The 280141-nt window shown below is 47.5% G+C and overlaps 1 protein-coding gene across 2 annotated transcripts; it reads right to left on the reverse strand.

Annotated features, from left to right (window-relative positions):
* Positions 1–114435: 114435 nt before the first annotated feature.
* Positions 114436–226110, reverse strand: LOC119977581 (phospholipid scramblase 2-like). Of its 2 annotated transcripts, none has more exons than XM_038818681.1 (10): positions 225980–226110; positions 176618–176671; positions 174360–174479; positions 163421–163581; positions 162254–162296; positions 158019–158239; positions 134855–135016; positions 131430–131591; positions 129663–129760; positions 114436–115844 (listed from the first exon to the last, which is right to left on the reverse strand). In XM_038818681.1, exons 2-9 carry the CDS (start codon positions 176628–176630, stop codon positions 129698–129700), a joined length of 945 nt encoding a protein of 314 aa, XP_038674609.1. In that variant the 5' UTR covers positions 176631–176671; positions 225980–226110; the 3' UTR covers positions 114436–115844; positions 129663–129697. The 2 variants fall into 2 exon arrangements, with proteins under 2 accessions (XP_038674609.1, XP_038674610.1); XM_038818682.1 differs by having other exon boundaries at positions 176618–176660; positions 225980–226082.
* Between the last annotated feature and the right edge of the window lie 54031 nt (positions 226111–280141).

Consider the following 280141-nt stretch of genomic DNA (forward strand, 5'->3'; position numbering starts at 1 on the left):
ACTTTTGTACCTCCTGCCAGATGGAAGTAGTTGGAAGAGTGAGTAAGCTGGGTAGGAGGGGTCTTTGATTGCGCTGTCCACTTTCCTAAGGCAGTGGGAGGTGTAGACAGAGTCTACATGAGAGGCGGTTTTGTGTGATGGATAGGGCTGTGTTCACAACTCTCTGAAGTTTCTTGTGATCTTGGGCCAAGCAGTTGCCATACCATGTTGTGATGCAGTCAGATAGGATGCTTTCTATGGTACGCCGATGATTTGTACTATTTAAATAATCCTGACATAAAATTTGACCCTTGATCTGATTGTATCTCTTTCGGTAAGCCATATCTATTAAAGAACTTGGTAATTCCTCTTCCACCTCCTGGCTGTAATATTTTTTAACATATGGCTTCAAGAAGTCTAGTGTACAAAGACAAAATAGTTAACAAATATTGATTTCCACTTTGCTTTCTCCTAAGTAGTCCAACACAGTTAACTAGAATTCTTGTAAAAGATTCTTCAAAAGTTGGAATAGGAATCGAAGGTGCTTGCTTAATTGCAGATTGTGGTTTCCATATCAAAATCTCTCAGACAGCTTTCAGAGTTATCAACTCCTTTCTTAAATTTTATTTTATTCCTGTTTCAGTTTTGCAGCTTAATTATCCCCAATTCTTAACATGCTCCAAAATTAGGTCCCACCAAGGTGCTTGCCTCTGCACTGGTGGAATATTTGGTTGAATGCAGTGACAGATCAACATCTAGTAGCTCCTCAGAGTCCTCATTCGAGGTGGTTTGTGTGCTGGGCTGATGGGTTGACTGTTGGTGGACCTATTCCTTTTCTTGCTGGTGCCTATTATAGAGAGATGATATAATTAACGTGTGGCTGCATATCACTAACATTAAAGTGTGTTTACAGTGTTGTCAGGTGGGTGACGAGTTTTTGATGGGACCTCACTGACATTTTGGGGGATGCTGATCTCACCCTTGGTGCAGGCATGGCCTCTTCCTCACTGGCAAGGTCTGCCACTGTGCCACCTGCTCCTTGTAGTGGGTGAGTGACCTGAGCTCTGGCATCCGCCCACCGACCTTGGATCCCTCCTTGCTGTCATGAGAAATTTTTCCCTCCATAAGTACAAATGAACATTCAGTGAGCAGGACGGGTGACAAACCAGATGATGTGGCACGCCTGCCTTCTGTGTGTGCTAAATGGACATATGTAATGGCTGTAGACGCACACTGTGTAGCATGTGACAAGAGATGAAGGTGTAAAAGTATATGTGAGAGAATCAGTGATGATGTCCTTTGTGCTGGTAGCATGTGAGATCCCTGTGGATTGTACCTCTGCGAATGTCTGATGGCCTTGTGATAGTTTGAGTTGAGAGTGAGGAGAAGGTCGACTTACCTTGCTGGAGCGGCACATTTACAGGTGAGGTGGAGACCCATAAAATTACTCAACTGGCCTTCCTTCCAGCTGCCTTTTGAGTACCACATTCTGCCCTGGTCTCAATTTTAGGGAGAGATTCAATGATGGGGAAGGCCTGGCAGGTTATCCTGCTTGGCCTTGGACCTCTTTCAAGATTAACATCTCTACCAAATGTATGCCCCCCCCCCCCCCCCCCCCCTCTCAGCCACTGGCCTTCCCATCATGAACCCCAAGCCTCTCATCCTCTCAAACCACTCCCTGGGTATTCACACCCCTCCTCACCATAAAGTCCTGGGTTTCCTTGTCTCCGGGGAATCTGGCATTTTGACTCTGGGGACCACTTGCAGTCCAAACAGTGACCATCATGCCTGCCAGTGTATTGGAACTCAGAGCTGCTAGCTAAGCCGATTGACTGGCATCTCCCTGAGGTGAGACCTCCTCCTCAGTGAGGGGCGATGTCTCACCTCCAGCCAGTAATGTTTCTCTGAGTTAAATGACTGTAGGGCATCGCTGATTGCGGGGAGGGGGAAGGAATGTATTCCTTGCTGACTTCTCCAGTAGCAGAGCAAGAAACCCTGCCATTGGAAAACTTCTGCCATCTGTGTTCATGTAAGCTATGAGGTTGATGTTAGAAGTCCCCTTGCCTACTTTCAACACCCAGAATTTAAAGGAACCCTGTCATACAGTTAGGAAAACCTGTGCCCTGAGCCACTAGTGCTTCCTCTCTGCTGGATTAACAGCGATGGTGGTTTGCAAGCACAATATTCCTCATTGCTTGATTCGCGCAGACACTGCAGAATGTTTGATGTGGCAGATACCCTTTGGTGACTTGAATGGATCCAATAAGGTGAAAATTGAATGCTGTGGAGAGATTAAATTCTGACTGTATTATGTGCTCTCTCACTAGGTTGTGACTTAGGGGTGTAATTCCCCCACCTGGGACTAAGTCCCATGGCAAGGGCAGGAACACAGAGTGTTTCTTACTGCGGAGGACAAGAAAAACCCGTGCCATATCTTACAGTCCTGACCCCATTATTTATGCACCTGGGGATTTAGCATCATATTTCATGACGGGCAGGCATAATGGTATTCATCCTGCCATCATATCCGGGTGCCAATTGTAAAGACACTCGATATCACTGACCCACCATGGAAGAAAGAAGATGGACCTCCTCAAAGAGGTGAGTTTCCAAGAATACTCGGAGGCTGGAAGATGGGATCTCTTAGATAACCCTGAATCTGGAAGGTTCATCTGTAAATGCTCCCCCAACCCACTGCTGTGATGTTCCAGGGTCCAGTGTTGCTGCCGGCCTCCATCCTGAACTCTGGGGGCAGCTTCAGGCCTGGTTCAGGTGAGATCCGACATCTGCAAGCCACTTGTTCCAGACATATTCTGAACCAATGTGATTTCCCACCAATGTCGCAGAAAATCGTTCGTGGGTGGAAGATTCTGGCCATGAATAAATACTCAACTATCTCTGTTCAAATTTTTAAAAATGTTAATCAAACACAGTTGCTCAGATCTCACAGCCATTTGCATTTGCACTGAATGGCTTATTCCCTCCCTCAGGCTGAGACAGGCCAGTAACAAAATAAACAAATAAGTATTTGGATGAGGATGCTTCATATTATGTAATTGAAGAAGCTAATTCCAAGCTTAAAACAGGGCCAAAATGCTTAATTTTCTCATAGAGCTGTTTTTATTCCCGGCATCATTTAACAATTATTTTGTGACAGATAGTAATCTATACAACACCACACTCTTGTTGAGACAGGAACAATTAAGGCAGGTTTCCTTTGCCATATCAAAGGATATTAAATTTGGACCTCAAGTTCGTGGCAGGCACAAGCAAAATACTTCAGGTGTTATTGCACCTACATTTATTCAGCTGTACAAATGCTGCTGCCCCATTTCAACACTGCGGGGCAGTCAGAACTCCTCGCCTTATCACTTTATGTTGTAGAATTTCAGTTGTATCTGCAAACTAAGAAAATGAAGTATTTTCAAGAGAAGAAAGAGCAAATATGATGGACCACCAGGAAAATTAATTCATGTGTTCTGCGGAATATCGCAAAATATCATTCAAAAAGTGAAAAATTGAAATTTCATTAACTTAAAAGTGGCATCTGGCTTTACAATATTTGAGGGGTGAGATGCTCGGACTGTTCCAAGAATGAAGTGAAATTGGGCTATCAACATGCGTCCTCCATAGTTACAGGGCTCTGGTTCAAACTCAATTTTAGCATGAGTTAAATGATAATAAGCTTGACATACAATCTTTTTTTCTGTCAAATTCTCACTGGAAAAGGAATTGTGTATAAGGAATCGTAGCTGGCTACATTTTATAACAGCAATCTCCTAATTAGCCTCTTGTTAGTCCACCGTCCAGTTTAGGATGGCAGACGGGTCCGAAGATCTGAGGCCTGAATAGTACCATTGAAAGAAATGGGATATAAAGAGATTTGACACCCAGAGAAGGTAATTGAAGAAAAATAAATCATGGGCATCAGTGTCAGAGGGGAAATTGTTGGTGCTGGAGCAACATCCTTCCCTACCTGCAGCCACCGCCCTCTCCCTCCTCTCTTTGTTCCAGAATCTTTCCCTCACAACCTATCACTGGGTGGCTGCTTTCAGTGAGCTGGTGGACTCCTGAGTGGCATGGAATTGCCCCAGCATCGGCAAAATGCCGACGGTACCACTAATTGGCCCTTGAAATATGGGAAGTGCATGCCTGCTTCTCAGTCATTAAATCAAGGACTTGTCTGTTAAGTGGCCTTAAAAAATGACTGGGCCACATTTTACATGGAGAACAGGTTGTGTTCCTGGTGACCAGGTCATGTTCCTTCATCAACCATTATTACCAAAACTGATTAACTGATCATTTATTTCATTTACTGATTGGATAGTCCTGCTGTCTCTGTCTCCATAACTGCATTAACCACACTCCAAATGACTGTGAGGTGCTTTCAGTTGCTCTGAGGAAATGAAAGTCATCATATAAATTCAAGTTCTTTCTTTCTTCTAATCAAAGTCAGCCACTGAGGCGTAAGATTTACCTCATAGCAGTTTTCTAAACTTGATGTAAAAGGTTACAATTTCTGATCAACACATTTGGTGTCACAATTAACACTACTGCAAGTAATCGTATGTCTTGTCACCAGCACTTTGCTCACATATTATCAAGCGTATGCCAGACACATTAACAATTTAAAATGTGTTGCTCAATTTAGTGGAAAATTATGTAAGCCTTCCTCACACGGTTTAAAAAGTTAATGGTGAAAGCCAATACTATCCTACATATTTGTTTGCTCACAGTCCATCATTCATGCACTTGCACACCTAACCTTGTACTTACTGTAGCCTTCCCCATTTTCCCCAAATTGAGCTGGCATTTTTCAATTCACTTTTCCCAAAGGTATACTTTATTTATAAAATTTGTAAGAGTACATTCCAAAATGATTTTTTGTCATTCTTTTGTGGGATTTGGGTATCACATCACCAGTATTTGTTGCCCATTTTTAATTGTCCTTGAACTCAGTGACTTGATAGGCCAGCTCAGAGTCAACCACATTGCTGTGGACCTGGAGTCACATGTCGACCAGACTGGGTAAGGATGGCAGATTTTGTTCCTGTTGTATCCTGCACGACAGGGGACCACCAACTTGATCAATGAATAAATGTTTTATTAAGGTAAGTAATTATTTATAGAGAGTGGGATAAAGGCTACCGTACTTCATGACTCCAGACTTGCAAGGGAACCCTGCGTTCAGCCCCAGGATTCAGGTGCTCCTGCCCGATTGGTCGACCCTCCGGAGAACTCACCCCTAAAAGGGCTACACTGCCACACTTCCCTCAAAAGCATTAGTGAATCAGGTGGGTTTTTATGACAATCGACTTTACATAGAAAAGTTTCATGGGCACTGTTACTGGGACTAGTTTTTCTATTCTAGATTTATCAATTGAATTTAAATTCAACCTGCTGCCTTTGTGAGACACAAACTCACTTCCTCAGAGTATTAGGCTGGGCCTGTGGATCACTAGTTCAGTGACATCACCACTACACCATTGTCTCCCGTCATTGCAGGAAGTGCAACAGAATTCAACTTTTCTCCATACAACATGAGGTGCCTCAGTACAATTTCAGTACTTTTGATATTTACAATATGCATTCCATGTCAGTATACAGCCGAGGGGTTTGAGAGAGTTTCCAGCTCCTCAGTGTGCTAATGCTGGAAGATCTTAGATGTTTACCTTTCTCCATTGTGCCTTTACAGTGGCTGCCCACGTTTTTGTCCCTCCCTCATTCCTGGGCCTTGGAATGTGCTAGTCTGCAACACTCGGACAACTCTTTGTATTGGAAGACCAGCAGGTTTTGGGGAGACAAAAGAGCGCCTTTCACCGAGTTGATGGTCCTCCTGCTGTCTATCTCAGAGTATATCCCTGGGAACAGCTGATAGATCACAGAGACCTGCACCCGAGCTACTAGGGATCAACCTTAACAAGAACCACTGGAGAATTCCAAAAACCCATGAACCTCAGAGAAAAAAATTCCGCACATCCCAGTTTTAAATGGGAGACCCCTTATTTTGAAACTGTGGTCCCTTACTTTCAAATTCTTCCACAAGGCAAAACATCCTCTCAATATCGGCCTGAACAAGCCCGCTCAGAATCTTATATGTTTAATAAGATCACCTTTAGTTCTTCTGAACTCCAATGAGCATAGCCCAAACAGGGCCAACTTTTCTTCAATCGACAATCCTTCCTCCCTGAATTCAATAGTGAACCTTTCCTGAACCTTTTCTGAACTGATGCCCTTGCTTAGGTAAAGTTACACACAATGCTGTTGATATGGTCTTACAATGTCATATACAATTGTAGCAAGGCTTTCCTTCATGTTTACTACATCCTTCTTGCAATAAAGGCCAACAGTCTATTCGCCTTCCTAATTATTTGCTGTAGCTACATTGGATTGGATTTGTTTATTGTCACGTGTACTGAAGTACAGTGAAAAGTATTTTTCTGAGAACAGCTCAACGGGTCATTAAGTACATGAAAAGAAAAGAAAATACATAATAGGGCAACACAAGGTACACAATATAACTACATAGACACCGGCATTGGGTGAAGCATACTGGGGTGTAGTGTTAATGAGGTAGTCCATAAGAGGGTCATTTAGGAGTCTGATAACAGCAAGGAAGAAGCTGTTTTTGAGTCTGTTCATGCGTGTTCTCAGACTTCTGTATCTCCTGCCTGATGGAAGAAGTTGGAAGAGTGAGTAAGCCAGATGGGGGGGGGGGGGGTCTTTGATTATGCTGCCCGCTTTCCCCAGGCAGCAGGAGGTGTAGATGGAGTCAATGGATGGGAGGCAGGTTCCTGTGATGGACTGGGCTGTGTTCACGACTCTCTGAAGTTTGTTGCGGTCCTGGGCCGAGCAGCTGCCATACCAGGCTGTGATGCAGCCCGATAGGATGCTTTCTATGATGCATCTGTAAAAGTTGAGATCGATTGTGTTCCACGCGCCACTGGTGCTAGCCCTTCAATGTTCACTGAATCAGTCCAGGTGCAATGCTAGCTCTTCCGTCATGGAAGTCCACTAATCCTGCCCCAGCGTTAACACTGAGGGCTGAATTCTCCGATGTTGAGGCCATGTCCTGAGAATGTGTCTCGTCTTACGATGAAAAAGTTGGCGCCGACCCTGTGGGGGGCTAGCAGCCACGCCACATAAATTCCTGGCATTCCCGACAGAAATGGTCAGAGAATTACAGGTCCTTGGCCATGCATGCGCACGGTGACGACCTGCAATGGTCGCGCCGTACAACATGGAGTCGGCTGCACGCGGCTCCGGCCTGCCCTGATAGTGCCCCCCTGTAACCTCTCTCGTCAACCCCGGACCACCCCCCACCAGTCCCCCCAGTCAGCGGCACGGCTCCCCCCCCCCCCCCCACCCCCCTCCTCGACTGTGGCGGCGCTCAACACAGTCTGCAGCCGCCACGTGAGGTTGCCGAAAATTCAGAGCACAAGCAATCCACGCCGTCGGGAAGTCGGCCCATCTGGGACAGAGCATTGGGGGAGGTCCTTCAGGTGACGTCCTGAGGCCGTCCCAACGCGTACTCACCAATGATGCCATTTTGGAGGGGGCGGAGCATCTGGAAACAGCCGCCATCCCCAATTCTGTCATCAAAAGGGATTCTCCGTCCAATCTCCAAATGAAATTTCAGTGTTGCCAAGTGGAGAATCCCGCCCATAGTGTCAAGAATGGAGAATCCCGCTGAAGCTTTGTGACTTTCCTCTGGATCCCACCTTCAGAACCGGAATATTCTGCCTTTGAAGAGAAAAACAGTTAGTCCCCTGCCTGTATACCTTAACATTTCTCCCCATTGAGTATTCACCCAATTCCTTTTGAAGGCCATTATTGACTGTTTCTTGACTCCTATCGGTCAGAACATTACAAAGCTTAATTATGTATTGTGTAACAGTTTTCATTGTGTCACCTTTGTTTCTTTAACCAATCACCTCACATCTGGAAATCATCAACATGAGGGGTGTGTACTCAAACCATCCAAAGCTCTTCAATTAAAGCATAAATTTAGCTGGGCATCGGCTGTCTGAACCACTAACAGTTTTGCTATTTCATCATCACAACCCCCCTCTCTTCCCCCCAACCCCCCCCCCCCCCTCACATTCCCCTGACCCCCCCCACACATCTTCCCCAACCACCCCCCACATCCTCCTCAACCCCCCCCCCCCACACCCTCCCCAAACCCCCCACATCCCCTAACACCTGACATATCCTCCCCAAACCCCCCACAACCCCCTCAACCACTGACATATCCTTCCCAAACCCCCTCAACCCCTGACACATCCTCTCCAAACACCCCCCCCACATCCTCCCCAAGCCCCCCACATCCTCCCCAAACCCCCCACATCCTCCCTAACCCCTCCCCCACATCCCCTCAACCCTCCCCACATCCCTCCAACCCCCCCACATCTTCCCCAAATCCCCCACATCCTCCCCACACGCCCACATCCTCCCCGAACCCCCACATCCTCACCAACCCCCCCCCCCACATCCTCCCAATGCCCCCACATCCACCCCAACCCTCCCACATCCTCCCAACACCCCCACATCCTCCCAATCCCCCCACATCCTCCCCAACCCCCCACATCCTCCCACTCCCCCCACATCCTCCCCAAACCCCCCCACATCCTCCCCAAACCCCCCCCACATCCTCCCCAAATCCCCCCCACATCCTCCCGAAACCCCCCACATCCTACCCAAACCCCCACATCCTCCCTAACCCCCCCACATCCTCCCAATCCCCCCACATCCTCCCCGAACCCCCACATCCTCCCCAACCCCGCCCCACATCCTCCCAATCCCCCCACATCCTCCCAATCCCCCCACATCCACCCAATCCCCCCACATCCTCTCCAAAACCCCCCATATCGTCCCGAAACCCCCCACATTCTACCCAAACCCCCACATCCTCCCTAACCCCTCCCACATCCCCTCAACTCTCCCCACATCCCTCCAACCCCCCAAATCCTCCCAAAACCACCCACATCCTCCCCAAACCCCCCCCCCCACATCCTCCCGAAACTCCCCACATCTTCCCCAAACCCCCCACATCCTCCCTGAACCCCCCCTACATCCTCCCCGAACATCCCCACATCCTCCCCGAACCCCCCGCATCCTCCCCAATCCCCCCACATCCTCCCCAACCCCCTCCCACATCCTCCCAATCCCCCCCATATCCTCCCCAAGACCCCCACATCCTCCCGAAACCCCCCCACATCCTCCCTAACCCCCCCTCCACATCCCCTCAACCCTCCCCACATCCATCCAACCCCCCCACATCTTCCTCAAACCCCCCACATCCTCCCTGAACCCCCTACATCCTCCCCAAACCCCCCCCACATCCTCCCCAAACCCCCCACATCCTCCCCAAACCCCCCACATCCTCCCTAACCCCCCCCCCACATCCCTCCAATCCCCCCACATCCCTCCAACCCCCCCACATCCTCCCTGACCCCCCCATATCCTCCCCGAACACCCCCACATCCTCCCAGAACCCCCCACATCCTCCCCAACCCCCACATCCTCCCAATCCCCCCACATCCTCCCAACCCCCCCACATCCTCCCAATCCCCCCACATCCTCCCAACCCCCCCACATCCTTCCAATCCCCCCACATCCCCCCAAGCCCCCCACATCCTCACAATCCCCCTACATCCTCCCCAACCCCCCCCCCCCCCGCATCCTCCCAATCCCCCCACATCCCCCCAAGCCCCCCACATCCTCACAATCCCCCCACATCCTCCCCAACCCCCCCCCCCCCACATCCTCCCCAACCACCCCACATCCTCCCAATCCCCCCACATCCTCCCCAACCCCCCACATTCTCCCAACACCCCCACATCCTCCCAAACCCCCACATCCTCCCAACACGCCCACATCCCCCCCAACCCCTCACATAACCCGAAATCCCCTGTACACCCCAAATCCCCCTCAACACCGCAAATCCTCCCCCACATCATCCCCAATCCTCCATCTTCCCCAGCACCCCCCACATCCTTCCACATTCCCCCTTCCCCCCACACCCTCACCAAACCACTACATCCTTCCCAACACACCCCCCTACATCCCCCCAACCCCCCACATCCCCCCAACCCCCCATCTTCCCCAGCACCCCCACATCCTCCCACCTTCCCTGTTCCCCCGCACCCTCACCAACCCACCACTTCCTCCCCAACCCCCCCACATCCCCCAAACCCTCCCACATCCCCCAATCCCCCCCATATCCTCCCCAAGACCCCCACATCCTCCCGAAACCCCCCCACATCCTCCCTAACCCCCCTCCACATCCCCTCAACCCTCCCCACATCCATCCAACCCCCCCACATCTTCCTCAAACCCCCCACATCCTCCCTGAACCCCCTACATCCTCCCCAAACCCCCCCACATCCTCCCCAAACCCCCCACATCCTCCCCAAACCCCCCACATCCTCCCCAAACCCCCCACATCCTCCCTAACCCCCCCCCACATCCCTCCAATCCCCCCACATCCCTCCAACTCCCCCACATCCTACCTGACCCCCCCATATCCTCCCCGAACACCCCCACATCCTCCCAGAACCCCCCACATCCTCCCCAACCCCCCACATCCTCCCAATCCCCCCACATCCTCCCAACCCCTGCACATCCTTCCAATCCCCCCACATCCCCCCAAGCCCCCCACATCCTCACAATCCCCCCACATCCTCCCCACCCCCCCCCCCCCCACATCCTCCCAATCCCCCCACATCCCCCCAAGCCCCCCACATCCTCACAATCCCCCCACATCCTCCCCAACCCCCCCCACACATCCTCCCCAACCACCCCACATCCTCCCAATCCCCCCACATCCTCCCCAACCCCCCACATTCTCCCAACACCCCCACATCCTCCCAAACCCCCACATCCTCCCAACACGCCCACATCCCCCCCAACCCCTCACATAACCCGAAATCCCCCTGTACACCCCAAATCCCCCTCAACACCGCAAATCCTCCCCCACATCATCCCCAATCCTCCATCTTCCCCAGCACCCCCACATCCTTCCACATTCCCCCTTCCCCCCACACCCTCACCAAACCACTACATCCTTCCCAACACACCCCCCTACATCCCCCCAACCCCCCACATCCCCCCAACCCCCCATCTTCCCCAGCACCCCCACATCCTCCCACCTTCCCTGTTCCCCCGCACCCTCACCAACCCACCACTTCCTCCCCAACCCCCCCACATCCCCAAACCCTCCCACATCCTCCCCAACACTCCCCCACATCCCCCAACCCCCCACATTCCCCCCCCCACACCCCCCCCCCCACATCCCCCAACACCTCACATCTTCCCCAACCACCACATCCTCCCCAACCTCCTACATCCCACCAAACACCCCACATCCTCCCCAATGGGAGGGCGGGAAAAAGACTGGCAGGCTATAGTCATAGCGGATTCAATCGTAAGGGGAGTAGACAGGCGTTTCTGTGGTCGAAAACGAGACTCCCGAATGGTATGTTTCCTCCCGGGTGCACGGGTCAGGGATGTCTCAGATTGGCTGCAGGACATACTGAAGGGGGAGGGTGAACAGCCAGTTGTCGTATTGCATATAGGCACCAACGATATAGGTAAAAAAATGGGATGAGGTCCTACAATCAGAATTTAGGGAGTTAGGAGATAAGCTAAAAAGGACCTCAAAAGGTAGTAATCTCAGGATTGCTACCAGTGCCACGAGACAGTCAGAGTAGCAATTCAAGAATAGTCAGAATGAATACGTGGCTTGAGAGATGGTACAGGAGGGCGGGCTTCAGATTTTTGGGTCATTGAAACCGGTTCTGGGGGCGGTGGGACCATTACAAATTGGATGGTCTACACCTGGACAGGAGTGGAACCAATGTCCTAGGGGGTGCTTTTGCTAACACTATTGGGGAAGTTTTAAACTAATATGACAGAGGGATGGGAACCAGAATAGGAAGTAAGAGTTCAGTAAAGAGGCAGCAACTAAAACCAGGAAGGTACTAGATAACAAACTCATTGTGACTAAGGGGAAGAGTAGCCAGGGAAGAGATGATGAATGCAAAGGGACAGGTGGTCTAAGGTGCATTTGTTTTAATGCGAGAAGTGTAGCAGGTAAGGCAGATTAATTTAGGGCTTGGATTAGTACCTGGGAATATGATGTTATTGGTATAAAGAACTGGCTGGGCAACAGGAGACAGAGAGTAGTGGTGGAAGGGAGTGTCTCAAAATGGAGAAGGGTGACTAATGGTGTTCCACAGGGATCCGTGCTCAGACCACTGTTGTTTGTGATATACATAAATGATCTGGACGAGGGTATAGGTGGTCTGATTAGCAAGTTTGCAGATGATACTAAGATTGGTGAGGTTGCAGATAGCGAGGGGGACTGTCAGAGGATACAGCAAAATATAGATAGATTGGAGAGTTGGGCAGAGAAATCGCAGATGGAGTTCAATCCAGGCAAATGCGAGGTGATGCATTTTGGAAGATCCAATTCAAGAGCGGAATATACGGTCAATGGAAGAGTCCTGGGGAAAATTGATGTACAGAGAGATCTGGGAGTTCAGGTCCATTGTACCCTGAAGGTGGCAACGCAGGTCGATAGAGTGGTCAAGAAGGCATACAGCATGCTTGCCTTCATCGGACAGGGTATTAAGTACAAGAGTCGGCAAGTCATGTTACAGTTATATAGGACTTTGGTTAGGCCACATTTGGAATACTGCGTGCAGTTCTGGTCGCCACTTTACCAGAAGGATGTGGATACTTTAGAGAGAGTGCAGAGGAGGTTCACCAGGATGTTGCCTGGTATGGAGGGTGCTAGCTAAGAAGAAATGTTGAGTAGATTAGGATTGTTTTCATTGGAAAGACGGAGGTTGAGGGGGGACCTGATTGAGGTCTACAAAATTATGAGAGGCATGGACAGGGTAGACAGCAACAAGCTTTTTCCAAGAGTGGGGGTGTCAATTACAAGTGGTCACGATTTCAAGGTGAGAGGGGTAAAGTTTAAGGGAGATGTGCACGGAAAGTTTTTTACGCAGCGGGTGGTGGGTGCCTAGAACGCTTTGCCAGCAGTGGTGGTAGAGGCGGGCACGATAGCATCATTTAAGATGCATCTGGACAGATATAAGAACGGGCGGGGAACAGAGAGAAGTAGATCCTTGGAAAGTAGGCGACAGGTTTAGATAAAGGATCTGGATCGGCGTAGGCTGGGAGGGCCGAAGGGCCTGTTCCTGTGCTGTAATTTTCTTTGTTCATTATTCTTCCAATGCCCCCACATCCTCCCCAACCCCCACATCCTCCTGAACCACCCACATCCTCTCCAACTCTCCATATCCTTCCCAAGCCACACATCCTCCCCAAATATCCCAAACCCCCCAACCCCTCACATCCTTCCAACCATCACATCCTCCACTTTCTGCTTCTATACTTTCCTTTAACTGCAGACTCACTTTCTCTTGTACGCATTTCTTCTTCCAGTGATCCACTGGCAATTTCACCTAGTTTGTCCATTTTACACAAAAGCACACCTACTTATAGCCACAACTGTACATTACATTGACAATGTTTACTGCTGCCACATCTGCTGCAATATTCTTTAACATAAGTAAGTGTTCAAATGAGTGAAAATCACTACAATGCACACTGGGCCATTACTTTACAATACAGATACAGGGTTAGATTCTCAGTCAGTCCATTGTTTAATTGGAAAAGTTATCATTTCATATTTTACAGAGGTAACTGAATTGGGTAGTCAGCAAGAATAGTGTTGCAAGACCTGACCATTTCATAGTACACTGCCATGACTTGTCTGGGTGCACATTATTAGACGTATTAGATGCTGTGGTATGAAGAGACAAAAGTTCTGTTCCTTTTTCACCAACACACTTTTATTTCTTCCAACAGACTCTGCACAAAACTCTACACATCACCAGATACAGAGGCCACCTGAAGCCCCTTTACATATCAGTGTCAATTATTGGACACTTAACATAAATGAGACAACTAATTGCAATGTCTCTTAACCCATTACTTAACAGTCTCCCCTTCCTTGGAGAAAGAAAAACCAATTCGGTGAAAACAACATTTCAAGAAACTAAAACACACACGTGATTCCCCCCCTTTTTTCCCCAGTTTTTTTAGTCACAGAAACAGGCGCCCTTCATTAACAATATCCAAACATTTCCGTGAACTAGCCCCTCTTTTCGTAAAACAGTCTGACAGTTGATAGCTACTGTCGACCCATTTAATTTTGTTATTTCCTCTCTGTCCAACATCTGCTTCAAACTTGCGATGTCTATCCGTAACCTCTTTTCATTGACACTTTTTGTAGAGTGCACATTTTCCCACAGGGATTTATTGTCAATGTGACAGTCAATAAGTATATTACCCAAATCCCCTAATCCCAAAATTTCTGTCAATATCTGACTTATATAAAAGGCCATATCCATCGCTCCCACAAGGCTTAACATCTCAGCAGCCAAAGTGCTTTGACCACTCTCCTTATTTTCTTTGTTTCCCACACAAGAGGGCAACATTTACCATGGTTCCTCAAAAGGAAAATTATAAAACCTCCTGCGCTTGAAACCCCATCACATAAATTTGCATAAGACGCATCACTATGTGTTTCAAGTGCCTAAGGTCACCTACAACCGGGAACTTCAAAACACACTCCTGTTGTTATCTTCCACGTTGGGATCATTCATTTTTGTACTCAACTCTAAGACATCAAAACTCACGTCCGGTCTAGTCTGTCTACCTAACCAGTTCAGTCGCCCAATTAAACTTCGCAGTTGCTCTTTTTCTATTTTTGAAACCATTGTGTCTTTTTGTGAAACCCGACCACGACTAATTGCTATTGGGCTGATGCTTTCCAAATAAGATTGCTGACGTAAAGTCACCCCTAACTTAGTCTGTCCGATTTCCATTCCAATATATTTAAATGCACATGAAGTCTGACTTCCAGCCCTGAATTCTTTTCTCCAAACAGAGATTACAATAGCTTCAAAATCACTAGTCCCACCTCACAGAAAATCATCGACATGCATCATAAAGATTCCAGAAATTTTTCCTTTATAGTGCCAGTAAAACATTGCAGGATCTGACCTTACCAAAAAGTACCACACTCTAGATGCATCATTTGATCCATATACACATTTGTTTAACTTCCAGAGTACCCCTTCTGTGTTAGCTGCTTCTTTAGGATGACGGAGAAAAATGTCTCTCTGGAGCTGATGCCCCTGCAAAAAGGCAGCTTTTATATCTATAGATTTGCATTCCCATGCCTTTGTGGCTAATATAGCCCAGAAAATCTTTAAAATAACCTTTCCTGCTGTAGGTGAATCTACCTTTAAATCCTGTTCTTCTAAGTTTTCTTCAAATCCCCTTGCCACAAGCCTGGCCTTTGTCTCATAAGTTCCATCCGGAAGAACCTTTTCCGTGCAAATCCATCTGTGGGATAGAGCTTTTTGTCCCCTATCCGGTACTTCCGTGTATACCCCAAATTCACTCCAACTATGCAATTCTTGTTCTTTAGCATCTTTGATACCTTTTTCATCTAATTTATTTGAAGCCACCAAAATCTCACGTGCATGTGGGCCTCTATTCCTATTAGTATTCGTAGTTTTACTCATGTTCCGAGATCTTGATAAACTACGTCCCCTCTCCTGCCTGGTATCCCGTTCTGTACTGCTACTGCTTGATCTTTCCCTTCTGTTGTGGGATGTCCTCTCAATAGTTCTCGACCTTTTCCTGTGAACCTGTTCACTATCCGATGTACTATCTGAACTGGCACTGCGTTTCTGTGCCCTCCATTTTTGAACTTTGTTTTCCCAATCCATTGTCTTAACTCTCTCCCCTGAATGCTGTACATTCAACCAATGTTTATACTTGCCTGAGCCTTCCCTGCTCTACTAATAACAGTTGCATCCTTCCATTGACTAGACCCTTCAGGCAAGTATGTCACTTTTGTACCAACTTTTGGCAGTTGCCCTTTCTGAAAAATGACCTGTTCTAATTTATCAGAAGTGTCGTGTTCCTTGACCAGAAACCCTATCTATATCAGTTAACTGGTCCTCATAGTTCTGTAACACGTGCGTACCAGATGACTCTGGTTCCTCCTCATGTCTGTCTGCTCTATCTAAATTTGAAAATTTGTAATCGGTACCCATTATCCTTGATGAATGTACCCTAACAGTTTGATTACCATGTTGCAAAATAATTGTCTTGCCATCTATCCCTATGATCTTCCCTGGGCCTTTCCATTCATTAGAATTGTCTCTCTTATAGTATACCATGTCTCTTTGCTGAAAAACAGCATCTGATGGCCGTACATTATGTCTTAAAGCTCTGCAAAATCTTTCAGAGACTTCTGCTTCCAAAAAAGCTTTTATACTGCTAATTAATGCATTTAAATGTTCAGCAAAACCAGAGCTAATTGTAGTCCCTTCCCAAGCTGGAGGCTGGTCATCCAAAATGGACGGAATTTTAGGATTTCTACCAAACACTAATTGATAAGGACTATAGCCCCCAACCATCTGCAATGAATTCTTTGCATGTACCGCCCATGCTAAAGCTGAATTGAGCCTGCAGTTTGGTCGATCTGCCAAACTTTTCCTAAGCATGTCATCGATGACAGCATGATTTCTTTCGCAGACACCATTACTAAATGGGCTTTCTGCAGCTGTGTTCAGAACTCCGATATTCATGTTTTCACACATATCCCTAAACTCATCATTAGCAAATTCTCCCCCATTGTCCGTAAGGAATTTTGCCGGTGGACCCATTCCTGTCCCAATCCATTTTTCCAGGATTTGATCTAAATCTGGTTGCTAAATCTACAAAATGCTAAATAAATATATTATTTGCTTTATCCCAGATCTTAAGGTCCATGGCCACAATGTCGTTAAAATCCCTGGCCAAAGGTAGGGTTACTATCGGTCGTGCTGGTGTCCTTCTGTACTTCCTGCACACTTCACAGTGATCACTAACCTGTTCTATCTGTTTAGTATAGCCGTCATCCCTTACCCCTGCATCCTTTAATAAATTTTTCAGACACCGAGGAGACAGATGTGCAAATTGCCTATGCAGTTTTACTACAACAAGCTTTTTATCAGCTAAAGTCCAATTTTCAACTGCCATTAATACATCCTTAACCACTCTACTTGAAATATTATTTGTCAGTAATGGAATACAATAGTGTCCCGACTGTGTAAATTGTAAGTCCACTGTCTTTCCAAAAACTGTTGCCTTATCCTGTTCCATATCCTGTTTCATGTGTGCTTTCTTCATTGACCGTCTTCTCAGAAGCAAAGGTATCTCACTTGATACAACATCCATGCTAATGAAATGATTCACTCCAGCAATATTTCAAGGGATCACCACTCTTTTCAGCGACTTCAGAGTATTATCATCCCCAAACCTGAAACTTGTGGAACTTTCAAATTCCTTAACCTTGTTCCGATTTTCAGCATTCAAGGAGTCCAGATAACATTTCAACCAGTCAATCCCGCACACAGTAGATGTGCAGCCACTGTCCAATACAGCACAGTTAAAAGATTCTGCAACCAACACCCTCATTACCGGTGTAAAACTGCTTGTTAATAAGACAATGCCTTCTTTCTGGTCACTATCTTTTTCCTCTTCTGACTCTTGGTGTCATGTGTCGCTTCAAACACTCTATCATAACGAGTTGGACAGTTGAAAGCATAATGGTATTGAGAGTTACATCGAAAACATCGATTTATCATGCCCCGTGCATTTCTGGGGTTCATCTTCCTATTGTAGGTTCTAACTGGGTTTCTGTCTTCATAATTTCCTTGTCTCGGTCTCCTTTTATAATCTTGGAGCCTGTTTGTTGCTGTGCGATTTCGCCATCCTGTTAGTAATGTATCTTCCATATTCTGCCTTATTGCAGGCTGACCTATTTGGGTCATCAGAGCCATCGAAATCGAATGTTTCCCCAGAAACTTTTGTAAAGCTTTTGTCATCTGTTCGAATAAGGTATCCTTATCCGTAAACTGAACTCCTGTCAAATCCAGGAGTCTATCCATGTTGCTCACTCTAGCACAGTCAAGTAATTTAAAGGCCAACATAGACTGTGGAAATTCCAGGTTGTGTTTCTGCAGCCTTTTATATAGTCTGCCAAATTCCATTATATAGTCTTCCATAGATAAATCCTCCATTTTCCGGAACTTATCAAAATCCAACCATGCTTCATACGCACTTAACAAGTCATCTTTCTTATAAATCTTATCCATATAATGTAATAAAGTCGCCAGACCTTCTTCTGAATCTAACTCTTCCAATTCCAGCCCAGAAAGCACTTTGTTTCAGATTTTACTGCCATATGAAAAATGAAAATGAAATGAAATGTAAAGAAAGAGCCAATGCCATACCTTGTTTTCTCTTTCCCAAAGCAGTTACCTTAGTCCACATAACTACCGCACTTCTCCATTGGTTGTACGATTCCCTTTCAGAAAATAAGGGTGGATAGTCATATCCAGCCATCTTTATCCTGGGTTCAGCCATATATCCCTTTTTTTTCACTCACTCCTTGGTTTGATCTGGAAAATTGTATCTTTCAACCCTTCAGATTTACACAGCAACCATCCTCTGCTACCAATTGTTAGACGTATTAGATGCTGTGGTATGAAGAGACAAAAGTTCTGTTCCTTTTTCACCAACACACGTTTATTTCCTCCAACAGACTCTGCACAAAGCTCTACACGTCACCAGACCCAGAGGCCACCTGAAGCCCCTTTACATATCAGTGTCAATTATTGGACACTTAACAAAAATGAGACAACTAATTGCAATGTCTCTTAACCCATTACTTAACACACATACCCAGTGAGTACCTGGCAGGGGCAAATCAGGAAAACATAAGGACAATTTAGCAGGAATTTTGAATGGATGCAAAATTCATGAGAATCGCATTGATTTCCTGATACGCACTGATAGAAGACGTGAATTCCTGTCAGTAACAGGCATTCAGTAAAATATCTCTTACCCCTTTGTATTGGTGCAAAGCTGAAACTTTGACTTAAACTTGCCAGGTACAAATCTGGAGGTAAGAACAAAGAACAATACAGCACAGGAACAGGCCTTTCAGCCCTCCAAGCCTGGACCGGTCATGGTAACACCCTTGGCCAAACCCTCAGCACTTCCTAGTGTCATATCCCTCTATACCCATCCTATCCATGTATTTGTTGAGATGTTACGAATTGGCTCGCTCCATGTCGAAAGGGAATGAGATTCTTTACCTCAGATGGTCTCATTCCATTTCACTGCAGTGTCACTCCAGTGTCTCAGGGGTTAGACTGAAACATGATTGTGAAGCAAAACCTCCACTTGCAAAAGCATTGCCCATGCAGACTGAAATCACATATTTGGCTAAACCAAAACAGAATATGCTGCAAATACACAGCCTTCATCTGAGTCTGAAACATACACCCATCTTTTTTGTTTGGTATTGCAAAGAGACTTGCTTTAGATTTCCAGCACGATCAGTTTCCACCATCAACAATGCCCCCCCAAACCCCCCCCCCCCCCCCCCCCCACCACCACAGTCCCACTCTTATCATAGATTATCATAGAATTTACAGTGCAGAAGGAGGCCATTCAACCCATCGAGTCTGCACCGGCTCTTGGAAAGAGCACCCAACCCAAGGTCAACACCTCCACCCTATCCCCATAACCCAGTAACCCCCCCAACACTAAGGGCAATTTTGGACACTAAGGGCAATTTATCATGGCCAATCTACCTAACCTGCACATCTTTGTGACTGTGGGAGGAAACCGGAGCACCCGGAGAAAACCCACGCACACACGGGGAGGATGTGCAGACTCCGCACAGACAGTGACCCAAGCCGGAATCGAACCTGGGACCCTGGAGCTGTGAAGCGATTGTGCTATCCACAATACTACCGTGCTGTGGTTTACATAAAAGTCAGTTTATTTTTTTGAGCCGCATTGAACGCAGGACTGTTTCCTCATCCATAGATAAAATCATTCTGCTCAAATGATAAAAGTCCAATAAAAGTTCTCTGTGGACTTCTGTAGACTTTTATCTTCCTTTCTTCTGTCTTGGTAGATGTAATGTAACCCTATTGTTTGTTCATAATTAAATCATTTTGATAATGTATGTACATATTTGAGAATAATTATAATTTAGTATATGCTCTACCACTCAGCAGAGATTAACTATAGTGCATGTTCTGCAATATTGAACAATGTTAAATGTAAACACGGTAGAAAGGTTTAAGAGGGCCAAAGTAAACTAAGTTCTAAGTTCTGACAACTTCCATTCAAGAGTACTAGTGCAGCTATTCAAGGACATTGCAAATCCCCCGATTCAAATTTTTCAAAACCTATTAGAATGAGGCATCCGCCAATGAATTAAGAACAGTAAATGTGGCCTTGAATCTTTAGATAGGGGCAAGGACCTACTAATATTGGTTAAATTGTGGAAAAATTGTTTCATATTTTGATGATAGAATAACGGATCACTTGTGTTTTGTTACCTGTCTGGCAGGTAACATGTGCTACTCAATTCAGTTACAGCAAAGGCTTTTGGAAGAAGGCTCAAAGTCATCCAGAAGTTTTACATATTGTTTATTGAGTAACACAACTTAAATAATTGCATGAGCTCTTACTTTAAGAACAGTACAAGTAGAAGGTTACAACTTTTCTATACACTACAACTAGGCCTGACCACACTAGCAGCCCTGAGCTAAATCTCTGCCTTTGTTCTCCTCACAGTTTAATCAGCCTAAGAGACTTGAGGGCTGCTTGCTTCCCCCTTTATACCCACCAGTGCTGCCCCCTAGTGATCTTTACATGTCCCATCAGCCTCTTCTGCACATACCCATGTAAAGATCACTACAACTTGGAAGAATGAAATCTGATCAGAAAGAGCCTGTTTGGAATCAGATGGGGCAAAGTGTGCCTGATCAAAAATCTGGGGGTGATTTCATTGAATATGAATTTGTTAATGTTAAACATCAACTTAGTCCATGTTTAGTGCAAGACACCATTTTGATAAATGTGTTGAAGCCAGATTTAGGAACAGCTGTCCAGAGGTTCATTAAACATCTGATTGCCACTTAAAGTACTTGCTAGTGCTTGTTAAAGGTGCCCAACACTTCAATAACTTTAAATGTATACTCATTATTTTGTTTTCATTGATGCTAGAGCTGTGAAGTAAACCTCTGAAACACATTGGGAGACTTTCTGAGACACATAAAAGTTTACTCTGGAACTTGGCTGAGTGCTTCACCCGAAAAGTGTAATTACTGTGCTAGGCCACCTTAATGGATATCATAGCGCAGTCGCATGGAAAAGTTAATGCTTGATCGTCAGCACCTTGTGAGGGGTTTCTCGTGATCTGGACAGGGAATTGAAAGAGGTTTTGAGGCTAGTCAGAGAAACAGCAGAAGCTTCTGGAGGGAAGGACGAGATGGGTGAGGAGGGTGGAATGGCTTCCAGCATCAGGGGTCATGGGGAGAAGACAGGAGAATGGGGATGAGAAAATATCAGCCATGATTGAATGGTGGAGCAGACTCGATGGGCTGAGTGGCCTAATTCTGCTCCTATGTCTTATGGTCTTATTTCTTCTGCGGCCACATCCATTGCGCAATCTTCTCCAGGCGTTCCAGCACCACATCTGGCCTTTGGCCAAAATAAACCCAGCTTTATTTGAGGAGGTTACTGATCCGGTGGATAAGGGTGATGGAATGAATATCATTGACTTGGATTTCAGGAAAGGTATTGATATTATCCCAACAGAATGATTCATGTCCATGAGATTAATAATGTCATACTGCATGAATACGTGGCTGAAAGTAGACTGTTAAGGTGCCAGTGTTAAAGAAATATCCAAGTAAAACACAATCTCCACTTGACATAAATAACACCACATCCCCGTGTAAAGATAGATATGAGAACACTCCCCTGCTAATTGATCGGGATTATAAATTAAGGACTGCAAATTCGCATAATCGGCAATGCTTTGTTTATGCTTTTAAGTCTATCACTTATTTTGATCATTGACATGTCTGTCTTTGATCTGATACTTGCTGCTGTTATTCATGATTATTTTCTGACGTTATTCAGAATTTCTGTTGTCACTGTCTTCTATAAAAAGTGCACCTTTCACCTCCATCTCAACAGCCACATTTTTAATCTCTCCCGCTCAAATAGCCCATTGTCTCTCAGACTGTCAGGCTGGGTGTCACTGGATGCGGTGTTAAAATTCTACTTCAAGCAAGAAAATCCCAACATCGGAGTTCCCTGTGACTTTGAAGGCCCACTCCACCTCGTGTATCCGGTTAGTTAAAGGCTATCCCCCAGCCTGCAAAATATAGATATATTCTGAGGATCAGGTTGAAATGAGTGTGGTCACCTGTAGTGACAACATACAACATGAGGGAAACACATTTCCAAATTCTTCCCACCAGAATGACTAAGAACTAATAATAAAAAGTTACTTGCTGAGAGAAGTGATCTGAAACTATCTCAGAGCAGTCAAAACTATGATGAAGCTTGAAGTATGTCTGGAAACAAATAAAGTTTCCCAAAGTGTACATGGCTCAAAGTAATTTAGAGGATACAAGAAAGGTCAATCATTTCACTTTAGAAATAGTTGGACAGGGTCAAAATGACTTTGGTGGTTAGATTCCAGATTTAGAAGGACAAAATGGAGGAAACATAAGGATATGTATAAACATAAGCATACGTACAAACATATATTTCTGTTGATGTCTCATCCATTTGTTTTTGTCCCTGTTTCTTGCTGGTCATGTCATTTATATGGTTGAGAGGTGCAGTCATTTTCTACCCTCTGCTCTCGACTCAGAAACACAAAGTCCTATACTGACTCTATTTATTATTTCTTCTCCTAACTACAACACTGTTTTGAACAGGAATTCTGTGCTGCAACATTCATTTAAATGCTCTGCTGAAGTGTATATTATATTCAAGGAAAGATTTACAGTCATTTCGAATTTCATCAAATCTCTACAGTGCAGAAGGATATTCGGCCCATTGGGTCTGCACTGACCCTCTGAAAGAGCACCCTAACTAGGCCCACTCCCCCTCCCTATACCTGTAACCGTACCTGGCCTGCAGATCTTTGGAACTAAGGGGCAATTTTGGCATGGCCACTTCACCTAAACAACACATTTTTGGACTGTGGGAGCAAACCAGAGCACCCAGAGGAAACCCACGCAGACAAGGGGAGAAAATGTAAACTCCACACAGTTACCCAAGGCTGGAATCAAACCCGGATCTCCGACATTGTGAGGCAGCAGTATTAACCACTGTGTCACAGCGCAGTCACTTCAATTTGTTCTTGATGTTCCATGTCAACTAGAAAATAGGAAAAATAAAGTGATGGGTTACAAGTAGTACATTTCACATGTGTACATTTTCAGTAAATACCATTCCCCTCTTTGATTTTATGTGAGTTTGAGTTATAAAGTACGAGGCTGCAGGAACTAAATTTACAGCTTGTGAGGAGTAAGTTATTTTGGTTAATGGAAAACATGGTTTATGAGATTGAGTGAACTGTGAGCCTTAAAACAAACTAAGAATACAGTCATGGGAAATAATGATTGTTTGTATTTTAGTGAATCTACCAGCTGAAAATGACCTATTTCTGTGCTACCACTCAATAATAAATCATGCTTTTCATTCTCCTTGAAAATGTGTCAAAATCTCAAATATCTCTTCTTGAAATGGACCTCGAGAATACATGAACCCATCAGAGAATAATTAATTATTTATCAAAGGTACAATTTTCCATTCCTTCGGTGTGTTATGTCTGGTTTAATTTTAAGAAACAAATCTCTGGAGCTGCAGTTTTCTTAAGAAGATAAAAATTTACATTAATCTCAAACAATATCAGAGTGGTTTTGTACATAGACAATGGGCGTGACCTTCCCAAAAGGGAACAAAGTCCCCGAGCGAGGGCGTTTACCCACGTGTTACCCGGCACTCGCAGCGCCGAGAACCACGTGGCTCGTCACCGCGGTTTGCTTTCAATAAGGGGCCTGAACAGGGAACGTGCAGCCGAGGCCACAAACAGCCCCATATTTCACAACGGGGAGACCACTCGCTGGAACTTCCCGTAGTAGCGAGTGATCGGGACACCATTTCTAAACGCCGTTCCGATCTCCGAGGCCCACAAAAAAATCTGCGACCCCCTGCCCTAGCCCAAATGCAATATGGGAGGGTCCTGGCCTCCTTAAACACACCCAACACCCATGTCAAGCAACACACCATATCGCACACATGCAAAGAATGCGAGCTTGGCAGTGCCAACCTGGCAGTGTCCCTGCCAGCATCATTTGGCACCCTGGCAGTGCAAGGCTGGAACTATCAGGGTGTCAGACTGGGACGACTAAGGTACCCAGGTGGCACCAGTAGTGCCAGGGCACCACTCTGCCCAATCCACTTGGAGACCCCCATGAGTGCCGTTCCTTCTAGTCCCCATTTGTAGGGACCGATACCAACTGGCACTCGCCTGAGGTCCCTAAGGCAAAGAGATTGAATCTCAAAGCCTTGGGTGCCTCGGGAATCTGCACATTAGAGTGAGGCTTACCGCTTCGCTCTAATATGCAGATTTGCCAAAAGGTGATCGTGCCCATTGTGGGTGGGATTCACTTTGCAACGTCACACAAGATAGCATTGAATCTTGCAAGATGTTGGGAGCCGGGTGGATCCTGGGGTGCAGGGTCTTCTGGCTTTCACCGCCAACGCTGCGCCGAGGCGAGCTGCTTTTCCGTGGCCGGACGATCGCGCTCAATATTTAGAACACTGTGAGGCAACTTGGTTTTAGGCAGCTGTATTTCCAATGATTAATTCCAAAGATCAGCAGAAAACACAGCACTGTATATTTCTGTTAATCCCCTTCCTAATAACAATAATGTTAAATGGAGGAAAAAGCAATGATGAGATAGTTGTCCAACATTGGGTTACTTTCCTGAACTAAATAGTTATGTGGATCATTCGAGGTCACAGCTGCTTAAATTAGATAACTTAAAAATGAGCAGAGGGTTGTGGTGTGCAAATAACCCCACACTTGTTTATTGTGTGCAGACAGCTTATTAAATTTTTGCTGCCTGTTGGGTTACTCGCTCCTGCACTGCTCACACGTTCATTACAATGGTGGATGCAGCAACAGGAAAGCCCATATAATGGGCCCATATAAAAACTTATAGCTAAGTTCCGCACGCATGAATGCGGACTCAACCGGGATCTGGGATTCATGTCGCATTACATTCGGCCCCCACCAACAAGCCTGGACTTGCAGAGGCCTACCGACTGAACTGGCTTGGGACAATTCACACCTCTTTAACCTGGAGTTACCTCTCTCTCTGCATCTTTGATGATTTGATTGCCTGCAGGTGCTCGCATTCCGGGGCATCTCTGACTGTGTCTATATAAACATTTCTGGAACAAGCCTTTCCATTCACCTGAAGAAGGAGCCGTGCTCCGAAAGCTCGTGTTTGAAACAAACCTGTTGGACTTTAACCTGGTGTTGTAAGACTTCTTACCATATAATGGGTGGTTAGCGCTACTGAAACATAACCTGTGCCTCCTTTGGGGGAAGTGCATTGTTGTGAAAATGTGTTTGGAGTATGTGCTATTGTTAAATGAATGCATGCTGCTAAATAATGAAGATTTGGTGAAGATAGAAAACAGCAAGGGACACGTGTGTCAACCCCCCCCCCCCCCCCCCACCCCCGACATCACCCCCACCACTCTCACCCCCACCTCCACCCTTACCACCACTCTCACTACAACCCTCACCCATACACCATCCTCACCCTCACCCCACACAACACTCACCCCCCACAACACCCTCACCCCCCACAACCCCAGTTACCACGCCCCCCCCCCCCCCACCCAGCCCACAGTTTAATCATGCGTCTTCTGTTGTGTCTTGCAGGACCCACTGGTGATGGGGTGGGTCCATCTGGTGTCCTCTGCCCCAGCCAGTGCCACAACATGAGCACCCCCCCCCCCCCCCCCGCACCACACCATGCGTCAACCAATGACGAGGGCACTGACACGGCTGGGAGCCATATTATGCCTGCGGCCGGAAATATCCCAGAGCTCGGGTCAAATGATGACACTGATTTCCCGACTGAGCTGTCTCCAACACCCTCCACCGTAAGTGACCAGCACCATGCGGGTCTCTGGCCATGGTGCCTGTCCATGCTGTCATCGGTACCATTGGCTGGCTCTGACCATGCCAGATGTACACTCCGCGGCACCCGTCCACTGCCCCTGTAGGGGGTCACAGTAGGCGTTCTGTACTAAGCACTAATGTTGGGTGATTTCTAAGCAAAATAAATCCACATTACCTATTTGTGGACATGAGAGAGTTTGCAGCAATGAATTATAAACTATTGGATCTTGCACTGTAATAACAAATACTCAGTCTGTTCAAAAGCTCTACTGTTTAATAGCTGTTGTAACTTATTCTGATCTCTTGTCAAGTTAGATTATTCCGCAGCCACTATTTCTTCTTTCAATTCTAACAACCACATGTAACAACCACAACAACTTGACTGCATAAGTAGCTCGCGGCAATATCAATAACAGGATCTGGCTGTAAAAGATCTGGGAACAAAGACAATTTGTTGTCACAAGCTTCTACTATATTCATGGGAACATTTGAACAGGAGTAGAATAGTCAGCCTCTTGTGCCTGCTGTACCCTTCAGTGAAATAACAGTAACACCCTATTTGGACACATTTCATTTATATCGATCCTAGATCGAAGCTCAGACTCTTGTGGATTGATTTGCAGCTCCTCCCAGAAGGTTTGAAAATTGCTCAGGTAGAGGTAGAGAAATTAAGAGAGGGGAAGAAAAATTGGACTATGTGACTTCTCCCAGCTCCAGCCCTCTCTTGAAGGCCATGAGGAGTCTGTGATGATTAGAATTAAATCAAAAGGAGACGGAAAACACTCCCACTTTTGCACTCACCCCTGTTCCTCTTCCCACCTTATCCATGGTTCATTTCCCTGATAACCCCGGCTCTACGCCACTCCTGGCACCCTCAGCTGCCACCCCTCAGCACTCCAAGCATCACTCCCTATGTTCCCTAACTCATTAGTTCTGCCAAAGTCAGAAAAGAACTGGGGATGCTGAGTTTGCCAGGAGTACTGAGGGTTGTTAGGGGATTAGTCCTAGTGGAGGCAGAGCCTGGGTGCCTGCATGGGAAGAGCAGCGATTAAAACTAAATTCAATGAAAGATCGTAAATGATTAAAAGCCACTTATCAACGACCTGGACTTTGAGGAGCTGCCGGTGAAAGAGCAAGAAGAAGGTACGGTAACATGCAGTTAGTGGTGTATCTTTCCACTCCACCAATTGACAGCAAGATCTAGGCCATTAATTGAGTCAGGGTTTACAACTTTTTGTGGCACAGAGTTACACACTTTGTATGAATGTGTTTCCTAACTCCTAAATAGCATGGTTCGCATCTTAATCCTCGAAATCTTGATAACATTCTGGTGAACCTGTGCAACACTCTATCCAAGGTCAATTTGTCTTTCCTAAAATGCGGTGCCCAGAACTATATATGGTACTCTAGATGTGGTCCAACTAATGCTTTGCAGAGCCATAGCAAAACTTCCTCCTTTTCATATTGGCACGCTTTATATGTAAAGCCTAATATTCCATTAATCTTTTTGATTTTTTTTTGTACGTAATTACTTCATTTTAGGGATCTCACCGGATGCCTGACTTTTTTGGTTGCCAGGCACCCATCTGTGCAGCTGACTTCATAGGTTCCAATGTATTCAGTTTTGGAGCATTTCAATGGAAAGCTAAGTAATGGAAGTTCATTATGAATGTTTGGCTGATCTCCAAACCTTCAGCTCCGTGGGAGAATATTGACACAGCTGTGAAGTGAACTTTTTGCCATGTTTGATTGTGATTTTATGAACTTGGAATAACCCCATCTTTCTCTGAAGTTTTGTTTTCATGTTTGTGTGCTAAGTTTGACAAGGTTAAGAGGTTTAATGCTATTTTTTTCAATGGGAGGATGAATGACTGCGCGTGATTAATAGTATAAGAACCATTGAGAAATGGATTTTGAAATTATGATTGTTTGTTTTAACAGTTTTATGAGCATTGCACAGACTTGCTAGTGCTATTATAGAGCTCATTGGTTCTGTACCTACTGGATGCTGGGAGAATGGGTAGGGGAAATGCATGGGGGATTTTGAAGGGCATGGGTGGTATGATGCTAAACTCTGAACCCCCGTGAAACAATATTACTTTTCTCTCTTGACTCTGCACTGTCAATCATTCTTTACTCTATCCCTCTTTTACTAATGAATGCAACATTGAGACCCTCCTCCTGAATTTTGAGTGTGTGTAAATAAATGAATCCTTTGAGCTCATCCTATTGCGAGTTTTCTGTGGGGTTATTAGTAGAAATTGGATCATCCCAAAACTGAGGAGTTGAGAAATACGGTATTGCTTACAAAGGGGTAAGCAAATCAAAGACATCTTTCTGTTTACAAATAGGTGGTAAACAGAGAAATCAGTGCTGTTTAAATTAACTCCTTTCCTATCCATTACTCAACCATGTTGAGAACTGGGTCAAAGGCACAGTGGACAGAGACGGACCTTCTAACCTGCCCAACCTCAGCATTCGCCCAATTGCCTACTCCTGATTCCTGTCTTGAAGAAAAAAGTCCGGTCCAAAGTAATTTTTCCATTGTAATATTACCCATATCTGGGTTTTTTCAAGGGCCTTTATTTTTTTTAAATAAATTTAGAGGACCCAATTATTATTTTTTCTCCAATTAAGGAGCAATTTAGCGTGGCCAGTCCACCTAACCTGCACATCTTTGGGTTGTGGGGATGAAGCCCACGCAGACACAGGGAGAATATGCAAACTCCACATGGGCAGTGACTCAGGGCCGGGATTCAAACCCAGGGACTCAGTGCCGTAGTCCCAGTGCTAACCACTGCACCACCCTGTCGCCCTCAAGTGCCTTTGTGATTGTTAACAACCTCCCTAGCCTTCCAATTAAATTAGGAAAATTTCTCATCTTAAAATCTTGATATTTTTCACAAGTTTCATTCTGCATGTTCTTTTTGCAGCTCGTACAACTTTTTGTACCTTGTTTTACTGATCAGGTAAAAATTGGCAAAATAATAATTTAATATAGCCTCCAAACAAAGATAACCATAGTGATGTGAGAATGGAGAAATCAACCTCAAATTTCTAACTGTTATTGCTCAGCTGGAGTGAGAGTATCAGAGATGGATCACCCTATTTGGATACATATTCATTTCTACCCTTGTCTAGCAAAATGTACCGATCCTAGATCGAAAACTGATGGCTCCAGGGGAGCTCAGACTCTTGTACTTACTCTGGTTTTTGTGTGGATTTATTTGCAGCTCCTCCCAGAAGGTTTGAAAATTGCTCAGGTAGAGATAGAGAAGTTAAGAGAGGGAAAGAAAAATTGGACTATGTGACTTCTGCCAGCTCCAGCCCTCTCTTGAAGGCCATGAGGAGTCTGTGATGATTAGAATTAAATCAAAAGGAGACGGAAAACACTCCAACTTTGGCACTCATCTCTGTTCCTCTTCCCACCTTGGTTAATGGTTCAGTCCTTCCGGTCAGTTGTGAGGCCGCAGCTCTTGGTGCTGACCACACTTGAAATCCTATCTGCCTTTGGGTGCTGGAGCTTTAGCAACTTGCTGCCTCGGCTGAGGGATGCAACTTTCAACGAAGAGAGCAATAAGGGGGAAAGGTGCAAAACAGCCCAGGCTGCACCCCTTTAATGTCATCAGCACAAGGAATGCCCCATAAGGTTCAGCCTGCTGCAGTGTTATGGCGATGTTTTTAAATTTCTTATACATTTTTAAGAACTATTTTTAATCTTTCAAAGCTTTTAATTGTTTTTATGAGTTGTATACTAATTTAAAGTGAGTTAATGCGAAAAAGTCTTGACATAAATTTTAAAAATACTTCAAACGAAACAATTGCTGGAAGTATATGAGGTCACTGAGTACTTTGATTTGTTTACCCAATGGATTATAAGTTGACACAACTGTTCCCAGATACAATAGTGATCAGAATGCATTCATTTTTATTAGTGAATCAATTGGTTATACACAATAATTCAATAGATTCATTTACTGACAGCAGCATTTTATTCTATGATTGTTTTGAAAAACAAATTTTAATTGTTAAACCAGTGTTACTTGAGCGCGTAGAACTCAAAATTCAAAAACATAGCCACTATTTTGGGGGCATTATGGGTGATCTCAGAGGCCAAAATGGTACAAGCAGCATGTGTGCACACTTCTGATGTGAGTCACGCTGGATACCATTTTGGGGAATGCATTAGCATACATGCAGTGAGTGTCTGCCAGTAGCAGGCAGAGTAGGTACATTGTGGCGTCAATCAATGTGTGACAAGTGATTTGACACAGTGCTGTCATTTAGCATTGCAATGTTCCAGCTAACACCTATAGTCTTGATCATGTACGGGTGAAACAGATAAACAGACACTGAGCAGCAGAAAGGACCTCCCACCAGAGTGTTTTGAAGGGATCGTCAAAAACTTCCAGGTTAGTGTTAGTTCTTAAGAGTGTTTAAAGCCACTAAAGTTTACAGGGAATGGTGCGGAATGTGCTGATGGTCTTGAACCTGACTTCAAAGGTTTTGTATGAACCAGTTGCTTCCAGCTGCACACACAGTAGTAGGCATTAACTCCAGGTAAAATGCTCTGTCAGAGGGTCGGTGCAGACTCAATGGGCCGAATGACCTCCTTCTGCACTGTAGAGATTCTATCGGGTTCTATGATGGACTAACCACCTGGTTCCCCGAGGTCACTCCCATCAAAAACAACATAGGCAAAGCTGTGATCAAGGGACTGAACCAGTACTTTAACTGGTACGACCTGCCTAATGAGATCACTATTTGGCTTTTATTTTATTGCACCTTGCTAAGTTCGTTATAAGCTAGCTCTCGGTAGACCCTGGAAAACTGGCTCCAGTTGGTCTAAATAGTCCTTTCAGATATCACTATAAACTAACAGGTTGTCCAAGATACTGCCTGGCCTGCTTTGTGCAACTAATGTTTTACGTTTGTTTAAGATTTCTTCAAGTTGCTCAGTGATTCCTTCTTATACTTTGTTTTGTGTCAGACCTCCATATAAGTATTTCTTCACAGGTTGGTTTGATCATCCGGGGAGAAAATAGGCCCTAGTAACAAAGAAATATAGTCAGGGACAGCTCTTTGCGTTTCCCGTGCTCTGATCCTCTGCTTCCAGAAGACTTTATCTGAAATTCATTGGTTTTTCTAGCCATAAAAATCAGTCTGAAACTCAATGAGAATATTAGCTGGAATATAGAACTGCTGCAGGAAAGTTTTATGAAAGGTTTTTTTTATAATTACTTCTGTGGAGAAAATTTACGCTTTTACAGCATTGGCTACGTATAATCTTTCCTTTGCTGCTACTTGGATTTTAAACCCTGCTCTTACAAACTAACACTTCAATGACCACAGTAATTCATTTATTGCAATTTCACTGAGATACAGTACAAGTTGATATTTAATGCACTGAACCAAAAAAACCCTGAAATGTCAAAGTCATAGTTAAAAGTGAAGGGGGTGTCCAGATATGAGACCTCTTGAAACTCAATAGCTAGGACACTAGAATAGTTCGACATAAATTAGTTTATGAAGGATTGAGATTAATCTTAGAAAGTATACTCAGTAATCATTATTAAACATGAAACCTGTATTTTTAGGACATAGCAATAATAAGCATTTAAACTCTTGCGATAAGCAGTGGCCACAATGCATGATGGGGTTTAAGCTAGCTAACTTGCCCATGTTTTTGAGACAAATGGGACTGTGTGGTCAGCAAACCACGGTCAGCTCAGTAAACAGTTCTTATCGGTGCTCCCAATATCCTGTCTCAGACAATCCAGGGAGTAAAGAGGAAACCAGATTTGGCATCCTGCCCTTGAATGAACAATGAGGTGGACAGGAACTGACTGCGACACGTAGGATGGGAATGTCAGAATAACAACTCTATAATGTTCACAAGATCCTGGTAAACAACAGGTGACAGGGTGGGGTTAAATCATGAGCTGATCACAAGTCATCATTTTGCTTAAAGTAAATTCAACTGGATAATATAAAAGTGACAGCTCCAAGGATTGGAGCAAGTCCAACTGGGGTGGGCTATTGATCTTTGGAAAACACTATAATTGATTTGTTTTAACAAGTATCGGACAGATTGATTTTGGCATTTGTCCAAATCTTTCTCTAAAGTACATGAACCAAGCTTGGAATAATAAAGCCATCTTAACCAGGTTGATGTGTAGCTGCAGAGCTGTGTATTAAGCTGAGCCATAATATAAAGGGAGGTACCCCATATAAAAGCTGGCTCAATACTCAGACCTTGGAAATGCTCATACAAAAAGCCTGAATTTATTTTGGTAATTTTGCCCTTTTGCCACTGAAAACAAAGGCTTTGATTTGAATGCAGTTGTGGAGACTGTGCAGCATATTCAAAATGGTGAATGGGCCCTGGATCTGGGTGCCCCGGCCTCATATCCAACATAAACCATTTTCACTGGTGGGGGAATAGGGTGGGAGGGAGGAGGCATGGTGGGGCTGGAGGTGTCTGCCATGTATGAAAAACCAAAGGCGGGATTCTCCAGGAATCGGCAGTGGAGTGGCAGGAACCACTCCAGCTTAGGGCCACCCCAAAGGTGCGGAATCTGCACCTTCAGGGGTAGGCCGGTGCCGGAATGGTTTGTGCCCCGCTGGCCAGCATGGAAAGCCGTTGGCGCAGCGCCAGCCGGGCCCGAAGGGACTCTGCTTGCCGGCGTGGGTCCATCAGCGGCTGCTGATGTCATCCCCACGCATGCGCAGGCTGGGGGTTCACTTTCACAGCGGCTTACATGGCCGTCACATAGGAATAGAGTACCCCATGGCATGGATCGGTGGGCTCCGATCGCATGCCAGGCCACCGTGGGGGCACCTCCTGGGGCCAGATCGCCCCGCGGCCCCCCCCCCCGAGGACCCCGGAACCTGCCTGTGCCACCATATCCCGCCGGTAAGGGACCAACTCCAATTTATGCCGGCGGGACCTGCATAGAACGGGCGGGACTTCAGCCCATCGCGGGCCGGAGAATCGCCGGGGGGAGCCTGCCGACCGACGCGGCCCTGCCAAATCTCCGGTGCCGGAGAATTCAGCAGCCGGCGGCAACAGGATTCACACCGGACCCCGGGGATTCTCCGACCCGGCGGGGGTCTCGGAGAATCCCACCCCAAATCTCAGCAGGATGATTTGAAATGTGTGCTGAGTTCAGATAGAATTGATTTTTGTCGAAATCAGGGCATTATCCATCAGTGCACGAATTACATATTTTTAGAGTAGACATGATTTCTCTTAAAGGACAGATAAGGTATAACTGTCAAGCTATCATGTTAGGTAAATCCCTAGCTGTATAAAAATTGAAAAATAAACAATACATCTGCCAGTGAGGGTTTTTAAAAAAATGATCTAGTAGTTTCAATAGTAGTTGGTTGACATAATGGCAAGTGCTAATATTATAGTGTTATTTAGGTTTAACTGCTTTCCACAACCTATCATTATCACAGCGGCGGCTGTAAGTTCACTGTTTAAAGTGGTTGTTTAAAGTTTAGCTGTCTTTAATGCAAGGTTATGAATACAAATGTTTGTTATAAGGGATTACGTACTTGAGGGGATTTAAATGTATTGACTGGCTTCCATGAATGAGAGGGTTTTTTATAGCATGAAGTTTGTAATGGATATTTAGAAATTGATTTTATTTAATCTCAGCAAGGCTCCTGATGTCTGCCCGAGGTGTATACTGTACAGGTTGACATAGTGGCTAAAGGGACTATCTGCATTGGTAAAGAGCACGGATCATCATGAGCTAGCATTAGTGTCATAGGGGCTATAAAGAACCATGGGAGTGGGTGGAAATCATGAGATGGAAATGTGAGGGCATGGGTTTGAATGAATTGGCATGATGGGCTTGGGGATTGGGTGAAGGTGAGGTGTATGGGGGTGAGGGCTAGAGGGCCTAATGCAACAGAAACAAAGTCACAGAGAATAGAAGTGGACCTTTTAAACAACCCATCTCGCAACATGACAGTCCTTGTGGCCACCTTTGATCACTGTACAGGGGCAAGGGGCCCAATTCCATCCCAAAACCTCCCTCCCTGAAGGAACATCTTCTCATTTAGGGCACTTTCTCCCGAGGTGGGTAGGTACTCAGCACGGGAGTGAAAATATATGCCACTTACTCTGTTTCTCTTGCCATAATGCTGAAAGACTTGCTGAGTATTTCCAGCATGTTCTGTCTTTATTATAGTGATATCTTAAGAGAACCTGAGAAGCAGTAGTATAAATCCTTTCGTACCCGCAGAGCAGATGAATGGTCTCTCCCCAGTGTGAACCTGCCGGTTCTCCAGCAGCTCTGAGGATCAGTGAATCCTTTCCCACTCATGCAGCAGTTGCACGCCCACCCCCCACCCCACCCCCATCGCCGCCCCGCGGTGTTGATCAGTTTTCAGTTCAGACAAATAACTGAAACCCAGATCATTGTCTGAAATCTGGTCCACACACAGAACACATATGCATGTGGCAATCCAAGGCAGAGGAATACTAAAAGGAGAGATTGAGATCCTGGAAGTGGATCCTTGGTAAAGCCATCTGAGAGGAAGCATTGTTTGGTAAAAAAATTCTAAAGTACACTTTTCAAAAGTGGAATTTGGAAATGCTTGTGTGAAAATCTAGTGAGGCTGTTTGGCTCACAGGATGATAAGAGTCTGGGGGATTTGTTTTGATATCCACAGAAGTTATATTGGGTGCTATCTGCCACTTGCTTTCAGAGTGTGGTGTGACTGATCACAGTTGTCCTCTTGGTTTACATGAACTGTGTACTTACTGACAACATTATAAAATAAGTTATGTTCTCTATCTTGTATTATCCTTAAATGTCTGTGCACATCTGTGACGAAACAGGGTGGGGTGAAGGAGTATTGTATTCTGGAACCATAGAACCGCGACAATGCAGAAGGAGGCCATTCGGTCCATTGATTCTGTACTGACCCTCTGAACGAGCACCCTACCGAGGCCCTCTCCCCCACCCTTAACCTCACCTAAACTACACATCTTTGGACACTAAGGGCCAACTTGGGGAAAAAGTGTGAACGCCACATAGTCACCCAAGGCCAAAATTGAACCCAGTCCCTAACACTGTGAGGCGGCAGTGCTAACCACTGTGTTACCGTGTCACCCAGGTCAATCTTTTCATGTTTAATAAATGTTTCATTCTTTTCCTAAAAGTTAATTGGTCTGTTCATCCACATCCCTAAAAAGTAAGGTCACTGTTCATTCGTAATATCAGCTGGGATCATAATGGATAAAGGGTGGTCGGGGACATGGCAGGACAGGCACTCCTCCTGGTGCCCAGGCACCATGGCACTGCCACTCTGGCACTTCCAGGGTGCCTGGGTGGTACTGCCAAGATTTCAGGGGCACTCCCATGTTGCAGACTGGCAGTGCCATACTGTCTGGGTGCAAGGTTGGCACTGTCAGGGGACTTGTGTGGGGATCCTTTTCCATTAGAGAGGGGGGGGGGGGTGAGGGGAGGTTCCAGGGGCCAGTAGAAGTTTGGGGGTCCAGAAAGCGGAGGGGGCCTGAAAGGGGGAGGTGTAGAGATCAGGACTGCCATTATAAGTGGCACCCCGATCTGTGAGCAACCGGTCCTGCTTGCGAGCTCAGCTCGCCATGTAGGAAATCCACTAGAATGCGGCTTCGACAGGGAGAAACTCCACATGGCCCAAAGAAATGGCAAAGTGCCGGTTAATAGCAGGGTGAATCTTGACACTGCAACCACTGAGAAATACCCTGCCAGACGCAGCCGAAAGTGGACTTAGTTTCGAGTCCGCTGAATTGCGCCTGACATTAATGTATTTCATGACCACAATAAGACTATTAGTCTATAAAGTACAGGACATGAAGTAGGCCATTCAGCCCAATGCATCTGCTCCCCATTCAAGGAGATAGGGAATGATCTAATTTAATAATCCTCAACTCCATTTACCTGCCTTATCCCCATAACCCGAGAGTCGACAATTGATGAAAAATCTGTCTATCTCAGCCTTGAACATACTTAACGACCCAACCTCTATAGTCTTCTGTGGTAAAGAATTGCATAGCTTTACTACCCTCTGAGTGAAGAAATTCCTCCGCACCTCTGTCTTAAATGGGCAACCCCTTACTCTGACATTATGCCCTTTGGTGCTAGACACTCCCACAAGGGGAAATAACCTCCAGAATTCACTCTGCCAAGCCCCCTGTTAACGTTAGGCCTCACTAAGGTCCCTCTCATTCTCCTAAACTCCAATGAAGCTCTAATGTTGAGACTTGTGAGGTCGGTATTCCTTCAATCAAAAACAAAGAACAAAGAAAATTACAGCACAGGAAAAGGCCCTTCGGCCCTCCCAGCCTGCGCCGATCCAGATCCTTTATCTAAACCTATTGCCTATTTTCCAAGGATCTACGTCTCTCTGTTCCCCGCCCATTCATATATCTGACCAGATGCATCTTAAATGATGCTATCGTGCCCGCCTCTACCACCTCCGCTGGCAAAGCGTTCCAGGCACCCACCACCCTCTGCGTAAAAAACTTTCCATTTACATCTCCCTTAAACTTTCCCCCTCTCACCTTGAAATCATGACCCCTTGTAATTGACACCCCCACTCTTGGAAAAAGCTTGTTGCTATCCACCCTGTCCATACCTCTTATAATTTTGTAGACCTCAATCAGGTCCCCCCTCAACCTCCGTCTTTCCAACGAAAACAATCCTAATCTACTCAACCTTTCTTCATAGCTAGCACCCTCCATACCAGGCAACATCCTGGTCAACCTCCTCTGCACCCTCTCTAAAGCATCCACATCCTTCAGTAATGTGGCGACCATAATTGCACGCAGTATTCCAAATGTGGCCTAACCAAAGTCCTATACAACTGTAACATGACCTGCTGACTCTTCTACTCAATACCCCATCCAATGAAGGCAAGCATGCTGTATGCCTTCTTGACCACTCTATCGACCTGCGTTGCCACCTTCAGGGTACAATGGACCTGAACGCCCAGATCTCTCTGTACATCAATTTTACCCAGGACTCTTCCATTGATCATATAGTCCGCTCTTGAGTTAGATCTTCCAAAATGCATCACCTCGCATTTGCCTGGATTGAACTCCATCTGCCATTTCTCTGCCCAACTCTCCAATCTATCTATATTTTGCTGTATTCTCTGACAGTCCTCCTCGCTATCTGCAACTCCACCAATCTTAGTATCATCTGCAAACTTGCTCATCAGACCACTTATACCTTCATCCAGATCATTTATGTATATCACAAACAACAGTGGTCCGAGCACGGATCCCTGTGGAACACCACTAGTCAACTTTCTCCATTTTGAGACACTCCCTTCCACCACTACGCTCTGTCTCCTGTTGCCCAGCCAGTTCTTTATCCATCTAGCTAGTACACCCTGAACCCCATACGACTTCACTTTTTCCATCAACCTGCCATGGGAAACCTTATCAAACGCCTTACTAAAGTCCATGTATACGACATCTACAGCCCTTCCCTCATCAATTAACTTTGTCACTTCCTCAAAGAATTCTATTAGGTTTGTAAGACATGACCTTCCCTGCACAAAACCATGCTGTCTATCACTGATAAGTCTATTTTCTTCCAAATATGAATAGATCCTATCCCTCAGTATCTTCTCCAACAGTTTGCCTACAACTGACATCAAGCTCACAGGTCTATAATTCCCTGGATTATGCCTGCTACCCTTCTTAAACAAAGGGACAACATTAGCAATTCTCCAGTCCTCTGGGACCTCGCCTGTGCTCAAGGATGCTGCAAAGATATCTGTTAAGGCCCCAGCTATTTCGACCCTCGCTTCCCTCAGCAACCTGGGATAGATCCCATCCGGTCCTGGGGACTTGACCACCTTAATGCCTTTTAGAATACCCAAAACCTCCCCCTTCCTTATGCCGACATGACCTAGAGTATTTAAACATCCATCCCTAGCCTCAACATCCGTCATGTCCCTCTCCTTGGTGAATACCGATGCAAAGTACTCATTAAGAATCTCACTCATTTCCTCTGACTCCACGCATAAATTCCCTCTTTTGTCTTTGAGTGGGCCAATCCTTTCTCTAGTTATCCTCTTGCTCCTTATATATGAATAAAAGGCTTTGGGATTTTCCTTAACCCTGTTAGCCAAAGATATTTCATGACCCCTTTTAGCACTCTTTATTGTGGGTTTGAGATTTGTCCTACTTTCCTGATATTCCTCCAAAGCTTCATCAGTTTTGAGTCGCCTCGATCTTATGTATGCTTCTTTTTTCATCTTAGCTAGTCTCACAATTCCACCCGTCATCCATGGTTCCCTAATCTTGCCATTTCTATCTCTCATTTTCACAGGGACATGTCTGTCCTGCACTCTAATCAACCTTTCCTTAAAAGACTCCCACATTTCAAATGTGGATTTACCCTTAAACAGCTGCTCCCAATCCACATTCCCAAGCTCCTGCTGAATTTTGTTATACTTGGCCTTTCCCCAATTTAGCACTTTTCCTTTAGGACCACTCTCGTCTTTGTCCATGAGTATTCTAAAACTTATGGAATTGTGATCGCTATTCCCAAAGTAATCAAGGACTGAAACTTCAACCACCTGGCCGGGATCATTCCCCAATACCAGGTCCAGTATGGCCCCTTCCCGAGTTGGACTATTTACATACTGCTCTAAAAAACTCTCCTGGATGCTCCTTACAAATTCTGCTCCATCTACGCCTCCAACACTACATGAGTCCCATTCAATGTTGGGGAAGTTAAAATCTCCCATCACAACAACCCTATTGCTCCTACATTGTTCTATAATCTGTCTACATATTTGTACCTCTACTTCACGCTCGCTTTTGGGAGGCCTGTAGCAAAGTCCCAACAATGTTACTGCACCCTTCCTATTTCTTAGCTCTAGCCATATTGCCTCAGTGCTCGAATCCTCCATCATGCCTTCCTTAATCACAGCTGTGATATCATCTCTTCCACCCCTTTTACCTCCCTCTCTATCCCTCCTGAAGCATCTATACCCTGGGATATTTAGTTGCCAGTCTTGCCCATCCCTCAACCAAGTCTCAGTAATACCAATAACATCGTATTCCCAGGTACTAATCCAAGCCCTGAATTCATCTGCCTTACCTGCTACACTTCTCGCATTAAAACAAATGCACCTCAGACCACCTGTCTCTTTGCGATCATCATCTCTTCCCTGTCTATTCTTCCCCTTAGTCACAATGGGTTTATTATCTAGTACCTTCCTGGTTTTAGTTGCTGCCTCTTTACTGAACTCTTACTTCCTATTCTGGTTCCCATCCCTCTGTCATATTAGTTTAAAACCTCCCCAACAGTGTTAGCAAAAGCACCCCCTAGGACATTGGTTCCAGTCCTGCCCAAGTGTAGACCATCCGGTTTGTAATGGTCCCACCGCCCCCAGAACCGGTCCCAATGTCCCAAAAATCTAAACCCCTCCCTCCTGCACCATCTCTCAAGCCACCTATTCATTCTGACTATTCTTGAATTTCTACTCTGACTGTCTCATGGCACTGGTAGCAATTCTGAGATTACTACCTTAGAGGTCCTACTTTTTAACTTATCTCCTAACACCCTAAATTCTGATTGTAGGACCTCATCCCATTTTTTACCTATATCGTTGGTGCCTATATGCACCACGACAACTGGCTGTTCATCTTCCCCCTTCAGTATGCGTGCATCCGATCTGAGACATCCCTGACCCGAGCACCCGGGAGGCAACATACCATTCGGGAATCTCGTTTTCGACCACAGAAACGCCTGTCTACTCCCCTGACGATTGAATCCCCTATGACTATAGCCCTGCCAGTCTTTTTCCCGCCCTTCTGTGCAGCAGAGCCAGCCACGGTGCCATGAGCCTGGCTACTACTGCCTTCCCCTGGTGAGTCATCTCCCCCAACAGTATCCAAAATGGTATACCTGTTTTGGAGGGAGATGACCGCAGGGGACACCTGCACTGCCTTCCTGCTCTTTCTCTGCCTTTTGGTCACCCATTCCCTGTCTCCTTCACCAATCCTAATCTGCGGTGTGACCAATTCGCTGAACGTGCTATCCACGACCTCCTCAGCATCGCGGATGCTCCAAAGTGAGTCCATCCGCAGCTCCAGAGCCGTCATGCGGTCTAACAGGAGCTGCAGCTGGACACACTTCCCTCACATGAATGAGTCAGGGACATCGGCCGCGTCCCTGAACTCCTACATGGAGCACGAGGAGCATAACACGGGTCTGGGATCTCCTGCCATTTTCACACTTTACCTTAACTGATTACAAATAAAGTATCAAATAATGAATAAATGAAAGGAATAAGGATTTTACTTACAATCACAATACTTATCAACACACAAAGAGTTAAATTTCTCCCGGCGACTGCTAATTGGAGCACTTTCCTTACCAGCCAATCAGGTCACTGCTTTGCTGTGATGTCACTCTTCAAGGTAAGTTTTTAAGGACAATCGGACATTATTCTCATTGAGCAATTGCATATTTCATATGAGTTGTAAGGTCTACTAAAATCTCATGTTTTTAAAAAAATGTAAGGTAATACAGAGCAGCTATTAAACTATTCTCTCCTAGGCTAGCATGGTTTGAATTCTAAAAGGGATGGTAAACACACACCAGCTGGTAAATCTGGCTCTCATGTTTTTATGGATGTTTATTTTAACCAAGTAGAATAGATCTCATTGCTTGATAGTTCCTTACCATATCTTAGCATAGAAATCATTTTTATGTATACTCCAAAATAAAGCAAATTCTTTGGAAACTCAAAATTATTCTCTGTGTCATTTAAAAATATAAATCTAATTCAGCGAAAGAGCCATAAAATTGAAATCATACAATGCCAGGCAACTTAGTTCTATTTTTCACTTGCAACAGACTGTTTTATATGCCGGAAAATAGTAATCTTCACTGATTTCAATAGGGGCTTAGCTCTTGATAGCCAGATGACCAATCTGTTCACAGGAAGCTGATTGGTCATTTAAATATTATAATAAAGCTCTTCCTTTTCATTTGAAGTTATTCTATTTTTAACCACTGATAGCTGGTTTTCCTGAATCTCAGGAGAGGCAGAAGCCTAAAGGAGGTGAATGGGGCTGAATCTACTAGGTCATCATTGTATGTGGGACAGGTGGAGCAAGAATGTTCCCTCCAGGCTCAACAAGCTACCCAGGAAATCACCTCCCATATCCTGTGACTTGCTTGCTCAAACAATCAGCATCGAGCCTAACCATCATCAGATGCTCATTGCGATCAAGCCAAATCCCTGTAACACCATTGAACCCTCTTTGCAATTCAGACCACACTGCAATGTGGATCTCCCCCTGACCTGGAACTGACCCATGGTCCATCATCCTGCCCCCAACACCGTGTGATCTGGACCCATTTACAGGATCTCACAATTGTCCAACACACTTACCTGCTCTCATAGGCTTTGGCTTTGTGAAGCAGATTTTCTACTTGAAAGGCCGCCCGCCAGCTTATCAATCAGGCTGTCTGTGGATGGAAGACCCCCAGACAAAAACTTAACACAGCCTCCAGTTAAAGACTGCACCACACCTGGGGAACCCACTTTCCCAAGTCTTTTTCCCTCAGTCCAATCCCCCACCCCACCCTCAATACAACCACCTACCTCCACCAGCCCCGTTCCTGCACAGAACGTCAGACCTCGCCTCCTGACTACATTCCAGGCCACGTTTCACTACCCTGTGAGGCATGCAGCAGGAGCATAATCAAGTAAAGGATAAATCTATCCAAAACATTGTTTCAAACATGAAGCGTGGTTATGGGTGCCCCATTAGAGAAAGGACGTAGAAATTATAGAACATAACATTGTAGATTCACCAGGATAATATCAAAGGTGGAAAACTATAGATTTCTTGTCTTGCTGAGATCTCTGTAAAGCGTTTACTGGAGACGTACCTTTGATGTCTGAAGGGGATCCCTGCTGTGCGAATTGTGTTATGATTGAAGCCTACATCTCATATACACTGCACATAAAGTGTTTTGTTTTATTATTTCACTGGTTTAACAAAGAGCTAATGTCAGATTTTGCATATTTCCTAATCCCCAAACATGGGCAATGGGAATATATGACAATGTCCTGTATAAACCCACCTCTCTGTCCAAATCTAACTGGATAACTTCCAATCCTGTTCCTAACTAGAAAAATATCTTCTAGGTATATTTAATTCTTATTAACATTTTGCTTCTAAGCTTTGTTCTGAGCTGAAATGGAGAGAAATTCAGTTGATTATGACAATAGAAATACAGGCACTATTGACCCTTTTAATGGTCCACTGCAGTTATCCTCATATTTAAGAATGAGTATTCTAACACCTAACATGGATTCATTATCAAGACATGTGAAACTATCCAGCAATGCTATTTTATATACATCGTACATTTAATTTAAAATTAAAATTTTGTTGAGACTCGTGAAGCAGCATTTATAGCCCCACTTATAGCAATAGCACTTAACTCATCAAACTGGTTCATAAATTCTGGCCATCTTCATTCATGGGAATATAAATCAGATTTCATAATTCCCCATAACTTCATCTTAAAGCAATTACTTTTCCTAGAATTACGATACAGTATCCAAGAGCTTGTCATTCTGTAAGTAGATACAGAAACAATGCACAAGTCCCTGGATTAACTAGAAAGCTGGGTCCATTCATGCCTGATTCAGTAGAGGTATGAATACTTCCTGGAGGTCAATGCCCTTAAAGACAAAATGTTCCTAAGAGGAAAATTATCTCTCAGCTGGTCTCAGATTAATGAGAAAATTTCAGGGTTTTTTCCCAAGGAGTGTAATTTTAGAACAGCGTGTTTGTTTTTCTTTGGCTGATGAATCATCGTAACTATTTCAGAGCTTCTTACCTTCAACTAAATACACTCTTGACAAACAGGCTAGTCCTCCACACTGAAATTATTAAAGTAATAAAATCATAGAGCTACCGTCACCTTTCCAGAGCTTCCAGATAGGGAGGCACAATTTTGCAGGTCCTAAGCTTTATTTATTTACTTCATGTTACGTGGAGGAGGGGGGTACATACGACAGAGGTGGAGAATTTCAATTCTTCAATTACTAGTTGGTTAATGGTGAGAAATCTCTGGTTCAGTTAGTTTCCTGACATGTGTCATGTTCTGTAGACTGCCTGAAGTGCATGAGGAATGACAGAACATCTAGTTTAAATCATTTATTATAAAATAACTGTGTGATAAAGATAACTAGGATTAAATAAAATAATAAACTACTAACACTAATTAACTAGTGTAGAGCTTCTGCAAAATACGTCTATCCTCCAGCACGACCTACTCCCAATTCCCCAGCCACAGGGTCATGTGGTGGGCTTACACTGCCACCTAGTGGTTGGAAGTCATGCATAGTATTATGTACAGAATTGCTTGATGCATATCCTCACATCCCCTTTCCATTAAATTGTTTTTACATTTCACCATGATATGCATAACTTATTACATGTTACTAAACTTGCAAACTGCAACATTATGTACAAAATTGCTTTATGCATATAATAATAATGCTGGTTTAGCTCACTGGGCTAAATCGCTGGCTTTTAAAGCAGACCAAGGCAGGCCAGCAGCATGGTTCAATTCCCATACCAGCATCCCCGAATAGGCGTCGGAATGTGGCGACTAGGGGCTTTTCACAGTAACTTCATTTGAAGCCTTCCTGTGACAATGAGCGATTTTCATTTCATTTCATAATAATAATCACTTATTGTCACAAGTAGGCTTCAATGAAGTTACTGCGAAAGCCCCTCGTCGCCACATTCCGGCACCTGTTTGGGGAGGCTGGTACGGGAATTGAACCTGCGCTGCTGGCCTTGTTCTCCATTACAAACCAGCTGTTTAGCCCACTGTGCTAAACCAGCCCCTATCATCACAACATGATGTGACAGTAAGAGACCATGTTGATTTTAACGATGTGCCAATCCTTCCCTAACTGGAATGGGCGGGAAGTGAGCATGAATTTTCTTTTACAAGATGAGGACATCACTGGCAATGCCCATCTCTAATTACCCTTAAGACGGTGAAGGAGATCCACTTCATGAAACACTGTAGTCTGTTGTAGCAGTTTGTAGCAGTTTACATACAATCGAGTAACATCTTTTAAAATAAATTTAGAGTACCCAATTCATTTTTTCCAATTAAAGGTCAATTTAGCTTGGCCAATCCATCTAACCTGCACATCTTTGGGTTGTGGGGGCGAAACCCACGCAAACACGGGGAGAGTGTGTAAATTCCACACGGACAGTGACCCAAAGCCGGGATCGAACCTGGGACCTTGGCGCCGTGAGACAGCAAGCTAATCACTGCTCCACTGTGCTGCCCCATGAAATGGTTGTTTACCTGTGGAAAATTGCTTGGCCCTTATTAGCTGCCTATCAGCATTCAGGTAAGTGTGGAGAAGTTTAATAAGGAGAGTCTAACAGTTGAAAAGAGGTGTTCTCAGGACAGGGAATGGCTAAACTTTCCTTGTGGGACCCAATGGATACATCTGCTTCTCTTGGCACAGAAAGGAAAATAAAAAAATCTTACCAGGAAGCATTTCAACTTTCTGATCCTCTTCATGGTATCTTTCCCATGATGAGAAATGTACAGCAGCTTATCCACTCAGATCAAAGTTAAGATTGTTGTTGTGGCTGATTGATATCATCAAACTCCTGTTAGAATGTGTGAAGTGAGACTGTCATCTTTAGGTGAGCAGAGACACCCATTACATTCAGAAATGATCAGATGACTAAGTAACCTGTGACTTATTGCTATGTTTCCACCAGGGTTAAAATCTTCCCCAAATATTCATTTCTACAGTTGCCATAGATAAAAATGGGTAACAGGTCCTACAAAATCACTACTGAGGGATTACCCTTCTAAAGTGGTAGCTGAAAAGTGGATGGGAGCAAGTGAATCCATAGGGTCAGCACTGGGGGTGAGTGTGAGGGTCTGGGTGGGATCCCATGAGAGGCCAGGCAAAATGGGCAGATCAGGGGACACTATCAAGGGGCATTTTCCAGCCTCAGATAAACCGAAGACCCCTATACAGGGGGAAGAACAACTGCAGTGAGAATGAACCCTACACTCAAGCAGCATTGTGAGTCCAGAGGGCAAGAGCTGTATGGAAGTTCAAGGCCCATTGGTTGTGGAGACTAGAGATTAGTACCGGGATGGCTGACTGCTCAAGTTGGAAGACTCATTTAATCCACAGCCCAAGAAAGCTAGGAGAATAATAGGTGCGCTCCAAGGATGAAGTTGACATGTTAATTGCAGTCTTTCCACGCATCAAGTGTTCCTCATCTACCACAAGGGGAAGCCGGTTGCCAAATTAGCTCCCTGACCCTTCCTTGATAGATCAATTAAGTCAATTTAGTCAGCATTGCAAAGCATGAGTGTACCGTTGATTGATGCCCAATTTTTAACTATAAGGCTCATACTCACACCTATGTATCAGAGGTGCCACAGATGTGGCCCCCAATCCAAAGTGTTATGATGAAGTTGCTCGGCAGTCACCCCATTCAAGTGATGACAGGGGACTGGGTCTTATTTCCACGTGATGTTAGAATGCTGAGCCAGTGAAAGCACTTAACTGCCCTAACTCCTCACCGGGGCTGAGATTCTCAAGCGTTGAAGCACCTCATTCAGGTGGAGTTGAGAGGGACACTATGGGAAAGTGGCTACTGTGTGTCAGGGGAGGGAGTGAGGCTCAGTGGAAAGGCACTCACATAGGGGAACGTTCATGAGTGGGTGTCCAAGATACTGAGAGGGCTGTAGATAATGGCATTGTCAGAACTCGTCATCACTAACATTGATGTTCTCTTCCTTCCAGTTTTTGATTTGAGTTGGCAATTCTTTTGATTGCAATCAATCAACGGCAACAACATTGATGTGCCTCTGCACACAGCCAGGAACACCAGGCAGCAGACGTTGAGGAGGCTGAGCCCGTCGATGTTCTTGTAGCAGGGCCACAGCCTCGGAGGAGACACTACTGACTACGGGTATTCCAGCATAGAACCTCTTACCTCCAGATGTCAGGGCAGGATTCTCCAACCCCTCGCTGGGTCAGAGAATCTCTAGGGGGCGGCGCGAATCGTGTCCCGTCGCTCCGTCGCCGGCTGCCGTATTCTCCGGTGCCGTTTTTCGGGCGGGGTTCACGCCACGCCGGTCGGGGGCCGTTGGCAGCGGCCCTTCCCGGCAATTATCAAGGCCCTGATGGGCCGAGCAGCCATCCGGGTTTGTCCAGTCCCGCCAGCATAAATCACTCAGCTCACATACCGGTGGGACCTGGCAGGTAAGTCGGCTGGGGCGGTGGGGAGGGATCTGACCCACGGTGGCCTAGCCCACGATTGTGGCCCACTGATCTGCAGACGGGCCTGAGCCGTGGGGGCACTCCTTCCTTCCGCGCCAGCCCCTGTAGGGCTCCGCCATGGCTGGCGCGAAGAAGAGAACACCCCACACATGCACCAAAACACCCTGGTGGTTCCGTGCATGCTCGAGATCATGCCGGCCCTTTGGCGCATGCGCGAACTTGCGCAGTCCCTTCGGTGCCGGCTGGAGCGGCGCCAAACCCTCCAGAGTCCACCTAGCGCCCGAGACAGGTGAGAATTCCTCACCTTGGAAGCCCGTTGACGCCGGTTGGCGCCGGTTTTCCCGCCGGCGTGGGACTTAGTCCCCGGAAAGGAGAATCTCGACCCAGAAGTCCAATGCCGGAGAAGATTGCTTCTGTCCTGGGGGAAAGTGGGTTAGGTGATACTAGAGCATAGAACATACAGTGCAGAAGGAGGTCATTCGGCCAATCAAGTCTGCACCAACCCACTTAAGCCTCACTTCCACCCTATGCCCGTAACTCAGTAACCCCTCCTAACCTTTTTTGGATACTAAGGGCAATTTAGCATGGCCAATCCACCTAACCTGCTCGTCTTTGGACTGTGGGAGGAAACCGGAGCACCCGCAGGAAACACACGCAGACACGGGGAGAACGTGCAGATTCCGCCAAGACAGTGACCCAGCGGGGAATCGAACTTGGGACACTGGTGCTGTGAAGCCACAGTGCTAGCGACATGTGCTACCTTGCTGCCCACATGGATTAGGGGGTCGCCAATTGCCTCTGCACCTGAAAGTTACCACTACCCTGAACTTCTATGTCAGCGGTTCGTGTCAAGGTAGCAGGGGTGACCTGTACGGCATATGCCAGTCAGCAGCACACAAGTGCATTAAGAGTTACAAATGCACTTTTTGAGATACAACATGTACATCAACTTGGACTGGGATCAGGCGAACTAGGATGCCAGGGCCATGGGCATTGACTGCATTGCAGGCACAGAATTCCCATCTTCTGGCCTGCACATGTACTCAAGGTTTTTATACAGTTGGCCCATTTAAGTAGAAATGGAATCATCCTCATCAATGTTTTGTAATCATGCTGAATATATGAAGGTTTTGGGAGACAAAAGGAATAGATATGAATTAGTCGAGAAAAGTATTAATCTTAACAATCATCGTACACTGGCTTCTCATATTTCAGTCATTGATGAAATAAAGTCCACCTATGTGTCAGAGATAATTTCAATGCTGTCACAGCCAGTCATTTGTATGTTCTCAGTCATAGAGAGGAATGCCAATGTGCCACTTACCTCAGTATATCCTCCTTCACACTTATAAGCTGCACGCAATGTAGCTAAGTCAACAAATGTACTCACTTTTCCCTTTTTTTATAAATTTAGAATACCCAATTCATTTTTTCCAATTAAGGGGCAATTTGGTGTGGCCAATCCACCTACCCTGCACATCTTTCGGTAGTGAGGGCAAAACCTACGCAAACACGGGAGAATGTGCAAACTCCACACGGATAGTGACCCAGAGCCAGGATCGAACCTGGGACCTCGGTGCCGTGAGGCAGCAGGGCTAACCCACTGGGCCACCATGCTGCGTGTACTCACTTTTCCTGACTTATTGTCATTGTCATTGAGCTGCTTCCTGCATTGCATCCAATACTCCTGATGCTTTAGCCATGTTCAATTGTGCCTTCATGGTCACAGTCTCAGGTCTTTTCTCCATTTGTCGGGAAAACATTGCCCCTTTTGGTCATGACTGCACCCGAGCTACTGCCCGTGGCTTTTTGTGAATCCACGCAAAACACACAGACTCCATCAAAATCAATTTCTGCATTGGCCTTTCAGAGGACTATGGGTTGTGTCATAGGCTGCAGAGCTTGGGGGGGGGGGGGGGGGGGGGGGGGGCCTCAAAACACCAAAATAAAAATTTATGATCAATCGAGTTGAAACTGGGGAATTAGCCCCATTGACTTTACCTGTCTGTGAACCTCACTCCTGTGCACTGCCTGTGAATGTGGTTGGGGCAGATTCAGTGATGGCTTTCAAAAGGGAATTGAATAATTACTGAAGGGAGAATAGTGACAGGGTTACAGAGAGCGGGCAGGCAGCGGGAATAGTGGAGCTATTTTTGCAGAGTGCTGGCATGGACATGACAGGCCGAGTAGGCTCCTTCTATGTTACAATCATTCTATTATTCTGTGCGCTCTCTTTTGTGCATCTCTCTCACGCACGTCTTTCTTGTGCTCCACTCTCCTGTTTCACACATGCAACCCCGTATCACCCACCAGCTAACTATTTGGAGCACTACATTAATATCCGGGCCAGTGATTTTAACCAGCATTGTAGACCAACTGGCTCACAGTATGCTTCCTTCCGTTGGCCATCAGCTCCTCCCAGCATCTCCTCCTCCGCCCCCTGAAACAGGTTTCCAAAGTATATTGTAAAAATCCACATTAGAGTTCAGCATCTATAATAGCGACATCGGAACCTGCACCACACATTGGGCATGATATGGTAAAATCAGTGATGCAACAATATTATTTGATCCAATATGAATATATTTCAGACTGGAGTTCAGGTCACCTCTGTAATATCAGACAAGATGTAAAATCAGCGTTAAGTGGGGAAAAAAGAACTGATACTTGATTTTACGAGTACAAGCAGGGTGGTGAGAAAACCAGAGGCAGAACCGTGTATTTGTCACATGAATAAATGAAACAGTATTTTCATGAACCAAAGTTCTTGGCAACAAACTTCACATAACAGGACAGTTAAGAATTAATCTCTTCACCCTTGAAATGTGGCATTGAGTAAAGAAGAAATCCAGATATTTTATTTAATTATCAATACCAGGTTCCTACAGTTGATCAGCAGATCACCATTGAATCTACAAAGACTGGTAAAATCCAGTATTTGATTCAGGTCTTTGTTGATTTACCGGATTTCTTCAGGGGCAATGTTGCAGTGTTACATTTGGCCTCAGTGCTCTTGATTTAGATGGGGGGGGGGGGGGGGGGAATTGGCTAAAGTATTTACTACTACCTGAAACCCAGTCACCCATGTTGACATTGTGCTCATATGAAGGTCAGGTGGGGTCAAGGTTACGTCTAGCTGCGATTGTTTCTGTAGTCAAATAGGCCACCAGCAATCAAGACTACACCCGGAGAATGATGGAGAGTGACTGCAAACTATGGAATCTGGTCCAATTAGCAGGGAGATGAGAGGGATGATAATTATTGAGGAAAATAGTAAGTTATTGGTTTTTAATCTGTACAGTTTAATAACTGTGCCAGCAACAGCATCTTTCCTATTCTCAAAATAACTTGGGCCTGAATTTTCCAGATGCCGAGCACTGGTGCCCATCATCCTGAGAGTCATCAGGGAATGCACCCCCGCCAACTTGGAGGGACCCGCTGCCATCGTGCTCAGTTAAGTGTTGCTTGGCTGCAGGTTACTTATCAGCATGGGGAAAACACTCTGCTGGTTGGAGTCATGCCTGGCACAATGGAAAATGGTTGTGGTGGTTGGAGGTCAATCACCTCAGTTCCTCAGGATAGTGCCCTAAGGGCCACCCATCTTCAGTTGCTTTATCAATGACCTTCCTTTCAACATAAGGTCAGAAATGGGGATTGTAGACTGAATGGTTACATGAGAATGTGGCTGCAAAAGAAGTCACGTAGTGGGTGTTGCTCGTTCTGGGTGAGTGTGCTTAACACTCGATTTGGCTCTGTTTTGTTACTTAGCTCTGGAGTCGCCAGGTATCGTTAAGATACCGCCACAAGTTTCAAGGTCAAGTTCAAAGCAATAAAACCATATACCAATTAGTAAGTTCAAACAAATTAGTTTATTATAATACAATTATAAACTACTCATGCACATGCTAAGATGACTAAACTATTCCTACCACTAAATAGACCAATACTTATCTGAATAAGGAACTGCCGGATCAGGGGGACAATGGCCTCTTGCTCTGCACTGGGTCCGCAGACTTCAGGTTGGTACGGGTTAAAAAGGGGTCAGGAGTGTCTATCTCTGGTAGCAATCGTTGTGAGACACTTACTTGCTGGCGGCTGATGTCCGAACCTCTCCTCTCTCTCGGTCAAGGTCTTCTTCGGTAAAGGCTGGTCGAGAAGGCTGGTCAAGAGAGGAGGGCTGGTCAAGAAGAACGAACTGAGTTTGGGACCTGTCTTTTATAGGTCCCAGGGCTTTGCGCCCTTTTGGGAGGACCCTCTATCTGCTGGGGATCGATTGGGTCTCTTCCCAATCGATTTGTTTGAATCCCCCCAATACTGAGGCTATCCCTCGACTACTGGGCGTGCTTTCAGGTGCTTTGTCTTCGAACCCCGCTGGTGCCTGGGTGTCTGGCTTCCCATACACTGTTGCAATCACTTCCCTATTTGTGTCCTTTGTCCCTGGGATCGTTCCATTACTATGCTACCTGTCCCGGAGATTGCTTCATTAGTATGCGGAATGTTCGTTTCGGTGCTTTCTGCTCTCTTAGCAGACAGAATACACAGTGGCTTGTTGCAGCCTGCTTGTGCTGCAAACTTTGTCCATTTTACCTTGCAAGCTTTGCGTTCCTCCATTTTGTATTGAGGGAATGGCCAACTTCGGTGGCTACATGGGAGCACGGGAATTATCCACGGAGGTGTGGGCAGAGCACAAGTGTTGAAGTAGCTGCTGAACTCGTGAATAAACTACTCTTTGTTGAAGGTCTTTGCTGTCAGTGATTTAGGAACCTAACACATTTCCAGGGATGCTCACTGCTGATGTTTTCACAATGTCCAGCACCATTCTTCACTCATATAATGAAGCAGTCCATGTTCAAATGCAGCAAGACTTGGACAATATCCAGGCTTGGGCTGACAAATGGCAAGTAACATTCAAGCCACACAAGTGCCTGGCAATGGCCATCTTCAACAAGGGAGAATCTAACCATCACCCCTTAACATTCAAGGAATCCTCTATTATCAATATCCTTGGAGTTACCTTTGACCAGATCGTGAACTGAAATAGTTATATAAATCCTGTGGCTAGAAGGGAAGGTCAGAAGCTAAGATTCTGCAATGAATAACTAACCTGCTGGCCCCCCAAAGCTTGTCCACAAGTCAAGAGTGCAATGGAATGCCTTCCGCTTGCCTGAATGAGTACAGCTTCAACAATACTCAAGAAGCTTGACACCATCCAGCACAAAGCACACAGCAACCCGCTTGATTGACACCCCATCCACAAACATTTACTCTCTCCACTACTGACATACAGTAGCAGCAGTGTGTATCATCTACACAAGATGTACTGCAGGAACTCACCAAGCCACCTCAGACAGTACCCTCCAAACTCACAACCACCACCATCTAGCTGGACAAGGGCAACAAACATATAGGTATACCAGCACCTGGATATTCCCTTCCAAAGCACTCAGCATCCTGACTTGGAAATATATCGCTGCTCCTTCACGTCAGTGGGTCAAAATCCTGGCATTTCCTCCCTAACAGTACTGTGGGTGTACTTGCAGCACATGGACTGCAACGGTTCAAGAAGCCCTCACCAGCACCTTCTCAGGGGGAATTTGGGGTGGGCAATAAATGCTTCTACAGAAAGTGACTCCCACATCTCATGAATGAATAAAAATATATTTAAAATCTCTTCAAGATCAGTAACTCCACTCCACCTTTTACCACTTTTACTGCTTCATACACTTATGGAGGGCTTTTACTTTCCTTTTTCTGTTAGCTGCCAGTCTCTTCTCATTCGCTCTCTTAGTTACTCATTTTCTTAATGGAGCCCAGGATCGCCAGTATTTTTATCATCTCATTCATCAGAAGGTTGCAGATTTTCGGATTATAATTTTGTGCTTTCTTTTACCAAAGGTACTCATAATATAAACCCAGGGGCTATTTGTGACCGTCTCCACCTCAATAAAGTACTGCTTAATTTCTCCTCAACAAGGGCTCAACAACTCTGACTGTTGCTGATGATAATATTGGATATAGATATATGTGCGCTGGGATAGATATTGAAACTGTGACCATCAAGGTACAGGGAATAACCCTGAATTTTAATAGGTTGAGATTGAAATGAATGAAAAAAAATTGATTTTAAAAATTCTTAATTATTGTAACTGCATCTATTATTCAACACATCCTCCATCTTATTGTGCTTCTCTTTCTATGAAACTAACTTACATTGTACTGCACAATTCTTTTCAGGAGAAACCTAAATAAATTTGTAACCAAATTCAAGATGCCAGAAAGCTAATGTGCCTTTGACGAACTCTCAAAAATTAGTTTGATCAAGTCATTTACATACGTTATGAGGGAGAAGAAAACCTCTATCTAGTAAGATTAGGAAATTACTCTTCATTAAAATATGATTTAATTACAGATATTACATAGAAGTAATCTTTCTGCGGTGTTCAGACAACACACTTTGATCCAGTAGTTACATTAAATTAAAAGGTTTATTCCTTCATGTTTTTTATCGTGGCAAATCTTAGTTCTTTGTCAGTGTTGCTCGACATTTCACGTGTAATTTTCATAGGAATTCAAAATTAATTAAGCATCTGCTTCCAGCTCTATTGAAATTTGAGTAAATTCAATTCAAGAGTAGCAACATCATATCACCAAATAATTAAGCAGAGAGAACAGGCTAGCACTGTATTCGGAAATATATATATGGTCGACCATGGGGTTGTCATTTTTAAAGTATAGAATTACATGAAATAACATGCAAATAAAAACAGATGTGAGTGTTCCTCCAGAGCCATAAGCAGATATATCCCCGCTGACCCAAGTGGAATGCCAGAATCTGGGAAAATTCCATGTCATGACTTGTATGTATGCAAAATTACATCTCTTCAAGTTAGGTTGTTGAGTGAGGCCATATTGTTAAAAATTGTGCAACAGTAATAAAATGCACAAATCAGACTAGGGAATAATTCCAACAATGCAACCTGGAAAAATAGAACAGCAACTGGTATTCCCATAGCACCTTTAACATAATAAATTGTCCCAAGGATTTTCACAGGGTAAACAGTGGCCTCTCCTGAGAGTCTGAGAGCGGGAGCAGCGAACGGAGTGTGGAGCTGGAGAAAGCAGGGTGTGGGGGGAAGTGGCAAGTGGAAGAAACAGGTAAAGGGAGCGGTGAAGAGGGGGAATGGGAAACCACAAAGGGAAGAGGGAGTGGAGAGAGCGGTCAAGGGAACATCTGCTGACCAACATTACAACCTCTGGCAGCACAATCTGCAGCCTACCAGCAGCTGAGTGCTGCAATGAGAACTCATATAGCTGTCATGCTAAATCAGTTTATCATCATGCATGCTCAGACCATTACCATCATGTTTATAGATTATGGTATTTAAAAGTGCTTCCAGGGAGTCACTGTAATCTAGCAAACTATCTTCACAGTGGCAGTCTACAACCTCCCAGTGAGAGTCTACCAACTTTATAGCAGCAGTCAACCAACCTCAGTTGGACAGTCTTACTATCCAGTGACAAACTATCAACTTCAACACATGTTTACTAACTTATCCAGGCTTAACTGAGCCAGGATGAACATTAAGCATGACATGTGTGTATGCTTACTAAAGGTACCTCGACATCTTGGCAAAATTATTGCTCACCACCAAGTTTCACATGAAGGAAGTAAAACAAAATGAATAGAAAGAAATGTTTAATTGTACAATTAATTTTATGCAGTAAAATACTTCTACTGTGTTACAGGGGTCTGTGGAATTTTTAGAATCACTGCTATCCCTGTTGTCAACAGGAACATTCACAGGAACAGGGCACCATGTTCACTGGCGCATGTGCGGTTTCTCCAGCTGTTAAAATCATTGTAGTGTGGCCGTTGTCCTTGTCTCTCAGCCATTTACCTGCTCCCCTGTCCTCTCCCTCCCACCCTTTTCCACTGTCCACTCCCACTTGCTTCCTTACTCCCCATCCGTTTCCCACTCTTGGCTCCCACCTGCTCACCCCTACACGCACCTCCTGTCTTCTGCTCCCTTGATCTCTCCCATTCCCTGTTTCACCTCCACGCTCCCCGGTTCTCCCAGCACCTCACTCCCCACATTAGTTCACTGCTTCTTTCATCCCAATCCCTCCTGCTGCTGACCTCCATGCTCCCATTGCCCCTTCACAACTCTCTGCTCCCTTCTTTGCTCATTATGTTCCTTGCTTTCTTCACCTGTCCCCCCTCCCTGAGCCACGCTGTTTCCTTTTCTGATCCCCCATCTCCCTTGTGCTCACTGCTTCCTCTCAACAAGGGACCAGGGAGTGGGAGGGGACAGAAAGGTGGGAGGAATGGAATGGCAAGAAGAAGGGAGCAATGAGCAAAAGGCAGCAGAGAGCAGGAGAGAGTGGGGGAACAGGAGGGAGGGGAAGAAGAACAGGGGGGATCAGTGATGTGGTGGGATCAGAAGGGAGTAGAAAAGGGATGTAGCAAGAACGGTGCTGTGTGTTCCTTTCTGTCTTTGTTTGGTCTGCACCATCTTTGATTCAGGCAGCTGGGATGTCCCTGTCAATTATGTCACAGACACTGCACCCGATTTTCAGGGAGTGCATCCTCTGTAGTTGCTCTATAGCTGACCAAGCAGACTCTCAAGATAGCAATAAGTTTCAGGGAATAGGTTTACCTTTCTGGCTCCTCAGTAAAGATAGTAGAACCATTAACAGCTTAACTTGTTCGTGTTCAGACCTGCAACCTTAAGAGAAGGCATTGGTTGGAACATTGATGCCCAAAATGGCACTACTGGCATCCAAAGAAAATAATACACTGAATAACATTATGATTTGCCTGTTCTGCATACATACAAAGCAGCATTAGCTGCCTGTGTGCTAAAGCCCTCACTAAGATGGCATCCACTGTGATTTGTCACAGATGTGTGCGCATGCCCATTCCAATGCCATTTTGGGTCAGAATGGCACCCATTGCACCCAAACAATAGCCACTACCAAGCCTAAATTTACGGCTGTACTGCACGAGTTAGGTGATTTACGATTGAGACTAACCCAACATTAACTGTGAAAGGCACATTTACCTACATCTGCTTCAAGTATTTACCTGTTTAGATTTCCCACTGCTGTCGCTTATCAGGAATAACTTTGAAGTGTAAGCTTTTCTATAGTTACACTCAATGTTACAATATCATCAGCTGACAGCTGTTAAACTTTGAGTTTCTTTCAGTCTTGACCAGAACTTCATGCCTGAAAGCTTGCTATGCATTTAAAGATCGTTGCATTATTTGAATAATTTACTATTGAATAAATAACTAGTGGGTGCTGTAAATCTCTCCTGCTGTTCATATAAACAATCTAAGAAGAGTATTTTCATTTCTGCACCACGTTCAGATGGAATACAAACGAGACAAACATTTCCAATGCTGTTTTCTCACTGCAGGCAAGGTTTTCTTCCCATCTCTCATATGTCTCTTCCTGTTGTAATGTAGGATTGAAGCAGCAGGGAATGCACAAACGTTCCGGCACAGTGATCCTTTAATCAACTGACATCAATCCTATAAGTAGATTCATGAAAAAGCTCAAATTAAACAGGAACATTTTACAATGGGCGCCCTTGGCATTTGCCCCAGCTACACATTAAACCATCAAGAGTTCAACTCCTGGGCTCAAATCAGCCAAGTAGCAAGGTTGGTTTTAGGATATTGAAGCAGAGAGGGCAACGTTTAGTGATCGCAGTAAAGAAATTAGGTTGGAGGCAAATGTGCTTATGGCATTTCTATTGGTAATGCCCCTCAAGCACGTTAGTCAGATTACTTTACCATCCAGATTATAAAGGACATCTTCCTCACCTCAGCGCTTCCCAGACTCAAGGGGCCCCTGTGCTGTCTTAGCAGTCCTTCTTGATCTTGACCAACTGGACACTTAGTCTAATTCCCCTCACTGGTCCTCCATACACCGACAGAGGCTTTGGGTTGCTCTGTCTGTGGGTTTTGCTCCGACCATGCTGCAGCTCACTGTTTGAGGGCACCAGCTTCTTTTGCTTGTTTCTGGCTTTGCCCCACTTCTGCCCATGCTCAGAGCTTCTGTCTCCACCCCACTTCGGCCCATGCTCAGAGCTTCTGTCTCCACCCCACTTCTGCCCATACTCAGAGCTTCTGTCTCCATCCCACTTCTGCCCATACTCAGAGCTTCTGTCTCCACCCCACTTCTGCCCATGCTCAGAGCTTCTGTCTCCACCCCACTTCTGCCCATACTCAGAGCTTCTGTCTCCATCCCACTTCTGCCCATGCTCAGACCTTCTGTCTCCACCCCACTTCTGCCCATGCTCAGACCTTCTGTCTCCACCCCACTTCTGCCCATACTCAGAGCTTCTGTCTCCATCCCACTTCCGCCCATGCTCAGAGCTTCTGGCTCCATGCTATTTCTGCCCATGCTCAGGGCTCCTGGCTCTGCTGCTGAGGATGCCTCATTCCTCCTTTGACACCTACAGGCAAATGCCTGGTGGACCAAACTCTTTGGCAACCTGAGAAATTCCCAGCAGAGAATGCTCCACAGAAGGTGGGGCCCAGCATCGGGCTCCACGCTCAAGTCTGGATCCAAGTGTCAGGGCTCTCTGCAACTGGTGGCCTTCGGCTGCACACCCACTTTGACAGGTATGAAGCTCCTGTCGGCCCCTCTGGAGCTCTCATACCCAAGCCTGTCACTGGGTGCCCATCTGCAGGCAATAAGCCTACATTATGCTACGAAACAAACCGGATGCCAATTGGAAAATCGCAATGGATCTCTAATCCATGCTTAACGTGGCTCTTACTGAGCTTAATTGCCTGTCTACCTTTTGGGGAAAACAGCCTTCCTGAGCTTTGAACCCACGTTGGACATTCTGGCCAACACCAGGAATGGGGTCGGGAGGTTAACATGTCAACTGGCCTTATAATCTTCAGGCCTCACCCGCCTCTACACCTGATACCAGGCCTGGGGTTGAAATTAGCCTTCACAGTAGCACAAAGATTTCAAGTCAATGGAAAATTAATTGGGACAGGGTGTAAAACAGACAATGATTCATTATCAAGTATTTTGTCCTCCTGCCAAAGATGAAAGTTATCCCCATCGATTTAGTGAGACTAAATCATCAGTTTTCAAGATCTGTGAATTTTACACACCTGAAGATAAATCATTAAGCAGCACAATCCTCCCAAAATGTTACAAAGACTCAATTTTTATCTACAGATTATTATTTTCAATAAACATAAAATTAAATTAATTTAATACTCAGTGACGCCCCTTCTAATAATTCAATTTCAAACAGATTAATGAACTGATCCCTGAAGATTTTATGTTCAGTAATATTGATACTCTGCAGAATTTACTTCAATAATCACTGATTTTAGGTTTTCATTAATCTTTTCATGTGACATAGAAAGTGAAAACCTATCAGTTTGAATCATAGTCCCAATAGTCTCTGGGAGGCAGGTAGGGCCCAGATGCATCTGAAAATGACAGAAGAATCCATCAAGGCTGGTCATGTGTAAATCCATCTCGCAAGCAGGACCTCAGTGAAAGTTTGTAGCTTTGCCGCACGCCTGGCTGCCAACCAGGCCACTGGCGGTAGGAGACGGCAGCTGGGGACCATTTGGGGTGGTCCCCCACAATTGGGCCAGAGGTGAGGTTGAAGATTGCCATTCGGTGAAGAAAGATTTGGCAATTATCATAGTAATTATCATAGAATTATCATAGAATTTACAGTACAGAAGGAGGCCATTCGGGCCCATCGAGTCTGCACCGGTTCTTAGAAAGAGCACCCTAACCAAGCCCACATCTCCACCCTATCCCCATAACCCAATAACCCCATCCAACACTGAGGGCAATTTTGGACACTAAGGGCAATTTATCATGGCCAATCCACCTAACCTGCACATCTTTGTGACTGTGTGAGGAAACCGGAGCATCCGGAGGAAACCCATGCAGACACAGGGAGAACGCGCAGACTCCACACAGACAATGACCCAAGCCGGGAATCGAACCTGGGACCCTGGAGCTGTGAAGCAATTGTGATAACTACTATGCTACCCAAATTGTGAGGTAAGTGGAAGAGGGAAATTGGGGAGGGGGGGCAATCGTCAATCTGGCAGTAGAGAAGATTGGCAATCGGTGGTGGGATGGTGGCAGTTGTGGGGGAGGCGGTGGTGAGTGGTGAAGAAAATCAACATTCAGAAGAAAAAGTTAGCAATCGGAAAAGTTGAAGGCAAACTAGCGTTAGTAAGCAAGCTTCAGTTAGTAACGGGGTTGGTGGGGGGGAGGGAAGTTGACAGTTGGCAGAGCTGGAAGAGGGGAAGCTGAAGAGAAGATCAGAGGAGGCCGTAGGCTTCCTTGAGGTACAGAAGGGAGTGTTCTTCTTTCTCCTGACCCACACAGAGTGCTGCAAGTGCCAGTTACTTGAGGAACCAGAATCTTTATTTCATTATTAATCTACTTTAAATGTTAGCTAGTTCCTCCTCTGGAGTAAACATGGTAAAAAAAAACCTCTAAGTGCTCTTTGTTTGGGAACTCAATAAACAAATGTGTACACAGTGAAGTCACACAATTTCTGTTGTATATAATTTAAATTTCATGTTAAAATCTAAGGATTTAACAGTGTTTTAACAGTGTCTTGTCTGCAGAGCCCACTGGAGTCTCTCATTTACCTTTTGATGCAAAAGGATGATTCAGACAGGAAATGTCCACATTGTTCATGCTGTTACCATCACAGAGCTCAAAATCAGAAGAGAGACAACTTCCCTTAAGTCAGTTCAATTATACAGCCTAACCTTAATCTTAGAGCTGTGACATTGGCAGCTTGTTTTAATTTGGCTACTTTTGTTGCTATAATGAGTGACATTGCAGAATTTTAAAATCTCTGGAGTTAAATCCAATAAGAAAAGCAAGGATTGGAGCTCATTAAAGACAATTAATATTCCTCTCCATACAATATTCAACTCATTGTCATCTTGAGAATGATACCCAGAATTATACATAATAGTCCACATTCTACATTTCAATGGATATCTGAAAGAAAACGGTCATGCTGATTGGAGGCAACAACATCAGGACACCACTGTCGGAATACTTCAGGGTTGCGTCTTAGGTCCAATTTTTTTCGGCCGGATTCTCCGTTCCCGAGACTAAGTGTTAACGCTGGGGCAGGATCCGTGGACTTCCACGACAGTAAAACTGGTGCTGCACCTGGACCAATTCAGCGACCGTTGAGGGGCTAACACCAGCGCCACGTGGAACACAATCGAGAAACAGAGCTGGATTCGCTGGTTTCAAAATTGACACAACTGACAAACTGCAGCCGCAGAGACACACTTCACTCCCCACACACACCCTCCCAACCAACAAGATGGCAGCAAGACGCGCGGCCCCGAGGTTCACCGACATGGAACTGGACATTCTGCGAGATTCCGTGGAGGAGAGGCAGGCCACCCTGTACCCCAGGGTGGGAAGGAGGCTGCCATCCACCACCGTTCACTGGGCCTGGACGCAGGTGGCAGGGGTGATCAGTGTCAACACTGTCCGAACCAGTCTGCAGTGCCAGAAAAAACTGCCCAATCTCCTCAGGGCGGCCAGGGTGAGTAGGCAGCACTGTGCCCCTGGCACCAACTCCCTTCCCACACAACTATAACCCCACCCCCTGCACCACATGCCAGCACCCATACCAGCAGCCATGCCTGGGTGTTCTGGCCACTGAAGCCACCAGCTACCCACCCCCTGGGCTGCGTGTGCCAGACTGTCTAACACTGCGCATTTTCTGTTCCCCCCCTCCCCCCCCCCCCCCGAGGAGAAGTCTGCCCATAACCGGAGGGGAGCGGGAGAAGATTGGAGGGGGATTTCCGGACCTGCAGCCATTCGCAACAGAGGAGAGGTCCCTGGGCGTGGTTGGAAAGCCTGAGGAAAGGGTAGTTGCTGGAGTTGAGGTCGGCATCGGGCGAGAAAGTGAGACGCCGCTGATTTCAACCTGTCCAAGGCACAAGACAGGGCTGCTCTCTCATAAGTGCCATTTGCCGGCTCTCCATCCTCAGAGGCTGCCTCCTGTTCCTTTGCTGCATGCTCCACTGCTACAGCATCTTCCTCCTCTAGCAGCTCCAGCTTTTATAGCCTCAGTGCATCCCCAGGGCTGCGACAACTAGCTGGTTGCATACCAATATCCATTGTCTGCAGGGGGTGAAAGGCCGACATGTTAGCATGCTGCATACCCTCGTGCCCATCTGGTCCACGGGCTACTTGGTAGCTCCAGTTGGTACTGTGGACCCTGCCCCCACAAGTTTCCCCCACCCCCCAAATATTCTTGTACCCCTGGCCCAGTCGGTGTCCGGCACCGTGGGGGCCTCTGGCCCTGGCGCCTGTCCCTACTACCAGTGGTAATGTTGGCTGACATTGCCTCTGTTAGCAGTATGCTCTGTGGCCCCCATCCAGTGCCCTCCTGTCGGGGCTGATGTGGGCATTGCCCTTGGGCGGGCCGCATGATGCCCTGCCAGCGGGTTGTGGCCAGTTAGTGCGGGTGATATGGCAAAGGGTGGTGTGGAGGGGTGGAAGGTGGGATCTGGGGTGCAGGAATGGTGGGGTGGGGACACCCATACGGATGGTGGCACTCTGTAGAACCACGGGCCACAATAGGTGGTCAGTGGGATGTGCAGCAAGATGTCTGCCTTGCACGCCGTTGGCAATAGTGGTCCGTGCCTGGACACCCCGGTCCTGTGGGGGGTCACCCTAGCCCCAAGACCCATCCCCCATCACCCACCTCCCCTTCCCGGCCTTGGCAGGCCCCCCTCACCCCAGCCAGCCCGACCAGTGTCCACCCGGTAGCCCACAGTCAAACCTTTCCGTGTCCGACCTCCTCTCTCTCTCCCTCATTAGCCACGGTGCCTGTTTCCTGACTTTTAAAAGCACAAGTGAACCGTGTGGTCAGAAATTCGGCCCATTAGAGGTGCAGAATCACGGAGGCCTCAGAGATTACTGGGTCAGGCCCACTCATGATATGTCAACGGTGTTTACATTGACACCACTTTCGAGGCACCGGAGAATTGCGATTTGGCTTGAACCTAGTGTCCGCCGCAATTTTGGCGTCAAAACCAATTCTCCTCCCAATCACCTTTCCGGATTTTGTTGTCAGCCGATGGAGAATCCCACCCATTATCTCTCCCACTTAGAAGAACTAAGGTAGTCAGAACCTGGGAACACCATATCCTCCAAGTTCCTCTTTGTCACACACAATCCTGATTTAGAATCATATTCCTTCATTGTTGGTGGGACAAGACCTTGAAATACTCTCCCTAACAGCATGGTGGGAGTACCTACACCACCTGGAATGTAGTGGTTCAGGAAAGCAGATGATCAGTATCTACTCAAGGGTAAGTAGGAGTGGGCAACAAATGCTGGCCTTGCCAGAGATGCCCACATTTGATGCATAAATAAACATATATAATTAATGGGATCAGTGGTTCTCACAAAATATAATTAATGGACAGGCCTTCTCCAACTGCCTATCCACTTCACAAGTTAAAGTTCTTGTCCACCAGTATGAACACCATAATGAGATGTCTGCTGATTCATTGAATGCTTTTGTGAATGCTGCATGGAATTTTAATTTTCATTTCTCCGGCCCTCACAGTTGTAATTCAGTTTGTTAAACTTTGTTTTAAATAGACCCTGAAAAAGATGAGTGTAGAAACATTTGATTGGTTTACCAACTCCACTGGGTCACTTTGAGATAGAATACCTTCATTGAGTTTTTACAAAATAGGATCCGTTGATGAGGAAAGGACAAATAAATATTCCAGTAGGTAGCTGCAGCTGAAGAACTAACAGCAGGTAATGGAGTGATGGGCCGATTGTCCTTCAGTATTGTGATCGCTACCATTACACAGAATCCCGTTGATAGTGTACACATGTGCTGTTTGATATTCCAGTGTGCATTACATTGACATACATTTTAAACACACCTTCCATTATTTTACCTATCTGCTTAATCCAGGTCGCTTTAATTCTGGCTATATTTTTCAACTAGCAACTGAGCTTGATTTAATCAACAAATGTCGTAATAGTAAAAGAAATACTCAACTCCAATCATTTATGAATATTCATGTTTCTACTCGAATCAAAAAAATGGAATGTTCTTGTTCTTCAAAGCTTGTATTCTGTGTGTTAGAAGATGCGACAGTCCAGTCTAAGATCAGTTTGTTCACTCTTTTCCAAAGTTGTCATATATCATATGCAAATATGATGTGAGAAAAAAACGTTTCCACACAAAGGTGTGGTTTAGATCTGGAAGGCACTGCTTGGAACTGTGGTGGAGGCAGGTTCAATTGAGGCATTCAGGAGGACATTTCATAATGTGCAGGTGTATGGGGAAAAGGCAGGGGAATGTCACTGAGCCATGATGCTCATCGGGAGAGCTGGTGCAGACACAATGGGCCAAATGGCCTCCTTCTGCGCCGTAACAATTCTGGGATTCTATGATTCATTGTAGTAATTTCCAATTGGAAATTCAGATACGTATGAGAATAAAATCCAACTCTAGAATCTCTGACGTCTTCAGCAAAAATATGCCGTGTAATTTTGCTGTTTCTTCAGCAGACAGAAGCAGTGCATTCACTTAGCTGCTTCAGATTCTCAAATCTATCACTAAGTTATACCACATCATGTACCTGTAAGCCAATTACAACACTGTGATAGTGTTATGTCGCTGATGTTAAAATGCACACACTGCACTAGTATATAACATGACTTCAAGAGTCACCATATTATCCAAATACAACTTGGAAATTTGTGAACGTAAATTTTATCTTGCGATTCATGCGAAAACCCTGTTTTCTGGAGAAAAATAGGTGGATATTTTCAAGGCACTATTTTTGACAATTTAATAAATGCAAGTGAGTAAAATGTATTTAGGAGGAACTGACTTGATTCAAGGGAGAATGCAATCTTACTTGCTTAAAGATGAACTGTTATCTGGTTAAGTGATTATCTTACCTCAGTATAAATCATATAATTCCTGGTTACATTTACATTTCATTTTTAAATATATAGCTTAATTTCCCTCCCTTTTTTGTCGATGAATGTCACAAAAACCTTCTGGATGATATGCAGTCTCCATTGTCCCATTACTGCTTAAGCCTATAATACAAGAGTGACCCAGTTGGCTTATCCATAAAATCTCTCTCTCTATTGGAATGTGCCACCTCTTGAAATTCTAGCTAAGGACATTGTGATACGAATAACATGGAAGCTAACAGGGGTAAGTTGAACCATAACATGCACCAGTTAAAAGTGAAAATCTCGAAGCTGCTATCAGAGATACCCATTCATCCACAATGTGTTCTGAAACAATCCTCAGCAATTGACTCCGCACTAAAAGATATATAATGCCATGAACCTGGGATACTTGCCCACTAGTTCCCAATTAAAGGCAGTAAAAATATTACGACTGTAGTGTATGATGGAACCATCAATTCAGCGAACACGTGTAGTTGGATCTGGACAGAGGCTTTAATACACTTACAATAGAGCCAGCCTATTCGTCGTTGAACTTCAGGTGAAATGGCAGGCTGGCTCTAAGGCACTGATCTTTATACATCGGTCCCAGGGGGAGGAGTCCTCTGTGGAGCCAAGGGAGGATCCCAGTACAAACTCTCGTGTACTCCCAGAGCAACTCCCCCTGGTGGTCGGATAGTGCAACTGCACTTACAATGGGTAGATAATGAACATATATACATGGAGTGATATTGGCAACTATATATAGTGTGAATCACATTCACCACATTCACCCCCTATTAAAAAAATCAAGTCCGGCAGGGGTGATGGCTCAAAGAGTCAGTCTGTCCGGGGGACGAATTGCCCGTTTTGATCTGCGGAGCACCGGGGTTGCAGCCTCTTGCGGTGCTGGCGCTCGGGACTGGTGGGGTGAGCTCGCAGAATCGGAGGCGCAAGGGGGCAGCCGCATAGGGAACAGGGAAAGGAGTTCCTCGGTGGGGGTAGATGGGGGGCTGGATCCAGCGGGTGCCAGGTCCCGGAGGGATACTGTGTCCTGGCGACCGTCCGGGAACTCAACAAATGCGTACTGTGGGTTGGAATGAAGCAGGCGCACCTTTTCAACAATGGGGTCGGTTTTGTGCGCCCTGACGTGCTTCCTTAGGAGAACCGGGCCTGGCGTCCTCAGCCACCCCGGAAGTGAGACCCCTGTGGTAGTGCCCCTGGAAAAAATGAAGAGCTGCTCGTGGGGGGTTTGGTTGGTAGCTGTACACAGGAGGGATCTAATTGCGTGGAGTGCGTCAGGGAGGACTTCCTGCCATTGGGAAACTTGGAGCTTCCTGGACCTGAGGGTCAGTAGGACGGTCTTCCAGACCGTTGCGTTCTCCCTCTCCACCTGCCCGTTCCCTCTGGGGTTGTAACTGGTAGTCCTGCTCGAGGCGATGCCCTTGTCGAGCAGGTACTGACGCAGCTCGTCACTCATAAAGGATGCACCCCAGTCGCTGTGCACGTAGCTGGGGAAAGCGAACAGGGTGAAGACACTATGCAGGGCCCTAATGACTGTGTGGGAGGTCATATCGGGGCATGGGATGGCGAAGGGGAATCGGGAGAACTCGTCAATAATGTTAAGGAAGTAAATGTTTTTGTTAGTGGAGGGGAGTGGCCCTTTGAAATCGATCACAAGGCGTTCAAAGGGCCTAGAAGCCTTGACCAGGTGGGCCCTGTCTGGTCTATAGAAGTGCGGTTTGCACTCCGCACAGATCGGGCAGTCCCTGGTGACCGCTTTTACCTCCTCGTTGGAGAAAGGCAGGTTTTGGGATCTGATGTAGTGGGCGAGCCGGGTGACCCCTGGGTGGCAGAGGTCATCATGGATAGTTTTTAGGCGGCTGATTTGCGCGCTGGCGCATGTCCCGCGGGATAGGGCATCCGAGGGCTCGTTGAGCTTCCCCGGTCGATATTTGATATCGTAATTGTAAGTGGAGAGTTCAATCCTCCACCGAAGAATTTTGCCATTTTTTATTTTGCCCCTTTGCGAGTTGTCAAACATGAAGGCGACCGACCTTTGGTCGGTAATGAGGGTGAACCTCCTACCTGCGAGGTAGTGCCTCCAGTGTCGGACAGCCTCCACGATGGCTTGTGCTTCCTTCTCGACTGAGGAGTGTCGGTGTTCTGAAGCGGATAGGGTACGGGAGAAAAATGCAACGGGCCGCCCTGCTTGGTTTAAAGTGGCTGCTAGCGCTACCTCTGAGGCGTCGCTCTCAACCTGAAAGGGAGTGGATTCATCCACCACCCGCATGGCTGCTTTGGCGATGTCATCCCTGATGCAGCTGAAGGCTTGGCGCGCCTCAGCAGACAGGGGAAATAGTGTGGCCTTGAAGAGTGGGCTGGCTTTGTCCGCATAAGTGGCAGGCTGGAGCAGTTGAATAACTGGTTTGGGGAGCTGAATAGTGGCAGGCTGGAGCAGTTGAATAACTGGTTTGGCGAGCTGAGTAGCTGGCTGGGGGAGCTGAGTAATTAGCTGGAGCAGCTGGATAGTTTGAGTAGTTGACTGGGACAGTAGGACCGGCTGTAGCAGCGCGATAGCTGGGGGGCCTTGCGACACAGGCTTGGGGGATCCTCAGGTCGGGGCCCATGCGGGGTTAGCGGGGTCCGCGGGAAACGAGTTGAGGCTGCGGAAGGAAATTTCCATCGTGATAGCAGCCTCTACGGTAGTCTCTAAGTCCTGGGCCCCATTTTCTAATAGTCTCTGGCGTACATAGCTAGATCGAAGGCCCGCTACAAAAACATCCCGCACAGCAAGCTCCCTATGTTCGGCCACGGTTACGGCCTGGTAATTGCAGTCATTTGAGAGATTGTTCAACTCGCGTGCAAATTCAGCTAAAGTTTCAGTAGCCCGTTGTCGGCGAGTTGTGAGCACATGGCAGTCAAAGACCTCGTTCATGGGCCTAATATACATTTTGTCCAAAATTGCCAGCGCAGCGGTGTGGGAATTGGCTGGATTTAATTGTGTAGAAATTCTGTGGCTTACCCTCGCATGCAGTAGGCTGAGCTTTTGTTCCTCCGTAGTTCAGCGGTGCTAATTTCGGCCAGGTAGGCCTTAAAACATTTCAGCCAGTGGCAGAAGGTTACTTTCGCCTCTACATCCTGCGGATCGAGTTCTAGACGTCCTGGTTTTAGAGTGGATTCCATGCTTTACTTCGTCAGCTTCTTAAGTGTATTAAATTGATGGAACCATCAATTCAGCGAACACGTGTAGTAGGATCTGGACAGAGGCTTTAATACACTTACAATAGAGCCAGCCTATTTGTCGTTGAACTTCAGGTGAAATGGCAGGCTGGCTCTAAGGCACTGATCTTTATACATCGGTCCCAGGGGGAGGAGTCCTGGGCGGAGCCAAGGGAGGAGCCCAGTACAAACTCTCGCGTACTCCCAGAGCGACTCCCCCTGGTGGTCGGATAGTGCAACTGCACTTACAATGGGTAGATAACGAACATATATACATGGAGTGATATTGGCAACTATATATAGTGTGAATCACATTCACCACAGTGTATACAGGAGGTGGGGGGAAGTGGGGATGGTCAAGGTGAGGTATCTGTATTTGGAGAAAGGGTTCACCAGTCTGGAGGAGCTAAGGGAGAGGGTAGAGCTGTCGAGGGGGAGTGAGTTCAGGTATCTGCAGTTTCGGGACTTTGCGCGAAAGGTCTGGAGGGGGTTCCCTAGGTTGCCGCGATTCATCCTGCTGGAGCGACTGCTGCTCCCAGATGTGGACGGGGAGGGAAGAATTGGGGATATTTACAAGTAGCTGGAGGAGCAGGCAGGCGAGCGGATGGTGAAGATCAAGGAGAAATGGGAGGCGGTGTTGGGAGGGTTGATCAATTGGGGAGCATGGAATGATGCACTGCATAGGGTAAACGGAACCTCCTCATGTGCAAGGATGAGCCTGATACCGTTTAAGGTGGTGCACAGGGTGCATATGACTCCGGCGAGAATGAGTGGGTTCTTTCAGGGGGTAGCATATGAGTGTGAGAGGTGTGGGCGGGGCCAGCGAATCACACACACATGTTTTGGGATTGCGAAAAATTGGGAAGCTTCTGGGTGGGAGTGGGAGTGGTCTTAGCCAGGATAGTGGAGGAGGTGGTGGACCCGGACCCTTTGGTGGCGATATTTGGGGTTTCAGAGAGCCGGAGCTCATGGAGAGGCAGAAGGCCGTTGTCGTGGTTTTCGCCTCTAATTGCACGGCGGTGAATTTTGCTGGAGTGGCGGTCAGCATCGCCACCAGGCGTAGCGGCTTGGTTGGGTGACCTGCACGACTTCCTGCAATTAGAGAAGATAAAGTATGAGTTAAGGGGCTCTTCAGCTGAATTTGAGGAAAGGTGGGGGATATTTGTGATCGTGTTTGAGGGGGTGTTCATCGCGGGGGGGAGGGGGGGGGATGAAAAAGGGGAAAAGTCTGTACAGACTGTATAGTAGATTGTTGGGAAGCATGTTTCCTGGGCTCTTTGTTCATTGTCACCTGTTTTGATACATATTTGTAATAAAATACATTAAAAAATATATTTATATTAGGACTGGTGCATTCAGGAGTGAGTGATGGTTTGAAAAGTGAAATTATTCGCAAACAACCTACCTCTCTATCCCAGAAAAAAATAAATTTGACCAGGCAGGAGTCTCAATCACCTGAGAAGACAATTAGTATTGGTCTTTGATCACTGTCTCTGTTACCCGTATGTTTATATCCTAGTCTTCAATTCACTTTCAGTACATGATTTAAATTTAATTTATATTTCCTTCTTTATAGTCCTGGTTTGGACTGTGTGGGCGGAAACTTTGGTCACCTTGTAAATGGGCACATGGCCTGTGCTGCACGATTAGCCCACTGTCCCTGCTTTCAGTACAGGCAGCTTGCCAATGTGCATGATTGCTACATGCAGTCAACGTTAAACAAGCTGTTGAATGGCTGTGCACCTCCATAGAAGAACCAGGTTCCGTGTCTAGCACCATTTCAAGCTGGCCTACTTAACTTAAAGCCAACCTGCACCTTTTAAAGGGGAGCTCATTCTGGCTGGGGCTGTTTGCGCAAACGAGTGTCGACAGGAAGAAGAATTAATTATGGCACAACAGGGTACAGAACATGATCCAAGGTTCTCTTGCACTACACTGGATGTCTTGTTGGAGGAACTGGAAAGGAGTAAAGGTGAAATCTGTCCAAAATGGTATGCGGGGCCCTCAAGACAATGTGAAGGCAATGTGAACAGATAGCTGTGGCATTCTATGCTAGGAATCGCCACAAAAAGTTCAACGACCTTGCATGAGTGGTCAAGGTCAGTGAATGTGTCTTCACATACGATATCCCTGATGTACCGTCAATTACCACGAGACGAGAATGGTGAAACAATCAAGGCTTTTTACACAAGATGTTGTGCCTCCTCCAGCTGGAACCAGAATGGGAGCAGCTCAGGAGAGCTTACACTTTTATACGCTGCCTGCTGGGAGGAGCCAGCAGGCAGGGATTTACCGTAGTTCCTGTAATACACGGGCAGTGCCGTAATACATACAATATATCACTAGTGGTGTTTACCACATTCACCCCCTGTTTAAAAAAGAGTCTGGCGGGGGTGACGAAAACATTACAGATTAAGTCTGTCGGGGGCCTATTGGGCAGCACGGTGGCCTAGTGGTTAGCACAACCGCCTCACGGCGCTGAGGTCCAAGGTTCGATCCCGGCTCTGGGTCACTGTCCGTGTGGAGTTTGCACATTCTCCCTGTGTCTGCGTAGGTTTCGCCCCCACAACCCAAAAATGTGCAGAGTAGGTGGATTGGCCACACTAAATTGTCCCTTAATTGTAAAAAAATTAATTGGGTAATCTAAATTTGTTTTTAAAAAAAGTCTGTCGGGGGCTTTGACCCTCTGCTGCGATCGCCTCAGTCCTGGTGGTGATATGGGCGCCTGCAACTCCGGGAGCGTGTTGCCCTCTCTTCGTCACCCCTGAGTGGATCCAGTGGGAGGACAGGTCCTGCTGGGGTGGGGACTGCGGAGAGGTTCGCTGGAGGGAGGGTGGGTGGCATAGGGGTGAATGAGGCAACCGGGAAGGGGGGGAGAGCAGTGTCAGGTCGGGGGTCAGGGTGGGGACCCAGCGGGTGCCAGGTCCCGGAGGGAGACTGTGTCCTGGCGCCCATCGGGGTATGCCACTGCGGGTTTTCATGGAGGAGGTGGACTTTCTCGACCAAGGGATCCGATTTATGGCTCCGCACATGCTTCCGGAGGAGGACGGGTCCAGGAACTGTCAGCCATGTTGGGAGCGAGACCCCGGAGGTGGATTTCCTGGGGAAGGAAAACACACGTTCGTGAGGGGTCTCATTAGTGGCGGTGCAGAGGAGCGACCGGATGGAGTGGAGCATGTCGGGGATGACCTCCTGCCAGCGGGAGACCGGGAGATTTCTAGATCGAATAGCCAGCAGGACGGCCTTCCAGACAATCCCGTTCTCCCTCTCCACCTGCCCGTTTCCCCAAGGGTTGTAGCTGGTCATCCTGCTCGTCCCTTCCTTGTGGTGAAATCAAGGTTTGCACCCGCACTGGCGTGGCCATGCAAAACTGTCACTTGCATGCATTTAAATCCACTTAGTGGCTCGGGCATACTGTGCTCTGCCCTTCCCCGATACTCCACCCACCTTAGGCGATAGTCTCGCGACATGAATTAGTGCAAGAATTGGAAAGCGGAGCCTGGGTGCCATAACTGCAGAGGGGCAGCGGGAAGTTAACAAAAGACTGAAAAATACTCGAACGTTGACAGGCTTTCTAATGGGGGGGGGGGGGGGGGGGGGGTGCGTGGGGGGGTCATTGCTGCCTGTGTCCTTTGAATGCTCAGAAGACCTCTGGTCATCTGGGAGCCCATCCAGGCCACACCTCTGGGCAGCCTCAAACCCCAGCTGTTTCATCAAAGGGATGGGCATGGCCAAGCTCAACCAGGAGCCCACCAGGTGTTGGCACTCCTCAGACGCACTGTCTCACTGCAGAGGAAGCAGGGGATCAGCGAAGCTCAATCCAACCACTGGACAACTGCACCATGACCTTTGAAGCCCTCCCTGGTTCTCTGTCCCTCTCAGGGCAAAGAGCCCTCACCCATGACCTCAAGCCCTCCAGATCACCAGCTTTCACTTCCTGGTGAGACTGTCTGTGCTGACTGCCTCTGCCAGCAACTCTCAGGCAGTGTTCAAGGGAGCAGGAATGAGTCTGCGGCCCTGCCTGAGGAAGAGGCTGTCCCTCCGCTTCTCACTGACATGGAGCTGGGGGTCCACCTCAGACTCCCGATCTCGGGGGGCAGGTTTTCTGTGAGCCCTCTTGGTGGCTGCAATGAATGCGTGATGAATGGAGCACTTAAAAACAGCTCCAGCTTGGAATTCGCATTGGCTGATGTTAGCCCATTTGTATGTCTTAACTTGCTTACCAAATAGTGCACCTAACAAGAACACGAATCACAAGCAGCAACACGTAGCCTTCCAAACAAAGATTCCTGCCCCATATCTCTTGTCCAAGAGGACTCCACCCCTGGAGTGATTATCAATCTGAGTCCCAATTGGTCATGCAAGACAGGTGACCGTTTTGGCTGTGTTTCCCTTATCAATCACCACAACAATTAAGTTCTTGGTGAATTAATAGGCCTGTCAGAAAACCTGTGCCTGATGGCGCATACCTTCTGTTGAATCTCCTGGCCTATGGAGATTGAATGCCGCACATGGGTGACGGGACTATGTGGATGTCCCAAGCATGGACCTGCATGTTGAAAGCGCGTAAACTTCAAACTTCCGCTCCTGTGTTTTTCAAGTCCTTTGCTGCAAATGCTGCGCTGAAGCAGCTGAATGTGAAGTCACAGGGCAATGCTAACTTCACTGCTTGCCATGATGTTAGGTATGTTTGAACACTTGTTTATTTGCACTTTTTCTTTTCCCATGCAAAATTATTGAGCAGAGGCAAGCGACATTGAAGAGCATTTTATTGGTGGGTTCATATCTTATAATAGTGTTCATAAATAATGAAATGAAAATCGCTTATTGTCATGAGTAGGCTTCAATTAAGTTACTGTGAAAAGCCCCTAGTCACCACATTCCGGCCCCTGTCTGGGGAGGCAGGTACGGCAATCAAACCGTGCTGCTGGCCTGCTTGGTCTGCTTTAAAAGCCAGCGATTTAGCCCAGTGAGCTAACCACATATTTTAAGTGAAGGAAGCATTTTCTTTCAACTTTAGTTTGTCATGTGGCTGTTAATTCCATGAAAAAGTACTTTAATGTATAAAGTGAGTTTGGAGTCACAGAAAATGAAAGAAAGATTTTTTTTTAAACTTTGGTTTGTCATGAGGATTTTATTCCATTAAAGGAACTATATTGGATAGATTCCAGCATCTGCATAATTACTTATGCCAGGTATGTAAGATATGTTTTCCCATCAGCCTCCACAGCAGGAAATATTCCCTCTCCCCACCACGGGACTTAGTCCCAGATGGGTGAATTCTGCCCAAGGTCTGGCGAGAAATTCAGGCCATGAGGTCAAATCACAACATGGCACCACCTGGGCATTTAAATTCAGTTAATAAATATATCTGGGGCGGGATTCTCCGAGCTTCTGCGCCAAAATCGCGATCGGCGCGGGGGCAGAGAATGGGCGTCAGACCCGAGATCGGGTCCAACGCCGCTTGGACCAGAGAATCGCTGTCAATCGTGCGCGCAGTTGACGCGGCGGCGGTGGGCGCCATTGAAAGAGGGCCCCGCAGCGATTCACCGAGTGCAGCTGGCCGAGTTCCCGCCAGCGTGGTTCTCTCATGGCTCCACCCATCGGGAACTCGGCGTAGCAGCTGCAGTCTCAGTCCGCGGCCGCCCTGGTGGGGGGCGGAATATCATTCACGGGGTTGGGCCTCCAGGACGGCCAGGCTACTGATCGGGGGCCACCGATCTGTTATCTGGGGTGGTGGGGGGGGAGTATGATTTCAGTGCCGGTCTGCGGTGTGGGTCGGCCATGACATGCGAGGTGAACGACGCAGGCCGCTGCCATGCCGACCCCCGACCAGAAGTGCAGGGCCATGTATCGGGTGCCAGAGCTGCGAGGATTACTCCGAGGCCGTACCAGCCCCCTGCAAATCAGAGAATCACCCTGGACATGCTCCAGGTAAGTCCAGAGTGATTTGCACGAGTTTTATCGCGGACGTGGGGTCATAGCCCCATTATTGGAGAATCCCGTCCCCGGTTTAAAAAGCTGGCCTGAGTAAGGTATCCATGTAATACTGTATTGTTGCAAAAGCCCATCTGGTTCATTAATGTCCTTTGGGGGCTGTGGGCGGGGATACGGTTGGGGTGGGGGGGAATTGCCACCTTTATGTGTTCTGATCATGTTGGCTCTGAATCCTACCCTCTAAAATGACCCTTAAAACTGGGCAGTTATGGATTTAGCAATAAATGCTCGCTATGCCAATTGTGGGTATATCTTGTGAATCAATGGGGGAAAAAAGGCTCATAATATGGTTGGATCAATTTAAAATCAGGCAAGGAACAGGAATTAATCTGCAATTCTATAAAATCTGAAATCAACATCTCTCTGCTTGGTTTTGTTTTGATAGTTGAAGGCAATGGATGTAACTTCATACTGGTGTAGCTAGCAGGATACAATGGATGAAAATCTCTGAGCAAAAAGATCCATCACATTATTATTGTTTTAAGGAACAAATAATTAAGATAGTATCTGAAATTGCTTCCCTCCAAGAGTCCCATCTCAATGGAACATCACTGCTTTTTCTTATCAGTCCTTTGGAACATCATTGCTTTTTCTTATCTCAGTCCTTTGGAATCTATTTAACAATGAACATGCAATCTCCGATAACAATCATTTCCAAGCCCATTCACAGCTGCTGCAGTTAGTCCCAGAAAAAAAAACCCTGTGGAACGACAGAATGGCCTTGTTCTACTCTACTCTACTCACATATCTTTCTATCTTGCTATGTTTCACGTGACAAACAATTCCAAACTCTAAAAACTATCTTCATGAAGACCTTTTCCCTAAGCTCTCTCCTCACCCTTGTAGTTTCTTGCTACCATGCACTCTTGGGATGTGCCAGGAGCACTAAAGCAGAAAATCGCTTTCTATAGTGCATCTGCTGTCTGTTTGCTCCTCCTTTAGCCTGTTAACAACTCCTGAAGTCCTGCTGATTTCAAACCCTGTACCTCTGTATCATCACCTAATACTAATATTGTGTCTCTTATGCATTGATCTACAGACCATTGGATGTCTCAGAGGAGGTCTGATCAGAGGAAACTGGGTGGAATTTAAGGTCCTCCCCCATGGTGAATTTGGTAGTGGGGGGCATTTAATTGGGCAGGAGGACGGCATGGGCATCCTCCTAATAATACAAATGAGCCCAAGATAGAATGGTATTGATGGATCCTGTAAAGTGAGTTTGTTGTAAGTGCTCAGGCCATACAACCTGAATTCAGTTCACAGTGTCAATGTCCTGGGAAAAATGACCAGGTGCGATTCACACAGAAAATAATATGTCTGGTTTTGGCTGCGTTTGGTGGGGTATTTCTCAGTGGCTGCAATGGCAAGAAACATTTTATTATTCAACAAAATGTTGCTGTTTTTTGGCCTCGGGGCATTTCTCTCCACCGAGGCCACACTCAGGGGGAAAGATTCCTCACAGATAAGGGCGCCATTTTGTCTAGGGTGCATGGTAGCACAGTGGGTAGCACTGTTTCTTCACAGTGCCAAGGTCCCAGGATTGATTCCCGACTTGAGTCACTGTCTGTGCGGAGTTTACACTTTCTCCGTGTCTGCGTGGGTTTTCTCTAGGTGCTCCGGTTTCCTCCCACAAGTCCCGAAAGACGTGCTGTTAGGTAATTTGGACATTCTGAATTCTCCCTCTGTGTACCCGAACAGGAGCTGGAATGCGGCGACTGGGGGCTTTTCACAGTAACTTCATTGCAGTGTTAATATAATCTTACTTGTGACATTAATAAGTATTATTATTAGTTGCCCCGATCTACCCCCCTCCCGTTTTGACCCTTGCCCAACCTTATGGAAGCCCACGGGATCCTTCCTCATACCCTCTCTACCGGATAAGGCCCCCCGGCCTGCCACCCGGGGCACCCTTGCACTTCCACCTTGGCCCCCTGGCAATTCCTCTGCCAGCCTGACAGTGCCACCCGTATGTATCAAGAATAGTTGTGGTCTCAACACTGACCCCTGTGGAACCCATTAGTCACCAGCTGCCATCCTGAAAAAATCCCCTTTATCCTCACTGTCTGCCTTCTGCCAGTCAGCCAATCTCTATCCATGCCAGTATCTTTCCCCTAACACCGTGGGCTCTTATCTTATTCAGCAGCCTCCTGTGTGGCACCTTGTCAAAGGCCTTCTGGAAATTCAAATAGATCACATCAACTGGTTCCTCTTTGTGCAACTTCTCTTTACCTCCTCAAAGAATTCCATCAGATTGGCAGGCATCGCCTCCCCTTGAAGAAGCTGTGCTGACTTAGCACTATTTTACCATGCACTTCCAAATACTCCGCAATCTCACCATAATAAGGGACTGTAAAATCTTCCCAACAACCAAAGCCAGGCTAGCCGGTCTATCATTTCCTGTCTTCTGCTTCCATCCCTTCTTAAACAGGGATGTTACATATGTCATTTTTTGGTCCTCTGGGACCCTCCCTGACTCCAGTGATTCCTGAAAGATCACTACCAATGCCGCTACAATCTCCTCAGCTACCTCCTTCAGAACCCTGGGGTTTAGTCCATGCAATCCGTGTGATTTATCCACCTTCAGAACTTTCATTTTCCCAGGACCTTCTTTGTGATGACCACTAGACTCACCTCTGCCCCCAACTCTCTTGAAGTTCCCGTATGCAACTGGTGTCTTCCACCATGAAGATTGATGCAAAAAACCTATTCAGTTCCTCTGCCATTTTTTGTTTCCCATACATCTTGCTTTTAAAGGCTTCCCAATTCTCTGATTTCCCACCAATCCCAACCACATTATATGCCTTTTCTTGTGCTTTTATGCTGTCCCTGACTTCTCTTGTCAGCCATGATCGAATGGCGGAGCAGACTCGATGGGCCGAATGGCCTAATTCTACTCCTATATCGTATGGCCTTATAATTCCCAGGTTCCAGGGGGAGTGCCAGGATGCCATTCTATACTGCCCTCACCCACCTGGGGGTCTCCAATGGCCTGAGAGACCCCCTCCAGTTGTCATTACGCCTGGTTCACATTTGTGGACACCCTTGCGAGGCCTCGCAGGCACAGCCGCTGAGTACCGGGTGCTGGCAGAATCCAGCCAACGTGTATTTAAATAAGCCGTATGACTCATTTAAATATGCTGATCTGGGCAGTGGCGTGCAGAGGGGGGGGCCGACGGTGCGCTGGCCCCGGGCATCGATTGGATGGGGGCAGCAGCGTGAAGAGAACGGAGCACGCACCGCGGTCGGCCAGAGCGCGCCTGCGCACCGCGGGCGGCCGGAGCGCGCCTGCGCACCGCGGTCGGCCGGAGCGCGCCTGCGCACCGCGGGCGGCCGGAGCGCGCCTGCGCACCGCGGTCGGCCGGAGCGCACCTGCGCACCGCGGTCGGCCGGAGCGCGCCTGCGCACCGCGGTCGGCCGGAGCGCGCCTGCGCGCCTGGTGAACAAAAAGGGCGCGAAATCTCCCGAATCAACGGCAATCAATGCCACCATGGGTGAGTTATTTATTCTTTATCTTTATCTTTTGATCCATTTTTAAACTCTTCTCTGCACCCTCTCTATAGTTGTCAATTTACTAAACTGTCGTGCCCAGAATTTGACATTTGGGCCAGGGGCACCCATTTGGGACAGAACCAGTATTTTATGAAGATTCATCATGGCCTCTTAACTTTTGCCCTCTTACCCTTTATACTTAAAGCCCAGGGTCCTATAAATGGGAGATACAGGGGCAGCACGGTAGCATGGCGGTTAGCACAAATGCTTCACAGCTCCAGGGTCCCAGGTTCGGTTCCCTGCTGGGTCACTGTCTGTGCGGAGTCTGCACGTCCTCCCCGTGTGTGAGTGGGTTTCCTCCGGGTGCTCCGGTTTCCTCCCACAGTCCAAAGATGTGCGGGTTAGGTGGATTGGCCAGGCTAAATTGCCCGTAGTGTCCTAAAAAAGTAAGGTTAAGGGGGGGGGGGGCTGTTGGGTTACGGGTATAGGGTGGATACGTGGGTTTGAGTAGGGTGATCATTGCTCGGCACAACATCGAGGGCTGAAGGGCCTGTTCTGTGCTGTACTGGTCTATGTTCTATGTTCTACTTGACTGCAAGCTGCTGGAGCTCGGATCTTGAACAGAGCTTTATATCTGGATTTGGGGACCCTTTATGCACTGGCATAGTGCACAAACAGGCCCCACATGACCAGGGTTTTGTGAAGAAGAAGGGATCTGGAAATGTGTCGACTGTGAAAATTATATTTGTGGAAATTGGGTGAAGTAATGCCGTTGTTTGATGAGACTTGGTACTAAAGCTTTAGAGAAATGAAGATGGAATTTGATTTGAAGAAGTTCAACGTTTTGAAGGATATTGTGGCTGAAATGAATGTGATACGTGCTGAATGGGCTGACTGAGAAATGTGTGAGATATGTCTTTGTATCTGCTATGTGTAATTTATCGGTCATATTATTGCAATTTTCCTGTTAATTCATGTTTAATTTACGTTGATTTTGGTGTGATTGCTAATATAAAAGTGAAGTTTTGTATATTGGTCTTAGTTGGGTTGTTTGTAGTTTGTTTCCACAAGGGTCATAACAGTATTTCCATGACGTTGCTGCTCTTATCCTTCTCCATGGGGGTTGCAGAGGAGGGAGGCACAACTTTCGAGACATAACATCTCACCCATTGCTGCAAAGCAAAATGACTGAAGAAGAGAACAATATCCCTAGAATCCCAGCGCTAAGGGGAAATTGACTAACTCTTACAGCGCAATTTAACCTCAGGCAGCCGTCCTATACCTTAGAGATGACCTAGAGGCAGCTTGGGGCCTGTCGTGAAGGTGAGTGAGTGCCTTTAAATTTGCTTACCTTTCACCGGGAGCAGGGTTTGAGGGAATATCAGGTAAGCTCTTCGTTTCTTTTTCTTCTTGTTTTTTTTAAATCTAGAGGTGATGTCAGGGAAGGCAGTACAATGCTTCTCCTGCAGAATGTTTGAGGTGAGGGACGCCGTCAGTGTCCCTGCTGATTTCATCTGTGGGAAGTGCACCCAACTCCAGCTCCTCAAAAACCATGTTAGGGACCTGGAGCTTGAACTGGATGAACTTCGGATCATTCGGGAGGCAGAGGGGGTCATAGATAGGAGCTTCAGGGAAGTAGTTACACCAAAGACTGGAGATAGATGGGTAACTGTAAGAGGGACTGGGAAGAAGCAGTCTGTGCAGGGACCCTAAGCCATGGGGTACGGGCCTCTGGCACGGAGTCTGTCCCTGTTGCTCAGAAGGGAAGGGGGGAAAGGAGTAGAACATTAGTAATTGGGGACTCAATAGTCAGGGGCACAGATAGGAGATTTTGTGGGAGCGAGAGAGACTCACATTTGGTATGTTGCCTCCCAGGTGCAAGGGTACGTGATGTCTCGGATCGTGTTTTCCGGGTCCTTAAGGGGGAGGGGGAGCAGCCCCAAGTCGTAGTCCACATTGGCACTAACGACATAGGTAGGAAAGGGGACAAGCATGTCAGGCAGGCCTTTAGGGAGCTAGGATGGAAGCTCAGAGCGAGAACAAACAGAGTTGTTATCTCTGGGTTGTTGCCCGTGCCACGTGATAGTGAGATGAGGAATAGGGAGAGAGAGCAATTAAACACGTGGCTACAGGGATGATGCAGGCGGGAGGGATTCAGATTTCTGGATAACTGGGGCTCTTTCTGGGGAAGGTGGGACCTCTATAGACAGGATGGTCTACATCTGAACCTGAGGGGCACCAATATCCTGGGGGGAGATTTGTTAGTGCTCTTTGGGGGGGTTTAAACTAATTCAGCAGGGGCATGGGAACCTGGATTGTAGTTTTGGGGTACGGGAGATTGAGAGTATAGAGGTCAGGAGCACAGATTTGACTTCGCAGGAGGGTGCCAGTGTTCAGGTAGGTGGTTTGAAGTGTGTCTACTTCAATGCCAGGAGTATACGAAATAAGGTAGGGGAACTGGCAGCATGGGTTGGTACCTGGAACTTCGATGTTGTGGCCATTTCAGAGACATGGATAGAGCAGTGACAGGAATGGTTGTTGCAGGTTCCGGGGTTTAGGTGTTTTAGTAAGCTCAGAGAAGGGGGCAAAAGAGGGGGAGGTGTGGCGCTGCTTGTCAAGGACAGTATTACAGTGGCGGAAAGGATGCTAGATGGGGACTCTTCTTCCGAGGTAATATGGGCTGAGGTTAGAAACAGGAAAGGAGAGGTCACCCTGTTGGGAGTTTTCTATAGGCCACCTAATAGTTCTAGGGATGTAGAGGAAAGGATGGCGAAGATGATTCTGGAAAAGAGCGAAAGTAACAGGGTAGTTGTTATGGGAGACTTTAACTTTCCAAATATTGACTGGAAATGATATAGTTCGAGTACATTAGATGGGTCGTTCTTTGTACAATGTGTGCAGGAGGGTTTCCTGACACAATATGTTGACAGGCCAACAAGAGGCGAGGCCACATTGGATTTGGTTTTGGGTAATGAACCAGGCCAGGTGTTAGATCTGGAGGTAGGTGAGCACTTTGGAAACAGTGACCACAATTCGGTGACCTTTACGTTAGTGATGGAAAGGGATAAGTATACCCCGCAGGGCAAGAGTTATAGCTGGGGGAAGGGCAATTATGATGCCATTAGACATGACTTAGGATGTGTTGGTTGGAGAAGTAGGCTGCAAGGGTTGGGCACACTGGATATGTGGAGCTTGTTCAAGGAACAGCTATTGCATGTTCTTGATAAGTACGTACCAGTCAGGCAGGGAGGAAGGGGTCGAGCGAGGGAACCGTAGTTTACCAAAGAAGTGGAATCTCTTGTTAAGTGGAAGAAGGAGGCCTATGTGAAGATGAGGCGTGAAGTTTCAGTTGGGGCGCTTGATAGTTACAAGGAAGCGAGGAAGGATCTAAAGAGAGAGCTAAGACGAGCAAGGAGGGGACATGAGAAGTCTTTGGCAGGTAGGATCAAGGAAAACCCAAAAGCTTTCTATAGGTATGTCAGGAATAAAAGAATGACTAGGGTAAGAGTAGGGCCAGTCAAGGACAGTGGTGGGAAGTTGTGTGTGGAGGCTGAGGAGATAAGCGAGATACTAAATGAATACTTTTCGTCAGTATTCACTCAGGAAAAAGATAATATTGTGGAGGAGAATGCTGAGACCCAGGCTATTAGAATAGATGGCATTGAGGTGCGTAGGGAAGAAGTGTTGGCAATTCTGGACAAGGTGAAAATAGATAAATCCCCGGGGCCTGATGGGATTTATCCTAGGATTCTCTGGGAAGCCAGGGAAGAGATTGCTGAGCCTTTGGCTTTGATTTTTAGGTCATCATTGGCTACAGGAATAGTGCCAAAGGACTGGAGGATAGCAAATGTGGTCCCTTTGTTCAAGAAGGGGAGTAGAGATAACCCCGGTAACTATAGGCCAGTGAGCTTAACGTCTGTGGTGGGTAAAGTCTTGGAGAGGATTATAAAAGATACAATTTATAATCATCTAGATAGGAATAATATGATTAGGGATGGTCAGCATGGTTTTGTGAAGGGTAGGTCATGCCTCACAAACCTTATCGAGTTCTTTGAGAAGGTGACTGAACAGGTAGACGAGGGTAGAGCATGTGATGTGGTGTATTGGATTTCAGTAAAGCATTTGATAAGGTTCCCCACGGTCGGCTATTGCAGAAAATACAGAGGCTGGGGATTGAGGGTGATTTAGAGATGTGGATCAGAAGTTGGCTAGTTGAAAGAAGACAGAGAGTGGTAATTGATGGGAAATGTTCAGAATGGAGTTCAGTTACGAGTGGCGTACCACAAGGATCTGTTCTGGGGCCGGTGCTGTTTGTCATTTTTATAAATGACCTAGAGGAGGGCGCAGAAGGATGGGTGAGTAAATTTGCAGACGACACTAAAGTCGGTGGAGTTGTAGACAGTGCGGAAGGATGTTGCAGGTTACAGAGGGACATAGATAAGCTGCAGAGCTGGGCTGAGAGGTGGCAAATGGAGTTTAATGTGGAGAAGTGTGAGGTGATTCACTTTGGAAAGAATAACAGGAATGCGGAATATTTGGCTAATGGTAAAATTCTTGGTAGTGTGGATGAGCAAAGGGCTCTCGGTGTCCATGTACATAGATCCCTGAAAGTTGCCACCCAGGTTGATAGGGTTGTGAAGAAGGCCTATGGTGTGTTGGCTTTTATTGGTAGAGGGATTGAGTTCCGAAGCCATGAGGTCATGTTGCAGTTGTACAAAACTCTAGTACGGCCGCATTTGGAGTATTGCGCACAGTTCTGGTCGCCTCATTATAGGAAGGACATGGAAGCTTTGGAACGGGTGCAGAGGAGATTTACCAGGATGTTGCCTGGTATGGAGGGAAAATCTTATGAGGAAAGGCTGATGGACTTGAGGTTGTTTTCGTTAGAGAGAAGAAGGTTAAGAGGTGACTTAATAGAGGCATACAAAATGATCAGAGGGTTAGATAGGGTGGACAGCGAGAGCCTTCTCCCGCGGATGGAGGTGGCTAGCACGAGGGGACATAGCCTTAAATTGAGGGGTAATAGATATAGGACAGAGGTCAGAGGTGGGTTTTTTACGCAAAGAGTGGTGAGGCCGTGGAATGCCCTACCTGCAACAGTAGTGAACTTGCCAACATTGAGGGCATTTAAAAGTTTATTGGATGAGCGCATAGTGTAGGTTAGATGGCCTTTAGTTTTTTTCCATGTCGGTGCAACATTGAGGGCCGAAGGGCCTGTACTGCGCTGTATCGTTCTATGTTCTAAAGATAAAGAGGTCAGTGAATAGCTCTAGAACGGGTGCAACTACGTTTTCTATAGGTTTTTTGGTGATATTTAATGAAATATTTACGTGGGGCTTTGGGGCATACAATCAAGATTTGCCCCGGGCATCACCAGACCTCTGCACGCCACTGGATCTGGGTCACGAGAAGTGAGGGCGAGATCCAGATCACGACTGCTCACGGGATTCCGTTGGATCTCGCGAGAAGTTTTGAGCGAGATTCAACAGCCTCCACCCCTCAGCAAGCCCTGGTTTTCAGGAGGGGCTGACGGCTTCAAGTTTGAATTGTAATGAAGGCATTAAAATGAAATGCACAAGGGACAATTCGGTCTATAAATGCGGTCGTGATATTGTCTTTCAGGTCAATTTTTTTCAAACTTTGTTTTCAGCCTTATTTTGTACATTCGAGGAAAAATAATATGGCATTGAATATAATTTAGAAGTCATTTTGTGTGATTTGCAGGGAAAGGATAATATACCACCACCTAGTGTCAGCATCTGTAATCACATAGTGACAAGACCCAGCTGACAGATCGGTGTGATTTGACGGCTCATATCGCCTGACATGGTATTGGGACGAGTCCGTTGAATCTCGTGAGAGCCCTCTCAAGGGGATTTGTGATGCTCAAAATGCTGCGGAAGATTTAACAAAATCCCGCAAGACGCCGGAATCTGGATCTTGCCCTCATTGGGCATGATCGAGATCTGCATATTTAAATGAGCTATTAGACTCATTTAAATATGCGTCAGCGGATTCTCTCAGTGTCCAGCCGTGCCTGGGAGACATCACCAGGGGCTGTTTAGTACTGCTTTCCAGACCAGTCGTAATGGCACTGGGGGAGGGGGGAGGGTGTCCCGTGCCATTAGACCCCGGGTGGCCTCTACCAGGGTGGCACTGCCAGGCTTTCAGCGTGACTGACAAGGTGCCAGGCTGGCAGTTCCAGGGATCAGGCCCATGAACCTTACCAGCTGGAGGGAGGTTTGAGGGGTCTTCCCAAGGGCCTCCCTGGTGTTGGGGGGGCTGAACATGGGAGGGTGGCTTAAAATGGGGGGAAGATCCCTAGAGCATCTCGAAAACAAGGACTCCTACATCAGACTCCTATTTATTGACTACAGCTCCGCCTTCAACACCATAATCCCAGCCAAGCTCATATCAAAGCTCCAAAACCTAGGACTTGGCTCTCCACTCTGCAACTGGGTCCTTGATTTTCTGACCAACAGACCACAATCAGTAAGAATGAACACCAACACCTCCTCCACAATAGTCCTCAATACCGGTGCCCCGCAAGGCTGCGTACTTAGCCCCCTACTCTACTCCCTGTAAACACACGACTGCGTGGCAAAACTTGGTTCCAACTCCATCTACAAGTTTTCTGATGATACGACCATAGTGGGCCGGATCTCGAATAACGACGAGTCCGAATACAGGAAAAAATAGAAAACCTAGTGGAGTGGTGTAACGACAACAATCTCTCCCTCAATGCCAGCAAAACTAAAGAGCTGGTCATCGACTTCAGAAAGCAAAGTACTGTACACACCCCTGTCAGCATCAACGGGGCAAAGGTGGAGATGGTTAGCAGTTTCAAATTCCTAGGGGTGCACATGACCAAAAATCTGTCCTGGTCCACTCACGTCGACGCTATCACCAAGAAAGCACAACAGCGCCTATACTTCCTCAGGAAACTGAATCTTTGAACTGTGGGAGGAAACCGGAGCACCAGGAGGAAACCCACGCACACACGGGGAGAATGTGCAGACTCCGCACAGACAGTGGCCCAAGCCGGAATCGAACCTGGGACCCTGGAGCTGTGAAGCAATTGTGCTATCCACAATGCTACAGCGCTGCCCACTAATATGAGTTCTTGTTGTATGTTTGGAAGGTCTCATCAAGTGGTTCTCAATCTTGCATGGTTGAACATTAAGTGATTATTGCTAACACATAAACTGAACACATATTTACAGGGTATAGCCCAAGCTCTGAGGTAACTCCATGCTTGCTTCTACACAGGTCCCCAATCCGCAACTGACCTTAGTCTCAGGTTAGGCATTTCTTGTATTACATTGTGGGCAGTACTGTCCCACATTAACCTTTGCAATGCCAGATACTCTTATCCTACACGTCCCCAAAGTCTTTACCCACTGTATTTTACAAGCATGCTACCCCTTCTCCCCCTCAAGTCCCTGACTTTATAAATTCAGTCAGTCTGGAGGCTTAACAAGTCTTCCAGATTATGTTCTGATCACACTTGGAGGAGTGGTAGGCTTTGCTGATTTGGGAAAATCTTTGTTCATTCAGAGTTTGAGTTACAGTCTATGTTTCTGACACTTGGTTGTCTTCTTCTAATTTACTTTCTCCTCTTCTTGGAGTTGAACTTCTCTTTGTCAATTCACCACCTACTTTTCCTGGGGTCCATTGTCTTGTCCTATTCTTTCTGGAGAGAGTGTTCACTCCGTTCATTCGTGGTATGGGCCCAGAATTTCCTTTCTGTGTGGTCCGCCGAGGTCCTTGTGGAAGTCGAAGGTATCGTTCCCTGTCATTTGGATATTCCTCATCTGTGGGCTTACCTTGCAGTTTGGCTTTTATTGCAGCACAGTCTTTATCCATGTGTCTCTGTGCCTCATGGAAGTATGCTCTGGCAAGTTGACGGTCACTAATTCCTTGCTCCAGCATCGTTTCTCAACTTTACCCATTGGCTGCAGTTGCCGTGTTTGTGACATGGTCTTTACAGGTAGTGTGACAGCAACTGTTGGAATCTGAGGTTAGACTCGTTCTTCTGTTGCTGGCCTCTGTGTCTTCCACTCGAAGTACAGTGGCTATTATCTAAAGGTTTGGCTGGTCTGATCAAATAGGAGCTTCAGCTTCCTTCATTGAAATTCAACAAACCAGCGAAGAGTGAGGACAATTCAGAGCTGGATTCCCAGTCACAAGTCACTCATGGACCTCATGGGAACTCGCAATTCTAAGTAGCTGACAACAGAGATTGTCGTTACATCTTAAGAAGGTTGAGTGCAACAGAGGCAGCTCTGCTCAAGAGGGAATAGATTGGCATTGGATGGCATACAAGACTTTGAATATCTGTTTGTTGCCACACCTTAGTTGTTCTCGGAGCATGCCTGTGACTGGAAGGCCCAGTGAGTGGTAGATCTGTTGTTTGTAGCCAGAGGCCTCTCATCCATGGTCCCTTGTCAGAGAGGACCATAACACTGGCTCCCATGTCCAATTTGAAGTTGGTAAATTGACTGTTTACTGAGATGTGTGCCTGCCAAAAAGAGAATCCAGGATTCCTAATCTCATCCAAGAAGCATGGTTAGGTTTCCTCCTGGTATGGTACCCTAATCCCATGGAGTGTCTTAGTTTTGCATTGCTTTCTGAAGTGTCCCAAGTGATCACAGTTAATAATAATAATCTTTATTATTGGCAAGTAGGCTGATATTAAGACTGCAATGAAGTTACTGTGAAAAGCCCTGAGTCGCCACATTCTGGCGCCTGTTCGGGTACACAGAGAGAGAATTCAGAATGTCCAATTCACCGAACAAGCATATCTTTCGGGACTTGTGGAAGGAAACCGGAGCACCCGAAGAAAACCCACACAGACACGGGAAGATCATGTAGACTCTGCACAGACAGTGACCCAAGCCGGAAATCGAACCTGGGACCTTGGCGCTGTGAAGCAACAGTGCTAACCACTGTGCTGCCATGCCATGTGGTTTCTTTTGTGGGACTTTATCAAATGCCTTCTGGGAGTCCATATAAATAACATTCATAGATATTCCCGTCAGGTCCTTTAGTGCCATTAATTTGCTCGTTATTGATGTTTTACTTACGTTAATTTCATTTAGTCCCTGTCCTTGATCCGCTCAGGATGTCCGGCAAGTTATCTCCTTTTTTACAGTAAATGCTGAGGGAAAGTATTTAATCAACATGTCTGCCATTTCTCCATACTCACTGACAATATCCCCATTTCCAGTCTTTAGCAGACAACATTGCTCCTGACCACGAGGTTTCCCTTTATGTAACTATAAAATTTCTCAATGATTTTGATGTCCCTTCCAAGTTTCTTTTCATAATCTCTTTCATTAGCCTTTATAAGCTGCTTTGTGGCCCTTTTCTGGTCTTGCAACTTTCCCATTCAGAAGAATCTGTGCTGTTTTTTGCATTTTTATAACCCTTTCTATTAGTTTTATGCTGTCCCTTATCTATTTTTTTGTCCATGGCTGTTTCTTTTTATGAAGTGGAGCTTTTCCCTCTCAAGGGTATAAACTGGTTCTGTATTGCATTAAATGTTTCATGGCCTACAGGATGTCTGAAAGGTATTGTCAGCCTCTCCAACAGCAATTCTATCCTGTGTAAGTTCTGAGTTAAGGTGACAGCCTTCAATCAATATGTAAAATTAATTTCTGATGATTATTATTACAAAAGTCAGCTGATTCTCCAGGCCGAATTGAAATTTTCTCTCGCTACAATTTTGGGGCTTCTTTGATGAAAATATATATTGAATGATTTTATCTAATTTATCTGATAATTTGTTTATTCCTTGCCTGGCAATAATAGCATCAGCTATCACGCCGACTGAATAAGGTAGCGTATTCACCTGTTCAGCTTCTGCATTTTTATGTAAAGCCACCAGGTATCTTAAGAATCTTTTCTACTAAAGTATCCAGTTTTGTGTCTTGGCCTGACCCTTGGATGAGTCCAAATTGGCCTGGTAATTTAAATTTATTGTCCGTGGTTGCTTTAAAGTTCAAGTGAGTATGGCTTTAAATGCTGTACAGATTTGAAAGATGGTACGGCAGTAACTGTTGTTTCAAAAAATCATCTCAAGCCTGAGGCATGTTAGTGAGCTCCGCAGTCATGGTGGTCCCAGCCTCTTTGGAGTTTAATCTCCTAAAGTAATTTGTAAAATCATTTATTTCAGGCTTTCCCTGTGATATCAAAGGATGTTCAATCAATTGACAACTTTGGTTGCATCGCTTTCTTTCTTCCAATGTGCTCAGCCACCACGTGGTATGGTGTTGATTCTGAACCTGGCTGGCCATGTGACTTTGGCAACAAACTGCTCTGACGTGGCTTGTTTTACAGCACTGAAGCTTTTTAAGGAAGTCCAGACTTAAAACTGAATGTTTTGTTCACCCCCGCTAGGTCCTTTGTCTCCTCACTCTGTGGGTATTCACAATGGACTCCATGACATAGAATAGAATAGAAGAATAGAATAGAATTTCTACAATGCAGAAGGAGGCCATTCGGCCCATCGAGTCTGCACCCACCCTGTGCCCACAGCCCCACCCTACACCATCTAACCTTTTGGACACTAAGGGGCAATTTATCATGGCCAATCCACCTAACCTACATATCTTTGAACTGTGGGAGGAAACCGGAGAACCTGGACGAAACCCACACAGACACTGAGAGAATGTGCAAACTCCACACAGTCACCTGAAGACGGAGTTGAACCCAGGTCCCTGGAGCTGTGAGGCAGTAGTGCTAACCACTGTGCCACCACGCCACCCCAAATCTCCAGATCATGTGGAGTCCTCAGTTGCACAGTGGAATTTTTTTCTTCTGCCTTTCTCCTTCCAATTTTGCAACAGAACTTCTTTCAGATGATTTCCCTTTGTGTCTTCACTTCAGGTGCTTTCAGTCAGGTCGGAATGCCTTTAATATTCTAGCTTTTGAATTTATGCTCCAGTTCCTTTGAGGTTTTGGGTTATTCCATTGGCTGCCACCATCTTGTGTGTTATATGTTCAGTAGGTCTCACAAAATGTTTCTGAGTCTTGTATGGTTGAACATTAACTGTATATGGATAGTACATAACTATGTACATGTATACACGGTGTAGCTCAAACTATGAGGCAACCCCATGCTTGCTTCTACGCAGGTCTCTGTCCAAGCCATAATTGACTCCAGCCTCAGATCATGTGTTTTTTCACATCAAACTGTGGGTGGTGATGTTTGCCAATTGATTTTATTACTGGTGGCTTCACCCTCCTTCATTCAAATTGGCAAATCTCCTTATCCAGTTGGAGGAGGCTTTAACGCTTTTCCGTGACCTGGTTAGCAAATTGTATAAATGGCACAGGTTGGTTAACTTGATCATGAACAACATTGTTGATTCCTGACACTTCAGGCTAGATTTTCACAAAGTGGGGAGATATTGCAAACCTTTGAAATGTGGACAGGATCCAATTTCTGTCCCCATTTTTTACTAGCGCCAGAAAAGAGAGCCACCCTGGATGTTCCTGGCCTGCCTGGCTCTATTGTGAGGATAGGCATTTCCTGGTTCCGTTTAATTTTCATTGAAGTAAAGCCATCTTCTCAAAGAGTCCTAGTACACAGCCCCTCAGGGAGTCTTGAAACAGAGCCTGGATGAAGGAGCCTTCAAAGCATGTCCCCCTGAATAGGGAGACCCCCCCCAGTACCCCCTAACTAGCGGGTCCACCCACAGAGACCCCCCAACTAGTAGTATCCCTCTACAGGGACCCCCTGACTTAAGGGACTCCCAAGTGGGGCCCCCTTACTAGAGTCCCCCTCCCCACAGACCCCAAGCCCCATTGAACCCCCTCCCCACACACCGTCCACGAAAAGAGACCTGTCTGGAATCTGGAGAGAAATCTCAACATGGGCAGTGAAAAGAATTACAGCTGTAACACTGATCTGGAGGATCCATGTGTCCATTCCTCGAACGAGAACAGCTATGACCTGTGTTTCAACCTCACAGGTCCATTAGCTGCAAACCATCCATTCCTTTCCAATAGTGGGCTGTGATTCATAACTTCCATAAACCAGCTGCAGTATTGATTCATTGAATGATAAATAGCTGAAACCGCTCAAAATGGCAAACCAAGTGACCTAGAACCAGAGTACCATTCGAGAGAAGATGGCTGAGAGAGCAAGACAAGGAGAAGGTCTCATATCAAGGAGTGGGACTTAAAGAAGGAGTGGGACTTAAAGAAGTCCTAGAAGAAAATCCCAGGCAGGGCCAAAGATCCCACTGGTCAAAATAAATGACAAGAATAGATAAAAAGGCTCAAAGTTAAATAAAGGGCTTCGAGGAACAAACCTGAAGCTAAGTGAGCTCAGGAGATCTAAGAGGGCAGCTGAAGCTTGGGTGACTCTGTGCTGCAGGCCACAAGGTCAATGGTACCCCTTTGGAGCAGTGATGATCTGCTTGTCATGGCCTAACCATCTAACAAGGCAGCACGCTAGCACAAGTGGATAGCACTGTGACTTCACAGTGCCAGGGTCCCAGGTTCGATTCCCCGCTGGGTCACTGTCTGTGTGGAGTCTGCACAATCTCCCCATGTCTGCATGGGTTTACTCTGGGTGTTCCGGTTTCCTCCCACAGTCCAAAGACGTGCAGGTTAGGTGGATTGGCCATGCTAAATTGCCCTTAGTGACCAAAAGGTTAGGAGAGTTTATTGGGTTACGGGGATAGGGTGGAAGCGAGGGCTTAAGTGGGTCGGTGCACACTCGATGGGCCAAATGGCCTCCTTCTGCACTGTATGTTCTATGAAACTGTGCTTGGAAGGTGAAGCTTGAGGTGTACATGGAGATTCAGGGGAAAGAGTCTCGATTGAAACCCTTGGAAGTGGATCCTTGTTGAAGCTGTCGAGTGGGATGGACGTTTGGAGAGAATTCCAAGACGAGGTCTTCAAATGTGGAGATTGGAAACCCTTGGGAGAAAGATAGAGTTTCAGTGAGATTGGTTGGCTCACGTTTGACAAGCGCCTGTGGGTTGTTGAGAAATCCATCCAATTTTCTTTGATGATATCTGTCATTTACCTCAGAGTGTGGTGAGTCTGAGCACAGTTTACCAGCTGGTTCGTATGTACCACATAATACCCTGAATATTAGAGTAGGAGATAGTTATGGTAAATTCTTTTATCTTCCTGAATTTGTATGTGTCTGTAAAAATATAGCTGGGGTGAAGGAACAGTGAATATTTAAATATTTAAAGAGTCTTTTCCCCAACCTATTTGTCTGGTATAATATAGTTCATTTTTCTTGTTTAATAACGTTTAATCATTCATGTTGAAAGTTCATCAACGGACGACTATGAACTTGTTCAGTAACTTTCCTCCACAGTTTCACAAGAAAAGTTGGGGTGCTGGATTCACTATTTTGGAGGCTAAGTGCTTGATGTGTTGGGCAGGCTGGGCCTATGTGGACTGTGTTTGATGCAGTGTAGCGAGAGACAGACTTCCAACACTTAATGAGATGCAACACATTTTTATTTAACATCTAACTATTTTACATGTTCAACTGTGGGTTGACACTATGCTGACTTGACTGGAGACCTGAGGCTAGCCTGACCAGACTAACTGACTACCACATGGTGTTTGCACTGGCTTTGCTCATGAGCTCTGACTGTCTCAGAGGCTGGATCCCAAGAGAGCGGGAAAACTGGTGCCCTCTGGCTTTATAGTGGTCGTGTCCTGTCTGGTGATTGGCTGCTGTGTTCTGTGTGCTCACTGGTCATCCTGTGTGTCAATCACTGCCTGTCTGCCCTCCATTATATGCATTGATGCATATTATGACAGTGCTGACACTGGCGTGGGAACTGTGGCATTTTACGACGGCAAAATCGATGCCAAACCTTCACCGATCCTGCGCAGCCGCGCCGAGTATAAACGCTTGGAGAATGACCGCGTCCGTGATCGCGAATGTACACGGTGACGACCTGCAGTGGTTGTGCTGTAAACATGGTGCTGGCCATGCGCGGACCCGACCTGCCAAGTAGTTGTCCCCTGGTCACCCCCCACCAGTCCCCCCCCCCCCCCCCCCGGCCCTCGCGGAAGCCCCCCCCCGGCTAGCAGCACAGCTCCCGGGAGTCCCGGTGCTGGACACAGTCCGCCGAGACTGCTGAGACCACACGTGTACCGCACGGTCGGGAACGCGGAGCACCCAGTGGGGGCTTTCAGGTGACGCACCAAGGCTGTTCCAACTGTGTGCGGTGCGTAATGCAATGACGCCATTTAGATTTTGTGTATTGTCACGCACCTGGATACAGTGAAAAGTATTTTTCTGCGAGCAGCTCAATAGATCATTAAATACATGAAATGAAAAGAAAATACATAATAGGGCAACACAAGGTACACAATGTAACTACATAAACACCGGCATTGGCATCGGGTGAAGCATACAGGGGTGCAGTGTTAATCAGGTCAGTCAATAAGGGGGTCATTTAGGAGACTGGTGACAGTGGGGAAGAAGCTGTTTTTGAGTCTGCGTGTTCTCAGACTTCTGTATCTCCTGCCCAATGGAAGAAGTTGGAAGAGTGAGTAAGCCGGCTGGGAGGAGTCTTTGATTATGCTGCCCGCTTTCCCCAGGCAGCGGGAGGTGTAGATGGGAGTCAATGGATGGGAGGCAGGTTCATGTGATGGACTGGGCGGTGTTCACGACTCTTTGAAGTTTCTTGCAGTCTTGGGCCGAGCAGCTGCCATACCAGGCTGCGATGCAGCCAGATAGGACGTTTTCTATGGTGTTCCTGTAAAAGCTGGTAAGAGTTAATGTGGACATGCCAAATTTCCTTAGTTTCCTGAGAAAGTATAGGCGTTGTTGTGCTTTCTTGGTGGTACCGTTGATGTGGGTGGACCAGGCCAGACTGTTGGCGATGTGCAGCCATAAATTCTGAAGCTGTTAACCATTACCACCTCGGCCCCGTTGATGCTGACAGGGGTCTGTACGAAACTTTGCTTCCTGAAGTCAATGACCAGCTCTTTAGTTTTGCTGGCATCGAGGGATAGGTTGTTGTTGCTGCACCACTCCACTAGGTTCTCTATCTCCCTCCTGTAACCTGACTCGTCGTTATTTTGGAGGGGAGGGAGGATAGAAAACCGGCGTCAAACCGGCACCGCCCCCGATTTTGGGGTCTGAAGGGATTCTCCACCCGATCACCCATTACGATATCGTCATTGGGGAATGGTGAATCCTGTCCAGGATCTATTAAGTCAGTTCCCCTCTTTCTGGTAGTAACATCAATTACGGCCGTAACATTGCGCAGTACACACTGGCTGCAGCGTGGCTGGTGGTAGGCTGCTGACTTTCTCTGGTAGAGTCTGAAAATGGACTTTGACAATATCCTTGGGCAGCTCTGGGTGTTGAGGGCCCCTGTTTTGGACAGCACCACCTCACCCTTTCCACTGTGGAAATGGGGGAAATCGCTGTCCAGTTAGCTGTGCGGCACTTAATTTGGAAGGAATCCCGAAAATAGATGACCAGCCAATGGGTGGGACCTCCGTAACCTCCATTAAATCCAGCCCAGTGGGTTAGGGTGATGCCTGTTATAGATGAATAGCTAAATGTTTGCCGAAGCATGTGGACAGCTGGTATGCCTCAGTGGTTTGTGTCAGGATGCTTGGAGTGAGTCCTGGGTTGGGTGAGTGATGAAGGTGTGGTGCATGATCAGTAGAAGGAGGTGTGTGTGATGTGTTGTGAGATGCAACATGCTCTCACTCCCTTCTCACCCTGAAAGAAGACAAGCAAAACGTGAAAATGACTGGTACTGGTCAGAAATGGAGTTCTGATTGAAGATACTCTGTAACGTCTTGGAAGGAGTGGCAACCACCAAGCAGAGCAATGACAGATTTATTAACAATATGATAATGTACAGAGAATGATAATGCTGCCGATGACATCAGTGTCTAGGCTGGCTTGGAAAACCAATTGGGCAGACAGGTCACATGACCCTCTGGGAACCGAACCCTTAAAGGGACACACCAACACATGTACAAAACCAGTTCACGCCAGTAAAGAAAAAGAGAAACAAAGAGAAAAATGCTGAAAATTCTTAGCAGGTCTGGCAGCATTGGTAGGGCGAGAAAAGAGCTAACGCTTCGAGTCCAGATGACACTTTGTCAAAGCATTTTCTCTTTTGGTTCCAGATTCCATCATCCGCAATCATTTGCTTTTATCCAGTTCACGCCAGTACCAGTCATTTCACAAGTTTTACCGATTTTTCCTTCTGGGTAGGGTCATTCTGGAGGGCTTTTTGATATCAGCGGAAACATGTTTTCCTTCCACTCTCCAACTAGCAGAGTGTGCCCAGAGCATCTGGAAGCCTCCTCTTTCCCTTCTTTGATATAGCTGTTTCGAACATACATTATGAAGACTCTGACCTGGGATTTTTTCTAACAAAACAGCTAATAAAGCCCATCAAGGTAAGTTTCAAATCAATGTTTTTAATCGGACTGTCAGGAGCAGGCTTTCTTCTCTGGGCCGCATAAAAATAATCTGGCTCCCTATTGCCCTCGGTGTCTCCCCCCTGTCCCCATTACCATGACAATGCAGGACTTACCTTGCTGTTCACCCAGCACCCACCTGGTTGGCCAATGACACTTTTGTTTGAGTCCCACGAGCTGCATCAGGATGTCAGATTGTCACTCACGGCTCACCAGCTCCATTTAAATTGAGGCCGGGTCTTTAAATTAATACCAGGCTCTTTGCCCGTAGAATGGGCAGGCTGCTGCCACACTCTCCCAGTCATCCACCCAGATGTTCAAATCACCCCATGGGATAGAATTAATCTTTGTCTGGATTGCCAGGCATTAGAACAGCTGCCTGTTATACATCTAATCCATTATCATTTTCTATTGTCCAATATGGCCTACTACTTTGTGCCCAGCGATAATAATTCACAATTTAGACCTTCTTCCCAAAGTCCAGGTTAAAATAAATACACAGCATTAATATCAGAACACCAGTAGAGGGCAGTCAAGTTCACTGTTTCTGATCATGTGCTGAAAATCATTCATTCAATGTAGCAACTAGATTCTTACAAAGCTCCTCTGCTTTTCAACATAGAACATAGAACAGTACAGCACAGAACAGGCAACTTCGGCCCTCGATGTTGTGCCGAGCATTGTCCGAAACTAAGATCAAGCTATCCCACTCCCTGTCATTCTGGTGTGCTCCATGTGCCCCCTTTATTGTTACTGGAAGTCGCCAGTGTATTGTCTCGAACCACCACGTGAAGCAAATGAGAATTTCATATTTGATACTGACTGCCACACTTTTCAACACAAAAGGATTCACAGATTGAGATACGACTTATTAGAGGTTTATAAGATGATGAGGGGGATAGATAGAGCGGACGTTCAGAGACTATTTCCTCGGGTGGATGGAGCTGTTACAAGGGGGCATAACTATAAGGTTCAGGGTGGGAGATATAGGAGGGATGAGGGGCAGGATTCTCCGTTGTCCAATGCTGGTATCATAATCAGCGATCGGGCGGAGAATCCCTGCTTACAACTGAATCGGGGGCTCCACCCCCTCCAAAACAGCATCATCGAGGAGTACGCCGCACCGTTGGGACGGCCTCAGGATGTTACTTGAAGGCTCTCCCCCGATGCTCCGCCTCCGATGGGCCGAGTTCCCGACAGCGCGGGACATGTGCGCTCTCAGTTTTTGGTGAACCCGTCATAAGAACATAAGAACATAAGAACTAGGAGCAGGAGTAGGCCATCTGGCCCCTCGAGCCTGCTCTGCCATTCAATTAGATCATGGCTGATCTTTTGTGGACTCAGCTCCACTTTCCGGCCCCAACACCATAACCCTTAATCCCTTTATTCTTCAAAAAACTATCTATCTTTACCTTAAAAACATGTAATGATGGAGCCTCAACTGCTTCACTGGGCAAGGAATTCCATAGATTCACAACCCTTTGGGTGAAGAAGTTCCTCCTAAACTCAGTCCTAAATCTACTTCCCCTTATTTTGAGGCTATGCCCCCTAGTTCTGCTGTCACCCGCCAGTGGAAACAACCTGCCCGCATCTATCCTATCTATTCCCTTCATAATTTTAAATGTTTCTATAAGATCCCCCCTCATCCTTCTAAATTCCAACGAGTACAGTCCCAGTCTACTCAACCTCTCCTCATAATCCAACCCCTTCAGCTCTGGGATTAACCTAGTGAATCTCCTCTGCACACCCTCCAGTGCCAGTACGTCCTTTCTCAAGTAAGGAGACCAAAACTGAACACAATACTCCAGGTGTGGCCGCACTAACACCTTATACAGTTGCAACATAATCTCCCTAGTCTTAAACTCCATCCCTCTAGCAATGAAGGACAAAATTCCATTTGCCTTCTTAATCACCTGTTGCACTTGTAAACCAACCTTCTGTGACTCATGCACTAGCACACCCAAGTCTCTCTGAACAGCGGCATGCTTTAATATTTTATCGTTTAAATAATAATCCCGTTTGCTGTTATTCCTACCAAAATGGATAACCTCACATTTGTCAACATTGTATTCCATCTGCCAGACCCGAGCCCATTCACTTAACCTATCCAAATCCCTCTGCAGACTTCCAGTATCCTCTGCACTTTTCGCTTTACCACTCATCTTAGTGTCATCTGCAAACTTGGACACATTGCCCTTGGTCCCCAACTCCAAATCATCAATGTAAATTGTGAACAATTGTGGGCCCAACACGGATCCCTGAGGGACACCACTAGCTACTGATTGCCAACCAGAGAAACACCCATTTATCCCAACTCTTTGCTTTCTATTAATTAACCAATCCTCTATCCATGCTACTACTTTACCCTTAATGCCATGCATCTTTATCTTATGCAGCAACCTTTTGTGTGGCACCTTGTCAAAGGCTTTCTGGAAATCCAGATATACCACATCCATCGGCTCCCCGTTATCTACTGCACTGGTAATGTCCTCAAAAAATTCCACTAAATTAGTTAGGCATGACCTGCCTTTAATGAACCCATGCTGCGTCTGCCCAATGGGACAATTTCTATCCAGATGCCTCGCAATTTCTTCCTTGATGATAGATTCCAGCATCTTCCCTATTACCGAAGTTAAACTCACTGGCCTATAATTTCCTGCTTTCTGCCTACCTCCTTTTTTAAACAGTGGCGTCACGTTTGCTAATTTCCAATCCACCGGGACCACCCCAGAGTCTAGTGAATTTCGGTAAATTATCACTAGTGCATCTGCAATTTCCCTAGCCATCTCTTTTAGCACTCTGGGATGCATTCCATCAGGGCCAGGAGACTTGTCTACCTTTAGCCCCATTAGCTTGCCCATCACTCCCTCCTTAGTGATAACAATCCTCTCAAGATCCTCACCTGTCATAGCCTCATTTCTATCAGTCGCTGGCATGTTATTTGTGTCTTCCACTGTGAAGACCGACCCAAAAAACCTGTTCAGTTCCTCAGCCATTTCCTCATTTCCCATTATTAAAACTCCCTTCTCATCCTCTAAAGGACCAATATTTACCTTAGCCACTCTTTTTTGTCTTATATATTTGTACAAATTTTTACTGTCTGTTTTTATATTCTGAGCAAGTTTACTCTCATACTCTATCTTACTCTTCTTTATAGCTTTTTTAGTAGCTTTCTGTTGCCCCCTAAAGATTTCCCAGTCCTCTAATCTCCCAGCAATCTTTGCCACTTTATATGCTTTTTCCTTCAATTTGATACTCTCCCTTATTTCCTTAGATATCCACGGTCGATTTTCCCTCTTTCTTCCGTCCTTCCTTTTTGTTGGTATAAACCTTTGCTGAGCACTGTGAAAAATCGCTTGGAAGGTTCTCCACTGTTCCTCAACTGTTCCACCATAAAGTCTTAGCTCCCAGTCTACCTTAGCTAGTTCTTCTCTCATCCCCTTGTAATCTCCTTTGTTTAAACACAAAACACTAGTATTTGATTTTACTTTCTCACCCTCCATCTGTATTTTAAATTCCACCTTAGCCACTCTTTTTTGTCTTATATATTTGTAAAAACTTTTACTGTCTGTTTTTATATTCTGAGCAAGTTTACTCTCATACTCTATCTTACTGTGTCCAGCGTCGCCACAGTTGGGGAGGGGGGTGGTGGCAGCAGTGGTGCTGCCGAGGGGGCTTCGGCGAGGGCTGGAGGGGGGATGTGGCGAGGGGGTGTCTTGGGGGGGGGGGCACTATCTGGCAGGTCAGGGTCTGCACGCGGCCGGCTGGTGGGGTGGAGAATCCTGCCGCCTGTTTTTGAATTGCTTGCAGTGATAATCATTAATTAATATACTAACGACAAGCAATGATTTAAAAATGATTTGTACAGTTTTAGAGTTGGAGATGGTCATTTCAGAGCATGTTAAACATCATTAGATATGAATATTCTGAAACAATTATTAATGTAACTGTGTAATGAATAAACATGAGCTACTGATTTGTGAATTGAATATGGGAGCAGAGCAGCAGTACAAACCCCAAGGGTGGGATTTTCTATTCTGGGCCTGAATCCCGTGGCGGGAGCAGAACCGGAAGTGTTTCTCGCCACAGGGCCTGGTGACAATTCGTGACGAATCACATAATGCTGAGCTAATTCATTATTAAATCAGAGATTTCCCAACGTATTGTGGGGCAGACTGCCTTGCCATCATAGCTAGCCACCATGTATAGCAGAGTTGCCCTGCCTCCCTTTTTGAATAGGCAGTTTTCCAATCTTCTGGTACTTCTCCAGAATTCAAGGCTTTTTGGAAAATTACCACCAATGCATCCACTATCTCTGTAGCAATCAGGGTGCAAACCATCAGGGCCAGGGCACTTATCTGCCTTTAGCCCCATTAGTTTGCCTCATACTACTTCTCTAGTGATGGTGATGGTATTGAAGTCCTCCCCGGTATTCTATAGTATTAAGTGGATGTTCGAAGTATCTTCCACCATAAAGACTGATGCAAAATATCTGCTTAACTCCTCTGCCATTTCCTTGTTCCCCATCACTATCTCCCCAGATTCATTTTCTTATGGGCTTATGTTCACTTTGACCTCACTCTTCATTTTTATATATTCAAAGAAGCTCTTATTGTCAGTTTGTATATTCCTCGCTAGTTTGCCCATGCAGTTTATTTTCTCTCTCTTTATTATTTTTTAAATCTTCCTTTGATGGATTCTGAATTTATTCCAGTTTTTGGGACTCTCACTGACTTGTGGCTCCTCATATGCTTTTTCTTTCAACTTAATTCTCTCCTTGACTTCCTTAGTTGGCGTGGTTGGTTTACCCCTCTCTTTGAATCTTTCATCCTTACTGGGATATATTTTTGCTGATACCCACAAATTTCCTCCTTAAATGCCTGCCACAGATCGTTTACTGTCTTTCCTGCTAATCTATCTGCCCAGTCCACGTTATCTAACAATATCCATTTTTCATTGTGATTCCCTTTATTTCAGTTAAACACAGTTGATTCCAACCCAGTTTTCTCACTCTCAAACTGAATATCAAATCCTATCACGTTATGATCACAACTTCCTCAGAAATCTTTTACTCTGTGGTCATCTATTAAACCTACCTCATTACCCATTGCCAGATCTAAATTAGCCTGTTCCCTGGCTGTTTCCACAACATATTGCTCTGGGACACTATCACTAATGCAGACTATGAATTTCTCTTGATTTGATTTGATTTGAAATGTTTGGGACTGCACCATTAGTGGAAATAGTCTGTAAAGTATAATATAGATTCATGCAATTGTGCAGCTATCAAACCTGCCTCTATTGATCTTGTAAGGATGTGCTCTGGCTAGAAATTGTCACTCAGTCTGCATCACCCCCTTTCAGAGAATTCTGAGCATTATGTTGACACGGCTCTTGTAAGAGTCCCCTCAGTGTGTTTCCTGTTTATTCCCTTATTTCCCCTTTCTTTTATTTTTGCTATTATAATTTTGATCCACGGATGAGTAATGGACCTTTGACTTTAATGCACCCTGTATCTTTAAGGCAACGCGGCTTGCACACGGTCTTTACCTTCAATTCAATGTGGAGAGATCAGTGATGACTCAGGTTGATTGACTCAATGAATTGGCTTGAAGTGCTGGGCTTTGCCGGTAACCAGTGGTGAGTGGTTCTGATTTCTCTGGAATGTTTCTCAGTGTCATACGGCTGGATGTTTTTAGTTTTGATTTTGGTTCCGAAGCTGGAACAAATGCTTCACAGCTCCAGGGTCCCAGGTTCAAATCCCGGCTTGGGTCACTGTCTGTGTGGAGTCTGCACGTTCTCCCCGTGTGTGCGTGAGTTTCCTCCGGGTGCTCCGGTTTCCTCCCACAGTCCAATGATGTGCAGGTTAGGTGGATTGGCCATGATAAATTACCCTTAGTGTCCAAAATTGCCCTTAGTGTTGGGTGGGGTTACTGGGTTATGGGGATTGGGTGGAGGTATGGGCTTGGGTAGGATGCTCTTTCCAAGAGCCGGTGCAGACTCGATGGGCCGAATGGCCTCCTTCTGCACTGTAAATTCTATGAAAAAAAAAATGATGAAATCTCTCTCTAAAAATCCAGTTCAAGAACTCTTCTCTCTCCCCAGTAAGGTGCTATTGCAGGCTCTGATTTAGGAACAATTCATCTTTAAATAGTGCAATTAACTTTCTATCTCACCCTATGCAGTCAAAATCTCTGTTCCTTCCAGTCCAAGAGGTGCAGACATCAATGCAAATGGGTTTAAACATTTACTGCCAAATCCAGTTAGACCACATAAAGCATTGTCGGTTCCTGCTCACATCTTCCAAAGCTTCTCACTAATCAAAGATCAGCCTGAAGTCAACTTCAACAACAAGCCTGAAGAGCTTGTGGGCTTTCTTATCACTAAGATTAAGACCACTTGCTCAGTGACCTCCGCTATAACCCTCCCTCCAGACCAAATATCCGCTCTATATTCCTCCTACCCTAATTTAAACGCACATCTTTCCTTTAGCTTTTATCCCATCTTCCCTCATGTCCTTTCCCCTCATGTCATCCATGAGACCTACCTCATGTTCCGTCAAACCCATTTCCACCAAACTGCTGGCCATCCAACTTCCCTCCCTGACCCCAGCTATGAGCCAGGATTTTTCCCCGCCCTGCGATGAAACAGTCCACAGGGAATTAAATCAATCGATTACAGCAGCCATTTAAATGGCTGGAGGCACCATCGAGCACGGTGACAATGGTTGGGACGACAAGCAGTCCCACCAGTTTATGTGCCTAAGCCCACAACACTAGGTAAGTCCTGGGCCTCATGGCAGAGATGAGAGTGGAGGCCCAAGGGTGGAGGAAGGCTGGGGGAGCAGTTTGAGGCTCGTAATGGCATGGCCAGGCAGGGAGGGAGCACCGGGAGGGTCAGATTTTGGCTGGGGCAGAGGGAGGGTCATGCCGATCTGAAAGTCCACCTCAACCCTCAAATGGAGCAAGGACAGGTGGGTCACGATAGGCTTCGCCCGACCCCCAGAAAATTGTGGACAGGTCAGGTGTTGGCAGTTAGGTGGCAGGAAGACCACGCAGGGAATTTTCCTGCCTCTCCCAAACCCTCTGGAAAACCCAATGGCGGAGGCCCATAGAACTTTCCCATTGTCTTTTTAAACCAGATATATCTTTCTCAACTCCATCAGTTGAACTTTTGATGAATTCAGCCTCCCAAGAGCAACAAATTATGTTTTCTTCTTTCATAATTAAATGGTGAGACAATTCTTTGCTCAGGAGATGCACACACATATTTGAAGATTTGATAATGATTTCCTCTGTGACAGTAAGAAAATCAAATTCTAAAAGTTAGATTATGACTGCCTGGACAAAATAGTAAAAGGAAATTAGAACATTAGTTAAGGATGTCAAGACTAGTGTGCAATCCAATAGAGGGTGGATTATGTTATCAAGCAGCCAGAGGTTACAAATAATAAAATCTTCATCTGCTATTTCCAACTTAACTGATCATCTATCTCTGCCATTTTGTTATCTTGCTCTGCGCCATATCTCACAGACGTGCGTAGTTGCTACATTCTCGTACAATTAATTATTTTGAACTGTTATTAATGTGCATGAAGTACTTTGGGGCAGCCTATTTTGCCTCCATTGTATCCAAAGAAAATGGTCCTTTCAAGACCCTGAAATCTACTGCGACCATCAATGTGATTCCAAACCTCAGGGTTTAAGACCCTTTGTTTACTCATCTCATTCTGTAGTGATGTTCTACTTCGATACCATTGGGTATCTGGTGCAATAGGGAACTTTAAGAAATGGCATTTTTAGAATTGAATAGAACTTTAGTAGAATTAGCTGGCACAGCATTAACATGCTCTCTGGAAAAAAAATCATTAATAATTCTAAGGAGTCAGGGACCAAGACAAGGTAGAGCTAAAGTTCACAAAGATTGCACTACCCGTATTGAGGTCATAAGAGCCCCAGCAAAGCTAAAGTTAATGGGAATCAGTTGAGGTCACTGGACTTCACAAACATTCTGTGAACTGATAGCAGGAAGCTTTCTGGCGCCCTGCGTACCCCTATGTATAGCAAATGGCCTCCAGCATAGGGTAAATAAAATCACCTCCAGTCAGTGATGGTCAAGGGGAAGGTGACCATCCTAATATCTTGGATATTTGTCCCATAGTCATTGGCCAGAAGGGTTTGAATGGGTGATTGATAAGGGGTAAAGCTAGCTCAGTTGAATGGACGGCTAGTTTGTGATGTGGATGTGGATGCCAACCGCACAGGTTCAATTCCCATATCAGCTGAGGGTATTCATGAAGGTTCCCCCCTTCTCAACCTGGGCCTGGGGTGTGGTGACCCTCAAGTTAAATCACCATCAGTCAGCCCTCAGAGGAGAGAGCAGCCTATGGGCCTCCGGATTGTGGCAATATTTACATTTACAATGATTTGTATCAACATTATGAACTGCACAGGCATTTTTCAGAATGAAGCTCACATTTAGCTCAGGAATTTCAGGTTGCTGACCTCAGGTTAGAGAAATATCAGCCTAAAACCTTAACTCTATTCCTCTCCCTCTGCCTAAGTACTCTGACCTGCCTCTCTACATTAGACTCTGACCTGCTGTGTGCTTCTAACATTTGCCAATTTTATTTCAGATCTCCAGCATCAAAGCATTGGACTTTTATTGTAGTTTCAGTTTATACAGATACATCCAATAGAGTTGTGTTGATCATGTTCAGTTGTACAATATTGTGGGCATTCTTAATTGCAAACTACAAAGTCAACATTATCCTGCTCATAAGAGAGAGAGTATAGTGTTTAGTATAGTCTTTTGGAATCAATTAAGACTGAAATTCCTATAATAACCTTAGTTAGAGGGTCTTCCAGGACCTAAATCCACCAGGGCCAGTGAGCTATTGAAGTTATTATAGCCTTTCTCCAAATGAAAAAAGAGCTGAACTCCTGACGTGAGAGTTGCCGCCCTTGATATCAGGGCAGCATTTGGCAGAGTGTGGCATCAAGGAGCCCTAGCAAAGCTGACGTTAATGGGAAGAGTCATACCTGGCACAAAAGAAATGGCTGTGGGTGTTGGCGGTCAATCATCTTATTCCCAGGACATCTCTGCAGGATGCCCTCAGGTTAGTGTGGTAGGCCCAACAATCTTCATCTGCTTCACCAATTACCTTCCTTCCACCATAAGGTCAGAGGTGGGGATGTTCCCTGATGACTACATAATGTTCAGTTCCATTTGCGACTCCTAAGATACTGAGACAGTCCTGCAGCAAGACCTGGACAACATTCAGGCTTAGGCTGTTAAATGGCAAGAAACATTTATCCACACAATTGCCAGGGTGGACCATCTCTAGCAAGAGAGTTTCCAACCATCTCCCCAAGGCATTACCATTGCTGAATTCTCCACTATTAACATCCTTGGAGTTAACCTTGTCCAGAAACCAAACTGGACGAGCCATATAAATACTATGGCTGTAGGAGCTGGTCAGAGGCTGGGAATTCTGCAGCGACTAACTCATCTCCAGATTCCCCAAAGCATGTCCACCATCGATATGGCACAAGTCAGGAGTGGGATGAAATACTCTCCACTTGCCTGGGTGAGTGCAGCTCCAACAACACTCGAGAATCTCTACATCACCAGACAAATTAGCCTACTTGGCACCCCATTCACTCCCTCCAATATCCACTCCCTCTGCCATGTAATGGCAGCAGTGTGTACCATCTACAACACAACAGGGTTTGTCAAACTCAGGGCCGTGACCTTGGTTTGTGGTGGGTCGGGGAGGCGATTGGCTATGACGTTCCAGATCGCGGGAAGAAGCCCCACATGGCCTCAATTGGCTTTTAAGAATACCAGCCGTTGGCAGTCCATGGGGGGTGGGTACAGCAGCTGACGGGTGTCCACATGGGCGCGCAATGCTAACGATCATAGCCCCAGCCTCGAGCTCCACTATGGTGCGCACTCTCTGCACGCTGCTTGGCTCATCCCCCACCACCAATTGTGACCTGTGGCTCCTTGGTCCAGCTGTTCAACGGCTTGCACTATGGCCGCCTGCACTCTCATGACATGAAGTACTGGTGGTGAAGTGGTCTGTCACTGGTGTGGATGCAGAAACTGGACAGTGAGAGGGAAGCCAGGCTAAGGTTGCCCGCCAGGAATACTGGTCAAACAAGGCCAGTCAATAGGTTTGACACATGTGGGGAACTTGGTGCAAGAGGAACTTTGTGAATCTTTTTCTGTTTCTGTATGGGAAGGACTGAGAGTGCCCGTTATTTCTTATCTCTTTTTTTCTTGTTTAACTTGAATTATGATATTGTGGGGGTTATTTATGACTTGTATAGAGTGTTTGCTCATGTAGGGCTGATCTGGGGAAGTGGTATGGATGGGTCGGGGGAGGGGTGATTGGGAACAATGGGTGGGAGGCGTGCTGGCGCCAAGGCTGGGAGCCCCAGGCTAGCTGAGTGCAGCTAGTCAATGGTAGTCGAGGTGGGGGGTGTGCATATAGTTAGATTAGAGCAAGGGTTAGGTGATAGGATGGTGTTGCCAGGGGGGGGGGGGGGGGGGGGGGGGGGGGGGGGGGGGGTTGCACATCTGAGGGTTCTGAAGGCGGACATAGTCTTGCTTCAGGAGACAAACTTGAAAGTGGCAGACCAGGTTAGGTTAAGGAAGGGCTGGGTTTGTCAGATCTTTCATTCGGGGCTTGATTCTAAGATGAGGGGGGTTGCGATCCTGATTAATAAAAGGGTACAATTTGAGGTGGAGGGCACAGTCGTGGATGGAGATGGCAGGTTCGTTATGGTGAGGGGTAAGCTCGAAGGGGTGAGAGTAGTCCTGGTCAGTGTGTATGCCCTAATTGGGACAATGTGAATTTTATTAGGAGGATGCTGGGGAAGATTCCCGACTTGGACTCACGTGAGCTGATCATGGGCGGGGACTTTAATACAGTCCTGGACCCGAGCCTGGACCGGTCATGTTCAAGAACGGGCAGGTTGCAGCAATGGTAAAGGAACTGAGAGGGTTCATGGAGCAAACAGGGGGAGCAGATCCGTGGAGATTTAGCTGGCTGACGGCGAGGTTGTTTTCGTATTACTCCCACGTCCACAAGGTGTATTCCCGAACTGACTACTTTGTTGTGAGTAGGGACCTGCTGGCCAGAATGGTGGGGGCAGAATATTCGGCAATTGCCATATCGGACCATGCTCCGCACTGGGTAGACCTGCAGTTTTGTAAGGGCAGCTTTGAGCACCCACCATGGAGGCTGGAAGTTGGACTACTCGCGGACGAGGCGGTATGTGAGAGGCTGAGGAAATGCATGCAGAATTACCTACAGGTGAATGATACTGGAGAAGTCTCGGCAGCGGTGCTCTGGGAGGCACTGAAGGCAGTAGTGAGAGGGGAGCTGATTTCAATCCGGGCGTACAGGGACAGGACGAATAGGGCAGAGACGGACCGGCTGATTAAGGAAATGTTTAAGGGGGAACAGTCACAAGTTGTGGTACACATCGGTACCAACGACATAGGTAAGAGAAGGGACGGGGATTTAAAACAGGAATTTAGGGAGCTAGGGTGGAAGCTGAGAGCCAGGACAAACCACGTTGTCATCTCTGGTTTGTTGCCGGTGCCACATGTTAGCGAGGTGAGGAACAGGGAGAGAGTGCAGATAAACACGTAGCTGCAGGGATGGTGTAGGAGGGAGGGTTTCAGGTACGAGGATAATTGGAGCACATTCTGGGGAAGGTGGGACCTGTACAGACAGGACGGTTTGCACCTGAATCAGAGGGACACCAATATCCTGGGAGGGAAATTTGCTACGGCTCTTCAGGGGGGTTTAAACTAATTTGTCAGAGGGGTGGGAAAACGTGTTGAGAGTAGTGAGGTACTGAGGAATGTATCAAGGTCGCAGGAATGTACCGGCAGACAGAAAAGTGTCTACTTCAATGCAAGGAGCATTCGGAATAAGGTAGGTGAACTTGGAGCATGGATTGGTACTTGGGACTACAATGTTGTGGCCATTACGGAGACATGGTTAAAACAGGGACAGGAATGGTTGTTGGAAGTTCCGGGGATAGATGTTTCAGTAAGAGTAGGGAAGGTGGTAAAAGAGATGGAGGAGCAGCATTGTTAATCAAGGATAGTTTAACGGCTGCAGAAAGGCAGTTCGAAGGGGATCTGCCTACTGAGGTAATATGGGCCAGAAATAGGAAAGTAGCGGTCATATCGTTAGGAGTTTTCTATAGGCCCCCAAATAGTAATAGACATGTGGAGGAAGAAATTGGAAAACAGATTATGGATAGGTGTGGAGGTTTCAGGGTAGTTGTCATGGGTGACTTTAACTTTCTAAATATTGATTGGAACCTCTATAGGTCAAAGAGTTCGGATGGGCAGTTTTTGTACAGTGTGTGCAGGAGAGTTTCCTGACACAATATGTGGATAGGCCGACAAGAGGGAGGAGCACATTGGATTTGGTACTGGGTAATGAACCGGGCCAAGTGTTAGATTTGTTTGTGGGAGAGCACTTTGGAGATAGTGACCACAATTCGGTGTCTTTCACTATTGCAATGGAGAGGGATAGGGCCATACGGCAGGGCAAGGTTTATAATTGGGGGAGGGGTAATTATGATGCAATTAGGCAAGAATTAGGGAGCATAAGATGGGAACAGAAACTGTCAGGGAAAGGCACAAATGAAAAGTTGAGCTTGTTCAAGGAACAAATACTGTGTGTCCTTGATAGGTATGTCCCTGTCAGGCAGGGAGGAAATGGCCGTGTGATGGAACCATGGTTCACAAAAGAGGTTGAATGTCTTGTCAAGAGGAAAAAGGATTACAAGGGTTACAAGGTAGCAAGTAATGAGCTGAAAAAAAGGGCTGAGGATAGCTAGGAGGGGGCATAAGAAGTCCTTGGCTGGTCAGATCAAGGAAAACCCCAAGGCTTTTTACTCTTATGTGATAAATAAAAGAATGACCAGGGTGTGGGTAGGGCCGGTCAAGGACAGTAGTGGGAACTTGTGCAAGGAGTCAGAAGAAATAGAAGAGGCGTTGAATGAATACTTTTCTTCAGTGTTCACCAAGGAGAGGGGCCATGTTTTTGAGGATGAGAGTGTGATACAGGCGGGTAGGGTGGAGGAGGTAGATGTTCTGAGGAAGGATGTATTAGCAATTTTGAAAAACCTGAGGGTCGACAAGTCCCCTGGGCCAGATGGGATATACCGAAGGATTCTTTGGGAGGCAAGGGATGAGATTGCAGAGTCTTTGGCTTTGATCTTTGGGTCTTCACTGTCCTTGGGGATAGTGCCAGAGGACTGGAGAGTGGCAAATGTTGTTCCTCTGTTCAAGAAAGGGAATAGGAATGACCCTGGTAATTATAGGCCAGTTAGTCTTACCTCAGTGGTCGGTAAGTTAATGGAAAAGGTCCTGAAGGATAGGATTTATGACCATTTGGAAAGATGCAGCTTAATCCGGGATAGTCAACACGGATTCGTGAAGGGTAAGTTTTGCCTCACAAATTTGATTGAATTCTTTGAAGAGGTAACTAAGTGTGTAGCTGAAGGTAGAGCAGTTGATGTCGTATACATGGATTTTAGTAAGGCGTTTGATAAGGTTCCCCATGGTGGGCTCATGAAGAAAGTAAGGAGGTGTGGGATAGAGGGACATTTGGCCAATTGGATAAGTAACTGGCTATCACATAGAAGGTGATGGATGGAAAATTTTCAGACTGGAGACCAGTTACCAGCGGTGTGCCACAGGGATCAGTGCTGGGTCCTCTGCTATTTGTGATTTTTATCAATGACTTGGAGGAGGGGGCTGAAGGGTGGGTCAGTAAATTTGCTGATGACACCAAGATTGGTGGAATAGTGAATGAAGTGGAGGGCTGTTGTCGGCTGCAAAGAGACATTGATAGGATGCAGAGCTGGGCCGAAAAATGGCAGATGGAGTTTAACCCTGATAAGTGTGAGGTGATTCATTTTGGTAGAAAAAATTTGAATGTGGATTACAGGGCCAATGGCAGGGTTCTGAGGACTGTGGAGGAACAGAGAGAACTTGGGGTTCATGTCCACAGATCTCTGAAGGTTGCCATTCAAGTGGATAGAGCCGTGAAGAAGGCTTATAGTGTGTTAGCATTTATTAACAGGGGGCTTGGGTTTAAGAGCCGCGAGGTTATGCTGCAACTATACATGACCCTGGTGAGACCACATTTGTGTGCAGTTCTGGTCACCTCATTATAGGAAAGAAGTGGAAGCATTGGAAAGGGTGCAAAGGAGATTTACCAGGATGCTGCCTGGTTTGCAGGATAGGTCTTATGAGGAAAGGTTGAGGGAGCTAGGGCATTTCTCTTTGGAGCGGAGGAGGATGAGAGGCGACTTAATAGAGGTTCATAAGATGATGAGGGGGATAGATAGATGTAGATCGAGTGGACGTTCAGAGACTATTTTCTCGGGTGGATGTAGCTGTTACTAGGGGGCATAACTGTAAGATTCAGGGTGGGAGATATAGGAGGGATATCCGAGGTAGGTTCTTTAATCAGAGAGTGGTTAGGGTGGGGAATGGACTGCCTGCTGTGATAGTGGAGTCGGACACTTCAGGAACTTTCAAGCCGTTATTGGATTGGTACATGGAGCACACCACAATGACAGGGAGTGGGATAGCTTGATCTTGGTTTCGGATAATGATCGGGACAACATCGAGGGCCGAAGGGCCTGCTCTGTGCTGTACTGTTCTATGTTCTATGAAATTCTACGTACGGACAGGAGTTACACGGAATCCCCGAGACCAGAGTTACTCAGGTAACGATGAGGCTGCAGGCCGAATTTGGGGTGCTGACTACAGGCAAGGCTGTAGAGCAGCTTAGAAAGGTAAAAGGCGTGATTTATGAGCATGGGGAGAAGGCCAGTAGAATGCTTGCACAACAACTAAGGAAGAGGGAAGCGGCTAGGGAAATAGGGAGGGTAGTGGATGGGGCTGGTAATCTCGTGGATGACCCAGCAGGGCTGAGCAAGGTCTTTAGGGACTTTTATAGGAAGCTGTACACTTCAGACCCACCCGGGGGACCGGGGAGGAGGGATGAGGCGATTCCTGGACGGACTGACCTTCCCAAGTATGGGGAGGGGGTTGGTGAACGGACTGGGGGCCCTGGTCAGGATCGAAGAGTTACTGGGGGGCCTGAAGGTCATGCAGTTGGGTAAAGCCCCGGGGCCAGACGGGTATCCGGTGGAGTTTTACAAAACATTTGCCGGGATAGTCGGGCTGGTGCCGGTCAGGGTCTTTAATGAGGCAAGAGACAGAGGGGTCCTACCCCCGACGATGTCGCAGGCCACCATCTCGCTCATTCTGAAACGGGATAAGGAACCGGAGGCTTGTGGGTCATACAGGCCGATCTCTTTGATCAACGTAGACGCCAAGTTACTGGCCAAGATCTTGGCGACCAGAATTGAGGACTGTGTACCAATATAATTGTGGAGGACCAAACTGGGTTTGTAAAGGGGAGGCAGCTGGTGGCTAACCTAAGAAGGCTGTTCAACATGATTATGATGCCCCCGGAGAGTAGGGAGGTAGAGATAGTGGTAGCTATGGATGCCGAAAAGGCTTCTGACCGGGTCGAGTGGGATTATCTGTGGGAGGTACTAGGACGGTTCGGGGCGGGGTTTATCGACTGGGTTAGGCTATTGTATCAGGCCCCAGAGACGAGTGCAAGGATGAACAGGACAACATCGGACTACTTTAGACTGCACCGTGGGACAAGATGGGCTGCCTTCTCTCCCCACTGCTGTTTGCGCTGGCCATTACGCCGCTGGCAATTGCAGAGAGCTTTTAGGGGCTGGAAAGGGCTGGTCCGAGAGGGGGTGGGGGGAGTGGAACATAGAGTCTCGTTATATGTTATATATATCGGACCCAATGGTGGGGATGGACGGTATTCTGGCAACCCTGAGGGAATTTGGCCGGTTCTCCGGATACAAACTGAACATAGCTAAGAGCGAGTTGTTTGTAATTCAGGCGAGGGGGCAGGAGAGTAGGCTGAAGGGGTTGCCGTTCAGGCTAGTGGGGGAAGAGTTTCTGATGTTTGGAGTTTCAGGTGGCACGGGACTGGGGCAAGTTGCATAAGCTCAACCTGTCCTGACTGGTGGAACGAGTGAGGGAAGAGGTCCGGAGGTGGGATGCGCTCCCGCTGTCATTGGCGGGGAGGGTGCAGACTGTTAATGTGACGATTCTCCCGCGGTTCTGGTTTGTTTTTCAGTGTCTCCCCATCTTTATCCCGCGGTCCTTCTTTAAGAGGCTGAATAAAATTATTCTGGAATTTGTATGGGCAGAGAAGTTCCCGTGGGTGAAGAGGGTGATGCTTGAAAGGAACAGAGGAGAAGGGGTGCAGGCATTGCCAAACATCAGCAACTATTACTGGGCGGCCAACATAGCGATGATGAGGAAATGGATGATGGGGGCGGGGTCGGTTTGAGAGCAGATGGAGGCTGCTTGCCCTGATCACGGCGCCTCTGCCGCTTTCGCCGGCATGGTACTCCACCCAATAGTGGTGGCGGCTCTTCGGATCTGGGGCCAGTGGAGGCATGTAGGGGAGGTAAGAGCATCGGTGTGGACCCCAATCTGCGGGAACCAACGATTTGCCCCGGTGAACATGGACGGGGAGTATTGACTGAGGAGGAGGGCGGGGATTGTGAGGATGGGGGATCTGTTTCCGAGCATGAGGGCGCTAGAGAAGTTTGGGCCGGCGAGAGGGAACGACTTTAGATACTTGCAGGTGAGGGATTCTGTACGCAGACTGGTGCCGACCTTCCCACGTCTCCCGCTGAAGGGGAGGCAGGACAGGGTAGTTTCTAGGGGAGAGGTGGGAGAAGGTAGAGTCTCAGACATCTACAAGGAACTAATGGGAGCTGAGGATATGCAGATCGAGGACCTGAAGCTTAAGTGGGAAGGGGAGCTCCGGGGTTTGGGGGGGGGGGGGGGGGGGGGGGAGATGGAGGGCGGTGTCTGTGGAGAAGCCCTGAACAGAGTAAACACGACAGCAACATGCGCCAGACTCAGCCTGATCCAGTTTAAGGTCATGGACATGACGGTGGCCCGGATCAGCAAATTCTTTGGGCTGGAGGACAAGTGTGCTAGATGCACCGGAGGGCCAGCTAACCATGTACACATGTTTGGTCGTGCCCTAAACCCAGGGGGTATTGGCAGGGATTCGCAGATGTCGTGTCCCGGGTATTGAAAACTGGGGTGGTAAGGAGCCCGGAGGTGGCAGTCTTTGGGGTTTCGGAGGATCCGGGAGTCCGGGAAGAGAGAGAGGCCGACATTCTGGCCTTTGTTTCCCTGGTAGCCCGGCGCTGCATACTGTTAGCATGGAGGGACTCAAAGCCCCCGAGGGCTGAGGCATGGCTATCGGACATGGTGAGCTTTCTTGGCCTAGAGAAAGTCAGGTTCGCCTTGAGAGGTTCACTACTAGGGTTCGCCCGAAGGTGGCAGCCATTTATTGACTTCTTCGCAGCGGAGTAAGTGTCAGCGGGGGGGGGGGGCGGATTAGGGTAGAGTAGAGTAGAGTAGGGGGATATTGAGGCAGGTGCGTGCATGAACAGAGCCGTGGTTTGCACTATGTTTAATTTGTGTCCTGACTTCTTATTTTTTGTACTATACAATGTCACTTTATCTATAGTAAGAAGTCTTACAACACCAGGTTAAAGTCCAATATGTTTGTTTCAAACACTAGCTTTCGGAGCGCTGCTCCTTCCTCAGGTGACTCGGGAGCAGTGCTCCGAAAGCAAGTGTTTGAAACAAACATGTTGGACTTTAACCTGGTGTTGTAAGGCTTCTTACTGTGCTCACCCCAGTCCAACGCTGACATCTCCACATCACTTTTTCTATATGCCTAAAATACCTCAATAAAATTGTTTGTTAAAAAAAAATAGGTTTGACACATGTCAACACTGGAAGAAACCTACAGTCATCACTTTGATGCGAATGGCGAAGGAGATGATTTGGATATTTTGATAGTGCAGTGTATTATATTACTATTTCTGATAGTAATGCTGTATTGCTTTGTGCAGTATAAGTTACTCACTTGCTCCTTCAAGAATGATCTTTAACGCGATGTTGATTAACGCTCGCAGTCTCCCAATTAGAGCAAATACTTTATTGAGTAACGTTGACAAATTAACTGAGTTTGTTCTCTCTCCAATGCTTAAACTAGATGTTACATTAACAAGATTAAATGAAAAATACTTATGATTATCTACGCCTGTGCTGAGCTGTCTTTGTCTGCTTGTGGTCCCTAGTCCCTGTACTTGCGAAGAGGCGGATCTTGGCTTGAGTCTGTTCATTTATAACTGTCTCTAGTGCTGCCCTCTAGTGATTACTTGTTTGTTATGTCTATCCATTAACTCTCACGTACATACAAATATGCATATTACTACACAATGCAGTGGAACTAATGTGACAGTGTGTGTTTGACAAGTCACTTCGTCTCATCTAAAGTTTGTAAAGTAAAAACGAGATTGTACTTTTTGTCTATACTTGTTTAAATTTCTAAAAAAGTGGGAAAAATTGTAAGCAAAGTTTGCGTGTAAGTGTAAGGATGTGCATGTTTAATGGAAATGGTTGTAAGTTTCAGTAGTAAAAAGTCATAAACTTTAAAATTTTATTTCCAATACCTGATTTTTCCAAGTGATAAAAGGCCAAAATATGAATGATCAAGTCTTTTCACCAGAGACAACGGCAGAAAGAAGGTCACGTGCCCAGTACATAAACTGACAACATGCACCCTGTACATCCAGTCCATGGCCGCAAAATCATGTAGGAGAGATTCCTCCATTTTGTAACTGCCAGAAAGCAAGCAACAATACTGTGTGAAAAACTGAACATGGACTATTTTGTAATAAGGAAGAAAGGGCCACAAACAGGCCAAGGTCTCACAAATGAATCTGCTGGAGAACCCTTCGCAGGAGAGTCCATGGCAGGAGGCAGCAGTGCTGGTGTGAGCTGTATCCAGAGCTCCAGGGTCTCTGGTGAACAAACAACTAAGAATAAACTGAAATCAGGAACAAAGCAGTAGAAAGATTATTTCTTGAGGTATGGCTTTGTTAATTGTCCCAAAGCAAATCAGAATGCAAAGCCCATGTGTGTTATATGCAGAGAAGTGCTAGCAAATCAAAGTTTAAAACCCTCAAAACTTCAAAGGCATTTGGATGTTAACCATAATGGCCGGGATTCTCCAATCCCCCGGCCAAGTTCTGACGCAGGCGTGAAAAGTGGCATCAACGGTCCCCGATAATGAGGCATGTTCCCCTTCTTAGGGGGCTAGGTCGGCGCCGGAGTGGTCCCCCCAGCTAGTGCCAGTGCGGGTTCGCGCATGCGCGGTACGGCCGGCGTGATTCCGTGCATGCCGAAATGGCCCCTGATTCCGCGCATGCGCGTGGGTTCCCATCTCCACGCTGGCCCCGGGCAATATGGCGGAGCCCTACATGGGCCAGGCGTGGAGGAACATAGGATCCCATGGATAAGCCTGCCCGCCGATCGGTAGGCCACAATCATGGGCAAGGCCACCGTGGGAAGCCCCCCCCCCCCCCCCCCCCCCCCAGGGTCGGATCCCCCCCCCACGCACCCCTCCAGGACGGCACCCGCGAACACACCTTCCAGGTCCCGACGCGTGGGGCTTGAGCAACCCACGGCGGCAGAACTCAGCCGAACTCGGCAGCCACTTAGCCCGTCGGGGCCCAGAGAATCGCCCGGCGGGCCGCTTGCAGGGCTGGATTCTCCAAAAACGGGACTGTGTCCCCACGACAGAGTCAAAACTTAAAAAATTCCAGAGTGATTCTCCAACCTGCAGGGGGCTACCAGGGCCCCAAAGTGCTTCTCGCAGCTCTGGCTGTGGATACTGGCCCCTGCACTTCTGTTCGTAAGTCCGCGCATGCACACGGCGGCCAACATAGTGATATGGGGGTCTCGCACCGTGGACCATGATGCAAGAAGTAGTTCCCCCCAAGATCAGCGCGCCCGTGGATCAGTGCCTCCCGATCGGTTGCCTGGTCGCCCATGAGGCCCCCGGGGTGAAGGATACCCCGCCACCCAGCAGAGCGGCCACAGACTGGGTCTACAGGCGTCACTCGAGGTTCCCGACGGCCGATATGTGGTTAGAATCACGGTCGGGAATTCGGCCAATTACACTTGGAGAATCGCGGGGCAGCCTCCGTCAGCAGCGCACGTTACGATTGCTGAACAAACACCCATTCTCCACCCCCCACACCAAACAAGATTTCGGTGTGGAGGCTCAGACAATCCCGCCCCTTGATTTTTTTCAAGGTTGCAGCAAGAACTTAAGTCATCAGCTGATGTCCTTCGCAGAAATGTAACATTGAATGACAAAACAAGTGAGATTGTGAGGACCAAGCAGGCTCACCTGCCACATTAAAGATAAGCAATAATAGTGTGTCATGAAGGTTTGCCAGCATGAGTCGTTAAAGTCAGTCAGCATGGGTCACAAACATCAGCCACCAGTTAGTAAAAGTGGGTCCTAGGGAAAAATTTTGGAAAATGCTGATGTGTAATAATAATAATCATCCATGGGGCCTCACGGTAGCATGGTGGTTAGCATCAATGCTTCACAGCTCCAGTGGTCCCAGGTTCGAATCCCGGCTGGGTCACTGTCTGTGTGGAGTCTGCACGTCCTCCCTGTGTGTGCGTGGGTTTCCTCCGGGTGCTCCGGTTTCCTCCCACAGTCCAAAGATGTGCGGGTTAGGTGAATTGGCCATGCTAAATTGCCCGTAGTGTAAGGTTAATGGGGGGATTGTTGGGTTACGGGTATACGGGTTACGTGGGTTTAAGTAGGGTGATCATTGCTCGGCACAACATCGAGGGCCGAAGGGCCTGTTCTGTGCTGTACTGTTCTATGTTCTATGTTCTATCATAATATTTGCTTATTGTCACCAGTAGGCTGCAATGAAGTTACTGTGAAAAGCCCCTAGTTGCCACATTCCAGCGCCTGTTTGGGGAGGCCAGTACGGGACTGAGCCAGCGCTGCTGACTTGTTCTGCTTACAAGCCAGCTGTTTAGCCCACTGGGCTGTATAAGATGCACTGCAGCAATTCACCAAGGCTCCTTTGACAGCATCTTCCAAATCCATGACCTCTTATCACCTCAAAAGGATAAAGGTAATGGTTGTAAGGGAACACCATCACCTGCAGGTTCCCCTCCAAGCCTCACAACATATTGACTTGGAACTATTCCTTCACTATCACTGGGTCAAAATCCTGAAACTCCCTCACTAAAAGCAGCTTGAGTGTTCCTCTACCACCTGGACTGCAATGGTTCAAGAAGGTGGCTCACCATCACCTTCTCAAAGAGAGACAATAAAAATACTGGTCCAACCAGCAACACCCAATCCCTGTGAAAGAATTTTAAAAATGCTTAATATAAATCATAAACACACATTTACTTTGTTCCAGGAACAGTGAATCAGCTAAGTGGTATTGACAAGACAATGGTAGCAGAGATGTAAGCAAATAGCACATTTGGAATGGACAGGTGTTAGTTTTGTTATAAAGAATGTTTACTCTATAATTGGGTTATAACATTCAACACAGCAACATTAAATTATGAGCTACTTTGAACAAATTATCAGCATATTTTACCAAACAACTGCACTGCCTGGTAATTTTGCCCCAATCAGATTAAAGAATAGAAGACTATATGTAACACCCGTCAAATTTTCTTATACATGCGAGGCCTCATTTTACCCCAAATAGCCAATGACAACATAACTGGTTCTTCACCGTTCAGAGAGAATAAACTGGAATTAGAACATTTCTCAAAACGTTTATATCTTTTCCTCATTTAATGCACCATTAACAGTTTTTGTACAATGTCACTGAAAGCACAAAATACAAACACATTCCAGGTTGATGCAAGCAAAATTTCTCATCAGTGCAGGGCTTGGAAACCTTAAGAGAGAAGATCACACCATACATCTTGGAGGGAAGAAGCTTTAATTGTTTGCAACATATTAGTACAAACATTGTGCACATGAGAATTGTAAATTAAAAACAAATCATATCCAAATTACCATCACTGAACATTTTTACATTTTCCCTATGTCTGCTTCCTTTGTCTTGGAAATGGTGAAACTTTTAAAAAATGTTGTGTTTTCCTGATAAAATGTTTTTTTGTGCCCTAATATTTCCACCATTGTGAAGCATAAAACAGTTTAAAACTCCCTCCTTTGAAAATTATAACCTATCTCCTGAACAGTGTTTAAGATTATAACAATGAGAAATTGCATATTTATCAGATAGATTTCTCCGGATGTTAGTGCATTTTTCAAATGCATGGCAAAGATCTGGGACAGTGAGGGACGTATAAATTGCAATCATTTATTCATTAACAGTGTTTTGTTACATATGGTTGAGTGTTTCAAAACCTTGTCTGTTTATAACATGATTTTAATAATAAAAAATTAATAAACTAAGTTTTTGATGCTAAAAATTTGGAGCAATATCTGAATTGCATGGTCATTATTTTCTAACTTTGATTCCATACTGGGCTACAACTGAGTAAAAGTATTGGACAGAAGGAATAGGAAACTATGGTCGAGAATTACCTGGGAGCTATTGCAGTGCCATAACCTGAAAGTCATAGAATCATTATGGCACAGAAGGAGGCCATTCAGCCCATCAAAGCTTTCTGAAGAGCTATCCAGTCAGTCCCGTTCCTTCACTGTATCCAAGTACTGCAAGTTAATTTCCATCAAATGCTCATCCAATTTCCTTTTGAAAATAGTTGCCATCTGCAATTCCACTGCCCTTATAAGCAATGAGTCCCAGATCATGACCATTTGCTGTGCAAAAACATTCTTCACCTCCTCCCAGAAATGTTGCACTGACCTGTGTACAAGGGTTTTCCAGGGAGGGTCTGGTGAAGTTACAGTGACAGAGTGAGAACAGGTCTGAGGAAATTCTCAGCTTATCATTCCAGTTTATTGTGAGAACAATGTAAATAGATGATACTTCAACAGACCCCACCAGATCTAAACTAAGTGTTATAAAATAAATGCACATTTAAATAACAAGAAAAACATACATTTTGTTGTTCTATGGCATAATAAATGAAAGACTGTGGCAGGATAATAAAAAAAGCTCACAAAGAACAGTGAATTATTTTTGCTTCGATTGATTCCAAGCGGAAATTAAGTTAGGCACATTATCGGACATCCATAATGCTGTACAGCTCATCTTTCTTAAAGTATCTGGATGGAAAAAAAACAAGAGACTTTAAGGGATCTATCTTTCAGGAAGATGTATCTCTGTTAAGTACATGCCATTGACATTTGATCAAACATGGTGTACATTTAGAACAAAACTGCTGTTAAATACAGAAAGACTCACATGGTATATCGCCAGTACAGTAGAATTAGAATTAGAATTAGAACAGTACAGCACAGAACAGGCCCTTCGGTCCTCAATGTTGTGCCGAGCAATGATCACCCTACTCAAGCCCACGTATCCACCCTATACCAGTAACCCAACAACCCCCATTAACATTATTTTTTAGGACACTAAGGGCAATTTAGCCTGGCCAATCCACCTAACCCGCACATCTTTGGACTGTGGGAGGAAACCGGAGAACCCGGAGGAAACCCACGCACACACGGGGAGGACGTGCAGACTCCGCACAGACAGTGACCCAGCCGGGACTCGAACCTGGGACCCTGGAGCTGTGAAGCATTGATGCTAACCACCATGCTACCGTGGTGCCCACGGTAACAGATATTTAATTTTGTGGAAGTACTTGCTGAAGAATAAACTGTTTTCCCTCAATGGCTCACTGGCCAAGACAACAATAGCAAGAGTAGAAATAGGAAGATAGGGAGGATGACTGAGTCACTGTATAGGGGGGACAGCTTCAGATTCATGGATATTGGAATCAATCCTGGGGCAGGGGACATCTCTTAAAAACGGACATGTTGCATCTCAATGGAACTGGAAATTTGCAGCGAGATTCACTGGTACTGTTCAGGAAAGTTTAAACTAACTTGACACCAACAGAGGGCAGCACCAGAATGTAGGAACCACAGAGAAAGTAAAGAAAGGCAGCATGATGGCACAATGTATCACAGAACCAGGGACCCAGGTTCAATTCCAGCCTGGGGCGACTGAGTGTGAAGTTTGTACCTTCTCTCCGTACCTACGGGGGTTTCCTCCGGATGCTCCAGTTTTCTCCCACCGCCCAAATATGTGCAGGTGATGTGGATTGGCCATGCTAAATTGCCCCTATGGCCAAAGGTTTAAGTGAGGTTACTGGGTTACGGGGACATGGACCTAGGTACGGTGCTCTTTCAAAGGTTCGGCGCAGACTCGATGGACCGAATGGCCTCCTTCTGCACTGTAGGAATTCTATTCTACATAGATATATAAATGATTTGGATATCGGAATTGCGATGAAGTCCATGGTTTGCAGAGTCAAATCGCATTGGTTGAACCACACCCCACGTCAACTTCACCAGCGCTTGCCTGACTGACCCTGACGACTCCCGATTCCATATATCACGCTGCGAGGGCGGAATCCATTAATGCATCTTTTCAGCTGGGTACCGTCTCAGCACTAGTCGCTGTTCCTAATGGTGCTGCTAGGACTGAATAGGCAAAGCCCTCTAATTACCTTGCAGCTCTCGAGGGGGGCTGGGGGAGGGGGGAGTGGAATCCCATTCCTGAAATGAATTGACGTCCCAGCAGTGGCTCATTTGCTGCACGCTTGGACTGAAATCTGGCTGAGGTGAGGTTGTCCTGGTTTCCCAGTCCATCATTGGGGCCACCACTATCTTGACAAAATTCAGCCAGTTGAGAGAGAAATTTGAAAAGCATTTGAGAACTTGGGCCCCCAAGCAAGGAAAGAAGTTCTGCTGAGATTTCTAAAGCTCAGGTCACAATTAGAGTATTGTTTTGGTCACCCTACTTTAGGAAGGATGCGCGAGTCCTTGAGAGGATGCAGATGAGATTTTCCTAATAGTTCCGGGATGGAGGAATTTTAGCTTCAAGGTTACATTGGAGAAGCAAAGGTTGTTCTCCTTGGAGCCAAGGAGATTAAAGGAAGATTTGATGGAGGTATATAGAATTTTGACAGGTTCAGGTAAGGTAGGCAAAGGAAATCTGTTCCCATTCGCCAATTGCACAAAGATAGGGGGACACAGATTTATGGTTTAGAGGAAGTGATACAGTGCCAACGTATGCTTCCCCTTCACTCCCTCTAACTTTCAGACATGATGGGGGAAGGTGCTGGGAAGGCAACCCACTGGATTTTACATGCCACACCAGTCTTCAAACACACTGGCGAGGAGTGTAAAATACAATCTTATGGCTCTATAATGTTGCACCAACAGAGGGCGGTAGTGATAGGTGACAGAGGAGGATTCTGGGAGACGTCGGCTTGCTCACCACACTAAGAAGGGGATTGTGGAGAAGGACCCAGTGCTCAACAGGATGAAGGACATCCAACAGAGAACATGTAGCTGATTTGGATCAGCAACTCTCTTCACTGTGCACCATAGAAGAGGGAGAGAAGTTTCTGGAACAGTCGTACCAGAGGGTGGTCACTCCACACCCTGATAGGCAAGTAAGAAGGCATGTAGGGATGGCAGGAGGGTGGTGACCATTTGTCGAAAGGAAAAGAGACAGTCGGTCCAGGACTCCTTGACGCTATCTAACGGGTATGAAATTTTAGATGTGTATGAAGTTAGCAACACGACTGAATCAGGCATAGATGACTCGAGGGGAAACCATAGAATCTATTGTGAGAAGAGAAGAGGGAGGCTGGGAGGCAGATGAGAAAGATGGTAGTGGTGGTTGACTCATTAGTTCGAGGGATAGACAGTTTAGTTTGCAGTTGGGATTGTGAGTCCCGTATAGTCTGTTGCCTCCCGGGTGTAAGAGCTGGGGACATAACGGATCGGTTGGACAAATATCTGGAAAGGGAGAGTGAACAACCAGAGGTTGTTGTTCATGTGGGAATCAACAACATAGGGAGGGACAGTTTTGAGGTCTTGCAGGACCAGTTTCAGGAGTTAGGGAGTAGGTCGAAACATAGGGGGCTGGATACTCCACCCACTGCTGCCGAAATCGTGTTCGTCGCCGGGGCAGAGAATCCAGTTTCACACAAGGAATCGGGACCGGTGCTTCTCCACTCCCCCGAAAAGCGGCAGACTCAGGGAGTACGCTGTGCTGATTATCCACCACCGGAAGCCATTGCCAAAGGCCCACTATTATCCGCCCCCGACCGGCCGAATTCCCGATGGCGTGGACCAGTCATGGTCCTGCCGTTCGGGATACTTGCGTGGCAGCTGCAGACTCAGTCCGCGGCCGCCATAGTCGGGGGTGGGCCGATCGGAGGGCGGGCTCATTCGAGACTGGGTTTTTATTGTGTGGGCTGTCTGGGCTGGGCACATGGCTGATCGGGATCACTATTTCCGCAGTCCAGGTCCGTGCTGAGTCCGCCATGGAGCATGGCATGACCGCTGGAGGCTGCCACCGTGTGCATGCATAGCCTCTGACCCAGAACTGCGGGGCGGTATCAGCAGCTGGAGCTGCGAGCTCCATGACAGCTGCCTGCTGGCCCCCTGCAGGGCTGTGAATATGACAGCTGCCTGCTGGCCCCCTGCAGGGCTGTGAATATGACAGCTGCCTGCTGGCCCCCTGCAGGGCTGTGAATATGACAGCTGCCTGCTGGCCCCCTGCAGGGCTGTGAATATGACAGCTGCCTGCTGGCCCTCTGCAGGGCTGTGAATATGACAGCTGCCTGCTGGCCCCCTGCAGGGCTGTGAATATGACAGCTGCCTGCTGGCCCCCTGCAGGGCTGTGAATATGACAGCTGCCTGCTGGCCCCCTGCAGGGCTGTGAATATGACAGCTGCCTGCTGGCCCCCTGCAGGGCTGTGAATATGTGGCCCTTTGGCGCCAGTTTTTCTGGACAGAATCCAGCCCAGGACCTCCAGGGTTGTAATCTCAGAAATACTACCTGTATGAGCTTTGTCATTTAGGCAAAGGCAGATCAGAGAGGTAAATGTGGCTTGAGGGATGGTATCGAAGTGAGGGGTTTACATTTTTGGGTCATTGGGATCAGTTTTGGGAAAGGAGAAAGCTGTTTAGAAGAGATGGGCTTCACCTGAGCCAAAATGGAACCAATTTCTTGGTGGAGAGAGCAAATAGTGCAGTGGGGGTGGATTTAAACATGTAGTGTAGATGTGTGGGTTGACTAATGGGCCTAATTTTAGAAGTGAGGGCAAAAGCGAGAAGATGGGGAATGGGGAAAAGGAAGTGAGAGAAGGCTTGAGTGTTGATGGTGAACCAAAAAATGGTCGCCTCCCAAAGGACAAGAGATAAAGACAGGGTTAAATTGTATGTATGTAAATACACGGAATATAGTGTACAAAACTGGGGAACTGGAAGCAGAAATTGCTCTAGGGGCATATGACATAGTGACATTGACGGAAAGATGGCCCAAGCCAGAACAGGACTGGATACTTAACATCCCGGGTTGTAAGGATTTTGGTAGGAACAGGGTGGGTAAAAAGGGAGAAGGGGTAGCAGTCTTGGTCAAAGGTAGTATCATAGCTTTTGAACGATATGCAGTTCCTGAATTAGAATCTATATAGTTGGATGAGAGAAACAGGAAGGGAGCGGTGACCTTGCTTGATATTTACTATAGACCTCCAAATAGTGAGGAGGAAGTGGAAGAGAGCATTTGTAGGCAGATTATGGAAACCTGCAGGGCAAGTCGGGTTGTGATTGTTGGGGATTTCAATTACCTTAAGTAGACTTGAAAACAGGTAGTGTGGGCCATGGAAGGGGAAAATTCCTGTAGTGTGTGTAGGAGAACTTTCTGGAACAGTACAGTTCCAGTCCTACCAGGGAGCAAGCTGTTCTGGATCTGGTCCTCGGAAACAAGGCAGGGCAGGTGGAGAATGTCAAAGTGGGGGAACTGTTGGGAAGTAGCGATCATAATATAATACGAGTCAATATTAAGTTGGAAAAGGATAAAAATCAGTCACGGATTAAGATCCCAGATTGGAAAAGGGCAAAGTTAGGGGTCTAAAAGTTGAACTGGAGCAGGATGATTGGAAACACATTTTGCTGGATAAAACAGTGGATGAAAAATGGGAAACTTTCAAAGGAGAGATGAATAAGGTACAAGCTAGGTACATACCCATGAGAAATAAATGCGGGATATTAAAAGCTAGAGTACCTTGGATGACTAAGGATATTGATGATAAAATAAGGCTGTTTAAAAAAAAAAGAGATAAGTGGCGTATGCCGGAATAATAATAGCAATAGAAATCAGAAAGCATATCCCAAATGTAGGAGAGAGGTTAAGGCTGCAATAAGGATAGCAAAGAGGAAGCATAAGGAAAGGGTTGCAGGCTGCACTAAAACAAATAGCAAAATGTTCTTCAAGCATATTAATGGTAAAAGATTAGTGAAGGATAGAGTATGGCCCATAAGGGACAAGCAGAGTAAACTGCTCATAGAATCATAGAATTTACAGTGCAGAAGAAGGCCATTTGGCCCATCGAATATGCACCAGCTCTCGGAAAGAGCACACTACTTAAACCCATGCATCCACCCTATCCCAGTAACACACCTAATATCTTTGGACACTAAGGGCAATTTATCATGGCCTATCCACTTAACCTGCACATCTTTGGACTGTGGGAGGAAACCGGAGCACCCGGAGGAAACCCACGCAGACACAGGGAAACATCCAGACTCTGCACAGACAGTGACCCAAGCTGGGAATCGAACCTCGGACCCTGGAGCTGTGAAGCAACTGTGCTAACCACTGTGCTACCGTGCTGCTTCCTGAAGCAGAGCGTACGGCAGTGGTACTGAATGAGTACTTTGCTTCCGTCTTTACCAAATTAGAAGATGGTGACAATGGCCCAATTGAGCAACTGAACAGTGTAGTGAATGATAAAGAAAGGGTGCTAAAAAGACAGGTAGCACTCCAGCTAGAGAAGTCGCCAGACCCAGATGGGATGCATCCTAGATTGCTGAGAAAGGTAAGGCAGCATATTACAGGAGCTGTTGACAGAATCTTCCAGGCCTCTCTGAACATAGAATTAGGCATCGGGGACTGGAGGTTTGCAAATGTGATACCATTGTTTAATAAAGGGACAAAGGATAACCCAGTGAACTACAGACCTGTCAGCTTGGCATCAATAGTGGGAAAACTGATTGGGGCCATAAAACAGGATGAGGTAAATAAACGCTTAGAGAAGATAAGTTAATACAAGACAGTCAACATGGCTTTGTTAAGGGAAAGTCATGTCTGCCAAATTTAACGGAGTTCTTTAACGAGATGAAACAGGCAGTTGACGAAGGTAGTGCCGTGAATGTTGTATATTTGTACTTTCAGCAAGTGTTTGATACAGTGCCACATGGCAGGTTGGTTCGCAAATTAAAAATGTTTGGTATCGATTGCTCCTTGGCAGCAGGAATTGGAAGTTGGCTAAGAGATAAGAAACAGAGGGTGGATATTGATGGGCATTTCTCAGATGAGTTAAAAGTGTTGTTCCATCGGGCTCAAAGACCCTTGCTTTTTCTGATTTTTATAAATGATTTCGAAGTGGGTGTTGAGATCAAAATCTCTAAATTTGATGAAACTAAGCAAGGGAGAATAGTGAATTGTGAGGATGACGATGAGCGTCTTCAGAGGGACATTGAAAAGTTGGCCACATGGGCAGACACCTGGCAGATGAACTTCAATTCAGCGAAATGTGAGGTAATGCATTTTGGGAGAACATGCAGAGACAATACATAGAGACAATGCAGAGATAATTCCATAGAGCTCAATTCTATGGAATTTCCTGCCCAGTGAAGCAGTTGAGACTCCTTCATTAAATGTTTTCAAGGTAAAGATAGATAGGAATAAAGGGTTATGGTGTTCTGGAAGGAAAGTGGAGCCGAGTCCACAAAAGATCAGCCAGGATCTCATTGACGAGCAGGCTCGAAGGGCCAGATGGCCTATTCCTGCTCCTAGTTCTTATGTTCATATGACACAGGGATCTTCACAAACCAAAAGGGAACTGGGGTCCCTGGGCCAAGCCCATTCATCCTAACTAACTTGATCAAGATTTTCGAAGATGTGACAAAGATGATTGATGAAGGTAGGGCAGTGGATGTTGTCTATATGGACTTCGGTAAGGCCTTTGACAAGGTCCCTTATGGCAAAGCTGTGAACGGAAAGTGAAGTCGCATGGGAACAGAGTTGTGCTGGCAAGATGGATACAGAACTGGTGCTGTCACAGAAGACAGACGATAGCAGTGGAAGGGTGCTTTTTGGAGGGCTTTGATGAGTGGTGGTGTTCCGCAGGGATCAGTGCTGGGACCTTTACTGTTGTCATATACATAGATGATTTGGAGGAAAATGTAACTGGTCTGATGAGTAAATTTGCAGACGACACAAAGGTTGGTGGAATTGCGGACAGCAATGAGGACTGTCAGAGTTCACAGCAGGATATAGATCGGTTAGAGACTTGGGCGGAGAGATGGCAGATGGAGTTAATCCGGACAATTGTGAGATAATGCATTTTGGAAGGTCTAATACAGGTGGGAAATGTACAGTAAATGGCAGAACTCTTAAGAATATTGGCAGGCAGAGGGATCTGGGTGTACAGTCCACAGGTCACTGAAAGTGGCAATGAAGGTGGAGAAGGTAGTCGAGAAAGCATATGACATGCTGGCCTTCATCAGGCAGGGCACGGAGTATAAAAATGGCAAGTCATGCTGCAGTGTATAGACCCTTAGTTAGGCCGCACTTGGAATATAGTGTTCAATTCTGGTCACCACACTACTAAAAGGATGTGGAAGCTTTGCAGTGGGTACAGAAGAGGTTTACCAGGATGTTGCCTGGTATGAAAGGCATTAGCTATGAGGAGAGGTTGGATAAACTCTGTTTGTTCTCACTGGAATGACAGAGGTTGAGGGGGCGACCTGATAGAGGTCTACAAAACTATGAGGGGCATGGACAGAATGGATAGTCAGAAGCTTTTTCCAGGGTGGAAGAGTCAATTACTAGGGGGCATAGGTTTAAGGCGCGAAGAGCAAAATTTAGAGGTGTGACGGGGAAGTTTTTTTTTTTACACAGAGGGTGCCTGGGACTCACTACTGGAGGAGGTGGTAGAAGCAGGTCTAATAGTGATGTCTCAGGGGCATCTTAACAAACACATGACCAGCATAGGAATTGAGGAATATTGCCCAAAAAGTGTAAAAGGTTTTAGGTTAGACAGTAGAATGGGCGGCAGAGGCTTGGCGGGCCGAATGGCCAGTTCTTACGCTGTACTTTTCTTTGTTCATCCTGCCCCCCTCTGTGGCTAGCCCATTCCATCAGTCACACCCTTTTGACAGAGCACAAAGGCAAGGTGCAATGTTGTGAACAGGTGTTAAATGTGAACAAGTGAACATATAAATATATACACAACTTTGTGCTCTAGCCCTTAATCTGTACTGTGCCCTGCACCTGTGACAACTTAACTGGTGTCTACCTTTCTGGCCTAATGGGCCCTAACGTTATGTCTAGGTAGTTCCCCAGATGGTACAGGAGGAGGAGTGGAGATGGCCCGCTGTGATTCCCGCCCTGTGACTAGTGTCCCCTTTGGTGGCCGTGTTCTGGGGTGACCAGGCCTAGATGGGCTGGGCTGCTGCTCGGGTGTCCCAGGTGGCGTTGAGCTGCCCTGTTCTGCCTGCTGCCCAGCAGATATGCCAGGGACGTCCGAGGCGCTGTGCTCTTCTGACACCTCGCCTGCAGGAGCCACCGGCACTGGCCCCATCACCTCCTCCTCCCTCAGGGGTACCGGATGTCCCCCAGGTTACTCCATGGGATGGGGATGCGAGCGGAGCTAACCTCCGCCAGTCCTGGAGACCCATGCCCACCCCAACCATAGTCTCAATGCTCGCGGTCACGGAGCACTGAGAGTGGATCACCTCCCTCTGGGACTGCGCCACATTACCCTGCGACTGTGCCACCATCTCTGGGTCTGTGCCACATCAGCCAGTGGCTCTGCCACATCCCCCTGGGTCTGTGCCACTTCAGCCAGTGGCTCTGCCACATCCCCCTGGGTCTGTGCCACGTCACCCAGTGCCAGGGTAATGCCACTGGCACCCTCAGTCATATCCCACTGTGACTGGGCCACACTCTGGAGCATCACTGCAATATCCAGGTGGCCCTGGTACATGACTGCCTGTGGCCGCCGCACATAGTGCCCCAGAGCTTTGACTTCCCGATCCATGGCCAAAACATTCACTCCCAAGGCATCCACCACAGAGGCCACCTGTGCAGTGTTAGCCTGGGAGTCACTCATGGTTGGCACCACGTCCTGCTCCTGCAGGAAGTTCGACTCCTTCAACTGCACCTGAAGTTGCTGGATGGTTGCCGACAACCTCTCATGTATCCCTGGCCCTGTGACTGTGATGGGACCCGCTTTTCCAGAAGCCCGAAACCCGTCTGGATGGCAGCTAATCCCTGGGACGGGTCACCCTCCGAACACCCTTGGGTTTTAAAACAAGAACATAGAACATACAATGCAGAAGGCGGCCATTTGGCCCATCGAGTCTGCACCAACCCATTTAAGCCCTCACTTCCGCCCTATCCCCGTAACACAATAAACCATCCTAACCTTTTTTGGACACTAAGGACAATTTAGTATAGCCAATCCACCTAACATGCACATCTTTGGACTGTGGGAGGAAACCGGAGCATCCAGAGGAAACCCACGCAGACACGGGGAGAAGGTGCAGACTCCTCACAGACAGTGACCCAGCGGAGAATTGAACCTGGGACCCTGGAGCTGTGAAGCCACAGTGCTATCCACTTGTGCTGCCGTGCCATACCTCCACCTGCTATGTGTGGTGCCCACCAAAAAATGCCCCAGGAGCTTCTTCATGGCGAGTGCCTCTGGGATGTTGGAGGGTGTTGGAGACAGCTGTGACGGGAAGTCTGTGTCACTCCGAGACTGTTGCTCTGGGGTGTCTCGTGCTATGGATTGAGCGCTTCCGTCGGTGTCCGTGTTCACCTCCTCCTCGCTGCTTACCTCCTGGGGTTGGGGTTGTGGTTGGGGACAGGGTGAGGAGGCACTAGAATAGCCAATCTCATCGCCAGGTGATTCTGCAAGACAACACGCATGATTGGACTGCGGCTCCTGCAAGACACCGGGCAAGACATATGATTGGACTGCATGTTCGGGTGCGGGTGGCGATGGAGTGCAGTGTGTGGGGGGGTGGGGGGGGGGGGGGGGGTGCTGACACTGGGAATGACCCCAGCAGGGTCTCACTTGCTCGCTTAATGACCACCCTCTCCCCAGGCCAACCGATCAGGTCCAGTACCCGCTGCAGATCTGCTGTGAGGACTGCAGGACCGCCGACCACACTCCGATTTTCTTACTCTCACGGTGATTGCGCGCCGATAAAAAAAAACGGTGTTTGACAGTCGAATGCATACAGCATTGAGAGAGTGGCTGGTTCGTGGCCAGGGCACCCGGGCACGGCGGCCGGAATGTGTGCTGACAGGTGGTGCTGCATGGGGTTTCAGTCCAACACGGGTAGGGGAGAGGTTATTGGTGTGTGGGTCGGGGGTTTGTGGCAGGGGCACAGTGTTGCCTGCTCACCCTGGCTGCCCAAAGTTGTGCAGTTACTTACTGCTGGCTAGTCCTGGCAATGTTGCCCACGGCGCTCGCGACCTCTTCCACCTGCACCCAGGCCAGGTGCACAGCAGCGGGTGACAACCGCCATGCCACCCAGGGTACAGGGTGGCATGCCTCTCCTCCATGGCGTCTACGGGTCTCGAGTTCTGCATCGGTGAAACGTGGTGGCACTCTCCTTGCTGACATCTTGTTGGCTGGCATGGTGTGTGAGGAGAGCGGAGTGCTCATATGCCAGTGCAGCTTGTCAGCCTCTCAAGTGTCAAGCCTGACTCCGGCGAATCAGACACCGTTTTTCATTGAAATTGGTCATGTTCCACTTGATGCCAGTGCTAGCTCATTAACGGTCAATGAATTGGTCTGGGAACGGCGCCTATTTTGCTTTTGCAGAACATCACCGATTCAGTCCCAGCGTCAACACTTCTGAAATGGAGAATTCAGGTGGGTGTATTTGCAATCCTCTGGTCTTCCCACCACACTCCATTTCTAAGAAGGGTTGGAAGGTTGAGGCTAAAACATGCTCTATTTTTACATTCCTTCCCTCGGCAACCTAGACTGGGTGCTTTTCCAGTTTCCTCAGCAGAGGGCTCAATTTCTGCACCACCACCAAAATGGACACCGCCAGTCTTGGGGCACACACGGAGGAATTCATCAGGTGATTGAGGCTCCAGGAGTTCTTCCACAGACCACAAGAGGACGACAGCGAACCCAACGAGACAACCAATGAACCTGAACAGCAGAACGAGAGATCTGTGGTGCGGCAACAGAAGAGGAAAGAGTCGAATTGTTCCCCTCCAGAAAGCCGCTGCCCTAGTCTCGACATGTAGGCTCAAGCCGTCTGGAGTCGCGTCAATGCCAGATTCTACAGTCGCATTCACAAGACAGCCCCGAATGTCACCCAAGCACAATACAACGCTATCCGTCCTCTCAAGACTAACCGCAACATCGTCATCAAACAAGCAAAGGAGCAGCCACTGTCATACTGAACAGAACGGACTACTGCAAAGAAGTGTACCGACAACTCAACAACCAGGAACACTACAGACAGTTACCCGCAGATCCAACCAAAGAACACACCCGTCAACTCAAACATCTGATCAAAACCCTGGATCCAGACCTTCAGAGCACCCTACGTGATATCATCCCACGTACTCCCCGCGTTGGAGATCTCTACTGCCTCCCGAAAATACACAAGGCCAACACACCAGGCCGTCCTATCATATCAGCCAATGAGACCCAGTGTGAGAACCTCTCTGGCTACATCGCGGGAATCTTGAAACCCATCGTACAAGGAACCCCCAGCTTCTGTCACGACACGACGGATTTCTTACAGAAACCCAGCACACATGGACCAGTTGAACCAGGAACATTCCTCGTCACAATGGATGTCTCGGCACTCTACAGCAGCATCCCCAAGATGACGGCATTGCTGCAACAGCCTCAGTCCTCAACACCGACAACTGCCAATCTCCAGACGCAATTCTGCAACTAATCCGCTTCATTCTGGATCACAACTTCTTCACCTTCGACAACAAGTTCTTCATCCAGACACACGGAACAGTCATGGAGACCAAATTCACACCTCAATATGTCAACATCTTCATGCACAAGTTTGAACAAGAACGCCTCACCACACAGAATCATCAACCGCGTTATGCACCAGATACATCAATGACATTTTTTTCCTTTGGACCCATGGCGAAGAATCACTGAAACGACTACACAATGACATCCATAAGTTCCATCTCACCATCAGACTCACCGTAGGCTACTCTCCAGAATCGGTTGCATTCTTGGAGACACATGTCCATCAAGAACGGTCACCTCAGCACTTCGCTTGACCGCAAGCCCACGGATAACCTCACGATGCTCCACTTCTCCAGCTTCCACCCTAAACACATTAAAGAAGCCATCCCCTATGCACAAGACCTCCGTATACACAGGATTTGCTCAGACGAGGAGGAGTGTTACAGACATCTACAGACACTGAAAGATGCCCTTGTACGAACTGGAATGGGGCTCAACTCATCGATCGACAGTTCCAATGCGCCACAGCAAAAGACCGCACCAATTTCCTCAGAAGACAAACACAGGACACAACTGACAGAGTATCCTTCATCATCCAGTATTTCCCCAGAGCAGAGAAACTATGACATCTTCTTTGCAGCCTTCAACATGTCATCAATGAAGACGAACATCTTGGCAAGGTCATCGCCACACCCCCACTACTTGTCTTTAAACAACCGCGCAACCTTAAACAAACCATCGTTTGCAGCAAACTACCCAGCCTTCAGAACAGCGACCACGACACCACACAACCCGGCCATGGCAATCTCTGCAAGACGTGCCAGATCATCGACATGGGTACCACCATTACATGTGAGAACACCACCCACCAGGTACGCGGTACATACTCGTGCAACTCAGCCAACGTTGTCTACCCCAGGTAGGCGGTACATACTCGTGCGACTCGGCCAATGTTGTCTACCTCATACGCTGCAGGAAAGGATGTCCCGAAGCGCGGTACATTGGTGAGACCATGCAGACGCTGCGACAATGGCTGAATGGACATCGTGCGACAATCACCAGGCAGGAATGTTCCCTTCCAGTCAGGGAACACTTCAGCAGTCAAGGGCATTCAGCCTCTGATCTCCGGGTAAGCGTTCTCCAAGGCAGCCTTCAGGACGCGCGACAACGCAGAATCGCTGAACAGAAACTTATAGCCAAGTTCCGCACACAGAGTATGGCCTCAACCGGGACCTGGGATTCATGTTGCATTACATTCACCCCCCACCATCAGGCCCGGGCTTGTGAAATCCTACCAATTGTCCTGGCTTGAGACAATTCACACCTCTTTAACCGGAGATTACCCCTCTCTCTGGATCTGTAAAGACTTAATTACCTGCAAATGCTCGCATTCAAAGCATTGTCTTGCATTTTGACTTTGTCTATATATATATTATATATGCTTCTGGAATCTACCTCTTCAGTCACCTGAGTAAGGAGCAGTGCTCTGAAAGCTAGTGATTTGAAACAAACCTATTGGACTTTAACCTGGTATTGTAAGACTTCGTACGAATAACATTGGCAGCATTCTCGGCTTTAGTGATGACAAATGCAAAGTACTTATTAAGTACCTCAGCCATGCTCACTGCGTCCACAAGATCTCTTTTTAGATCCTGAAATGGAGCCATTGGTTTCTTCAAATATTTCAAAGCTTAGAAACTGAGATTCAACTTGAAAAGGCATCTGTAATGTTAGTAATTATGTTATTCAATTAAATTAGTTTAATCTTCAATCATCTGAAAAAAATTGCTCTCATGCAGTATTTATTCACCATTTGAATAATATGCATCTTCTAGTAGACAGATGTAAATCTTACCCCGAGATTTTTGATCAAGCTCTGTAATTTTGTAATTATAACATTCGCCAAGCTCCACCATGTGCACCTCCAGAATTGTGCTCAAAATACATGAAATCCTGAGGAAAAGAAAATATTTGAAAATTATATTTGCAATGTAAGTATCAATCTGTTCCTGGTAAACATTAAAACAATTCCCAATGTATATCAGGATCTTGGGCACGAATATCAGTTGAATCTCTCAGCTGACTTAAAGGAGAATTACATTATATGAATTTAGAAGATCTGGACTTGGGTATAGAGGGCATATGGGAACCTTGGCTATATAAATAGAGGCATATGGCACATTAGCCAAATTAGATATGAAAAATGAATTGGACCCCAGCTGGGCTATTGTGGCCAATTGTGTGCGCCATAAGTCACTAATGCTTTGGAGAAGATACAGAGAATATTACCTGAGCGGAATCAGGGACAGAAGACTTCAATTATGTGGAAGGCCTACAGAATTTGGGATTGTCCTCCTTGGAACAGGGAAAGTTAAGGGAATTCTCCTCACTTTGTTTCCAGTGGCATTAGAGTCCGTAACCAAAATACCTTAAGGGGCAAGATTTTTAAGGATATGGAGAATGAGCAAGTGAATAAGGCTAATTAACCAGCTCTTCCAAAGAGCTAACACAGACATAATGGGCCAAATGGCATCCTTGTTTGTATAAGTGCCTGATTCTATAATGTGCTGTGCAACTCCCGCTGAGATTGGAGGAAGGAGGCAAGTTCAGCAGTGGAGTCCACTGCTTTGCTAAGTGCCTACACAGAGTGGATTTCAGATTATTCAAGTAAACCTAGCAAATTAAGCAGGAATATCTACAGATTTTGGTGCCTCCACTAAGACAATCATGTAATGCACATTCATTATGAGCCAAAATTGGGCATAATTCCCCCATTTTGAGACAAGGGCATGATCTAACGAAAAGAAAAAGTCAGTTCTGGGTGGGATTAGCAGGGTCATCCCCAGCGCTTGTAGTGCCGAGAACGGCCCCACTATCTAATGCACTCTGTTTTTATTTTAGTGCCCCCGTGGGGAACCCCCCGGACATCGCCTCCCCAACACCCTAAATCACTTATAAAGGGGTCATTGAGCCCCCTTGAGCCCCACCCTCACACGGGCAGGGCAACCTCAGGCCCAAACCTGGCACAGGCAAAATACCAGCCTGACAGTGGACATGGGCACCCTGGCAGTGTCAAGCTGGCACCCATGATAGTGCCAGGGTGCTTGCATGGCAGTGCCAAGGTGACATCAGCAGTGCCAGGTGGCACCCTACCCCGAGACAGACCACCCGGAGGCCTCCAATAACCTGAGAGAAGCCCCCCAGGTACCGTTCCGCCTGGTCCCAGTACTGAACGGCACCCAGCTGGGTTCTCCTTGGGGAGGCCGGTAGATGCCAGGCGGCCATTCGATCCGGCGGCCACCCGTTTAAGTGGGCCTTCAAACTCACTTATCTGTGCAGGACTGGGTCTTGCCCATTGTGGATGGGACCCAGATCACAATGTCTCACGAGATCTGGTTAGATTTCACAAGATGTAACGCATCTCCCGGGATATACCAGCCGCATCCCGCTCTGCCTCCGGTGAGTCACGACTAGTAGATTGTGCCCCAAGTGTTTCCTGCTACAGAGGCCAGCAAGATTACGGGCACCATCCAAGGAATTTCAAGCCCTACATTTCATACAATGGAACTTTTAAGTTAGACATTATTTTAGGCAATGCCAGCTATATTATTTTGTTACTTACCACCAGTAAACATGCCCCGAGAAGGACAGCCTTTATTTTAACATCCAAATCCACTGGAAACTGAATTCCAAAGTTATCAGTATCTGTAAGGCATTCTCGAATAATACCTGACCACTGTTTCGATATCTTTCCAACAATGCTGCTTTCATCCAGACTTACAACCTAGCAACAGAAAACACTTTATTTTGATCAAAATTATAGGAAAAATAGCCACGTTATTCATTTACCTCAGCTGACTTTCAACTTTTCAATTTAAGTTAAAAAGGATACGCTATTGAACACCGCAATATATCGGACTAATCATTTTCTCTTTTGGTTAAAAGCAACACTATCACACAAATCACAAAATTAAAGTGATGAACGTTCTCAGTTAAAGTGGAACATGGGCTCTTTGTGAGATTTTACAATTACCAACAAATTTTTGCCTCCGTTTTCAGTTTTGGGAGTAGAAATTCTGAAATATTAGCGATGAGACATCCTCCTGTGTGAACCACTGTTAATGGGGATCTGGGAGACCACAAGACTCATGTATGGCCTCAAATCTGGATGATCCAGACCAATCCTTGCTGGCCCTGCTGATGGAGAGTGGGAACTCCTTTTAAGGGCAACACAGTAGCATGGTGGTTAGCATAAATGCTTCACAGCTCCAGGGTCCCAGGTTCGATTCCCGGCTGGGTCACTGTCTGTGCGGAGTCTGCACGTCCTCCCCGTGTGTGCGTGGGTTTCCTTCGGGTGCTCCGGTTTCCTCCCACAGTCCAAAGATGTGCGGGTTAGGTGGATTGGCCATGCTAAATTGCCCGTAGTGTCCTAATAAAAGTAAGGTTAAGGGGGGGGGGGTTGTTGGGTTACGGGTATAGGGTGGATACGTGGGTTTGAGTAGGGTGATCATGGCTCGGCACAACATTGAGGGCCGAAGGGCCTGTTCTGTGCTGTACTGTTCTATGTTCTATGTTCTATGAATCTCTCAATCCTTCCATCCCATCATACCTGCTGTGTCTTCAGCCTTAACTCTGGAAAACTGACCCGAAACCTCCCTCTCTGCCTCCCTTTCTGTCTTGAAGAACCTCTTGGACAGGAATGTCAATTTATGAGTAGATTGAATGGGTGTATAATCTCTGATGTTTAGAAGAATGAGGGGGCTTGACAGGGTAGATGCAGAACAGTTGTTCGGTACACAGGATCAGGAGTTGACCAGTTAGGACTGAGGAGGAGGAGAAAACAAGAAGTTTCTAAATCCTGGAATTCTCCACCAAAGAGGGTTGTGGTGCTCAGTCAATAAACACATTTTTCGACACAAAGGGGATTAAGGGATATGGGGATAAAGTGAGAAAATGCAGCTAATTTAGAAGTTTAGTCATGAATTTATTGAATTGAGGAACAGATTTGAGAAGCCTTATGGCCTACTCCTGCTCTCCTTCCTTGCAAACTTAAAATTTATTCAATCACATTTTTAGTCACATGTAGTCATGCCTTAATAGTTCAATGTTGACTGTGAAACATTGAGGGATGATTGCCTACATTAAAAAGGCATATGTAAAAAGTGTTCCCTTATGTTACAACAGCAGCTACACATCAAAAAGTAGTTCATTGGCTGTGCAAAACTGCAGGACATCCCAAAAAAGAATGGAGTTATGTAAATTAAAGTTGTCTCATCCTACTAAACTCAAGTTTAATTCATTCAAATAAACAGATACAAAAATTATCTCCGGGCAAAATTACATGAAATTTTTAATCTATTAGCTTGAAGATATAAACCTAGAAATCTGTGATATTCACTTTTTAAAAAAATATATTTTTATTCTCCTCCTTTTTCATATTTTCTCCCATATTTACACCCAACAATAAACAATAATCAGTAATGAATTCAATGTCAATCCCCATATCAATAACAACAATCCCATCTTCCCACCAAACATTAGCCTGCAAGTTAACAACAAAAAATTCCAAAAAGGAATCAGGAATCACCCAAAGTCCCCATTAACACATCCAGTCCCCCTCCCCTCAACCGTCCCAGCCTCCCCCAATGTTCAATGTGATCCAATTCTCGAAAGTACATAATGAATAATGCCCCATGAATTGCAGAACCCCTCCATCCTTCCCCCCAGTTCAAATTTGACCTTCTCAAGCGTCAAGAATTCCAGCAGGTCCCCCCGCCACGCCAGGGCACAGGGTGGGGAGGTTGATCTCCATCCTAACAGGATCCGCCTTCGGGCAATCAACGAGGCAAAAGCTACAACATCTGCCTCCGCGTCAGTTTCCAACCCCGGCTGGTCCGACACCCTGAATATGGCCTCCCGATGGTCCGGGTCCAGTTTCATGTGCACCACTTTAGAGATTACCCTAAGAACCTCCTTTCAGTAATCCTCCAGCTTTGGACAGGACCAAAACATATGAACATGGTTTGCGGGCCCCCCCCCCCCCGCAACATTCACACACATCTTCTACCCCCTCAAAGAGCCGGCTCATCCTCACCCTTGTAAGGTGTACTCTACACACCATCTTCAGATGTATCAGCCCCAACCTCGCACACGAGGTGGAGGCGTTCGCACATGAGGTGGAGGCATTCACCCTCCGGAGCACCTCACACCAGAACCCCTCCTCTATACCCTCTCCCAACTCTTCCTCCCACTTTGCCTTGATCCCTTCCAGCTCCGTGCCGTCTCCACATTCGCCTTCTCCTCTTCCAAAATAGCCCCGTAAACCACCGATACTACCCCCTTCTCCAGCCACCCGGTCGTCAGCACCTCCTCCAGCAATGTGGAAGCCGGCTCTACTGGGAAGCTCTGTATCTCCTTTCTGGCAAAGTCTCATACCTGCATGTATCTAGACAGTCCCCGGCAATCAAGAAAATTGGGAGCTGGTAAGGGTAGGAATACTTGGTGAGTACAGCAAGGAAGAAAGGAGGGAGAGAGAAATCAGGCCACAAGTTTTGCTTGCGGGGCTGGGGGCAGGGTGGGAGCCATCCTGCTCTTCCTGGTCCACAAGCAGTGCTGGAAAAGCGCTCCCCTGCTGGATGTGACAGCTCCTGCCTCCTTTCAGCTGCTGCATTTCGCTTGCCCTGGGAAATTGATCCGCAGCTGTTACATTCAAATGATTCCGAAAATCCAAGGAACTGAACCTCTTTAATATGATTACTGGCCTGCTTACTCAGACATCCTCGATGCCACCAGGATTAAACTGGGAGTAGGCGCATACACAACAGATTGGTATGGATTTTAAATTCTTTTATAAAACAAGTTAACCCTGTCCCTCAGCCTGCCCAAATCTCGCCTGCCCATTGTGGGTGTTAAAATCCCTCTCGTCATTTATATCAGCAGGCCTTCATCAGAAACAAAAGTAGGGAATAGCATGTTGGAATGAAACTTTGACTGCTTTTGTGCAAGTTGTCGCTGAAAGTCAGTAAAATATCTCCCTATTTTACTTACATCAAAGTTTACATCACCAAAGCAACTGAATGCCAAGCAGGGACCTTTGACTTTCAACACAGTTTCTTGTTTTTCATTCTGGATGCTGAATTTAGGTATAAAGGGATGCCATTCCTGGGTAACATAGCCAATAGTCTTCCCTGGTGGTGCCTGAACTTCCATCTGCAAAATAAGTATAATACATTTATTAACCTGCTAACATATTTCTGCATATTAAAAGGAATTCAAAGAATAGTCAGGAACTACTTTTCAAGATTACAAAATAAGTAAAATAAAACAAAATCAAATCAATGTAAAAACCAACAAGTGCTCAGGACCTGTCTTTATATATATTTATGTTACTATTCAACACTAGCTCAACAAGGTTCAATACACATGCACAATGCTTCTCGTGCCCTAAGCTCCAAGAATGCCCTCCTCCATACCTTCCGCCCTCTGTGCTCATGATGCTGGCGTCTCACACCATAATCTCTGACTCCAACCTCATTCTTTGCCAAGGACCACCAACCAAAGGAGTTCTTACTTCCCCCTCAATCTTTCCTTCCTCGTCCAATGTGCTGTCTTTTAAGCCCAAGGCTGGCAGGAACTAGCCAATGTTTTTAGAATTACTCTATTTGCTTCCCAAACTTTCATAATGTCCTGCGATAGGCCTTATCCCTGTACTCTGGATTTTTAACATAATGAAAACGGAATGCAATGCTCACCAAGGGAAACATATGTTTGTGTATTTTGTAAGAAATGGGAAATAAATTAAAGATCAATCTGAAAGCTAGAAAAAGCACTTGCATTACTCTATACATCCTGAATAATGCTTTGAATTTATTGTTTGTATGGTTTCATTTTTGCATAAATTCAGTGCACAGTCATTCTATACATTTACCACAAGTGAGATGACAATGTGCTCTGATCACAAGTCTTATTTTTGAAAAATAACACTTTTTCTATGGCATTTCCAAAGCTTGATGTGGAATTAATGAAGATCTGATGACGGTCATTAATCTCTTTGGAATAATTTTATTCATCTCTTGAGAATTCCCTTTACCTGAAGCATCGTTAGTCAAAACTTTATGAAATATCTGAAATTATGGGGCGATTTACCGAGTCCCGCGCCGGGCCGGAGAATCACCGCAACTGCAGCACAACGACTCGACGCTGGCGCGGTGCGGAGAATCGGCGCCATTTACGTTGGCGCATTTGGCGCGGCGTCGGCCGTGGGCGGGGCCGCCGATTCTCCGGCCAGGATGGGCCGTGCGACCACCCCGACACGACAGAGTCTTGCCGGCGCCGTTCATCCCTGGTCGCTATGTTCTGCGCAGTGGTTGGGGCCGCTGCACTGCATTTGGAGATGCAGCAGCATCCACAGCCACAACCCGCAGTGGATGCAGGGCCAGCTGCAGCAGCAGAGGGAAGGGCCGAGGAGTTGCCAGTTGTCGAGCAGCATGGGGGGGAGGAGGAGGAGGGGGAGGAGGAGAGAGTGAGGGTGCAGCCACGGCACCAGAGGCGACGACCAAGTCCGAGGGTGTACCGTGTCCGGGTCTCTTTCCTAACAACGACGGACTTCACCTGCAGGAGGAGACTCCGGCTGAGTAGGCGGACGGTGATACATATCTGTCACCTCGTGGCGCACCTCGCCCCACGTGGAACGGGGGGAGGACACGCGATCCCGGTTGCCATCAAGGTGACGGTCGCTCATAACTTCTATGCGACCGGCTCCTTCCAGTCTCCGAGCGGGGCCTCTCCGGGATCTCCCAGTCATCGGTCCACAGGGGCATCCGGGATGTGACCGACGCCCTCTATGCCATCGCGGACCGCTACACCACCTTTCCCGAGGACCGAGCAACTCAAGACTCACGAGCTCATGGATTTGCCAGCGTGGCCGGGATACCGATGGTGCAGGGGGCAATCGATTGTGTTCACGTTCCCATGCGCCCGCCTGCAGGGGACAGGGAGGTCTTCACAAACAGGAGGGGGTCATACTCCATGAATATCCAGGTGGTATGCGACCCCCACATGACATTCATGAACATCTGTGCAAGGTTCCCAGGGAGTGTGCATGAATCCTACATACTGGCGCAGTCGTACATCCCTGCCCGGTGGCCCCCGGCCTCACTTTGGGACAGAGGTGCGAGCGGGGAGGTGCCCTGTCGCGCCACCGACACCTGGCGCTGCCAGTCCTGGGGGCCTGCAACAGTATCCACCAGGATCCGAAGGTTTGCAGAGACCAGGGAGTTAGACATTCCCGCCAGAGACTGTGCGATCTCAACCTATGAGTGCACAACGCCATCCAGCACATGTGTCAGGCAGTTGATGCTCTCCGCGACTGACTGCTGGGACTGTGCCATCGATTGCTGTGACTGTGCCATGGCGTGCTGCGACTGGGCCATGACCTGCTGAGACTCGGCCAAGGCCCGCAGCGCGCCAGCAATGTCGTGTTGGCTCTGGCGCATTGCTGCCTGTGAGAGGGCAACCCTGTCCAGGGCCGAGGATGATGAGTGCACATTAAGACCAACGCCTTGCATAACCTGACCCATTGCCTCCACCGCGGATGCCACCCGTGCAGTGTCGGCCTGGGTTGCTGCCATGAGCGGCACCACTCCCTGCTCATGGACGCGGTTCGACTCCTCTAACAGCGTCTGCAGAGTCTGGAAGACAGCCCTCATCCCGTCATTGTGTCCCTGGGTTTCTTGATGCATCGTGCGGGTGGGTTGAGAAACTCCAGGAACTCGGAAAACGTCTGGGAGCCAGCTGGATGCTGAGCCTGGCCTGCCCTCTGCCAGTCCGGGCCCTCGGCTGCTCCGACCTCCACCTGCTGTACCTGCTCAGCTGTGATGTGCGACCCAGACTGTGACCCAGGAGCCTCATCACTAAATAGACCAACCGGGGGGAGTGTCTCTGGGGTGGTGGATGGTGTGGGAGATAGCTGTGCCGCAAGCTCGAGGTCGTCTTGGGTTGACGCCTCCTCTATGGCATCGGCCCGCTGAGAGGCCGCAGGGCGTTCTCTCTCTTGCTCTGTCGCCGCCCTCTGGGCGACCTGCTCCACAGATTCGGTTGGGGAGGATGGGACTCCCCGCTGATCGGGCACCCTCTTTCGTGCGGCCCTGGGTGAGGTGGGGGCAGATGCCCGTGTCCGCCTGGAGGCAGACGGCCCTGGTCGTTCGGCATCACGGCCTAGGGAAGAGAATGAAACGGGTTATTTAGATTCGCTCGGCCGGGCGCTGGACGGTCCCAGTGGGCAGAGTGTGTGAAGGGACAGAGGATGGGGGAGGTGTCCAAGTGGGCAGAGTGTGTGAAGGGACAGAGGATGGGGGAGGTGTTCCAGTGGGCAGGGTGTGTGAAGGGACAGAGGATGGGGGAGGTGTTCCAGTGGGCAGGGTGTGAAGGGACAGAGGATGGGGGAGGTGTCCAGGTGGGCAGGGTGTGTGAAGGGACAGAGGATGGGGGAGGTGACCCAGTGGGCAGGGTGTGAAGGGACAGAGGATGGGGGAGGGGAGGGGGGCTGTTTGTCATGGAGGGTTGTCTCACTTGTTGCAGCTCCGCCAACCTCGCATTGCGCGATCTCCCGGGTGGCAGATCCCCCAACAAGGTCCAGTGCCCTCTGCTCAAACGTGGTGAGGGGGTGCAGGATGGGCGAACCCCCTCCAGTGTTGTTCCGCTCATGAGTGTTGTGAGCGGTCTTGTCCTGTTGGGGGAGGGGGCATAGGTAGATCATTACAATACGGCAGGTATCAGCAGTCCGTTCAGATACTGGCACAGTTTGGGGGTCAAGTTGTAATAAGACCATTGCATCTCTCCACGGGGGCCAGAGCGCTGGGTCTGTGACTACTTTGTGAACCACCTCAATCTGCCCCAATCCCCCTCCACCGCCCGTGCCGGGGGGGGGGGGGGGGGGGGGGGGAGGTGGGTGATTAAGTAAAGGGGGGAGGGAGGGTTGTGACCCGGGGGCACCCTCTTGGCACTTACCCTGGCAGCCCTCGTGAGGTCGTGCATCCCCTTCCGACATTGGTCTGCAGAACGAGGGGTCTGCCCCACAGCACTGACGGCAGCAGCCACCTCACGCCAGGCCTGGCGCACCGCGCTGGCAGGGTGGCGATGCCCTCTACGCGGGCAGATGATGCCCCTCCTCTGCTCGATTGATTAGAGCAGTGTCTCCACGTCAGCCTCCACAAATCGCGGGCTGCTCTCCTGAGCTCCGACATCCTGGCCTACAGTTTCTGTGCTCGCCTGCGCCTTTTTACGGCATCGGGCGGCGTCACGTGGGCGTGTTTGTGTCGTCGTCACGTTCCGGCGTCAGCGCGCACGTGATTGATGCGGCCCCGTTCCTAGCACATTTCCCGGACGTGAATACGTCGGGAACTGGGCCGTGTCAGGCCGTCGCAAAAGCCGGCCGTTTTCACGGCCGACTTCGCGATTTTCCGCGGGTGCGGAGAATCGCGCCCTTGGACTCCATTTCGGAGAATCACCCTCTATAATTTCCATGTAGATACTTTATAGCACTTAATACAATGTCCGACATTGAACCCAAACAGTCAAGACATTCTCGTGTGTACAGATACAGAAAATACACATGGCCCTCCATTTTACTTAACTAAAGTTTTTATAATTTCTTGAAAGGAACAAATCAGGAGTTTAATGGAACACTCCCCAATTGCCCGCAGCTTCATCAACATTCAAGAAATTCGCTCACACCTCGGACAAAGCAGCCACTTGATCAGCACTCCATCCACCACCTTAATATTCATTCCGCATTCACCTGGGGGGGGAGGGGGGGGGCTTCCCCTGCATCTGTAGCACTCTGGGTCTATCCTAGGCTGTGGGTTTAATCTTCTATACTTTCTGGCCCTTCCAGTTCCCATATTAATTTCCATGCTTGGGCCAGCACCTTCACTCTTGGCATCACTGCTTCTTGCAGTATCCAGCTCTAACCGGTGGCCTGTGCTGCTCAAGTGTGCTTTGTAATTCCTGGGCACCTTTCTCCACACTCCATGGCTGAAGCAATCTCCAGAGCCTTTGTAAAATCTACTTTTGATTCTGTTAAAAGCTTCTTTTGTATGTCTTCATCGTTAATAACATATACTAAACAATCTCTCAGCATTTCATTTCATGCAGTCCCAAAATCACAATGCTCTGCATCCTTCTTGAGCTTTGCCACCAGCTGCAATGATTCCCCCTGTGATTTTACAGCCCCGTCTTATATTGGGCTCTTCCTGTGCTGCCGAAAGTCAGTGGACATTTGGCTGGCTGGCTGGATCACCAGCGGTGGGTCTTGAAAACTACAACCACCCTTCCCAACAGCACTGTGGGTGTATATGCACCTCATGGACTGCAGTGGTTCAAGGTGGCTCACCACCACCTTCCCAAGGACAATTAGGGATGAGCAAAACAAATGCTGGCTTTCCCGGTGTGGTGAATGTGATTCACACTGGATTATAATCTGTATATACATGTGCCTATATTGTAAGTGCAGTTGCACTACCTGACCACCAGGGGGAGTAGCTCTGGGAATGCTCGAGAATGGTACTGGGCTTCTCCCTTGGTTCCGCCCAGGACTCCTCCCCCTGGAGCTGCTGTATAAAGATCAGTGCCACATGGTCAGCTGGCCAGTTCACCGACAGTTCAATGGCTAACCGGCTGGCTCTGTTGTGAGTATATTAAAACCGCTATTCTAATCCTTCAAGCACGTGTCCGTAGAATTGTGGGTTCCAACAATTTAACATACTCAGGAAACAGTCGAAGAAATCATGGAAGCAGCCCTCAAGCCCGGACGCCTAGAACTCAACCCAGAGGATGCAGAGGCTAAGGAAATTTTTTCCCACTGGCTGAGATGTTTTAAAGCCTACCTGGCAGAAGCCAGCACCGCCGGAACAACGTAGGAACAAAAACTCAGCCTACTGCATGCGAGGGTAAGCCACAGAATCTCCACACAGCTAAATCCGGCCAGTTCTTACATCGCAGCGCTGGCAATATTGGACAAAATGTACGTTAGGCCCATTAACGAGGTTTATGCACGCCACTTGTTTACGACTCGCCGTCAGCGGCCTACAGAAATGCTAGCCGAGTTTGTAAGGGAATTGAACAATCTTTCCAATGACTGTAATTATCAAGCTGTTACCGCGGCTGAACATAGGGAGCTTGCTGTGCGGGACGTTTTCATAGCGGGCCTTAGGTCTAACTATGTGCGCAAAGACTGCTAGAAAAGGGAGCTCAGGACTTAGACACTACTGTGGAGGCTGCTACCACTATGGAAGTTTCCTTCCACAGCCTCACCTCGTTTCCCGCGGACCCCGCGACCTCATCGTGGACCCCCGACCAACAGTCCCCCCCAAGCCTGTGCCGCACGGCCCCCCAGCTACCACGCTGCCAAAGCCAGTTACTCTGCTGCCCCAGCCAGCTACTCAGCTGCTCCAGCCAGCTACTCAGCTGCCCCAGCCTGCCATTTCTGTGGCCAAAGCCAGCACCCGCGGCAGCACTGCCCAGCCCGATCTGCGACCTGCAGCAGCTGCGGGCGAAAAGGACACTATGCCAGAGTGTGTCTGGCGAAGAAAGCCCCAGCCTCTAACTCTCCCACGGCTCAAAGCACTCGTTCCCTGAATTCACAGGCCTGCAGGCCCCGAAATGCTGCAGCCTGTATGCCGACTCCGCCCCCACCCGACATGTGCGACTCTTGGGGGCGGCCATCTTTGCAATCCTCCTCCATGCGGCCGGCCATGTGCGACTCATGGGGGCAGCCATCTTGGCAATTCTCCTCCATGCGGCCGGCCATGTGCGCCTCATGGGGGCGGCCATCTTGGGATCCATCCCCTTCAAACTCTGAAACTCACCTCGACGACTACGAACTCAGAGGGCAGTCATCACGGGGCCACTCCAGCACAGCTGATCGAGCCGCCGACTACCCGCAACTCAGCGCAGTCACCCTTGATCAATCCCGCCCCAAGCACCTACGAAGTTCGCTGGCGGAGGTCCAGATCAATGGGTACAGCACGCCATGCCTCTTTGACTCCGGGAGCACCGAGAGCTTTTATACATCCAGAGCTGGTAAGACGCTGTTCGCTTTCTATTTTTCCCGTGAGCCAAACTATCACCCTCGCTTTGGGCTCCCATTCAGTCCAAATCCAAGGTGCACTGTTGCTACGCTCACAATTCGAGGCGTTAGTTATTCTAAATTTAAACTTTATGTCTTGCCCAACCTCTGCGCGCCACTCTTATTAGGCCTGGGATTTCCAGTGCAACCTCAAGAGCCTCACCCTCAGCTTCGGCGGGCCCCTGCCCCCACTCACTATCTGCAGCCTAACCACGCTGCGCATCTCCCCCCCTCCGCTCTTCGCCAATCTCACTCCACATTGCAAGCCAGTAGCTACTCGCAGCAGGCGATACGGCCTACAGGATAGGGTCTTTATCCAATCGGAGGTCCAACGGCTGCTCAGTGAGGGGATCATAGAGGCCAGTAATAGTCCCTGGAGAGCTCAGGTGGTGGTCGTCAAGACCGGGGAAATATTTCGCATGGTCGTCGACTATAGCCAGGCCATAAATCACTTTACACTCCTAGACGCGTATCCCCTCCCCAGAATTGCAGACATGGTTAATCAGATCGCCCAATATCGGCTATTTTCCACGGTGGATCTGAAGTCTGCATACCACCAGCTCCCAATCCGCCCAGAGGACCGCCACTACACGGCATTCGAGGCCGATGGCCGCCTCTTCCATTTCCTCCGGGTCCCCTTCGGCGTCACTAACGGGGTTTCGGTGTTCCAACGAGCAATGGACCGAATGGTAGACCAGTACGGGCTGCGGGCCACGTTTCCGTATCTGGACAATGTTACCATCTGCGGCTATGACCAGCAGGACCACGACGCCAACCTCCACCATTTTCTCCAGACGGCACAGAAATTAAACCTCACTTATAACAAGGAGAAATGCGTTTTCCGCACAAACAGACTGGCCATCCTCGGCTACGTCATGGAGAACGGAGTCCTGGGCCCAGACCCGGACCGCATGTGCCCCTCTTAGAACTCCCCCTCCCTCATTGCCCCAAGGCCCTCAAACGATGCTTGGGGTTCTTCTCATACTACGCCCAGTGGGTCCCTCAATATGCGGACAAAGCCCGCCCACTCTTTAAGGCCACACAATTTCCCCTGTCAGCCGAGGCACGCCAGGCCTTTGACGGCATCAAGGAGGACATCGCCAAAGCTGCCATGCGGGCGGTGGATGAATCAACTCCCTTTCAGGTTGAGAGCGACGCCTCCGAGGTAGCTCTAGCAGCCACTTTAAATCAGGCAGGGAGGCCCGTTGCATTTTTCTCCCGTACCCTATCCGCTTCAGAACTCCGATACTTCTCAGTCGAGAAGGAAGCACAAGCCATCGTGGAGGCTCTTCGTCACTGGAGGCACTACCTCGCAGGTAGGAGGTTCACCATCATCACCGACCAACGATCGGTTGCCTTTATGTTTGACAACTCACAAAGGGGCAAAATTAAAAAATGATAAAATCCTTCGGTGGAGGATCGAACTCTCCACCTATAGTTACAATATGAAATATCGCCCAGGGAAGCTCAACGAGCCCTCGGATTCCCTATCCCGCGGGACATGTGCCAGCGCGCAGATCTGCCATCTGAAAGCCATCCACGTGGACCTCTGCCATCCAGGGGTCACCCGGCTCGCCCACTACATCAGAGCCCGAAACCTGCCTTTCTCCAACGAGGAGGTAAAAGCGGTCACCAGGGACAGCCCGATCTGTGCGGAGTGCAAACCGCACTTCTATAGACCAGACAGGGCCCACCTGGTCAAGGCTTCTAGGCCCTTTGAACGCCTTGCGATCGATTTCAAAGGGCCACTCCCCTCCACTAACAAGAACATTTATTTCCTCAATATCATCGACGAGTTCTCCCGATTCCCTTTTGCCATTCCATGCCCTGATATGACCTCCCACACAGTTATTAGGGCCCTGCATAGTGTCTTCACCCTGTTCGGTTTCCCCAGCTGCGTGCACAGCGACCGGGGTTCGTCCTTTATGAGCGACGAGCTGCGTCAGTACCTGCTTGACAAGGGCATCGCCTCGAGCAGGACTACCAGCTACAACCCCAGGGGGAACGGACAGGTGGAGAGGGAGAACGCGACGGTCTGGAAGACCGTCCTACTGACCCTCCGGTCTAGAAAACTCCAAGTCTCCCAATGGCAAGAGGTCCTCCCAGACGCGCTCCACGCAATCAGATCCCTCCTCTGTACAGCTACAAATCAAACCCCTCACGAGCGACTCTTCAATTTTGCTGTGGGCACTACCACTGGAGTCTCACTTACGGCGTGGCTGAGGACACCAGGCCCAGTCCTCCTGAGGAAGCACGTCAGGGGGCACAAAACTGACCCCCTTGTTGAAAAGGTGCGCCTCCTCCATTCCAACCCCCAGTACACATTCGTGGAGTTCCCTGACGGTCGCCAGGACAAAGTATCCCTTCGGGACCTGGCACCTGCTGGATCCAGCCCCCCCCCCCCCTACTCCCACTGAGGAACCCCTTACCCCGTTCCCTATGCTGCCGCCCCCTCGCGCCCCCGATTCCGCAAGCTCACCTGACCGGTTCCACGCACCAGAACCAGCCCGCCCCCAGTCTCCGGTCAAGCCAGAGGTGTATAAAGTTCGGACGAGACCCGCCCCGGAGTCTGCCATCGTACCCCAGCTCTCAAGACCCACCCAGCCACCGCAAGAGGCTGCAACCCCGGTGCTCCGCAGATCGAAACGACCAATTCGTCCACCAGACAGACTAACTCTGTGAGCCACCACCCCCGCTGGACTCGATTTTTTTAACAGGGGGTGAATGTGGTGAATGTGATTCATACCGGATTATAATCTGTATATACATGTGTCTATATTGTATGTGCAGTTGCACCACCTGACTACCAGGGGAGTAGCTCTGGGAATGCTCGAGAATTGTACTGGGCTTCTCCCTTGGTTCCGCCCAGGACTCCTCCCCCTGGAGCTGCTGGTCAGCCAGCCAGTTCACCAAAAGTTCAATGGCTAACCGGCTGGCTCTGTTGTGAGTATATTAAAACCTCTATTCTAATCCTACAAGCACGTGTCCGTAGAATTGTTGGTTCCAACACCCGGTGATGCTCACATGCCTTGAAAGAATACAAAAATAATACTGCCATTGTAATTGGAAACTGCTTTTTCTATGTTGCCCAAAGAATTCAAATTATAATCTTTGTTTAATGTCCATTTCCTTCCACAATAATCAAAACCACTATCATATTAAAATTCCTCCCCTTTATATTTTAATCCTCTAATTATATAAGATAAAATTCCACTAGCATTTTGATTTTTCTTTGTACACAATTGCTCCATTTTAGTGATTGATAAACCTCTTTGATCCTTCACTGTTCTGAGCATTTTACCACTTAAACAACCCTCAGATATATTCATTTTGGCGTCACACTTGTGTTGAAATCCATCTTCCACAAGTTTACCCATTCAATTAATATATCAATGTCACTCTGTAATCTGATGCGCCTGCCTACAATACACCACCATAACCAGCTGGCTACGTGAGCAGATATTGGACACGCTCCAATTCATGGGGAGCAAAGTCTCATTTATTGAAGTGATTTTTGACGCAATGCAAGAGGAAATATGTGTCTAGAAACTTATAAAAACCCAACAGATCCTCATTAAAAGAATTTTGAAGCAATCTTGAAACAATTATTCAACTTTGCATTGTTACTTAATTACAGTTCACACCTTTAACTGCAGCAAAAACAGAGCATGCAAGCATCTTGAAAAATAGCTCACATTTACCATGCCTGTTAAAAAGGCAATGACCGGACGGACCCCTGTGGAACATTGAAGTGGCAATTTAAGCTGCACTTCTTGAAAAGAAGAATATTTGTCAGTGGCATCGGATTGCTGCTGACCTTTTGAAGTCTTTAAAAAAATTGTAGGATTATTTCTAGGGGTGTTTTCAATTATATTGCTATTGCATAGATGGAATGGTGAGAAACAAAGTTGGATAGGGTTTTGCAGCCCCATTAGAACTTGCCACTTTAGAAACTGATTCAGTTTGTGAGCCTTTGGAATACATAGCCAATATGAAGGAGGGTAAAGATCATGCAGACCCATCAGTTAACATTTATTGACATTTTCACTTGCTATTTATGCAGATGTAACAAAAACAGATTGAGCACTGAAATCTTTATTTCCTTCCATTTACCTAACAGTCTTTGAGAAACCTCAATCTACTGAATTCCATTTCAAGAGTCGAGATTTTATATTTATCCAGCGTTGGCAAAACTATTTTACTTCTGTACTCTCCAGCACATGCTTTCCCATTCTTTAAAATGAATGGGTAGAAAATTGTGGACTGACGCAGAGGCACAGAACATTCCAGCTGATTGGCAAAGCAAGTCGTGGAGAGCAAGTATGTACAATTGTGAAGCTGCTCCAGCATTGCTGGGTTAACTCTACAAACACATCACCGCAGAAGTCTCCGTGGGACCAATGACCCCCTCCAATTTCAGTCTCGACAACAACCAACCTAGAAATATAACAATAAGTGCTATAAAACATACTAATCATAGAATGTTTACTGCATAGGAGGCCATTCAGCCTGTCATATCTGTGCTGGCCTTCCAAAGGATTAATTCACCGAGTGCCCTTCACCTGTCTCTTCCCCATACCCTTGCAAATTGTTTCTTTGCAGATAATGATCAAATTTCCTGTTGATAGCCTCACTTGAACCCACCTCCATCACTCTTAGGCACTACATTCCAGATCCTCCCCATTCGCTGTGAGACAAAGTTTTTTCTTCTGTTGCCCTTGCTTCTTTTGACAATTACCTTAAATCTGTGCCAAACAGTTTCTCCCCATCTACTCTCTCCAGCCTCCTCATGATTCGGAATACCTCTACCAAACCTCTTCTCAACCTTCCCCGAGGAAAACAGTCGCAACTTCTCCAATCTTTACACGTTACTGGAGCTCCTTATCCCCAGAACCATTCTTGTGAATCCTTTCTAACGTTTTCACATCTTCAGCAACCTGACCCCAATTCCCACATCTTTAAATCACCTTGTACCATTCACATGCTCCCTTCATGCCCTCTTCACACTTGCCTCTCACCTGTTCCCTCTCCCTAGCCTTCCATCTGTTTTCTTAGTGCCTCAGATCTACCTTCAGCCCAATTTAGGTAGCGGCACAGGGGCTTGTTCCTTCTAAGCATGTTAAACACCCACATAGGTTTACTCAGCATGTGATCACTTAATTTTGAGGATCAATTTTGTGACTTTGTTTTTAAAAAAGCTTCAAAACTAAAAGCAGTAGTGTTTTGCAAATCAATGGGACATACAACGTAGGAATATGTCATTCGAGCCTGCTTCACCATCCAATAAAATCATGGCTGATTGGATTGTAGTCTCAACTGTACGTTCCTATCTGTATTTTCATAACCCTTGAATGAATCCAATAACCAGACCTCCCCTGCTCCCTCGGGAAGAGCATTCCAGACTGGTGATCATCTGAGAGAAAAAAATTCTCATCTTATTCTTAAAGGGAAACCCCCTATTCTTAAACTGTGTCCGCTGTGTCCACTCTTATCAATTCCCTCAGTATCAATAAGATCACCCTCATTCTTCCGAGCACCAACAGGTAAAGTACCAACCTGTTCAACCTTTCTTCATAGGATTAGTCCTTCATCCCAGGAATGGTTTTGTGAACCTTTACTGAACTGCTTCTAACAAACCTACTTTCCCAAAAAAAGGGGACCAAAATGGTGCACAATACTCGAGATGTGGTCTCACCAGTACCCTGTGGAACTGCAGTAAAACTTTCTTACTTCTATATTCCATTCCCTTTGTAATAAACAAGAAGATTCCAGTTGCCTTGCTAATCACTTTCTGTACTTGCATACAAACCTTTTGTGATTAAAGTGCCAGGATACCCACATCCCTCTGTCGCATTGAGTTTTGCAATCTCTTTCCATTTTAGCAGTACACTAGAAACATTCACATTTTCGCACATTATACTCCATCTGTAAAATTTTGTCTACTCACTTAACCAGTCTTTCTCCCTTTGTAGACTCTCTACCTAATCCTGACAACAACTTTCCTACCTAACTTGGTCTCATCAGCAAATTTAGCTACCATACAGGTGGCCCTTTCACCCAAGTTATTGACATAGACAGTAAAAGTCAAGGCCCCAGCATTGATCCCTGTGGCAGTCCGCTAGTTATAGCTTGCCAACCAGAAAAGGATACTGTGGAAGTGGATTACACTTATTGTCTTGTTTTAACCTTGCTGTCTGTATGTAATATTAAGGTTCTGAAATGTATCTGTGAAAAAGATGTTAAAAAGGTTGAGGGAATGAAATGAGAGCAGATCTCTGTATCTGTTAGTGCAGAGACAGCAAAGATGAGTGTGTAAAACCTTGTCAACTGAGACAAGGGACATTGGAATGTGAAAGAGCTGACTCAGGAGCACGAGAGGGAAGGAGATAAGGAAGTTGGACCTGATGGACGGATAGGATAAGAAAACCGTTAGCAGCAGCAGTATTAGTGATGTCATAGTCACCAGCCTACCTCGAGGATAATAATTCCATATAAGTACATGTTCTGGATCCTTGCCAAATCATTGGTGTATCTAGGAATTTAAGGGGACCACCTCAAAGCTGTGATTGTATAAAGGGACAGTCCGTACTCTGGGACTTTGGCACTTCTCGAAGGTGGTTCCCCGACTACTTAGAGATTTGTCCCGGCCGTGAATAAACGAATATTCGTTACTGACGTGTTCGAGTGTTTTACTTCTGGACTGACGAACGGCTATGTGAAAGCGCAATTCACATTTGGTGGCAGCGGTGGGATCTCCAGAGGTGTCTGCGCTACCCAACCGGCGTAATCGACTGAGCTCGTTCAAAGTAGAGGACGAATTTGGCCCCCAACGTGAGTAAAATGTTCTTTTCCACCTTGGTATTCGCCTACTACTAGTTTGATCGTTGCTCAGCCTTGTCGTTGGTTTGTCGAAAAGCCTCTGCGAGATCCAGGTCAGTCCAGCGAACCCGTTTTAAGGAGGGTAAGTGGCCCCTGCAGTTATCGTCACTAGGGGCAAGTCTGGGACTGCCGCCATAATTCCGGGCTGTGTTCTCTAGAATTTACAGGCGGGGTTCTTGGGACTGCTAGGAGACAATTCCGGGCTGTGTGCTCCAGACTATTAGGTAATTCTCGGGCAGTCTTCTCTAGACTACTAGGAAACGAGTGGAATTAGAATTCCACCATGGGTAACACCGTAGATACTTGTGATGACCCAGGCAGTGCGCTCCGGACTCTCTGTGAACAATACCCCAAACACTCAAAGCAACTCCGACAATTGTCGGGGGCCCTCCATAAAAACCTAGGCAAGGATAAATGGCCTCTGGGGGGACCTAAAGACTTGGGTCCTATCCTAGAGGCTCAACAGGTGATCTGGAAAAACAATCGCGGTTCCACCGCAAAGAAATTAATTGCTTTATGGAGGGAATACTGTCAGTCATTGAAAGATGCATCTACACTGGCTAGCTGGCAGGCTAATGCCTCAAAATTGGGCATTGGCCTCACCGAAGGGGGAATTGTTAAAACAGTAGAGGTCTTAAAAAAGGAATGTAAAGAACGAAAGAATGCTACTCCTACCCCGGCGCCAGTCAGCAATGCGAAGCAAGGTTGGGAGGACGGGGACGATGGGGATGAGGAACATCTGTTCAATTGTGGGGGACGTCGGAAGCCTCCACAGCCACCGCCTCTACCACCCCTCCCTAATGCACCGATCCAATTTATTATACCCCTCCCAAGTCAGAATCCATCACCTTATGCACCACCGCCGCCCCAACCAGCATATTCTAGCCCAGGTTCCTGCAGATGCACTATTCTTCTCCCTTGTAGACCTCCAACATGCCTTGTTCACTCTGCCACTCGATCAATCATGCCAATATCTTTTTGCATTCACTTATAATGGCCAACAGTATACTTGGACACGTTTGCCTCAAGGTTTTATTCACTCTCCCACTCTTTTCTCCCGCTGTCTCCAACACCAACTACAATCCCTCTCCTTCTCCCAAGGCTCCACTCTTGTTCAGTACGTCGATGATCTCTTGATCGCTAACCCTACTGAGGAGGGATGTCGGGCCGATACTCAACTTTTACTCAATTTTCTGGCCTCCCTTGGTTACATTGTCTCTCCCTCGAAAGTTATGATTGCTCAACCTACTGTTAAGTTCCTTGGTGTTAGGATATCTGCCACCTCTCGTTCCTTAGATCCAGACCGGATCCGCCCTATCTGCGATTTCCCACCCCCAACGACTGCCAAGCAGCTCCGTCAGTGGCTGGGCATGGTCAATTACTGCCGTCAGTGGATCCCGAATATTACTTTGGATTCCCGCCTCCTTACCCCTTACACCAATGAACCTGATACTTTTACCCTTTCCCCGGAGGCCGTACTGGCCTTTGACCGTCTCAAGGCGGCCCTCCTCCAGGCCCCTGCCCTTGGTCGACCCTTATACGATCGCCCTTTTCAGCTCTATTGCACAGTCCTTGCCGACTGCGCCACAGCTGTCCTGACCCAACGCCACGGCGACCACTGTCGCCCGGTCGCATACTACTCCTCTAAACTCGATCCGGTAGCCCTTGGCTATCCTATCTGTACCCAAATTCTTGCAGCTATCTACAACAGCCTGCAATCGGCTGCTAATATTACCCTCCAACAAGATATCACTGTCTATAGTTCCCATTCTGTTACAGCTCTTTTGGGACAGCTACAAACCCAACATCTCACGATGGCGCGTCAGAATAAATATGAGATTGCTCTCCTTAATAACCCGAAAGTCCAGTTTGCCCACTGCACCACTATCAACCCTGCTAACTTTTTGACGTATCCTCCCTCGGACAGGCTCGACCCAACTCACGACTGCCTACAACTGTTGCGAGAGGTCTCCTCGGTCCGAGACGACCTCTCCGACATACCCATCCCGGGTTCAGATTGTTCCTTTTTCACCGATGGTAGTTCTTCCATCGGCGAAAGGGGGGATAGACAATCTAGCTATGCAATCATCGATCAAGACGGTGACGTAGTGGAAGCAGCAGCATTTGAAGTTCCCTTTTCTGCCCAACAAGCAGAATTGTTTGCATTAATACGAGCATGCATATTGGCGAAGGGAAGGAAGGTTAATATTTATACAGATTCCCGATACGCCTTCGGGGTAGTACATGATTTCGGGCAATTATGGAAAAACAGAGGATTTCTAACCTCTGCTGGTACACCCATCTCACACCAGCAGTTAGTAACCCAGTTATTGCAGGCCCTTATGCTCCCAGACAAGATAGCGGTGAGAAAATGCGCAGCCCATACAAAAGGCACGGGACTGGTGGAAACGGGCAACAGGCAAGCGGACGAGAAGGCAAAAGAAATTTCTAAATCTGGCAAAATAACATTTATTGTCTTGTTTTAACCTTGCTGTCTGTATGTAATATTAAGGTTCTGAAATGTATCTGTGAAAAAGATGTTAAAAGGTTGAGGGAATGAAATGAGAGCAGATCTCTGTATCTGTTAGTGCAGAGACAGCAAAGATGAGTGTGTAAAACCTTGTCAACTGAGACAATGGACATTGGAATGTGAAAGAGCTGACTCAGGAGCACGAGAGGGAAGGAGATAAGGAAGTTGGACCTGATGGACGGATAGGATAAGAAAACCGTTAGCAGCAGCAGTATTAGTGATGTCATAGTCACCAGCCTACCTCGAGGATAATAATTCCATATAAGTACATGTTCTGGATCCTTGCCAAATCATTGGTGTATCTAGGAATTTAAGGGGACCACCTCAAAGCTGTGATTGTATAAAGGGACAGTCCGTACTCTGGGACTTTGGCACTTCTCGAAGGTGGTTCCCCGACTACTTAGAGATTTGTCCCGGCCGTGAATAAACGAATATTCGTTACTGACGTGTTCGAGTGTTTTACTTCTGGACTGACGGACGGCTATGTGAAAGCGCAATTCACAATACAATATCCTGACTCACTGCTTTTTTGTTAGCTAACCCGCCCTTTACCCTGTGCAAGTTATCCCCTACACAATGAGCTCTTGTTTTGTGTAATAAGCTTTGATCTAACAACTCTTTTGGAAATCCAAGTATAACTACTTCCACAGATTTCTCTTTATCCATCTTGCATGTTACTTCCTCTAAGAGCTCTAATAAATTAGTTAAATATGATTTATTTTTCACAAAACCACGTCGACTCTGCCTGATTCCATTATGAACTGCCCTGCTATAAATATTCTTAAAATGAATTCTTGCAATTTCATCGTGACAAATGTACCGGCACAATCTACAATGTAATGTGCCCACAGTCCCAGTATATTGATCGTTACTCAATACTGCTAAATTGTAAGAAATTTAATATTCTTTGACATTTATACTTTTTTTTGAAAAGATTTTAAAAACACTTTTAAAATACAATGTGTTATAGCTGCTGGATAGAGTCACAGAATTTACTTATATAGTAATGTGAAAACAAATGTTAGGTACCTGATTTGGTATGAAAATCAGCAAGATTTAAATCATTAGTTATTAGCCCTGATAGCTTGATTGTTCATTCTCCATCTCCTTTGCTATTCAGTGTGCATTCTATAAGCTTTGTGGAGATATTTCTGGAGATTTTGGCAGGATCTCATTGGAAACAACGTTGCAGTTTGAATCAGATTCTAATGAACCTGAAAGAAGTATTTGCTTGTTTTGTCAGATATAGAAACAGTGCTTCCAAGTCAGATCCTTGCGTTAACTGTACTTCAGCAAATGAAAGGAGGAAGCTGCTGTGACTGCACAGAAGCAGGCTGGAATCAATGGTCACTAATTTACAGGGTGTAGGAGATGAAGTAGCCCAGGCCTCACATCAGAGTGGTGATGCAAACCTGCCATTCTCATCATTGTCTGTGGGGCTTTTCTGGGTATATAAATGGCTGACAGGTTAACCTGGAAGTCGCTGTGTTTCAAAATAATTTATTCGTTGCAAAGTGCTTGAAGTCATTTTCAAGAGCGGGATAAAAAAAAACGATATAATATATATGAAAATCTGTCTTTAAGTTTTATTCCATTGTTTTTATTAAAGCCACATTTTAAAAAAAATCTGTATTAAAGATGTGGTTGAAGGAGTCAAAGGAATTAGCCGCAGGTTTACGTGTGACACCAGGTGATTGCCGATGTTAGCAATCAGATCTAGACCTAACTGACAAATATGTGGATTAACCTTACCCATGGGCATGATGTTACATTTAAGTCATGCATGTCTATTCTCTGTAGGTTGCCAAATGAAAGCATACTGTGAAAAAGATCAAAATGGTATATTGAACCCTTGAAAGCTTAAACCAGTGCTGGAAATGTTATGTTGGACAGAAAGAGAAAATGCTGGAAAATCTCAGCAGGTCTGGCAGCATCTGTAGGGAGAGAAAAGAGCTAACGTTTTGAGTCCAATAACTCTTTGACAAAGCTTTGACAAAGAGTCATCGGACTTGAAATGTTAGCTCTTTTCTCTCATCTGTACATCTGTGCCGGAGGTCTTGCTGTTTTTTTAGGTGTCAGTCAGCTTTTTCGAGAACACGGCAGACTGGTCGTCGTCGAACCAGTCTTGGTGTTTCCTGGTCCAGAGACTGAGTGTCTCCTCGCAGATGCTGACCATGGTGACATTTTGGGCAGACCAGGCGCTGTGGGCATTCTGCGACTCTGGTTCATTGGTCCTCGGCAGGTTGGCTGTGAGGCACCAGCTGAGTAGGCCTTTCTTCTCAGGGTCTTTGAGTCCAGCGATATGGAGATGTGGCAGAGATTTTTCTGCCTCTGCCGGTTTGGGACCAGGTTAATGGAGATGACAGAGGGGGTCAGTCCAGCAGTCATTGGCTCTGGTACTGGTGCATCTTTGCAGTCCCGAACATCAAACGATGTTAGGTACCAGTGCTTATCCCTCTGGTGGAACAGGGTGTTTTGTTATGACAAAGTCATGTTCTACACATTTCATCAGGAGAACTCTATTGGAGTTTGTTTTCCCTACACCTTTCCTGCCTGATGTGTCTTGGGACACATGGCAGCTGGGAGTAGAATGCCTCTTTTGTCTTGTCTGTTACATCTAGGATTAGGACGTAGGCATTGATGGCTGCGATATGCTGCTTCTGGGCCAGAGTGAGCCCTAGGGTCATGAAGCATTCACTTACCCATGAGGGGATTCATGAAGACCTCCAACAAATTTTACGGCGAAGTCGACCCCATAGAGATGACATTCTGCTTCTGGTTTGCCTTTCCAGAAGGTGTATTGTTCTTTCAGCTGGCTTTCTACTGCCAGTCATGTCTCACTCAGGGCACCAGTGTCAATGCTGTCACGCTGAGTTCCCGAGCTATGATGGCGATGTTTCATGCCCCAATGTAATGTTCTCCTAAAGACCGAGTAGTGGTTTTACATTCTGGGTAACTATATGAAACTTGAAACTGCCCTATGTGCGGTGGAGGGTTGCTATGCCTAGAGTGCGGATGGTTTGTCCGCCATAAGCCACAAAGTCCGCCTGGGTGCTGTGGTCTGTTGCTGCATATGGATCTAGTTCCTACAGCATTCAGCTGGATAATACATTGCACTTTGCTCCAGTGTCAATCTTTACAGTTAGTTTTACGTGACTACTAATTATGTTGAAGGTGGTAAAGTTCCCACCCTTTTCTGTGACTGCATCGACTCTCTTGCAATGGAGAGAGTGTTGTTGGAAGCTCTGTAGCTTTTCTGCTTCAGCTGAGCTCCAATTCGTTCATTTTACTGATGCTCCTGCCATGGAGGTCCGACCAGCTGCTATGTTCCGGATGGCAGGAAAAGCCTGTCGAGGTTTTTATCTGCAGCCCTTAGTGAAGTGATTCCATTTCCCACATTTGTTGCATCTCTTGCCATATGCAGGACAAACTTTCTGTTTGGAGGGAGCTGACCACTGTAGTTGGAGCAGGGCGCTCCCTGACTGTGACTATTTTGGTTCATTTAACCTATAGGTACTAATGGCTGTTTGTAATATTGGGTCTGTCTCCCACAGTAGCTGCTTGTGTATTAAACTCATTATGAAGTCCACAAACTTTGATCCCAGACTAGTTAATCAGTGAGGGATCCTGACATTTCTTTGGCAATATTTTCAGGGTAGCTGCAAGATTGTATTGATGCATCCACTCTTTGGATTGTTGAACTGAACGGATGTCTATCTAGGTCTTCTAGGATGATGTTTTTTACTTGGAGACAGATCATCTCAAATTTTTGGGGATTATTTCAGGGTGCTCTTATTCCTTCTCCATTTGGAAAACAAACTACTCATTTTTTCAATGGCCCTGGAGACTGCTAAGTTTAAGCTTATACCTTTTTTGACTTGTCAGGTAATGCAGCACCACAGTAAGTATGCCACTCCTTCAAAAACTTTTCCCTACTATCCCCAATATTTTCATCAAAGACGAATCGATGCGGCAAAGGTTTTGAGCCAGATTACCAACTTCTGACACCATGTTGTGGGTTTCTGAATCACTGACAGCAAGAGCTTTCAACAAAGAGTATTTTATTCACTAACTCAGCAGATACTTCAACACACTTGTGTTCTGCCCACACACCCGGGGATAACCCGTATTCCCACCACATGACCTCTTTTGTAGCCATGTCATTGTGTTCTCACGTGATCATTCAGTCCACAGGCAGCATCAATGATGGTAATGCCATTGATTGACATGGGGAGATTCTCTCTTCTTGGAGATGGTCATTATCTGGAACTTAAGTGGCAATTAATATTCGCGCCACACGTCATTCCCAAGCCGGAATGCTGTCTAAGCCTTTCTGCATCTCAACACAAACTGCGCGAGTATCTGAAGAGTGGTGAACAATACTGAACACCGTGCAATGAACATCTCCCTTCAGAGCCTATGATGGAGGGAAGGTGATTGACGAAGCAGCCGAAGATGGTTGGGCCTAGAACCCTGCACAACCCTTGCAGCAATACCCTGCGACTTAGATGACTGGACTCAACGTCCACAACCATCTTCCTTTTGGTAAGAAGTCTTACAACACCAGGTTAAAGTCCAACAGGTTTGTTTCAAACACTAGCTTTCGGAGCACTGCTCCTTCCTCAGGTGAAGGAGCAGTGCTCCGAAAGCTAGTGTTTGAAACAAACCTGTTGGACTTTAACCTGCTGTTGTAAGACTTCTTACTGTGCTCACCCCAGTCCAACACTGGCATCTCCACATCAGATCTTCCTTTTGGCTAGTTATGACTTCAATGTGTAGAGTTTTCTCCAATTCCCATTAACTTCAGTTTTGTTAGTGCTCCTTTATACCACACCCAAGTCAAATACTGCCTTGATATCAAGGGTTACCACACACACCTCTTCTCTTGAATTGTACTCTTTTGTCCATGTTAGTGTAAGGCTGTAATAAGATCAGGAGCTGAAGGACTCTGGCAGAACCCAAACGGAATATCAGTGAGCAGATAATTGCTGTGCAAATGACGCTTTTGAGCAGTGCCAACAACACCTTCCATCACTTTGCTGACAATTGAGATTTGACTCAGGGAACAGTAATTAGCCAGATTAAAATTTGTTCTGGTTTTTGTGGACATAACATCTGGGCAATCTTCCACATTGTTAGGTAGAAGCCAGTGTTATAGCTGCACTGGAGCAAGTTGGCTTGGCTCGGAGCTAGGTTAGCTCCGGCACACAAGTCTTCCCTTCTACAGATGGGATGTTGTCATGGTCCATAGCCATTTGTGGTATTCAGGACCGTTTGATATCAGAAAGAATATATTTGAATTGGCTGAAGACGGTCATCTGTGATGTTAGGGACCTCAGGAGGAAGCTGAGATGGATCATCTACTTAGCACTTCTGGATGGAAATGATTGTTAATTATTCGGCCTTATATTTTGCACTGATGTGCTGGGCTCTGCCATTGTTGAGGACATCGAAGTTTGTGGAACCTGGATATCAGGGTGGCATTCATAGAACATAGAACAGTGCAGCACAGAACAGGCCCTTCAGCCCTCGATGTTGTGCCGAGCAATGATCACTCTACTCAAACCCACGTATCCACCCTGTACCCGTAACCCAACAACGCCCCCCTTTAACTTTACTTTTTTAGGACACTACGGGCAATTTAGCATGGCCAATCCACCTAACCCGCACATCTTTGGACTGTGGGAGGAAACTGGAGCACCCGGAGGAAACCCACGCACACACGGGGAGGACGTGCAGACTCCGCACAGACAGTGACCCAGCCGGGAATTGAACCTGGGACCCTGGAGCTGTGAAGCATTTATGCTAACCACCATGCTACCGTGCTGCCCCATTCAGACTGGTTGTAATAGAAAGTAGTGGAATCAGCATCAATTAACCTCCCTATCAAGGTACATTGAAGCCAAAGCTGATGTTTCTATATGACAGTGCGCAATAAGAAAAATCAGTAAAATCAGCAGACGTGACAAATCAACCTTGAAGAGCACCTTAGCACTGGAGCTCATTCCTATTCCATAAATCGGGGTCAGAGGTCCAATGGTTCAGTTCTGACAAAGTTGTTCTTGTCCATAAGATTAACCTCATTGTTCTCTCCTGGCTTGAGGAAAATTCCCTGTATTTTGCTTTTAGATTTCCATCATCTGCAGCTCTCTTGTTTTTTGGACAAATAGCTTTGATTGACGATCGATCTTCTGAACGTTTGTGCTAGAGTTTTGTCACGGTTCCAGAGCCAATGTTAAGCAACTTAAGCATTTATAACAATCTCTAGAGTCAGGTTCCTGTTTGTATCAAAATGCAGCAGAAGGTCTTTCTTGACAGAATGTGCAGGCCCAATGAATAAACTGCATCAATATTGAAGCTGCAGTAGGCATAATATAACAATTTGGGAGACAAGCCTATAAATAAGTATTCTACATGACGGTAGGGTATATAAACTAATTGCAGTTTGTTTTAATGCACGTATATGGTATTAAAAGCTATACATATTCCTTGTGATTATGAGGTTTGAAATCCAAAATCGGCACGTAAACTTTTAAAATCTAAGAAAACAGGCCTTTATACTTTGATCCTGGATCATTTTCATCTACTCTTGCATGTATAGCCAATAACTTTTAAGGAAGGTCTGTGAATAGAAACATTTTTAGACACAAACATTAATTCAATTTTTATGCACATACCTGATGCAGACAACAAGGACAGCAACATGATCCACATCCTAGAGGACGCACAAGGTGCATAATAATGTGTCCTACATTATCCAAAATCTTGATGACAAATGCTCGATTAGACCCACAACATAGTCGGTTGCAGAATTCACTGTCTTCAACTGCATAGTAAACTCTCTGCCCCAAGCTATTCTTTAGTTCATACTTGTTTTTGGTCTCGAATCCTGTTAAAGCTGAAAAACAAAATAACTTACTTTAAAACACAGCATATTGTAAACATAAAAAGCTCTTGGTAACCTAGGATGTCTAAATTGAAGCACCATACAACAGGTTTGAACTCAGAAATCATGAATACATAGGGCGCCATTCTCTCCCAAATGGAAACAGAATGTTCGCGCCATCGTGAACAACGTTGCGTTTCATGACGGCACGAAACGGGCACGGGGACTACCAATTCTGGCCCCCATACGGGGCCAGCATGGCGCTGGAGCGTTTCACATCACTCCAGCCTCCTTTCCCGGCGCCAAATGGGCGCCGCGCCAACCCGTGCATGTGCAGTTGGGCCCTGCCAACCCGCGCATGTGCGAGGGACTTTCTCAACCCGCCGGCCCCGACGCAACATGGCGTAGGGGTTCAGGAGCCGGCCGGGTAATAAAGGCCGGGGCTGGAGAGGCCGGCCCACTGATCGGTGGGCCCCAATCGTGGGCAGACCCCATCTGAGGCCCCCCCGGTGAAGGAGCGCTTCTCCCCGCCCCACAGGCTGCCCCCCCAACCCTTCGCGCAAAGTTTCCGTCGGCAGCTACCAGGTGTGAACGGCGCCGGCGGGACTCTGCCGTTTCCACGTGGCCACTCAGCCCATCAAAGCCAGAGAATCGGCAGCCCAGCCATGGACAGTGGCCCGCCACCGGCAAATGCGCCGGCGCAAATGGCTCCGATTCTCCACTCCTCGGAGAACCACCTGCTGGCATCGGACCGGCGCCGTGGGAAAAATGGCGCGAACGGTGATTCTACCATATGGCGCGGCATGGGAGACTCGCGCCCATAATATCTGTAAATGAATTAATAATGCAGTTAAGGGACTGGAAGACTCCATTAACCTCTGAAAGCTGACAGTGTGTTCCAGTCCAGATAAACCCCTCTGCTCCCTCAACCACCCATTTATCCCCAATCTTACCCTCTCCCAACTCATCCGGGAGTAGCAGTTGCTCCACTAAGATGTACTCCAGCAGCCTGGAAAATGTCCTCTATTCCTTTTGCACAAAGTTCCTCACCTGCTATTTCTAAAGTCACTCCTCCTCAGCAACTCAAACCTTTCCTGCAACGAATCCAGACCTACAAACTGCTCTTTCTCTTCTCTCTTCTCTATTATGGTCACAAGTAGTGTAGGCTTACATTAACAGTGCCATTAACACTGCAATTAAGTTACTGTGAAGAGTCCCTCGTTGCCGCACTCCGGTGCCTGTTTGGGTAACAGAATGGCCAATTTACCTAACAAGCACGTCTTTCAGGTCTTGTGGGTGGAGCACCAAGAGGAAACCCATGCAGACACGGGGAGAACGTGCAGACTCCGTACAGAGTGTGACCAAGCCAGGAATCAAACCCAGGTCCCTGGCGTTGGGTGCGGGGGGCGGAGAATTGTCATCGAACCGGAAATTCATTCACCAGCAAACAAGCCAGATAACCCAATATGGGTGCCATCTTGAAAAGGCGCCCAAATTACTGACCCACTATTGAAGAAAGAAATGGACCTCCTGAAAAAGATGGATCCCAGGAACATTGAGGCTGGAGGTAGGGCCTCTTCAAGGACAATGAATCTGGAAGATCGATCTGCAAATGCTCTCCCCACCCAATGTTGTGGTGTTCGGATGTCCAGGGTTGCTGGTAACCTCCATTCTGGAATCCAGAGGCAGCCCCAGGCATTGTTCAGATAAGTCCGGACATCTGCACACCACGTTGTTCCAGATGTGTTTTCCACCAGTATTTATGTTTCCCACTGGAGACACGGAGAATCAGATGTGCATAGTAGGACCTTCAGCCGCAGTTAATTAGCGGGGTGCAAATCAATTTCACACTGGCAACCAACTGATTTTCCGATCCACCATGGTGGACACCAGCGGATGCTCCATGGGAAATCCACCCCAGCGTAAAAGCAATTTTTGGGCCTTCTGCCAAAACCTAGTGCCCCCCCCCCCCCCCATTAAACCCACTGGTGGGAGCATGGGAGAATTCTGGTGAACCATTTCAGATTGACATCCTTTTGTCAGAACAGGCAAATTTAGGAGATGTAACAGGCTTTAAGCAAGTGCAGAAGCAGAGAAAGAACAAACAGGAATGTTTATGAGAGAGTGGAAGACAGGAGAGATTAGCTAACAAGAAGGGATGATGAAGAAATGAGAAAGGAAATACTTGGTGCACTGAGGACCCGGCTAGACAGTCTACGTGTGCTGAAGAGAACTTGAGAAAGCTTTGATTGAGTAAGTTACTGGAAAGAGGAATTGTTTGTTGCCTTGGGAAACTTGTCAGAAGGCCTGTGTTCAATGTAGCTCAGAGGAGAAATCAGCCATAACTTGGCACAGGGCTATCCGCAAAACATCTTTTTCCAACATGCACCAGTGGACAGCTCCATCAACACACTAATGGAGCCAACCAAGATTAGTACTGATGGTTGAGGCCTCAGCTTCCATTGCAGAAAAGCAGTGTCCACTTAACATCTGAGTACTGCATGGAAGCTCAGAGTGCTGCCACCATGGTTTTGGATACAGCTTCCAAGGTGTCACAGCTCTCCCGCAAGCTGTTCTCTTAGTGATCCTCTGCAGATGTGTTCTTCCACTGACAGCCTTTCTCTCCCTCCTTGAGGCCTGTCCTGTTCATTCTCCCAGTCATGCTCAATGCCAGGATGAAGGCTTACCCATGTCTGGGAGCAATTGGGTTGAGCACAGGCCTTTACTCACAAATTGACCACTCCCTGTAGACCATTAAAACTTTAACCAACTAGAATCCAACCTTCAGAATTGTGGAGCAGAGTCTTGGCCCTTTCCCACTTATTACGGGTTATCTTCTCCTGCGGGACCAAAGAGAGGGCATTGTGAGCCGCACGCTTGATGGGTCAGGGTGGCATGTTTGGGTACTGCATCTGGACATGAAAGGGCTAGGATGGTGGGTGCTGGTGTGTTCTGAGGTGCAACCGCAAAGATCGAATATGGGAAGAGTGCGAGGTGTCAGCCAATGATTTGTGGGGGTGACAGGCGGGACTGATGCTAGGAGAGGTGGTACTTACCCTTGCAGCTTGGTGGAGGTAGTTGGTCTTCTTGGATGCCGGTCTTCCCCGTCATGCTGCCCACACTGACAGCCACTGCACTGCCTCCCAAACGATATTAGTGACCTGCTGCTGGTCCTTCAACCTTCTCAGGGAACAGGATGTCCCAGCCCGCATTGACAGCGTCGAGAAGACTGGCCAGGTCGGCAGCCCCAAAGCAAGGAGCAGGCTTGCGCGCTTCCATGCTTGTGTGTTGACTGAATGGAAAAGCAGCTCCCTCTTGTTAGCGGTGAGACGTTGAGGCACGAGTCTGGTGAATCAAAACGAGAAGATAGCCAGTATTGGCGGGAAGCCCGTGGGGGCTTCTTTCCGGCACCAAGTGCTGTTAAATACGTGCTAACAAGGCCGTTGTGAAACACCCTGCCAATCGTACCCAAAATGACATTTTAACTCGGGCCGGTAGTCTCCCAACCGAAGAATTCCAGCCATTATCTAGACAGTGCCAAACATTGTTCAGCTTAACTTTTAAAATAACAGACTTTCAGGGCGGTTGTGCATCGATTCACCATGGTCCCTACCCTCCCTTAGGTCCCCAATTCTTTCCCACCAAAGAAATCGCTGACATACCTTCGTCTGGCATCCATGACACTTTTCCTGGGGACTCCATGTAGCCCCAGTAACAGCCACTACTTGCTCCTGGCATTGCCAGAACAACTCGCAAGGGCAGAGCTTCCTTTTCCCGAGGAGGTAGAAGTCCCACGCTCACTTCATGAAGACCTTCCCCAGCTGACCCCAGCGTATTATCGTAGTGAGGCAGCCTATATTTTTTAAGTCAGTCAGTTTGTGACCGATGTTTCTACAGGAGGTGGGGGTGCGAGCAAACATGCCACCGCACCATCCCCCCCCCCCCCCCCATCCCACCACGATCACCACCACCACCAGCCACCAAAATCCAGCCATAAGTCACAAAATATATTTAAAATTACCTCACCTTCAACAAGTTCAACAATTTGATGAACAAGTAATTGGTCGATCTGTGGGGGAAAGAATGATTCCAATTCAGTGTTTGACAGTTCCCAAAGAGCTTAATTATTGAAAACTCATTTTCCCACACATTATATAAAGTACAGTTAGTGCACAGAATTAACTGTTGACATGTAGATACCCTTTCCTTTAAATAAAGCTTCCAATTCATTTTTAATGTCAATTGTCATGCAATGGACCCTGATTATTTTAACACAAAGTAGTGTGACCATGAGTTTATGTGGTAAATTGACCTATTGACAAGGACTTGCATAACCTTCTGTACATACCTCTCATCAGGGAACACAAATCATGTACACTTGCACAGCCAAAGAAAAATACTTTTAAATTGCTCTCCGTTGCAACAACTGAATTTCCGGTCTACAGCCTACTTTAAGGTTCAGATTAGAAAATAAATGTGAAAACTCCCAACTGCTGTTTGCTTGCATTCCATGAGGGTAGTTAGCAACTGGCCTGTCTGTCCAAACTAAACCAATCACAGGTCACTCAGCAACATTTTACCCTGACACTTTCCACAGATGAAAGCCTTCGCTTGTCTCAGTATTTAAAAACAAGCTCCAAAATTCAGGCAATTTGTGCAATAAATCAAGGGAATGTATGACTGAAAAATATATCACTAATGAGTCAAGACATTGAAAATGAATTTACTTTTCACGTGAATTATGTTGTGTTGTAAACATTAGTGCTGATTAAAGTAAGAGATGTTGGTACTGGGGATCTCTCACACATTTATGGCTGCATTTGAACCAACAATCCAGACAAAAGTCAGTGTCCAACCACCATCTCCCCCATGTCCTTCCAGGAGCTGTATTTCTATTGTGCTCAATTTATTTTGAGCGCATGAAATGAAAATCGCTTATTGTCACGAGTAGGCTTCAATGAAGTTACTGTGAAAAGCCCCTAGTCGCCATATTCCGGCGCCTGTCCGGGGAGGCTGGTACGGGAATCGAACCGTGCTGCTGGCCTGCTTGGTCTGCTTTAAAAGCCAGCGATTTAGCCCAGTGAGCTAAACCAGCCTCTTTTCGTGCTTTACAGAAGTATATGTAAAAAGTAATGGTAGGTAATGCTCCCAAGCTTTAACCGTGAATTAAGAACATAACAATCATTTGCTTACCGTTGTGAGGTACTCTAATCCGGGCGGACAGTTAGAATTAGGAGCTGGTGTTTGCATCCACTGGACTTGGGGCTGAGGTGGTGGCCCAACTGCTTGATGAGTGAGCATAGGAGCACTGGATGGAGGGTAGACAGCATACCCTGGCTGAGGGGCATAAGGACCTGCTCACAAATAAATGCATTCACATGCACAAAGAGAGACAAAGATAAAGAAAAGATCAGTGCAATTTCCTGTTGTAGTCCTCCCTAAGGATGCAGCAACACTCAGGAGCGGCGCATGCCTCAAATGTAATTCACACTTCCTCCAGAGACATTGAAATAGAGTTATTCCAAATGATTCTACTTGCAAATTAGATGCTTAGCCCTTTTCAATAATGTTCCTGCTGGCCCCTCTCGTAACTGACTGTATGTTCATCAGCGAGTGACAAGCAAATTCATTGAATGAATGAGCGAGGTTCAACTTTGTAAATAAAGCATCAAATCAGCTGGTAGAGCTGTTTGCCATCATGGCAGTGCTGATTTGTAAGCTCTTGATGCACAGGATATACAACACATATAATTATTCATGTTTAGGTCAGACATCTTAATGCGTAAACAGTACATGTTTATGACTATAAACCTAGTGAGCTAGCTAGCAATTGTAGGAGTTTAGGATCATGAAATGGGCAATTTAAAATCACACAGAATGTGGAATGACAGGCCGAGCAAGGATGCTGTAGTGTTCTTCAGCTGCTGTTCTTGTTAAGAATCTTCAGAATCATCTATATTCCAGGGAATACAATGTTAAATATACATTAATTGTGTTTAATTGCATGCAGATGATTGATATAAATTGGGACCACTTATTTCCTTATAAATGGAAACAGATAAACTGTGGTTTTGCGGTTAGACAGTGTATGATTATAATAGTTATCTCTGTAACAACTGGCTTCAGTTCTATCCCTCACCACCTGACTTTCCAGATTATAACATACAATGCCAGTTTGTGTGATGGAATGGAGCTATAGTCATAGGGCTGGATTTGATAGAGCTCACTGGGCCAGAAATCTTGGTGACTGGGCCCATTTAGCCACTGTCTGCTTTTGCCTCTGACCTGACCCACCTTCATTCTCCTTTGGCCTACACTCCTGGGCCTCTGGCAGGTGTAAAGCCACCATTAGTCACTGCTCCCACTGTCGCTAGCAACTGCAAGTGGCTACTGGTCGCTGGCCAGCCGCTCTCAGCAGATGGGATGTCCGCTGCCTGGGACTTCAGTCATTGTTTAAAACAGAGTGCCTGAAGAGCACCTAGTTCTGCCGAGCCTCCCCTGCGTAAGTGCCCAGATCCCCACTGGTCTCCAACTGCGGTCTGGGCCCCCATCAATCTCAAACTCCAACCCACACAGATTCCAATTTATGTTGACTAGCGTACTATTCTCATACTCCCTTCTTTGCCAGTTTGATTTTCCTCTTCCCCTCTCCTCTCAAGGTACTGTTTTTGACCTAGATCGCACTTGAAGAATTAAACTGACATACATGAAACATCCTCAATTTATTTCACCATAACCTCTATCTCTCTCATCATCCAAGGCTTCACGTTACCTTTGATGTACCGAGTCTGTACTGGAAACGTCGCTTCTTTAAAGATCACCTACCATTCCATTACAGTCCCCAATTCAATTTCACCCTGACTATATTCCTTCTCATTACATTGAAATTAGCCACATTCCAACTCAGAAATGCTATATTAGATTGCTCCTACCTCTTCTCCATTGCTAATCTAAATCTTACAATACGATAATCACGTAAATCTCTATTTATCCCTGGTGCACTCTCTCCAAGACCAATATGTCCTTCCTAAGGTGTAGTGCTCACCATTTCCCTCAGTACTCCAGGTGTGGGCTAATCAGGATTTTGTTTTACAGTTCTAACCTCTCATTCTCAATCTCCAGATATAAAGGCCAGCATTCCTTTCACTTTTCAAATCAATTTCTGTGCCTCTGTGATATTTTAACTTTTTGTACCTGGATCTCCAAAGCAAGTGTATTGAAGTAAGTTGCAGATCAGCAATGGTCTCAGTGAATGGCAGAATAGACCCAAGGGGCTCCAGTTCACATGTCCCTATGATTCTAGGTTAGTACCCCACAGTATTCTCCACTTCTTCTAGCTTATAGAAAGTGCCTTGTTCTTTGTTCAAACTATAGAACATAGAACAGTGCAGCACAGAACAGGCCCTTCGGCCCTCAATGTTGTGCCGAGCCATGATCACCATACTCAAACCCACGTATCCACCCTATACCCATAACCCAACAACCCCCCCCCCCCCCCCCCCTTAACCTTACTTTTATTAGGACACTACGGGCAATTTAGCATGGCCAATCCACCTAACCCGCACATCCTTGGACTGTGGGAGGAAACCGGAGCACCCGGAGGAAACCCACGTACACAGGGGGAGGACGTGCAGACTCCACACAGACAGTGACCCAGCCGGGAAAGTGCCTTGTTCTTTGTTCAAACTATCAATATCTATTGAAATGTTATGCTTCTAACTATGTTGCTTAGAATGCAACCTATTTTGTGCCAGCAGTAAACCTGGAGATGTGGCTTTGTATTGCATCAACTGAGTCATTAATAAATGTAATGAACAGTTGATATCTCAATGCAGAGCCTTGTGGGACACCACAAGTACTTGGCCATTTTCTCTGGTCTCTGTCTCCTTCCATTCCATCAATTTTCTAATCAAGTCGATGATTTGCCTTCCATTCCACAAGTTTCATCTTTAGCTGCAATCTCTATTGATGACCTTTATCAAATACTTTTGGGTATCCATAGAAATAGCATCTATGGGCTACTGCCCACTACATTGGTCACTTCTTCAAAAAAACAATTACTCAGGTTAGTCAGGTGTGATCTACCCTTTACAAATTCATGCTGACTCTCTCTGATCAGCTGATTTTAAGATATCCAGTCACACTATTCTTAATTGCAGACAATATTAGGCTAACAGGTCTACAATTCCCCAGATTCCCTTATTCACCTTTCTTTAATATTGGATTGACACGGGTAATTTTTCAAACTGGAGAAATGGTTCCCATTTTTGAAAGATCATAATTAGGGCATCTTCAATTTTCTCACCTACTTTCTTTAAAATCCTGGGATACAAATTATCTTGCTCCTGAGGGTCTGACACTTCTGAGCGCCATTATTTTCTTCATTTTTATTACTTTGGTGAGTACCTGTCCCTGATTCAATATCGGCTTCCTTGTATCGTGTGGCATGTTGACCTCTGTAGTAAACTGATGCAAGGTTAATCAATATTAATCTAATCAGTCTTCAAGAGGCCCACATTGCTCTTGACTGTAATATTCCCTAATATAATTGCAAATTTTTTTCTGTTGATTTTGAGATCCCTTATAAGGTTCTCTTTTATACTTTATATTTATTATCTGTTTTGTTATTCTTTGCCTTTTTTCTATTCGCCAGGATCTGGCTATTTTCACGTTTTTTGAATGCTTTTCTCTTACTTCTTCAATCATACATGGCTGTCATTTTTGTCAGGTTGAGCTCTTGCCCCAATAAGGGTATAAACTGGTTCTCAATCACATTAAAGTCAACATTTCTCACTGATCGCATGTATTAGCCATTAACAGATTTGTCCAGTTTGCTCTGGGCAGTCTGTGTCTCATTCCAAGTCAGCCTTAACTATATTTAGAATCCTAGTAGCTGTTTCACATGTCCTCATTCAAACACTTTATTGAACTTGATCGTATTATGATTACAAGAGAAATGTTCATGTACCATTCGGCTATTAACTAAATCTCTCTCATTATGTATTACTACATCTAATATGATGGAGCCTTGTTGGTTCCAGGTCATATTTCTACAGAAATTTAATCTGGTTGCACTCGAAGATTCTACGTGAAAGTTAAAATCCATCATTAAAGCCTATCCTGCATTTGCTATGTGCTTGTCTAATCTCTGCATTTGTTTCATCTACTACTGCGCTGCTATGACCAGTGAACCTATTCATAACTTCCAGGACAGCCTCGAAATCCTTTCCTGTTTTGTAATTCTACCCATACATCTCTCTGCCTGGGCGAAATTCTCCGCGGACCGACGTGACGCCCATTTCCGGCGGGGAAAAGCGGTGCGGATGACTCCGGCGTCCGGGCCTTCTTTTAAGCCGGTAATTTCCGTTCCCGAAAGGGCCAGCAGCGGACTGACGCGATACGCGTCAGTTTCACCCGCTGCGGAAGTGGCGAGTCCCGGCGTTTGTGTGGTGGGGAGAGAGAGACCCGGCGTTGTTGGGGGTGGGGGGGGGGGGGGGGGAGGAAGAGAGACCCGGCGTTGTTTGGGGGGTGGGGGGGGGAGGAAGAGGGACCCGGCGTTGTTGTTGGGGGGTGGGGGGGGGGGAGGAAGAGAGACCCGGCGTTGTTTTGGGGGGGGGGGGGGGGGGGAGGAAGAGAGACCCGGCGTTGTTTGTGGGGGGGAGGAAGAGAGACCCCGGCGTTGTTTGTGGGGGGGAGGAAGAGAGACCCGGCGTTGTTTTGGGGGGGGGGGGGGGGGGGGAGTGAGGAAGAGAGAGACCCAGCGTTTGGGGGAGGGGGGGGGAAGAGAGACCCGGCGTTGTTTGGGGGTGGGGGGGAGGAAGAGAGACCCGGCATTGTTTGGGGGGGGGGGGGGGGGTGGGGGGGTGGGGGGGGGGTGAGGAATGAGAGAACCCGGCGTTGTTTTTGGGGGGGGGGGGGGGAGGAAGAGAGACCCGGCGTTTGGGGGGGGGGGGGGGGGAAGAGAGACCCGGCGTTGGGGGGGGGGGGGGGGGAGGAGGAGGAAGAGAGACCCCGGCATTGGGGGGGGGAGGGGGGAGGAGGGAGGAGGAGAGACCCGGCGTTGGGGGGAGGGAGAGGGGGAGAGGGAGGGGAGGGAGGGAGGGGGGCGGTTGCGGCGTTGAGTTGAGAGGAGAGGGGAGAAGGGGGTACCTGCGTTGAGAGGAGAGGAGAGGGGGGGGAGGGGGTTACGGCATTGAGTTGAGAGGAGAGGGGAGAAGGGGGTTACCTGCGTTGAGAGGAGAGGGGGGGGGAGGGGGTTGTGGCGTTGAGTTGAGAGGAGAGGAGAGGGGGGGGTTTACCTGCGTTGAGAGGAGGAGGGGGGGGGGTTACAGCTGTTGAGAGAGGGGCGGGGGGCGGCGTTTGGAGCCGGGGGTAGTGGTAGTGAGGGGGGGTTGGGTAGGGGGGCAAGCGGGGTGCAGAGGGGGGGGCGATGGCTATGGCCGGGGGCCAACGCACCGTCGCCCCCTCTGCACGCCGCTGCCCCCTACCCCAACCCCCCAACCCACCCTACCACCTCCAAGGCCCCCTACCCCCCCTCACCACCCCCTACCCCTCACCACCCCTACCCCCTACCCCCTCACCACCCCTCCCCCCTCCAATGCCCCTACCCCCCTCCCCCCCCCTACCCCCTCCCCTACCCCCCTCCCCACCACCCCTACCCCCCTCCCCCCACCCCCCTCCCCAACCCCCCTCCAACGCCGTCCCCATCTCTCTCAACGCCGGTACCCCCCCCTCTCAACGCCGCACCCACCCCCCACTAACGCCGCACCCACCCCCCACTAACGCCGCACCCCCCCCCCACTAACGGAGGAAGGAAGGGGGGGAGGAGGAGGAAGGAAGGGGGGAGGAGGAAGGAAGGGGGAGGAGGGAGGAAGGAAGAGGGAGGAGGGAGGAAGGAAGGGGGAAGGAGGAGGAAGGAAGGGGGAAGGAGGGAGGAAGGAAGGGGGGGAGGAGGAAGGAAGGGGGGGAGGAGGAAGGAAGGAAGGGTGGAGGAGGAGAGGGGGGGGGGGTGTGTGTACCGGCCTTCAGAGGGAGGGGGGGGGGGGGTGTGTGGGTACCGGCCTTCAGAGGGAGGGGGGTGTGGGTACCGGCCTTCAGAGGGAGGGGGGGGGGGGGGTCGGTGGGTACCGGCGTTGAGGGGGGGGGGGGGTGTGTACCGGCGTTGAGAGGGTGGCGGGTTGCGGCGTTGAGGGTGGGGGGTTGCGGCGATGAGGGGGGAGGGTTGCGGCGTTGAGGGTGGGGGGCTGCAGCGTTGCGAGAGATGGGGGGTGGCGTTGGAGGGGTGTAGGGGTGGTGAGGGGGTAGGGCGTTGGAGGGAGGTAGGGGTGGTGAGGGGGGTGGTTGGGGTAGGGGGCAGCGGCGTACAGGGGGGGGGCGACGGTGCATTGGCCCCGGGCATCCGTCGCCCTCCCCTCTCTGCACGCCGGTGCCCCCAACCCCCCCACCACCCCTACCCACTCCAACGCCCCTATCCCCCCACCGCACCTACCCCCCTCCCCACCACCCCTACCCCCCTCCTCACCACCCCATACCCCCCTCCAACGCCGCAACCCCCCCCCCCCGCCGCTCTCGCAACCCCCCACCGCTCTCGCAACCCCCCCCGCTCTCGCAACCCCCCCCCCCCGCTCTCGCAACCCCCCCCCCCCGCTCTCGCAACCCCCCCCCCCCCCCGCTCTCGCAAACCCCCCCCCGCTCTCGCAAACCCCCCCCACCCCACTCGCCCTCGGACACTGAACGGCGTCAACCATCATCAATGGTTGACGCCATTTTAAAGCTACTCTGTTTTTCGCCGACGTGACCCATGGGTCACGTCGGCGGGACTTCGGCCCATCCGGGCCGGAGATTTGGCGAAAGAAAAATATAATGAAATCCCGCCGGCGCCAGCTGTTTTCAGAGGCTGCCGGCGGGATTTGCACAACGCCGGTTTTTGGCCGGTCGGAGAATAAAAAACCCGGCGGGAGCGGGATTAACGCCGCTGCCGGCCGATTCTCCGACCCTGCGTGGGGTCGGACAATTTCGCCCCCTGTTTCACACTCATCTTATCAATGAAGTCTTATCAATTAAGTGATATTATAATTAATAATTAAGGTCACTCCTCCCCCTCTCTCATTCTCTCCAGCTTTCCTTTAGACCTTATTACCCAACATATTGAGTTTCCAGTCCTGACTGTCTTGCAGCCAAGTCTCAGCAATGGCAATTACCATTCGTTCAACATGTTGCTTACATTCTATGCATTTGTATAACAAATACTTAACTGGGACAAATATCCTAACCTGTTCCTGCGCACTAACACTTTACTCACACGTTGCTTGTTTCTCTGTCCTGATTTGATTACTTTCCATATGTTAGTTTCCTTCAGTACCTAAAGTAATTTCTGACTCATGCCACTCTCTTCCCTTTCATTGTTTTCAAACAATAGTCAACACTATTTTTAAGTCCCACTCTCCTACGTACTAACTTAAAACTTTACCGAGGCTTATGTGTCAATTAATTCTGATCTAGGAAGTTTAATCTTCCTCTTCAGCTGTCTCCATCCTAATTTTGTAGGAAAAATGAACGGTTTGACGATAAAGGAATTATCAGAAATCAGCAAAGTTGCTTTTAGCAATGTTAACTAGCCCAAACCAAACATACAATTTTCTAACCCAGGACATGGATATCTGTAAAGTCTACTCGAGATGAGAAAGGGCATTTGCTATGACAAATGAGGGAAAATGAGTCACCAGTAGTAAAATAAACTCTTGTTCCCATGAACATTGGAATTCTAGAACTCCTAAATGTCACATGTGTCACGATAGGGAGATATTAGGAACTTGGGTCCAGAAATGGGAACCAAGATGTAACAGGCAATTTAGGGGTTAAAAAGACTACTTGCAGCAGAGTTAGGGGGATACACCCACAGCCTGGGTTACACCTTGTCCCATTCAGACTTGACCTTGTTAGTGGGAATACACAGGATGCCTCGGTTCAGCCAGGATGATCCACTCAATGTCCATCGTCATTCGGGACAACCTTTTATGACCAGCCATTATCCAATCAGAGGCCGATGACCTATTTGTCAAGGGAAGGTTAGTTGCATCCGAATGGCACAGCTCTGTTATTTTGTATAAACTGGAGTGGCAATCAGCCAAGATAACAATAAGTTATTCAAGTCTAGCTGCCTCAGCGGAGAACCTTTGTTTGAGAGGGGGGGGCAGATCTTATAGAGAGAGAGACAGAGAGAGACAGAGAGAGACAGAGAGAGACAGAGAGAGACAGAGAGAGACAGAGCGAGACAGAGAGAGAATGAGAGAGAGAATGAGAGAGAGAGTGAGAGAGTGAGTGAGAGAGTGAGTGAGAGAGTGAGTGAGTGAGTGAGTGAGAGAGTGAGAGAGAGAAAGAGAGAGAGAAAGAGAGAGATGCTTTTCTGAAAGGTGACAGGAGAGGGGCGCGATTCACCGCAATGGCCGACGCCGGCGTGAAACCCGGAGTATTTCACGACGGCGTCGGAGGCCGCTCCTCGCCCCCTATTCTCCCCCCCCCTGGGAGGGCTAGGAGCGGCGTTGCAGGAAACTCGGCCGCCGGGCCTTGACGCTTGCGCCAAGGCGGCGCGCCAGGAATGATGCGGCGGCAGCGGCGCCTAAGTGACGTCAGCCACGCATGCGCAGGTTGGCCGGCTCCAACCCGCGCATATAGAACATAGAACAGTACAGCACAGGCCCTTCGGCCCTCAATGTTGTGCCGAGCCATGATCACCCTACTCAAACCCACGTATCCACCCTATACCCGTAACCCAACAACCCCCCCTTAACCTTACTTTTATTAGCACACTACGGGCAATTTAGCATGGCCAATCCACCTAACCCGCACATCTTTGGACTGTGGGAGGAAACCGGAGCACCCGGAGGAAACCCACGCACACAGGGGGAGGACGTAAAGACTCCACACAGACAGTGACCCAGCCGGGAATCGAACCTGGGACCCTGGAGCTGTGAAGCATTTATGCTAACCACCATGCTACCCTGCTGCCCCTATATGTGCCCCTGCAACCATATGCGGTTGCCGTCTTCCCCTCCGCTGCCCCGCAAGACGTGGTAGCTTGATCTTGCGGGGCGGCGGAGGGGAAAGAGTGCGTCTCTTAGAAACGCCGGCCCGACAATCAGTGGGCCAGTCCCCTCCTCAGCACGCCCGAGGTGCTCGATCCCCTCTCCGCCCCTCACAGGCCCCACACTTACTGTCGCGCGCTGTTCACGCCGGCAGCGACCAGGTGTGGTTGCTGCCAGCGTGAACCAGTCAGGAACGTCAGGCCGCTCGGCCCATTCGGGCCGGAGAATCGTGGGTTCGGGCCGGAGAACCGGGGGGATCGCGGTTCTCCCACCCGGCCTGGGGAGCGGAGAATCGCGCCCGAGAGGACTTTGGGAAATTGACTGAGAAGGTAATGAAATTGGCCACCGAGTCAGGCTTTGGAAAGTGTTCAGAATGAATATCCCCGCCAGAAGAAAAATTGTTTCGCAAATGCAAATACTGCCTTTGTTGGCCTGTGAAAGTGGCATGAGAACTGCATGTGCACGTACATGCAGTCTCATGGGAACTAGTGTGTTACGGTTAAGAAACTTCATGTAATCGGTTTGAGCTGAAGTAAAAAAGTTTAAATATTGTTTTCAAGAAAAGTTTGTTTATAAAATAACCAAGCCCTGATTCTTACATTATCACTCCTGGAACAAATCGATCTTTCTGTACCACATTAAAACTTAAAAAAATTATGGTCGTGGTTCAGTCTCTTAGCCACTGTTGAGATTGGATATAATGAGTTAAGCCTGATAATGCTGCCAAAACAGACTGTAGAATGGCAAAATGTGACAAGGGAAGGCATATTACTTGTATTGGATAAATTGTTAAGATGTTTATAATGTTACATTTCAATACTATTGTAGGAAAATTACTACAGGAATAAGTTTTCATTTTTGGGGAGCGATGTCACAAATGCAAGGTTTTATATGATTATGTTTTAAACTGTCTCATTAATTCAAGAGAAAATGGGGTAATGAACAGCATCATATGACCTGCTATACATTCTGCTCGATGACAAACTGGTGGCTTGGTTAACACGAGGACTGGGTGACCAAATCAAATGCTACTGAATGCACCCACAGGTTTAACACTTGAACAAAAAAAACAGAAGCAAATGTTTTTTTTGCTATTGCAGACTTGCTGTCTCAAAGACTTTGAACGGGGAGATGGAAGGAGGTACGGAAGCAGTACCCATTGTGAGCAACAGGGAAAAAGCTATTCTCTGCTCACCACTGAACAAGTGAGCTTTGCTGCTGGAAGTCACTTTGGAAATTCTCAGAAGATTGAGAAAATCAGTTTTCAAGGGTCACTGGATGTTACAACTTGTCCAAATGAAGAGAAGTGAACCAATTAGAAGCTGGAAGAGACTTTAGGTTATTTCCTTCCAAGCCTGCAATTCTCTGATTGAACCAATATAGTTATTCCGAGATAACTAAAGTAGCTTATTAAAATGTTTCTGTTGCAAACAAAAGAATAGGGCGCGATTCTCGCCCCCCCCCCCCCCCCCCCCCCCCCCCCGCCGGGTGGAAGAATAGCGGAAGGGCCTCCCGACATTTTTCACGCCCTCCTGCTATTCTCCCCCCCCCCCCCCCCCCCCCCCCCCCCACGCCCGACCCACACCACGAATCGCCGCTCGCCGTTTTTTTACGGTGAGCGGCCATTCTCCGAGGCCGATGGGCCGAGCGGCCGGGCCTTCGCGCCCGTTTCAACACGACAGCAAACACACCTGCTTGCTGCCATTGTGAAACGGGCGCCAGATGCCCGTTTGGGGCATCAGTGCCCACCGATCGCGGGCCGTGCGTCCGTAACGGATGCACTCTTTTCCCTCCGCCGCCCCGCGAGATCAAGCCGCGACGTCTTGCGGGGCGGCTGAGGGAAAAGACGCCAACTGCGCATGTCCCCCGCCTGGGGGGGGAGAATCGGCCCCGGAAGTGGGCGTGAAGGCTGCCGTGGGTCACGGCCTGTCACGGCCTGTCCCACGGCAGCCTTTACGATTCTCCGCATTTGCGGAGAATCTCGCCCATAGGCTTTTGTGTTGCAAACCATTTAATCTGAGTCGCACAAATTCAGAAAAATTCGTTACCAGCATAGCCAGCAGGAGGAACACCATACGGATTCAGAGGCGGCGGATATGGATCTGGCACATGCTGGATTGGAGGATATGTAGGTGCATTGTTTCCATAAGCAGGGTACGAATAAGGACCTGGGGGGAAAAAAAAGGGCTTGACATTTTAAAAATGAAAGCTATTGAATACATGTCAAATTTTAAATCTGTATTCACACGACACAATCATTTAATGATTTTTACAGGCTGAAGTAACTATAAAGGATAAATATATTACAAACGTGTTAGAATATTTGTATCTTGCAAGTGCAGGGGTGGACTAATCTTTCCTACCATGCTCAGAGGAACAGTATCACTCCTCCTGGTCACATAAGGAATTTCTTTTAAAAAGTGTTTTTAGGGGCGACACAGTGGCGCAGTGGTTAGCACTGCTGTCTCAAGTCGCCGTGGACCCGGGTTCGATCCCAGCGCCGAGTCGCTGCCGTGTGGAGTTTGCACATTCTCCCGGTGAGTGCGTAGATCTCACCCCCACAACCCAAAGATGTGCAGGGTTGGTGGATTGGCCACGCTAAATTGCCCATGGGAAAAAAAAAATGAATTGGGTACTATAAATTTATAAAAAAAGAAGAAAAAAGTGTTTAAAAAAAAAAGCTCATCTGAATGCATCTCTGCTATGCCTTGATTATCTTCCCATTATTGTTACTTGGTTAGAAAGCCACAAGAGGCTTCCCTATCCATCGGAGCTTCACTCTCCGTGTTTTCAATTAATCTCCCATAAAGGTACTATTACTGACAATACTCCCATGCCATGATCACACATTCAAATTATAGCTGCATCTTGTGAACACACACAAAGCATGGCATTTGGCTCAAAACTACTTTTAGCATCTTCTCATTAAAATGTGTACGCTAAATGAAACAAAGTTTATATTTATAATTTACTGGTTCCTCCTCTCTAATTTCTGCTTCTCAATCTGTCCTTATAAATTACAGCTTTTCTTTTTTGCTATTTCTGTTCGACACCAAACTGGGGTTTGGTGTTCAGGAGCCTTAGACTGTGTGGATACACTTCAGTAAACTGTGGAATGTTTACACACTGATTTTGTGAAAAGATGCAAGAATTTAATTTCTCCTCTCGCCACACAAAACCGTATGTCCATTTGTTCCATGTGCTGATGGGTTTTCATAGGGAAATCATCCATACCAACTTCTGGATTGGTCCTCAATATAGTATATATAGATACTCTAAATTTATACATTAAAAAAATACACACTGGGCACAATTTTTTTAAAGAGTTTTGGGCGCATTTAGCAGGGTGTTTCCTATAGTGCCAAGAACGAACCCGCTATCAAACAGGACTCTAATGGCCTTGACAAGGAACACCCCTCTGAGGCCACACTTACCTTCATTTCCCGCACCGATGAGTTCAGCTCGACAGTGCAGGAAGAGACCGGAGCATCATTTTTAAATGCTGCCCCAATCTCCCCGATCTCTGGACCTCCCACCACAGCCTCCAGACCACCCCCCCAATGCCCAATTGTAACTGCCAGGGGGCCCTCGGGCTCCACCCCATAAAGGCAGGACACACTCGGGCCCAATCCACACAGTGCCAACCTGGCACCTGGGCACCTTGTCACTGCAAGTCTGATACCCTGGCAGTGCCCCCAGTACTGTCACGGTGCCTGGGTGTCAGTGCCAGGGTACCATCTTGTACAGTGCCCAACCACCTGGGGGCTTCCGATGGCCTGCGAGAGCACCCCAACCCCACCCGGGTGCCGTTATGCCTGGTCCATGTTGTGTGGACCGACCAGTACTAAATGGCGCCACAGTCTCAGGTATTCAATCCCGGGCCCTGGAGACTCTGGCGCAGAAATATTTAACGGAGCCTAACTGCTCACTTGAATATGCAAATCTGGATCCCGCCCAGCAAGGGCGAGATCCAGATCGTGAGGCAACCCGAGCGTCACAAATCTCACGAAGGCCTCTCGCAAGATTTAATGGCCTCGTTGAATCACCAAGTCGGATGCGACGAGGCCATTCAATCGGGCAGTATGATAGCTTTCTACCAGTCCTGTTTCTCCAGGATCCATGCGACTTACTTATTGCCATGGCTGACTCAGCACTTTTTTTTTTTTTAAATCTACTCAGGTGAGAAGCATTTCAAAATAAGGAATTTTTGTGCCTAATGATTATTAATTCCATGTTTCTTTCCAATAATTATATTTTAGACCCACTCCTTTAGTACATACTTTGCACAAATATAAGCTATACTCACCGTGAGCAGCCATAAAACAGTCTCCTTTTGTCTCTTAGTAGGATTGTAAAGTATCTACGAAGAAGGACAGAATAAGAATAAGAATGACAAGCTAGAATTTGATTAATTAAACTAAAAAAAAATTTCTGTTACTCTCACCCTAATTAAGAATTGGTGGGATCTTTTGGTCCCACCCCTATCAGTGGGGGTTCCTGTTTTATGTATTCCCTGCCACCAGGAAACTTGTGGAGGGGGTTCGTTGTCAGTGGAAATGGAAGATCCTGCCGGCAAGAATGGCCGGAAAAGTCTGCATCCCCCCCTTCCCCCCTCCGCAAACCCCTGCCTAGCATCTGTCGCCTGCATCTCCACGATCAAGGTGCTTCATCCCATGGTAGTAGCCACAGCCTCACCAGTAGCAATGCTGAACACAACAACTGCCTGTTTCAGATTGGCGAGTAGTTCTCGGTAGTCAAAACTTCACCACATGGTAATGATTCTAGGGGAAAGTACACCGCTGGCCTTGCAACTGTCTCATTGGCGTGTGGTTTGGCTGGCCTTCTGAAAAAGAGGAAGCACAGATTTGCTAGTTGGCAGGCAAGGGGGGGCGATTCCCCAAAATGGAGCCCAAAATGGCCATGCCAACCTGCGCATGCGCGGGGGACTTCATTAGCACGCCAGCCCCGACCCAACATGGGGTCGGTGTTCAGGGGCCGGCCGCGCCAGGGAGTAACCCCACATTGGGGGGGGGGTGGGAAAAAAGAGGCCGGCCCGCCAATCGGTGGGCCCCGATCGCGGGCCAGACCCCATCGGAGGCCGCCCCCACCCCCCAGGTGAAGGAACCACACACAGGCTCCAACCGTTCCCGCCGGCAGCACCCAGGGGTGAATGGCGCCGGCGGGACTCTGTCGTATTGGCGCGGCCGCTCGGCTCATCCGGGCCGGAGAATCGGCGGCCCCGCCGATTCCAGCAGCCCGCAGCCAACGCCGTGCCAAACGTGCCAGCGCAAATTCCGCCAATTCTCCGCACCTCGGAGAATCGCGCACCGGCATCGGGGCACGGTTGCGGCAGTTCTCCAGTCCGGCGTGGGGCTCGGAGAATCGCCCCCAAGATCTCCGATGGCTTTTCTGCTGAGTGAGAGAAGATAGAATGAGGAGCGTGAGAGTGAAAAAATGTCATAATGAAGGAAGGGTGCTAGTAAAACTTGCCAACCTAGGCTTATATACCTTAAACTGGGATTTGGAAATTCTGAACTATAAAAGAGTAGGAGGAGGTCATTTGGCCTTTCGAGTCTGTTCCACCATTCAAAGTGCCTTTAACATACTTTGCTGCCTGTTCCCATTAATCTTTGTAAACCAAAATATGTCTAACTCAGTCCTGAATGACTCTTAAATGCCTGCTGAAATGGCACAGGAAGCCATTCAGTTACAAAGTCTACAAAAGCAAATGAAACTGGAAGAATCATCCAGAATTGACCAAGGTACCAGAAACAATAAAAGCAAACGCAGTCCCATCAACCCTGCAAAATCCTCCTTCCTAACATCTCAGGGCTTGTGCCAAAATGGGGAGAGTTGTCCCACTGACTACTCAAGCAACAGCCATCATACTCACAATCATACCTTACAGTCAATGGCATGTCACTACATTGGTGGCGCACAATGGCATATATTCGGGAGAGAGTTGCCTTGGGAGTTCTCAACATTGACTCTGGACCCCATGAAGTCTCATAGCTGAGGGCAGGATAGTGGAAGGAAACCTAGGTCTATATATATTTATCTCGTCCTTCAGAACTCATTAACAAAGTATGGGAACTTGAATGGATATAGGTTTTTGAATTTTGTGCACATCTTTTGAATGTTAATTGGCAAGAAAAATTAGTTAGCTCACTAAATGGTCTGCATATGGTTTATAAAATGCTTGTGATTTTCCAAATTAAAAACTTGGATTATAGTGTTGAAGAGTGTTCAAAATTTAAAAACTCCCATTATTTTAGATGCTATTATGTGGATAGGCTGATGGTAAATTATCTCATTACTCTGAAACTTTACTCCGAAACAGCCAGTTTAGTCTTAGTGCTTTTTTCCCCCCAATCTTCAATTTTGATGTCTCGTATATCAATGGATGATGGGGAGGGGCGGGAAATGAAAACTGTTTTTAAAGCCTGCCTTCAGTCAGTTCAATGACAACAGTTCATGAAATGAGCCCTAGCTGACAGGAATTCAGAGAACACTATGCTAGTTTAATGTTTACACTTAAAAAGTAGGTTTTGGTAGTTTAATTATATCAGAAATAATGACCGGGATTCTCAGTTTCTGTTGGGGCACTTTATGTTCTGCTATTCAGGACATGCAAATGGGCCAGCACTCTGCTGGCATGAATTGAAAGCAATTCCCGGCCTAGCGGACGTTGTAACCGCTGGATCCGGAATTAGCGCTCAAGAGCCTCACAGCTGTTTTTAAGCGCTTCATTTACCACACACCCATTGCAACCACAAAGCTGGCTCACAGAAGACTTTCCCCCAATTTTGGGAGTCTGAGCTTGACTCATTGCTCGATGCCAATGAGGAGAGGAGGGAAACCTTCTTTCCCAGTGTGGGCCGCAGACCCAAGCTCGTCCTCTTGAGCAGCACTTGGGGGTGGGAGAGGCAGTCAGTGCTGCCAGCCTCATCAGGAGGAGATAGTTTGTGATCCTGAGGGGCGGGGGTCACTGGTGAGACCTCTGCCCCAAGGGGGCCTGAGGCACTCTCAATTACGACACGAAAGTTAGGTCAGTAATCAAAGGCTTTAATAAGCAGTGAACAATGGCAGCCTCCATGAGAAGTGTGCTCGCAAAATGGAGTCTCATCTTAAGTACTGTTTCCCAGGGGGCGTAGCCAGAGGCGGAGTCCCCCAGGGTTCCAAGCCTCTTAAAGGGGCAATGTATTCCGATCATCACAAGCCTCTTAAAGGGGCAAGGTATTCCGATCATCACAGGGCCCCAAGGGGAGGGCATAGACCATGTCATGCAACATGGTCTATGAATCAAAGCCGTCCAGCAGAGGATTTTTAAATTAAATTCTCACTGACAGCTTTAAACTGAATGTTTAAAGAGAAGGGTATTTTTAAAACTTCAGATCCCGACACTTGAGACTTTCTCCACCCTTCATGAAGACATATATACTCTTCCAATTCAGGCCTCCAACACAACTGGCTAATGATCTCGCAACAGCCAAAACAGGCAGCGAGATTCTCCATTGGCGGGATCCTTGCCCTGCCGGCAGCGCACCCACGCCCCTGCGTTTCCTGATGGCATGGGGTGGCCCACAATGGGAAACCCCATTGGCCAACAGCAGGAACGGAGAATTCCGCTGCCGGTGGGGGCGCACTGTGCCGGAAAAAGTGGTTGGCGGGGTGGAGAATCACTCCCAGGATCTGTTACATTTCAAATGACCCTCAGAGTTCAGGTTTCCATCCTGTGTGAATCACTCCCTGCCCTCTCCCCCACTGTCAAAAGATTGAATGTCAGAAATGGGGGCAGACCTCTGCATCCAATCCACCATTTTTAAAGGAAGTCTTCCCGAATCGGCTAAATAAAAAAGCCCTTCTTTTTCATCATAGGTGGATTTAGAAAATAAAAATCAGAAATAAGATGGCTAACCTAAAATTTTTGTAGATCCTGACATTTTACAGGTTAATAATACAAGAATTACTGATAATGAGAAACCATTTAGAAGGTTGAATTTAGCTCCGAGAGAAAAAAGATTGGAGTTAGAAAGTCCACATTGGGACAATAAATGGTTTACTTTCTCGGACTGATCCAACAGGGAGCCTTCAGTCAACGGTATCCAAGTCTTAATAATTAAACCATTATAGCAGAGCAATTGCAAATAAGTAAAAAACATCAAGTCTCAACCTGCTTTTAAATTAGAAGAACATGTTGGAAAGAACATTTCCAAATGGAAAAAAAGTGTGATGTCAAAGCTTTTTTTTTTCTAAATCTCCTAAAATGCAAAAGGAGATTTACTCACCAAAATCCTGAAATGATTTTTCCACCAGGGAACGGGCAAGCAACCTGAACTCAGGGTTTTCCTTCTCAATATTATGATGAGGCTTGTGCCTCATAACCTGGTCGAAATTCTCCGACCCCCAGCAGGGTCGGAGAATCGCCTGGGGCCGCCGAAATTCCCGCCCCCGCCGTGGCAGAGGTTCTCCGCCACCCGGGAAGTGGCGGTGGCAGGAATCACGCCACTCCGATCGGCGAGGCCCCTGCGGCGATTCTCCGGCGCGGATGGAAGTCCTGCCGCTGGGAGGCCTCTCCCACCGCCGAGGTTTGAACCACCTCTGGTGGCGGTGGTATCGGCGCCGCGACCGGGCCCCCGGGGTCCTGGGAGGGGCGATCGGACCCCGGGGGGGTGCCCCCACGGTGGCCAGGCCCGCGATCTGGGTCCCCCACTCAGACTCCGGGCCAGTGCCCTGGGTGCACTCTTTCTCTTCCGCGGCCGCCACGGCGGAAGAAGAGAAATCTACATCACGCATGCGCCAGCGGTGACGTCAGCGGCCAGCGCCGGCGCATGCGCCAACCGGCGAAAGCCTTTCGGCCAGCCCCGCTGCCGGGCGGTGGGCCTGAAAGGCCGCTGGTTTTTTGCGCCAGTCTTCTGGTGCCAACCGCTCCGGCGAAGGGCTAGCCCCCAAAGGGGCGGAGAATTCCCCACCTTTGGGGAGGCCCGACCCCGGAGTGGTTGGCGCCACTCCCCTACGCCGGGACCCCCCGTCACGCCGGGTAGGGGAGAATCCCGCCCCCTATCTGGCAGATTTAACGGTGACCGGAAAGGTTCCCAGGCCCTAGGAAACCCAGCTGCTAGGAGGAAGATATGAACGGCTTTGTGCCTTTATAGAGGATTGAGTATGTGTCAGGAATTTACCAGCCTCACCACGCCTGACTTAGTTATGTGATGAGGCCAATGAATCACGCAAGGGACCTCTCACGAGATTCAACTGATATCACGATCTGGACCATCTTCGCCCTCACTGTGCGGGATCTAGAGCAGCCCTATTTAAATATGTTTGCGCCATATTCTCCCGGCACCCGGAAACTAGACGGCCTCCCCAGCAAGGCCTCAACCAGGCACCATTTATACTGGTCCACACAAATGTGGACCAGACATAACGGCACCTGGGGAAGGAGGGGTGGGGGTCTCCCAGGCCATTGGAGACCCCAGGGGTGTTGGGAACAGGGCAGGGTGGCACCATGACACGGTCAGTCTGGCACCTTGTCACTGCCACTCAGGCATTTCCAGAGTGCCTGGGTGGCACTGCCAGGCTGGCAGGGCTACTTCCAGGGTGCCAGCCTGCAGTGCCAAGATGCCCAGGTGTCAGGTTGCCCATGTCAGGGATTGGGCTCGGGGTGTTTCTCTACTCTCCTGTTAAATCGGGCCCAGGATCACTGAATTTATTCTCACTATGTTATTATGGGCCAGGATTTTGAGAACACCAAAGTGTATCATGGAGTTCACTTGACCCACAACTTTTAATAGATTGTGGTTATGGGGAGCACAAGGGCCCACTTTACAGGTGTGATGCAATAGAGAACTAAAGATATTTTTAAACAAAAACAATTTTTATTCTAGGAATCCATTTAACATTTTATAAACCCACAGTAAACATCTTACCAACTACCAACACTGATAACCCCCAAAAAGATACAGCACTCTATAGGTAACCCTTAATAATTTTCAAAAAACCCTATTTTAAAAAAAAACAAAGACAGTAGGTTTGCATTCCTTACAGAAACAGGTACTACTTTGATCATCAAGTGATCAGGAGACATTCTTTAGATTGCAGAGAAAAAGATCAATACACATCCTGGCCTACTTGGAAACACATAATCCGGAAACCAAAAATTGTCAACAACAACCTGCCATGGAAGGCTGAGCCTCCTCGAGCACTGCTGTTTTTTCATGTTGAGGAAGCTGAATCTCTGGCTGTGCACCTTGCCTAGTGGGTATCACGTCCTTGGAGCGGGAGCTCCGGGTCCGCCCACTCTGTCCTGTGAAACAGCATGCGGCTGCAGAGAAGGAAGCTACACCGCTCCTCATATTCTTCAGCAAATAAAAAGGATTAAAACTGCATATCATCTCACATCTTCCAGGGAACACCAACAACAGGGGTGATCAAATAAAAATCCAAGGTATATGAAATGGCTTCCAAAATGTTAGAAAGCATCCTTTAAGCAATGAAATCCCACTCTCCAAACAAATGCTGGGAGCACTAGCCTTCCCCCTCGGCAAGCAACAAGACATACTTCTGGGGCACAATCTGATGAGGACCACACTGCTGCTGATGTACATCAGCTGGTGCCAGGAATGCCCAGGTGAGACCCCTGTCAGAGCTCTACTGGATCCGAGGACCCAGCTGAGACCCAGTCAGATGCCGAGCCTCTGGAACAGGTTTACCTGCAGCTGATGCAGGTGATAGGGTGTGGCCATGAGATTCAGAGGGGGAGGGTGCGGCTGTGAGATTCAGAGGGGGATGTCAGTGACACTCTGGTGGGTCCATAGTCAATTGTAGGAGTATCAGAGGCTACTGACAAAGGGGATGGTGCTGAAAATGCATGGCACTGAGGCCAACATTGTTAGGGTGGCGACTGCAGTGGAGATCTTGGTGCACGATGTCGGCAGTGTGAGTGGAGGTACATAGAACATAGAACAGTACAGCACAGAACAGGCCCTTCGGCCCTCGATGTTGTGCCGAGCAATGATCACCTTACTTAAACCCACGTAACCCGTTTACCCATAACCCAACAATCCCCCCATTAACCTTACACTACGGGCAATTTAGCATGGCCAATCCACCTAACCCGCACATCTTTGGACTGTGGGAGGAAACCGGAGCACCCGGAGGAAACCCACGCACACACGGGGAGGACGTGCAGACTCCACACAGACAGTGACCCAGCCGGGAATCGAACCTGGGACCCTGGAGCTGTGAAGCATTGATGCTAACCACCATGCTACCATGAGGCCCCCTGGGTCCCAAGGCAGGACTCAGGTGCTGACGGCCATGGCTGAGCACCTTAACAGCATGTCCCAGTTGCTGGGGGATGTCACCCAATACCAGGTGGACCTCGATGAGGCACTGCAGAGCATGTCCCAGTCTTAGGTGAGCATAGCTGAGGCACTGCAGAGTCATAGATGTTTATAGCATGGAAATAGGCCCTTCGGCCCAGCTTGTCCATGCCGCCCAGTTTCTATCACTAAGCTAGGCCCACTTGCCCGCATTTGACCCATATCCCTCTATGCCCATGTAACTGTCTGTTTTTTTAAAGAAAACAATTGCAACCGCCTCTACCACTGCTTCTGGCAGCCCTTTCCAGATGCTCATCACCCTCTGTGAAGAAATTTCACCTCTGGTCTCTTTGTATTTCTCCCCTCTCACCTTAAACCTATGCCCCCCAGTTTTAGACTCCTCACGAAGCTACAGCTCACATGTCCCCGCTTGAGCCCTGGAATGAACAGAAGGCATAGATGTTCAGGGTTGCGGTGACCTTCATGGCCACGAGGAGTGGTATCCTCCTCCTCCTCTTCCACTTGGTGACAGGTCCGCAAAGGTATGGGACAGGTGCCGCACCATCCCCTTGTGGACAAAGCCTCCTGCGGCACGTGCTGTCGGTCTTCTGGTCGAAAGACCAGCTGCCTGTACTGCTTGAGCCATCGCGGTCCTCCCCCTCTAGGTGTTTCCCTGGCCGGATGTGCGGCCGGATCCTCAGGGCGTGGAGTGGGGCTCTGCAGATGGGCCACCATCTCAAGCCTCTTGTCGATGCTGCTGCCACCACCTCCTCCAGCGTCTGGCTGCTTGTTCTATCAGCAGCACCACTAGGGCAAGTTCCACAAGGTCCAAGATATCGTCCAGCCCTTCTAATATCTACAAGGAATTGGAGAGGGCGAGACTGACAATCAGCGATGTCTTCCACCCCACAACCCTCAGTCCCCCCATTGCTCCACCTCCCTCCCATCCGACACACCCAACCCACACATCCTTAGCCACAGCGGGGGCCCATGCTCACTGGACACCATACTCTGTATCTTGGACAGCTGCTAGTAATGTTACCAGGACCAGGCGCTGTTTCCTCCCCGGTGCACACACCCACCCTCTGGTTGTGAAAATATCCCCTGTGCAGGGGCCCAGACCCTGGGTGTTCGGATGTTGGCCACTACATCCGTGGTGTTGCCTTTTGCAGTGTTCAGGCACGGTAGGCATCACGGTCTGATTGCTAGTCCAATAACTCCCACATGCTACATGGCACGTCTATCCCACAGGGATCCACTTGGGGTGTGTGGAATGCTCACTTACCCATGCTTATCAGTTCCAAATTAGCTATAGCATTCATCTGCGCAGCAAGAGGTCGCCACGGTCAGTGGGAGTTATGGGTGGTCGCCCCCAGAACGGGAACACATGGTCCAGGGGTTAGCATGGCGGACTGCGGACACAACTTCACGTTTTTAAAAAGGAGTCCTTGTCGGCCCCTGCGTGACCATTTACGAGGGTGGCCACCAGATCATGGGAGGTTGTAAATAGGAGGTCGCTCCTATTAATTGTATGGAGATTGGACTTGCGGTGTTTATTGGTTTCTCACAGTGGGATCACCATTTTGTTAATGGGAGACTGGGGCCCGGCACGGTTCCCGATTTTGGCCTCTCCTGCGAAAATAGGCTCGTTGTGCTGTCATGCAACATGCCCATTAAATCGTGGCCCCCATGATTGCTGACATTAACCATCTGGCTGGATAAGCATTATTAATAGAACTTAGGCAAACATGAAACCCTTCCATCCCATTAAAAAATTAAAACAAAAATACAGGAATTACCATTGCTTCCAATACCCAAAGAAGGAAATTCTAAACATAAAAGCAATAAATTGTTTTCTGTTCATTAATTATCTGCAGTAGAAGTGATCTTTATTATCTGGAACTTTACTTTCACCAAAGAATGTGCCCAGGAAACAGTTAGAATTAGGCATCTCACCTTACTGCAAGTAAACCTTTGGGTTTAATTGGTATTGTTCCTGTCTCAGAGGTAGAAAATGCAGCATGCATACCTGCTCCAGCCATTTAACAACAGAGCCCAGAGATTTTATCACAAATTTAGGATCGTCAATGAGGGGGATATCGATATCCAGAATCTGGGTAGCATTATTGCGGATTGTGGGGATGGACAAATTGCTCCACTGTATAGAGCTAGCCACTCCATCATTTAGCATAAAGATGGCCATGAACATGAAAGGAGCATTGGCATCATGGCCTGATAGACTGTGGAGGGAAGAGTGGGGAATACATGAAAACCACCACATCATACTAAGATTATAGGGTGATTTTCCCAAGTGGTCTTACGCACCCAGCTAATGGATTGCATCTGAAATGCCCTTTGATGCGGAAGACTGGGTGGGAAGGTGGAGAGGGTGGAGCTTCAATGCGCTCGCATTTCCAGGGTAATATCATTTGCAAAGGCTGTAAAATGCACAGACCATACCTGTGTGCAGCCAGGAGGTGCATGCCCACACAACACAACACAAGTAGTAACAGTTCAGCAACAGGCATTAAAAGACATAAAAGATGTCTAAAAGGACAACAAATATACTCAATTTTGTGCCCCATTTTATGATCACACACTGTGTTTTCCTGAACAGTAAAATTCTTAATGAAGAGCACGACAACAGATAGTTTCAAAATGTCCCCAGTAGCGGCAAGTTGAAACAGTAGCATACAGTGATTCTCTGATAACTCCAAGGTATATTCATACAGAGACGCTACTCTTGATCTGCAACCTGTGGAAATGCAGAAACATTGACTGCTGCATAAAATGACATTTGATCACAGTATTAATGTGACTTGCATTCTGATGTGAACCTGAATTTTTTTTTTAAATCATTGGCCTACAGGAAATGACAGTGCCACGTTCAAGAGATATACCAGCATTCAAGTGAGGAAAACATGCTCTTCTTTACAAGTCAAATAAATTTAGATTTTCAGCATACAACCCAGGAAAAGTGTTCCTTAAAATTCTAATTATATTGCGTATTAGAACATAATCTAATAAATTCAGTGTCTTTCACCTACCCCTCCCTCAAGATATTCTGTAAATCGTGGTTATGAGTTATTTTCAACAAGACGGAAAGGAAACTTAATGCAAGTCAGTAAACCATCAAGAAGAATTAGCAATATAACTGAAAGTAGGTTATATAATTTGAAGTGCAGAGAATGATTATAAAATTAATGAGTTTCATGCGGGACACAATTAGAAATAACTTAATCCCTGCACAATAATGGATGGGAAATGCAGTTCCAAATAAAAGTTACGTCTGTATTTCGACTCTTTAAACAAATGTATCACTCTTCAAAGCACTGAAAACACATCGGTAAGCAGAGAATCCAATTTCAAAATTGACACCTCTGACAAAGAACATGGTTAAATGTAACCACACCTGATGGCAGACAATATCTTACTCCTGAGAGAAGGTGTCCACCTTCTCAAGTGTCTATGTTACAATGAAAAATCTATTCAGTTGGTGAATAAATATTTCATCTCATTGTATTAATTTAAGAATGCACTCAAGTCATGTACAAAGGTTAAAATATATAAACAGTGTTACTTGGCAAAGTTAAATTTATCGCAAACACTTTTGGAACAGACCATTTAAAGACCTTGATTAGACCCTGCACCACCATCTGCCCCCCCCCCCCCCCCCCCCCCCACCGCTCCCCCCTTCCAATACTTCCAAATTCAAAAGAGTGAAAACCATCCTCAATTAAGTCCTTTAAGCCCCAGGATCATTCTCGTGAACCTGCTGTGCCATAGCCCCTCCAAGACCAATAATGTTGTGCCCAAAATTGAACATGGATAGGGTCTGGCCAAAACTCGTTACAACTGAAGGTTGCTCAATTTTGTATTCCAAACCTCTCGTGAAAGAACCAGGGCCAGCATTCTATTAGCCATTTTGACTATCCGTAGAATTGCTTGGTGCACAAGAAGCCATTGGACCCATCGAGTCTGCACAAACCCTCTGAAAGAACACTCCACAATCCCCGTAACCCCATGATCATGGCCAATCCACATAACCTCCACCCCCTCCTTGGACTATGAGAGGAAACCGGAGCACCCAGAAAAAACTCACGCAGACATGGGGGAGGGACATGCAAACACCACACTGTCACCCAAGGCCACAATCAAACCCAGGTCCCTGATGTTGTGAGGCAGTAGCACTACCCACTGTGCCATTATATGTATACTTGCGCACTAGCATTCAGTGACTTGCATACATGGGTGCCTAAACTCTCTGCGTTACATAAGTTAACAGTGATGATGCTTTTCATGAAGATAACTTTCTAAAGGAAGCAAGAATGAATTACAAAATGAATTAAAATAGACACCACAGAATTGGAATGTAAGATTAGTATTTTACTGAGTATTAATTAATAAGCATCATTGAGACACTAATTAGGCCCTATTTTATACAAATAAATTTAAGATCATGCAACATACAGTTGAGGCAAGTGCAGAAAATTTAACTCAAGACTGATATTTTATCAGCCCTTAAAAGGGCATAAATCTATTAAATAATGCAGTGGCATAGTGATTATGTTATTCGACTAGAATGACCCTGTCACACAAGTTCAAATTCACCACAGCAGCTGAAGAATTTAATTTTAATTAATCACAAGTACCAGTAATGGTGGCCATGAAACTAATGGATTGCCACAAAAGCCCTCTGGGTCACTCTTCCTTCGGGGGGGGGGGGGGGGGGGGGGGGGGCCTTTGATGTGGCCTGGCCCGCAATTGGGCCCACCAATCGGCGGGCCGGCCTCTCTGGCTGGGGGCCTCATTTCCTCCGCACCGGCCCTTGTAGTCCTGCGCCATGTTGCGTCGGGGCCGGCGCGTTGAAGGAAGCCCCTGCGCATGTGCGCGTTGGCCCTGTAGGGGCCAGAATTGCTGATCCTGAGACCGTGTTGACACCGTCGAGAAACCGACGCCGTTTCCGACGGCATCAATACTTGGATTCTGTTCACAGAATCCTGCCCAGGATGCTTTCTATGGTGCATCTGTAAAAATTGGTAAGGGTCATTGTGGACATGCTGAATGTCCTTAGTTTCCTGAGAAAGTTTAGGTGCTGTTGTGCTTTCTTGATCATAGCATCAATGTGGGTGGACCAGGCAGATTGTTGGTGATGTGCACGCCTAGGAATTTGAAGTTGTCAACCATCTCCACCTCGGCACCATTGAAGCAGACAGGGGTGTGTACCTGGACTAGCAAGCCACTAAGTTGTGATCAAGATAGCTCACCACCACCACCACCACCTTCTCAAGGGAAATTAATGCTGGCCTTCCCAGCAATGCCAACATCCTGTGAATAAATATAGGTTTGGGATCATAATACATTTTTTGTAATAATACAATTGTACTGCATTTACTTTCTATTTTTAACCTAAATGATTGATTTTTTTGTTGCTTTAGTGAAGCTATGCACGCAAGTACTATGTGAATTAAAGAGCTGGAGCAAAAAAGGGCATATTATAGATCTTGATTAAAAGTGTGCAGGAGTAGGACGATAACTGCAGAGTATCCTCTGGTTTGAATACTTGCCTTGTGTATAAATGAGCCATTGAAACATTACATTAAACTAACAGGCTGTGAACTAGCAGGCTGTGGTGAAGTACCCAAATCAAAACGATATCCCCAAAAAACTGGATTCATCTTTTTTAATATAATCCTATCTATTATATGGTCCAGTGAACAAGGTGCTCATTTGTACCTTTTTGCAGATAGCAAGAAGCAACACGAGCAACAAACCAAAGACCACATCTACCTCCACCCAACTAAATTGGTCTATTTGGGAGAACTGCCACTGCAATGGTACTGACCAAGACAGGGAAATATACATCCTTAATTTGCTTGGTTATCCCATCCTTCTAATGCACAGGGAAAGAAACGAAACCTCACATCAAATCAACTCCACAGCTTTAGTTATCTGGAAGACGATGTGACCATAAGTCTTTTAAATACATATCTTCACTATAATATTTTGAGGTTTTTTTAAAAAAGACACACCACACAGCCGGAGGTTAGTTCAGTGTAATGTTTCAATGGCTCATTATACACAAGGCAAGTATTCAAACCAGAGGGCACTTAGTTATCATCCTACTCCTGCACACTGTTAATCAAGATGTATAATATGCCCTTTGTTACTCCAACTCTTTAATTAACACAGTACTTGCATACAAGGCAAAGCTTCAATAAAGTTAAACAAAAAGTTAATCATTTCGGCTAAAAATATAAAGTACATGCACTACAATTGGATTTTTTAAAAAATGTGAAATAATCCTAGACCAAACCTCCCAAGTTTTCAGTCAGTTTAAAGTAGACACAGGCTGGAATTTTCCAACTCTTCACACAAGCGGGATCTTCCAGACCCACTGATGTGAACAGGTTTGAATGGCTCTCCAGTCACTCTGCGGGGTGACTGGAAAATTCCGCTTGAAGTTTGAGATTTAAGACATTTGCTCAAGTGAATAAAGTCACAAAATCTGATGGGTTTTGAACAAACAAAAATAAACTTTATTATACAAAATCAGAAACATCAAAACTATTTACACTATTTAGCGTTAAACCTGTCGTCAAACATACCACATTGCACAATGAATGGCATGTGCAAACAAGACAGATTTCATGGTTTTCTCAACAACCCACTCAGCTATCAGTAAACAATGAGTCAACCAATCTCATTTCAACTTCGTCCCTCACCAGATTCCAGTCATCGCCTTTGAAGATCTCACCCTGGATTTCTCTCCACAAGTTGCACCAACTCAGAGACTCTCAATGACAGCCAACCTCAAAAGCGTTTCAATCTTATCTCCCGAGATCCTGATTCCAGAGTAGGCACTGGGCACAAAATCAGCTCTATAGCTGCTCCATGCAAAGTATTATTGCTCCAAAGGGATGCCTTTGCCCCAGTGGCCTGCAACACAGTCACCAACCTCTGCCTTCTTCAATTACCTGAGCCCTCAACTTCCAGTCTGCTAACCAGAGACCTTGGAGGCACTTTTTCTGTTCCGCTTTCTTTTTAATTAACGGAGTGCTCTTCATAGCCTCAAAATAAGGGGAAGTAGATTTAGAACTGAGTTTAGGAGGAACTTCTTCACCCAAAGGGTTGTGAATCTATGGAATTCCTTGCCCAGTGAAGCAGTTGAGGCTCCTTCATTACATGTTTTTAAGGTAAAGATAGATAGTTTTTTGAAGAATAAAGGGATTAAGGGTTATGGTGTTCGGGCCGGAAAGTGGAGCTGAGTCCACAAAAGATCAGCCATGATCTAATTGAATGGCGGAGCAGGCTCGAGGGGCCAGATGGCCTACTCCTGCTCCTAGTTCTTATGTTCTTATGTTCATTTCCAGGTTCCTCTCTGGGATTAGTCTGTTAGGATGTTTCCCTGTCCCCTCCCTGGGAAAATCCTCTGCAAATGGCTCTCCACTCCCAATTTTGTTTTCCCTTTCATGCAGGTGCATTGTTGTCAGGGTGGCCAAGCCCTTACTGCCAGAGAACACCAGAGCAAGCCTGTGCAACCAAACAGGATGCTGTTCACTGCAGGAATCTAAATCCTTAGTCACAAGAACGTAAGATACTGAATTGCTCGTGCACAGCCCATTCCTCAAGTCTGTCAGGAAGAGTTCCTGACCTCTACTCTCAATGAGAAGGCAAGTTATCTTTTGTATCACAAGATTAAAGAGTTTGGCATCTATAGGAGAAAGGCTGTTTGCCATACTCCATTCAGGATTATTTTCTTCATCCTTTCTTTACTTAAATAGTTTTGCAGCAAACACTAAGGAATTATATTTCTCCAATTTAAATTCTAGCTGGACTGGAGATGAGGTGGGGAAATGGTGAAGAGTAATATAAATGGATATGAATGCTCACTTCAGTCTCTACTTTAGTTAAGAATCCTCCACTTATTTTGCTGTTGGTTTTATACTGCGGAAGAAATTCTTCCCCCGACCGCTCCCACATGACATTTTACATATTTTTTTATTTTCAAAAGCTGCTTAGAATGTCCCAAAAAGATGTTCCAAAAAGAGCAAGGTGAATGCAATTGCACACAGTGTTTATCCAGCCCGAGGGAATACAATCACTTGAGCAAAACTACAGCCAATTGAGGAAATCTCTAGGAAATCCCTCTCTGGCGCTCTAAGTCAATCAAAAAATCTTCTACAATAGGAGCAGAAAAGGCTAGAAACACTCAGCCGGTCATGAAGCATCTGTGGAGAGGAGGACAGAGTTAACATTTCAGGTCAATGCCTGTTCATCAGAATTCAAAAATGTTGGAAAGGCTCCAAGTGAAAAGGTGAGAGGTAAACAAAACAGGGAAAGTCTGGAAGAGAAGAGAGATGAGATGGCAAAGCCAAACGGAGTGGTAATGGGACACGGAAAGAAACAAAAGATCTGTTGTGAATGCAGAAATGGAGAACAGCTGCTATCCGAATGCAAAAATAAAGAGACAAACATGAGGGAGAAACGAAAAAGGAACAAAAAAGGAGGAAACAAACTATAGCCAGCGGTTGTGGTCTGGAATTATTAAAATGTTGAATCTGGACCGTTATGAAAAGGTGCCCAAGGTGTTGTTTCTCCAGCTTTCTCCAGGTTACATTGGAACACTGCAGGAAGCAAATGAGAGAGGACAAAGCAGAAACGAGGTGGATAATTAAATGACAGGTAACTGGAAGCTCAGGGTTGAGCAAGCGGACTGAACAGAGGTATTCTGAAAAGCAGCCAGCCAGTCTGTGTTTACGGTCTTTCCAATATGTAGCAGACCAAGTCGGGAGCAGCGAATGTGGTATACAGTATTAAATTGACAAGCACACATAAATCACTGTTTCATCTACAAGGATTGTTTCGGGCTTTGTATGGCGAGGAGGTAACAGAGCAGATGTCGCATCTCTTGCAGTTACAGGGAAAGGTAATGGGGGGGGGGGGGGTGACAGAGGTGTGGACCAGAATATTATGGAGAGATCAACCCCGACAAAATGCTGAAAAAGGAGGGAAGATGTAATTGGTGATGATGTCATGCTGAAGGGGACAGTAATGGCTGATGACCATCATGGGGCTGGGGAAGTGCAAGGTGAGAACAGGGTGAACCTTGTCATGGTTCCAGGAGGGAGAGGATGGAAGTACAGGTAATGGGACAGACCTGATAAAGGGCTGTCAGCCACAGTGAAGGGGAATTCTCAAATGAGGAAAACGGAAAGGTCTTATCAGAAGCGCTGGCATACAACTTCAAGCTTCTTGATTGTTTATGTAGTCCAACTGACAAACATTTACTGGAACTGTCCTCTTATTTTAGAAACTATAGTAAGATTATTAAAAGGACTGATTGATGTCCATCTTTGTTAAAGGGTAGGTAGGGTTCTTTATCCTTGCTTGCAGCCCATTTGAAGACAAAGGCCATGAGGAAAACAACAGGAAACTACTTCAGATATTCTTCCTCAGTAAATGGCTCAAAAATCGAGCTCAAGACTTCAGTTAGGACATGCTTTAGGGCAGAACACAACTGACGGATGGATTTGGATAGCTTGGTTCATGGTGGATTCAAATCCCACTCCAGAATCTAGAATGATATGCGCAGGGAGGGAGTGCTGCATTGCAGGTCAGGCTTTCAGATCACAAGAGGGTTTTTCCAGTCTCCTCAGCAACATTTATCCTAACAGAACTGTGCGTGTTTCTGCAACACATGGACTGCAGCAGTTCAAGAAGCCAGCTCACCACAACCTTGTCAATGGCAATGTTGGCCTAGCCAGCAATGCCCACAGCCCCGGTCACTTCTCATTATTGTTTGTGGAATCTCACTGTACAGAAATTAGTTGCTACCTTTTCCTACATTACAATAATGTTTATGTCACAAGAAATTAAATAGATGTGAAGCAATATGATTTTTGAGCATATGGCAGGTACAATATCATTGGTCCAGAACTTGCTGCAATTTGGGCTGAATGCGACAAGTTAAAACATTGCTCGCCCCAATCCCCCAGCAGCAAATTTACACCAAAATTTGCTGTACAGTTCATTTGAATGGAAAATGGCAAATCTGTTTTGTTTTATTAAGTTAATCTTGAGTTAATCATGATCAGCACATTGCTGTCAGCACGTGAACTGATCAAGGACTTCTACATTAAAGTCATTTTCAGAAGTTGGTAGATAAATTAATTTCCAAGCACGTGTTTTTTGGGAGAAATATAAAACAAACTCAATGTGAGATCTGTGGGAAGTAATTATACAGAGGTTTGCAGACAGTGGGTCATGGCCTGCAGTGGGGTCGCAGAGGTCACATTGAGGTCACGAGCTTCTGCTGCTCAGAGCAGCAATGGAGTCTGCGGAGAGGAGGCATCCCAGGCCAGAGGCAGTGCTGGAACAGCCATGAAGCCATTGCATCAAATCCAAACAGCCCAAGGTGGACAGTGAGCTTGAAATCCTGTTTTAACTTCAGAAAACATTTCAAACAACAAATTCAAGTGGTCCGGAGATGTTTCTGTGCCAACATGGCACAGCTGGAAGCCCATCAGCATAATTCATCATTGCACAAGGATGGCTGTTAAAACCATCAGGTTGTGTGGCTGAGCCAGGGAGGCAACTGGTGGCTTCAAACCTTCCTGTGTTTCTGCTCCTGTCTGCCTGTGTACAGGTTCCTTACCCCAGGATAGTGACTCTGCTTCACAGGTACCAGTAACTAGACCCAAAGGGAAAAGCCAAGATGATTGCATGCGTGAGGAAGGGGGACTAGCAAAAGGGGCTGCTTAGTGTGAATGAGATTGGGGTTTGGAAGGAGCAGTGTGTGAGGGGCGAGAGGCTTCACAGAGTCTCATCACCAAGGAATGGGTGAGCTTGGCTGAAATCTACACAAATTCATGTTAACATTTTTGCAGCGAGCTTCAAAAAATATTTTTTAATTCTGTCATGGGATGTGAACATCACTGACACGCTGACAAGATCAGCATTTGTCAGAGTGCAGTTAAGAATCAACCACATTGCCGTCAGTTTGAAGTCACATCTAGGCCAGGTTCGGGCCGGAAAGTGGAGCTGAGTCCACGAAAGATCAGCCATGATCTCATTGAATGGCGGAGCAGGCTCGAGGGGCCAGATGGCCTACTCCTGCTCCTAGTTCTTATGTTCTTATGTAAGGATGGAAGATTTTGTTTCCTAAAAGGACATTACTGAACCTGATGGGTCATCAATGCTGAGACTAGCTTTATATTCTAGATTTATTTATTAATTTAAATTTTTTCCAATAAAGTGGATTTGACCCTGCACATCTTTGGGTTGTGCGGGGCGAGACCCACGCAGGCGCAGGTAAAAATGTGCAAATTCCACATGGACAGTGACTTGGGGCAAGATCGAACCCGGGTCCTCAGCTAACCACTGCGCCACCATATTCAAGATATATTAACTGAACTTAAACTCTACCAGCTGCTGTGGTGGGATTTGAACCCATATGCTAGAGCATTAGCCTGTGTCTCTGGATTACTAATGCAGCAATACTACCACTACGCTCCCGTCTCCCTTACCCTGAAATTATTTTTTGTAAAACAGAGATCTGGCGATTGCTTGAACAAAGGCCATCTGCATTCCGTAACCCAGGCTGGCCAACAGGAATCAGCTTGTCTGCCAAGACAAAGGACCCCCATAATCTTTCTTACATTTCTTAATAATTGAGAGGTTTAATATCTTGGGGACCCAGACAAGGGATACACATCCTTTGACAAAAACAACATGGAGAGATGGGAGATGCATGACAAAGGAGCCAGTTGCACTTTTCGACTGCAAAGTTCAGTCTGCTGTTTTACTATCCTTCCAGCAGCCTCACAGAGCTCAAGGAGCTCCAATCAGGTGGAAGACAGGGTCCCATCTATATTGCATCTACCAAAAATTCTGTACCATTGCCTACAAAACTGATTCAACTCTGCGTGCCTATCACATTTGTGAAGTCAATACCACTGGAAAAGTGAAATGTACAACATTGGTTTTCAACCCACCAACCTGTTGGTGAAAGAATGCTTCATTGGACTCTGATTCTGGACACTGGAACCCATGTGAAGCAATATTTCTTTCCTGTGTAGTCTCAGCACTAGCTTTTCTTTATCCCAGTCTTTACTATCCAAAATCGAGGAGGACGTTGCAAACCCTCTTTCGTGTTTTGTGTGTGCAAACAAATGAACCCTTTGAGTTTGTCCTTTGTCGAGTTTGCTATGAGATTAATAGAAAATTAGACTGCACCAAAACTAAGAGGTTGGGAAATATGCTGCTGCTTATAGAGAGGGAAACAAATCAAAACATCTTTCTGCTTACAGAGAGTAGCGAGAGGGAAAACTAGTGCTGTTTCAATTAACACCCCTCTGGTTCTTAACTAGAGTGCATCAATAAACTGACCACGGTGCAACAATCTCCTTTGAGACAGAAGACCGCCACCTCTTGTACATTGATCTATAAAATACAAACTTGAATAATGATTTACTGAATGTTACGCTGCTGCTTTATTGTGGTCTTTGCTGGCTTCATGGGTCACATTACCTGTCGAGTGTTAAACAGGGTCTCATTGGAATATAGCTCGGGAACATCGGTCTATTAATTCAATCCTCAAGATATCCCTGTCAATAAGTTCAGAACAGCCGCACAATCCCAATAAATTGACGTAACTCTTTATACCATTTATTCCCTCAGCAACGGGGAGAGTCGGTGAAATCGTTACCTAGAAGCGGTTTTAATTCACAGTACCTCTGCCAACAACCAGAAATATTTCAGTCATCAATTCGGTATAGGTCCAAGAAGGTATGGTGCGGAAATTATTCAATCTCACTCTTTCAAGTCTGTTCACTCTTTGTAGAGTTTTCACTATCCCATGCCATTTCCTCTCTGCACCTTAACCATCAGTTCTCAGTAAGGGTCGGGTGCTTTTTGGCGCCGCCTTTTTGGCCCCGATCTTTTGGCGCCGTTTTTTTGGCGCTCAGTTGTTATGGCGCTCATTTTTTTGGCCCACCATGGTTTGGCGCCAAAGCATGTAAATAAATGGATTAAATTAAACTAGGATAAAAATACAAAACCTTTATTCTGTGAGAAAATTTAGGTTTGTCTTTCTTATTTAAAATACTTACAGCCATTTCTGCAAACTTTACTGATTCTCATAAATTTTTATGAGAATCAGTAAAATAAAATTAGACTTAAATACTTTTACATTTTTAGAGTAAAATTCTAAGAGTATGTTGCGCTACAGAACTAGGTGGAATTTTGGTGGAACTAGGTACAGAACTACATTTAAAATGTTGGTTTTAAAAGTGGTTATTAAGTAGGTAATTAAGATCCGGCGCCAAATCGTTGAATGCCAAAACAATCGGCGCCAAACCAATTCAGCGCCAAAAAAACAGCACCAAAAGATCGGCACCAAAATGGCAGGGCCAAATGGTACCATTCCCCTCAGTAAAGACCTCAGCCTCTGCTCACACTCTTATCCCAAGTTCAAATGTTGATGAGCTCTATCATCACACCCTCATGCCCACTTCTTTTATACAAGAGTTTTCTGCTTGCCAGTGTTATGTCAGCCACCTAAAACTCCTCCCTTCCTCTAATCTCCCTTCTTCCAATCTTGCTGAATTCTGCTCGTTCATATCAAACCTTTATTTTTATTGTTAAAGCTGCTGGTTAGGACAGTGCTGTTGTTGCTTGGTGACCAGACTTTCAGGTTAAGGAGGTTGACCCCCAACTTTACTGCTACCTCCCGCTGGACCTTGAACCCCACTATCGGCATCAAGCCATTGTTTCCAAGACAACAACTGATCCACAAGGGGCTTGCCCTGTGAGATGCATTCCTGCCTCAGGGAATTGATTGCTTCCTCAATTAATTTTTCTCTGTTGACATTCCTCTCATGTCTGTGACATCTCCAGTATCACGATTACTTTCACCACAGGACGTTGGCACAGTGGTTAGCACTGCTGCCTCACAGCACCAGGGACCCGTGTTCAATTCCGGCCCTGGGTGACTATCTGTGAGATGTTGCACACTCTTTCCGTGTCTGCGTAGGGTTCCTCCCGGTGCTCCGGTTTCCTCCCACAGTCCGCAGGTTAGATGGATCGGCCATGCTAAATTGTCCAAAAAGGATAGGTAGGGTGGGAGCCTGGGCCTAAGTGATCTATTGGAGCAGACCTAATGGGCCGAATGGCCTCCTTCTGCACTGGAGGGATTCCATTTCCAGTTTCTTAGCCTCATCAGTCCCCATTTCACCATCCAATCTCCCTACTCCTTCAACCATCACCAGGAGAGCCTGTTTCTTGCCTGAGCACAGGCCCAATCAGTTCCCATCCACCAACACTAAAATTTGCCTATTTAAAAGTATTCTTCAGCACACAGGGCTAAATTGCTGGCTTTTAAAGCAGACCAAGCAGGCCAGCAGCACAGTTCAATTCCCGTACCAGCCTCTCCGAACAGGCACCGGAATGTGGCGACTAGAGGCTTTTCACAGTAACTTAATTGAAGCTTACTTGTGACAATAAGAAAATTTAATTTCATTTAATTTCTTTATATTGAGCAAGTTTGCCTTTAATTCCACTCACTTGCTCCAAATGAAGTGTCACTATTGGAACCCTTGAAGTGTCACTATTGAAACTCATCTCCCTGTCCAATACATTGTTGACTGTGAGTGCCATTGTCCCCAATTCCCGGACTTGAATGAAATAGCAACTTTGCTTCCAATTTTCACCATTCTCTTACCTTCACATGTTCAATGTCTGAATCTTCCCTTTTAGGTATAGTTCAACTACTAATCTTTTTTTATCCATTCAAAGGTTGTGGGATTCATTGGCTTGGAGTGGGATTATCCGCCTGTGACCGCCCAGCGACCGGAGAATCTTACCCAAGGTCAATGGATTTTTCCACACTACGCAGCTCGCCCATGGAGTTCTTGAGGCGGGTAGGGGGGGAGAATCCAGCCCTAGGCCAGCATTAATTGCCCATCCCTAATTGCCCTTGAGAAGGTGGAAGTGAGCTGCCTTCTTGAACCATTGCAGTTCGAGGGGTGCAAGTACATCCATAGTGCTAAAAGTCCACCATCTCATACAGATGCCTTGACCACACTTTCTCTGCTTGTAAAGAATTTAATTACATACTCACAGCTTCTAGAACTCTATTGTAACTGTTCTGATTAAGCCAACTTCTACACTGCTAAGATATCTCCCATTTTCCTCAGCCAAGGATTTCCCTACACTGTGGCTGTCTCCGTTCTATTTCCCGCACTTCCCCTCCCTAAACGAACCACATCCTTTGTCCTAGTCCTCCACAGCAGAAGCCTCCACATTTAAATGGATCCTCCTCTATCATTTACACCACCTCCAGTACTATGCCCTATCCATACATCATTGCCTCCCCTTTCTAATACAAAAACATTCCCCACAACACCCTGGTCCACTCTTCAATCACAGCCTGCATCCCACCCCTCTACATACTCAATAAATGCAATATTTGCCTTTCACCTCCCCTTTCCCACGGTCCACAACCTCAAACACACCTTCCACATGAAATTTACTTGTATTTCTTAAGTAACTATAGTCGCTGTTTGCCGTGTCCTGGAAGGTGGCAGGAGGAGTAATGCAGACACAGATTAGTGTCCACTTTGCTTAACATGTCCATTCAGTCCACAAAGGTGACCCTAAACTTGCCATTCTAATTCTCCATTGCAGTCAAATGCCAAACCTCGTCTTCAGCCTCCTATCCTTTCCCAATGAAAAACTCCGCAGCAGCAACTCCTCTGCAAATTTGGCACTTTCAACTTTCCAGAGTTGTTCAGAAACTTTAGACCATAACTACTAACCCTATTTTCTCAGAAAACATGGCCTAATAATGGTTCTGCTGCTACTATTTAATCTTCCACGGAATTTATCTTGTGCTCCGCCTCCAGCCTTCTAGCATCAACCCTTTTGTCATCCAACCACCATCAGACCATATGACATAGGAGCAGAATTAAGCCACTCGGCCCATCGAGTCTGCTCCGCCATTCAATCATGGCTGATATTTTCTCATCCCCACTCTCCTGCCTTCTTCCCATAACCCCTGATCCACTTATTCTGCGTAAGAGTTCCATAGATTCACCCACCCTCTGGCTGAAGAAATTCACAAACTTTCTATTTTGTTCTTTCATGACCCTCACCCATATTTTTGTACTTTCTTTAAATATCTAACATCTTCCATGATGTGGAGATGCCGGCGTTGGACTGGGGTGGGCACAGTAATAAGTCTTACAACACCAGGTTAAAGTCCAACAGATTTGTTTGGAATCACTAGCTTTCGGAGCGCAGCTCCTTCCTCAGGATCGCCAAGCAGAAACTGATAGCCAAGTTCCGCACACGAGTACGGTCCCAACTGCCCGTCTCATTACATTCACCCCCCACCATCTGGCCTGGGCTTGCAAAATCCTACCAACTGTTCTGATGTGAGACAATTCACACCTCTTTAACCTGTGATTATTCCTCTCTCCAGTTGCATCGTCTGGACCTGGAAAGACTTAATTACCTGCAAACTCACATTCAAAGTATCATCTTGCATCATTGACTTTGTCTATATATGTGTTTGCGGAACCCATCTCTTCACTCCGAAAGCTAGTGGTTCCAAACAAACCTGTCGGACTTTAACCTAATTTTGTAAGACTTCTTAGGGAGATGTGCGTGGAAAGTTTTTTACGCAGAGGGTGGTGGGTGCCTGGAACGCTTTACCAGCGGAGGTGGTAGAGGCGGGCAAGATAGCATCATTTAAGAAGCATCTAGACAGGTATATGAATGGGCGGGAACAGAGGGAAGTAGACCTTGGAAAATAGGAGACAGGTTTAGATAAAGGATCTGGATCGGCGCAGGCTGGGAGGGCCGAAGGGCCTGTTCCTGTACTGTAATTTTCTTTGTTCTTTTCTTTGTTCTTACTGCAAACATCTCCAGTCATTGGAAAGGTCATTGACCTGGTCATTTTTTCTCTCTCCACAGGGGCTGTCTAATGAATTTGAGAGATTCCGTACAAAGGTTATCATTAATTTCACTCCAGCTACATGAAATGTCTATTAATCTAAAAATATCAAGAGATCGAAAACACCAACTATTCACTAGTTTTTGATTGAATGGCTGAGCATGACACACCAATGAGTCAATGGGGTTTGTCTTCAGTCTTGCGTCCAGTCAGTTATTTTCAGCCAGTAGAGAACATACATAAATGAAGGACAGGAAAAGACTAGTCCATCAAGCTAGCCGCAATTTGTTCAGTTGTGATTGACCTCTCTGCCCAACTAGTTAGAATAGAGAAAAAACATGGCTAATATAGGAAAATACTCAGAGATTCCTCTCTGTCTCCCCCCTCCCCAACAAAAGGTAATCAGGCAGGTTTCAGTGGACCGTAGTGGCCAAAATTCCCATTTCCTCGCCTACCTTTTATATGCACTTATGTTGACCACACTCCCTTCTGAATGCTTCAAGTGAAGTCACATTCACCGTGTGTGCTGGCAACTTATTCCAGAGATTCACGTCTATCGGCAGAAAGAATGTTATGTCTTCACAACTTCAGGTGAATGCAGCTGATGATGTCCTCGACTCCCTACATTCCTCCTGTTCCCTGCTGCTGCATAACCTTGAACCTTGTGTGTTCAGTCACAAGCCTTTAAAGTTTGTTCTAATTTAAAAAACTTTCCTACTCTGCACTCCTACCTTCTCCATAAATTTTATTTTCCTAATTTTTCATGCAACTGAACCCTCCCCCCACTATTTAGTTTGCGCTGACTCTTTTTTAGAGCTATTCAAATCAGGCCCATTCCCAGTTTTATTTTCTTATTATTCATTTAATGGGATGTGGGCTTTTCTGGCTAACCCAGCATTTATTGCCCATCCCCAACTGCCCTCGAGAGGGTAGTGGTGAGCTGCCCTCAACTGCTCCAATCCATTTTGTGTAGGTACATCCACTGTGCTGTTAGCAAGGGAGTTCCAGGAATTGTGATCCAGTGACAATGAAGAAATGGTGATAGATTTCCAAGGCAGGATGGTGAGTGGCATGGATGGAAACTTCCAGCTGGTGGCATTCCCATGTGTCTTCTGCCCTGTCCTTCTAAATGGTAGTTGTCATGAATTTAGAAGGTGCTGTCTAAGGACCCGTTGTGAATTTTGAGAGTGAATCTTGTCGATGGTACACACTGCTACTGTGCAGTGGTAAGAGGGAGTGCAGGTTTGTGGATGGGGTGCCAATCAAGATGGATGCTGAGTGGGATGCTTTGTCCTGGATGGTGTTGAACTTCTAGAGTGCTGTTAGAGCTACACTCACCCAGGCAATAGGAGCCTATTACATCACACTCCTGACTTGTGACTTAGAGATTGTGGACAGCCTTCTGGGGAAAATCGGCAGAGTGTTACTCGCCGCAGGATTCCTAGCCCCTAACCTGCTCTTGGAGCCGGTGTTTATATGGCTAGTTCAGTTCAGTTTCTGGTCAATGGTAACCCCCAGGATGTTGAAAGTGGGGGGACTCATGATGCTAATGCCTTTGAATGTCAAGGGATAACGATTACATTCTATCTTGTTGGAGATGGTATTCGTGGCTTGTGCGACATGAATGTTATTTTCCACTTGTCAACCCAAGCCTGGACATGGACTGCTTCAGTATGAAGAGTCGCTGAACATTTCCTCAGTGAACATCCCCACTTCTGACCCTATGATGGAAGAAAGGTTAGTGGTGAAAGAGCTGAAGATGGTTAGGCCTAGGTTACTACTGCAGTAATGTCTTGGATCGGAGGTAACGGAACTCCAATCACCATCTTTCATTGTGCCAGGTAGGACTCCAACCAGCAAAGAGGTACCCCCCCCCCCCCCCCCCCCCCCCCTCCTCCCGATTTCCATGGACTCCAGTTTTGCTAGGGCTCCTTGATGCCATACTCGGTCAAGTGCTGCCTGGGGATCAAGAGCAGTCACCTTTAGCCCTGTTTTCCTGCAAGTTTAGTCCCCTCAAGTGCCCATCCAATTTCCTTTCAAAAATCATTGATCTGTGTCCATGATCTTTATAGACAGCGAGTTCCATGTCATTATTACTCACTGCATAAAAAATCCTTACTCCTATCTCCCATACATCCTTTAGTCAAAACCTCAAATCTATGCTCTCTAGTCCATGTACCAGCAGCTATTATGTTTACCTTATCTAAGCCTGCCGTAATCTTGCACACCTTTATCAAATTTCCCCTCAATCTCTTTTGCGCCAAGGAGATTTCTAGCTCCTCCAACGTATTTGTAGCTAAACTTCTAAGAACTAGAACCTTGGAAGAATATTTCTATTTATAGAAGGTAAATTGTAAATTTGCTGGGATCGAAAAGATTAATGGTTACTGTGGTCTCCTGAGGTTTGACATGATGGCTTCAGGCTGTAGAAAGATTTCCCAGTATTGGTCCCAAATTAGACATGGATATTTTGCCTGTAAGGATGCAGATCAATGATGGGCGTGACTGCACCATACCCAATTAAGCAGGCTTAATTGCTCAAACCTTTTGCATGTCCATGTGTAAATTGCAGCAATTCTTTTTCCTATTTGGAACTAGGCAAGCAGAAAATTATTTTTAAATTTAAGTTAAAAGAGACATAATGTTCCGTTAAGTAAACCCTTTCGGACTAAAGCGAGGAGAAATTCCTTGAATTCACTACAACAAAGTAGTTGAGGCCAAAACATTGTGTAATTTCAAGCAGGAATTAGGTATAACTTGGGGCTAAAGGGAACAAGGGATATGTGGGGGAAGGCAGGATCAGGGTCTAGAATTTGATCAGACATGATCATAATGAATAGCGGAGCAGCTTCGAATGCCTTCCTCCTGCTTCTATTTTCTATGCATGTTTCTAAGTTCGACAGATTGAGGTAAAATAGTTTTGCTTACATGTAAGCTTGCTTTGAGATGAAAAGAGTTGGGGAATGGGAGGAGAGGGAGCAGGATAATGAAGGTCTCTTATGGGGCTTCTGATCTGTTGTTTGCAATAGTAATGATGGTAAAACTGTCAGTACGACTATTGCGATCCCAGAACAGTCCGGATAGGATACCGGACAGAAACCCCAATATTTTATTTAATTTGTACGACTGTGAGGAAAGGATACTTCACTCCAGAAGTGATTCCACGCACAAATAGGGATATGGTATATCATAACAAATTACTGATACAGAATTACTAACTTTATCAAAAAGAAAATAGTTTACAATTACCAGTTAAATAATGACAATGAAACACTGAGTCCCAACTACTAGCTTTTATCTCCACTCAAGCAAACCCCATCTCAAGTCAAATCTACTTTTATCTACAGTTCGCCAACCAGAGATGTCTTAGATAAACCACTCGAGGAGAGAAATCCTCCAGGAAACAGTTTACTGATTCTTATCTGTGTCAAACTACAGTTTAAGCTTCCACCCTTCTCCGAAACTGTTGTTCTGTTCACAGGCACGCCACTGAGCTTTCCATTTCTGAGACTAAGTGTTGACGCCGGCACAGGATTCGTGGAGTTCCACGACAGCAAAACTGGTACCGCACCTGGACTGATTCAGCTACTATTAAAGGGGCTAGAACTGGCGCCACCTGGAACACAATCGATTCCAATGTGAAACAGTGCAGGATTCACGGTTTCACTCTCAGGAAGCTGACAAGATGCAGCTGAATATACACACTTCACTCCCCACACACTCCATCCCAGCCAACCAAATGGCAGCGAGGAGAGCGACACCCAGTTTCACGAAAGCTGAGACGGAGACCCTTCTGGATGCGGTGGAGGAGAGGCTGCCAACTGCTGCCATTGACAGTGCCTGGACGAGACGATCAGTGCCACCAGCAACACTGTTCAGATTGGCCAGCAGTGCCGAAATAAACTGCATAACCTCCTGCGGGTGACCACGGTGAACCTGACCTCTGACCTCCCGCCTCCCCGTCCCCACCCAGAAGGTGGCCAAACCGCCACCCTGCGCTGCATGTTGGTACCCATACCAACTGCCATGGTTGGTACCCATACCGACTTCCATGGTTGCCCCCCACCCCCCCAAGTCGGCGACCAGAGGAAAGGAAGGTTGCCTGTGGGTGAGCAAGTGAGATCTTGCTGAGTTGTAGTTCCCCATGACATGTGTGGACACCCCCCCCCCCCAACCGCAACACAACACAACCCTCCCCCCCACTCCTCACACACACCACCCTGCTCCCTGTGAGCCGAGCATTGACGTAGAGAGCAGCTCGACGGCAGCCCTCGACCCGAGAAGCAGGTCACCCTCGGCGGGATTCTCCAATAATGAGGCTATGTCCCCATGCCCACGAACAAACGTGCGTGAATCTCTCTGGTCTTACCTGGAGTAAGTCCAGGGTGATTCTGAAATTTGCAGGGGGCTAGCAGGGCCCTGGGGTGTTCCTTGCAGCTCCGCCTGCCGATACGGGGCCCTGCACTTCCAGTCGGGGGTCCACGCATGCGTACGGTGGCAACCTGTGTCGCCAGCCCCACGCGACATGGCCAACCCACACCGCGGACCGGCACCAAGAGGATAGGAACCCCCCCGGATTTCGTGAGCCCACGGATCGGTGGCACCCGATCGATAACTTGCCCGTCCTGGAGGCCCCCCCCCCCTCGGTGATCCCCCCTGCCCCCAACCAGGACAGCTGCCGAACTGGCTGAGTGCCCACCGGGTGGAACCATGAGAGAACCATGTCGGCGGGAACTTGGCCAGCTGCACTGGGAGAATCGCCGAGGGGGCGTCAACTACGCACGGCTGATTGGTGGCGATTCTCCAGGGACTGGAGAATCGCGGGAGGGGCATCGGACCAGATCTCAGGCCTGACGCCTATTCTCCTCCCCCGCGCCAACCGCGATTTTCAGCATGGAGGCTCAGAGAATCCCGCCCCATGTATCGACCATCCACCATCGCAGAGATATTCACCTGGGCTGGGCAATTTGGTGAGGAGGCTTCTGGGACACTCTGGTGCGCACCACACAGCTGAGCCGGTACGGCAGATGGAGGTAGGAACCCAAGAGGGGGCGGACGGTTTCGGGCTTCTGGAACGGACAGTCCCATCGATTGTGAAGATGCAGTCACAGAGCCAAGGACTACAGGAGGCATCCAACCACATGCAGGAGCAGGAGATAGTGCCAACAATGCGCGCCACCCAGGCCAACACCACAGGGGTGGCGTCCACGGTGGGGACATTTGGGGTGACGGTTTTGGCTATGGATCCAAGGCCTGGGACATTCTGTGCAGGCGCTGGCTGATACCCAGGACAGGGTTGCTGCCTCACAGGCTCCATGTGCCAAAGCCACCTGGAAATCGCAGCGGCGCATCGGAGTGTGGCCCAGTCCCAGCAGGCCATGGCTGGGAATGTCAACGGCATTGCCCAGGCACTGGTCAACGTGTTGCAGACACGTGGTGCAGACACAGAGGAAGGTGGCCCAGTCCCAGAAGGAGATGGCGCAGTCACTGGCTGATGTAATACAGACCCAGAAGATCATAGAATTTACAGTGCAAAAGGAGGCCATTCGACCCAGCGGGTCTGCACCAGCTCTTGGAAAGAGCATCCTACCCAAGCCCACACATCCATCCTATCCCCATAACCCAGTAACCTCACCCAACACTAAGGGCATGGATGGTGGCATAGTCAATGGGTGATGTGGCGCAGTCCCAGACGGAGATGGCCCACTGCCTGTGCTCCATGGCCACGAGCATGCAGACCCCGGTCGAGACCAGAGCGGGCCTCCAGGACAGGCAGTGCCAGGTGTCCGGGGTGCTCCGCTTGCACCATTGTCCTATGGGACACCCTGAGGAAGGAAGTGGTAATGGGGCTCGTGCAAATGACTCCCGCAAGGGGAGGTGCCGGAACACCGCTGTACCGGGAACCCCCCGACCTCAGGCTGGCACATCTGGCAGGCAGAACAGGGTGCAGCACACCACCTGGCACACCCACGCAGCAGCCAGGCCCATTCGCCCCAGAAGACAGCTGTCAATGGGGACCCAGGTCGCAGGACAGGAATCACAGCAGGACGCTCGACTCCTACTGTAACGTCTGGGGCTCCACCAAGACGTAGAATTGAGGCCTGCAAGATCAGAAAGTTAGACACGTAGGTACGGGTGCAGGGCACAGTGATATGGGCTTGGGTACCTATATGTATATATGTTGTCACATTAAACATCTGTTCACACTTTACAACTTGTCTTGGTGCTCTGTCAGATTGGCATGAGGGGCGGATTGGGCTCTCTTCCCCCTTCCCCCCCCCCCCCCCCCCCCCCCCGCATAGCACCCTCAGTGACCATCCCCACCACCTTCATCCCAGGGATTCAATGGCACAGTGTGATGGAGTGGCCAGCTTGCATGCAGGGATCACCCAGGTGCAGAGTGGTTTGTCATCCTCCATCCCATAGACCAGACCCAGTGTTACTGCCAACTGCCAATCCAGGGCCCACATCCTGTAATGCGGCAGGTATGTAACATGGGGTGGGGGAGGCTGCAGGGCTGGAATGTGATGTCCGTAACCATGGCCAATTTCGCCCCCCTCCCCTCTTCAGGTGAAACTGGAGGCAATCAAAGCGTCCCATGCAGGATGGCCCAGGCGCATACATGCTGCCCATCCTCCTCCTCCAGCACGTCACCCCTCTGCTGTGCGATGTTGTGGAGGACGCAGCAGGCCACCATGGTGCAGGCAACTCTCTCAGCATCATACTGGAGGGCCCCTCCAGAGCAGTCCAGACACCTAAACTGCATCTTCAGGACACCGAAGCACCACTCGATCATGTTCCTGGTTGCTGCGTGGGCATCTTTGTAGGGGGTCTCCACATTGGTCTGTGACCTCCAGATAGATACCATCAGCCATGACCACAGTGGATAACTCCTGTTGCCCAGGAGCCAAACCCCAGCCGGGTTGGGGGGGCGGCTCGAACATGTCAGGAATCGTGTGCCAGGATGAAGGCATCGTACACATTGCCCAGATATTGGTCACAGACGTGTATGATGTACAGCCGATGGTTACAAATCAGCTGCATGTTCATCGAGTGGAACCGCTTTCGATTCGTGGAGAGCGGCCCGTTAGCCCAGGTGCTCATCGGGCGACATGCAACTCGTCCATCACCCCTTGGACCAGTGGGATGTCAGCGTTGCCTGGGCATCTTGGTGCGCTCAGTCCACATTGAAGTGGATGTATTGAGCCGCCAGGGCATATGGTGAGATCCCGGACAGGTCCCCACTCAATGCTTGGAAAGACCCTGTGGTGTAAAAGGTTCAGGGCAGCTGTCACCTTGATGGCCACCGGAAGTGGATGCCCTTCCCCCGTACCTCCATGGTACCAGGTGCACCATGATCTGGCAGATATGTTGCACTGTCTCCCTCCTCAGCCGGAGTCATCAATGGCAAGCCGGGCCTTCAATGACGGGCAGTGCCAGCATACACGAGGCCTCGTGCGGCACTTCCTTGACATCTCCTCCTCCCCGTCATCGGCCTGTTGGGGGCTGTTCACAGACAGATCTAAACTGAAACTTAACACCTGACTGCTTCAGCCCCTGGCTCCTTCCATTAACGTCGACTTACTAAGGCCAAACACTATAAACTAGATTCTCCAATTCACCGACAGTACACTCACGCCCACGGGTTTTCTAACAAGGGGTTGCCCACAATTGGAAACTCCATTGCCGGATCGGATGCTCCCGCTGTTGGCGGGGGCATGCCGCACCAGAAAATGGGTGCGGTGGTACGGAGAATCCCGCCTCTAATTATCTAATCCCCAAAGAACATTCATATAAACAAAATTCCATTAGCCCAACTTTTATGTTGCTTTAATTGCACCGCTATAGCTCCAGTAACTGCTGGTCTAGTAAACCAGGATTTTTTTTTTTTTTTTTTTTAAACATGACAATAGCAGTCATCCACACACTAACCCAGGTTTTTTACCCTTACTGCACCAAATATATATCTGGAATTCCATGTCTCCTCTGAAACCCCTAGAAGCCACACAGGCTTTTTTTGAAATCCAGAATTGCTGTCAGTGATTTTATTCTTCCCACAGGGTGCTATGTTGAAGACCCTTAGGCTGCAAATAGATAGAAATTACTGAACAGATTAAATAATTTTATTCTTATCCTAGCTGCAAAAAACATCTTCTGAAAATATCCACTTGTTGAATGAGATGAACTGGGTTGGTCGAAATAGAATGCTATATTTGTGGAATGCCAAATTCCTCTAGTGTGCATTGAGCACTGGTGCCAATCCAACCCAAGATGCGTCGAGTAACATACCAAATATCAGGAACTTCCATTAGGCACCTAGGGTGAAGATTGGGAATCAAAACATGCTGGAGGTTGTCCGGGTGTGGCGAGGGAGTGGCGCTGAGGGAGGGCAGTGGTTGACCGCGGGTAAAGAGAAGCACTGGAGGTGAACAGTGCCGTGAGTCAGTGGATGGACCGGGAGGGTGGGTGAGTGGAGTGTGCAGAGCCAGGGTCGCTACTGGATGGTTCCCGGATCTTTTGCCACTCCTCACTTAGAAGGGCCGTGTTCCTGAATAAATCAGTGTAAGCTGTGCACATTTTACACACTTGACAGCCACAGTGGGATCATTAGTGTGGACTCTCATTTAAGGGACAAAATAATTTGCCCCCTCTGCCACCCCTCCCCCCAATCCAAGGACTACTTCAGGGGCTCCCATTGCATTTTTCCATGAGTATTTTGGATACCATTCTTTCTTAGTCCCTTGGTATTTTCTCTCAAATTTGAATTCGAATTACAATTGCTGATTTACAATCAGATTCATCTCAAGAAGTTGAGCACCATCCAGGACAAAGCTACCTGTTTGATGGCCACAATAGCTGCAGTGTGTACCATGTACAAGATGCACTGCAGGAAACGCAAAGGCTCTTCAGACAGCACCTTCCAACTTACGACCACTACCATCTGAAGGGACAAGTGCAGCGGGTGTTAGGTAATGTCCATGTGTGGTGGGGGGGGGGGGGGGGCTGATCGCTGAGGAACTGGTCTGCCAGCGAGTTCAGCTCCCGGATGATAAATAAATTTCTAAGGGCAGGATCAAACCGAATGGGGATAGAGTCACATGGGGACACGATTAGCCGGGTGTTTCTTTGCGCTCAGTGCCGAGTAATTGCAGTATACAAGAATTTGTACATTCGATAAGATGACACACACAAGGTTAATAACGTAAGGTATGGGTTTGTAGAGTTCAAGATAATACATCAGCATGGATGGAAATTTGGGCAGGTAGTGGAAAGCAAGGTTAAGTAGGGCATTTTCAAATTACCATGCTGTACCTAATGTACTCCCGCAAGGATCAATTCTGGGCCTCAGTTACTTACAATCTACACTAATGCCCGAGACAAAAGAGACTGAGAGTAACGTATCCAGGTTTTCTGAGAATACGCGAATTGGGATGGTAAGCTGTGAGAAGGACACAAAGGCCCAGATTTACTGGTCTCCGTTCATGTCAGAATGGAGGACAAAGGCCTTTAAAATTCATGAGTGGGTGCCATTGTAAGGTCCTCAACCTCATTTCCGGCAATTTTTTCCAGTAATGGATAATGACAAGGTAGCGGCCCAGCCTTGCCAGCTCCATTGCGGGTCTGGGCGTCTCAGAACCCCCCAGAACTTTGAACCAAGTTGAGCCAGCGTTTGTAGGAGATGTGATTCCCAGATTGGAAGAAATTGTAAACTTTGGGGAACTGCAGCTATATCAACAAAAACAGACCTGACAGATGGCCAGGCATCTGTTATGTCAAATGGCCTTATTGTGAATGCCTGGCTGAACTCCAAAAATGACTAATGTTTTAAGCCCTGTGGGGGCTGTTTACACAGTTGCAAAGGGGACTGGGAGCTTCGTATGGTTGACAGTTTTATCATCTGATTTCTTGGGAGTGTTTTTTCCAATGCCAGCATGTTTATTTGGATAGGACTAAAGATTATTTCAATATCACTGGCTATGTTTGATTGGCAGTTTTAACAGAAGGTAAGTAGTAGATTTTTTTCTCCAAAAGGATTGTTAAATAGCTTTCAGCATTTCAAAGACTTGCCAGTGTACTTATACATCCATGATTGTGAAGGGGCTTAACAGGGTAGACACAAAGCTATTGTTTTCACTCACGGGGGAATCTAGAGGTTGTGGGGGCTGTAAGGATTTTTTTAGGGCAGCGATAAGGAGAGAGATTTTCTATGCTAGAAGGCTATGGGTACTTCACTGTTGAGTATACTTAAGACTTAGATTTTTGATCCCTCGGAGAATCAAAGAAGTGTAGTTGAGATGGAAGATTAGTCATGATCTTATTGAAAAGTGGAACAGGTTTGAAGGGCTGTATGGTCTATACCCGTTTATATTCTCATCTTCAGAGAGATTGAAGAAGCACAGATGTTTGAATTGAACATTTATGTCATTCTCTGATTTACATGCTGAGCACAAGATTGTACAAATCAATTGTCACAAAAACACTTTGTTTATGGGAGAAACCAACTTTGTTATGTAAAATCATTTATTATAAATTTGAAGACTCGAGGACTTCCGGTGGCGGCGATGACATAGGAAGCCACACATTTGGGAGCTCCCGTTTTAAACGGACTTTTCGGCACTTTTTAGAGCCCAAAACGGAAATTTTTCGACGTCTCCCGGTGGGAGAAGGTGTGCTGATCGAATATCCCCGCAGTCCATGACTCGAACTCGGAGTGGAAAGGGGGAACAAACGGCAGCAGCTCCCCAGATAAAACGGGGGAAGGAATCCAAGATGGTGGCCGGCGGAGCTCCAGAGGAGTGGAAGCAGTGGGCCCAGGAGCAACAAGCTGCTCTCCTGCGCTGTTTTGCAGACTTCAAGACTGAGGTACTGAGCTCTCTGCAGGAAACGAACAGAAGGCTCTCGGAGATTCAGACGACCCAGGGTGCTGCCATCAAGGAGTTGCAGACGCAGGCCACTGAACGAGAGGAGGAGGCCGGGATTCTCGTGAGTAATGTGGAGGGACACGAGGCACTCCACAAGAAGTGGCAGGAATGCTTCGAGGAGCTTGATCACCGCATGAGGCGGAAAAATCTGCGGATCTTGGGCCTTGCGGAGGGGCTGGAGGGGTCGGACCTGACAACCTACGTGGCTACGATGCTGAACTCGCTAGTGGGGGCCGGGTCCTTCCATCTGCCCTTGGAGCTGGAGGGAGCATACAGAGTACTGGCCAGGAGGCCTAAGGAGAATGAACCCCCGCGTGCGGTGCTGGTGAGGTTCTACCGGTTCAGTGATCGGGAGTGTGTGCTGCGCTGGGCCAAGAAGGTGAAGAGCAGCAATTGGGAGAATGGGGTAGTACGGATCTACCAGGATTGGAGTGCGGAGGTGGCTAAGCGGTGGTCCGGGTTTAATCGGACGAAAGAGGTGCTTTACAGGAAAAAGATAAAGTTCGGAATGTTGCAGCCCGCGCGCCTGTGGGTAACTTATTCGGACCGGCATTATTATTTTGATTCCCCGGAGGAGGCGTGGGCCTTCATGCGGACGGAGAAACTGGACTTGAACTAGGGGTTGGGGGGTGGGTTGTAATGCTTTATTGCTGGTTTCTGCTGTTGCTGTGTTCTCTTTTTTTTTGTACTTTTGCAATTTTGATATGGTTATTTATGGGGGTGTTGTTCTGTTATTTTTTTTGCTGTGGAGCATTGTTTGAGTTTTGTATCTTGCAGGGGGTTTGTTGTATTCTATGTCGGGTTGGGGGTGTGGAGTGGGGCTGGTATTTGGGAGCTGCGTCAGAAGGGTGTGGTGGGGCAGTGCGAAAGCGCAGGCTTTCCTCTGGTTTCCCACGCTGCGGGGTGGAGACGATGATGGGGGGAGGCGGGGCCTTAACTGGTTCTTCCCCCCACTGGAGCGGTGCCTGGAGGAGGGATAGATTGGGGGATGATCCCACTTTGGGAGGGGTCGGGTTATTGGCAGGAGTTTCCAGGGTCAGCAGAAGTTAGCTGACCCACGGAAGTACAATGGAGGACGGTTCGGGACTAGGAGGGTTCCTAGCCTGGGGGGAGGGGGGGGGAAAGGGGAATACCGGGTTGCTGCTGGTAGGGTCAGGAAGGAGCTGGTGGGGGCTGGGGGGGGGGGCAGAGGTGAGGTGTTGGCGCTGTGGGGACTGGGGCGGGCAGGCGGTGCTGGCCTGGGGCAGGCAGTCGACGGGTTATGGCTAGCCCTCTGATTTGGTTGGTCACCTGGAATGCGAGAGGATTGAATGGGCCGGTGAAGCGGTCGAGGGTATTTGCTCATCTGAAGGGGCTAAAGGCAGATGTGGCAATGCTTCAGGAGACCCACCTGAAGGTGGCGGACCAGGTCCGCCTGAGGAAGGGATGGGTGGGGCAGGTTTTCCACTCTGGGTTGGATGTGAAGAATCAGGGAGTGGTGATTCTGGTGGGGAAAAATGTGTTGTTTGAGGCATCGGAGGTGGTGGCGGATAAGTGGGGTAGGTATGTTATGGTTAGAGGCAGGCTACAAGGAGAGAAGGTGGTACTTGCTAGTGTGTATTCCCCAAATTGGGACGATGCAGGCTTTATGAGGCGCATGTTGGGACGGGTCCCGGATCTGGAGGCAGGAGGTCTGATCATGGGGGGGACTTTAATACGGTGTTGGATCCTTCACTGGATCGGTCCAGCTCTAGGACGGGTAGGAGGCCGGCGGCGGCCAAGGTACTGAGAGGGTTTATGGACCAGATGGGTGGGGTGGATCCATGGAGGTTTGTGAGGCCGAGGGCACGGGAGTACTCTTTCTTCTCCCATGTACATAGGGTTTATTCTCGGATAGACTTCTTCGTGGTGAGTAGGGGACTGATTCCGAGAGTGAAGGAGGCAGAGTATTCATCCATTGCAATCTCCGACCACGCTCCGCATTGGATAGAGTTGGAGATGGGGGAGGTGCAGGACCAGCGCCCGTTGTGGCGGTTGGATGTGGGGTTGTTGGCGGAGGAGGTGGTGTGTAGGAGGGTCCGGGCAAGTATGAGGGGTACCTTGAGGTGAATGATATGGGGGAGGTTCAGGTGGCGGTGGTCTGGGAAGTCCTGAAGGCAGTGATTCGTGGGGAGCTGATATCCATCCGGGCACACAGGGAGAGGAGCGAGAGGAGTGAGAGGGATAGACTGGTGGGAAAGATGCTGGAGGTAGACAGGAGGTATGCAGAGGCACCAGAGGAGGGACTGTTGGGGGAGAGGCGCAGCCTGCAGGCTAAATTTGATTTGCTGACCACTAGAAAGGCAGAGGCACAGTGGAGGAAGGCACAAGGGGCAGTGTACGAACATGGTGAAAAGGCGAGTAGGATGCTGGCTCATCAGCTCCGCAAGCGGGATGCAGCTAAGGAAATAGATGGAGTGAGAGACAAGAGTGGGAACGTGGTACGGAAGGGGGTAGAGGTGAATGAGGTCTTCAAGGACTTTTACGGGAAACTGTACCAGTCAGAGCCAACAGGGGAGAGGAGGAGAATGGAGAGGTTCCTCGACGGGCTTTCTTTCCCGAAGGTGCAGGAGGAGCAGGTGGAGGGGTTGGGTGCGCCGATTGAGCTGGAGCTAGTTAAGGGGATCGGGCAGATGCAGTCAGGGAAGGCACCGGGGCCGGATGGGTTCCCGGTGGAATTTTATAAAAAGTTTGTGGACCTAGTGGGCCCCTTGCTGGTGCGGACACTTAATGAAGCGTGGGAAGGGGGGACTTTGCCCCCGATGATGTCGCGGGCGCTGATCTCGTTAATTTTTAAGAGGGACAAGGACCCCCAGCAGTGTGGTTCATACAGGCCCATATCTCTCCTCAACGTAGATGCCAAGGTGCTGGCAAAAATCCTGGCCACCAGGATAGAGGACTGTGTGCGAGGGGTTGTGCACGAGGACCAGACAGGTTTTATGAAGGGAAGGCAGCTGAACACGAATGTGCGGAGATTGTTGAATATCATCATGATGCCAGCGATTGAAGGGGAGGCAGAGATAGTGGTGGCGCTGGATGCGGAGAAGGCCTTCGATAGAGTGGAGTGGGGGTACTTATGGGAGGTGGGGAGGTTTGGATTTGGTGAAGGGTTCATTAGATGGGTAAGGCTGCTATACGAGGCCCCGATGGCGTGCGTGGCCATGAATGGGAGGAGGTCGGAGTACTTCCGGCTTTACCGAGGGACCAGGCAGGGTTGCCCCTGTCCCCCTTGTTGTTTGCACTGGCAATCGAGCCGCTGGCGATGGCGTTGAGGGATTCAGAGAGGTGGAGAGGTTTGGTGTGAGGTGCGGAGGAACATCGGCATACAACGACACCCTATGACCTGTTACTGTATGTGGCGGACCCGGTGGGAGGGATGCCGGGGGTGATGGAGCTGCTAGCTGAGTTTGGGACCTTTTCAGGTTATAAACTAAATTTAGGCAAGAGTGAGGTGTTTGTGGTGCACCCTGGAGACCAGGAGGAAGGAATTGGTAGGCTCCCGCTTAGGCGGGCAGGGGAGAGCTTTAGGTACCTGGGGGTGCAGGTGGCCAGGGGACTCTCCACAAACATAATTTCACCAGACTTGTAGATCAGATGGAGGAGGAGTTCAAGAGGTGGGACATGCTGCCATTGTCGTTGGCAGGGAGGGTGCAGTCCGTCAAAATGACGGTGCTTCCGAGGTTCTTGTTCCTCTTCCATTGCCTGCCCATCTTTATCCCCAGGGCCTTCATTAGGAGAGTGACTAGCAGTATTTTGAGCTTTGTGTGGGCACATGGGACTCCGAGAGTGAAGAGGGTGTTCCTGGAGCGAGGGAGGGATAGAGGCGGGCTGGCGCTGCCCAACCTGCTGGGGTACTATTGGGCGGCCAATGTGTCAATGGTGCGTAAATGGGTGATGGAGGGGCGGCGTGGAAAAGAATGGGGATGGCGTCATGTAGAGGTACGAGCCTGGGTGCCATGGTAACGGCGCCGTTGCCGCTCTCCTCTAAGAGGTTTACCACAAGCCCAGTGGTGGCGGCGACCCTAAGAATCTGGGGACAGTGGAGACGGCATCGGGGGGGAAACAGGGGGCTCGATGGAGGCTCCATTGGGTGGCAATCATCGGTTCATCCCAGGGAACAAGGATGGGGGATTTAGGGGATGGCAGAGGGTGGGCATCAGTAAATTGAGGGACCTGTTTATTGGCGGGAGGTTTGCGGGCCTTGGGGAACTGGAAGATAAATTTGGGCTTCCCCAAGGGAACATGTTCAGATACTTGCAGGTAAAGGCGTTTGCTAGGAGACAGGTAGAGGGATTCCCTTTGCTGCCCTCGCGGGGGACGATGGACAGAGTGCTTTCGGGGGTGTGGGTCGGAGAGGGGAAGGTGTCTGACATCTATAAAGGTAATGCAGGAGGTGGAGGAGTCATCAGTGGAGGAGCTGAAGGCTAAATGGGAGGAAGAACTCGGGGAGCAGATAGAGGACGGAACTTGGGCGGATGCCTTGGAGAGAGTCAACTCTTCCTCTTCATGTGCGAGGCTTAGTCTCATCCAATTTAAGGTGCTGCACCGGGCCCACATGTCCGGGACTAGGATGAGTAGATTCTTTGGGGGTGAGGACAGGTGCACCAGATGCTCGGGGAGTCCAGCGAACCACGCCCATATGTTCTGGGCATGCCCAGCACTGGAAGAATTCTGGAAGGGGGTGCCGGGGGGGGGGGGTGGGAGTGGGAGTTCCTTATTGTAGTTTCTATTATGTAACTTAATATTGTGTTACTTAGCGTTGTTGTCAAAATGCTGTGTTGTTCATGGAGGTGGGGCGAATGTTTATGATTGCTAATATTATTGTTATTTTTGGTATTTTATTATGGTTTGTTGTTGTTGTATAAATTCAAAATTTTTCAATAAAAATTATTTCAAAAAATAAATAAATTTGAAGACTCAACTAATTCCCAAAATATTTTTAAACTAAAAAGGAATGCAGTAACTTTGCCTAAACTCCAAAGGGAACTGTGGCCTTTCACCGTGAGCCTGTTATCTTAACTGCTCTTAGAACCATAGGATTCTTACAGAAGAAGAAAGCCATTCAGCCCATCAAGTCCGCACCGACCTTCTGAAAGTGTACCTGACCTAGGGGAGAGTCCACTGCCATTGCCTTATCCCCATAAACCCACAAAAACTGCACAACTTTGGACATTAAAGGAACAATTTAGCATGGCCAATTCACCTAACCTGCACATCGTTGTGACTGTGGAAGGAAACCGGAGCAGCCGGGAGGAAACCCATGCAGACACGGGGAAAAAGTGCAAACTCCAGTCATCCAAGGCTGGAATGAACCCATTACTCTGGCACTGAGAGGCAACAATGCTTCCGTCAATACGTTTTAGGCTTCCATGAAAACAGGACTCAGCAGTCATTGTGAGGCCATCATTTCAATAGCTTCAGATTTTCTAAAACAGAAGTGTCCTTTGTCCAGCTTGAAGTGGTTCAATGTAAAACTGCAATACCAAAACATTATTTCATTCAGAATGGATGCAAAATTATTTGTATATTTAAAGCTATGAATAATTATATTTAACAACACTGAGTCCTAGCTTTCTCTGGACATCAAGTCAGACATGAAATATCTTTGTAGCCGTTCAAAATATACTCTTGGGTTTCTGGAGGGGAACAGTATTTCACACAAGGTGTTTAGATAATTTTTGAATCTGCAGATTTTGTCTCAAAGCAAGGTGAGTCGAAGTACGCAATTTTTTTTAAAAAAAGGGAACATCCCTTTTAAAAAAAAGAGATGATTAATGAAGGCAAGTTGGATCTAATTTGTAAAAAGAATTAATAGTTCTAGCTTTCTTATTAACATTTTTGTGATGAGGGTTAGTTGGATGAGGAAAGAGGAATTACTTTATGATCATGCCTTACACTCTTCCCCCTTCCCCTTCCCCTTCCCCCCCCCCCCCCCCCCCCACACCCCCTCCCAAATCTTAACAAATATGCCATAATGGGACAGATTAAAAAATTAAGCATGAAGCAAAGTAGCAGACTCTCATTTTCACAATTATCTTGCTTGCTTTGTTTCAATTTTTAAAACCTTTTTTAATGTTATTCTTTATCTGGTCAAACAGCATATTTGCACACTGCATCCCACTTGTACTTCTGCAATAAAAGACTCTTGTTCTTCTTGACATCATATTGCACCCTTACCTGACCTATACAGATTTCAAGTTTCTTCAACAGTTTATATTTTCTCAGTTTGAAGTAGTTCCATTAAAGCCCTAGAGGGATTATTGTTTAGTGGCATTCATTTCAGTATATCTTGATGACCAAGCACGTTAGAAGTGGATTAAATTACAAATCACTACTGGTTCTTAACAATCTGGAGTAACATTTGTATAAGAATGTACTATATAATCACTGATTTTTTTTTGATTAAAAGCAACAGTTAATTACAACATCCAGTAATTATGGTTTCCACTGTTTTCAATAATTGTAACATGATGGGCACAGTAGAAGAAAATTTAAAACTTACTTTGAAAAGAAAAACAGTCCCGTGATGTGCTAAATTTAGCAACTACGTTAATTTTGGGTGATTGATTTTTATAATTATATTTAACATAGTCTCAGAACTGTATTTACATGGCTCCAGCACAATTGAGAGGTTGAGATAATATCATAAATCGCAAGCTGGAGTTGTCTATTTGTGCTGTTACTACTCTGCAACAGATTTTATTACATACATACATATATACACACATATATGTCAGAACATGTCTGCGCCTGTCCTGTCACTCACTGATCAGGAGAATCGATTATTATGCACCAACAGATCGAGCAAAACTTTCAGGCGCCCAGAGTTCACGTCTCCACCTTATATGGCAATAAGGTAAGTGCAAACTACACCTCCGGAGATGGAAAACTGGGGCTGTCCCCCGGTGGCCTGTCAAGGGATCATCACCAGAATCATTGTGTGTTGGGACCCCCTCCCAAGGCCTCATTGGCAGAAAACAAGAGAAGCTTCCAGAAAGGTGTGAACCGAGGGTGATAAGGCTCAAGACTCCTTAGGAGCGAAGGCACGGCATGGGAAGTGACCGTGACAGTTCGGTAGACTGACCAGAGAAGAAAGCTTCCAGCGAGAATCACCTTCAAGACGACAGATCAGAGGGACTCGGGAATCGGACACATGGTTCGATCAAGCCATCGTTACATGTAGTATAACTGAATCTTGGGTATCTCTTGTATTTGATGAAATGAAATGAAAATCGCTTATTGTCACGAGTAGGCTTCAATGAAGTTACTGTGAAAAGCCCCTAGTCGCCACATTCCGGCGCCTGTCCGGGGAGGCTGGTACGGGAATCGAACCGTGCTGCTGGCCTGCTTTAAAAGCCAGCGATTTAGTTCAAGGATTAATATTATGTTTGTTCAATAAAGTTGGTTGTTGTTTTGTTCTTTGTTCTCCTCACTATTAAAGACATTTTAGTAAAACCTTTGAGTGAACAGACTGGTTGAAGTATCTGAATTGGACAGATAAAACATCTGGCATCCCTGGATGTGATTCGATAAGAAGTGACCATATTGCTCCGAATTTAAACCCATCAACCTTATATTCTCCAAAACTCCGTCTGAGCCTGAATTAAGAGGGCAAATGCCCCACATGACTGCCAGTCTTAAGTGAATGAGGACAAACATCTTTAGGACAGCTTATCAGCTATTTAAATACTAGTTTGTGTGGTGTAAACTTTGTACACTCTGCAGACTGATCCTTCCTGTTATCAACAGCCTACAACTGCAAAACTCGCATATGCAACTCTTTGCCACATTTTTAGATGCAACATATCATTTTACTTTCCATCAACTCTGCGCTCCCCGCAGACCGATTCTTTCCGTTATCAACAGTTTCAGCGGCGAAACTCTGCGCTCCCCGCAGTCCGACTACAAATTGGACTTCTGTTCTCAACAGGTAATGCAAACCAGATAGTATGCAATTCTTCTCATAATTCACGCAGCTTTCATCTGCACAAACACCCCAGAAAACAACCCACTACTTAAACATGGAGTTCTGATAACTCTGATGAAGATATATTCTAAATTAATTTCAGTAATTTTTTTATGTAAAGGAGGGGGGCGGGCAGGGGGCAGTCAGAGGACATTCTGGTGGGAGAGAAAGGGCATCTGATATTGTCGAATAATAACAGATGCTACCTTGATCTTTCCTCCAGAATGAATCACATATTTCTGTGCTACCTGGGACTCTCGTCCCAGAATGGTCACAGCAACCCTAGACTGCGGACGCCACACCGACAGAATACCAGAAGATTGGCCTAGGTTAGTTACCATGGATATGCAGGCGTGTGTGAGAATGGTATTCTATGGATACACCCCAATAAGAGTGTCACCAATGGTTGCAACAACCAGAGGGTGGTGTATACGAAGGATAATGGGAGTTCTGTCATCTGCTCCATATGAACAACCCTCACTAGCGATTGGTGGACGTACACTAACCATGGGTGTATGAAGCCAGCCTGCCTGGGACATGGCTCGGAAAAGGGCTGGAATTAAGTCAGAATGCCCTGGCATGGGAATACAAAATGTGTACATTTATTATGAAATTGAAAATGGATTAAAGCCAGCTGCTAGCATGCCCGTCTCCACATGCCGTGAAGTCACCTCAGGGCCCCAAAACAGGTTAATACCGAAACATTCAGGGAAGGTACTATTCGACAACACCCACTATGAATTGTTACTAGTAGTGGTAGACCTAGCCAGAACACAACCACCAGTCTTTTCCCCTCCCTATTTAGGAAATTGTACCTTCACTTGACCTAAAGCTACTGAGCCGAAAGACTGGGACCAACGAGGGAGCCGAGGTGCCCAGATCAGGGGGCGCAAAAGGAGGGAGATCCTGAATGATTTAGCAACCATGTACGGGGCAGGGGTATCCACCATTAACACATTTGATTTGGCGGATTTGGATAAGTTCAGGGTCCTAAGCCAACAAGTTAAACAGATGCTGGACAGCTTAAACAGAAATGCTTGGCAGGAGATAGAAGGCCTTATGGTTGCTGCAATAGAAGGACACACCCAAACCATTAATCAACAGGAGGGTGGAGGATGATGCCAGGCAACAGAACCGAACCCTGTATAGTATTTATAGGAAATGGATGGTCGAACAGTTGAGAGAGAACTTCGATATGCTCAGCAGGGGGAAGGTTTGGTCCTGGATCAGTGACAAACAAATTGAACACCTGTACCGGGAAAAAAGACATCCCAATGACACTAAGTGCCAATTGTAGCAACTGACCAGGGTTTGGTCTAACAGGAGGTGTAGAGGGACCCTGGGGATTCCATTAGGGGTGATGTTAGGAATCCCCGGAATCTTAAAGAGCAAGGCCGGGTTAAGACTCTTGGAAGCTGAAAACATTGGAGTCACCCAAGGAGAGATGTGGATGGGGTATAGTGGGACCTTCTCATGTGTGTTCGAGAAAAGAGAGAGAGAGATTCATGAGGCACCAATTTGGGCAAATGTGGACACACAGACAAAATAGTGGTGTGTCCGTACCCAGTATATATAAACCAACATGCAGTGTGTGGATTCCCTGAAATGTTGGAAAGGGATGTTACCCGGGTAGCCTATAGGGAGGAGGGATATCGCTCGGAAAATACCAGTGTGGGGCAGCAACATGCAACATTAACAACATCACCTTTTGCATTAGACTACACATTCCCGCTAAGCTAGGAGTCACTGAAAAAGTGGACATACCCCGGAGGAAGAGAATAGCAATGAACGCCAGCGAGGAACTTAGACAAACTGTGGGGGAGTTCTTCGAGACGTTTGATACCGAGATAACACTTCAGCCTGAAAAGCTACATCAAATTCGGATACAATTGGCTACTGCATACTAGACATTCGTCAAACTAGTGCAGCAAGCGGGGGAAATAAAATGAAAAATTAGTGAGATTAAAGTTCCGACATGGTGGGAGGATTGGGGTTCAAACATCCAAATTCACCCATGGGTCTGCCTCCTGTCACACCTGACAGAAATAGGCATTCTACTTATGGTTGCATAACTAACCACCCTCACAGTGAAATTCGCCCGTGAAGAAAGAATTTAAAAAGCCATCAAGATTCAGAAAATGCAATCTCATGTCATGAATGGTTTTGTGACGAGGAACCTTGATGTATATATCCCTTCATTTATTGTAGGTTATTTTATTAATGTGTTGTATTTGTTTTATTATTATTGCTCGTGTTTATCTGATGTGATGTATTTATTAGTTCTGTATGTGTTTGTTTCATGTAATGTATTTATTTATTTATTCTGTCTATTGATTATTGTGGGTTAGGGAAATAGTATTGTAAACCCAAGATTCGAATACTTTCTCATGGCCTGGTTAGAATAATGTGATCCAGTTCGCGAAACTGCGGTGACCAGGCATGGCCTAGGTTTAGGCCCAATTAAATTGGATATTTTAAATTAAAGAATTGTGCACTTTAAATCAAACCTCAGGCAGGCTGATGGGAATACAGACTTGACCAAAAGTCACAACCAAAAGACAAACTGCCAGAACATATCTGGGCCTGCCCCATTACTCACCCATCAGGAGATCATCGATTCTATTGTTACGCACCATCTTTGTTTTGGGTAGCCCAGATCAAGCCAGACCCTTGGGTACTCAGCATTCCCACCGTTACCTTATATGGCAAGCTACATGCAGACCACACCTCCGGTGATGGGTACCTGGGGCAGGGCACTTTGGCAAGTGGCTATCACTGAATTCATTGGGACCCCTTCATCCTCCCGAGGCCTCATTGGCAAAAAGGCAGGGAAGCTTCCAGAAAGGCACAAAGGAAGGGTATAAAGGTAGACGTCCAAGACTCCTCAGGAGCATGGCAGGTGACCAAGCCACCTTCCTGGGTATTTCTTGTATTTTATGTGAGTTAATAGTGTGTTTGTTCAATAAAGTTGGTTGTATTTTATACTTGCGTTGTCCGTTGTTCTCTTCGCTTAGCACTGTTGCTTCACAGTGCCAGGGACCAGAGTTCGATTCCCGGCTTGCAACACTATTCTGGGCGGAATTTGCACGTTCTCCCAGTGTCTGCGTGGGTTTCCTCCGGGGTCTCCGGTTTCCTCCCACAAGTCCCGAAAGATATGCTTGTTAGGTGAATTGGACATTCTGAATTCTCCCTCAGTGTGCCCGAACAGGCGCCGTAGCGTGGCGACAAGGGGATTTTCATAGTTACTTCATTGCCGTGTCAGCCGACTTGTGACTCTAATAAAGATTATTATCACTACATCTGGTGAGTGAACAGACTGGTTGAAGTATCTGAATTGGGCAGATATGAATAAGTTCAGAAATATGTGGAAGGAAGAAAAACACTGGAACAACAGACTTGCAGGAGATAGGCAAGGTTACTTAGCAAACATGTCAGTTAATGTGGCACCAAGAATAGAGCATGGATTTGAAATTGTTGTACAAGCACGATCGCTGCAAATATGAAAACATTTTTGGAAATCTCCAATCCTCACTTCGGAAAGACATGTATCAGTTAACCAATGGATAGAGCATGTATCATCACTCCTGTGCTTTGATGTAGGTCTTCCAATTTAAAATTTGTTTAAATCCCTTCATGGCCCTGCTCCTTCTTACCTTTGTAACCGCTTTACATTCCAAAGCTCCAATCACCAGGCTTTGGCCTCTTGTGCATCCTTCCCTCCCTTCATCCCACCATTGACTTTTCCAAGGCAATTGACCATGTACTACATGCAAAGCTACGAGAAAACGATTATGGAACCCAAGGAAATATTAAACATGGAAAAGATAATTTCTTATCGGATGTTAACAAACAATGGAGAAGCCTCAAATTGGAAACCAGTCTAAGTGATGCACCCAAAAGGTACAGTCCCGAGTCCACACTTATACCTCCTCTTCATACGAAGTCAGATTAGACTATTCGCAGATAACTGCCTAGTCTGCCTAGACAGAGCCATTACTGAAGCAGATGAGGTCAGCCTTCAAGACGATCTAAATAATCTCTTCAAATGGCCTGTATATGAGGAATGAAATTCAATGTAAAAAAACGGACTATCATTGTGAATCAGCAATGCTCGATGTCACTCAGTAGCCAACGATACAATGCATGACCCCAACTCACACCAAGAATTTGCATACCCCCCAAAAGGCTAATTAAGATAAATCTGTTTAATTCAATCGACTGCACTCATTGTGCACCTCCTGTGAAAATTCCCCAGTGGGAGACGAGTGAGAGAAATCTTGCCAAGTACCAATTACAAACTAAATGGCATCGAGGGTTGTTTTGTCAGCAAATTCTAGCCCCAAAAAGGGATCCAATGCAAGTAGATAGAAATCAGATAGTACGAGTTCTCAAATTATGCAAATTTAGTACGAGTTCTCAAATTATGCTAATTTAGAAACTGATTATAGAAATATGCAATTTTGCAACAATTCTCTTTTTAGCATTCTACACATTGCTAAATGCTTATTGCACTGTTTGGACTACTTAATTTCTATTGCACTGTGAAGATTATTGATTCGTTGATTTATTTTGCGCCTTTAAGAATTGATTGAGTGTTTAGTAAGAGAACAAAATTATTCAAAACACCCTGTCTGCAAAAGGATAATCACTGTTTCAGATAACAAATAAACTATTGAACTTTAGTGTCATGTCTGCAGAAATTCATACATTGTTTTATAGAATGTTTAATTTAATGAACAGACCATTGGATTCCAGCGCATTTAATAATAGGAATGTATGAAATAATTAGCTTCAGCAAGGTTAATGGCTAGCCATGACGTGAGCATCTTATCCTCGTAAGGCAGCGCACAGACACTGAATGTTTAATTAATAAATCACCTAAGTGACAGACATATATTTGAACAAATCAAGCGGTCTCAGCTGAGAATTAGAAACTAATGAGAATGAATGAGGGATTAGACTATTGATAAGGGGCTGGATTCTCTGTTTTTGGGACTATGTCCCCACACCATCATAAAAACTGTGGACTTTCATGCAGGGCCACATATTCCTAGCCCTGCAGGGGGCTAGCAGTGAACTAGCGTGAAACTAGCAGCTTTTGCTGCAGATACGGGCCCCCGCACTTCCGGGTCAGAGGCCGCGCTTGCGCCTCCAGCGGCCAAGCCATGCTCCATGACGGACTCAGACTGCGGAGCTGGACCCTAAACATTGTGCCCCCAATCAGTCACGTGCCCGACCCAAAACAGCCCGCCCAAACATTGCACTACCAGGGGGGGCCGCGAACTGAGTCGGCAGCCATCCCATTAGTATCCCAACCAACAGGACCACGTTAGATCCATGCCGTTGGGACTTCGGCCAGTCAGGGACGGAGAATGGCGGAGCGGGCCTCCAGCAATGGTCGCAGGTAGGTGATATTCGGGGCCCGGAGAATCGGGGAACAGGCGCCGGTCCCGATTCCATGCGGGGAAATGTACTCTCCGCCCTGGCGGTGGCCACAATTTCGGTGTCGGGGTGTGGAGAATCCAGCCCGAGAATTTCCTTAAAAGACCTGGTGTTTAAAGGGCTGTTCGAAATGTATGCTTTCACAAATTTTTGAACCATCTATTGATTTACTTTGTTTTGAAGTAATTTCTTCATACTTTTCTTATGCTTTTCTTAAGTTCTGACAAGTTTATGTATTATTTTGATCTACATTTTTGATTCAGTTCTTATGCAAGTGTATGAAGGTAAATAATCAGCAATAAAAATTGTATTTTGAACACCGCCCATCAACTGGACTTTTGACTCTGATTATGAGGAGAGCCTATATACTGTTTGGTCTATTTTATTCCTATTGCACTGTTTGGACTATTTAATGTCCACTCCTCGTGCAGTTGGTTTCCATTTGCGGGGCACACCACCGTCCAGCACTGTAACTGTTCATTTATTTACAAGGCCAGAACGGTCAGTCGCTGGAGTGTTAAAATGAACCAACCAACAAGTCAAGAATTAATATACACTATGACCCTCCATTTCCGATCCTGGAACAAATTTCCAGGAAATGTGAACCTGTACAGGAGGGCAAAACTAGCTGTCATGAAGAAACACTAGAGTAACCATTAAATATTTATAAATAAACAAAGTAAGTGTGTTAGTACTCAGGACGAATTATATGTCTTTCAGGTCCAAGTTTACTTGTTTCTCCCAACCACAACCCTTCATTCCTTGTCTTAAATTCCCGGTGCTTGGGACTGCTTCATGCAGATTAATATGGAAAACGGTCGCCTGTACTGAAAACCAAACTCGAACAGCAACGCAAGAACATTTCAGCTCAGCAAAATGCATTAAGTATTGAATCCACACAATTGCAGACAGTGGCTACATGTTGTACAAGCAAAATATCCACTTCACAGGGGTTTGGTCACAAGGAAGCTGGGCAGAGTTAACAGCAGCCAGAACCAAGACAGACTTCCGCATTAAAACAAATATAAAAAGAACTCACACAGAAGGATATGCAGCACTGTCTGTATTTACCCCTCGGATAATTCTGGATAGACTCCGGCACCCACTGAGCTGTAAAAACAGCTTCTAACTGCCTGACGTCAGCTGCAGCTATCTTTGGCTTCGGGAGGAGGAGGCTTTAACCTGTCTGTCCAAGTCGAGACACTAACATGTGATTTATATTACCATTGCTTGATCAACATATGCACTGCCAGTGTTGCCACGTTAGAAAATAAATATGTTACTAATGAACACAATGAAAATGATTGCAATCACATATTAAATAGTGTACAGGGTGTCTACTGGTGTGGCCATTGAAAAGATCATCTATGAAATATGCCAGCTCTGGACGCTTGCTCTGTACCTATTAGATGTATTTATTTGTTGCTGTAGTGTGAAATTCGGAAGCAAGGCTCTCGCAATATTAAAGCAAAAAACAAGATACCGGTGGAGGCGACTTTGATCGCCTGCAGCTCAAATGATTGGCAGAGCTGCCGTCCAATTAGCAAGGACCAAAACTGGGAAAAGTAGCCAATCACACAAGACGTACTGAATCGGAAATGAAAACGATTTTGCTTTAAATTTAATTCCAAGGATGAGAGTTATTGGAGCAAAAAGAGAAAATACTGGACAATCTCAGCAGATCTAACAGCATCTGTGGAGTTATTGGAGAGTGTGTTCGGAGGTCATGACCAAAACAAAACGAAAGCAATGATGGCAATATATTTGTGCCATTATCAGTGATTTTTGACTCATTACCTACTGCAGTACTTCACATTTATATATTTTAATAAGCAGATTGTGATTTAACAGAATAACTTTGTTATATGCTGCTACTAAATTCCCAATGCTGAGCTCAGCATTGACAATTAGGCTGAATAAGTTCACTCCACTGTTATCAATTCTGAGCTATCCTAAATACTCATGTCACCTGCGTCCCATTCCATGACAAATCACTCTTGGCATTATCCATTCAGTGTTTTCATTGTTCTAAGATTTTTGGCTTCCTGTTCCATCTGCAGGGTCTGTGGACTGGCGAAGATCAGGGATGCCCAAGAGACCAGACTTTGAGGAACTCATATCTCAGAGAGCTGTGAAGCTGTAAGAGATTACAGAGATATGGCGAGAGTGAGAAATTTGAAAACAAGGATGAGAATTTTAAAATCAAGGCATTGCTAAGCCAGGAGCCAATATATGTTAGCAAGCACTAGGGTGGTAGGACTGTAGGACTTGGTGCAAATCAAGACACAGGCAGCAGAGTTCGAAATTACCTCAAATTTATGGATAGAATGTGGGAGACCAACCAGGAGTGCATTAGAAAATTCAATCTATCAAGGTAACAAAGGTATGAATGAGGGTTTCAGCAGCAAATGAGCTGAGACAAGAGGAAGTTGGGCAATGCTATAATAATAATTGCTTATTGTCATAAGTAGGCTTCAATGAAGTTACTGTGAAAATCCCCGAGTCGCCACATTCCGGCGCCTGTTTGGGGAGGCCGGTACGGGAATTGAACCCGAGCTGCTTGCCTTGTTCTGCATTACAAGCCAGCTGTTTAGCCCACTGTGCTAAACCAGCCCCTAATGTATGGAGGTGGAAACAGAAGGTTTTACTGATGGCATGACTGATTTCACAGCCTATCATTATTGTAGTAATATGTCAGCTCACAGTTCGATTGACAGCTCTAAGTGCTTATAACGTCTTTGAAGTTGGACTACAGTGGCCAATATATACAGGATTAAAGGAAGTTAAATGTCGCAAACATAGTTTTTAACAATGAGAGTATTTTTCTTTGAAATAATGAATTCAATCTTGGGATCGTTTTTCTTTTTCTACGTTAAGCGCGCCATGTAAATTGAAGTTTTTGTACTTATCGTGGATGGAATTTGAGAAGCATATGTGTGGTACATTTGGATCTATGATTTAATCTTCCGTCATGAGCGGCACAGTGGCATGGGTGGCACAGTGGTTAGCACTGCTGCCTCACAGTGCCAGGTACCTGGGTTCAATTGTGGGCTTGGGTGGCTGTCTGTGTGGAGTTTACACATTCTCCCTTTGTGTGTATGGATTTCCTCCAGGTGCTCCGGTTTCCTCCCACATCCAAAGATGTTTGCGTTAGGTGGATTGGCCATGCCACATCGTCTCTTAGTATCCATAAGGAGACATGGGGTATAAGGGGAGTGGGGGCAATGATGTGGCCTTTGACACTCTGCCCAGTGGCGAATTCTATTGGGGTAGAGGACGGTAGAGCCACCGAGGGTGTCGGTGTGGCTGGGGCATGTGACCGAGTTCCTCAAATTGGAAAAACGTAAGTTTGCTCGAAGACGGTCAGAGGAGGGGGGTCTTTGTAAATTTATTATGGGCCAGGGTTTTGAAAATTCCAAAGTGTATCATGGAGTTCACCTGACCTACAATTGTTTATAGATTTTGGTTACGATGAGCACAAGGGCCTGTCTTTCAGGTGTTATTCAACAGAGGCCTGAAGCACTTTTAATCAAAAAACAAGCTTTATTCTATGAATTCAGTTAACATTTTTATAAACACACACAGTAAGCATTTTATCAACTACAAACATAAATACCCAGTAACTATAAACATAAATACACAGTAATCAATGTATAACTCTTAATAAATGTGAAAATGTTGCAATGCCAGCAAGAAGTTCAAAGTCTCCTTCTCAATTGTTGAATACTTCCTCTGGTGATCATTCAGTTTCTTGGAAAAATACCCAATAGACCGCTCTATTCCCTCGTCATCTTCTTACAAGAGCACAGCACATACGGCCACATCACTCACATCGACAGCCACTTTGAATGTTTTTGTGTAATTTGTGGTGGCCAACACAGGAGCAGTGGGTAACACAGCCTTCAGGCCGTCAAATGCCTGTCGATACTCTGCCATCCACTGAAATTTGCTACTCTTCTTCAGCAAGTCCATCACTGGAACAACCACGCTGCTAAAATTCAGCACAGACTTTCGTTAAAATCCACTCATGCCAAGAAATCGCATTATTTACCTTCGTGTTGAGGGGATTGGAAACTCCCCAAAAACTTTCACACCCCGTGAGACCATTTGATCAAGTCCAATTGTATGGCCAAGGAATGTGACCTGGGCTTTTCCAAATTCACTTTTGGCTAAGTTTACCACCAAACCCGCCTCCTGAAGTCAATCGAATAACTCCATCAGATGCTTCAGATGTTCTTTCCATGTCTGAACTAAAAATCACCAGATCGTCCATGGATACCGCACAATTGGGTAATTCTGAAACAACTTTGCTAGTTAACTGTTGAAATGCGGTTGGGGCGTTTTTCATGCCAAATGGCATAACTTTGAATTGGTATATACCATCTGGAGTCACAAAAGCTGAAATCTCCTTTGTCCTTTCGGATAAAGGTGCCTGCCAGTAACCTTTAAGTAAATCCAATTTGGAGATAAAAGCTGATTGTCCCACCTTCTCAATGCAGTCCTCCAAGCATGGGATAAGATAAGTGTCAGTTCTTGTAACTGCATTAACCTTTCTATAGTGCACACACAATCGTTGGGTACCGGTCCGGTTTTGGTACCATCACTATGGGTGAGCTCCATTGGCTGCAACTCACTTCAATTATGCCATTTCTAAGCATACTTTCAATTTATTTTTTAACCTGTGCCAATTTTAAAGGGTTAAGTCTGTATGGATGTTGTTTAATTGGAGCAGCATTTCCCACATCTACATCATGTATAGCCATTTTAGTATGTCCCGACTTATCTCCACAAACTTGTGATCAGGGCCGGCTCAAGGCACCGGCAACTCGGGCAGTCGCCCGGGGCGCCATGTGCTGGGGGGCGCCAGAGACTCAGGTCCGCGCATGCGCAGTTGGGCCGGTGCCAACCAGCGCATGCGCGGTGGCCGCCCTCCCCCAAGGCGCCCCCCCCCCCGGTCCGCCCCGCCTGGTCCGCCCCCCCGTTCGGTCCGCTCCTCCCGCCCCCCCCTCGGGTCCGCCCCCCACCGCCCACCCCTCGGGTCCGCCCCCCCTCAGGTCCGCCCACCCCTCGGGTCCGCCCCCCCTCGGGTCCGCCCCCCCCCGGGTCCGCCCCCCCCTCGGGTCCGCCCCCCCCTCGGGTCCGCCCCCCCTCGGGTCCGCCCTCCCCCCCTCGGGTCCGCCCCCCCTCGGGTCCGCCCCCCCCTCGGGTCCGCCCCCCCCCCTCGGCCCCGCGCCCCCCCTCGGCCCCGCCCCTCCCACCCCTCGGCCCCGCCCCTCGCCCCCCCCCCCCCCCCAAGGGCGCCGAAGTTCAGCTTGCCCGGGGCGCCAGCAACCCTAGGGCCGGCGCTGCTTGTGATATTAATAACTCTTTCAGGTCAGTTCGTTTTTCCTCTGGACGGTAATTCAACAATTTATCCCAATTTTTAAGAACATCCTCATTATCCAATTTAATTTGAGGAATGTCAAATTCACAGTCATCTGGATTTGGTTCTTCACTTTGAGTTAGAATCACTAAAACGTCCTCCTTATGCTCTCCTCCCCTTTCAAAGTACCTTTTAAGCATATTCACATGACACACTCGGTGAGTTTTCCTTCTATCTGGTGCTCTTACCACACAATTCACCTCACTTAATTTCCTTTCAATCTGATAAGGTCCACAAAACATTGCTTTTAAAGGTTCACCTACCACTGGTAACAATACTTTATCTCCACTGGCAAAACTACAAACTTTCTTGTCCACTACCTGTTTCATCACATGTGCAACTTTTAAATGTTGTCTAGCCAATTTACTTGCTCTATTTAATCGTTCCCTAAAATTTGACACGTAATCCAATAATGTAAGTTCCGATTGCTCACTCACCAATTTCTCCTTGATCAATTTAAGTGGTCCACTTACCGCATGACCAAAAATTAGTTCAAATTTGGTTGACTCATTAGGTGCATCCTTAATTGCAAACAGAACAAATGGAATTATTTTATCCCAATCCTCTGGATAACCTTGGCAATAAGCCCTCAACATTGTCTTTAATGTCTGATGCCACCTTTCTAATGCTCCCTGTGATTCGGGATGGTACTCAGTTGATTTAAATTGTTTTACTCCAAAGCTATCCATAACTTCCTTGAATAACCTTGAGGTAAAATTTGATCTTTTATCCGATTGTATTTCTGTGGGTAGTCCATATTTAGTAAAGAATTCAAGTAACTCCTCCACAATCCTTTTAGCTGTAATATTACGTACTGGAATCGCCTCTGGAAACCTAGTAGACACATCCATTACAGTCAAACGTTATTGATTCCCACTTTTCGTTTTAGAAAGCAATCCTACTCAATCAATTATGACACTTGTAAAAGGTTCCTTAAATGCTAGAATGGTTATTAAGAGCACTGGTTTTATCATCGCTTGAGGCTTCCCTATCACTTGACATGTGTGACATTTTCGACAATATTTAATTACATCTTTATGTAGTCCAGGCCAATAAAAAGTCTTTGGTTTTCACTTGAGTTTTCCTTACTCCCAAATGACCTCCTCCTGGTACCTCATATGCTACTTGCAACACCTCCTTTCTATACCCTACCGGCAAACCACTTGATGAAACTCTGCCCACTTTTCATATGCCTCTATGTGTAAAGGTCCCCATTTTCTCATCAAGACATCTTTTTAAAGGTAATGACATTCTAGTATGCATGCAGATTCCTCTTCTGTGTATGTTTTCTGATACATCCGTTTTATTTCTATATCCTCCTGCTGTAACTCCGCCAATTTCCCTGAACTAAAAATATCCTCCTCATCCTCCACCTGTTCTTGCTCTTTTCCAACCATCTGATCAAAAATCGTTTCTTATAATTGAACTTCAACTTTATTTTCACTCTTTGATTTCTCCTCTTGTGACTTTGTGACCTTGTTACTACACAATCCAGAAAAATCTCAGGATATTCATCCTTCAACAGTTCAGTTGTTTGATTTTCCATTGGCTTATCAACCACAGTTGGCATCACTCCCTCTTGCGATCCAGCTATATCATTCCTCAAAATAAACTGTATTCCTGGACAAGATAGTTTCTCTATTACTCCTACTCCCACTTCACCAAGCTTCACTGGACTTTCTAACCTTACCTTATATAATGGAACACTATTCTTCTCACCCTGAATTCCACATATTACCATGTTTTCTGGCAATATTCCTCCGATACTACATAACTCCTTCTCTCTTACCATCAAAGAGCTGGACCGAGCTCACCGGTCATTAAGGACGAAGCCCAAGCTGAATGAGCCGCCAAGAGCAGTAATTATCTGCTGCCATAAGTACTCCATGAAGGAGAAGGTATTAAGCTGGACGAAGCAGAAGCATGAGGTGCAGTGGGATGGTGCTGGAGTTCGGATCTATCAGGACTTGACGGTGGAGTTGGCAAAAAGACGAGTGGCGTTCGGGCAAGTGAAGGCGGCATTGTACAAGAAGGGGGTGCGATTTGGTTTGGTGTACCCGGCGAAGCTGAGGGTGATGTATGATGCCAAAGACTTTTATTTCGAGACAGTGGAAGCGGCTGAAGCGTTTGTGAGGGCGGAATGCTTGGGACAGACGTGAGGAGCGGAGCTGGAAGAGAGACTGTGGACTGTGATTGTAGAGCGGGAAAATGTATGAATGTCATAACTTTCTTTTTACTGACGTATTGTACTTTACTTCTCTTCACATTGTTACAGAGTTCAAGTTATTGGTTGGGTTGATTGGCATTCTGTGTTGCGACGGTTATATCTTATTTTAGTGAATTGTATGGGTTTGATTGTTGTTTTTGTTTTTTCTTTCTCTGGGACTGGGTTGGAGGGGACGGTATATCTTGGCGGGGGAGCCATCCGCGCTAGCTAACTAAAGTAGGCTAGTGAACGGAGGTGAGGTGAGAGGAGGGCTGCGGACATTGGAGCCTGGTTAGCAGGTTTTGATGGGCCTCCAAGGCGAGAGAGGGGGGGAGGGAAGGGATTGATGCTGGGAGATGTTTTTTCGAGAGGAAATGTGTGTGGTGGGGGGGGGGGGGGGGGGTTGGGAGGGGGGGGAAAGGGTTTGATGTTAATAATGGATAGGGGCGGGCCAGGCTCATGGGACAGGGCCCGGTTGTATGATGATGGTGGCTAAGCAGGGTGGGGGAGTTGAGAGACCCCCAGTTAGGATAGTCACGCGAAAAGTGAGAGGGTTAGGAAGTCTGGTCAAGAAGTCAAGGGTGCTTGCGCATCTTAAAAGTTTGAAAGCCGATGTAGCAATGCAGCACGAGACTCACGTTAGGGTGAAAAACCAGGTGAGACTTAAAAAGGGCTGGGTTAGTCGGGTGCTTCATTCTGGACTTGACGGAAGGGCTCGAGGGGTAGCGGTAATGGTCAGCAAAAGAGTACGCTTCCAGGTGGAGAAGGTGGTGGCAGGTCAGGGGGGTAGATATGTGATTGTGACAGGCGCGCTGGAGGGGAGGCTAGTTGCGCTGTTAAGTGTATACGGCCCAAATTGGGATGATGTGGGATTCGCAAAGAAGGTGTTTGGGGCCATCCCCAACTTGGACACCCACAAACTGATAGTGGGGGGGGGGACTGGAACTTGGTGCAGGCGCCAAGGTTGGACAGGTCACGGCCGCGCTCGCTGGTCCCATCAGTGGGGGGGGGGGCGAAGGCGTTAACTGGGCTGATGGTGGAAATGGGAGGGGTGGACACTTGGAGGTTTCTGCACCCGAGGGAGCGGGAGCACTCATTTTTCTCAGCAGTCCATAAGGTATACTCACGGATCGACTTTTTTGTGGTGGAGAAGACTTTGTTGGCTGGGGTTAAGGGGTCGGAATACTTGGCAATTGCAGTGTTAGATCATGCTCCGCATTGGGTGGAGATGGTACTGGAGAAGGGGGTAGCGCAGAGGCCGGGGTAGTAATTAGCTTTGGGACTTTTAGTGGACCAAGTATTCTGTGACAAAATTGAAAAGGTAGTTAAGGAATATGTAGGTTTCAACTGTGTGGGTGAGGTGTCGAAGGCGGTCGTCTGGGAGGCTCTAAAGGCAGTGGTGAGGGGGGAGGTGATTTTGTTTAAGGCCAGGGTGGACAAAGAGGAGAGGTTGGAGCGGCAGAGGGTTACAGATGAGATGTTGGAGGTAGATAGGTGTTATGCAGAGGATGGGGACCCAGCAAAGCTGGAAAAGAGGAAGGAACTACAGGCAAGCTTTGACCGACTGTCTACCAGGAAGGCAGTGCGCCAACTGAGACGAGCAAGGGGTGCAGTTTACGAACATGGAGACCTGTGAGCAGGTCAGCTCCGGAGGGAAGCAGCGGCAAGGGAAATTGTGCAGGTGAGGGATAGGGCAGGGAAGTTGATGGTGGCTCCGGATCAGAATAACAAGATTTTTGAGGCATTTTATGAGAGGTTGCACAGGTCAGAGCCACCTGGGGGAGATCATGAGATGGAGGAATTTCTAGATGGGTTGGAGTACCTGAGGTTAGGGTAGGGGGAACAGGGCTACATTAGAAGGAGCGATAGTGGAGCAGGAGATAAAGGATGCGTTTGGGAGGATGCAGTCGGGGAAGGTGGCAGGGCCGGATGGGTTTCCGGTGGAATATTATAAAAAATTTAAGGAAAAGTTGGCACCCCTGATGGTAGGGATGTTTGAAGAGGCGATAGGGAAGGGAGTGCTGCCACAAACTTTGGGGCAGGCATCGATTTGCCTGCTGCTAAAAAAAGATAAGGATCCGGCGGAGTGTGGGTCGTATAGGCCCATATCACTTCTGAATGTGGATGCAAAGGTATTGGCGAAGGTACTGGCGGGTAGGCTGGAGGAATGTCTCCCGAAGGTGATAGGTGAAGATCAGTCAGGGTTTGTGAAACGGAGGCAGCTTTTTTCAAACATTAGAAGGTGATTGAACGTCGCTATGGCACCGGCAGAGGGGAAGGAAACAGAGGTGGTTGTGGCATTGGATGCTGAGAAGGCATTCGACCAGGTAGAATGGGGTTACTTGATGGCATTTCTGGAGCGGTTTGGGATTGGACCAAGATTTGTGAACTGTGTAAAGCTATTACATAAGGAGCCGAGGGCAAGTATCCGCACAAACAACGTCAGCTTGAGATACGTTTCTCTCCACCATGGGACTAGGCACGGATGTCGTATGTCCCCCCTGCTGTTTGCACTCGCGATTGAGCCGTTGGCCATCGCATTAAGAAGTTTGAGGGTATGGAAAGGAATAGTGCAGGGGGAATAGAGCATAGGGGGCGCAATTCTCCCAAAGGGAGACAAACAGTCGACGCCGGAGGCCACGCCTCGCCCCCTATTCTTCTCCCCCCCCCCCAGAAGCGGCGGCGCGTGAATTTCGCGCGACGTGCCTTGACGCTTGCGTCAAAGCGGCGCGCCGGGAATGACGCGGCCGGCGGTGCCTAAGTGAAGTCAGCCGCGCATGCGCAGGTTGCCGTCTTCCCCTCCGCTGCCCCGCAAGACATGGCGGCTTGATCTTGCGGGGCGGCGGAGGGAAAAGAGTGCGTCTTTTAGAGATGCCGGCCCGACGATCGGTGGGCACCGATCGCGGGCCAGACACCCCTGAGCACGCCCGTGGTGCTCGATCCTCTCTCCGCCCCCCACAGGTCCCACATTCAGCTGTCGCGCGACCGGGTGTGGTTGGCGCCGACGTGAACCGGTCGGGTCGGCAGGCCGCTCGGCCCATCCGGGCCAGAGAATCGCCGGTCGCTGTTAGAAACTGCGACCGGCGATTCTCCGAGCGGCCTGTCGCAAAACGCGACACGCCATTTTGGGGAGGTGGGAGAATTGCGGCGGGTGCCAGGGCAGCATGGCGTGATTCGCCCGGCCCTCCTGCGATTCTCCCACCCAGTGTGGGTGTCGGAGAATCGCGCCCAGGGTATCCTTGTATGCCGATGACCCGCTGTTACACGTGTCGGAACCGAGTGTGTCGATAGGGGGAATATTGGAGCTGCTTCGAGTATTTGGGTCTTTCTCAGGGTACAAACTAAATCTCGACAAGAGTGAGTATTTTGTGGTGTCTCGGCCAGGGGTGGGGGGAGGGGTGGGGGTCTACCATTCCATAGGGCAAGGTATCACTTTAGGTACCTGGGGATGCAGGTTGCCCAGGGGTTGGGGGGGGGGGGGGGGGGGGGGGGGGCTCTGAAGGTACAACATTTCTAGTTTGGTGGAGAGAATGAAAGCTGATCTGGCAAGGTGGGACAGTTACCATCTGTCACTGGCGGGTTGGGTACAAATGGTTGCGGGTTGCGATTAAAATGAACGTGTTGCCGCGATTTCTGTTAATTTTTCAATGCCTACCAGTTTTCCTGCCAAAGGCTTTTTTCAGGGAGATTGAGGGAAGGATGACCTCGTTCATATGGGGAGGGAAGGTGGCCAGAGTGAGGAAGGTGCTGCTACAGAGGGGAAGGCAGGCAGGGGGTTTGGGTCTCCCAAACCTGATGTAATACTACTGGGTGGCGAATGTGGAGAAGCTGCGGAGCTGGGTCAGAGGGGTTGATTCCCAGAGGGTCAGAAAGGAGGAGAGTTTGTGCAGGGGGTCAGGGCTGAAGGCACTAGCAACAGCGCCGCTCCCGATAGCCCCGGGGAAATACTCAGGGAGTCCGGTAATAATAGCCTCATTGAGAATTTGGAGGCAGTTTTGCCAACACTTCGGGTTGGGGGCAGTGTCAAGGGAAATGCTGATTCGGGGGAACCACAGATTTGAGCCAGGGAGGTGGGACGGAAGCTTTCGGAAATGGGAGGAGAAGGGGATTAAGACCCTAAAAGATTTGTTTCTTAGGGGTCGGTTTGCAGGATTGAAGGAGCTGGAAGCAAAGTATGGGCTGGAGCAGGGGGAAATGTTTAGATACATGCAGATTCGAGATTTTTCCAGAAAGGAGATACAGAACGTCCCGGAGGAGGCGGCCTCCACATTGCTGGAGGAGGTGCTGACGACAGGGGGCCTGGAGAAGGGGGTAGTGTCGGCGGTTTACGGAGCTATTTTGGAATGGAAGAAGGCACCGCTGGAAGGGATCAAAGCAAAGAGGAAGAGTTGGGAGAGGTTATAGAGGAGGGGTTCTGGTGTGAGGTGCTCCGGAGAGTGAATGCCTCCACCTCATGCGCGAGGTTGGGGCTGATACAGCTGAAGGTGGTGTACAGAGCACAACTCACGAGGGTGAGGATGAGCTGATTCTGTGAAGGTGTAGAAGATGTGTGTAAATGTTGTGGGGGGCCCCCCGCTGATCACGTTCATATGTTTTGGTCCTGTCCAAAGCTAGAGGATTACTGGAAGGAGGTTTTTAGGGTAATTTCTAAAGTGGTGCACATGAAACTGGACCCGGGCCCCCGGGTGGCCATATTCGGTATGTCGGAACAGCCAGGATTGGAAACGGGTACGGAGGCAGACGTTGTAGCCTTCGCCTCATTGATCGCCCGAAGGCGGATCCTCTCCACCCTGTGCCCTGGCTTGGCGGGGGGACTTGTTGGAATTCTTGACTCTTGAGAAGGTTAAGTTTGAAATGAGGGGAAGGATGGAGGGGTTCTATAATTCGTGGGCATTCATCGTGCACTTTCAAGAACTGGATAACATTGAACATTAGTTGGGGGGGGGTGTGGGTGGGAGGACTGGGGGAGGGGGGCGGTATGTGTTGATGGTGACTATGGGTGATTCCTGATTCCTTTTTGTCATTTGTTTATGTGAACATGCGGGTTAATGTTTGGAGTTTGGTGGGAGGATGGGATCGTTGTTATTGATATGGGGATTGACATATTTGTTGCTGATTATTGTTTATTGTTGGTGGGTGTAAATTACATAGAACATAGAAAAATACAGCACAGAACAGGCCCTTCGGCCCACGATGTTGTGCCGAACTTTTATCCTAGATTAAGAACAAATTAATCTACACCCCATCATTCTACCGTAATCCATGTACCTATCCAATAGCTGCTTGAAGGTCCCTAATGTTTCCGACTCAACTACTTCCACAGGCAGTGCATTCCATGCCCCCACTACTCTCTGGGTAAAGAACCTACCTCTGACATCTCCCTATATCTTCCACCATTCACATTAAATTTATGTCCACTTGTAATGGTTTGTTCCACCCGGGAAAAAAGTCTCTGAACCCTCGGACAGACTCCCACTCCCCACTCACAAAGCCTGCACCCACTCTTCCCCCTCCCCATCCCCACGATTGTTGCTTTTTCTCCACATTCGCCACCCTATAGTAGTATAATAAATTTGGGGGCACCAGCCTCCCACCCCCACCCTTCCACTGTCTCCTCGGTAAAGAAAACTCTGAATCCACGGCGTCTTCCCGGCCCAGACAAATGTCAAAATTAACCTGTCCATTTTTCGGAAGACAGCCTTTGGCAGGAATATCAGGAGGGACTGAAAAAGAACCAAAAACCTAGAAAGGACGTTCACCTTGACCATCTGCACCCTCCCGGCCAGTGCTTGCAGGACAGCGTCCCACCTCCTCAGATCTCCTTTCACTCCCTCGATAAAGCCAGCCAGGTTCCACTTATACATTGTTGCCCAGTCAAATACCTAAATATACTGCTGGTCAGCCTAAATGTCAGAGCACTCACATCTGCACTCCTCCCCTGGGTGTTCATTGGTAATATTTCACTTTTTGCCACATTCAATTTATATCCCAAAAACGCACCAAAAATCTCCAATAGGCTCATTATCCTATCCATGCACTTTAACGGATTTGAAATATTCAGCAACAAGTCATCGGCATACAGCAAAATCCTAGACTCCCTGCCTCCCCTTATAACACCTGACCACTCTCTCAATGCCCTGACTACAATAGCCAAGGATTCGATAACCAGTGCAAACAGCAGTGGGGTCAGAGGGCACCCCTGCCTCATGCCCCGATACAACCAAAAATCTCCAGAACTCATCGAGTTTGTCCTTACACTAGCCGTAGCGGCAGCATACAGAAACCGCACCCAGGAGAGAAACATGGGCCCAAACCCGATCCTTCCCAGGACTTCAAACAAATACCACCACCATTCTACCCTATTCTACCACCTTCTCCACGTCCATTGACACAATAACCTCTGCCAACTTAGCCCCCAACGGAGTCCTAACTACATTCAACAACGGTCCCACACCTCACTGACAACGATAAACGGCATCCTTTTACAAAATAGGATTGCAACACCTCTCGACTTGGAATCAAACTCCAAATGAAACATCTGACTCACCCTCCCCTTCCTCAACCTCCCTTGATCCTTCACTCACAGGTGCATCTCTGTAGAAAACTTTAACATTTTCATATAGTGCAAATACCTGCGATTGCTTAAACAGACCATTCACGCCCCGCACATTCCAAGTCACTATCCTCACCAGGGTTTTATGGTACTCTATCTGTTCCTCCCCCCAAGCTATCTCAAAGCTATGCCTGCCCCCAACCCTCTTTCTTGCCTGATATACTCAAAATGGACACTCCCTCCTCTCCCCCTACCTCTACCAATCAGCTACCTGCAGCACCAGCGCGCTCCCCTTCCATCTCCTCCCTGCCCCCCAACTCCCTTGCCCCACCTCCTCCAACCCCTACTTTTCTCAAGATACCTGACCACCCCCTCCTCCTCTCTCTGGTGACCCATAGCAGCCCCTTCCCAGCTCTGCTTCCATTCACCAGCATTCCTGCTAGCATGGCAGCTCCCAACTGGAGATCAACACAAAGTCCCCCATCCATGTCGCCCATCTGCCCATCCGCCCACAATGCCACCCCATCTCCACTCTTCGGAGAGACAATGCCCAAGCGACCCCCCTTCCCCCCCCCCCCCCTTCCGAATCCACGGCAAAGACACCCAGGACTCGGAACCATCCCCATCATCGATCACAATAAAATACCAAATAGACAGACATGTGCAAAAAATAAGATACATTGCAAATATTGTACAAACATATCAAAAACTAAGAAAATTCCCACCATTAACCCTCCTCCAAATCTTGCTCCTGAATAAATTAATTATCCTCCTCAAGCGTCATGAAATAGTGTTCCTCCCTCTTAAAATCACCCAAAGTTTGGGCGGCACAACAGCCCAAACCAGACTTTGTTCTGAAAGAGCATCGCTTTGGCCCAGTTGAAAGCCGGCCGTCGCTAGGCCAGGTCTGCGCCAATATCTTGGTATATTTGGATCCGCTGTCCTGCCCAAATGCAGCCTCATCCATCTCAGAATCTTCTTCTCCTAAAATGTATGCATTTGAACTATCGCCCGCGGCATCTCCCCTGCTCTCAACCTCTGTCTTAGCGATCGGTGTGCCCAGTTACCCTTCAGGACCCTCTCGCAGACCACCTCATCCACCAGCTCCGCTAACATCTTCACAACTTAGGCCTTGGCACTCATTCCCTCCACCCCCTCCGCCACACCCACAACTCTGCCGCCTGGACCAATTTTCCTGATCATCCACCTTCACCTTCAACTCCTTCCAGGCCGCTCCCAGCATCACTACCTCTGCGATCGGTAAGGCGGGGGGGGGGGGGGGGGGCAGGGGAGTGGTGGGGCAGGGAGGAGTTGGAAGGGGAGTGTGCTGGTGCCGCAGGTAGCTGGTTGGTAGAGGTAGGGGGGAGAGGGGGGAGTGTCCATTTTGAGTATATCAGGACAAGAAAGAGGGTTGGGGGTGTCATAATATCTACTCATGTATATCATGAGATGCAGACAGGCAGTGATTGACACACAGGATAATCAATGAACACACATTGTTCATGGAACAGCCAATCACCATACAGGACACCACCACCATAAAGTCCACAGGGCATTAAGGCTCTCTCTCTCTCACAGGACACGGCCAGGGAGATAGTCGCAGTGCACAGGCCAATGAACATCATCACCATGTGGTAGAGAGCTAGTCTGGTCAAGCCAGTAGGAGGTTATCAGTTAGGTTAATAGAATGTCAACCCACAGCAGATTATGTACAGCAATCAACAGGTTCAATAAAAGTGGTGGACCATCTCCTGTGTCGGAAGCCTGTTTCTCGTTTTACTGCATCCAATTGCAGTCGATGTTAGACCAACACAGATAACACATCATGGGACAGGCATAGCTTTGAGATGGCGAGGGAGGGGGGGGGGGGGGGGGACAGGGACAGATGGAGTATCATAAAAGCGATCGGTGTGCCCAGTTCCCCTCGAGACCCTCTCGCAGATCACCTCATCCACCAGCTTCGCTAACATCTTCGAAACTTTGGCCTTTGCACTCATTCCTTCCACCCCCTCCGCCAGACCCACAACTCTGCCGCCTGGACCGATTCTCCTGATCATCCACCTTTACCTTCAGCTCCTTCCAGGCCGCTCCCAGCATCATAACCTCTGCCTCCAACTCCACTGTGCTCCTTTATTGCCTTTTCCAGCTCATGGGTCATCGCACTGCCACCTTCCGATTCCAGGCACTTCTCCACACGCTCCAAATCCCCATGAAGAGGGGCTACTGCTCCCTCAATCGCCTTGGGCCAGTCCCCTTGCATCTCCTGCCGATGCAGCCGGAGCTGCCCCTTGATCAATCCCATCACCTGCTCCACTGGCAGCTGGATGGATGACGACAATGTTCCTGACTCCACCATGCTTTCTGTAATTGTGTCACGCAGATCCCCCACCTCTGGAGCCACAGCCTTATTCGATTCCTGCCGGATGTGGTGACCCACCGACATTCAACTTTGGAGGAGAATTCAACTCCCACCAGTTACTTTGTACAATCTCCAACAAAATTGCCCTGACAGAAAGGGCTCAAAGCAAAGCCTTCAAACAGGACCCACCTGGTGTGCAACTATCAGCTCATGGCCACCGCTGGAGGTCCTGCTTTTCAGTTTCTGTCCCAAGTCTCTGAACTCTGCTTGCATGATCTCATTCCTCTTCCCGCCTATGTCATTGCTGCCGGTGTTTTCCATGACCTCTGGCTGTTCTTTGAATTGTTTCTAATTCCACCGTTGCTTTTATAAATTGCACTCGAGGCGATAAATTAAATAACCATATCACACTTGTACCTTATGCCATCATGGCAAAAATAATGCCGATTTCTTATGACTTTTCCTTTCAGAAAAATAGATTTTCATTGAGACAGGACACGTTTAAAATCAAAATGGGCCATAACTTCCTCGGAGTGACAATTAGCATCAGATTGACACTCCATAGCAACTTACTGCACTAAATCTCTTCAGTGCCTGTCTCGCCTTAACTTCCTGACTCAGGTCAGATGAACTCCAGGCAATGCGGCATACCCCCAGCTCCAGCTACAAAGTGTAAAGGAAGCAGGAGAACGGCACCTGTAGGACAAACACCCTTTTTTACAGCACTAGCTGCCGTAAAGGAGGTGAGTTTAAAAGCCCTATTAAAAATAGCAGGCCAGGGAGAAGGGAAGTGTCCAAGGTAAGTGGATTCGATTTGGAAGGTGGGAGTGAGTGGAGGGGGATTGGACATCAGGGGAAGGTGAGCGGGTCACACTGCAGGGGACATGGGACAGTCAGACATCAGGGAGGGGGGAAATGTCATTGCTCAGACATTGGGAAGGGTCATATACCAGGTTGGAAGAGGGGGGTGTTTGCAGAATCAGACCTTCGGAGGGGCATGGTGGGGGTGGGAGGATGTGGGGGCCTGGGTGTCAGTATGGGGGTGGGGGGGCTCTGACGCCAGAGTTAAACGGTCAGATGTCCAGGTGGGGAGGTAAAACATCATGATGGGGGGGGCAGACGTCAGGGTGGGTGGGATTGAATATTAGGATGAGGGGGCAGGCATCAGGGTGGAGGGGCAAAAAGGTCGGCAATCAGGGTGCTAGGGTGGAGGTGTTGGACATCAGAGGGTGTGGTTATCAGGCATTGGGGGTGTATGGGGGCGAATGTTGAAGGGGTGGGAGGTAGGATGTCGAGGGGTCAGACATCTGAGGATCGGACATCAAGGGGTTGGAGATCAGGGAGGGTGGGGAGGCCATACATCAGGGGGTATGGGTCGGGTGGGGAGGTTGGGTCACGGGTGGGTGTCTAGCAGCCAGGTCGGGGGCCCTGGTTGATCAGGAGGTAGATTGGGTTGGGTGGGGGTCTGGTAATGGTGTGGTAGGTTGGAGGGGTTGGATTAGGTCAGGTGCGGGTTGGAGTTGGTGGTGGGGAATATTGTGGTGTGGGTTGCTTAATTGGGGAATGGGGTTGGGATGTCTACTGGGCGGCCAGATTTGTGCAGGATGTGGTCAGGGTATTTAAATTAGTTGCGCTGAAGCGAGAAATATTTTATAACTTCTAACTTTTTTCAATGTTTCAATGTATCAATTAACATATCACTGACAGAACTATCCAAAGTTAGCGATTTCAAGCACTTTGTTGAATGGTTCCCAATGCAGCACAATGGTCATGGGAAAGTTACAGCTTCTGTGCCGTGTCAAGCCTTTCCTGGGAACGCCTGAGGGGGATTATTCAGTGCATCTTTGGGCTACCCCCCAAATCCGATGCTGGTGATCCAGGGAATTACGAACCAATGTGACTTTATCCAGTTTATCCAGTTATGCTGAATGGGTTTTTACGCGTTATAACAGTGTCAATCTTTTCAATTACCATTCACAAAAAGGAATAACCTCTTTGCCACAGTGAATTTATTTGTGTGCATTTGTGCATCCACCAGAGGGCAGAAGCTATTTAAAAATGTATAAATCAGACTGAGCTGCAGTCATGGATATGATAAAATACAATAAAATAGTTGTTCATGCTATGAGAGACTCGTTTTATATGTGATCCTCAGACAATGAGGTGCCTGGAGGCACAGTGGTTAGCACTGCTGCCTCACAACACGAGGGATCCGGGTTGACTGTGTGGAGTTAGCACATTCTCCCCGTATCTGCCTGGGTTTCCTCCGGGTGCTCCAGTTTCCTCCCACAGTCCAAAGACGTGCAGGTTAGGTGGATTGTCCACACTTAAAAAAATACCCCTTAGTGTCTAATGATGGTTGGGTTGCAGGGATATCGTGGGGAGTGGACCTTGGTGGACTGCTCTTTCAGCAGGTCGGTGCAGACACGATGGGCTGAACAGTAACCTTCTGCACTGTAGGGATTCTATATTCAATATATTCATTTGATATAATGCTATTGCCATAACACAAGCTCGCAGAATTATGGTTCAGTAAGGTGATTTGACTGGGATGACACAAGTTCCAAATTTATAAAAGGTTCATTTACATTATTTTAAGGTATCCTAGAACTCAGAGGATCTTTTACAAATATATTTTCTCAGTTCAGTTCTTCTCTGGACGCTTCTTGACATTTTAGTTTTCAAACTCCAGCCACAAGCTGAGGTAATCAAATTGCAAGGATCAGTTACCAGAATAATATAATCAAACACTGATCAATCAAACCATTGAACACTACATCCTCTTTGCTGGGCCTACTTGCCTCTTTAATAATCATAATGTGTTTGCTTCCCACTATTCCTCCCAGAGCCCCGTCCAAAATGTTGATCGCTTTCTGTGTGAAGAATTTCCAGATGTCTACCATAAAATTACATTTTATATTGTTCAATCTGTGTCCCTTGTCATCCTGACCAGTTTTATCTACAATAGTTGGAATTAGAAGCAAAGGAAAAAGAGAGGCAGAGAAAGAAAAAGAGAGAGATGCAATGGCAGAAGCAAAGAAAAAGAGAGAGATGCAATGGCAGAAGCAAAGAAAAAGAGAGAGATGCAATGGCAAAAGACAAGGAAAAGGAAATGGCAGCGAAGGAAAGATTTATGTTGAGCTTATAGGGGAGTTATGGAGCCATGGGTAAAGCAATTTAAATCAACCGCATATCATGCAGAATCGCAGCGAGCTTTAGGAATGTGGCACCAGAGGAACTCCGGGAGGTGACAATGTGCTGAACAGTCACATGAAAGCCAAAAAGACAACAAAAGTAGCAAGAACCAGGAAAGGAAAGCTCAAACCGCAACACGAGGAGTGAAGTGAAGCAGGACATGGCGGATCAAGAGGGACCACTAACACAAACACCGGCCCATGCACAGACAGGACAGCTGGTGGAGTTCCTAATGCAACAGCTCCTGAAGCACAGGGACACAACCAAGGAGAACATTATGATAACCCTGCAGGCGGCCATAGTGATCGCAATGGCACCCTTGAAGGAGGCACTGGAGAGGACGGAATGGCGATTGGAGGCCCAAGGAGCCACAACGATCAGAGTGACTGGATCACCTCATTTGTGACAGAAGTGGCAAGGTTGGTGGTGGCCCAGGGAGTGTTCAAGGAGAAGGTAAAAGACAGGGCAGCACGGTGGCGCAGAGGGTTAGCCCTGCTGCCTCACGGCACCGAGGTCCCAGGTTCGATCCCGGCTCTGGGTAACTGTCCGTGTGGAGTTTGCACATTCTCCCCGTGTTTGCGTGGGTTTCGCCCCCACAACCCAAAGATGTGTACGGTAGGTGGATTGGCCACACTAAATTGCCCCTTAATTGGGAAAAATGAATTGGGTACATTAAATTTATTTTTTAAGAAAAGGTAGAAGACCAAGACAACAGGTCTTGCCATCAGATTCTCTGGATTAACGGACTACGAGAGAACGTGCAGCGCAGGAACCCAATAGCGTACATAGCGCAGATGCTAGAGAAGTTGGATTGGGGGAGAAAGCTTCCCCATGCCCCCAGAAGTAGACAGGGCCCACAGGTCATTCTGTCAGAGGCCCAAAACAGGAGAACTGCTGAGGGCGATCATTGCTAAGCTTCTCAGATTCCAGGATAAGGAGTGAATACTGAATCGGGTCCTGGCCAGGAGTGGTGGTGTGGGGAGGGGGGGGGGGGGGGGGGGAGGGGGGGGGGGGGGTAAAGGGCAGAAAAAACACAGAGCCAAGAAGGAGGGGGTGGGTGAACAAAATGGATGAAGGGTAAGAGGGGACACTCCCAGGGGGGAGCCATCATATGGGCAAACATGCTGGTACGTGGAAGTAAGAGGAGGGGGGAGGGGCCGCTGCACGGCACCCGAAAGGGAAGAAGTGCCTGGGAGGAGGGGGGTAATAGGACAACCAGCCAGGGGAAGGTGGGGAGAGGTGCGAGGGGAGTGGGGCGGTGGGAAACACAGGGGGAGAACCCATAGGGACACGGGGCAGACGGAATAGCAAGGGCAGCTGGGTCCAAGGGGGGAATCGGGGAATAGGAGGGGAGGGGGGGGGAGGGTAGAATGCTGGGTGCAACAGATCGCACATGGAGGCAGCTGGGACAAAGAAGGCAACAGTGGCCATCTTGGATGACCCCCCAAACGACGGGAAATCCTAGAGTGCAGAGCCACATCCATGAGGTAAGTATGGCTGACCCGGCAGGAGGGTTGGAAACCAATGCCCCCCCCCCCCCCCCCCCCCATCAGGATGGTCACCTGGAACATCAGAGGATTCAACGGCACAGTGAAAAGATCCAGAGTCTTCGCCCATTTGAAAAGCCTGAGGGCCGACATAGTCTTCCTCCAAGAGACACACCTGAGGGAGAAGGACCGGCTGAGGGTATGAAAAAGCTGGATAGGACTGACCTTCTAGGCGAGCTCGGGGCATGGGCAAGGAGGGTGGCCATACTATTTAGTAAGAAGACAACCTTTACAGTGACAACTACAGTGACAGACCCAGAAGCACGGTATGTCATAGTCAGCGGGTCCTGGATGGGGTACTGGTGGTGCTCGTGAGCATGTGCACCAGAGGGGGACTCGAAGGTGAGATAGTTTGATGACAGTCTGGACCTACCAGCTGTGGCAGAGGAGAAGAGGCAGCGACTGGAAGCACCGCTAGAACAGGAGAACATTAACTCGATGTAGGCGGGGAAGATACCGTGTCCGGGTGGATTTCCGGTGGACCTCTATAAACAATTTGTGTCAGCACTGGCTCCGCACCTACGGGGGATGTTCAACAACTCGCTATCGAGGGGTTCCTGCCCCCCACGTTGGCACAGGCCTCGATATTGCTGATCCCGAAGAAAGACAAAGACCCGACGGAGTGTGGGTCATATAGCCCCGTCTCACTCCTAAATACTGACAGCAAAGTCTTGGCGAAGGTCCCAACAAGGCAACTGGAGAATTGGGTGCCAGAGAAGATCAGACGGACTTTGTCAAGGAGAGCCAACTAACAGCGAATATCAGACGCCTGCTGAAAATGATCATGACCCCCACCCAGGGAGAAGTCACCAGAAGTAATCATTTTCCTGGATGCACAGGAGACCTTTGACAGAGAAAATGGAGGTACCAGGTACTGGAAGGGTTTGGCCAGTTTTGGGTTCATCTCGTGGGTGAAACTACTGTACAGCACTCCCACGGTAAGCATACGGACAAATACCACCAGCTCTGGCTACTACCGGCTGCTCAGAGGTATGAGGCAAGGATGGCCATTGTCCACACTGCGGATCACTTTGACAATTGAATCTCTCAGATCAGCGATGGGGTGGAGAGGCATCCAGAGAGGAAACAGGGAGCACAGAGTCTCACTCTACGCAGATGACCTGCTCCTGTACGTCTCGAATCCCTTAGCCAGCATGGCAAGAATAGCGGAACTGATAGGGGTGTTCGGGGCCTTCTCAGGTTACAAACCTAACCTGAGCAAGATATTCCCCATGAACCCGCATGGAGGGAAATTAGAGCTGGGAGAGTTGCTGGTTAAACTGGCCCACACCAAATTCCAATACCTTGGGATCCAAACAGCCCCCGACTGGACACAGAGCCACCTGTCGAGTCTGGTGGAGGAGGTAAAGAGAGACTTGCAGAGGTGGGTCACGCTCCCACTCTCCCTAGGCCTTCTTCAATAAACTAGACAAACTGATCATGGCAGCCACCACGGAGAGAGTATGGGGCTCGCTCGCAGAGCCAGGAGCGGAATAGGGAAAGACAGAGGAGAGTTCCTGCACGAGAACATCCCTCCAGGTGCTGACCACAGCCCCACTCATATTCCATGCTGGCTAAATAATCAAGGAGCCCAGTGGTGGTGGTCATGCAGAGAACCAGCTCAAGCACCACTTCAGACTGAGGGCAATGTCTCTCATGGCCCACATCTGCACAAACCATAAATTCTGCCCGGCGACACTAGATGCCACCTTTAAACGGTGGAGATATGGGGCTGGTTTAGCTCACCAGGCTAAATCGCTGGCTTTTTAAAAAAAGCAGGCCAGCAGCACGGTTCGATTCCCGTACCAGCCTCCTCGGACAGGCGCCGGAATGTGGCGACTAGGGGCTTTTCACAGTAACTTCATTGAAGCCTACTCGTGACAATAAGCGATTTTCATTCATTTTCATATGACGAGGGGACGGTGACGGTAGGAGGCCCATACATAGACGGCAGGTTAGCGACCCTGGTGGAACTGACAGACCAACTTCAGCTGCAGAAAGGGAACGAGTTGCAATACATACAGCTAAGGAAATTCCTCCGTAAGGAGACAATGTTCCTCCGACTACCAGGACACTCCCCACTGGACAGACTCCTGACCGCGGGCGAACTAGGGAATGGCAACGGTCATTGGAGCCCCAGGTGGTTGGTGACAGAGTAGGGCAGTGCCATTGTACCTGGACAGTGCCAACCTGGCACCCTGGCTGTTCTAGCATGCCATCCTGATAGTGCCAGCCTGGCACCCTGGCAGTGCCAACCTGGCACTGCAGGGTTATAGGGGGTAGCACTGCCACCATGACAGGAGCAGTGCCCAGGTGCCAGGTTGACACTGCCAAGGTTCCAAGAGTCACTGCCAAGGGGCAGAGCCTGGGCGGGCCATGCCCATGAAAGGACGTGTGAATGAGATATATGAAGGGTGGGGGTGTGAAGGTGGTTATGAAGTGCAGGTTATGAAGGATGGGGTGGAAAAGGGAAGCCTGAAAGGGAAGGGGCTGAAAGGGGGTCCTTAAAGGTGGGGGTCCCTCAGCGACTCCATAGTGTGGAATGCTCACTTGTGGGGGGCAATGTCCCGATTTTGATGAGGAAGAATGAGAGTGGGGCCAGGTCTCTCATGCCTGGGTGATGTGGCGGAGGCCACACAGACTTTTAGTGATGGGTGATGGGGGTGGGGAGGTTTCCCCTCCAGGGTCGAGGGCTGGGTGTGTTGCCCATGCCTGCGGGGATGGGGGTGGGGGGGTGCAGAAATCACAGTGTCTGTGTTTGGGAGAGTGTGGGGACCCTCAACCTAACCCTTCAAAATTGGCACTCCAATCTCAAGGAGCCAGTGTCTTTAGTTCCCCATTGCAGAAAAAAATTTGAAGTGTGGGATTTTCCAGTGAGAAACACGGCTCCAAGAAAATGACTAAGCATAAGACCATAAGACATAGGAGCAGAATTAGGCCACTCGGCCCATCGAGTCTGCTCCGCCATTCAATCATGGCTGATATTTCCTCATCCCCATTCTCCTGCTTTCTCCCCATAACCCCTGATTAATCAAGAACCTATCTATCTCTGCCTTAAAGACACTCAGTGATTTGGCCTCCACAGCCTTCTGCGGCAAAGAGTTCCACAGATTCACCACCCTCTGGCTTAAAAAATTCCTCCTCATCTCTGTTCCAAAGGATCGTCCCTTTAGTCTGAGATGGTGTCCTCTGGTTCTACTTTTATCCTACAAGTGGAAAAATTCTTCCATCATCCACTCTATCCAGGCCTTGCAGTATCCTGTAAGTTTCAATAAGGTCCCCTCTCATCCTTTTAAACTCCAACGAGTACAGACCCAGAGTCATCAACTGTTCCTCATATGACAAGTTCTTCATTCCAGGGATCATTCTTGTGAACCTCCTCTGGACCCTTGGGTCAATACTGCTCTGAATCTCTTCCAAACACCCAGTGGGAATCACCCCACTAAAAATGTCCAAAAGGGCAATTTTGGGAAGATTGCGGCCATTGAAAGTTTGATTTTGATTTGATTTGATTTATTGTCACATGTACCGAAGTACAGTGAAAAGAATTTTTCTGCGGCCGAGGGAACTTACACAGTATGTACATAGTAGACAAAAAGAATAATCAACACAGTACATTGATAAATGGTACATCAACAAACAGTGATTGGCTACAGCACGGAACAAGGGGCCAAACAAAGCAAATGCATGAGCAAGAGCAGCAGAGGGCATTGTGAATAGTGTTCTTACAGGGAACAGATCAGTCCGAGGAGTCTTATGAGTGAAAATCTTATGAGAACTTATGATTTACCTTTTGGGAAACACAAAGCACAATGCTAAAATAAAATTGAAAAGGTGCAGCTATTACTTATTCATAAGTCAAGAACGTTCCGATAATGTTGCCAGGGCTAGAAAATTGCAGCTTTGAGGAGAAATTGAATAGTTATTTTCGTTGGAACAAAGAAGTCTGAGGGGTGACTTAATTAAGATGTACAAAATTATGAGGGAAAGAGATAGAGTAACAGGATAAAATTGTTTCCCTTGGTGGAAAATTCTAGAACCAGGGGCCAGAGATTCAAGATAGGTGGCAGAAGGTGTAGAGGGACATGAGGAAAAACATTTTTCCACAGAAAGTAGAGCAGTGTTTTTCAAAGTGTGGGCCACGACCCCCGGGTGGGTCACGGGATGATGTAAAATGGGTCGCCAAAAGGCCTGCAAAATTAATACCCGGGGACCACCTGACCTGTTTCCCCAATTCTTCCCTTGGGAGAATTCTGGTCACAGTGTAGTGTGTGGCCACATTAGGCTGAGGCAGAGGCCCATGCTGTGGACTGTCTGCCTCCCTGGGTTACTCTTATAGTCACCGCCACCGACACAGCCTCCATCAGCCACTCCCGTTCCTGCAGCAGCTTATCAGCCAGGTTAATCAGCACCTGCACATACAACTAAAGAGTTTAAAAGAAAAAAGAAATCAATTATCTTTCCATTTATTTCCTGCAGAGACTGCTCCTGCACAACTTTAGTTTCCAGCAGTCCTTCGCACTTTTTCTTGAACCCCACCCAAAACTAAGTGACTGCTGACTAGAATATCTATCCACAAGTACCACAGGCAGTAACTCATAGCCGGAATACTCCCTTATACTGGATCTAGCTCCAGCAGATAATTCCTGTGTCTGCTGTGGAGTTTCCCCGCCTTTCAATTGGTCCATTTTCACAAACCTGATTTCCGCTTGCCCCATTCTGAACTCGGCACTGGGGCGGTGATTGTGGGTTTGGGAACTCCAACCATCCCAGTCAGGGGGGAAATACATCTGTTCAAGTGCAGGTCATAGGCAGCACAGAGTCGATGATAACTCAAAGAGACCAATTTCACGGTTAACGTACTGAATCGGATGCATGATTAATGTCTTCCATTGTTACCATTGTCAATGAATCTTGACGTTCTGTTATCATCAATTTTGTCAGTGTTGGTTCAATTTCAGCGACAGTTAATCATGTTTTTGGCTGTTGAGTTTCAGTTACTCTTAACTTTGTCGATCAGATCTATATTTAAAGTTGTGCTGTGTGTGCATATGGGTTTGATGTATATTTAAAATAGGGGCCACTCTCCACTCACTTTCTCAGATCAGTCGTTCTCTCAATGAGACTGACTTTGCGATCAATGGTGAGTCTCCTTCCTTCCCCAACAGCCCACAATCTAGGCGTATTTCCAACAATTGCCTCATTCCTCCTTCAAACACTCCAGGGTCCTGCGATCAAAAGTCTTGCTCACTGATCTGTGCAGAGATTTTTATTGCAAGTTATTTAGATCTCCAAATAACATCAAAAATAGAAAACATATTTTCGTTTGCAATTTTCTTAATTTAATAATTCTGAAGTACCAACAATGAACGTGATATTTTAAAAAGTAACGGTGAGAATGTGTTGATTCCACAACGTGGCATGGGTCGTGAGAGGCGGCTATTTTGCAAAAATGGGTCGCCAGAAATAAAGTTTGAAAGACACTGGAGTAGAGGGAGTGTGGAATTTGCTGCCCCAGTTGGTGTTGGAGGCAGAGACCCTAAACTATTTTTAACAGGTAACTGGATCTGCACCTTAAGAGCTGTAAGCTACAGGGCTATGGGTCAGGTGCAAGAAAATGGGATCAGAAAGGGCACCAGGGTGTCCTTGGGCTGGCATGGACAAGATGGGCTGAATAGCCTCCTTTTGTGCTGTAACTTTTTTATGGTTCTACGGTTTCTCGGTTTCTAAGTCAACATTCATTTTCTTAAAAAGTACATTGTCATATAACTCACTGGAATAATTTGCGAACTGATTTGAACTGATTCTGTGTTGTGAACTGATTTAGCACAGAAGATCAAGAAACTATAACGTTATCTGGGGAGATGTTGGAGGAAACCTGGAGCCAAACAAGTGTGAATCAATTGTTTAATGGTTTCTTTATAAGTTGAAGAACTAATAACAAATACCATCAGACTCAAATAAATCACACAGCCAAAGATCTGTTCCATGCTCTGGGAAGAATTTTCTGTGACTGGAAGGTGGAGGAACGGAAGGCGGGACTGGTGGGGTGGTGTTCCTTTTCTCGGTGAAATCTTTTGGCAGCAGACCAATTAACAGCCGGCAGGCAGGTTGGCTGATCATTTACTAGCCAGACACAGGCTGAGGCAGCAGCCGTGTCATCAGCTGACATTGTTGAATATGTAAGCACCATCTTTAAAAGGCAATCAGCACCAGATTGCTGCTGCAAACCTTTTGTACACCAGCTTCTGACCAACTCATCAGCTGCCTCACTTCTTCCCCTTCAACACCGCCAAGCAACAGTGCAGAACTACGAGTGGGAAAAGGCCAAGGGGTCAGTGAGGCAGCATAGTCAAGGCATGAGGAAAGGAGTGTTTGTCGACATGTCAGAAGGAAGAACCTGGGTGAGCCCATGATTCTGTGACAACTCCCTGCAGGGGTGCTCCGGTTTCCTCCCACAGTCCAAAGACATGCAGGTTAGGTGGATTGGCCATGATAAATTGCCCTTAGTGACCAAAAAGGTTTGGAAGGATTATTGGGTTACAGGGATAGTTGGAAGTGAGGGCTTAAGTGGGTCAGTGTGGACTTGATGGGCTGAATGGCCTCCTTCTGCACTGTAAATTCTATGAAATCTATGTCATCCTCCTGGATACTCGGGCAATGCAGGATGTCTTCATCCTCAGGGACAGAAGGAGGAGACTATGTTCCTGACAAAGGAAGATTCCCCATGGATGAGGTCAACAGCCATGGGGGTCGCCCAGAGAACCTGTTTGTCGCAAGTGCGTCAACAACCCCCTCCACTCTTCAAGGGTGAGTATCACACCTTGGTTCCTTTAAGGCTCAATGACTGGGAAAGTGTGAGGGTTCAGCTGCTGGGGAGTGTATATTGTGAGGTTGATGCACGATCAATTGTACAAAGACTAAGGTTGGATACAACTGTGGCTTTATTGCAATAAGATGTGTGGCCTCCCACAGCAGCTGGCGAAATGGCTGCTGAATAGAGGACACGCATTTATACTCCTCTTACTGGGCGGAGCCAGCAGGCAGGGGCTACCGGCGAACCTGTAGTACAGGTCCTACCTTACATCACCTAAGACAGGTGTAACAGTGGTTTACCACATTCACCCCCTGTTAAAAATGAGTCCGGCGGGGGTGGTGGAGAACTATATACAGTAGCGAATTTATGTACAGTGTTTTATCAGGGGAAAAAAAAATATCCTTTGAAAGTCCGGTGCCAGTTAGAGATTCAACTGGTCTGGTGCCTTGACATTCCGCTGGGAGCAACGTAGCTGTGGCAGCGATGTCGATGCTCGCGATGTCGATGCTGGCCTGATGTTTGATGACTCTGGGGCTGTGCCGAAATCCTCTTCAGCCTCTGGCGTGGGCAGGGGAAGGAGGGATGGTCCTGGTGGGGTTAATGTTGGGAGCGCCGGGGAGGGGAGTGTGGCGCCGGGCCGGAGAAGTGTGTATGGGTGGAACCCGCTTGTTCCAGGTCCCTGAGGAAGACAGTGTCTTGGCGGCCGTCAGGGTATGCCACATAGGCATACTGGGGATTGGCATGGAGCAAGTGCACCCGATCCACCAACGGGTCCGCCTTGTCAAGTCGGACGTGCCTACGGAGCAGGACCGGTCCTGGAGCTGCGAGCCAAGTCGGGAGCGACACCCCGGATGTGGACTTCCTGGGGAAGGCAAAAAGACGTTCATGGGGTATGTTATTCGTAACAGTGCACAGTAGTGACCAGATGGAGTGTAGTGCATCAGGGAGGACCTCCTGCCAGCGAGAGGCTGGGAGGTTCCTGGACCATAGGGCCAGTTGGACGGCCCTCCATACCGTCCGGTTCTCCCGCTCTACCTGTCCGTTTCCCCAGTGGTTGTAGCTGGTCATCCTGCTGGAGGCGATACCCCTGCTGAGCAGGAACTGACGCAGCTCATCACTCATGAATGAGGATCCCCTGTCACTATGGATGTAGTCAGGGAAACCGAACAGAGCGAAGATTGTATTTAGGGCTTTGATGACAGTGGCAGACGTCATAACGGGGCATGGGATGGCGAAGGGGAATCTGGAGTACTCATCGACCACACTGAGAATATACGTGTTTCGGTCGGTGGAGAGGAGGGGCCCTTTGAAATCCATGCTGAGGCGTTCAAAGGGACGGGGGGCCTTCAACAGGCACGCACGGTCCGGCAAGTAGAAGTGCAGCTTGCACTCCGCACAGACCTGGCAGTCCCTGGTGACTGTCCGTACTCCCTCGATGGAGTAGGGCAGATTGCGAGCCTTGACAAGATGGTATAATCGTGTGACCCCCGGGTTACAAAGCCTGTCGTGTAGGGCCCGAAGTCGGTCTACTTGTGCACTGACACATGTACCTCGGGATAGGGCGTCTGGGGGCTCGTTGAGTTTGCCGGGGCGATACAAAATCTCGTAATTATGGGTGGAGAGCTCGATTCTCCACCACAAGATTTTATCGTTTTTGATCTTGCCCCGCTGTGTATTGTTAAACATGAAGGCTACCGACCATTGGTCAGTGAGGAGAGTGAATCTCCTGCTGGCCAGGTAATGCCTCCAATGCCGCACAGCTTCAACGTTAGCTTGGGCCTCTTTTTCGACGGATGAGTGCCGAATTTCTGAGGCATGAAGGGTGCACGAAAAGAATGCCACAGGTCTGCCTGCCTGATTGAGGGTGGCGGCAAGTGCGACGTCTGATGCGTCGCTTTCTACTTGGAAGGGCAGTGTCTCGTCTACTGCGTGCATCCCGGCCTTGGCTATATCAGCTCTGATATGGGAGAAGGCCTGTTGTGCCTCAGTCGTAAAGGGAAAGTGGATGGACTGAATAAGTGGGCGGGCCTTGTCCGCATAGTTTGGGACCCACAGCGCGTAGTAGGAGAAGGACCCCAGGCAGCGTTTGAGGGCCTTGGGGCAGTGGGGGAGGGGGAGCTCCATGAGAGTGCGCATGCGGTCGGGATCGGGCCCCAGAATTCCTTTCTGGACCACATAGCTGAGGATGGCTCAGCGGATTGTGCTGAACACGCACTTCTCCTTGTTATAGGTGAGATTGAGGAGAGTGGCGGTGTGGAGGAATTTGGCAAGGTTGGCGTCGTGGTCCTGCTGATCGTGGCCACAGATGGTGATGTTCTCTAGGTACGGGAAGGTGGCCCGCAAACTGTACCGGTCGACAATTCGGTCCATCTCCCTTGGGAAGACCGAGACCCCAATAGTGACGCCAAAGGAAACCCTGAGGAAGTGATAGAGACGACCGTCCGCCTCGAAAGCAGTGTATGGACGGTCCGATTTATGAATGGGGAGCTGGTGATAGGTGGATTTGAGGTCTATCGTTGAGAAGACCCTGTACTGCGCAATCTGATTGACCATATCAGATATGCATGGGAGGGGGTACGCGTCAAGCTGCATGTACCGATTGATGGTCTGGCTGTAGGCCACGACCATTCTGTGTTTCTCCCCAGTTTTAATGACTACCACGTGGGCTCTCCAGGGGCTGTTGCTGGCCTCGATGATGCCTTCTCGAAGCAACCGCTGGACCTCGGACCTGATGAAGGTCTTGTCCTGGGTGCTGTAACGTCTGCTCCTGGTGGCAACGGGTTTGCAATCCGGAGTTAGATTGGCAAAGAGGGAGGGTGGGTCGACCTTTAGGGTCGCGAGGCCGCACACAGTGAGGAGTTGTAGGGGCCCGCCGAATTTGAGTGTAAGGCTCTGGAGATTGCACTGGAAGTCCAGGCCTAGTAGTAGTGCAGAGCAGAGATTAGGAAGGACATAGAGGCAGAAGCTGCTGAATTCTATGCCCTGGACTGTAAGAATGACCGTGCAGAACCCCCGGATCACGACGGAATGGGATCCGGAGGCCAGGGAGATTCTTTGATTGGCGGGGTGGACCGTGACGGAGCAGCGCCTCACCGTATCCGGGTGGATGAAGCTTTCGGTGCTCCCGGAGTCCAAAAGGCAAGAGGTCACGTGACCATTGATTCTCACACTGGTCGAAGCGGTGGCCAGGTTGTGCGGATGAGACTGGTCGATCGTCACTGAGGCGAGCTGCGGTCGGTCGTCGCTGACATCAGAAGATAGAGAGCGTGGGGGGCCCAGGTCGTGGAATACTGTCAGCGTCCATGCCCCCTGGGGAAGACAAGATGGCGGTGCCTGAAGATCCTGCGGGGGACAAAATGGCGGCGCCCATGGACCGCACGTTGCGGGGGCTGGACAAGATGGCGGCGCCCATGGGCCACACATGGACTGAGGGGGGAAAGATGGCGGCGCCCACTGGCCACTCGCGGCCCCGGGAGGTGAAGATGGCGGCGCCCACTGACTGCAAGTGGTCCGGGGAGGTGAAGATGGTGGCGACCACTGGCCGCACGTGGTCTGGGACGAAGATGGCGGTGCCCATTGTATGTAGATCAGGGGGGAGGGGACAATAGCGGCGACTGCATGGGCCTGGCACTCCGTGTCAAAGTGCCCCTTTTTGCCGCAAGCCTTGCAAATGGCAGTGTGGACCAGGCAGCGTTGGAGGGGGTGCTTCTGCTGGCCGCAGAAGTAACATCGGGGACCCCCGGGGTGCGCGGGTTGGCGTGTGACGCAGGCATACTGGCTGGGTAAAGCCCCGGCTGGGGAGGCTGTCTGTGGGGTCCACGAGGGATAGGAGGTATGGGCCACGCGGCCGGAGGGGTCGGCCTGAGCATTACGTGAGGCGACCGTCATGGAGAGTGCGAGCTTTTTAGTCTCAGCTAGGTCGAGAGTGGTCCCTTCTAGCAGTCATTGGCGTATGAGGTCCGACCCAATCCCCATTACAAACGCATCGCGCATAATAAGGTTGGAATGTTCAGTGGCCGTAACGGCCTGACAGTCACAGTCCCGGACGAGTGGGAATAGGGCCCGCCAGAAGTCTTGAGATACAACTGTGGCTTTATTGCAGTAAGATGGGTGGCCTCCCACAGCAGCTGGCAAAATGGCTGCTGAATAGATGACAAGCTCCTCCTACTGGGCGGAGCCAGCAGGCAGGGGCTACCGGCGAACCTGTAGTACAGGTCCTACCTTATATCACCTAATACAGGTGTAACAGTGGTTTACCACAGAGGTAGAGGAGGTGCTGTATTGGTAGCTCAGCTCCTCTGCCAGCGATCCCAGCATCTCAAGTTGGCGCAGTGACAGAGGATGCTCCTGTACCTGTGCATCACTCCATTGACATGCCAGGGCCCAGCAGGCCTCAGGCAGTCAGCGGGAAAGTAAAAAGGAAGCAAGCCATCGGGATCCAATGATAATTGTAGGCTGGTTCCTGGAGGCTGATATATCCACTACAGGGTCAGTATAATGCCGAACCATAGAAGGAGATTTTCAGCTGTGCAAGAAGTTTGTTGTCGTTTATAGTATAAGTTGCCTTACAAAAGAAGCAAATAGTATTTAGTCCATATATTTTGGTCATTTGTACAGTAAAATTTTTAAAATATGAAATCTAATCCTGCCATTCTTTCAGTTGTTAACTGGTAGATTGAATTTCTCTTTAAAAGTTATCAGTCTCTCTGGGGATCGTAAAAAGATCCAAAGTAGTTGAATTTGCTGACTGCTTCCTGTGGCGTGTTGTTAAGTCTGAATATGTTTGCAATTAAAGTGTTCTTTGTTTACTTGACATTCCCATCTATTGTTGCAGGCCCTCTGGAAGTGCAGGGATTTCACGGATCACCCAAAGGGCTTTTGGGAAGGACTGTGGTGTGCGTGGTTATCTTTTAGTCCATCCAGATACACTAGGAGGCACTGAACAAGGCAGCTTGAGCTTGTAAGCAAGGTGAATAACAACAGTGGAGGTTGAATGTGAACCTTTATTTAATAGAATGAATGTAGCGGGAAGGGTAATCCAAATCGTGTTTTTATGAGTGTCTCCAGAACCTCCCTTGCGCCTATGTCATGGTGACCTCTCTGCAGTTCCTCATATCTTTCTGGATGATGCAGTCGGTCATCAATTTCGTCATCATCCTCCTTGTGTTGAATACTTCATGCTCCACTATATCCCGATCGATTTCCTCCCCCCCCACCCCTCCACTTTGCAGCGATAGGGCCAAATCCAGTGGGTTCTCGGATTGACTGGACCGTAGTTTTCTTTGAGGAGCGCCATGGCATCTGCATAGATCGGGGCACCCTAGATCAGCGGAAACACGTTGGAGCTCAACCTTGACCCGAGGTTCCCCGGGTCAGGGCCAAAGGTTTGCAGCTGTCCAGATTCATCTGCTTGCACCTCAATCCCTCGTGAGTCCTCCTCCTCGTGTACTATACCCACCATCTGAGTGGAGGAATCCCATGGCATCTGAGCCAGTCCAAAGGACCACTCTGCCAGTTGCTTCTTCCAAACTTCTACTCCGAGAACGCTTCGTAAAATTTAGACATTTTGCTTCTGGATGGCATCACAGTGAAATTCATAGCATTGATATGATTGACTGCTGCATTGTAAATCTTTTTGTGCACTGACTGCCAATGTCAAATTCTTTGGTTACATTCTTTGCACAAAACCATGGATACATTAATATTAGCTAGAATTTCCATCTGTTGATTATGAATGGGCAATAAGTGTAGCCCATTTAACAGTGCCCATAGCTAATGTGCAGTCTTCACAGTTTAAAGTCTGTATTATTAGTTAGTAAATTATTAACACAGTACATTGAATGAAGGTCATATATATTTTTATCTTAAAGTACAAATTGAACACAATTTTGCCTCAAGCAGAAACAAGCATTACCTTGATTTTTTTTTAAAAACATGGCGCAGGCATGCTTTCTCATTCATTGTTGCCGAGTTAATTGTATGCTTCCTTCTATTTCAGTGCAATTCAAAGGAATGCACTCCTATATTCACAGGAACACAATAGTCTTTCAGAATCCACAACTGATGTAATTTCAGTGCCACAGGCACTTTGTTTTCTTTTTAATTAAATTCTCAAAAAAGAACACGCACAATATATTTTATGTGCCCATTATACATTTAACCTGGACTCCATAAATCAAGCTACAAGGAGAGATTAAATAGCCCAGAATCATATTACCTGGAAATTAGAAATTAGTGGGTGATTTGATTGAAGTTTCAATGATAATAAAGGAACAGATAAAATAGATTGGAAGAAACTATTTCCGTTAGTTGGGGAGTCAAGGACGAGGGGGGCATAATCTAAATAATTACAGAAAAAAAGAAAGGAGAATTTGAACTAGACCCATCAGGAGTGAAATTAGGAAAGCCAATTTTAATTAAGTGTTTTGTAGTACAGAACATGAGTATCACTGAAATTAGAGACTTTTTTATGAAAGCTTTTTACATTACGCTCATCAAGACATTTTGCAAGAATACCAATGTCAGGGGAAATATAAATTTATCCTGTAATAAAAAGACAGTGTTGATTGGTTGGCAAGTGGACTCTGATTGGTAAAGGTGTTGACATGGAGAATGTGCCAGTTGATGGTGACTGACAGTTAACCGCCAAGCATTGTTCGAAATTTGAACCAGGCAGCTTTACTCTGGTCAAGGAATTGCCTCAAGGAATGAAACAGCAAACAGCTGTCACTTGTTTGGTTTAGCTGAAACAGATATAATGTGCCTATATGTTCTTTCTGTCTGCAAAGAACAAGGTCCTGTGTATTGGTGGATCAAATCAAACAGCAGGTCCCTTCCACTGTTCACAATGGGCAAGACATAGACCATACCCAACCAGCCCATGCTTGCAAAGCTCAGAACACAGTGACCAACATTACAAGTGACTCTGCGATTGAATAACATTTGCTAAATAATCCTCAGTGTGCTTGGAGTTACACTGAAAACTAATTTAAGATTGTCAGTTGGGCTTGCAGTGTAGTGCATTTGCGTGTACCAGAAGATACATATATTCATACACAGGATTTTGTTCTTTGCAGAGAGAAAGAAAATATATACATATTATGCCTCTTTCGGCTAAACAAAATAAGTGACAGCTTTTTACTTGTACATTCCTCAGGACAATGCCTTGACCAATCAGTCAAGCTGCCTGGCATAAATTCCAAGCAATGTTTGGCAGTTAATTGTGAGTTGCCATCCAATGGTGCATTTTCCATGGCAACGCTTTTACCAATCACAGCCCACATGCCAAATCAACATTCTCTCCTCAAACAGTAGAACAATAACAAGAGCCAAGAACAAAAAACTGAGCCCCAACAACCCCATCTCCCAGCCTCAGGTCCAAGGACAAAACAGATCATCGAACCATCAGTATCAATGCTGCCCCCAAAAGGGCAATAGGCAACCATGGGGTCAAGACCCAAGGCTCAGGAGGAATAAAGCCTGGTCCCAGTCAAACAGACAGAGGGGTACGTACACCAAGATGGGAGAGCCATCAGAGTGGCCCCAAATTGGGAGGGGTGCAGCCCCTCCCCCCTGGAATTGAGGAGCTCCCCCTAATCACTGTGAACATCTAAAGAACAGGAAGGATTTGATCACCCAAAAGCCAACAAAAGTCAATATCTGCATGTCTTTACCACCAAGGCCCACCTTCCAACACCACCACATTAGCCCACAAGGTATCAAAACTATGAGCAATATAGATAAAGCTCCAAACATCCTGCCAAGTCTGAAGAAAAGTGAGGAAGAAGAAGATCAAGAACTAACCCTTGGATCCACTATATTATGGCAAAGCAAAGACTGGCCAACCAACCACCACATGGGTCAGTCCGGATCTCAGGAAGAATTATCCACGGACACAGACTGAACGGTAACCAGACCTACTAAAATCTCTCCAAATCTGGACCTCCCATTTCGGGACCCCTACAGCATTCCCAAAGGAGGTGACAATGCCCAAGAGCAACAGGATAATGCCCATGACACCGGGCCTGACAATGACCCAAGCTGGGAATCGAACCTGGGTCCCTGGCACTGTGAAGCAACAGTGCTACCCTGCCACCCTTGGCACGTTTGCTTGGGCAGGTAGGGTTTGGGCAGTTTAGGTGGGGTGGGTGGGTTGATCTAAGGCTGCGGGTGAGTGGGAAGAAAGAGGAGATTCTCTCTTGGGGACTCAGTCCCAATCAACAAAGGGCAGGCCTGTAGGGAGAGCATCCCCTTCCTTTACATCCTTTGAAGAGATTAATTAAGAAATCAGGCCACCTACTCTCGCCTGACTACAAATGCCAAACACTTTATGATGTGGGCAGTATATTATCAGAGTCAATTGGCTTGGCAACAAGCCTAATTGACCTTTAATTAGCTATTTAAATATAGCAGTTGGGCTACCAATATCAGTGCTCACCCACCCCCGTACTGGAATTATGTTTGAGGGTCGGGGGAAGGGGTTGAGGGGAGCACCCACGCTATTTTACATGTACCAACGACCCCCCACCCCCAACCGAAAGAGACATCTGGCAGGGGCACATCAAATGCAGCCCATAGAGTCTGCAATAGGATATAGTTTGGTTAGGTGACTGAGCACAAATTGGCAGATGGAGTATAATATGGCAATTGCAAGGGTGTCCAATTTGGAAGGAGGAATGAAAAAAGTAGAATATTATTTAAATAGTGAAAGACTGCAGAAATCTGTAGTACAGGGTGATCTTGGTGCCCTGGTATGTGAATTACAAAACGTTAGCATGCAGGTACAGAATTACAGCAATATACACTGCAGGAAAGGCTCTTCGGCCCATCGAGTCTGCACCGCCGCATGAAAGGCACCTGATCTGCCAATCCTAATCCCATTTGCCAGCACTTGGCCCATAGCCCCAAATGTTAAGACGTGCCAAGTGCTCATCCAGGTACTTTTTAAAGGATGTGAGGCAACCGCCTCTACCACCCATCCAGGCAGTGCTTTCCAGATCGTCACCACCCTCTGGGTAAAACGATTTTTCCTCAAATGCCCCCGAACCTTCCTCCCCTCACCTTGAAATTGTGTCCTCTCGTAACCGACCCTGGGCAGGTAGAACTGCTCCCTATCCACCCTGTCCAGCACCTCATAATCTTGGACACCTCCATCAGGTCGCCCTTCAATCTTCCCAGCTCCAGCAAAAACAACCCAAGCCTATCCAACCTCACTTCATAACTTAAATGTTCCATCCTAGGCAACATCCTGGTGAAACACCTCTGCACTCACTCCAGTGCAATCATATCCTTCCAATAATGTGGCGACCAGAACTGCACACAGTACTCCAGCTGTGGCCTCACCAATGTTCTACATAACTCCAACATGACTTCCTTGCTTTTGTAATCTATGCCACGATTGATAAAGGCAAGTGTACCATGTGCCTTTTTCACCACCCTATTTACCTGCCCTTCTGCCTTAAGAGATCTATTTACAAACACACCAAGGTCTCTTTGATCCTCAGGACTTCCCAGTGTGATGCCATTCATTGAATATTACCCTGTCAAATTGCTCCTTCCAAAGTGCAACACCTCACACTTTTCAGGATTAAATTCCACCTGCCACTTTTCTGCCCATTTGGCCATCCCGTCTATATCTTCCTGTAACCCAAGACTCTCGGCTTCACTGTTAACCACCCGGCCTATCTTTGTGTCATCCGTAAACTTACTGAACCTACCACCCACATAGTCATCTAAGTAATTTATATAAATGACGAATAATAGGAGACCTAACACAGAACCCTGGTACGCCACTGGCACTGGCTTCCAGTCACTAAAGCAGCTGTCTATCATCACCCTCTGTTTCCTACAGCTCAGTCAGCTTTGAATCCACCTTATCAAGCTCCCCTGTGTCCCATGTGCATTTGCTTTCTTTATAAGTCTCCCATGTGGGACCTCGTCAAATGCTTTGCTGAAATCCATGTAGACTACATCAACTACATTACCCTCATCTACACACTTAGTCATGTGCTTCAAAAAATTCAATCAAATTTGTAGGCATGACATCCCTCTGACAAAGGCATGCTGACTATTCCTGATCCAACCTTGCCTCTCCAAGTGGAAATGGATTCTCTCCTTCAGAATTTCCTCCATTAGTTTCCCCACCACTGACGTGAGACTTATTGGCTTGTAATTCCCTAACTTTTCTCTACAGCCTTTCTTAAATAGTGGGACCACATTTGCCATTCTCCAGTCCTCTGGCACCTCTCCTATGCCCAGAGAATTAAAAATTTGGATCAATCTCCCTGCAATCTCCTCACCCGCCTCCCATAGCAACCTGGGATACAATTCGTCCGGACCTGGAGATTTCTCCACTTTTAAGCCTGCCAACACCTCCAATACCTTGTCTCTTCCTGTGACAACTTGCTCAATAACCTCTCTCCCTGAGTTCCATATCTGCCTCCTCATTCTCTTGGGTGAAGACAGATGTGAAATATTCATTTAACGCCCTACTAATGTCCTCTGGCTCCATCCACAGATTTCCCCCTTGGTCCTTAATAGGCCCAACTTTTTCCCTATTTATCCTCTTCCTACTGATATACTCGTAGAATATCTTGGGATTTTTCCGACTTTTACCTGCTAGAGATTTCTCAAATCCTCTCTTTGCTCTCCTAATTGCTTTCTCAAGCTCCATCCTGTACTCTGTGTACTCCACTAACACCTCTGTGGATTTGCTCCCTTGTACTTATCAAAAACATCTCTCTAGACTTCCGGTTGCGGCTATGACCAGCTAAGTCGCACATTTGGCAGCTCCTGCGACAAAGGTGTTTAAGGGCCGATTGGAGGGCCCCGACGGTACTGTAAAGACGAATCCCGGTGGGGGAAGGCTCCCTGAGGAGAGTGAGACCAACTTTATGGTCGGTACTCGGAGTGGGGCGACAAAAAAAGCAGCAGCAGCTCCCCGAAAAAAGCGGGGGAAGAGGACCAAAATGGCGGCCGGTGGCGCGCTAGAAGATTGGAGAAAATGGGCGGAGGAGCAGCAGGCCGCTCTCCTCCGGTGTTTTACGGAGCTGAAAGTGGAACTCTTAGAGTCCATGAACGCGACGACCACAAGGCTGATCGGGGCCCAGGCGACCCAAGAGGCGTCGATAAGAGAGCTGCAGCAGGAGATGGCGGTGAGGGAGGAGGAAGCCACGGTCCTCGTGGGAAAGGTGGAGGTGCACGAGGCACTCCACCTGAAATGGCAGAGCTGCTTTGAGGAGCTGGACACTCGAATGAGGCGGAAGAACTTGAGGATCCTGGGCCTAGCAGAAGGCCTGGAGGGGCCTGATCTCCCGAAATATGTAGCGGAGATGCTGAGCTCCCTGATGGGAGAGGGGGCCGGTCCATCGCCCCTGGAGCTGGAAGAAGCATATCGGGTCATGGTTAGGCGGCCTAGGGCGAACGAGCCCCCGAGGGCGGTGCTGGTGCGATTCCAGCGTTTCTGTGATCGGGAGAAAGTGCTGAGGTGGGCCAAGAGGGAGAAAAGCAGCAGGTGGGAGAATTCGACGGTGCGGATATATCAGGACTGGAGTGCGGAGGTGGCAAAGCGGCGGGCCCGGTTTAACCGGACGAAGGCGGTGCTGCACGCAAAGAGGATCAAGTTCGGAATGCTGCAGCCAGCACGTTTGTGGGTCACCTACAAGGACCAGCACCATTACTTTGAGACCCCAGAGGAGGCATGGACTTTTGTTCGGGAGGAAAAGCTGGACCTGAACTAGAACTTGGGAACGCCGGCGGTCGAGGCCGCCCAAGTACCCTTGACTGATCAAGTGGCCCATGTGTTTCTTAGGCCAGGTCGGAACTTGGTTAAAGTTGATGGATCGTTTGGTTTCTTTGAAACTTGTGTTATGGGGGGTTTCTTTGTTCCTTTTTGTGTGTCTCTTCCCGTTGCCAACTTCCCTTAATTATTGTTGTTGTAGGGGGGGCTTTTTTTTACTGCTTTTTGATCTGTTCTTTAAGGGTTATGGTTACTGTTCTGTTCGATGGAGGGTGATGGTTAAATACGTTATTATTGGGTAGTTATTTAGTTATGCAGGCATAGTTATGTATTTATGTATTTATTTGAGATTTGTTATTTATATTGTTATATTGTTAAGTTGGGGAGGCGGGACGGGGGGGGTGCAAGTTGGTTATGCGTGTTTTCTTTTTCTCTTTTTTCTTCCTCTCGTTTTAAGGGGGCTTTTTTATGGGCTTGGATGGGGACGGGGGTGGAATTGAAGATGGCGGGGTAGGGTGTGGCCGGGCGAAAGCGCGGGCTTTCCCCTGTTTCCCGCGCGCGGGTCGGAGGAAGGGAGAGGAGAGAAGAGTGGGGTGTGGCCAGCAATGGCGGCTTTTCCCGCGCTGAAGCGGGGTCAGAGAGGGATGGCAAGGGGGGGGGGAGGCCCCTCCCCCCCCACATCGGGAGGAGTCGGAGTGTGGCAGGGGCAGCCGGGTCAGCGAAAACCAGCTGACTCTCGGGAGTACGATGGTGGATACACCGCGGCTAGGAGGAGTCCTAGCCAGGGGGGGGGGGGGGGGGGGAAGGGGGGTTAGGGGGGGATACCGGGTTGCTGCTGGAAAGGCCGAGGACGGGAAGGGAAGAACGGGAGGAGAGAGGGGGAGGGGCCATCGCCATGGGGAACGGGTCAGAAGGGGAGGGTCGACCCGGGGCGAACAGGGGACAGGACATGGCTAACAGACGGGGGAAAGGGACGGGTCGCTCCGCGACCCGGTTGATTACTTGGAACGTGAGGGGGCTGAATGGGCCGGTCAAGAGATCATGGGTTTTTTCACACCTAAAGGGACTGCAGGCGGATGTGGCAATGTTGCAGGAGACTCACTTGAGAGTAGTAGACCAGGTACGCCTGAGAAGGGGGTGGGTGGGACAGGTGTTCCACTCAGGCTTGGACGCAAAGAACCGGGGGGTGGCGATTTTGGTGGGAAAGAGGGTGTCGTTCGTGGCGGCGCAGGTGGTAGCAGATAAGGAGGGTAGGTACGTGATGGTGAAGGGTAGGCTGCAGGGAGAGAATGTGGTGCTGGTGAATGTGTATGCCCCGAATTGGGATGACGCGGGTTTTATGAGGCGCCTGTTGGGCCTCATTCCGGGTCTGGAGGCAGGGGGCCTGATCATGGGGGGGGACTTCAATACAGTGCTCGACCCTGGGCTGGACAGATCGAGTTCCAGGACGAATAGGAGGCCGGCAGCGGCAGAGGTGCTAAGGGGTTCATGGAGCAGATGGGGGGGGTAGACCCTTGGAGATTTGGCAGGCCAAGGGCGAGGGAGTATTCTTTTTTCTCCCACGTCCACAGGGTGTACTCCAGAATAGACTTTTTTGTACTGAGCAGGGGGCTGATTTCGAGAGTGCAGGACACGGAGTACTCGGCCATTGCGATTTCGGACCATGCACCACACTGGGTAGAGGTAGAACTGGGGGAAGCACGGGACCAGCGGCCGTTGTGGCGCCTGGATGTGGGGCTGCTGGCGGACGATGAGGTGTGCGGAAGGGTCCGGAAGGGCATTGAGAGATATCTGGGCACGAACGACACGGGCGAGGTGAAGGTGGGGGTAGTCTGGGAGGCCCTGAAAGCAGTGATCAGAGGAGAGCTGATCTCCATAAGGGCACACAGAGAAAGGAAGGAGAGGCAGGAGAGGGAGAGACTGGTGGGGGAACTTATAGAGGTGGACAGGAGATATGCGGAGGCACGAGAGGAGGGGCTGTTGAGGGAGCGGCGCAGTTTACAGGCCCAGTTTGACCTACTGACCACTAGGAAGGCGGAGACGCAATGGAGAAGGGCACAGGGCGCGGTCTATGAGTACGGGGAAAAGGCGAGCAGGATGCTGGCACACCAGCTGCGCAAGCGAGATGCAGCCAGAGAGATTGGGGGAGTGAGAGAGAAGGGAGGGAACGTAGTGCAGAAGGGGCAAGAGGTGAACGGGGTCTTCAGGGATTTCTACAGGGAATTGTACCGGTCTGAACCGCCCAGGAGGAGGGGGGGAATGGAGAACTTCCTTGATAGATTGAGGTTCCCAAAGGTCCAGGAGGAACGGGTGGAGGGGCTGGGGGCGCCGATAGAGCTGCAGGAGCTAGTTAAAGGGATAGGCCAGATGCAGGCGGGGAAGGCGCCGGGGCCGGATGGGTTCCCGGTGGAATTTTATAAGAAGTATGTGGACTTGGTGGGTCCAGTGCTGGTGCGAGCCTTCAATGAGGCGCGAGAGGGGGGGGTTCTGCCCCCGACAATGTCACAGGCCCTGATCTCCTTGATCCTGAAGCGGGACAAAGACCCTGTACAGTGCGGGTCCTACAGGCCTATCTCCCTCTTGAATGTAGATGCCAAACTGTTGGCAAAGGTCCTGGCAACCAGAATAGAGGATTGTGTGCCAGGGGTAATCCATGAGGACCAGACGGGGTTCGTAAAGGGACGACAACTTAACACAAATGTCCGGAGACTGTTGAATGTGATTATGATGCCAGCAGTGGAGGGGGAGGCTGAGATAGTGGTAGCACTGGATGCGGAGAAGGCATTCGATAGGGTGGAGTGGGAATACCTGTGGGAGACGCTGGAACGGTTTGGGTTTGGGGAGGGATTTATCAAGTGGGTGAAGCTGCTGTATTCGGCCCCGATGGCGAGTGTGGTTACAAACGGGAGGAGGTCAGAGTATTTTGGGCTCCATCGAGGTACCAGGCAGGGATGCCCCCTATCCCCCTTACTATTTGCATTAGCGATCGAACCGTTGGCGATGGCACTGAGGGGTTCAGGGGGGTGGAGAGGACTGACAAGGGGAGGGGAGGAACATCGGGTATCACTCTATGCGGATGATTTGTTGTTGTATGTGGCAGACCCGGAAGGGGGAATGCCGGAGGTAATGGAAATACTAGCGGAGTTTGGGGACTTTTCGGGATATAAATTAAATGTGGGTAAAAGTGAGGTCTTTGTGATACACCCGGGAGATCAGGGGGAGGGAATTGGGCGGCTCCCCTTTAAGAGAGCAGTAAAGAGCTTCAGGTACTTGGGGGTGCAGGTGGCAAGGAACTGGGGGACCCTCCACAAGCTGAACTTTTCAAGACTGGTGGAGCAGATGGAGGAGGAGTTCAAGAGGTGGGACATGGTACCGCTGTCGCTAGCAGGGAGGGTGCAGTCAGTCAAAATGATGGTCCTCCCGAGGTTCTTGTTTCTGTTCCAGTGCTTGCCCATCTTTCTCCCCAGGGCCTTCTTCAAGAAGGTAACTAGCAGCATTATGGGCTATGTGTGGGCACATGGCACCCCTAGAGTGAGAAGGATTTTCTTGGAACGGAGTAGGGACAGTGGAGGATTAGCGCTACCCAATCTTTCCGGATACTACTGGGCGGCGAACGCATCGATGGTGCGCAAGTGGGTGATGGAGGGGGAGGGGGCAGCTTGGAAACGTATGGAAAGGGCGTCCTGCGGCAATACAAGCCTGGGGGCGCTAGTAACGGCACCATGGCCGCTCCCCCCCACAAGGTATACCACGAGTCCGGTAGTGGCGGCCACCCTTAAAATCTGGGGGCAGTGGAGGCGACACAGGGGGGAAGTGGGGGGTCTGATGGCGGCGCCACTGAAAGGGAACCACAGATTTGTCCCGGGGAACACTGGCGGGGGATTCCAGAGCTGGTACAGGGCGGGCATCAGGCAACTGAGGGACATGTTCATAGAGGGGAGGTTTGCGAGCCTGGGAGAGCTGGAGGAGAAATTTGAGCTCCCCCCGGGGAACACGTTTAGATACCTGCAGGTGAAGGCATTTGCCAGACGACAGGTGGAAGGATTTCCCTTGCTTCCCGACAGAGGGGTGAGTGATAGGGTGCTGTCAGGGGTCTGGGTCGGAGAAGGGAAGGTCTCGGACATCTACAAAATAATGCAGGAGGTGGAGGAGGTATCGATAGAGAAGCTGAAAGACAAGTGGGAAGCGGAGCTGGGAGAGCAGATAGAAGATGGGACATGGGCGGATGCCTTAGAGAGGGTCAATTCATCGTCGTCGTGCGCAAGGTTGGGCCTCATCCAATTTAAGGTGCTGCACAGAGCCCATATGACGGGGACTAGGATGAGTCGGTTCTTCGGGGGTGAGGACAGGTGTGTTAGGTGTTCGGGAAGCCCTGCGAACCATGTACATATGTTCTGGATGTGCCCAGCACTGGAAGAGTTCTGGGAGGGGGTGGCGGGGACGGTATCGAGAGTGGTGGGAACCAGGGTCAAACCAGGGTGGGGGCTAGCGATTTTTGGGGTTGGGGTGGAGCCAGGAGTACAGGAGGCAGGGGAGGCCGGAATATTGGCCTTTGCGTCCTTGGTAGCTCGGAGAAGGATCTTGATTCAGTGGAGGGACACAAGGCCACCAAGTGTTAACACCTGGTTAAACGACATGGCAAGCTTCATCCAATTGGAAAGAATCAAATTCGCCCTGAGAGGGTCGGTACAGGGGTTCTTCCGGCGGGTGGCAGCCCTTCCTTGACTTTCTGGATCAGAGATAGGAACTGGAGGCCGAAACAGCAGCAACCCGGGGAGAAAGGGGGGGGGGGGGGGGGGGAAGGGAGGGGGGGGGGGGATAGCAACGAAGGGAGCACGTCAGCGGGGGGTCGCGGGCAATGACTGCCCGAGGCCATCAGTAGAAAGGGAAAAACGGTTTGGTTGCTAGACTGGTAGCGCGGGGGGGGGGGGGGGGGGGGGGGGGGGGGAGGGTGGGGGGGTGCGCGCGGGGGAGGGCGTGGGGAGGATTTTCCAGGGGGGATTTGTTGTGTTATAATTTAAAATGTAGTAGGGGTAAATGTTTGTATCGAAAAATTTCAATAAAAATTATTTTTAAAAAAAAACATCTCTCTTCCTTCTCATTGTATCCTGAATATCTCTGATCATCCATGGTTCTCTGGGTTTGTTATTCTTTCCTATTACCCTAGAGGTAACATGGTGGGCCTGTACCTTCCCCATTTCCTCTTTGTTCCAATCTACCTTGGCCAGATCCTGCTTTATTTCACTAAAGTCTTCTCTCCCCCAATCCAAGACCTTTTTCTGCAATTTGTCCATTTCCATAACAAACTTAAATTGCACCATGTTGTGGGTGCTATAACTAAAATGCTCCCCACCCTCACATCAACCACCTGTCTGATGTCATTCCCCAGAATTAGGTCCAGCACTGCACCATCCCTTGTTGGACCCTCAAGGGAAGTAATTAGGAAGGCAAGTAGAATTCATTGCAAAGTGAATTGAGTATAAAAGTTGGGAAGTGTTGCCACAGCTATACAGGGCCTTAGTGAGGGCCTCTGTAATACTATGTTCAGTTTTGATCTCCTTACTTAAGGAGGGACAAATTACATTGGAATACGGTCAGAGAAGATTCACCAGGCTGATTCCTGAAATGAAGGGTCTGCCTCAAGAGGAGAGAAGATTAGGCCGATACTTTAGAAGAATTTAGAAGAGTTTAGAAGAATAAGAGGTGATCTTATTTAAACATATAAAATTCTGAGGGGAATTGACAGGGTGGATGCTTGGAAGAGGATATTCCCCTTGTTGGGGGAGTCTGGAACCCAGGGATATAGCTTTAAAATAAAGGCTCTCTCAATTAAGACAGCGATTCGGGGGAATTTCTTCTCTCAGAAGGTCATAAGACTTTAGAATTATCTTCCCAAGAGAGCAGTTGAGGCATGGACATTGAATCTATTCCAGGCTGATTTTGATTTTTGATCGATAGGAGAGTTGAGAGTTATGGGGGCTGGCAAGAAAGCGGAGTAACGGACCAAAATAAAATCATCCATGATACAATTGAATGGCAGAGTAGATACAAGGAGCCCAATGACCTACTCCTGCTCCTATTTCCTATGATCTTATGACCACTGGAGGCTACCAAAGAGAAATGTAAATTTGACACTTAATACTTAACCTTATTGTGGAAGTATGAGAAGCAGGACTGCTCCTCCTGGTTGTATATTTAACCTGTGGGCTGCTGCCGGCTGCTTACCCCTTTCCCAACTGTCTCCCCCTTCCAAACTCCCCTAAAGGTTGTTGACAGCATCCAAGTGAAACAATCTTACGGCACACTGCACAGGCAAGCAGCCCACATCAGTAAGAAATAATTGAGGCAGGCAGACCAATTTTCTGTGATCGTGCCGCCAGCCTAATTAAGCATAATTGTTAATTAGTTTGTGTCATGGTGGAATACAAGCAGAAAAATGCATGTTTTTTTTCAAAAACAATCTGATTGAAAGTGATTATTATCCTCAACAAATTTTTTGAACTTATAATAATAGCTTTCAGATAATTTTATAGGTCTAGGCAATAAATCTTTCTTAAAAAAATCTGTTCTATTTTTAAAGTTTTTTAATGCTTTTCCCCACTTTGAATTCAATCTGTAGATGTGAGACAATCTATTTTGACTGCGATGCTTTTAGCACTGACAGATGGCCAACATATTTAGCTCAAACTGCCACGCTGCAAATGTCTATTATTTAATTAAGTTCTTGGCAGCATTAGTTGGCTGAGTTCCTATTCTTTAGTAATCCAGTGTACAGAATTTCAAATAATGAAACAAATGGTAAACGTTCACTGCAAAGATCAATCTGTTTCTTGATCCTTGCCCTAAATCCTAACTCAAAAGGGCCTGTGGTATTGGGTGAAGGATGTTTAAAATTGACAAAAATGTCAGTGTCTGCTCCAATCTACCGACTTCCCCATTTCACTGGAATGCTTCAGGTTGCCCCTTAGAAGAGGTGGGTGCCAATCACCATATGTTAATCGCTCAATTAATGATATTGACCCAGAGTTATGTGCTGAACTTTGAGTTCATGTGTCGCAGAGCTGTAGCTCCACAGGAGAGAGAACAGCAGAAAAGGGAAGTAAAGTTCAAAGGGGGTCGTGCCCAGCCCTCCGGGTCCACAGGCAGAGAATAAACGTTAGTTTGTCTGAACAGCTGTGTGTCAGGAGGCACCGGGATGTAACTTCAAGTAGTGGCAGACATTTGCAGCCTGTTGTAACTGGAACACCCTTTAACACCATTCTCAACAGTTTTGTTTCTGGGACATCTCCAACAACTCCTGGTCAGTGATACACAAGTGCATAAGACATGACTTGTTTGAAGGCCAGTAGTTGTGGAAACTTTGTCTAACCTGTTGTTGAAAACTCACCACTATTCTTAGAAGTCCCCTATACCAAAAAGGGCCGACATTCTAAATGGACAGGGATTCTCACTCCCCGACTCCGATGCAGGCTTCGGTGGGTGCTATTCAGGTCAAACTATATTTTCAAGTTATCCCCCGGTATAACCCATACCTTCACAGGAGATTTAATCTACTTACCACTTAGTAGCATCGATCCTGGGTCCCGCATTGCTAAGTAAGTAAAGTAGACTTTGGAATAACCATTGTTTCAGGTTAAAACTTTTAAGTTATTTTATTATTATATATATATTTTTTTAAAGCTGCAATCACTGTCTTTACAGAAAGGTAAAAATATCTTGCTTCTGTACCCTCCTGGTTGGTTGAAGGGACCTTCAGGCCCAACTTGACAATCAATCCTCTTTAAAATCTGGTCTTCTTTAGGTGTATTTGCTGGTTAGCTCGGTTGCTATGTCTTGTCGATCCCATGTACTCAGCTATGAGAGCTGGCTCTGCTGGCTATCTCTGAGCTGACTCTGCCTGCTCTTTAAATTCTGGTCTTCCTTAGATCAATTAGCTGTTTTAGCTCGTCTGCTTTGCTTTGTCCCATGACCGAGCTGACTATAAGCTGACTCTACTTGCTTCTCTTGTTCCTTCTCTGCTTTACTGCCTCTCTGCTTCTCTGCCCCTTTCTCAGGGTTTATATATTTTTCTAACAGTCATTAAGTTTTTATGACTTTATTGTAAAGTAACTTTTATTTCACTTGGATTGTAAAAGGTACCTTTAATCTAAATTTTTCTAACACGACTAAGTATTCATTTTGACATAACCTCAGCTCATAGATCTCTGATTACATTGTGTCCTTTGTGATGTTCGAAATGCGTTGATTCCAATAGGGGTGTGAATTTTGGTTTGGTTTCTATCATTTCTATAGTTTTATTATTGAATTGTGTCCCCAGCTCATAATTTTGACTTTGATTTGGATCTAATTTGTGTTCTTGTAGACAGGTTGTCTCCAGTTTTCTTTAATTTACCTGGTGTTAACATAATTTCACACCTATATATTTGCCCCCCTAGTCATACTGTTCTATCTGCTGATTTTACTTCAATGAAGGTGTGAAACATTGCTTTTAGCGTAATGCTAAAAATCCACTTGGTTATAACTTGAAAGGTTTACATTTTTCACCTAACTCAACTGAAACCCTCATCCATGCTTTTCCAGATGCTTACTAAGATGGTTAATTTCAATGAAGGTGTGAGCCATTGTTTTTAGCTTCATACAAAATTCCTGTTTGTTTGCTAAGCCTGTTTGGCAGAAGGAATCTGCATTTTATAATCCTGCTCTTTGCAGCTGAAGTTAACTCTTCATGGGATCTTTCCCTGTATCCTCTCATGTTTCTCTCAGACCAGATATTGCCAGACTTCCATGTTTCAAATGACACATCTTTCCATATTTTCAATTACAAACCCTAACCCCAATGTCTGAGAAGAAGGTTTTGAGTTTGAACTGCTGCCAAAACCTTTCCAAATGCCACACCCAGATCCCTGGAACTACAAGCCATCACCCTACATCCTTCTTCAGCCATCTTTGACTGTTTCTGCATCACTCTTCATCCTTGCTCCATCATCCTAGTCCTGCCTTCTGTGACCCTTGGTCAACTGTCTGTCAATTTAGAACTGCCACCCCCATGAAAATCGAGCTCCATCCTAGCACTCTGGACCTGCCCCCATACCCCTTAAGCTGCCAATCCTTATCCTTAACCCTTCTTCTACTACCCTTGATCTGCCCTCGGTTGCCCACGATACTTCCAACCTCATCATTCACCTGTCCTCAATCACCCTTGATATCCCCTCTGTGATGTTTATGCTGCCTTTGGTAGATGTGGACCTTCCCACTATCATCCAGCTACCTCCCTTGGTCCCCCACGATTCTTCTTAGGGCTGCCACAACCCGACTGACCTCCCCTGGACAGTCATGCCCTGACTTCCCTGCAAAGTCACCACCCAAGCTCAACGCAACAGCTCATCTTCCTCTCCCCTGTTCCAAAAAGGTTCCCCTTACAAAAAAGCAGCACCTACTCATTCGAAATCCACCAGGTGGAATTTCTCACCTGTTGAACACTATCTTTAACCAGTCCTGAATCTGAAGGCATGTATTTCTCATTTGCTGTCAACTTAATTGCAAAGGTACAATTTAATCAAGTGACCATCTATTTTAATGGCATCAATCTTGCATTTAGAATGGATAGAATCATAGAAGCACTACAGTGCAGAAGGAGGCCATTTGGCCAATGATTATTGCTCAATAACGATATATTGGCCGGGATTCTCTGACCCGGCAGGGGCTTGAATCCCGTACCGCCACTCCGACGCCGGCTGCCGTATTCTCCGGTGCTGGTTTTCGGGCGGGGGCGGGATTCTGCGTAGCATCTGTGGCTGGTGGAACCACAGAGGTAGGAAACCATGGGTCAGCCAGCAGGCCCACTGCCCTACCCACGGAAGACACAAGCCCAGAGCCAGAACCCTCCACCTTGAACAGTCTGAGGCAGACAAATGCATGCAATTAAATTGAATTGCTGCGCCATGGGTTCACCAATCAGAATTACTGTCCAGGTGAATGGCCACTCGCTGGACATGGAGCTCGACACGGGAGCCGTTTGAGAAAATCAGGACTGGAATGCAGCAATTTGACTTTGAGGCACACTGAGGCAAGATTGGCAACATATATGGCCGAACCCCGCAGGGCAAGAGTTATAGCTGGGGGAAGGGCAATTATGATGCCATTAGACATGACTTAGGATGTGTTGGTTAGAGAAGTAGGCTGCAAGGGTTGGGCACACTGGATATGTGGAGCTTGTTCAAGGAACAGCTATTGCATGTTCTTGATAAGTACGTACCAGTCAGGCAGGGAGGAAGGGGTCGAGCGAGGGAACCGTGGTTTACCAAAGAAGTGGAATCTCTTGTTAAGAGGAAGAAGGAGGCCTATGTGAAGATGAGGCGTGAAGTTTCAGGTGGGGCGCTTGATAGTTACAAGGAAGCGAGGAAGGATCTAAAGAGAGAGCTGAGACGAGCAAGGAGGGGACATGGGAAGTCTTTGGCAGGTAGGATCAAGGAAAACCCAAAAGTTTTCTATAGGTATGTCAGGAATAAAATAATGACGAGGGTAAGAGTAGGGCCAGTCAAGGACAGTGGTGGGAAGTTGTGTGTGGAGGCTGAGGAGATAAGCCAGATACTAAATGAATACTTTTTGTCAGTATTCACTCAAGAAAAAGATAATATTGTGGAGGAGAATGCTGAGACCCAGGCTATTAGAATAGATGGCATTGAGGTGCGTAGGGAAGAAGTGTTGGCAATTCTGGACAAGGTGAAAATAGATAAGTCCCCGGGGCCGGATGGGATTTATCCTAGGATTCTCTGGGAAGCCAGGGAAGAGATTGCTGAGCCTTTGGCTTTGATTTTTAGGTCATCATTGGCTACAGGAATAGTGCCAGAGGACTGGAGGATAGCAAATGTGGTCCCTTTGTTCAAGAAGGGGAGTAGAGATAACCCCGGTAACCATAGGCCGGTGAGCCTAACGTCTGTGGTGGGTAAAGTCTTGGAGAGGATTATAAAAGATATGATTTATAATCATCTAGATAGGAATAATATGATTAGGGATAGTCAGCATGGTTTTGTGAAGGGTAGGTCATGCCTCACAAACCTTATCGAGTTCTTTGAGAAGGTGACTGAACAGGTAGACGAGGGTAGAGCAGTTGATGTGGTGTATATGGATTTCAGTAAAGTGTTTGATAAGGTTCCCCATGGTCGGCTATTGCAGAAAATACGGAGGCTGGGGATTGAGGGTGATTTAGAGATGTGGATCAGAAATTGGCTAGTTGAAAGAAGACAGAGAGTGGTAGTTGATGGGAAATGTTCAGAATGGAGTTCAGTTACGAGTGGCGTACCACAAGGATCTGTTCTGGGGCCGTTGCTGTTTGTCATTTTTATAAATGACCTAGAGGAGGGCGCAGAAGGATGGGTGAGTAAATTTGCAGACGACACTAAAGTCGGTGGAGTTGTAGACAGTGCGGAAGGATGTTGCAGGTTACAGAGGGACATAGATAAGCTGCAGAGCTGGGCTGAGAGGTGGCAAATGGAGTTTAATGTGGAGAAGTGTGAGGTGATTCACTTTGGAAAGAATAACAGGAATGCGGAATATTTGGCTAATGGTAAAATTCTTGGTAGTGTGGATGAGCAGAGGGATCTCGGTGTCCATGTACATAGATCCCTGAAAGTTGCCACCCAGGTTGATAGGGTTGTGAAGAAGGCCTATGGTGTGTTGGCCTTTATTGGTAGAGGGATTGAGTTCCGGAGCCATGAGGTCATGTTGCAGTTGTACAAAACTCTAGTACGGCCGCATTTGGAGTATTGCGTACAGTTCTGGTCGCCTCATTATAGGAAGGACGTGGAAGCTTTGGAACGGGTGCAGAGGAGATTTACCAGGATGTTGCCTGGTATGGAGGGAAAATCTTATGAGGAAAGGCTGATGGACTTGAGGTTGTTTTCCTTAGAGAGAAGAAGGTTAAGAGGTGACTTAATAGAGGAATACAAAATGATCAGAGGGTTAGATAGGGTGGACAGCGAGAGCCTTCTCCCGCGGATGGAGGTGGCTAGCACGAGGGGACATAGCCTTAAATTGAGGGGTAATAGATATAGGACAGAGGTCAGAGGTGGGTTTTTTACGCAAAGAGTGGTGAGGCCGTGGAATGCCCTACCTGCAACAGTAGTGAATTTGCCAACATTGAGGGCATTTAAAAATTTATTGGATAAGCATATGGATGATAAGGGCATAGTGTAGGTTAGATGGCCTTTAGTTTTTTTCCATGTCGGTGCAACATCGAGGGCCGAAGGGCCTGTACTGCGCTGTATCGTTCTATGTTCTATGTTCTATGATAGCAGGCACAACAATGACTCCAGTTGTTTACTGGGAGCAGTCCATTCTGCTGCTGCTGATTGGGCAGTGCCTGTAACCCCGGTGCTGAAACCAGACAAAATCATCCAACTGTGTGGGGACGATAAGTTGACAGTAAACAAGGCCTCCCATCTGGACAGATACCCAATACCGTGAATAGAAACATAGACATAGAAACATAGAAAATAGGAGCAGGAGGAGGCCATTTGGCCCTTCAAGCCTGCTCCGCCATTCATTATGATCATGGCTGATCATCCAGCTCAATAGCCTAATACTGCTTTCCCCCCATCCTTTGATCCCCTTTACCCTAAGTGCTAAATCTAACTGCTTCTCCAAAACATACTGGGCGGGATTCTCTCAGACTGGGACCAGGTCGAAGAATCGCCGCGACTGGCGTGAATCGCGCCACGCCGCCCTGACGCCGGGACGCATTTCTCCGCAGACCGAAGAATCGGCACCATTGGCGCTAGCACGGCACCGGTCGGGGGCCGCTCTACGGGACCCCGCCACCGATTCTCGACCCGGGATGTTCCAAGCGGCCGTAACAAAGAACCCGACTCCCGTCGGCGCCGTTCTAACCTGGTCTTACCCAGCAGAACCTCGGCGTGGAAGGGTCTGGGGGCAGCCTGTGGGGAGGGGGGGGGGGGAATGGGGGAGGGCCTCCGTTGTGGCCTGGCCCGCAATCGGGGCCTACCGATCAGCGGGTTGGCCCCTCGGGCTGCGGGCCTCCTTTCTTCCGCGCCAGCCCCTGTAACCCTACACCATGTTGCATCAGGGCAGGCACGGAGAAGGGAGTCACTGCGCATGCGCGTGTTTGCGCCGATGCCACTGCGCATGTGCAGACCCCGCGACGCCCGGTTGACACTGGGATCGCCAGCTGGAGCAGCGAGGGTCACTCCAGTGCCGTGCTGGCCCCCTGTAGGGGCCAGAATTGCTGATCCCAAGGCCATGTTGACACCGTCAGGAAATGCAATGGTGTTTACGACAGCGTCAACGCAGCTTCAGGATCAGAGAATCCCGCTCTCAATGTTTTGGCCACAACTACTTCCTGTGGTATGAATTCCACAGGCTTACCACTCTCTCGGTGACAATATTTCTCCTCATCTGTCCTAAATGGTCCACCCCGTATTTTCAGACTGTGACCCCTGGTTCTGGATACACCCACCATTGGGAACATCCTTCCTACATCTGTCCTGCCCAGTTCCCTGTTCGAATTTTAGAGCTTTCTTTAAGATCTCTCCCTCATTCTTCTGAACTCCAGCAAATACAATCCTAACCGACTCAATCTCTCCTCATATGTCAGTCCCCCTACCCAGGAATCAGTCTGGTAAACCTTCGCTGCACTCCACCTTTTGCAAGAATATCCTTCCTCAAATAAGGAGACCAAAACTGCACACAATATTCCAGGTGTGGCCTCACCAAGGCCCTGTATAATTGCAGCAAGACACCCTGCTCCTATACTCGAATCCACTTGCTTTGAAGGCCAACATACATTTGCCTTCTTTACTACCTGCTGTACCTTCAGTGACTGGTGTACGAGGACACCCAGGTCCTGTTGCACATTCCCCTCTCCTAATTTATGGCCATCCAGATAATAGTCTGCCTTCCCGTTTTTACTACCAAAGTGGATAATCATGCATTTCTCCAAATTATACTGCATGTGCCATTCATTTCCCCACTCACTCAACTTGTCCAAATCACACTGAGTTATCTCTGCATCCTCCACAGCTCACACTCCCACACAACTTGGTGTCATCTGAAAATTTGGAGATATTACATTTTGATCCCTCATTTAACTCATTAAAGATATTGTGAATAGCTGGGCCCCTAGTACTGATCCCTGAGATACCCCATTAGTTACTGTCTACCAATTTGAAAATACCTGTTAATTCCTCCTCTTTGTTTCCTGCCTGCCAACCAGTTTTCTATCCATCTCCATACACTACCCCTAATCCCGTGTATTCATTTTACAACTAATCTCTTATGCGGGACTTTGCCAAAAGCCTAAATCGAAATATACCACACCCACTGGCTCATTCTCGTAAACTCTACCAGCTGCATCCTCGGACGAATTCCAGTAGCTTTGTCGAGCATGATTTTCTTTTCATAAATCCATGCTGACTCTGTCCAATCTTGCCACTGTTATTTTTAGTGCTCTGCTATAAGATCTTTGATAATGGATTCTAGAATTTCTCCACTACCGATGTCAGGTTCACTGGTCTCATCAATTTCCCCATTTCTCTACTCATATTGACCTCCTTCAGTTTCTCCCTCTCACTAAATCCTGTGTTCCCCAACATTTCTGGTATTTGATTTGTGTCCTCATTTGTGAAGACAGAACTAATTTCCCCTGTAAGACATGGATTGGCCAAATTTCCCGTTTTACTTTTGTGCCAGACAATAGTAAACAATTGTTGCAGTTCCCCATGCGTTCCTTGAATGTTTGTCATTGCCTATCCACTGTCATCCCTTTAAGTAACATTCCCCAGTCGATCAAAGTCAACTCATATCATTGTAGTTTCCTGTATGAAAATTGAGCACCCTAGTCTTAGAATCAACTACTTCACTCTCCATCTTGATGAAAAATTCTGTCATATTATGGTCGCTCATCCCCCAAGGGGTCACGCACAACTAGATTGCCAATGATTCCGTTCTCATTACACAATACCCAGTCTCGGATGGCCTGCTCTCTCGTTGGTTCCTCAACGCATTGGTCCAGAAAACTATCCCACATACACTCCAGGAATTCATCCTCTACAGCAGTGCTTCTCAAAGTGTGGTACGCGTACCGGTGCCGGTACGCGAGCCATCGTCTGCCGGTACTTGGAGTGTTTCCAGAAAAGAAAGAGACAGTAATCCTGGATTGGCTTGTTTCGCTCATCGGTCCCTGGCACATTGAAAAAAAAAACTGCCGGTACGCCACATCAGATAGTTTGAGATGCACTGCTCTACAGTATTGTGGCTAACTTGGTTTGCCTAATTTATTTGCAGATTAAAATCACCTATAAGTACAGATGTTCCTTTATCGCACCGTCTCTAACTTCTTTTTACTAATA

Source organism: Scyliorhinus canicula, chromosome 14 (genome assembly GCF_902713615.1).
Source record: "Scyliorhinus canicula chromosome 14, sScyCan1.1, whole genome shotgun sequence".
In the NCBI taxonomy this organism is placed as follows: Eukaryota; Metazoa; Chordata; class Chondrichthyes; order Carcharhiniformes; family Scyliorhinidae; genus Scyliorhinus; species Scyliorhinus canicula.

Excerpts from the sequence above, each read along its gene's own strand:
- LOC119977581 (XM_038818681.1), bottom strand. Across the intron at positions 135,017-158,018 it reads GTCCTTGTTGTCTGCATCAG|ATGGAAGTTCAGGCACCACC; the intron begins GTATGTGCATAA and ends CTTATTTTGCAG. Across the intron at positions 129,761-131,429 it reads TCGGGGCATGTTTACTGGTG|GATTTCATGTATTTTGAGCA; the intron begins GTAAGTAACAAA and ends TCTTTTCCTCAG.